Source organism: Bos mutus, chromosome 10, assembly GCF_027580195.1.
Source record: "Bos mutus isolate GX-2022 chromosome 10, NWIPB_WYAK_1.1, whole genome shotgun sequence".
NCBI lineage: Eukaryota > Metazoa > Chordata > Mammalia > Artiodactyla > Bovidae > Bos > Bos mutus.
Window position 1 is genome coordinate 41452802 of NC_091626.1, and position 288358 is coordinate 41741159.

The following is a 288358-nucleotide window of genomic DNA, read 5'->3' on the forward strand; positions in this document are numbered from 1 at the left end:
TTTATGCGGAAAATCAATATAACCTGTGACACCAGGTTAGCTCTGACCACGGAGGCTGCAGGTGCCCTCTCAAATAGCAGAAGGTGCCCCACCTTAGACACCTTCTTGAGTGGGTCTTAGAAGCCCAGGCAAATAAATGGTTGCAGAGGACCTCCGCGCTCCAGATGGAGACTCAGCTTGGAAGTTAAGGAGAAAAATGACATGGGGAGACCAAGCGTTGGTGAGCAAGGCCCATAGCTTTATTTTCAACAGGGGCTTTTATACCCTAAGTTACTCATAGAGGATAATAGGGGATGCAAAGTCAGCAGTCTTTGATCCTTATCAAAAACCAGGGTTTCTTTCCTGCAAATTTATTGTATACAAATGGTTTAGGTGATTTACATCATCTTCTGGCCAGAAGGCCTATTAACATTTTATGACTCTTGACAAAGGTTTGTCAACCGTAAGACTTATTTTCTCTAAGAGTAATTATTTTAAGGTTTGGTGCCATCTTCCGACGGTGTTAGATAAAATTGCATTCCTATAGGGCAGATGCGTAATGGGTTTACAACAAAGGAAAGAATTTATTACCTTAAGGGTCTAAAGTTGCTAACACTAAGGCCACTACTTATTTTTTCTACATACCAACTATATTAATTAATACACATTCAAGGATACAATACAGGGGATGTGAAACCTTGGCAGCAAGCATTGGCTCATCAATGAAATCCTTTACTAGTTTATTCTGACAGTTTCTAACTCTCTGAGAGGCTCTAAGCTATTTGAATATCTTAAGCTTCCCGTGCCTCTCGAGGCTGGGAGACTGTAAACAATCGTATGCATAGCTGCAGGAGTCCGGGTAAACTTGTCAGGCGAGTTAGAGAGCCATCTGAGGGGTTTGGATTTAAACACTCCTAGTTGCCCAGGAACTTTATTAATTGGAGCTGTAAGTTAACGCTTTGACAGAGAGAGTGAGATGGTGGTGGGGGACAGCCCCCAGTAAAGTCAGAGGTGAGAGCACAAAGCAATAAAGTAGGCAGACTCTGGTTTTTTGGGGGTAGATGCTCAAGATTATCCGAGGGGACTCCTGAGGCTCAATCCCGCCTTTGCGTATGCCGAGCCTCCTTCCTCATGACCTTTGTCACGAGCGGAATGCCTCTCGCCGGCTCCCGGCACGGTCCCACCACTTCATGGGAAATAGATGGGGAAACAGTGGAAACAGTGTCAGACTTTATTTTTCTGGGCTCCAAAATCACTACAGATGGTGACTGCAGCCATGAAATTAAAAGACGCTTCCTCCTTGGAAGGAAAGTTATGACCAACGTAGACAGCATATTCAAAAGCAGAGACATTACTTTGCCAACAAAGGTTCATCTAGTCAAGGCTATGGTTTTTCCTGTGGTCATGTATGGATGTGAGAGTTGGACTGTGAAGAAAGCTGAGTGCCGAAGAATTGATGCTTTTGAACTGTGGTGTTGGAGAAGACTCTTGAGAGTCCCTTGGACTGCAAGGAGATCCAACCAGTCCATTCTGAAGAAGATCAGCCCTGGGATTCTTTGGAAGGAATGATGCTAAAGCTGAAACTCCAGTACTTTGTCCACCTCATGTGAAGAGTTGACTCATTGGAAAAGACTCTGATGCTGGGAGGGATTGGGGGCAGGAGAAGGGGATGACAGAGGATGAGATGGCTGGATGGCATCACTGACTCGATGGACGTGAATCTGAGTGAACTCCGGTAGTTGGTGATGGACAGGGAGGCCTGGCATGCTGCGATTCATGGGGTTGCAAAGAGTCGGACACGACTGAGCGACTGATCTGATCTGATCTGATCAAAGAAACAGAAGCATGGTCACAGACCACTTTGGTACAAGAGGGGAAGCTGGTCCCTTTAATGTGTGGATCTCACCCCTGGCTGCACATTAGAATCACCTGGAAGCTTAACATCCCCACACCCAGGCTGTTCCCCAGAAAAGTCAGTCTCTGAGGGTGGGCTCGGCAGCAGCATCTTGTGAAGCTCCCCAGGTAATCTGTGTGCCCGGCCGAGCTCCACAGCCATAACATCTCTTTTTCCTTCAACGGGGGCCATATTTTAACCAATGTTTGAGGCAGTCATTTTGTAGAATTCTCCTGCTTTCCCATAGCTGTGTGCCTCAGGCTGCCGCAGATGTTGGAAAGAAAACACCTGGAGATTCAGTCTCCGAAGGGTAAGTACTCATATGGGGAGATCCTGGAGCCTAATAGTCCTCTCCTAGGAGGATCTGAGCGTAGACGGACCTGGACTCCCCCCACTCCTGGCCCCATAACAGTTCTGTGACTTTGGACAAGTTGATTGACATCTCTGAGCCTCAGTTTCCTCATCTGCAGTGTGGGAATAATCTAATGCCAGCCTTATTGGCTTAGCACAATAGTCTCTGCATAACTACTAGCTAAATTATTATTTCTACCAGGTGACTTGTCTTGAATGATGAGGAAGGTCCAGTTGTACAAGTTCCATCTGCTGCCCTTACCTGCAACACTCCTTCAGTGGTGAATGGAACCTCAACTCTCCGGTGACCCCAGCCATAAACTGGGGAGGCATTCTGGACTCTTCAGTCCACATCCAATTCATCACTAACCATGATATCCTGCCTCTAAGGACCTCACAGATCCATCCTGTTCTCCCCATCCATCCTGCAGCTTCTTGAGTTTGAGCATTACCTGAATTATGCAGTAGCCCCTGGTGGGTCTCCCCAGTGCCTCTCCTCAAATCCCTTTCCCAAAATGTGGTCAGAGTGAACTTTCTAAGCTATAAATCTCCTTATTAGATATTAGAGCAAAATTTTCAGTTGTAATAATTAAAACAGTGGGGGTGCTGGTGGATGAATAGACAGCACATCAATGGAGAGAAAAGTAGGAAGTCCAGAAATAGATGTACATACGTAGAGGAAGTTGGTATATTTCAAAAGTGGGATTTCAAACCAGTGGGCAAAAGACAGATTATTCAATAAACAGCATAGGCACAACTGGGTAGCCATGTTTGCATAGAAATACAATTGGCTCCATACGTCATACTTTACACAAGGAATGGTTCACAGGTATAAACATAAAAAGGTAAATCCATAAAAGTCCTAGAGGAAAACACAGTATAATTCCAGGCAGAAAGGGCCTTTTAAAATAGGATTCAAATTCCAGAAGCCAAAAAAGAAAAGATCAAAAGTTCAACTACATTTAAAAAGCTCTCTATGGAAATAATCACCATAGGCAAAATCATAAGTCTGGGTAAAAGATTTTAACTCATATCACAAATCAAAGGTAAATTTCACAATATACAATGAGCTTCTACCAATGATTAGAAAAAGCCCAACAACTTGATAATAAAATGGACAGATATATGGACAAACATTTCAAAGGAAATTACGAATGACTATTAAGCATATAGTTTTTCCAGCAGTCATGTACGGATGTGAGGTTTGGACCATTAAGAAGGCTGAGTGTGTGCTCGCTTCGGCAGCACATATACTAAAATTGGAACGATACAGAGAAGATTAGCATGGCTCCTGCGCAAGGATGACACACAAATTCGTGAAGCGTTCCATATTTTTGAAGGAAAAACACCAATACAGTATACTAATGCATACATATGGAATTTAGAAAGATGGTAACAATAACCCTGTGTACGAGACAGCAAAAGAGACACTGATGTATAGAACAGTCTTATGGACTCTATGGGAGAGGGAGAGGGTGGGAAGATTTGGGAGAATGGCATTGAAACATGTAAAATATCATATATGAAACGAGATGCCAGTCCAGGTTCGATGCATGATACTGGATGCTTGGGGCTAGAGCACTGGGACGACCCAGAGGGATGGTATGGGGAGGGAGGAGGGAGGAGGGTTCAGGATGGGGAACACATGTATACCTGTGGCGGATTCATTTTGATATTTGGCAAAACTAATACAATTATGTAAAGTTTAAAAATAAAAAAAAAGAAAATAAAGGATATGATTAAACAACAACAAAAAAAGAAAATTTTAATTTTAACAAATGTAAACACTAATATACAAATTACGTTAAGCTATCTTGGTCGAGATAAACTATACTGATAACTAAATGAGAGAAATGGATCTATGTAATCTTTGAAGTATATACACAACCTGTAAGAATTCAAAGATGCTCAACAGCATAATGGGATTTCTGTTAAAACTAGAATTAAATTTACATTTAAAAAAAAAAAAAAGAAGGCTGAGTGCCAGAGAACTGATGCTTTTGAATTGTGCTAGAGAAGACTCTTGAGACTCCCTTGGACTGCAAGATCAAACCAGTCAATCCTAAAGGAAATCAGCCCTGAATATTTATTGAGAAACTGTTGCTGAAGTGGAAGCTCCAATATTTTGGCCACGTAATGCAAACAGCCAATTCACTGGAAAAGATCCTGATGCTGGGAAAGCTTGATGACAAAAGGAGAAGGGGTGGCAGAGGATGAGATAGGTAGCATCACTAACTCACTGGGCATGAATTTGAGCAAACTCTGGGAGACAGTGGAGGATGGGGAGCCTGGTGTCCTGCAGTCCATGGGGTGGCAAAGAGTTGGACACAAGTTAGCAACTGAACAGCAAAATTAAGCATATAAAACTATGGTCAACCTCACCCAAATAAGTGAAATGCAAATGAAAAGGACGTATGTTATTTTTCACCTATTAGATTGGAAAACTTTTTAAAAATTGGTGACATAGGAATTGCTGTGTGTGCGTATGTACTAGCTTGCTCAGTCGTGTCTGACTGTTTGTTACCCTATGGAGTGTTGCCTGACAGGCTCCTCTGTCCGTGGGATTTCCCAGGCAAGAATACTGGAGTGGGTTGCCATGTCCTCCTCCAGAGGAATTGATGAGACAGTAAGAAATCAAGCACTGTCAACCATCGTTGCCAGACACATAAATCAATGGAAGGGAACCTGGGAAAGTAGCCAAATGACAAATATTAATAACTGTGATGGTTATCAACTTGGCAAGGCTCTAGTACCAGTTATTTAATCAAACGCTAATCTAGGTGTTGCTGTGAAGGCATTTGGTAGACGTGGTTAACATCTACAGTCGGGTGACATCAAATGAAGGAGAGAGCCCTTGATGATGTAGGTGGGCCTCATCCAATCAGTTGAAGGTGTTAAGAGCAAAACCTGAAGTTTCTAGGAGAAGGAGAAATTCTGCCTCAAGACTGAAGCACCAGTTTCTGCCTGAGGTTCCAGCCTGCTGCCTTCACTACCAATTTCAGACTTACCAGCTGCTGAGAATGAGTAATTCCTTAAAACAACCCCTTTACTATATATCCATTTAGTATCTGTCTATCTGTCTGTCTGTCTTCTCGGTGTTTCTCTGGAGAACACTGATATGATCTAGCAATTCCACTTTTCTGTTTGTGGGAACCTTGCGCGTACATCAAACCACCCGAGAACAATGCATTTCATCACAGCAGCGTCTGTAGCAGGAGGAATGAAGGCAGGCTGAGGGCCCATCAGCGCAGCGCTGGTGCACAAGTCCTGTTAGCCCACAGAGTGGAGCCCTAGGTAAGCCACCATGTGTGAGGCCATGGCAGAGTAGTTTCCAAAACTGATTTAAGTGAAAAAAGAAAAATAGCACACAATGACAGTGTGTGTTGGTGTGCTTTTCTTCGGAAAAATTGAGAAACTAGATTAGTGTTTGTAAATGTATAAAGTGTCTCTTGGTGGCTACATAAGAAACTAACTCTGAATGTCTCCGGTGGTGGGTGCTGAGTGCCTGGGGCAAGAGAAGACTTTTCACTTATCTTCTTTGTTCTACAAAACATAACCCCTCATACACGATCCTGTTGCTTGCAGGCAAGGGCAATGACAGGGAAGGTGGAGCCCATGCTTTTTACAGTCGTTGACAAGGCTGTGATCCTCTGGTTCCAAACCCGTTCCCAGACCCTAAAGCCACCACTCCCTGTTCTCCATTCCAGTTGTCTGTTCCCTTAGTTCCTCTGACTCACACCACTCTCTCTTGCCCCCAAGTCAGGAATGCCCCCAGGCTCTCTCTAAGAACCGCTTTTCCTCGGGGTTGCTTCCTCTCTTCAGAAGAAGCTGGCTGGTGTTTGACTTCCTTCGCTGGGAGGAGAGCTGCAGGCTTTACTCCTACACTGCCCTCTCGTGGACACCTTGACCTCTGGGCTAAGAGGTCATTCAGGCTAAGAGACTGAAAAGACCCCCCCCACCCCCTGCCTCCTCCAACCAGGGGGCCCGTGGGGCATCTCAGGTTTTCTCTGGATGGCCTGGGATAGATGGCTCACTGTTAGAGGACTTTCCCACCAGATCCACAAGAGGCTTGGTGCTAGTCCCCTGCATGGTATCTGCTGTTTATAGACACGCACGAGGTCAGCATCCGGTCAGCAGGAAATCCTGTTGTACGAGGAAGACAGCAAACCTGGGGCCTGTCCCCTGAAGTCTTTTCTGGAGGAGGGGTTGGATATGAACACTTTAGAAGTGCCTCTGGATAAATGCAGTGACTGAAAGTGAACAAGGGCTCGGACGGTGTCTCAGGAGAGCAAAGTGGAGATGAAGTCATCTGGACCCCTAAGCACAGAACAGGAGAAAGCACGCAGGTGTGTTTTCTCTGCCCAGTTTGGATATATGCATTTGGTAATGGAGGGAAGGAAATGATGTCAACATACGCATTTCATCTCTCAATAATTTCTCAAAGACACAATTTGCTGTCTTTGGACATATTCCATCTTCGATGAGTAATAGGGTCATAGGTCCACGTCAAAAGGGACTCAGTCAGGTATAGCTACTGGAAATCCATGTTCAGCTTTTTCCCAGTGAGCAGATCTGGGATAAACTTAACAGAAAGCAAAGTTGAGAGGTTCAACTGGACAGGTTTGATCGTGGGGTTTGGAGGTTCATCTGACTTCACGCCTGAGCCTGTTAGAATTTTATGGCATGGAAAACTGCAACTATCTCCCAAGGATGCTGGCGCAAACAGGGACACCCAGTTCTGGCTGTGGTCCCCACAGGGAGGTTTAACTGGAACCTCTCGGCTGTCTTAAGTTCCAATAGTTCTGGTGGGATCGTTTCACTCACCAAAACTCCAATTTTGTTTCTCCTGGATTGGTCTTAAAAACATAAAACCTCAAAAAGCTGTGGAACACACTATTTAAAAACATGCACTCTGAGTCAAACGTAAACACAAAGCTGTCTTTTTATAAAGTCTGAGCTTTATAACTGTGCCAAAATGTTTCTCTGTCGGTTTTAAAAATTGAAGTAGAAACCACTGAAGAGTGAAAAATATTCCATGGAGGAAATTCTCAGACATCAAACGGCCAGGTTTATATCACAAAGAAGTCACTGTCTATGCCCAAGGGCCACTTGGGCAAGGCTGGTGGGCTGACACCCGGCAGGACATGGAAAGATCTCGCGCTCCAGCGGAGCCCCTCGGTCATGATGATGTTGTGCTGACATTTGTCAAACTTTCCAACTTCCCAGGCACCCACATTTCTTCCTTCATGTACCTGTGATCCTAATGGGTAGACAGATCCCTCCACCCACCACACACAGAGAAGCCACCCTCCATTCTCTATCCATCTGGGCCAGAAGCCAGGAGTGGGAAACATGAAGACCACGCTCAGAGTTACCATAGAAACGGTGCTCTTTCAGGTGACCCATTTCCAGTTTCAGCGGGTTCTAACCTGCCACCACTGGTTCATCCAGAGGAGGATACCTTCTGGCTCCTCCTCTTCCAACATGTCGCCTTTCTCAACAATTGTTTTAGGCTCTTAGAAATGCCCAGTGAACAAAAGCACTTGCCATTCTCGGTCAACATCCGGGCATCCCGCAGACCTATGGTCACTCCTCTGCCATGCCGCAGGCAGAGTCAGCACGGGGGAGATGGGTGTTGACCTCAGCACTTCTACCATCTCATCTTGAGGGCAATCTCCCAGATTGATTTTGCAGGCTGGCCCCAGAACTTAGGGAGAGGAACCGGACTACTTTTTAGCAAATTGACAGAATAATTTTGTTCTTTGAATCTAGTGTGAGATGGAGCAAGGGGGATTGTAATTTTTTTCTTTTATTTTTCTCAAATTTTGAAAAAGAATTGGACTCTGGGTTGGAAATAAACAGCCACCTCTGACAGCTAAAATTCACAGGTGGTTTGAGAAACACTGAGCGAGGCCATCCTAGAGTGGTAAAGCGAGGATCCAGGGGCAGAGATACCCAGGGGAAGGATTGTTTTCAAATTTTGTGAGCTGTGTGAGTGGAAGATAGAAAATGTGAGCGGAAGGGTGTCTGTGGGATGGGTGCCCGGCTTCCACGTGGCAGCGTGGCAGCTGGGAAGGGGGCCTGGACAGCCGGCGGGGTGGGGAAGGGCGGGTTACGCTGACCGCTCAGCTTCCCAGAGAAGGGTTAGGTTCTGGTTATAGATGGGCTTCTCCATACCCCCAGGCCCTCCCCTCAGCCTCTGGGGACAAGAGGTTCTTGGGCTGATCAGGAGTCAGGGCCACAGATAGATGCAGTGTCTGTTCAAGGGACCAGACCAAGGTACTTTGACAGAAGCCTGGATCCTTCTTGCACTCCCCTTACTGAGCTCTCATTAGCATGGGGAGTGTGAGCGGACTGTACCTATCTGTGCTCCTTCTGGATTCCTGGCTTAAACACACTGCAGCCCCTTCCAAGCCAACCCCCTACATAGGAACACCTATTTAATAAATACCCCTTTAATATAAATGCAATTAAATGTCTTCTTGGGAGGGGCTGTTAGGGGAGCCCTGAAAACTTTACTATTTAAGTAACCGTTTCTCCAGGATTCCCTTACAAAGACCACTAACAAAGAGCTACAGCTTTACCGATAAAAACTGCTAACCCACCCGTTTCGCATACTGTGCTGAGCCCTTTATGGTTCCTCCAGTCTCACAACTCTCATATCTCCCTTCATTCCACGTATTTCACAAGCGAGGCTCAGCTTTTCTCTTGTACGCTATCCTTTCCCCTTCAGAGTACCCTGAGTCACACCCTGAGATACAGCTCATTTGGGTTATCGGAATTTAACTTTGGGAGGAATTTCATTGAACATCTCAGCTACAAGGCATTTCTCACATTTCCAGGGATCATTTTGGATTTTTCCACTCTCTTGAGCAGCTTGAGCCTGGTGAAAAGGGAGTCACCGGGTGGTCATTGTCATAATGTGAAGCTGTGGTTGCTTAGGTTTTGGTGGTAATAACGTCTGTAATCCTATGTTTTCTTTTGTCTTTACCTTTTTCTTTAGGACTAGGTTTCTAACTACATAAACCTTGAGTATCGTGGTTCCAAACCCAAGGCTCAGAGACGTTAAGTAGCTTGCTCAAGATCACACAGCCAGAGAATATATATAAATACATGTGGGTTATATATTAGTAAGGGAGGAAGTCTTCTGTTTGACATTATTAACATTCCTGTTTTCTTCCTATTCCTCCCAGAGGAATACACATTCACTTTTTTTTTTTTACTTATTTATTTGGCTGTGCAAGGTCTTAGTTGCAGCATGTGGGATCTAGTTGCCTGAGCAGGGATCAAAACTGGGCCCCATGCATTGGAAGCTCAGTCTTAACCACTGGACCACCAGGGAAGGTCCCATACACGTTCACTTTTAAGTAAAGACAGAGGACCCTGATGCTGGCAAAGACTGAAGGAGAAGGAGAAGGGGATGACAGAGGATGAGATGGTTGGATGGCATCACCAACTCAATGGACATGAGTTTGAGCAAGCTCCAGGAGTTGGTGAGGGACAGGGAAGCCTAGGGTGCTGCAATCCATGGGGTTGCAGAGTTGGACACGACTGACTGACTGAATTGAACTGAGAGGAATTATAAAAAAATAAAACTCACTTTGCTGGAGCCAGAATTCAAACCCAGGTTTGTCTTTCCAACCATATGCTTAACTGACTCATTATTTAGAACTTATATTAATATACATCATACTGGAAGGATTAAAATGAGATTCAAGCCACGTGTAGTTAAAAACCTCAGGTCTCCAAGGAAGCTATTGTTTATGCTGTGGTTAAGGGGTAAAATGTGATTTCAAAGGCATTGAGGGTGGAGAGCAAGCTATAAAGAATACCACCTGCAAGGTTTGAGTTTTTATTTAGAAACACACCCCTAAGACAGGTGATACATTTTTTGGTTACTCTGGGCACAGATTAAGCTGCATAAATGTTTAACACCTCTTTCCCTACCTTTTTGTTAAAAAACAAAACAAAATGTAGCTCATAGTTGGAAGATACAGCTTTCACAGAATGGTCAGGTAGGAATAGTTTACAGGATTTCAGGCTTATTCTTCCTGGCTGGCTTATTCAGTTCTTATTTTATAATCAATTGTATTGACAAAAAGGAAAAAAAAGACACACACCAGTGTTACAAAACCTTGTATTAATCATTTCCCTTCACTTTCAATATAACATTGATATGAAATATAGCCATGATTCTTAGTTACATGGGAGGAAATGAGTAATAAATACATTGTAGCAAGTTTAAACCACAAGGGTGTTTCACTGGTAACAACATTTGAAAACTGTACACTTGCAAAGAACAGCATCTTCAAACATTAGTATATCTGTATATCAGTAAAGCTTTTACATGTAACAAACATGCTATTTCCATATATGACAAATTTAAAAAATATGCATTGCTTGGCAACATGAACTAGGCAAAAATAGTTCTTTGTTCACTAACTTTATACAGGAAAACAGGACGAAAGGCATGCATGTACAATAGGGATGCCTGCACGGGGCATGCAACAAAAGAAAGCTTTTTAAAAGTCAGCTTACATTAGGCATAAATACATGAGGGTTATATATTAATAAGGGAGGAAGTCTTCTGTTTGACATTATTAACATTCCTGTTTTCTTCCTATTCCTCCCAGAGGAATACACATTCACCTTTAAGTAAAGATAAAGGAATTACAAAAAAAAAATAATAAAACTCACTTTGCAAACATCTCTGATGACTTGTAAAACAAACAAAAAAAAATCAACATTAGTGTTATCACAGCCCTATGTGCAAATTTCCCCTCCACAGGGCCTTCTTGTATTAGGCACACCCGAATGCCTTGGTTAGGCTGCGTTCCTGCACCAGGGTTGGGGCCGCCTGCCAAGACATTTCCAGAGGACCAATGTGATGGGGGCTGCCTCTCCCCTCTCACTGCCCTTCTGGTTGTGCACCTACATCTTCAACCCGGCTCAGCCCCCAGCCCAGGCTCTTGGGAAGATCCCAGTTCCGGGGGAGTGAACATCTACACTGGCAGTAGCTGAGAGAGGGGCAGAAGAACAGAAGACCCAGAGAAGCTCCCATTCCGCAAAAGGCAGCCGACGACACCTCAAAAGAAAACCTTGTTTCCCTCAGTGTCTCTTCAAAGGAATGGGAGAGGGGGCCCAGCTGTAGCTCTACTCCTGAGTACCAGAAACGGACTGTTAGTACACAGGATTGGAGAGCTTGGTGCAGACAGCCGCCCTCTGCAGGCAGACCCAGCAGCATCTATTTTGCTTGCTGGCCCTTGGTTTAACAAAGTGAAACTCAAAAAGCATGTGGAAAACAAAACAAAACATATCAGCAGCAATGTTTCATTTCTTGTACACAACTCATGTGTGTCTTCCTACTGTTTCTGGTAAGAAACCACTATGAATAAAAAGCACCAATAAAACATCATACATGATAACAATATCGCAGAATACCACTGTCCCTGGGACAGTGTAGAGATGTCAGCTACACACTGCTTAAATCAGAACGAGGGGAGAAAAAAACCCATGTAGTGAAATAGATTTTACTCTGAGATTTTTAATGTTTACTATTTACTTAATATAAAACAGTTGCATTTGGGGGTCAATGGGTAAATACAAAAAAAGGCACTGCCGCTTTATTACTAAATATCTGACTTCACAGCCTTATGCATGCAACCATTTGATTTTTTTTTTTATAAATAAAGTTCTTTTGCTTTAGGATTTTTAGATTGAGCTGTATACCTGCAGTCAACACAGGACTCAAAACAAGGTGGGGACAGGCTCCTAAAATTTATCAGAACACTCAACTTAAAAAAATTAAAACACTAAGAGCAAAACACAACTAAGTAGATAAATCTATACACAGTCAATGAAAAATAAGCTTTTCTTTTAAAAAAAGAATTATGTTGTTATTAATAACAGACTTTATCATGGTTACCAGCCATAGCAAGTTAATAAGTAACATATCCAAAATAATATCTCTAATAATCAGATAACCATTGTTTCTATATTCAGTGAAGGAATAAATAGAAATTCAGATTTGCAAATGCTTTAAGGTCTTCTTCCTTTTAAAGGATTCATGCTAATGTGATTGTGTTCACAATCTGTTTTCTGAACAACCCAAGTCTTTATGGATACATGTGTTTTGCAGCAGATTTGAATGCTTTCTCACTTCTCCATGAGATGTGTTAATACCCCTGCTTCTTCTTCTATTAACATTCTCAGCATCCAAAATCACCTTCGCAAACCGTCTGGTCTTGCCTTTGGCCTTCAACATCTTTGACCTGTTCTTCCCGGCTCACACATGATCGTCCATCCCAACACATTCCCCAAGTAACCCTAAGTTTGCTTAGAAAAGGGATGTGGAGGATGAATGTTAATGGCACTTGGTTAAAAAAAAAAAAAAATCAACTACACATTGCCGCCTCTTTCTGCACATGAATTTGTATCGTTAGAACATAGTCGTCACCCAAGGAGATCTCTTTTTTTCCTAATGCAATGCTGGATGTTGTGGATTCAAGCCTTTGCTCACTAAAGGCTCTCTGTGGCTAAGATGTTCCCACATTTTAGACCTTAAAAGGATTTCACAAGCCTCACAACATCCAAGGTTGGGTTGGGTGTACATTTTTAATCTGGAAGGTAGAAGAAAGCTGTTTGGATTTCATTAAGGCCTTGTAAATGTGTATTTACTTTATTAACTTATTTTTTTAAAAATAACTCTAAGCAAATGCAGTGATTTTCATGGTCTGATCTCTTAAATTTCAACTCTGACTCTGCTAAAACAAACAAACAAACAAAAAAACGGTACCAGACTCACCCATTCAGTAAACAGGCCTCCTATCATCTCCCTGATCTCGCCTCTGGCCGAGCTGGCACACCATCATTTACACAACCCAATTTTCCAGCGCAGAGCACAGCTCCTCATGGATTTTCTCTAATACCCTCCATTGCATCAAATTCCGAAACATGTCTTTCTTGCCCTTAAGAAATAGAGCTATTACTTTGTGGTTGCATAGTTTGTTAATCTCTCACCATGCAAGGAGTAGTTCTGTCTCCCTTCCGTGTAGGTAGATAAATCAGCCCACAACACAGCAACTCCCTGATGTCTGTAATAGAACCTTCATGTCCATCATGAAGTCGACCTTTCCCACATCACCTTCCCCGGCTCACCTGCAACGTCTCCCCGCGGCTCTCTCTGCCACTTGCTGACTGACCATTTATACACTGTTGCTGGACCTTGCTCCTCTCCTCCTTTTCCTCAGCGGTGGGTGATCGAATCTAGGGGGGCTAGGCTCGGCTTCCTGCGAGCAATCCCCCGTAAGTGGTATTTTGAGCTTATCATCTGGATATTAAGGCCTCCTGCCAGGAAAAAATATCCATCCTTGCCTTTTCTCCTCCAGTGGAACTTGTACCCACCTCTGTGTGTGTGTGTGTGTGTGTGTGTGTGTGTGGCCAGGAGCGATAGGATGAAACCCTCTGGTAGGGTGGGGAGAAAGAGGTGTCTCTGGGTGAGAAGCAAATTCATCACAGAAAGGGCAGCAAGATTTTCTTTTCGACTCTCCAGGTGACTGCGCGCAATCCCGTAACAGATCACATGGTGGCGCCCTCCCCCGGCGTTCGGCTCCCTCCAACCACATCCTCAACTCCACCTACACGCTCCTCCCACCCACAGGTGGGAGACACCACTCAGGCCTACGTGACCGCATCCTTCTTCCCGAGAAGCAGAGCTTGGCAGCCATTTAAAAAGACAACCCTGCTGCTATTATAAAAATAGAGGAAAAAAATGAATCCCTATCAACAAATCCTTTACAAAAACCATACTATGAAGAAAAGTTCTATCCCAACTCTTTACACATTATGTACCCTTTAAAATTGTTATGTAAACAATACACAAATCAAAGTTTATCTGAAATTTTGTTGGAGCGGATTTCTTCCTTACTGCCCCAGTTGCCATGTGGACTTCTTGCGGCTGGATTTCAAGCAGGGGCCTCAGGGAATCCAATCAGAGGAGACATAAAAGAGCGAGCCGCCGTCACTCGCGTTTTGGTCGCGGGCATCCATGCCTTCCTCCTGGGGTCTGGCTTCGAAGGTAGGCTTCTGAGAAGGCTCCCAAGACAGGGGCGTCTTCCTCCCTCCCGCATCTCTCATCTCCTTCCGAGCGGTGTCCTCCCCCTGAAACCCCCATTTCCATCCAGGAAGCCACTTGCATTCCCTCCACCTCCTCCCAGTCCTATGTTTCCCTTAGAGACCCCTCCCCATGCCCCACACCACGCCATCCCATGACAGAAACAAATGACAAAATAACCAATCCCAGGTCTACTGATATGTTTACAAGGACGACCTACGCTCTCACAAAATCAAAATGGGAGAGGGACCAGGGGGAAAAAAAGGCTGCAAAGGATCTTGGAGGATTCTGTGCAACCCTGAAGATGGCTAACACTGGACCCGCAGCAGTCGATTTCACGGCCAGCGCGGTCACTCTCATCTTCAGCTTCTAGATTGTGGAGGTCCGGTCAACCCCGTCTGGGAGAGAAAGGAGGACACAATGGCCACAGGTGAGCAAAGCAATTCCGTTCCTGCCCAACTCCAGCATCATGCATGTTGGACCTCCCAGTCTCTGAGGACAGATAAGGGTTAAATTCATCCACCTGTCCATTCGCTCATTCTTCACACACCCACCCACTCAAAATAGCTATTTTTGCCAGGAGCAATACAGAGCCTGGGAACCAAGCTGGAAAGACCTAATCTTCACCCTTTAGTCCAAGTATATATATCCTGGATGGGACACAGACATGTAAATTGACAGAGACATATGAGGGATAGGGGCTCTGATGGAGTATGTACCAGACACAGCAGGAACACGGAGGAAGGAGTGTTTAAGTGGCCCTTGGAGATCAAGAGTGGCTTCACAGAGAAAGATCTGGCCTGAGGTGGAGGTAATTCTGACCCATCACAACTGAGCAGACCAGGGGGATCTGTCTGACCCAAACTGATCCAGATCGATCCAGGTTCTCTGTCTCAATAATCTAATCTAAGGTAGAGACACTGGTGAGATTTTTTTTGCACCCGCAACTGAAAGATCCAATGGATATATGAGAGTGCTGAGGCCACCTGGTATATGTCATGTCTGGTTATAGAGAATCAGCGGAACGGATAAAGTGGGGAGCATGCCTGGCAGAGAGGAGAGGCCACGAGTGAGCAAGGCCACAGAGGGAGCCAATGGCTACCCAACTCCTTTTCATATGGGACTATGGGAGGGTCCTCAGAATCAGACTGTAACAGTCTCATGTATTGTGAACAGGAGCTTGGACATAGGCAGCTGGGGATTTATAAATGGTAGAGTAGTAACCAGATTTGACTTTAGAATGGCTTCTCTGGCATGGCTGGTGGCGGGAGGATCAGTTAAGAGGTCCCTACAATGGTCCACGCTAGAGTTTCTCCAGTGAGCAGAAAGAGGCATGGATTAGTCATAGCAGGTAGAAATGATTAAGTTCAGTTGACCACTAACTGAAAGCTAGGATGGGATGCAGTATGCCTCCCTAGTTTTGCTGATGTCCACATGTCAGTAGACGTGTCCTGGTCTAAACCTCTGCATCATAAGCCCCGTCTAGCAGAGGTGCATCTATATGCAACAGGCAGAGCTCAGGTAGAGAGGGTGCGGCTGAGTGTTCAGGGAAAACTGCAGGACCTAAGTGATATGGAGGAGCCCTGAGCTCACTGCAGGGTCTTCTGACTTCCTCATGGGTGGTGCCAGAATTGCATCTTGCTATCAGGGACTTGGGACGAGAAATGTTTCTTTAATTCATATTTTTAATGAGATGACTGTAGGTCCACACAAGAAACAGCACCCTGTTTCTGGGTTTGCCCCTAAGGTAACATTTTTCAAAATTATATTACCACCAAGATACTGATGTTGATGTAATCTACCCATCTCACAGATTTCCCCAGTTTTACTTGTACTTTGTGTGTGTGTGTGTGTGTGTGTATTAAGTTCTATATGATTTTTTGAGAGATTTTAAAGAAGGGAAGCAGATGGCCCTGTGAGCATCTGTACTTTCAGATGATCGATCCTAGAGGTCCCCAGGTGTGCACTAACCACCTCGCCCACCTTCTGTGCATATCAGTTCTTAGCCTCTTGAGTGCTGGCTCTGCAGTGGTAACTAGTAGTGGGAGAACAGTGAGTGTGTGTACGTGTGCACACACGTGTGTGGGTGAGGTAAGGGTGTAGAGGCCACTCCCTCATCTGTAGAAGGGCAGTGCACAATCTTGCTGGGCCTCACTCATCCACTCATTAATGCCAGCCTTTCATGGTTGTCAAAGTAAAGATCTGGAAACAAGGAAATCTCAACTAATCCAGCCTCAAGTTGCATTTTGATGGAGTTCTATCCCTGTACCTCACCCTCCAAGGGTGATGGTTGGTATTCAACTGCAGGGAAACAACCAATCGGTTAAGTGCAGACTCAGCATTCACAGTGGTGCAAGTCACGCACTGCCCAACTCAAAGGGGCACCATTCACATGCAGTCATCATCGGTTTTATAATCATTATGGTGAACTTCAAACAAAAGATGGAACAGTGTCTTGAGAAAGTGGAGCCTTTTTCCGATTTGTACAATGTCTCCATATCCCCCACTGTAAGTGGGGTTTTAAGTCCTAAGAAGAAGTGAGGAGAGAAGGTGAGAAGGAATGACAAGGTGATCAGGTGATGTATGAACCGCAGAACATCAGAGGGTGGACCAGACGTTCCTCCTAATGGTTTGATTCACTAAGGACTGCATTCTGCTTGACGGAGCCTCGTTTTTGAGGCCGTGGACATTCCTGCCCATATGACCCCTCTGCGGGAGGAGGAGAATGGCCAGGTCTGGCACTGAGTCCTCCTGAATACCTGGGGCTACCAGTCGGAAGAAAGCCATATAGAGCCAGGTGAAAGCCTTAAAGACTCACAAATCAAGATGGCAAAGGCAACCCCCTCCCACCCCAGGCTTCCTCACAGCTTCTATCGGAGGAGCATGGCAGGGAAAAGAAGAGATGGGTAGAGAAGGCCAGAGAAAAGTAGCTTAGACCCACACTGAGAGAGCAGCAGTTATTGGAGGAGACAGGGAGCAGAGATGTCGTCATGAAAGGATGGGCCCAACAGCCTTAGAATAGCCATCCTGGGATGTGGTGTCCCAGAAACTTGGACACCTCTCTGCTCTTTCCATGAGATGCACGCAGAGGAGCATATTTTACTACTCTGCTTTCCTCTCCCTAGTCATCTGTCCTCCTGTAAGATGACTTCATTCACTGGCAGAAATTCTGTCCCCAGCAAGGTCATCTCCCCTGGCGCCTGGCAGGGGTCGGCCGGCAGGAAGGTGCTGTCAGAGGAGGAAGGCACACTGCTGCTGCACCTAACCAGGCCATCCTGAAGCTAATTTGCACCCACTGCTCAGGAAACTGCTTATAAGGCTCCCCCCAGAAAGGATTATTGAGAAAAAAACACAGCAATAAAAAGGCTTAGGAGATTAAACATTAGCAAAAACAAAACAAAACAAAAACCAGTTCACAGAGGTTCCCTGTAAAAATAAAAGAACAGGCTAAAAAATTCAGTCTTTTCAATGAAAACTTCCTTTTAAGAAGGAGTATTTGGCATTCTTGCTCCTAATGATGACGATGTTAGTACTTAGCAGATTGATGAGAGCTTCTGAGGTGCCAATTATTTGAGCTCTATCAAGCCCTGGGGGAGTGGCCAGTTCTTGCTGACTCCCACAGGCAACGTAGGACTGAGCAGAGTCCCCCCTACGCCGGCCCCAGTCAGGTGTCAGGTGAGAGGGCACTTGGGTGCCTGCGATGGGGCTGAGTTTGGCCTGAAGTCTCAGGTCTGGAGGCCTTCCCTTTAGGACAAAATTGAGATATAATTTTCTTACCACACATTTCACCCTTTGCAAGCATACAGTTCAGTGGTTTTGAGGAGTGCTGTGCGACCATCACCACCATCTAATTCCAGAATATTTTTGTCACCCCCCTAAAGAAATCTGGGACCTGTCAGCAGCCATTCTCCATTCCCACCTCCCTCCAAACCCTGGCAGCCACTGATCTACTTTCGGTCTCTGTAGGTTTGCCTACTCTGAACACTTTGCATAAAGTGAATCATACACTGTGTGGCCTTTGTATCTGGCTTTTTCACCGATTAGCATAACGCTGTGCCGGTTCAGCCATGGAACAGCACTTCATGCGTCAAGGCTGAATGACACTCCTGTGTGTGGCTACGGTGAATCTTGTCCATCCATGTTCATCTGCGGATGGACCTCTGGGTTGTGTCCCATCACGCCTCAGGGGCTGTCAGAATGTTGACCAGTCTCCCTGGTTACCTGGAGAACAGGAGCTGGTGGCACCTCCCCCAGAGGTACCAGGAGTGAACCAGTGAGGCGGCAGAGCTTCTAGGATCTGAACTGAATGGCCAAGGGAGAGTGTGGTGCTTGCCAGTGGGGTTCCCTGGAACCCCCGGAGGGAGGGGTCACAGAGGGAGCCGTGTACCCCACCATCCATCTGGTCAGAAGCCCTGGGAGGCCTTCAGCTAGCTCCCTTCTGGTTCTGAGCAGAGGCTCTCTCCGGGCTTCGGAGAGTCTTGCACAGGTGAGATCAGGAGGGTGCAGTCCTAGTCTGTACTCTGCTCCACACAGAGCATTTATCTGCCTCATATTTGGTCTCAGGATAAGACTGCGTTTGCAGAGACTAAAAGTCTAAACACCCCTGGTCAGGAGGACAAAGCTCTCTGGAGCAGTGGCCGACGACAGCCTTTCTCTGCACCGCTGCCGGCTGGCACACGGCATGGCTCTTCGTGTGCCCATCTCGGGGGTGGGTGAGCAGTCCAGCCTGGAGAGGGCTGTCGGGAAGGGTCACAGGAGGCCTCTCTGGATTGCCGTGACTCACAGCCTCCCCGGAGGTTGGCAGGAAGGGGCGGACATCTCTCCTCTGCCTGCCAAACAGCCCCGGGGCTGGCAGCGAGTCCAGCCAGAGAAAGGCACCCGTTTAGTACCAGGAGGGCACTGAAGGCCTCCAAGGCTGCTGTAATGACGCAGGGCTGCAGGCCAAACTCATGGTAGGATGGCCCAGCCGCCTCTGGGAGCTCCTCTGGGGCTGCAGCCCCGCACAGCATGGACGCATCCAACTAGACTGTCCCTGTCAGACCGAGAAGGACGCCTCCGGGCCCTGGGCGTCGTGGAAGCCATTTGGAACAGGGAGGTATAAAAACAGGCAGGGATTTTGGTTTCAGAAATTCTATTTTTAGAGCACGTTGGGATATGCTTGGACCAGACTGGGGGATCTAGTGCCGAGAAGGAAAGAATCCAATGCTGTGGGGGGATGTTTCCACTAAAAGCCACGTCTTGTGTTCCTGACTCCTCCAGTGCCCGCATTTGGCTGGGACAACCACGGGGCTGGGACTCCAGTGTGCCCTGGGGGTGGGGCCTCTGGGGAAAGAGGAACAGCGTGCTCTCCAGGGCCCTGAGTCACCCCCAGAGGAGGAGCAGGAGCAGGGTGCTGGGGCTCGCTGCGCGTGGCGTCGTGTGCTGTGGATGGTGTGGCTTGACAAGGGTCCAACAGCCCCCCATGGCCTCTCTCCCCCTGTCCCCTGCCTCCCCCGCCCTGTATCCTCATGCCCAGTGGTTCTCCCAGGTGTGCCATGCCATGCCAGGAGGACGCACTCACCTCCCAGGGCGTGCTCGGTCATACTGAGGCACAAGGACTCCAGCCTGTTGTTGATGTCAGGTTCAGTCACCGGAAGCTGGAATTCTGCAGGGGACAAAGGGTTACATTGGTGACAGGGGCTCTGACAACAAGGAGGAAGTATGCACAGTGCCGCTGGCTCCACCTTCAGGGTGAGGGTTTGCTGAGACTCCCTGCAAGGACTTGGGGGGACCGCCAGGGCTGCCTCCCTGCATGGACTTGGGGGAACTGCCAAGATTGCCATGGAGAGTGTGCTGCACTTGGGTTCAACTGACCTCTCAGTCTGTTAGACACCCTGAGCCCACTGCAGCTGGATGAAAACCAGTGGCTAAATATAGCTGTCACAGTCACAGTCTGCCAGCCTCTGCTCAGACCCCTCCAGCAGCTTCTCACTGGGGTAAAAGCCAAGCCCTTCCTACAGCCTGCAAGGCCCTGCAGACCTGGCCCTTGTCACCTCCCTGCCTTCATACAGCATCCCCTTCCTTCACTCCCTCCTCCCAGACCCTCTTCTACCCCAGGGCCTTTGCACTGCTATTTCCTTTGCCCAGAATGCTGGTCCCCTGAAGATCCCATAGCTCACTCTCTGCCTGTTGTCACGTCTCTGGCTCTACTGTCTCCTTGGAAAGGACTTTCTGTTCATTGCAGTGAACAGAATTTTTCCACCCCATCCTTTTGCTCCATTTTTTCTTCGTCACCGTCACCGACACCTGACATATTATGTGTGTATTTGTGGCCTCCTCCCAGCTGAGTGTTTGCTTCACTGGAGCGGGACCTGGCTCAGCTCCCTGTGCCCAGAACTGGGCCTGGTGCATTTCTGCTTCATTATGAAGCACAGGAAAGGAAAACCATAGCTTGGTGGGAACCTCTTCGGAGTCCAACACTCTGCTGGGTGTCCAGTTCTCAAGTGGGCCTCCCAGAGGCTAAGTGACATATCAAGGCTAGCCGCCTGACACTGGCTGGGACAGGAACCCACAGGGGTCTGACTCCAGAGCCAGTGTTCTCCCGCACACCACACGTCTGCCAGTGCTTGTCAATGCTCTTGGTCTCCAAGCACTTTGAAGCAAGCGTTTCCGCTGCCCAGGACAATATTGTGCATCCTAACCACAGAGCCAGCTCTATCGTCTGGACCCTCTTCACCCCTCCAGGCTCTGGGCTCTCCTGCTCCGAGGGAGGGGCAGCCCGGGTACCTCCTCTGTCCTGCTGGGGCTCATCACCAGCACTGCCCCCATCGTCCCCACCTTGCGGAGGTCTTGAACATCCTTGACTAGTTTGGAAGCACCTTGCAGACACTTCCACCATTGTCATTATGATGCTCACAGATTTCTCTGACTCTCCCACGATACCCAGCCATGGCCTTCTGCACAGCTCATACATGTCTACTGAGTGATGAAAAAGATGGAGCAAGAAATAGAAGGAAACTGACAGCTATTGTGAAACTCGGACAAAATTGTGAAATTCCATGGGGAAGGGCAGAAAAGCCCCCGCCGTGGGCTGTGTTCTGAGTGCCTGGAAAGTGTCAGCATGCTGCTGCCTTCCCGTGTGACCCTGAGAAGTTCTTCCCTTCCTTTGGGCCTAGGCTCTTCTGCCTGTAAAGTGGGGAAAGAATCCTGAGGCCCCGACTGCAGGCCTCTTCCTGGCTTCTAAGAGTCTCCACTAGGGGGCGCTTGGGGCCAGAGCGGGAGAAGGAATGAAAAATGAGGTTGGTGGTTTGGTGGGAGAGGAAGTTGAAACCAATGGCTAAACCAAAGTATTTGTTTTCCTGGATGAGCTATACATTTAGGTCTCCTCTGCGATCTATGTTCCCCATTACCAGCTAATTCAGAGGCAGATGTTGTTTCTGTTATTTAAAATTCTCAACGAGAAGGTTGGCAAAATGGATCACTATGAGGAACACTGGAGAGCAGATAGAGTTCTTCCTGACACGAGTTCCAGCATCCATGGGTTTGAAAGACAACTCTGCCAATTCATGAGCAGACAGAGGATGGCTGGGCTTCCAGGGAAGCTGGGAGCCATGGAGAACGGGTCTCCCTGGCCCCACCCACCCCTGCTCTCAGAGTAGGGCTGGGGCAATTAGACAATCCAGGGAAGAGTATTTTAGTATTTTCATCCATTCATGTGAAAATCATATGCATGCAAAAATTAGCAGCCTTCAGGGTGTGAATCTATAAAATAGAAACACAATTATATATATAGCCAGTTAGCAAATAGATTAAAAAAAAAAAACCCTTAGCAATTATAGCCATCCATATGCTCATTGTAAAATTAAGTTTACTCTCTAGCACTCCCCTTTAAACAAACACTGTGGAGAGATTTGGATAAATAAAGATGCTCGACATTTGGAGAGAAGTGTTTCAGCTGCAGGATTTCTTGCCAACACGCAGCAAAATGCCATTTTCCAAGCCTTGGATTGCGTGTTCCAAAAACAAGGGGCTGAGAAATGTGGGGCTCTCTGCTCCAGAATCTCCAAACCTTCGTAGCTGCTCTTTTAGGTTAAAAGTTGGCATGCTTGCTTTTAATCCTCCAGATCTTCCCTCGGGGACATGGGCAGAGTCATGACCCCCACCAATCTTGGAAGTGGCTCTGAAAAATTCTAAGTCTTGGGAGAAGCCTGTATGTTCGCACAACAGAGTTTCCTAAGTGTGACTTTTTAATTGTGTACTTGATAAAAACAGATCCGAGGCACCTCCCCGCATATATGAGACAGAGAGAGACCAGCCGGATGAAAAGCAGCTTCTATCTCAGGCTGGAAGCCCTCAGCCATGATTGGCTTAGTGGGCAGCACTCTCAAAGCCCTGGCTAAGTATCTGGGCAACTCCTGCCCACAGATCCACATGAACTACAGGCCAACTCTTGTCTTGGTTCCTGCTCACCCTAGGGGCTCATCATGTTTATCCTGGCCCCCACAGCAGCAAGGGATCAGACAGATGTAGTTCTGAGTCTTCAGGAGGACAAACAGACTCGGAGCCCTCTGTGTTATTGCCCTAGCAGGCCTGCTTCCTTAGCTCAGATGGCATCTCTGAGAATGAGAGATTCTTCCGCTCTCCACCAGACCATTCCAGGATGTGTATTTGTGTACACATTAGGGTGTGTATTTGAGGACCCCCAGTTCTAGGATGCCCAGAGTCGAGGCTGAAGGGGGACTTTTAACTTTGCCTTTTTAGAAGTCCTATAAAAACATGGACTGCTGCTCAGGCCCAGGGTCAAGAGGACTCTGGAAGCAGCGCCCAACCTGAGCAAGGTGCTGCTGCAGGTCCCCCGGGGACCTCCACATGGCTCCTCTTTGACAGAAGCAGCCGTGGCAGCTGAGGTTCACGACTGTGGCACCGGACATGCCCTTCTGCTGCGCTCTCTGAGTCCCTGAGGCTGAGGTAAAGAGGCCAGTGTCTTCAGGACTTTAAGAAACAGGTTGGGGCACTCTTGGAGAAACCTTGAGAATCTCACTTTGCCAACTACAGCTGGAGCCACTCTGCCGAGTAACCAGGAGGGCTGCGAGTCTGGTTAAGTGAGGAGCGGCACTGCTGGAAGTCGAGAAGTCAAGAAAGTCAGTCTGTCGAGGAAGGGACAGAGAATACAGAAGTGGGAGCTGGCTGACTGTGATGAAAGGAGTAAGGAAGATGAAGGCAAGGTGGGAACAAAGAAGAAAGGGAGAGAGAGATGCTGAAAGGAAAAGAGAACCCCACGCCTGCTCGGGTGGTGGAGAAACACGGGTACCAGCTGCATCCCGAGTCTGCTGTGGAGAATGCAGCGCTTCTCTGGGGCTTCACTCAGAGACCTGTGGAACTAAGCACAGGGGAAATCCTCCAGGACCCATGCTTTCATGAAAACTGACGAGGAGAACATGGTGCCAGATGTTATTGCCTCATCTCACCCTGATTGGTCTTTCTGAATGTGGCTGTCAGACGTGGGGGGCACGGACCCCGATGGGGTCTTGGTGGTGACAGCGATGCACCTGACAGCCTCCCCGCCCATCATCTGCCCACCCTGAGCCGGGCTCACTGGAAGGGGAGGAGCCAGCGTGGATCAGGTGCTTCAGGCAGGTCCCCGTTCGGGCCTCTGTCTCTGCGGGGCAGCGCCTTCTGTCCTCTGTGGAGCTAGTATAGCGATGAATCTCTGTCTTTCCCGGGTCTCACTAAAGGCAGTTCTCTGGAAGGAACCTGGAGCTCATTCACACTAACAAGGAAAGGGATAATGACAGCTCTGTGCACTGTGCTCCCAGGTATTCTAATGGCAGGATTTCAGTCGTGAGCTGCTGCACAGGGAGGCTTGTGATGGAGAGCAGGTAACCTCACGTCGTGCAATGCCACCATGTAAGGCACTGCCTCACATCTGGGCAGTCTAGTGCCAAAGGTCGTCTGCACGTGGCTTTGAGCAGGGGAAGGACGAGGTGCTCGGTGAGGCCGCTCAGTCTACCCTTCTGGTGCTTCTCCTCAGCTTCTGGACCCCCTGCCCCATCCTGTCAGGCTCTCCAGGCGGTGAAGAGCCTCCATGGTCTCCTAGTGTCACACCCAAGTTCCTCGGAGATACTGTCTGATCCCAAGAGTGGTAGAGCCCTGGTCAGCAGGATCTGCTCCCAAGATACGATGTCATTTCTGTGAGCAGTTTCCAAACTATTTTTCCAGTTGGGAAAACACCCTGCCTCTGGGAGGAACATGACCCCTCTTGGCCAGGCACCATGTTGGTTGTGAGCTTGTCACCCTTCTAGTGATAGTATCAGCCCTCACTCTGAGGGGGACCAGCTTCATCTTTCTTACTCATCCCAGAGGCCAGCAAGGGGCCATGATTATTGATGGCTCTCCTGGCCTGTCCTGGGAAACATTTCAAATCTGTCCACAGCAGAGTGAAGTGAAGAATCACCTCTACCCTGGCCTCCAAGGGGTCCACAGATTCCGCAGATCCAGGAAAGAAGGAAGCGTCCTGAAGATTCAAGCAAGGTGACTCATGAGTTGACATACAATATTGAGGCTGGTTCCAGACCCCAGCCTTTTTTTATTCTTTGGAGACATTCCATCATCTTGATGGGATTAAGTTCACAGAATCAAAACTTCCCTGGAATGCACTGTAGTCTTTAAGATTTGCCCAGATGGTTCAAAATGAGTGCTGTGAAGACATCCAATGGCCAGGATGAAATTAGTACGTTGGAAGGCAGCACAGTTTTCTCAGTAATTCTGGGCTGGTCACACATCTCTGATCCATCATGCATTCACTAGTAGTACTGCTTGTGTACAGACGGAAGCTTTCTGCCCTCCTGATATGATGCCTGTGGTCTAGTCCCAGCCCCTGACGGCCAGGTCCTAGATGCAAAGGCTGAGGAGGAACATTCTGTGCCCACGGAGGAGGGAAATTTCTGCAGCCTCCTTTCCTTTCACGGCAGTGCCCTGCCTCACCCTTTGCTGTCATGTCTCAGGAAGAGCCACCTCACATGGGCCAAGGGTGCTGGGCAGGACTTAGGAGTGGCTCCTGCTGCTGCCGCTGTTGCTGTGCTCAGTTGAATCCATGAACTGTAGCTCACCAGGCTCCTCTGTCCATGGGATTTTCCAGGCAAGAATACTGGAGCGGGGTTGCCATTTCCTGCTTCAAGGGATCTTCCTGACTCAGGGATTGAAGCCGTGTCTCCTGCGTCTCTTGCACTGGCAGGCAGGTTCTTTATTGCTGCACCACTTTTATTTACAATCAGGAAATATGCAGCAGCCCTGTCCTCATGCCATGGTTACTAGAAATGCTGTGGTTCATCAGGGCCTTGCTGGAAGTGGGTTTGTCATGCTTTGGGGAGAGGCTGATAAAAACAACAACAATAACCCAAGGGTTCCAGAGCTCTGAGTCCAGCAGCATGTAAACACCATTATTGAGACACCTACAAGGAACTACCAAGAAAACTGAAATCAATTAAGTGCTGCCTCTGGGAGGTGGGACTATGGGCTGGGAAGGGAGGTCAGGGGGATAGTCATTTTCTCTTACAAGCCGTTCCGTAGTGTTTGCTTCTTTAACTAAGGGAACAAGAGGCTTCATGGGAAGAGGGTGGAAACGATCTTAGGGTCATAGCTGACCTGAGCATAAGCCAACTGTTCAGCACTGCTGCGTAACAGAGAGGGGAAGCAAAGTGCAAATGAAAGATTCGTATCAACAGACCCAAATGGTTCTTCTCCCAGAGATGGCCCATCTCTTCCCAGTGGGCTTGGTCTGCCCAATTAAGATGAGGGACAAACAGGATGATGGAGGACTTGGAAGAGAGCCACAAAGAGGGAAAAAAAGGTAGGAAAGAATGTAAAAGGCTACAAATGTGTCAGGATTAGAGGAGAGTGGTTGGTTATGCCAGGGTAGCTGGGCTGCAGTCCTGGGGGTGAGGTCCGGGTGAGCTATTCATTCAAGGTGAAAGATCTTGTGCCCAAGATGTCTTCAGATTTTGTGACCTGGGTGGGCATGGAAGCTTCTTGGAGGTGAACTTCAGGAAGCACAGGGTGAAGAGATGGAAAGAGGAGAGTGGAGTTGCAAGTAGAGGGAGCTAAGAGAGCCAAACTGCAAGGATACCAAGTCCCACAACGAGTTCCGCAGTGGCTTGGTGGTGGGCTCAGGCTGAATGAAGTAGCAGTGTGTATCCCAAGGGAGCTGGAAAGGCTGCAGCTGATGGTGGGACCAGAGTCTCCAGAGTCTCACTTTGTCTCCAAAGTCTCTTTTACTGGGAGTAAATTATACATAATTCTACATGAAAGCAGAGGCTGGGACTAAATGACCTGGGATCAGGCCTTCACAGCCCCCAAATTCTATCAAGTATTTTCTTCCTGGGAAGAAAAATATCAAGTATCAAAAGGAAGAAAAGGAGCTTTAAAACAAAGGTGTGCAAATAGGTAGAGTTCTAGAAGTCAAGAAGCAACTTTAAATCAGTATCTGGAGCATGCCGACGTCCTTCTCTTTCCTGACATTATCTTGAGCCTTGGTGGCTTCCTGCCACTGGCACCTCCCCACCCCTTGGTGGCCTCACCTCCTTCCCTCCAGCCTGCCCACTCTTCATTCCTCTATGCTCATCCCGGCCTGTCCCCCTGCTCAAAAGCTCTTATCAATTCCCCACTGAGAGCAGCTGGAATCCAAGCTTTTTGGCCTTGGGTTCAGGGTCCCACCATCAGCTGCAGCCTTTCCAGCTCCCTTGGGATACACACTGCTACTTCATTCAGCCTGAGCCCGCCACCAAGCCACTGCGGAACTCGTTGTGGGACTTGGTAACCTTGCAGTTTGGCTCTCTTAGCTCCTTCTACTTGCAACTCCACCCTCCTCTCTCCATCTCTTCACCCTCTGCTCCCTGAAGTTCACCTCCAAGAAGCTTCCATGCCCAGGTCACAGTGACATTTCCCCTCAAACTCCTGTAAGACATTGTACAGAGTGCATCTACCAGAAAGGGCGAGGATCTTCTTCCAAGCACAAATCATGCAATAATCGCTTGTGGGGCTTTGTATTACTCATGGAGTGTAAGAAGTCAACTATCTGCACAGAGAAAGGTGCAGGCACCTGAATGTAATCTGGCAACTCTGTTTGAGGAGGCAGGGTCAAAGATGAAATTGACAAGAGGCGCACCAGGCTGCTCTTTAACCAAGTAAAGGGAAGATGGATGGACCAGCAATCATGTGTGCAAAGCACTCCCAAACCAGGGGTGGGTCTCTCAGCATCAACACCATGGAGTTTTCTCTTTCTCTGTCTATCTACTCATCCCCCTATGTACATACACACCAACCACATACACACACACACACACACACACACACACACTGTACATGGAACCCCTCCCAACTTCCCCTGGAAGCCCTCCAGTGATGTCTCTCGGTTAATCAATCTAGAAATATGACTAGGATCCAAAATACCCCCGTGTCAGATCACAACCAACTCTGGGGCTCCATGTGCTGGCTCCCAGCCAATAGGCTGCTATTCATGCTGGCAAGGCATGGTTTAAAAAAGGAAAGGCTTCTATAAGCTCAAAAGAATGCAAGGTGGCAGTCGAGGCTAAGCACTTTCCGCTTGAGTTCACTGGGGCATCTATTTTGGTGACCCGGCCTCCCCGACAGGACAACGAGGGATGGAGGGCTGGGCCCTACCTGGCTGCTGGAACATCAGCATATTCTGTGGCGAAGTGTGCACAGGCAGTGAGCGGGTCCTTTGGACAGAGCTGTGGGTGCGGCTTGGCATGCTATTGCTGCCCCCGGGGTTGGCGAACCAGAGGTTCTAGGGAAAAACACAGAAGCAGAACCCATTAGTCCAGACACCTGGGGGCAGGGATGAGAGCAGGGCCATCAGCCAGAATCCAGGAGGCAGATACCCTGGGAGAACTCTCTCCTAACTTCTGGGAAAGGGCTCCTAGGCCAGCGCGATCTGTCTGCTTATTTAGAGAGAGGGGCTTTAGATTCCATTCATTTTATTCAACACTACCCCTCAGCCCCAGGCTCTTCTCTAAGCCTCAGCTTAATCTGGACACCGATCTCCCTCGCTGGCTCTAAAACTCTCTTTATCCCTTCTGTTGTCTCTGCTTTTCCTATCACTTTTCTAGGAAATGGGGGGAGTTCTATAAATGTCTGCAACGAAGAGCACAAACTATTTCAGGGCTCTCATTTGATTTTCTCTTCGAGGTTCTTACAATTTACTACAAAGGGAGAAGGAGGAAAAAAGAACCTCTCAGCTGGCAATGAGCTGGCACAACTCAGCTTGTGTGTTTGTTATTACGCGGGTGTCCTAGCGGTGGTTTCCTCCTGGATCCATCTGGTGGCTTCCCACAATGGTCAAGACTGGGGTTTTCTCCTACCCTGGGCTGCTTCCCCGGGGGAGTGAATCCTGCCTGTCTTGCCAGGAACGGTTTCCTGTTTTTTAAAACCAAGCTGTCATCCTTTAGTTTCTCATGACAAACCCAGAACCTCAGACTCACTTGGCGTCCCTCTAATCCCAGCCCCCACCCGCAGAGCCCCACAACGCAGGAGCTACATGTGGGAGGCAGAGGGTGCGAGTGCGGGGGAGGGACTCCTGAGACGACGAGCCAGGGGGCTGACGCTGGCTCTAAATCACACAGCGAGAACCTCTGGGCAGTGTGGCCTTGACTGACTGACAGCCTCTCTCAGTCTCCTTCCTTCCCTGTAGGGTTTTCTACCACAGCTGGGACCATAAAGGAGTTATCTGCCTCAGATATAAATGCTAAGAAAGCTCCTTAGATGCTCAGGCTCCTCTGCAAGCCAAATCTGGAAGGCACTGGGATCTGCTAGGGCAGGTTGAGGATGAAGGCAAAGAAGAAATAGGTCTCGCATTTCTTCCTAATGGCCCCTGTGTGCAGAGCCCCCAAGTTTACAGTGGTCTTGGAACAAATCCCCATGATGCCAGGTGCCGCCATGGCCTTGCTTTATCTCCCAGAGAAACTGCAAACAAACCTCTGAAGCACAGGGGCAACTATCTTCAACCTAGTCCCTTTGGGCTTCTCCCTTCGCCTTCGGGTAATTTGGGAGGATGTCCTGAGCCTCAGGCCCTGAGCTTGGCTGGCCCACCCTCCTCCCGGGGGCGGGGCAGACCTGTCTTCCTTGCTTCATGATGGTGGGGTTGGCTGCGGTATTGCGCTGGGTAGAGCTGACGAATCCGCTGGTGCCCAAGAGGCCAAGGCGGGCGGAAGGGACATTCCGGGAGGGGATCTGGTACTGGCGTGGATTCCGCCTGCCCATGCCGCCACCCACTGAGCTGGTTGTCGGGAGGGAGTTGGATTGCCCAAAGCCACGGCTGTGAGAGTCAATAGAGAAAAACAGAGATCATCAGTCACCCCCAGCCCTTCCCAGCCCCCGGGATGCCTCCTTGGGGTCTGCTCACACTTTGACCATTATGAGGCCTACGGGGAGGATCAAGGCTTTATGATTAAAATCATAGCTAAGAACTGAGAGCTAATATCAAGTGCCCTGGGACTTTCACATTGATTCTTCAATCCTCACGACAACCCTATGAAGTAGGCACTCCTTTTACAGTTGGAGAAGTAAAATACAGAGCTTAATAATGTCTCAAAGGTCACACAGCCATTAGGGGGCAGTGCTGGAATATGAGCCCAGAAAGTTAACCAGTGTGGGCTTCAGCCTTCTTTCCACTGTGTCACAGGCTCTGAGAACTCATGTGCCCATCCAGAAGCCACATGGCAAGAAAGTGGCTGCACCAGGACCCAGGCCTCTTCCAGCACACCACGGTTGGTTTGTCTGCTGTCGGTCTGAGCAGCAGACTCGGGAGGAGTGGCCTCTGGGCCCCACTAGGACGTAAGCTCCCTGGGACAAGAGATGGCATCTGTCCTCATCAATCCCGCAGGTCCCAGGCCTGGATGGCACAGCTCCTGGCAGTAAAGGCAGGGTGAACAAGAGAATGGCTCAGTCTCTGCCCTCATGATCTCCAAATGGCAGAGCGGACCCCAAGTCTGGGGCTCTGACTCCCAGATTCACAGGAGGGATATGAGGACGAAGAGGATGATGGTTGCCAGCTCCCTGGACCTAGGACACTGCTCCCTGCTCCTCGGGCCCTCCCTGTAGAAAGACCCGGAGGTTCCATGCTTCTCTAGGGTGCACGCAGAGAGGACGCTGGGGGCCCGTGGCCTCACGCTCAGACACCACGCTCCCATTGGTCCGGTGACCTCAGCGCCGAAGAACTCGTCCTCTCCGGCAGGCCTCAAGTTCTGGGAGGGTGCACAGCCGCCAGCAGGGCTTCAGGAACCAGCACATTCTTTCCAAGGAGAGTCAGCTTTAGTCATTCACTGATGTCTCAGTCGAAATGCTTTACCTCCAACGGCCACAAGATGGAACAGACTTGCTTTCGCAGCCACACAGGGGAGGTTCCTACCAAGCCTGTGAGGAGACTCCAGGAAGAGAGGGCTGACGTAGTTTAACCCTATGAGGCGGGAGGGGGGCACTGCAAATCTGTTATTTCCTGAGAAAGAGAGTGTTATGTGTGTGGTGGGGTGGAGCAACTAAATCATCAGCATGGCTCATCGCAGAAAGGGTTTCTTCCTCAGAATTCCTAAATTTCCTGGTGAGGGGTGAGGGGGAAGAGAATTCCATAGTGAGCTGATAAGCACTGACTTTTGGTCTGTGTTTTACCACTTCTAGGCTTTTCTGACCAGATTCCAGTCCAGGCTCATCCCCATGAGATGAGGAGGATACTCATGGGTTCTAAGTCTCTTTATCTCGTTCTTTCTCAGATTTCTCAGCTTCCTTCCTTCTTTTACTAAGGTTTAAAATGTTTGGTTTGAAAGAGGAAATTCGGGCCAGGAGGAGGAGAAATAATTTCATGCAATGGGACAGACCTCCTTTGGAGAATGGACAGGTGGCAGGTGGGGACAAAGATCAAGTGGCTGTTTTCTTGTTTTTGTTTGTTTGTTTGTTTTTTTAACTACGAAAACCAGTCCTTTGGTTTTTGGAGTCAGAATTTTGGCCACCTGGTAGATGATTTAGTATTCTGCTAAGACTTTTCCTTATTTAGTGCAGATAGCTTTTTTGCTCATTTTCCTTCTTGGTTGGATTTTTTAAAAGTTATTTCATATGCAAAACAGAGCAGTCAGCAAGTGATGCTAAAATAATTTGTGCTTCCAGGAAGGCAAGACTATATTCTTAAGCAATATAATGTAGGCAGAGGCTTCTGTAATGGGACACTTAGTCACAGGAGAAAACGTGGACTCCTAAAGTTAGGACTCATGGAGCTGGTAGAGCTAATATTTTGGGGATAGACTGGGTGGAGGTGAGAATTTGGTTAGGATGTCTTTCTAATGACAGTGGGTCTCACTGTGGGGTCCTAAGCTGATTACTATAAAGTCAGACTTTTTGAGGGTGGCCACTGCTGGTAACCAGAGTGAAAGCTTAAGTCACTTAAGATCACTAGGCTTAATGAAATAATCATTCTTTCTTTGGAGAGAACACAGTGACAAAAGTTTTCATTTCTCATTCTCTTACTCTGCTCATCTGCATCTTTCTCTGCTTTCTTAAATCTAACCAACTGATTTCATTACCTTGAAGTGCATGAAAAGACTGATAAAATAACATTGATAAGAACCAATTAATTTGGGACTTGTGATAGTTCAAGGAAGGGCTGGGCTGCAGTTACCTCTGTGTTATGGGAAAAAACAGGTCTTTGAAGAAAATTAGTAGCTTAACAAGATCCCAGAGGTAATATTTATGAAAACAAATTATTTCCTAGAACTTTTGTTGTTGTTGAGTTGCTCAGTCATGTCTGACTCTTTGCAACCATGAACTGCAGCGTGGGAGGCTTCCCTGTCCTTCACTAAATCCCAGAGCCTGCTCAAACTCATGTCCATTGAGTTATGCCATCTAACCATCTCATCCTCTGTTGACTCCTTCTCCTCCTGCTCTCAATCTTTCCCAGCATTAGGGTCTTTTTCAATGAGTCGGCTCTTCACACCAGCTGACCAAAGTATTGGAGCTTCAGCTTCAGCAACAGTTCTTCCAGTGAATATTCAGGTTTGATTTCCTTTAGGATTGACTGGTTTGAGCTCTTTGCTGTCCAAGGGACTCTCAAGAATCTTCTCTAGCACCACAATTCGAAATTTAGCAACTTCCAATTGAACATCCATAATCGATGATTGAATTCACTCTAATCAATATAAGGAGGCCTAATCGGGCAAATCTTGAGTTAACCCAATTCAAGCATCGGTTAATAACACTCTAGAGAAATCAAGGTTACCAGACACTCAGATTAGGACCAAGGACAAAACAGGGCAGACAGACGAGCAGATGGCATTTTGGGGAGGAGGAGCAAAGAGCTTGAAAGCTCTATCTTTATCTTCAACTTCTGAATTCTTTCTTTCTCTTGGAACTTGTCTCCCAAGGACCTGGTTTGCAAGAGGGGTGTGGATCTTCCTCTTTCTTAGTGGGTATTGCTGCCCTTACAAGAAGAGGGAGAGTCTAGGGCAGGGGTAGCCCCAGGGGAGAAGGCTAAGGAGCAGGCCTGGCCTTTCATTTGGGCCCCAGGAATCCTCAAGGTGCACTGGTGGTCCAGCCCAACCCTCCAGGGAGGCTTGGGACCAAGGAGCTGGCTACAGAGTGTTGTTTTATCTGGCTTTTCTGCACATCATCTGGAGACCAGGAAAGTGACCCAGCATCCGTAGCGCTTAAGAGTACCGACTCTGGAGCTGGCCTTGGCCTGTCTGGTCCAAATCCTGGATGCCTCCCAACTCCCCTGTAAACTGGGGTTAATAATAGCCCCTTCTACCTCATATGCTTGTTGCAAGGATTAAATGTAATAATATTCTTAAGTGCTTGGATACCTAACTTGGCACAGAGCAAATGCTAAATGTTTGTTTAATAAATAACTGTGTTATATATGCTGGAATATGATAACACTTCAATTTTTACATTAATTTTTAATGAAGACTTTTCTCAAATTCCAACTGGCCTTATCTCCCTGAGGTACTATGAAACAGTGATGTTTCAAGGCACACTTATGCAAATAAATGCCAAACATTTGAACAACACAGTCAACAACACACTCAACACTTCTACATATGCACTGAGAAATGAATTCAGAACTTTCTAGGTGCGAATGAAAAAATGATTATTTATATGCTCATGTTGAAAAGAGTAAAAAAGGATGTTGATTTTCCAGCATGTCGGCACCATCATTCTCTTGTCTCCCCAAGACGCCCTGTTATTGTTCAATGGTTCACTCCACCCCTCCCCATGATTCCTCCCCTAGATTGGCACTATAATTCACCTTTAATATGCAACTGGATTCTTCAATTTAAAACCAGATTAAAGTAATGGGTTGTAAAGTACAACAAGGCTTTTTTTAACTGCATCCAAGATGCTGAAGTGCTATGAAAAATCAAGAATGGTTCTGCTCTACTCTTAGATTGCAGCTCAGACCAAAATAGACGAGCACTGGGCTCTTCACCCTGCCACCAACTATAATTAGCTTGTCTGCAGCAAGAAGGGAGAAAAAATTACACTACCACTTAAGGTGCAGAGAGAACAACCTGTTTTTGTCCTTTCAGAGCCCCCTGTTGTGGATAAACCACCGAGTGTTTTGCTGGCACTCATTAAATCGTACCCGCTCACCACTCCATGCCCATCTGTACTAATAACATCATTTTGACCATGTAAATTGAATTGCCAAAGATCACATTCAGCTCTTCCTCTGGGAAGTCTTTCCCTCTACAGCCTTTTCCCCACCCCACCTGTTTAAAGAATGTGGTCTGAACTTGTCAGAGGACACTCTAAGAAATAAGGAATGATGCCCTGTGTAGTCTTGACCCTGGAACCCATGCAGACAGTAAGGTCCTGGAACCACCATGCATTACAAAGACTGAAATCCCAACATACTTTCTTTGCTGTCGATATCCTGATATGTCTAGAAGGGTTTTCCGAGGGAAAGACCGAAAGAGCTTCTGCACCTGCTGTTTCCATGACAACAATCTTTTTTTCTGTGTCTCTGTAAATGCCTGCAAAAACAAACAGGACTTTTTAATGGGTGACGCAACCTGGCATTAGAGGGAGAAACATGCAATTAATAGGGGAAATATTGGAGTCCTATGGTTGCCTTTTCTTCACCTTGTTTCCAACCTGATCCAAACAGCAGTCAATTTCATTTGAGAGCCTCCTGTACTGAAAATTCAAGTTATTTGACATTGGAGGTGCCTGGTAAGGTACATGCATTAAGCTTTTGGCAATCCTTGATTTCGGTTGCATTTCTGGCAGATCCCTACCCTCCTTCCTCTTTCCCCTGACTCCACTCTGGACTCTATTTATTAACCAATAATGAATTGCAAAATTGATTGTTGACTACTCTGGCTTTTGCAGCCCCCCTGCATTTTCATAATCAATGGAAATGCTAAACCACTCCAAAAATCAATCTTTTTGATGGTCTGTGCTCACCCTGGAGTGGTCTTCAGGGCTTCAGAACACAGAGTATACACTGTACGTGTTAGGACTCTGCTGAGAAATCTCCAAGTTATGAGCCCCATGTGCTACACAACCCTAGTGCACCGATTACCTAAATTTTGTCTAAGGCTTAGGAAAATGGATAGATCTGATGTCTTCTCAAGCCTTTTCTGGTTTGGGGAGGTTTCGTCTACTGCCCCGTACATAACACTCTCCCATCAATATCATGTGTCCTTCTGTGTACAGCTGTGTACTCAGGGCAGCCCAGGGAAGGACTTCACGGGGCTGTAAGTCCTCAAGGCAGGGACTCTCAAATTCAGGATATATTAGGATCCCCACAAGGAGACTGTTAAAATCTAGATTTTCGATCAACTCCCACACACCAGAGCCTGGTTTCATAGATCTCGAGAGGAGTCTAGGGGGTTTGTGTATGCAGCAATTGCCGGGAATTCTGCTGCAGGTAGGTCATGGCCATGTAATATTCTAGATTGGTGAGGATCACACACATGATATAGGAACTCCCTGTTAAGTGTGTACAACTGTGGTCCATGTGCTGTCATAAGTCCACCAGATCTGACTAATGAGCAATAACAGTGATGGAGATACCATACCCAAGTAGTTTTGTCAATAAAGCATGAAATAAATACTTTTTAAGTAGCAGTAAATGATTACTCAGAGTAATAATAAACTACATGCCTGTTTCCCATAAAGGAAGCAGATTCCTTAAACAGAGAGAAAAGAATGACAGCTTAATGTTCTTCTACTGACATTTAATCTTTAAGGACCCGAACACAAGAGAGCTATGTGAACAAAAGCAAAAAGACGTGAATCATATTATGGAAAAGATACTGACAACTTGCAAACCCCTTCCTCCCAGGTGACCGTGGCCAGATGCCATTGAGGACAGTCATCAAGGAGGGCTTCCCCACCAGACATTCAGTGCCCCATTAGAGAAGAAGGTGCTGATATCCCTTAAGGTGCATGGTGAATGGTCTCAGGGCTAAAAGGTGAGGCTGTGGCTCTCCTCTACGGTCCCTCTCATTTGCTGATGATACTAGGTGAATGTCCACGAGTATCTCCAAAAACTGCAAAAGGCAAGCATTTCTGCTAGACTGATAAAGGGATGGGTAGATTCTGCTTTTGACTAGCTTAGTCAGCCAAGTGTTGAGCAATGACACAAGATGCTGGCACGCAGGTCAAGATGACCTGGGGAGCAGAGTCCAGCTCAGTGGTCAGTGGAAGGCTCTGGATGCAAATGGGCAGGGGTCAAATCTCTGCACATCTTTATGCAGGTTCCTCCACCTGAGACTCAGCTCCTTTAACTCAGGACAGTGATACCTAATCAAAGGGATGCTATAAGGATTCAAATTAATTTACACACGGAGGGCATTTAGAATATTCACAACACACCTAGCTCTTCCTTGTGCTGCACGTGCCACTGCCCACAGACGCCCTCCCCAGGTTTCTCGGCTGCATGGACTAGCCCTTTGGTGGTGGCACATGAAGGTCTATCCCATTTGGTATTCAACCATCACCTTTAACACCAACAAAAGACTTTAAGGTCTCCAAACCACAATATTGAGCGGGTCTGGAGCCAGCCTGAGCTTCCAAGTGACAAAGGAGTAAAGGGGTCACTTTACAGATGTGCATTCAAAGTGCTGCCAGGGACACTGGTTCATATGTGACATTTCCCACGGTGACAAAGAACACCCAAGAAGATGGAAATGTTTATGCCCCCTCAGAGAGGTCAGGTCATCCACTCAGCACCAGGACATCAGACTCACAGTAATTGGGACTGCAGATAGGAGTGGGCCCCTTAGCAGTGCTGAGTGTATGGCTGTTCTCAGTCCTGGAAGACACTGCTGGGAGGCTCGAAGTGGAGCTAGACTATGGCTGGCAAGGAGTGATTTCTGAAAGCTGGTTCCTGTGCGTGCCTGCAAATAGCACTCTACTGTGGCAGCTCTGCTATCGACTGGGAGGCCAATACCTCACCCCAGCCCGCTGCAGGCAGCTCTAGGTGGGGCTGGCAGAGCTTCTTTGGGGCTGGAAGGGAAGGAAGATTCCACTCTCCCGAATGCCCACACACAGCCAGTCAGCCACTTCTGAGTCCTCTGCCCCTGTCAGGCCCTGACTCAGACGTCTGTGTGGAGGCAGATGAGTCCTACAGCTCCTGTTGCTGGATAACAGGGCTCATGAAGGGGACAAGGGCTCATCTTCAGGGAACCATCGGTCCAAGACGGTGAGGAGCCAAGAAGCCTGGGCTTGTAATGCAGGAGATGAAGTGATGGACTTCAGAAATAAGATTCAGAACTTTCTGGCCTTCCTTTTACTGTTCTAAGGAGTGGCTCCTTTGTCCTTGGGGAAGAAGGAAGGTGTCTTGGCTTGGTCAGCACCCTCCCTTCCAGCAGCTGAAGAACAGCTCGATCAGGCTGTGAAAGGAGCCCTGTCTCCCGGAGCCCAAGGGAGTCTTCAGTGAGAATGGAGGCTGGGCCTGGACAGGGCCTCCCGGGGGGGGGGTGGGGGTGCGCTCTGTACACACAGAATACTCCCAGGCTGTGGAAAATTATTCAAAAGCCTTTCCTCTTCCTCAAACTCAACTAATAAAAAGCCTCGGACATTTCCCCCTCCCAAAGCAGTGTGCAGGCGCCTCCATCCTGACACGAATGCAGGCGAGCAGAGTGGGCATGAGTCCTTTCTGCCCCGTGATTCCCGTCAGCGAGGCCCCTCCGTGGCAGTCAGGAGAGAGGAGCCCACACAGTGCCACGGAAAGGAGAGCCAGGGCGCAGAGGGAGCATGCACAATGGCAGGAAAGTGAGCAGCGCCAGACCACAACATGGGCGCTGCGGACCAACGAGGATGCCTGCGCACCGCCCAGCAGAGGCAGCTGGAGGACTCGTTATTTCGTCTCCTGTGCTCAGCAGACTGGAGATGAGGTGGAAGGTAACTTGTCCTTCAGTTTCTCGCAGGCTCAATGCTGGCATGGGTGTGGGAGCGGAAGCAGGGTTCCGGTCTGCTTTTTCAGAAGCTTAAACGCCTGGCGATTGGTAGCCCCCTAAGCCCACCCCAAGTGCCCTCCTCCCCTCCAGGTGCTGCTCCGTCCACCTGGACCCCTCTCTGTTCTGCCTCCTCGTGGAACAAGTCTCTCCCACTAAGGCTCTCTCTTTCAGGTCTAGTTTGGAGGCAGTCCCTCTGGCCTCTATAGGTGCCCACCGCACCTCCTGGGCTTCAGCCCCACACCGGTGGCCTTATGGTCACACTTGTGATGACCTGTTTTCCTTTTGTCTCACCCACTCTCCTCCTACTGGAAGCCCACCAGCCAGGGGCAAGACCTAGGTGCTTTATAAATACCTACAGAATGAATGAACTCTAAAATCCATCTCCTGTTCTGGCCTTCCATCTTTCTATTGCTTTTTGCTGGCCCAGATGAGAGCTGTGTCAGGACTGGACACTAAAAAGGGTGAGTGGGAGTTCACAGTGCCGTGAGAGGAAATCGCAAAAATGTGAGTTTCAGGGATGGGGAGGAGGGGCTGGGATGGAAACCCAGTGGGAGACCGCACACCTGCGTGTGAGGGGCAGGTGGAGTCACAGCACAGAAGGGCAGAGGGTGCAGAAAACCAAACAAGCCGCCAGCAGCAGATGGCCTGTGGGCAGCTGGAATGTGGGAAGTGCATCTCCCTTCCCCGGGGCCCACTGGACTCCTGGGGTTCCAGCTACCAGCATGGCAAAGCCCAGGGGACTTGGAGGCCTTTACCATCTTATTTTCACATCTAAGTCCCACAAAAAGATCTCAGTGGCCTAGGTTTATCCAGTCCTAAGTTTTCTAAAACCATAACCCTGTCTGTGTAATTCTCTCAGGGGAGGGGCACCCAAGAAGCCATTGGGATCCTGGGTCTGAGGCACAACTGCTTGTCCCCGCCATGTCCCTCGGGACAGCCCTGGCCAGGACCTTCCTCGCTCCATCAGAGTCGCTCCATCATTGTCCCGAGGGCCTGGGAGGCATAGCACCAGCCTGACCTTCGTGAAAAGGACAGAGATTGTCATACTGAGTGAAGTAAGTCCGACAGAGAAAGATAATCATCATATGATATTGTTTATATGTAGAATCTTAAAAAATAGTACACAGTAACTTATTTTTACAAAAGAGAAATAGAGTCACAGATGTAATAAACAAACTTATGGTTACCAAGGGGAAAAGGTGAGGAATATATATGTCAGTGGGACTGACATACACACACTACTATAAGGAAAATAGATAACTGATAAGGACCTACTGTACAGCACAGGGAACTCTACTCAATACTCTGTAATGGCCTATATGGGAAAAGAATCTGAAAAAGAGAGGATAAATGTATATGTAGAACTGATTCACTTTGCTGGATAGCAGAAACTAAAACAACATTGTAAATCAACTGCAACCCAATACAATAAAAAAAAAAAAATTCCTATGAGAATCAGAAATCAAAACACAGCAGAAAGCCCTCAAACCATACCCAACACACACACAGACACACATTATTTGTTCTGAACACTCTCCCCTTTCTCCCTGCTTGGTCCACCCCAGGCTCTGTCCCTCAGGGAGGCCTCCAGAGTCAGAAGCTTCTCTCAGGCACTTGCCTCCATGTCAGAGCTCAGTCTAGGTGGATCTCTGGACACCAGAGGAACACACAAGCTGCGTTTAGGTTTGAAGTCACCACAGCTGAGTTCTGCTCGAGCTATTATTAATGACTGTCTACTCCTCAAAGATGAGATGTCAGAGACCCAAATGATCACCTCACAGAATCTCTGAGAACTACTTCAAAGGAATGATAAAAAGCAGTTTCATGAAACCTGTCACTACTTACCTCATGGATTAGACATTTGTCTATGAGCTGTAAATAGGAACTTATATTTTCCTCATCGGGTCTGGAGACCAAGAGTTGTGTGCACACTGGGAATTAAAAAAAAAAAAAAAGGATGAATTAGAAAAATGCACATCCATTCTAACCCCTGAGATCTGCCTCCGATTTCCTTTCAGGACCAATATTTTGAGAGGTATGTGTGACCGTGGCTTTACGTCAGCTTCACAAAAAAGGCCAGGAGGCTCCTCGTTCCACTGAAGTCAAAGGCTTGGTCACCACAGGAGCCTTTGCCTCCAGAAGCCCCTTTGGTTAATTCCACGCATACCATTCTATATTAAGCCTTCTGCAACCCGGCCCGAGACAGACACTCTGGAAGAAGAAGAACGCAGCAGCGTCCCGAGCCCTGTCTTTGAAAGAGCGTCCTTTGAGAGGGAGTTCAAAGACCCTAAAGACCATCAGCCCTCCTCAGAGCAGGCACCATCATTTTATGAATGAGCCGCACATCTCATTTGGAGGAGTGAGGCTGGCGCACCTTGTAGGATGTGAGGTGTGTGGGCATGCACATGAGTAAGGAGCCTGCTACTCATTCACGGGAGGGTGATTTTCTCAAAGTGATACCCACACATTTATATATACACAGGTCCACCTACACACCCAAGTTCAGAGACAGGGCACAACACACACACCCACTGGACAGCTCACGGCCACGCTAGTGCGATTCACTCTATTCCCATCCGAAAGAGCCTGGTGTTCTGCTTTTGATGGGAATGTTTAGAAGGACAGGTGGCGGTGGTTGGACAAAGACATCAGTTAGGAGTAAAAATGGCTTGCTCTCAAGATCAAGCTTAAAACCTGGGCACCATGATGTCTTTCTCTCCCTCATCCCACATACCTGATCTGTCACAGAATCCCATTCATACCATGTCTTGGCACATACGTTTTTCAGTATAACACTGTGGGTAATAACAAAACATGGAAACTACCTCTATATCCACTAATTGGGGCCCTGTCAAATTATGGTTTATGCATATGGGGGAACAGTATGCAGCCTTTAAAAAAGAATGAGATGGTACTTTTGTATTGATAGGGATATTGAAAGCATATAATGTAAAAAAAAAAAGCTGTAGAGAAATATATAAACAAGACCTGTTTGTGTGTAAAAAGGATGCTCATGTGCTTATATATAATTACAGTGTTTCTGAAGGGATATTCTGAAATGTTTATAGCGGTTACCTCTGGGGAGGAATATGGTAGGGCCAAGGGTAGAGGTGGGGGCTGTTTTCACCTTTGATCATTTTTCATTTAGCTTTAATTTTTATGTTGAGTGTGACTTGATTGCATAATTTATTTGAAAGTAGTTAAATTTTAAAAAGCAGCCATGCCACAGGAGTGCAGAGCCCACATGGATCATGTCATGGGTAAGGGGGTGAAGTGCAACATTCTCAGGTAACCAGCCCACCTGTACCTCCAGCAGGGGGTCATCTACTCTAATCCACACAGCAAGGAGCCCCTTGGGGGTAGGGGAGACTGAGAAAGTGAATGGGGGGGACCCATGCTGACCATGAAGCGGGTGGCATTTCAGCTCCAAAGGATGCTACGAGTCACCTCCTCTGAACCAGAATTCTGCAGATCTCAGTCTTTCTAAGAACACGAATCACCAGGAATCTCTCATTGTACCTATATAAGACTCAGGTGTTCCCTTTCTTTTGATTAGAACTCAGTTCTTTGAAATGGTCTGAAATATTGGACAATAGAAAACACATCGGTCCCCCTTCCCAGAGGAAAAGTACTGGCATTCACTACATTTTAAAAATAATCAAGAAAAAAAAATAATCAAGAGCTCTTGAGAAACACCTGATCAAGCACAGATTAGTGTTGGACGTGGTAAAGGATACGTGCATAAGGGTCTGGCTCAGGGCAGTCACAGGTAGAAGGGGTGCTGTCAGCCAGGGACCATGTGTGAATTCTGTGCTGCCCTACAGACACAGGCAGCATGGCCATGGTACCTTGGGTGGCCTGTAGGAAGCCTGCCTTTAGCTTGAGAGTCCAAAGGCCCAGTGAATGGTCCACCAGGAGGGCCCTGTGGGCCCTGGTCTCAGGGAAGGGGAAAGATGGGAGCTAGGGTGAAGGAAGAGGCCTTGACGGGTGGTTTGTCCGAGAGCTTGGAATCCAGATCCAAATACCTTTCCCCCTCTAGGCTGCACTTTCTGCATCTGTAGAATGGGCTAATAACATGGATTCTGGCAGTTCACCCCACACCCAGGGGAAGCCCATGGGAATGGGTACCTCTGGTCAGGGGTGTTGAGAAGAGAAAAGGGCAGGTGGGAAAACTGGGCTTACCTTTCCCCATGACACGTGTGAACTGCCCGGGGAGATCCCCCTCCGGCAGGGGGGTGACAGCCAGCTCCCCGTCACAGCTGCTCAGCTGGTGTGGCTGGAGCCCGCCACTGGCCCCAGCTGAAGTGGTGGCTGTGGCTCCCGCGGCCGTGGCACTGTCTTTGCAGTCCGGGCTCTGGCTCTCGGGGCCCATCAGCGAAGGCGGGTGCGGGGCCTGGGGCTCCCGGCGGCGAGCCTCTGGGGTGGTGCTCGGTGAGCTGTACGCCTTGATGGGGGTCAGGATCATCTGGTGCAGCTCCTGGAGGGGGAGGCGCAGGTTGCCCCCCTCAATGATGTCCTAGAGGGTCAAAGGGAGAAGACCTCTGTTAGGGTCAGGAACTGGGATGACCCACCTCCATGCCTCCCCCGCCTCTGCCTGGAGCTATTCCCAGATGGGGTTCATGTCTGCTGACACTTTCATTAGAACGTTCTTTGGAAGATGGGACAGTTTACAATGTAATCATTCTGGGGACTTCCTCGGTGGTCCAGTGGTTAAGAATCTGCCTTGCAATGCAGGGGACATGGGTTTGATCCCTGGTCCAGAGCTAAGATTCCACATGCCACAGAGCAACTAAGCTCATTTGGCACAACTACTGAGCCTGTGAGCCACAGCTAGAGAGTACACATGCCAAAACGAAAGATCCTGCATAACGCAACAAAGATCCCAAGTATCGCAACTAAGACCTGACGCAGCCAAATACATAAAGGTTACAAATTAAATCACCAATATTAGCCCAGGTAGAAAATTTTAAAAATATATACATGTATAATGAGGAAATAGAATCACTTTAAAATCCCACTAAGATGCTAAAATCCCACTAAAATGATTTCGGTATATTTCCTTCCCTGGCATCTTCTGTGCCTTTCCTTAAAGTACATTTGATAGAGTTTACGTCACACACTTTAGAAGCTACACAACAAAGTTATACAGGGCCACGTATTTCCTGTAGTATGATTTGTTTTAGATGAAGGAACCTGCTCATTCACACTTTCATCCAGCCCATGGCAGAAGGCAACACAGGTGTGGTTAGAAGCACTGATGCTAAGACAGATGCTTGGGTCTGATACAGCTGTGTGTCCTTGGGTAAATGTCTTCTCTGTGCCTCAGTTTCTCTGTGTATAAGATGAAGATTACTATAGTACCTGCCTCATGGGTGGTTGCAATGAGCTTAATATTTGTAAAGCTACAGGTTCCTATGTTATGTGACTCTTTGTTAAATTTATTTTTATTATTATTTTTAATATAAAATTTTAAATTTTAACTGGAGGCTAATAAAATTGCTGCAGATGGTGATTGCAGCCATGAAATTAAAAGACACTTACTCCTTGGAAGGAAAGTTATGACCAACCTAGACAGCATATCGAAAAGCAGAGACATTACTTTGCTAACAAAGGTCCGTCTAGTCAAGGCTATGGTTTTTCCAGTGGTCATGTATGGATGTGAGAGTTGGAATAAGAAGAAAAGCTGAAGAAAGCTGAGCGCCGAAGAACTGATGCTTTTGAACTGTGGTGTTGAAGACTCTTGAGAGTCCCTTGGACTGCAAGGAGATCCAACCAGTCCATCCTAAAGGAGATTAGTCCTGGGTGTTCATTGGAAGGACTGATGCTGAAGCTGAAACTCCAATACTTTGGCCACCTCATGCAAAGAGTTGACTCATTGGAAAAGACCCTGACGCTGGGAGGGATTGGGGGCAGGAGGAGAAGGGGACGACAGAGGATGAGATGGCTGGATGGCATCACCGACTCGATGGAAATGAGTCTGAGTGAACTCCGGGAGTTGGTGATGGACAGGGAGGCCTGGTGTGCTGTGATTCATGGGGTTGCGAAGAGTTGGATATGACTGACCGACTGAACTAAACTGAACTGAACTGAATTACTTTACAATGTTGTATTGGTTTTGCCATACATTGACATGACTCCACCACGGGTATACATGTGTTCCCCATCCTGAATCCCCCTCCCACCTCCCTCCCCATACCATCCCTCTGGGTCATCCCAGTGCACCAGCCCTGAGCATCCTGTATCATGCATCGAACCTGGACTGGCGATTCATTTCACATATGATAATATACATGTTTTGGGTGCTCTGACCTGCTGTGCACTGAGCTAGATGGTGTGGGGGATGGGGATATGGTGGGAAAGCTGTTAAGGTTCCCTCGGGGAGTTTACATCCTACCAGGACATGAATATTCATCATGCTGGAGACTGAGAAGCAGGGCAGGGGTTCCTGGAGGGGAGGTTCTCATGGGCTGCAGGTTCCTGGGAAAGAGTGCTCCAGGCAGAGGGCACAGCGGGGGCAAAGGCACTGAGGTGGGAGCCTTGAGCATGTGAAAAACAGCAAGGAGGCCTGAGCTGGAGCAGAGAGGAGCGGGGGTGGGGTGGGACGTGAAGTCCAAGGAGCCACAGGGCCTGAGTGGAGAGGAGTCAAGTCAGCAGGCTGGGGTAGGGGTGCGAGAATGTCTTCTACATGAGATGAGAAGTCAGGGAAGGTTCTGAGCAGGGGAGTGACATGTTTCAGAAGGATCATTCTAGAGAAAAATAAGTATTTTACACAAACAAACATATACATACATATTGAATATACACTATAGAGGCAGACCTTGGAGATTCTGCAAGTTTGGTTCCAGATCACTACATAAAGTACCACTCATTTTTTTTGGTTTCCCGGTGCCTATAAAAGTTATGTTTACACCACACTATACAGTCGACTGGGCTTCCCAGGTGGTGCTGGTGGTAAAGAACCCGCCTGCCAATGCAGGAGACTTAAGAGTCCCAGGTTCAACCCCTGGGTCAGGAAGATCCCCTGGAGCAGGGCATGGCAATCCACTCCAGTATTCTTGCCTGGAGAATCCCATGGACAGAGGAGCCTGACGGGCTACAGTCCATAGTGGCGCAAAGAGTCGGACATGACTGAAGCAACTTAGCACACAGCACATATAGTCTATTAAGTGTGCCACAGCATTATGTCTAAAAGAACCAATGTCCATACCTTAATTAAAAAATGTTTCATTGCTAAATAGTGCTAGCCATGATCTGAGTCTTCAACAAGTTATAATCTTTTCACAATAGTAACATCAAATATCACTAATCACAGATCACCATACCAAGTATCATAATAATGAGAATGTTTGAAATACGATGAGAATTACCAAAACGTGACAAAGACACATGAAGTGAGCAAATGCTGTTTGGAAAATGGGGCCAAAAGGCTTGTTAAACTCAGGGCTGCCACAAACCTTTGATTTGTTAAAAAAAAAAAAAAAAGGCAGTATGTGTGAAGTGTAATAAAATGAGGTATGCCTATAATGTATATAATTGTATGTAATATATCCATGACTTTATATAATGAAATTGAATCCGTCTACCCATACAGTTTGATATCCTGGGCATTATTTATTAGAAAAAGCAGTGAAAGTTGATTCTGATGGACACCTATCAGTCAGATGCTCACAGAGGCGCAGAACAGGCTCAGATGCTTGGGGATGGTAGTCTGGGGCTGGGGGTCTCCCTGGTGTAGGGGGTGTGCCCTGCTCTCTGCCACAGTGCTGCCCAGTGATTATGCAGCAAACCTCTCCCTAGGACCCAGGAAGGACCTTGACAATCAGGGCCCTGATTACTAATGAAGTATTTAATCTTCTGAGAGCCCAGAATAGCAAGAACATAATTTTAAAAGCCTGAAGCATGAGTACCAGCCCGTTCCTGGGATCCTCTCTTATCAAGAAAAATTGCTCAATGATGTCAAGCAACACAAGCTGATGGGACACGATCATTTCTGCACCCAGATCTCCCATCAATCAGTTAGAAAGAGGAAATCTGAGGACGCAGGCCTGTTTCAATTCTGGGCACCAAAACACCGACAGCCCGCCCGGTTGCTGGCGGGAACTTGCTTTGTGTGGGGGGGTTGGAAGCAGAGCCTGAATTGTGCCTCGGCCTAGTTGGCACCCCAGGATTCCAAGGGAACTGAAATGCTAAGTAGCCACCAGAATTGTCTCAAACCTGGCCAGGGCCACTCTCCAGTCTATTTTAGGGGAGAGAATCCATTTTCCTTTTAAAGAAGTGGACTTTGCAGAGCCTACACCCTTCCTTCTCAACCTGGCAGAAAGGGGCATGGTAAGACCTGCCTGCAGCCTGTGCCCACAAGCTCAATGCCTGAGTCAGGATGCTCCTGGTCAGTCCCAGTTTTCCTGATGCTGGGCTGGACCGGCCCTTTGCAAAGTCTGATGCTGTCACATGACTGGTCCCTTGACTTCTGACATGGTTTCAGGGCAGGACCCATAGAGGCAAGCTAGCTAACCCAGGCCAAGAGAGCCCCTGCTGCCTTTTCTGATCAAACTACATGCCAACCAGACGAGCCCTGCCTCTAGGTTCTCCAGTTCCTGCCAGCACCTGGGGGTGGGGGGTTCTGACCTCCTTGTCCACCCTGACTGAGGAGGGGAAGGGAAATGAGACGGAGCGGGTGAGGCTGCCCCTTGGGAGGGGGCTGGGCAGACAGAGCTGGCAGGCTCCTCTGGGTGATCACATGCACCCCTGTTGTGCCAGCCCATGTGGCAGTACCACTGAGAAGAGCAAATGTGTGCCTGTGACTCAACTGCTACCAACCTTGCCTGCTCTTGACACGTGGTGTGAAGGCTTCTGCAGTTACTCAGTGATGGGGGCGGAGATGTGGGTTCTGCTAAGAGCTGAACTCCTTCAAACCGGGCATGTATACTTGTTCCAAGTTCAAATCTTATGTGACGCTACTGGGGACACCCACACCCAAAAGGAAACCCATAAATATAGTGAATAATGTCGGATACTTTCTGAGAATATCACAATCAGGAATCATGCTTAGCTTGGTCTTTTGCTTTGACCTAAAGCCACTGTCTCAGAGACAACCCCTGGCTTATGACCAGTAGGCAGTAGCTCTGCTGATGCCAGCCTCCGGGAGGCACACTATGACCATCAGGTTGCATTTCTGACTCTTTAGAGTGAATTCGGGCCCAGGCAGAAAAGGAATCTAGCTCAATCCAGTGCCCTCGACTGGCTGAGGGACCCAACTTCCATGCTGACAAAGACAGGGGATCAACCCAAGTCTCTATGGATCCTTTGTATCATAAATATAACTCTGCGTTAGGAACTCAGAGAGGCAAACATGAGCACAAAGCAGCACAGCTGCCCTTTAACTACTGTGCGGAACAGAGGTGAGAGCAGAGTAGTAAGGCTGGACCCTCCTACACTGCAGTCGGTCAGGCAGATGCAGCTTGGGGCCGACAAGGAGGAAGGTGCTCCATCCTGACTGTCCCAGGCTTCCTGGCCTGGCTTTCTTAGGTCTTGGAGGAGGACTGGTTCAGAGCCTCTCTCGGGGCTTGTAACAGCCACAGGGTGCAAATCATCTGGAAAATGGCAGGTGGTGGCATCCCCAGCACTTATGCAGCATCCCACTGCCCCATCCTTCTCTCTGTGTGAGACGGACTGGACCCTTCACCCAGCAGACAGCACTCCTGCGTCTACTTAACTCCATCCTCTCTATGGGCTGGGCGCTGTCAGACACTGGGGGTCTAAAAAGGACGACAGAATCCTCACCCTAAGATGCTTATGGCTCCCGGGATGGACCCATACATTGTGAGGATGCTGCTAGGATGGGGGCGGCGGGGGTGGCGGGAACACAGAGGTGAGTATGTGTCTCCTTTCTCCAAGCCAGGTTCCCAAGCTCAGAGAACGGTCAGTTTCACAGTTTGGGAGTCAACTGAAAAAAGACAGTAAATAAAAGCACATGGGTGTGAGAGCTGGAGTATAAAGAAAGCTGAGTGCTGAAGAACTGATGCTTTTGAACTGTGGTGTTGGAGAAGACTCTTGAGAATCCCTTGGACAGCAAGGAGATTAAACCACTCCATCCTAAAGGAAATCAGTCCTGAATATTCATTGGAAGGACTGATGCTGAAGCTGAAGCTCCAATACTTTGGACACCTGATGCAAAGAGCTGACTCATTTGAAAAGACCCCGATGCTGGGAAAGATTGAAGGCGAGAGGAAAAGGGGACAACAGAGGATGAGATGGTTGGATGGCATCACCAACTCAATGGACATGAGTTTGAGTAAACTCCGGGAGTTGGTGATGGACAGGGAGGCCTGGCATGCTAGGGTCCATGGGGTCGCAAATAGTCGGACACGACTGAGTGGCTGAACTGAACTGAACTGAAACGCACATGGAAACATTTTCACTATTAAAGATAAATGCTGGAAAATCTGCCCCAGTGACCCTTCTAATCTTACCTTTCCCACCAAACATCTTGAGAAGTCTGCACTGCCTCACCCCAAGGCCTCAGTACCATTCATACACTCCAGTTCTTGGGTTCCTGCTTCCCCTCCCATCTCCCTGAAACCCTTTTGCATCAGGGCTATCAGGGAACTGCTGGTGGCCAGTTCCGGGGAGCAGTGTTCAGTCCTCATCAGGTGTGACACATCCATGGCTCCTGATGGGACAGTCCCTCTTTAACCCTCCCACCCTCTGGGGCCTGTCACTGGTCCCTCCATGTCCTCTGGTGCTCCCCATCTAGGGTCCATCCTCAGCTCTTATCACTCATCACACAATTCTGGCCATTTACACATAAACGACCCACAACGGAGTCTTTCAAACCCTTGTGGGCTCTAGACTTGTTCTCTGGGCCACTGACTTGCTACTTTCAGCGGGGTGTCCCAAGGTATTACAGACGCCACCCATCAAGCTCAACCCCATTTCTTTCACATTAGTGAATTGAAGTGAAGTCGCTCAGTTGTGTCCAACTCTTTGAGACCCTATGGACTGTGGCCTACCAGGCTCCTCTGTCTATGGGATTTTCCAGGCAAGAGTGCTGGAGTGGGTTGTCATTTCCTTCTCCAGGGGACCTTCCCGACCCAGGGATTGAACCCGGGTCTCCCACATTGTACGCAGACGATTTACCGTCTGAGCCACGAGGGAAGTCCTTTCACAGTAGTAACTCCTCCTTTATTTTTGGTTCCCAAATGGTATGACACCCACGCCTGCACTTCCTGCCAATGCCCAGACTCCTGCTAAGTGACTCTCTTATTCTTCTCCTTGGTCGTGGCCCCCACCCTGGCTCAGGGCCCGTTCTCCACCAACACCAGCACCGATGCCCGTCTGCTCTCTGTCCTCACCGCAGTGGAGTCCTCTGTTTCATCCCAGGAAGACACCCCCACCGGCCTCAGGGATGGTGCTGATCACGCTGGGCTGTGACAGCATCACCACACGTCTATCTGTGGCACCTCGTGTCCCCAGCTCTCCGGGGGTGGGGACTTCGAATTCCTCACGGTTTGCCTCCAGTGAGGATGGGGGAGATCGAGTCCAAGGCAGCTGCTTAGTAAGTGTTCAGTAACTGAGTGGAGGTGCTCTAGACATAGAGCTTATCTGCAGCAGCTGCTGATTATGAACTAGCCACGGGCGGGGCCCCAGCCATCTCCTTAGAAATCTCAGGGTTCTGTGTGACATAAGAATGCCACTGGAAGCAAGAACATGACGACAGCGGTTCCAACAGCATAGTCAGTTGAGGATGTCTGGGAATGCCAGAGAAATGGCTAATGGGAGCCTGTTGCTGGTGGCCTATGTGGGAACAGGTTACTGACAGCCCTCTCCCTGAAAAGCAGAAGAGATGCGGATTCCAGAGAAGTGGGAACAACAGAGCTGAGGCTGAGTCCTCAGTGGACACTGAGGTTCACTCCCACCCCCAGGCCGTCAGCTCCTAACGGGACAAGCTTGCAGGTGTCTAAACTCAGGTGGTTCTCAGGCAAGCCTGAAATGGTGGTCCACCACCTTCCTCCTCAAAGAAGTCACACCAAATAAACTCATCATGCTTTCCTCTTGGCCAGTAGTTTCTTTCAGATTCTGTGCTACATTTGTCATCTTTTTTAACATGCCCAATCCAGTGGTCCAGGGAGAAAGCCTTCTTTTTTTTTTGTGGAGTCAATATTATTCTAGGTGTGAAATATAGGACATAGTGTCACCGAATTATCAAAGGCTAGACAGAAAGTCAGTGGCGTATGAGGGTCACCCAAACCACCTTGCTGCCCTTGTTTCCACGTGCTGGTTCGGCCCAGCACTACCAGAGGTGGAGCCGACAGCAGCCGTCTCTGTCTCCCAGGTGGGTGCATGACCCTCAGTGACAGAGGATGTGAATGAGTTCTTGAAGGAAGCTCCAGAAATAAGAGCAGAAAACACCACTCTCTAACCATAATCTTAGCAATCGAATCCTTCTGCAAAATCCTTCTGCAAAAATCCTTCTACAAAATCCTTCTGTGCTTTTTAACAGATGAGAAAATTGGCCTATTGAATACTTCCCAAAAGAGAAGTTATATAGAAATGGCAATAAACACTCTGTTAGATGAATGCCTTGGTAAAGGAGTTGGTGTAAAATTAAGAACAACAGTAACTTCAGGTTCAGTTGGGCAGGTCACTTGTCATTTGTGACTCACTATAATTAAGAACAGGTCTTTCATCATGGGAGTACCCGTAAGTAGCCTCTGTCTATCCATCCAGAGGTTTTAAAAGCCATCTTCCTTATAAAGTTACAGATGCATATTCTATAACTATATATTACTTTGTATTTTATATGATATTCATTGGGCTTCCCTGGTGGCCCAGACAGTACAGAATCTGCCTGCAATGCAGGAGATCCGGGATCAATCCCAGGGTTGGGAAGATCCCCTGAAGAAGAGAATAGCAACCCACTGCAGTATTTTTGCCTGGAGAATCCCATGGACAGAGGAGCCTGATGGGCTACAGTCCATGGAGTCTCAAAGAGTTGGATATGACTGAGCGACTAATGATTCATTAATATTCATTAAGCATAATTTTATATGTTGTATGTAAACATATACACACACAGATCTTTGTGAATAAGTTAAAAAATTTCCACTACACTGCGATGTTTCTGTGCTCCAAAATTTGCTTTAGCCTCACCTGCCTTAGTTCTTTGATTCCTTTCAAAGGCACCCTGGGATTTCTAGAAGGGGTTACAACTCAAGCTCTGCAAGCAGCAAATACCTTCCCACTCACCACTCCCAACAGCAACGCACAAGGATCTCCCCACTGGGGCTGTGGCAGCACCAGCTTACAAGGTCTGTTCTTTTTTGGATCTTAAAAAAAAATAAGTCGCTCAGTTGTGTCCAACTCTCTGTGACCCCGTGGACTGTAGCCTGCTAGGCTCCTCTGTCCATGGAATTCTTCAGACAAGAATACTGCAGTGGGTAGCTTTTGGACCTCAGATGAAGTCATAGAGCCACCATGTCCTAAAAATGACATTCACACTAGGTTGACACCCAGATACAAAGGCAAGAAGAAAACATACTTGGGCAGCAAACAAAAAGAGCAGATGAACAGCAGATGAATTGCTTTTAACGATGGAATAAACGCTTTTTCAGCATTTTGCATTTTTGAGACAGCTCCTTTCAGAGTCACAGGGACCCATTCTGGTAAGTTAATGTCCGAAATTATTCTCCGGAGAGTCTAGTACGTCCATCCACCAAAAGACTGCGATCTCTCCGTGGAAGCCGGGGGTTAACCTGTGGGTGTCTGCCGTGCTGTGGGCAGCTTTTCTCAAAGTCAGATCCTTCCCTGGGTGGACAGCGGGACTGAGGCTCATCTGTTTGTTTCCTATACTCATGTGTCAAAATTTCAGCCTCTGATTGTGGGCTGAACACCTCCTTAATCACTACAAATGTATAAAAGGCAGAAATGAATGTATGTAAAACATTTCCTGAGAGCTACGGGAGGGCCAGTCTCCAGGGGCCTGGACCCAAGGCTTAGGTACACTTAAGCGGTCAGGTTCCGTAGAAGCGTGTATAACCAGGAGATGAACTTCAAAACCATTTCATTTTTTCTGACTGTGGTAAGGAAACAACCTGTTGCTCTCTGTAAGGCCTGCTGACGACACTTTCAACTGAGAATATAATTTCCCTTGACCCATTTTCCTACCATGAAGGTAGAAATGGCCCATCACCTGGTGATAACTTACCCTTTCCAAAGACTTCAGGAGATTTTGTCTCTCTTTGAGCTTCTGAATACTGATGACAATTTTGTGTCTTGCACCTTTGGTAACATTCTGTAATGAAGTAAAAGTTAGATTTAAAAACATATTTTTAGGCATCAGCTTAGAGATTCTTGGAAGCTATATAGTACATTACTGTCTTCTTGGTTCCCGTGTGTGTACAGGTTAGTAAATAGACATTCGTCTCTCTCTTCAACATCCACTGTCATCAACCTCTTACTAAATGTTGTAACTCCTCAATATCCATTATTGTCAAGCTCTTCTTACTAAATATTTGAACTCCAGCTGACCACACACGTGCTTGTGTCTTTTCCCTGTGACCTTTAGGAGAGCAAGAAACAGCCAATCATCCCACCCAGCATGAAATTTCTTCATAGTCTTCAAACATCATTTTTAAGTCACACACTCTTTCCTTGTGTCCAGGTTTTATCGTTTCAGTCCCTTCCAGTTTCCCTGAAGGTTCCAATCCCATACAGAGATATGCGTTGCTTTCTCAAAGCTTTTCTATGTTTACGCATCTCGAGGAGATATGAAATCCAGTTCAATTCTCATCTGGTGTCAGACAATACAGGCTGGTTTTTATCAGTCTGTAGGCCCTCCTAAGTCTCCACAAGGAAAATCAGAATAGAGAACTTAAATCTGTAATAATGCAGTCCTCACTTCAGGTAGAAGATTGGGATTCACAGTTAGGATTATGGATTGTATCTTAATAAACTGTGTAGTGGCGAAGAGCCCTAGGATTCAGTTAAACATATGTTGACTAGAAAGACTGAAGATTTCCAAATAGAAGGTTCTTTCTCAAATCAGATCTGTAATATAAACTTCTGATGATTTTCTGCAAAGATTCATAAAATTTCCCTTAAAGGTGGAAAAGATGAAAACACCAGAGGTGTTGCCTTTACTGAGGAAAATTAAGACTCTAGTGATATCTAAATCCATCTTTAAGATGAAACACTGGGAGCATATTTAGCCTTGACTTTCAGTTCACGTGAATTTTTACTCTGAAAAGTTTGTGCTGGCCTCGGGCTTTGCCCTCTATGTCAATTATTTCTTGTTTTTTCCTCAAGTTGACCAAGTGATGACTGAAAAAATTTTTTTTTCAACTTTGACCCAAACACAAGAATGCTCTTAGAAGCAGTTCTCATCAATCCTGAGGATCTCAAGGAGCGATCGAGATAAAAAGCAGTGGGAGAAGCCTTAGGAAGTTGAAATTAGGGCTTTTCATTCTCTGAGAATGTGCAGTGACTTTGGGCTTTGTCTTACATCTCAATACTGGTATTCAGCCAGGCCTGCAAAGGTTAACTGCGGGTACTGAATATGCAATGGGAATTCAGGATCTGCTGGGAGGCCTACGTCCAGACCAGCCATGCCCCAACTGGTACAATCTCCTCTTCCTGCAGGGGAAATACTATTAGCCCGTTCAGACCATTAATTCTCTCAAATCACCGCTCAAAGGAAACTGAGGTCAAGTTGAAAATGCAAATAGCATTTTAAACAAGGGAAACAAAGACATTGGTCAGATCTATTTGCTCAAGCACAGCAGGGTAGGAAACATGCTTAGTTTCAGGGGTTCTGTTGACTGGCCTGGCCTTCTGCATCCACAGAAGGAAGGAGGAACTTGCCCTTTTATGGCACACAGCAGGGGACTGCCATCTGAGACCTGGGGTAATGTTATTCAGTGTGGTTACAAAATATTTTGTACAACTTTCTCCGTTCGAATTAAGATCAGTCTGAATGTGTTTTTGAGCAACTTCTGGGGAAGCTCTGACTCAGGACCTGGTGCTTCTGCTTCCTAACTACTGGAAGTTAGCTGATTTGTGACTAAGATTGAAAAATTCACAACCAATCTGTCATCCTCCAACCCAGCACTGGCCAAGCAGACAGAGTGGGTGGGCAATGAAAACAAAAGCAGGGACACAGACTCTTGGAGGTCTTGGTCAATGCTGTTTCTTCTGATTCCTCCCTGGCACCCTAGGAGTGTACATCTAGGTTATTTTTTTTTTTCATAACACTCTTACTCAGCCTCACTTGTCCTGTGGTTACCCATTTGTCTTCCATCTTGTACTGGACCCTGAAGGCAAGAACCCAGCCTTACCATGTGATGCTGGCTCTCACCTGGCAGTTCCTAGAACAAGGCAAGCTACTAGGTGGGTACAGGTATGGGGCCAGACAAGGTTTGCCTTAGACTTGAATGCAAGGTTCCACCTGGGGCACCTTCCCGTGTACGTACCTGAGCCTCCAGCTGGCACTCAGTGAGGGCCATCATCTCCTCGTAGGTCATCTGGGAGAAGAGTGCGGCATATTTGTGCAGGCGGAGGCTTTTTAACCAGGCTGGAACATCTGTGATGCACGATGTGCAGGACATGGGGAGAGAAATTGAGAGGGAAAGAGAGGAGATGACCAGAGATGTGGGAAGAGAGAAAAGGAAAGAAGATGGTGGTCAGAGAAAAGGAAAGGGAAAAAAAAAATCATCTGTACGTTACTCATTGTTTCATTTTGGCAGCAAATTACCAACTTAGAAGGCTTGGTCTAGTTCTGATATTCCCACTGTTGGGCTCTCTTACTTTGTTTTATACCCGGGGGCCCCTGGGCTTCAGAGCACACAGAAATTCTTTAAAATTACATTCCAATTCGTGAGTATATAGGTGGTTTTCTGGGAGGAGGGTCATCCACAGCTTCTATAGGATTCTCAAAGGGGTTCATAACCCCCCAGATGGCAAGGATTCACTGCTTTAGTCAGACTACTTCATTGTTGGTTTAGAAAGAACTGACTTAGAATGTTAAACTACATACGATGATCTTTATCCTCGAGATAATTTCTTTCTAGGTTTAATGCAGATCCCCATATGCTGTTTCCACTGCTTTCACAGTGATAGGGAAAATAAAACAAGCAAACCAGGCAGGGGTGACCATGGGTGGAGCCACTGTCATTAGCCTGATCATTCTTCTGCCTTCCTAGACCCTAGTGGGAATCAGGGCATCCAGGACTCTAAACTACCACACTGTGTGTGTTGGGGAGGGGGTAGCTTTGCTGACCATTTCTTCAAGCTAAGGCATATGTCTGAAATTGTCCTTGACCTTCTCCTTGAATGTCAACCCAGTATCAGGACTTGAAGGTCCAAAGATTGCCTAGACTATGGAATAATGGAAATTCCAAAGCACATCTGAAATAAGTCTCATGTTTGGGATTCTACAATTAGGAAAATTAAATAATAACTGTATTGAAAATCCACAGGAGAATTATTACCTTTCTAAGTACAACCAAAACAAAGCACTTGCTCATATTTTTTTAAGCCAGGGTTTTTCAGCAATAGGATCTTTGAGAAGTCTCTAGAATCATCTTCCCCCATCCCTGACTTATTCTACAGATGACAAAATTAAGTCATTACATCTAGATCACAGGGCAAGTATGTGGTGAAATGGGGACTAGAGCCAGGTTGCCAGATTCCCAGGTTTTTCCTATACTGTATCATCTTTTGTAGAATGAGGACCAATAACCCATCAATGGGAAGGCTGAATAAACAGTAACTTAAAGTCCTCTGAAATGCTGAAGCACTGGGGAATTCAAGCTTTCTGTGAATTATTACCCATTACTAACCATGTTGATTGCAAGATACTGTCTATTGCTAAGTGCTTTATTCTGAGGCACTGACAGAGACCATAAACACTACAAAATTAGTAGGAACCTTCTAATTTTTTAATGTTTAAAGTAGTCAACTGGGATTAATTGAAGAGGCCTGGCCTACTCTGAAATCAGACCCTGCCTCCTGGGTGAACTGAATCTAGAATATTACCACCTGAAACTCAAAAGATAAAGTGGGAGAAAGTGGGTGGCCTGGTGAGGTTACTTTTTGATTTGCAGTAATACAAAGGCCAAAGAAGAGGAATTTCTGGAAAAACAGAATTGGATATCCAATGGCATTTTAAGAAAAGTCTCAGTTCAGGCAAAAAAAATCACTGATTCTGTGCTTCGAGGCCCTTCATTCTACTGTGACAAGTAGAGACTCCCACTGGGACCATCACTAACCATAAACAAACAGGGCTTCCTGAGATACATAGTACCAATCCCTGATATCCTCCTCAACTCAAACTGTGGTTGGATCAAGAGTCCAGGGCATTCGCTTCCCTCATGTGATATCCTGGACCTCTTTGACTAGACTTGATTCTCCGCCATGTTTTTGTTGTAAAACAATGCTAATACTTCCAGGGAGTGGGCAACAAATAGATTGAGCTTCAGCTTTAGGCCACCATCGTGTTACTGTTTGGTCATCGGGTTTCATGTTTGCTGTTTACATCTTTGAAAGGCCCCAAGCAGCTGTTCAGAAAACTCAGGGATCACGATTCAAAGAAGTCTGGGTAACCCAATGCCACACTTGGGTACAATCTGCCACAAAAGAGTATGGAGCAAGTTCATGGGCTACATTGTCACTGGATGCCCTACAACTTAATTATGCAAAACCCACTGATGATAAGACAAATAGAATCCCGAGCTACTAAATCATGTTGCAAACTGGTTGCTATATAAGCCAAGATGACAATATGGTGTTTTAAGAGTTGGGTACAAATCTAGGTGTGGCAAATCTCAGTCCAATCAGTGCTCATTTTTTTCTAGAAAAGTATTTTGACAACTAGAGTTTTCCTGGTTAGAGGGATGAAGAGCCTGCCTCACTCATTTAATCAAAATATAGGTCACTGGGAATCATTTTCCCAGAAAAGGTTCCTATACAACTTCAGAACATGGTGAGTTAGACCTTCCTGAAGAGTTATTCTTGGATTTGTTCCAAGGAAATACAAGCTCTTCTTGGCCATATGTCCCTTGGGCAGGCATGCTGACTTGCTTCTAGAGGGTCAGTTCCTAGCTCAGTGCTGTGTGCCCTCTCCTCCTACAGCGTGAACTGATGAACAAAGAAGAGGAAATTCCAGCTCTTAAGAACGTAGCCTACTAACCTCTGCTCCCCACCCCACCCCCCCGACTCTGGTTGGTGGTGAGGCACCTTCCTTTTCCAGGGATTAAAACAAAACTCCATTAAGAGAGAAACAAACCAGAGAACTGAGTGCCTTGACCATTTCACTCCTCTGAAGCCAGGAATTCCAACGACTTGGGAGGCTAGATTCCGTAAGATGTCGGCCAGGGACAAACTCTAAAATCTCAGGTCCTTTCCCACGGTCCAGATGCTACATGGTTGGATGCAAAGCTGAGAACTAGCTAACTTAACCCCAGACCTTCTTTTCTTATTCTGCAAAGCTGTGGCTATGGTTGGAGGACATGTACAAACAGGGGTGTTTCCTGGAGCGGTGGATACGTGATTGAAAGCATGCATGCCTCTGGGCTCCTGCCTCTGGCTGGCACACAGTCATTTAGCTTCATCTGGGCTGTTTCTGATGGCCAAGCCAATGGACAAGCCAATTCTCTTATGCAGTGTGAGAAAGATAAAGATGCTTTTACTATATGCTGACTTCCTTGCCAAGTCTGGGCATCCTGATATCTGCTCATTCAACATTTACTAAACGCCTGTTATAGGGGCCAGGCATGTCCCTGCCATCAAGGAGTTTTTAATCCAAAAAGAAAGGCAAACTTAAAAAAAAAAGTATAAAAGTTGCAAGACAAGTGCTAACTCTACTCAAAGTTCTGGGGGATGGGCACAGAATGACAGGCATTTGGGTTGGCCTTGGGGAGTGAGGGGCAGCTTCACAGTAGCATTAGTCCTGGACTCACTGGGCAGACCATAATGAGGAAGCCATCTCAGGAAGCAGGAGCAGTAGCATAAGCGAAGCTGAGATCCAAGAGAGCATTCCAGGCCAAGCAAAGGCTTAGGTGAATGCTAGAAAAGAGCTTAGACACCAGGTGGGACAAACAGGCAGGGGCCAGATGACTCGGATTTGTAACGCCAAAACTAGGAAAGTTGACCTATGCTTGGGTGATGGAGGAACTGCTGAAATCTGAGCAATAGAGGCACAATAAGATGCGTATGTGAGATCAGGGAAGGCTGTTGATGTCAAGGCAGGGCTGGAGAATGTGCGAGTGGAGGTCAGGGGATAAATCCAAGCCCTCCGAGATGGCTGGGGAGGGCAGTGGAGAAGGAAAAGATGTAAATCCACAGCCCTTGAATATCAAGGAAGAACAGGGAGTGAGGGAGAGAAAGGAGCCTAAGACAGTTCCTGAGTCAGGTTTGGTGGGAAAGTACAGGGGAGCAGCTGGTCTGGGGTGAGAGGAGAGAGACGGGGAATGCCACGCTAGGTCAGCGGAGGGTCATCCTTCGAGCCATCCAGATGGAGACGACAAGTGATCAAGGTCTCTGAAGAGGAGGCTGCGCTGGGAGCCACTTCCCTCATCAGTAGCACATGGCAGTTGCTTCAGCCACAGACATGGGTGAGATCCTCAGGGAAGAAGGGAGAGCCCAGGGGAAGCCCTGGAAGCACTGGGCCCTTAGAGGAAGGTGTGGGAAGAGAAGCCCGTGAAGGAAACTGACAAGAGAAGGGCAAAGGGAAGGAGGATTTTGGGAGAAAATGGCACCATCCATTTGCAGACCACCGTGCCACAGGGTCCACCCTTATGAAGCTCCTCCAGATGTTGCTGCCGTCCGTAGTGGTTTATCTTCTCTGGGCCATTTTTGATAATAGTACTTCACCTATCTTTCATACGCTCTCTCTACCTCTTGGTCTTCACCAATGGGATCAAGTTTCCAATTACACTGATTTCTGTTTACCTTTTAGAGTTTGTATAAATCAGCCACAGAGAGGCTTTGTGGTGCACACAACAGCTTATACAGAATCAGGGCTGCTTTGCTCAAATACCTCCTGCTGGAATACTATTCAAGTCAACAGGCTGGTGCAGTATGTATCCAACAAACAAGGAGACCCAGCAAGAGAGAAAGATGGAAGTGATACTGCAGAAGAACCCACTATGGGGAGCGATATAAAAGGCAGGGAGTAAGGCATCCCTGGAAAAGAACCATGAACCATCACACCCTCATTTTCCATAAGAAGCTTCACTGTGGTGGTCCTGGAAACCGCAATGGAAGAGCAGCTCCCATTGGCCACAGAAAGCCAGGCTAGTCGCAAACTCCCTCCTTCTCTCCAAGACCTGACTGCATCCTCGGTCTCTGAGGGACGGAAGAACCAACTTAAGAGGAAAAAGGACTAATCCTTCAGTGTTGAAGTCAGAAGGAAAACACATCTTTCAAAAATGAAGAACAGAAGTCTAGCAGCACCAGCAAGATAATTAGAGCCCGTATGTATTTTTGACTAGAGCAGAATGAATAATCCTACTCTGTTCCAGTAGTAGGAGGTTAGTCGCTTAGTCGTGCCTGACTCTCTGTGACCCCATGGACTGTAGCTAACCAGGCTCCTCTGTCCATGGAAATCTCCAAGCAAGAATACTGGAGTGGGTAGCCATCCCTTGCTCCACGGATCTTTCTGACCCAGGGATTGAACCCAGGTCTCTTGCATTGCATGCAGATTCTTCACTGTTTGGGTTACGAGGGAAGCCATATTCTGTTCCAGGCTCTGAGCAAAAGAAAGAAGCCTCCTTGGTCTCTGGTCCCTGTGAAGCTGAGAGGGGGCTACACCATCCTGGACATGTCCATGGTGGCTTCTGGCTTCCATGCTGGTGGGGAGCACGTGTGGGTCTTGGAAGGCAAAGAGATGGCTGAGTTTGGGTAGAATAACCACTTTGAAGGGTTAGGTACAAAGAGAGGGTCTCACTTTTTCGCAGTTTCCATTGGCTATGACATTCATAAGTGGTGTTCTACTCTCAGCCTGCTTTTGCATCAGTAGCAGCTGGGTTCCACCTTGAAAGCTGTGCTTGAAGTACTTCAGCAGAAGACACACATTTGGTTAAGGAATAGTGGTAGTCTCACGACTGTTAGAATTTGGGGGAATCCTGGGGATTTGCTTTTCAAAGACATCAGGGCTTCTCAGCCTATCTGAGAAGAGGCAGCACAAGTCTGAGCCCATTAGGACCTAACCACAAAGGTCGTATGCTGGCATTTGGAAATAAAGTGAAGTAAATTTACTAAATCCTGGCCTTTAAGTTAGATGAATTCAAGACAGCGTCTAGAAAGTCAGCTTTCAGAAAATAGTAACTTGTTCCCATGACAGCCGTGCTGAAAAGTGTCCCAGCCACACACGGGGCTATGTCACTCCCTCTCTGTCACTCACACCCTTATGACCCTCAGAAACTGGATTCACAACCTTTCTTACAAAGGTTCCTGACAGGTTCCTTTGTCTTACAAAAATCACACTTCTCAATATATATTTTTGTCTAATCTCATTCTAAGATAGGCAGAAGTTCAAAGTTCTACATTTCAAAAATAACTCAAAACCCCAAAGGAGCTATTTCAGAATAGGCAATATATTTCCTTTGCGATGGAGAAAAAATATTATATAAGTTTCATTGAAGAAAGATTCTTTAGAAAAGAAAAACGGAGCCTATTTTCAGAGTCACTGATCCCCTCCACTCTTAACTGCTATGTTTCTATCAAGGTTACTGGAACCAAAGCTTTCCACTTTACCTTTATCATGTCTATATACAAACAGTGTAAGTTTCAATTACCCCTATATTTTTATACTAACAAAATGCCACACCTCCTAAGTACACCAGCCAGTGTTAATTTGTAATGGTGAGGCTGAAGCTCACATCAAGAGAAGCAGACCCCACCCCCACCTCTACCCCTCTCACACACTGACAACTGCAATGACAGAATCTTGGAGCTTCTAGGGAGCCTAAATCTTTCTTTTTGGCTGCACCCAATGGCATATGGGACCTTAGTTCCCTGACCGTGGATCAAATCTGCGCCCCACTGGCCTGGAAGTGCAGAGTCTTAACCACTGGACCACCAGGGAAGTCCATTAGAAGCCTAAATCTACGGGACTTAGCCAGAAGTCCTAAATCCACCTCACTAGTCTAAATCTACTTCGCTAGCCAGAAGCCTAGTGAATCCCCCTGTGAACTACACACAGGGAGGCAGAATGCTTAAACTGTGCAGGGGAGGAGAGGAGCTGGGGCTCTTGGAGAGACTGGGCCAGGGCAGAGCATGATGCAGCGTGGCCCTGGTTGGCACGCCTCCACTGGACTCTTCCACAGGTGCCCAACTCAGCCTGCTCCACTCCATCCCCTCGGCCTGTTTCTTTTTCCTATTAACCATTTGCTATTGATGATACCATGGGCTACCCAGATGTCCCAGGCAAAAAGCTGGGCATCGTCCTCAATTCCTCCCGCTCTATCCATCCCTGTCTACGTTCAATCAGCGCCATTCAATTCAGAGCTCTCTCTAGTCTACTTATTGAAGACCCCATGAACACACTCCTTTTGTCTCCTCTGCTCGGCTTGGTCCAAATTCATTTTTCTCCTTGGTTATCGAAAAACCTCCCACCTCTCAGTTGGCCTCCAAATCCAGAATTCCCTCCCCATCCTCTACCTTGATACAATTCCCACTCTTCCTTTCAGGTCCTATTTCTAACATGTATATCTAAATAGGTCATTTCTGCTGCTACATTCCTTCAATGTCAGGATAAAAGCTCCAATCTTTTGCAAAGCCTAGCATCTGGCTTTTCCCTCTCCCAAGATTGTGTTCCCATGTGCCCTCAAGCCATCAGATGATGCACTTGGTCAAGCTGTCTCATAACCACGCTTTCAGGCATACTGTTCCCTCTGCACAGAATGCCCTTCCCTCACCTTATATATTTGGCTAATCTGTAATCCTGCTCCCAGCTGAGGCTCCAGGCCTCTCCCTCTCCAGGAACTTTCCTTGACTCCCCTCCACTTGAATCAGGGCCCTCCTTGCTGCCTGCCTCAATCCACGGCGAGCCTCCGAGACAAAATATTTTCACAGCTGTGCACATGCACTGGACCCCTCACGTTATAGCGAGCCCCTTGAGGCAGGAACCACCTCCTTCACCTCTGTCTCTCCAATAACTAGTCCAAAGCCTCTCTCAGCAAGTGCTCAAGAAAGGCAGCTGACTTGATGAGGACAAAAATGAAACCTGTTAACCAGCCTTTCTTCCTTGTCTCTTTTTCCATTGAACAGTCACATCGCTCAGCAACAGCCCTGGACTTTAAAGTCTCTAGGTGCTGGGTTTACACAAAATTTCGAAAGATATGATGCTAATAGGAGGGGCACATGTGCTTCTTCCACCAATGAAATTCTCCATTTCGTTTTCTTGGAAGGGTGTGGTTTTTTTTCCCCCTTCTTGGCCACCTGAAGGCTTTGTGTGAGGGAAGGGTAGAGAGCACATTAGATTCATGTGATACAGAGGAAGAGAAGAACATAATTGAGTATCAACCTAGAATCAAGAATCTTTCCCCTGAGATAAGTAAGTCACAATCAAGTGTTCACAAGGAATAAGGAGAACTGAATTTAGAAACCACAATCAGCGTATTCAGTCCAAACATGTATAACCAGTAGCCTCTGTGAGGCATGTTAAAGGGGAAACTTTTATATTCCCATTCAGAGTTCCACTTCTGTTCATTAATTTCTAGTTGAGTAGCTGATCCCATGGTTCCCTGAGCCTGAGATATTAGTCTGAGATCCCTACTGCCAGGGACATCCACTCTGTGCCTTGGAGCTGACTTAAATCTTCAGGAAGGCTATTCACTATAAAAGGAAAAACAAAGCAAAGCGGGCAGATGATGTTAATCCTCTGAGAGCAGGAGCTGATCTACTTGTGAGAGAACTTAGTGACAAACCCTGGCAGGGAACGCTGACACCAAGACAAAAAGAGAGATAGATGTTTCTGAAAAAATAAAAAGAGAAGGAATGCTGGGCCCTGAGCTGTATTTCCCACTCCTGACCCAAGAGGCACATTCCTAAGGGACAGTGTGTAGCCAAACCTGGCTCATCTGTCTGGATGGAAAGGAAGGCTAGGATGAACACAGCGTTTCAGCAAGGTATGCACAGCTGCTGGCAAGAAAGATGAATTCACACTAAATTAAGCTCAATTACGGGAATTTTTGTTCTTTTCCCAAGGTGTGGGGTGAGGGCTGACATGCATCCCCTAGAGATCTGGAACTCCTCCAGATTCTACTACAGATTCCATGTTGTTCTCGTAAGCTGGGCGTTTAAAGAGTAGGAAAATAGCAATCAGATGATGGCATCCTGAGATGGACCAGAATGGGGCTTTAAAAGGCCGGCACTCCTGCCAAAGGGCCCGGTCACAGAAAGGAAGAGACGAGGATCCAAGAGGAAGAGCTGGCTCTCTTTAAAGGCACTTCATTTGATTTCAGATTTCATTTCTCAGAAAAATACAAATTAATTTGGAAATTGAACCCGGCGTCTGCTCTGGGACAGGGGAATTGAATGACATACTCTTAGGGTAGGCTGTAAGGGCTGCTTCTGTGCTCTCCTGGGAGGCCATTCTGAGCAGCATCTGGTGGCAGGAGTCCCCAGGGGGGTGGCCTTTGAGGGAAGATGGCACCAGGTGTGGTGGGGAGGGGCATTCGTGGGGCACAAACACTGGTCCCAACCCTCTGGGATGATGCTGTTTTCAGGTGTGGATGTTTCTACAGCTTGACTTATCAGTGGAACCGCAAATATACTTTTTCCATACATAGAACGTTTCATCCTTTATCATGTTCCTTCAAATAGGTGTTTCTATTTAATTTGCTAAGAACTTTATCCTGTGAATCCCATGCAATTCTTTGGGACAGGGACAGTTCAATAAGTCAGCAGAAGGTGGATATACACAGAAGAGTGTCCTCTGTTTAGTCCCGTCACCAAATAGCACGTTTCTGACCACACGTCTTGGGCCTATGAAGAAAATCTTGGATATAAAGTCTTGTCTGCATCACCTTCTGATCAAAGAAGCTCTAAGGGACAATTTGCACCAGTTTTAAAGGAAGGAATCGAATAAGCTGATACGTGGGAAGTTCCTTGAACTTTGGAATATTTTGGCTCTCACTCTTAAACAGGGATAGGACATTGATTCCATCTTTCTCTCCTTCATGTGAGTAGTGACTTTCTCATCTCCAAAAGTCAGCATGCAATGGGCAAACCTTCACCTGCTCTGAGAGAATGTCTAAAGTATACAGAGAGCTTCAGAATAAAACACAAATAATGAAAGATAACAGAGAAAAGAAAGGCAAAGGAAAAAAGAAAGAAAAGATAATGAAGCTCCTGTAAGCAGACGGTGAACCCAGTGTCCTGGGGAACAAGGACTTCCCACAAGACCCTCTAAGCCCTTCAACAGGAAGGCCAGGCCTCCTTCCCATGGTTACCAGTTAGAACCTCACATCCACTGTCTTGGAAACCATTCGTCCAGACACCCCACTTGTCCAGACACCCAACTTCACTTGGAAAGAAGCAAGTCCAGAGAAACACTGGCTCCACCCTTCTTGGTCCAAGCATGGCTGAGCCATCCCTGCTCCCCATGCCCTGGGGCCCAGCAGCTGGAGCACAGAACTAAAAAATAGGTTTTGGGAGGTCTCCAAAATTATGACACATTCCCCTGAAAACTATGAAAGAGATATAAAAGAGGACACACATCCCCTCCCTGCCAAAAGGGGCCATTGCTTCTGAGGCCTGTTAAACACCTTCGAATGACCCATTTGTATCACCTGAGAGAGGAAAATATCAAGACGAGTCCCAACCACTCTGGACACTCAGGACAGCATCCATCACGGATGGCGCTGGGATGAGAGGATGCTAGGCTGAGCAGCTGGGAGGGACGGATGCTCCAGGAAAGTGGCTTCACATCAGGTTCATTTCCCCTGGTTGACAGGCTCCATATTCAGCCTCAGGCTCACTTACAACCAGCACCCGGTGAGTAGTGGGCATCTCTCTGTGCCACGCTTCTGTGGTGGGGAGGGGGCTCAGTCCCCAGCCTCCTGTGTCAACACTAATCCTTCTCAAGGGAAAGATCAGAAACAGCACAACCTCAGGATTGTGTACACCATCAATGAGGGTGCTCTCAGAGCCTCCTGTCAGCATCGCAGTCCCAGGGGCACGACTAGCTCTTGTTTCTCCATCTAAAATTGTTATTAGTGTGTCTCTGACGAGCATCTTTCCCTGAGGCCTTCCCAGCCCTTGAAAAACTTGCATCTAAAAATACAGAATGTGTGTATCCTCTTTGAACCTACCATGGATAATTTGGAAATCTCTATCTCTCGATGAGTATCTTTAGAAAAGGAGAGATTTACAGGGCAATGTAGGAACATTTATTGATGCTGCACAAAAGGCCTTTATCACCTGTATGCAAATCCGTTATCAGCCTTAAAACACTGTCACCAAGTCTCAGTGTTATTTTTTTCACATCCCTTCAACAGATGCAGAGAAAAGGGTTTGCAGGTTTCTCTGGATATCAAAGGGAAAGGGAGAGAGGAAAGGAGGCACCAGTACGATTCTACACTAAGAGAGATTTTAAAAAAAGATCCTGTGGTTTGTTTTGCTAAATTATTGACGATTCCCTGGCCAGAGCAGTGAGGTAGAAGGCTGGAGCAGATCAACGTCTGTACAGACAGGGCAGACCAAGGAACGGATGTGCAAACAGTAGATGCTATCACCGCCAGCTGTGACTCATTTAATTGTCTGCAAGTCACTGCATTCAGAAAAAAAAATAAAAAGGAAAAAGGAGGGCGTTGACCTCTCCTGCTCTTCCCAGGTTTTGGCAAGCAGCCCTGGAAGGGGAATCCGAGCCCTTTCCGCCACGGTCAACCCCAGAGCTCGGCAAGGGAGGGGCCTCCCATCAGCCCGGGGAGGGGCGGGCTCCTTCCTCCTGGCTGACTACCTCTCTCCTCACCCTTCTGACTCCAAATCAAGGGAGGGGCTCTGTTGCCGGTGGTTTCTCGTTTTGTCACTCACCTTTCATACCACTACCTTCTTCTTGGAATGTGTTACGAGCAGTGGTCTGATCTTCTAAGTGTTCACTCCCACCACTTCCTGAAGAGGCTACACTGCTTTGTGGAGACAGGGGGGCATGATCGGATGGGAGGCACTGGGGTCCTCTAGCTCGTAAGTCCTCATGAGACATCCATCCATGTCCTAGAGGCTGGTTTGGCACATTCATGGGTGGGGTAAGGGACACAGATCGTTTCAAAGGGCTGTGGTGTGCCTGGCCTGAGAGAACTGGAAAAAAACAAAAATAAAATGAAATAGGTTATTCCCCCACCTTTAGCCTGGGCCACAGAAGAACCCACAGTACCTCTTAACCCTGAGAGATGGCGCTGTCTGATCGCTGCATCCGGGGTCATGGGGTGGCTCTCCCTTTGGGGTGGTTAAAAAGGATGCTGTCTGTACCTTTGGGTGAGTTGGGCTCTCTAAGGAGGCTACACCTATAAGGCCCACACTTGTGACCTTCACCTCTATAGGTCGGGATCTGTTTTCAGTTCTAACTGTAGAAATCAGGATTCGGAGCAGTATACCCAAAAATCAGGTGAGGATTGACAGCCTGGCAAAGTAGCGATCTGCCAAGATGGAAAAGAACATGTCCTGGCCAGTTTTTTTTGGTGGGGCAGGGAGGGGGGGACCACGCAAAACCGGACATGACCCACGTCATTACGGTGGACTTTCTGGAAGGGGAGGGCAGACCACTCATCGTTGGCAATCTTGGCTGGGCTGAACTAGCAGAAGTGGACTAGTCAGTCCTTCCAACCAGGAATCAGGGGACCTGTCACCTCTGAAAGGGGTGCAGGCACAACAAGGGCCCTGAGACTAACAGGGACCTCAGGGTATGCGACACGGCAGCCGTGTGTGAAAGGGCCGATTCTCTCCCTTGGCTTCGCAGGTTAATGCCAGACTTTACATGAGAACACTTCCAGGTAACAAGGCTTTCATTCAGAAGCCAGTGGGGTGCTCTCCATAAGCCGGGAACAGTTTTCTCCAGCATGTGCAGCCCTTCCGCACAGCGGGCAACATCTGTGTAGCCCCCATTTTTAATTTCTTTTCCAGAAAACCAGGAAAAAGCAACAAAACTCACATATAACTAGTCAAATTAAATTGAGGTCATTCAAGGGAGGGATTTAACCAAAATCAACGCTGAGGGAGCCGACGTTACCCTTGGTTGGTTTTTCTGGGTGTGTAAAGTGACAGCTTTACAAAATAAGTCTATTCATAACTTTCTCTCTGTGCTGGCCCCTGACAGGTCCAGTTTATTTTGACTGCTGCAGTGCTAACATGGAATCGAGCCACATGCATTTTTAAACATTTTTCAGGGAAGCCATTAAGTTCCATGTAGGGCTCTATCCCCTCCAATGAGGTATGATATTTACTCTCCCAAGTCCGGACTAGCACTGCTTTGCTGGCATTAATCCTTCTCTGTTTTTTAGCCAGCAGACTTGACATCCCAGTGTGAGAAGTTCTGCTTTCTGTTAAACTGCATTTCTGGTGGGGCAGAATCCACATAAAGACGTGAACAGCAGGCTTTCTTGCCCCCACTTAAAAACATAAAGACCAGAGCCAAAGGCTGAGCATTTGCAAAAAGTGTGTTTGAGACAGTAGTGGTGTGGGGAGGCTGCTCATGGTCAGTTGGCATTAACCAGGCCGGAGAGCAATGGAGTTCACACCCCTGCTGTCCATATTTCTGTTTGGCTTCATGTTGCCAGAAGCGCAGCCTTGTGTGTGAAAGAAGGGCCAGAAACTTCTTTATTAACAAAAAAAGGGAGGAAAAAAAGGGAGCTGCCAATTTTACTACCTGTAACCTGAGAAACTGGGTAGATTCTATCAAAGGCAAGGGATTATCATCTAACTTAAAAATATGCAAAGGGAACATTTTTTATTTTTGGATTCTAACAGGCTAAAACAGCTTGCATTTCCACTGAATAGACTAAGGAAGAAGCTCTTTAAAAAGGCTCCCTGCAAAATGCATTGCTACCTGGTTGGATCCGAATTAGCAATAGAAAAAGAAAAAAAATAATAATAAAAAAAGCAGAATAAGAAAAAATAAAAAATAAAAAGGAAGCAGCAGCAAAAATGAAGACAGAAGCCAATAGGAAGAAAAGCCAGACATCCAGAAAATTCATTTCATGCCTGTCTAAGTATTTATACAAAATTGAGCGGACTTGTTCAGGGCTGCCCCAAGTGATGGGACTTTCCAGCTTAGATGTCTTTGCTTCCTGGTACCTCTGCAACCATTTCAGAATATCTGGTGGGTGCTCTGAATGGCGCTAGCCAGGTGGGCCCAGAGTGGAAAGGGGGGCTCCTCTTCACAGCCAGGATTAGAGTGAGCCCCAAACCATAAAAGCAGACCTTTCCCAAAGAGACACACACCCAGAGCTGATGGAACCCTTAGCACCCTACTTGGTTACAGGCAATAACAAATCCATCACCATGAGTGTGATAACACTGCTAAGAGAGTCCGCATCCTTGGATGCAGAGAACAATACCACACACAAGTAGCAGTTGAATTCCAGTATTAGATGAAGCCAATTTGCTTCTTTCCACCAAAAGTTTTCTTAAAATTCATGTTAGCTCCCCACTGATGAGCATCCTTGCGGAGGCTGTCAGTGTCCAGGGAATTCACTAGATGTTTACCTAACTTGCTGGGACTTATAGGGATTCATTCATAAAAACCTAGACCCATTTCCTCATATGCCCCTGGCTTGACTGAGGTCATAGAGGATATGGCATGAATTTGGTCTCTGCCTCTTGGGCTTCCCTTGTGGCTCAGCTGGTAAAGAATCTGCCCACAGTGTGGGAGACCTGGGTTCGATCCCTCGGTTGGGAAGATCCCTGGAGAAGGAATTCTCCAATATTCTGGCCTGAAGAATTTCATGGACTGCATAGTTCATGGGTTCACAAAGAGTCAGACACGGCTGAGTGACTTTCACTCTAATAAAAATCAGTTATACCTGAGGTACCAGGGCTTTTCCCCAGGGACTCTCTACCTAAGGCCTCACTGGGTCTGTATCAGAAAGACTCCTATAGCTGGCATCAAAGTCAGAAATGTCCCCTTAGGAGTGAACCTGCTGTAGCAACAAGCAAAATGTCTCCCATTAAGCTTCTGCTTTGCAGAGAGGGCCAAGGATTTAGAGTCAGGGGTGACACACACTGACATGAAAGCCAAGTTGTGCATGGCAAATGCCTCATTTCTCCAAAGGGGACTTTGGGAAGGCGGCTGGAGCAGGTGACAGGTGACCTGCCCACGGGGGTACTTCGGGGTGAAGACAGATCTTTTGGTGGAGCAAATAGTGACCACAAAGCCAAATTTGGTGTTACTCATGTGCTGGGGGCCTTTGTTTGCCATAAATTAGCAGAGGAAAGAATAAATGCAGTGGACAGAGAGAGTGTAAGACCACAGACTGCACAGCGGTGATGTGATGAATAGGCGGTCAAGGGCAGATGGTGCATGGCTGTCCCGTCGCTCCATTTTCTTTTCGACCAAAAGTATTCATCTGAAGTGGTGTTACATAGAGGAAGAATGGATATTCAGGTGAAAATAAATGAGTAAAAGTCCTTTTCCTACAAGTAGAGAGGGGAGAGCAGGGAAGCCAGGCTTCTGAGAAGCTTTTCACACTGTGTTAGTCTCCCCAGAATAACTCTAGCTAGAGGCGGGCCTTCTGAATGTTCTCAGCAGCTGACTGCTGCGTGGCAGACAACAGCACACGCTCCATTCAGACTTAAGCTGCCCCAGAGTAATATTCAAATGCTGCCGAAGTAAGCACAACTTGAAAAAAACCTCACTGTAGATTAGAAGTTGGCAAGTTCCAGCAGAATTGAGGTCCTGAATTTGTAACTTCATAATAATGAGGGTTGTGGGGACAGCATATTTCGGGGGGAGGGGATTCATTCTGATAATTGCCCAGGGGGGCAACACTGTAACCCTTGCTCTTGAAAAAACTGAAGCTAAGCCTTAATAGTATGTAGAGTATAGCGTCTATATCCCTTATATTTTTAGGAATCGCTACAAGAAATTTCAGGTATGTACACTTATATGTGGGGCTTCCCTGGTAGCTCAGCTGGTAAAGAATCCACCTGCAATGCAGGAGACCCCGGTTCGATTTCTAGGTGGGGAAGATCCCCTGGAGGAGGGATAGGCCGGGACAGGCTACCCAGTCCAGCTTTCATGGGCTTCCCTGGTGGCGCAGATATCTGCCTGCAATACGGGAGACCTGGGTTCAATCCCTGGGTTGGGAAGATTCCCCTGGAGGAGGGCATGGCAACCCATTCCAGTATTCTTGCCTGGAGAATCCCCATGGACAGAGGAGCCTGGCAGGCTACAGTCCATGGGGTCACAAAGGTTCGGACACAACTGAGAGACTAAGCACAGCACAGCACACTTATATATGTACGTACATATGTATGAGTACATATGATAATAGGGTACTGTAGTATTTGGAACATTTATAAATTCAAGTGAACTACAAATAAATAACAAATACTGAGCAAGTCTAGTTGAAATATGGGAAAAGCAGCTAAAAATAATCTTGCTCCAGCAGTGCAGCAGCATGATGTGAGTACAGAGGGTCTTATAATCTGGTAATAAACTCTGTCATACCATTCGGGGCCAGCTGCCGTCTGCGACCTCCTCTAACCTTATGATGTCTTTTTCATCTCTAAGCATCTTTCATGAGACTCCTTTCAACACTTTTTGAGGGGAAAATACGATACCTGGCGCTGCGTTCTGTTCTTTTTAAGTATTTTCCTGAAAGCCTGGAAATCAGATTTCTTCCCCCTTTCCTTTGACCAAAATTGACTTTGCCTTGATTTTTAGTTATTGAAATAAGAGGCAGGAAAAGACTTTTCAGGATAGTTAGACTCTTAAAAAACAGGTATAACTACCTCTTTTGCCTTCTTATGTGACAAGTAATGGGGCTGTGCAAAGAGGAAGGTTTGGGGTATGGGTCCAGCTCTCTCCTCAGTTCACTGTCAGGTTAAGAACTGCACCTCACTGTCAAGGAGAGCAGTGATCCCCATAAACAAACAGTCCAGACGACTGAAGCTTAATTTTTAACACTGAAACTTTATCCTAACAAACGGTAATGGAGATCGTTCAAAGATACATTGCATTCTTCTCTGTTCTCCTTAAATTTATACACTGAATGCAAGTAATGCTTTAAAATTATTATGAGCATAGGTTAATAACATTTCAGAGCTGGAAGGCCCCAAAAGGCAATATAATTCAATAATCCCTACGTTGTGAGCTGTGGGCCCCTGGGTGGTGGAAGGACCTGGGAATTCCTATGTGCACCAAGCCTGGTTAGTAGATGAAACGCTGTGTGACAAATGGTTTTGATACATATGCAGAAGGCATTAACATTAATCAAATACAAATTATTTTATATTTGGTGAATTTACAGCTCTTTTTGTCATTTTTTTCATCATCTGTTTGAAGTACAGTTATTTTATGGGGATCCCAGTTTTCTGTTAAAAACTGAGGACTGAACTCAATGATAGAGACGACTGCTGTTCTCTGCTGTGTTTGCTGAGTTCCACGGGCACCTAATTGGCCTCAGGAACTCGTGTGCTTTAAGTCCTCTGATTGCTTTTACAGTTAACACACTACTCCTCAAATTCAGTCCACCACCACTTATCACTGTTCCCACTGTGCGCTTCCACCTATTTCCAGCCTCAGCGTTTTATCCTGGAGTCCAGAATCAAGACTGCTGCTGAAACTGCCTTCCTTTTGAATACAGCCATTAAGTACACCCATACTTCTAATGTCATTCTTTCTCATCAAACCCAGAAACCTGTTTTCTCAATCCAAGGTTGGACTCTGCAGCCTCATCAGGCCCTTATGAGTTCAGCCACGTGGACATGATTTGCAATTTCACTCTTGTTCCTAAGCCAGTCTTTCCATTTCTTTAAGATTATTTTTTAATATGGACCATTTTTAAAGTCTTTATTGAATCTGTTACAACATTGTTTTTATTTTGTTTTGGTTTTTTGGCTGCGAGGCATGTAGGATCTTAGGTCCCGGCCAGGGATTGAACCCACACCCCTTGCACTGGAAGGCAAAGTCTTAACCACTGGACCACCAGGGAAGTCTCAGTCTCCATTTCTAATTCAAGCTGGCTTCTTACAGGAAAATTTAATGCTTTGTTAATATTTCAAATTCTAGATCCTCACGTGATAGAACTCAATCCAATTACTACTAAACTTTACAAAAAGCAGCTCATTCTTATTTAGGGATTTCAAAAAGCGGAATGAGGAAATTAAATATTTGCATATTATTTTAAAATATTTAACTTAAGAGTTTCTTTCCTGAATTAAGAGATCCAAGCCATTTCCTTACTCTGGGGATACATACTGTGTGTGTCAACAGGCTATGAAAATACATGCGGAAAATTCTACTTACACATTGCTAATGGTGTATTTTAACCACATTGTCTAGATCTACTCCCAAAAGAAATTCAGAAGTATCAGAACTTTGGTTGAATACACCAATTTGAGAGTTTTGCTGCAGGAGATGGTCTGATACTTGTTAAATTTAGAAGAGAAAAAGTTCAAGCCATTGCCAGTTATAAAATAGCTATCACTATTGTTTCAAAGTTATTGGCAGGGAATGTTTCTGTTTATTCCCTTAGTTTAGGTTTGCTTAACAGGCATCTTTTGGGCACCATCCCGAGTTTTTCCTGAGAACACTGATTTCAGAGTATCTAAGGAACTGTTACTAAAGAGTTTGCATTTTCAAAGAGTGGAGTTCTGTTAACACCACTTGTATGCATAATTCTAGGCATCTGATTTTTTTTTTTTTAAGGCAAACATTTTAGCAAAGCTCAGTGGCGAAACATTAGACCCTGGGTTCCTCTTCTTTAGTTGGTTTTGTGGTGCCACAACCAGTAATCTGAGGCCCTGTGGTGGGAATCTTTGGGGAAAAAGAGATTAATAGTACTGCAAGAATACATTAAAAAAAAAAAAAAACAAACTAGAGTATTTAATCAGTGACATCATGCAAAAAAGACAACACCAGTCATGTTTATGGCCAAGAACAGGTTTGTGTTGGGGGCAAGGGGAGGGGGTATTAATTACTAAGGTTAAAATTAACATGCTCTGCCTCATTGCTTCAGGGAATAGATTAAAAGCAAATCTGAAAGGTTATATGTCTCAACTCTGCATGCTTGCACTCTGCTTCTTGTCTAAAAGTTTGGAAAACCAGTGCTCACAACATCTGGACACCAGAAGATGATTCCCGCAAACCGCTTCAGACTCCACCTCATTCTGGGAGAAGAAAGAGCCTGCTACAAAGCAAAGATGTACTGGGTGGACCGGGTGTTTCCCACCAGCCAAGAAGGAAGCCACACACTCTCCGAAGAGAAGGTAAATACTAGCCTATGCAGTAAAATCAAACAAATGGAGACTCCAGAAGAAGACAAAGCCGCAAAGAACATATCAACAAGGTTGACAAATACGCACTGCTGAATCTCTTTTTGCCCATTCAGTCTCCTTTTCAGATCGTATGGAAGTGAATACATTCTGATGCAGGGAGAGCTTTTTCCACGATGTGAGTTGCCACTGGTGTCAGCCCTTATTACTCCACAGATGACCGGTCTTGGAGCAGAGTAAAGAAGTATGCTTCTGCCTTCACGTTATCACTTAAACATTTGGGCTTTTAAGAAGTAAGTTAGAATGTTTCTGGCAGACTTTTATTGCTGCATTAATCTTGGGTACATTTCATTTGTCCTCTTTTGTCAGTTTCTATAATGGCAAAACTGGGTGTCATCCAGGAGAAAATCTATTTTAGATAACTGCTGTTTGTCTTTACACTGTCATTATTTATGATAAAAGTCAGACAAGCCAATATCTACATTTTATAGAAATCAGTAGAATCTTACAAATTGAACTTCAGATCAAGCTGTCCTGAAAGGAAACTGCCCCAATCCTCTCATTCCACCTATCAGAACCAGTGACATCAACTATGGAAGTAATTTGACACCACGGAAGCAGATGTTTCAGCCAATTCAAGGGACTGTGGGATCAATCCAGCCATTTCTAAGGTTCCTATATATGGGGGCTCACTTCTACTTTCCTGAATTATGCTCTTTTTCATATCCATACTTATATCTAATGTACATAACCTTTAGGTTTCTTGGCCCTTAAGTTTGTCTGTGGAATTTCTACCCTTGTGGAGAGCGAAGAGTTTAAGACAGAGCTGCAGAATTTGAATCATTTTCATTATGACACCAAGTAAAGAAAATAATTGAGTCAAGCAAGTGGCCAGGGGTGGATTGAAGCAGATACATCTTTTTCACTTTTCAATGTGTCCATAAAAATGCTCCAATCACTGTGTTTAAGAAAGAGAGCGAAGAAACTCAGATAGATTTTTGACAAAACTTCCCTCTTACCCCTTTCTTAAAAGATAACTTTCAAATTATAATCACTGTTACCTCAACTCACATGTCTATCCAGGAAGTGCCTCTTAGGTTTACTGAAAGCACCATCAATCCTGTGTTTAACACTCCCTGGCTGTTGACAGGGTGTGGCTACCAGCAAAGCCATCCAAGTTTGGAACTGCAAATAGCCAGAGTTTCATGACAGAGCAATTACACCCCCCTCAGAGCATCAATCCCAAGGCCACCACCAGAGTCACTGAACAAATCACGGGGGTATCCTTTTATATCTTGACACCACAGCTCTTGTTCAGAGGAGAAGGAGGTGAGTTGCTTAAAGGGGGCTTACAAAAGATACCTTGTCTACTAGTTCCTGTCTTGAACTACAGGCAAAACCTTCACTGCAACTGGAGCTCAAAAGTCTCCCAGATAAGAGGGCAAGATGGCTTTTAAATGCAACAGCACTGACCAGGAAAGGACCGGCAGCATTAGAAAATGCCGAAATCCTCCTCCCATCAGGGTCTCAACTCAGCACCAGCCAAATGCAGGATGGGTGTCAGGACTTCAGAGCATGAAACTCTGAACTTGGCCTTGATTAAAGCAGCAATCTTTTTTCTTTTCTTTCTAGTATTAGGAGAAGGGTTATAAGTAATTAGAAATGTATTATGCAGTCCTGACTAATTCTTAACTTAGTTTCTTGATAGAAGAATGAGAACTGGAGATTCTCAGCATTTTGGCCAGCAGGGCAATTTACTGATGAAGGAACTGGTCCTTGTTTTCATTAAAGCACTCAATCCAAATGTCAAGTGTAACAATACACATAAACGACCATTAAAAAAAAAAACCCACAATTTGAGTTTACACTGCTAATTAGATTATTTGGGGAGGGGGTTAATTAAGAGAAATTAGATGGTTAAGGCTCTCCTGGTTTCTTAATTATATTTGATTGAATCACCATGTGATTCAAGACAAGCTATTGAGGCTTCACACGTCCCAGTTCCCACTTTCTCTTCACCTTCAGCCTCTTCTCCAATTCTAAACTGTCACAACTGGACCCTGTGGGTATTGGAACACAGTGAGATTGGTACTGTGTTTGTAAAATTGATTTACTGTGGTCTGTAATTACACATAACGATTTGAATTTTTGACTTGGCACTGCATTTTTCATTTAAACCAGACCGTTCTTCTCTACCCCAGAGAAACAGCATTTACGTAATTGCCCTCAACTCATCTACTTGGGTATTATAAATCAGTCCTGCAATAAAAGACTTCCAAAGACACTGCAAGCACGAGGTTCCTGGCATAATTCAGGTCCAGGACTGTTCTAGTTTAAGGACAGGAATTGAACAGCATTCATTTCTTATTGGATATGAGATGCGGAGGCCTGTCTGGAGCCTTTTAAGATCCGGGCAGCGAAGAGAACAAGCCGCAGGGAGATCAAGGGTAGCTAGCTGGGCTGACCTCGGATAGCCCCCTCAGATCCACAGGTCGTGTTCCTCTAGTATGTCTTATATACCATTGATCCTCTGTATTGGCAGATTCTATATTTGTGACTTCACCTATTTGCTAAAAATTTCTTATAACCAAAAATCAACACTCGACATTTTCATCGTCATCATTCACGGACATGCGCAGAGTGGCAAAAAATAAGTCCCTGGCACACGTGTTCCGGCTGGGGTCGAACAGGCCCAGCCTTCCCGTGTCAGCTCTCATACTGTAAACCAGGGTCCTTTTCAAGGTTGTTCAGTGCCATGTGTTTCTAACTTCGGTGTTTTTCTCTGGTGATTTACTGTTCAAAATGGCCCCCAGACTAGGGCAGGGCTAGTGTCCCTCAGCGCAGGAGGCCGTGCTGCGACTTAGGGAGAAAACACAATTACTTCCACAGGCATGAGCTTCCCACAGGCATGAGTTAAAGAGTGCTGTGGTCTTTGAATGCAGATGTTAATGAATCAACAATATATATTAAATAAGATGTCTTTAAATACAGGGCTTCCCCGGTGGCGCTAGTGGTCAAGAACCCTCCGGCCAAAGGAGGAGACATAAGAGACGTGGGTTTGATCCCTGGGTCAGGAAGATCCCCTGGAGGAGGGTATGGCAACCTATTACAGTACTCTAGCCTGGAGAATTCCAAGAACAGAAGAGCCTGGTGGGCTACAGTCCATGGGGTCACAAAGAGTCGGACACGACTGAATGACTAAACACTGGCACAGCACAAAAGAGTTATGTATTGATAGGTTGATGAAAATGTCATGAGGTTTGCAGGAACCTAACCTAGTATTCCCCATAGCAGCAGGGGTTCAGTGTTTGCTAGTTCAGCTTTCATAGGGACTTCAAAGAACATCAGTATTGCAAATAATGAGAAGTGACTCTCTAGCTATATAGACATAGATAAAAATTCTTCATTCCATCTTCCATCCTGGGACATTTTTGTCCTATCTGCCACATTTTTGCCTTAGGCTGCTGCTGCTAAGTCGCTTCACTCATGTCCGACTCTGTGCGACCCCACAGATGGCAGCCCACCAGGCTCTGCCGTCTCTGGGATTCTCCAGGCAAGAACACTGGAGTGGGTTGCCATTTCCTTCTCCAATGCGTGAAAGTGAAGTTGCTCAGTCGCGTCTGACTCGTATCTTCCTTGCTCTTTCAGAATTCTTACCTACGTGGACAAACTCTTCTTTGTCCCAATCAGAATAATCTTCCTTTGGTTCAGACTCAACTTGGTCATCCCTTTCCTGGCATTCATTTTAAGTGTTCACATTTCCTTTCCATTTTGGAGGGTCAGGGCAGGTGAATCACCTTCTTTTTCATTAAATTTCAGTGCCAGAACCCCACATGAGACCATCTCTTTGTCCTGACAGTGGTAAGCAATACTGATTACCACTGGAGCAATACTGGAGTCCTTATGGAAGATTCTAAGTACTTCCACTGTATTTCAAGCTAAGAACCTATTACCAGCTATTGCGACATTGGATTCTTTACATGTGGGACAGAAAGGTTGGGCTAGATGAATTCCTTCCTTCATCAGACATTTGTTGGGTGCTCACCATATGTGAAAAGCTCTAAAAGCTGAGGGTACAACATTGAACAAGCCATTACAGCCCAGAGGCTGATCCCTCAAGCCCCTCCCCCTAAGCCAGTCTCCTATGATGCTATTAGCTTATTTAAGGAGGGCCTTTCTCATTTGGACAAGATATTTTCCTCACATTGTTTATTTCTCCATATTTTAACAAAAGGCTGCCTTGTAATGGGGCTTCCCTGGTGGCTCAGTAGTAGTAAAGAATCTGCCTGCCAATGCAGGAGGATCCTTGGGTCAGGAAGATTCCCTGGCAAAGGAAATGGCAACTCACTCCAGGATTCTTGCCTGGAGAATCCCATGGACAAAGGAGCCTGGCCAGCCACAGTCCATGGAGTTGCAAAGAGTCGGACATGAATGACTAAACAACAACAACAAAGTGTGTGCAACAGCTGCCTTGTAACACTGAGAGAACAGTCAGCAAGGGTGTGAGGGTAGAGGCTCTGCCCGATGCTCCGTGCACACTAGATTCTGCACACGGAAGGGGCCAACTCATCTCATCCCTTTCCCTTCCTGGCTCATGCCAATGCTCTCCTTTCTCCCACACGTTTCAGACTTGCATGGAAGGGTGACTGAACAAATGAAGGCTTGGTTGCCTTAGTCTGTTTCTTTCTTACGGTCCTGGGCTAGGGATACTGCACTGTCGACACTTTCCCCAAATGCAACCCAAAAGCACATCCTTAGGACGACCTTTCCTGGACCTTCGTCCCGGAAGAGGCGCCCATACAAGAGTGAGCACAACAGCAACACCAGCGACCACCACCGAGGCCGACTGCGTGTCAAGTACACTGCCGAAGATACACACACACAGTTTCGTTCAATCCTCATGTAATGCCTTATGCTGTGGGTCTATCATTACTCTTCTCTGCAAGTACAGACACGTATTTCACAGAGAGAAAGCAGAGGTACACAGTGTAAGGGGCTTGACAAAGATGAGACAGCTAGGAAAGGGCAAGAGCCAGGGTTCAAAACCCAAGGTTCTCTGACATGCAAGCTTGACTTGTGTTCTTCAGCCCAACTCCACACTCTTTCTCATGGCAGAAAGAACTCTGTCCCTGACACTAAACACACAATATCCACTCCCCTGAGAAAGTCTACTGGCTTCTCATTCAGGGTCTCATAGTGCTGCTGTGCTTGTACTTAGTCGCTCAATCATGTGTGACTCTGCAACCCATGAACTGTAGCCTGCCAGACTCCTCTGTTCAAGGAATTCTCCAGGCAAGAATACTGGAGTGGATTGCCATGCCCTCCTCCAGGGGATCTTCACAACCTAGGGATCAAACCCAGGTCTCCCACCTTGCAGGCGGGTTCTTTACATCTGAGCCCCCAGAGAAGCCCCTGAATACTGGAGTCGGTAGCCTATCCCTTCTCCAGGGATCTTGCTGACCCAGGAATTGAACCAGGGTCTCATGCATTGTAGGTGGATTCTTTACCAGCTGAGCTACCAGGGAAGCCCAGGGTCTCATAGTACTCATCTGGAAAATAGTTCTAGCAATAATAATACCTCTCCTACCCATCTCCCAGGGTTGCTATGGGATCATATGCTGTCCATATTATCCATCCACCCATCCCCTTGTAGCTCACCTGGTAAAAAATCCGCCGGCAATGAGGGAGACCTGGGTTTGATCCCTGGGTTGGGAAGATCCCCTGGAGAAGGGAAAGGCTATCCACTCCAGTATTCTGGCCTGGAAAATTCCAGGGACTGTACAGCCCATGGGGTTGCAAAGAGTCAGACACAACTGAGCGACTTTCACTTTCACTTTTCACTTTCATCCCTCCATCCATCCATCTAATACATTCTGAGCATCTGTTCTATGTTGGGTACTGGGAAGAATGATGAATGCCCAATAAGATGATGTATGCCAGATGCTTTTTAAATAAATTTTTTACCTTCCTGGAAAAAAATTTAAGCTAACTTCCTTATTCATTCACTCATCCAACAAACAGTGAGCATCTCTGTGCATAGGGCACTATGCTTGTAACCAGGGCTACAGATGCCAAAAAGAAAATAATAAAAGACAGGGCAGCACAGATGCAAACAGTGCCTCTATCATTTGTTAAGCCATCACCCTCTATCATTTAGATGCACAGCAGCTAGGAGCCGTAAGGCAGTGTTAATATTTTAAGTAACACTTTGCATGAAGGTGAAGAATTGCTGAAGGAAGTAAAAATTTTAGGTGACTTCAATTTCAATTAATTTGCTATGTATCTCAAGGACTAATGAGAGTTTGGGAGGAGGTGGTAATACACCAGGACCACAAAGCCTCTCTGAATCCTGGCTCTCCTTTTTAGAACAACAGGGTCAGGAGAAAGGCATGCAAGTCAAAAAGCTCTTCTCTTCTCTCCTGCTTCTACAGTAAATGTGCATGTTGTTCCTGTGGCTATTCCATGCAGTCACTGCTCTGAGCAGCATGAAGTAGACATCACCTGACCTGCTCAGCTGCCTGAAAAGCCTCTTCTTCACTTGGGCTTTCCCCAGCTGGCTCACAGAACTGGTGGCTTTGTTTTGTGTGGATGTTCGGAGGGCAGAGTCAGGTGAGAATTGGTATAAAAAGCCAAACCAAGATCTCTTCATTTTAAATTAAATGCTAGAGGGAATTCTGTAGCAGTCCAATGGTTAGGACTCTGAGTTTTCCACTGCAGGAAAACTGCAGTGAAAATCCTGCAGGGAACTAAGATCCCACAAGCTATTTGGCCAGAACAAACAAACAAAAAATTAAATGCTACAGGAGCTGCAGACTCGAGAAACAACCTAGTTTTTTTTCCTCCTTCAAAGACATAAGATAAGCATTAAGTTTCCCTAAACAGACAGCTGTGCTTCAAGAAGGGTCCCCATAAAATGAACAGTCTCACCAGGTGCCCCATAGGGTGGGTACAGAGCTTCTCATTCCTGAGTCAAGCCTTCAAGAGAATTGGTAGAGGGCAATGCCAATGTTTTATTGAAAAGCAGATGCTGTTGTTTAGACACCCAGTGGAGCTGGTTCTGATGGAGTTTTAAAGATGGTGCTGCCATTTCTTAGGCCCTTCTCCAAGAATATTATTTTCAGACGAATAGAAGGTATCAGGAGCACAGAAATTTGTTTTCCTCATTTATTTACTACCCAACTATCTCAGGATTCCAGAACATTGAACCAGGAAGGGACTTTAAGAATATGATTTAGATATCATCCAATCTGTCCCCCTTGCCATTTTATCACTTAAGGAACCAGGGGCCAAAAGAGACATAGCAATGGCCAAGGTCACTCAACAAAGTTGATATTGAAGCTAATACTAGAGCCCCTATGTTTTTGGTCTTTGTCATTCAAATTATATCAACAACCATTAGTCTTTATATCAATGTCATTGATACACAGGGGTAGCTTAATAGATCTGTGATTTAAAACAGATAATCCCTTGCTTAACACCAAAATAACACACTGCAGGACACAAATGTTGAGGCCTTTGTACAATGTCATAAACAACGTGTCCCAAACACAGCAGGGCCTAAGGCCTGCAAAACAACTGTATGCCATTGGGTTTTTCCAGAACCAGAGCTGTTGTGCCTTCATAGACGATTGGCTTTTCCCAATTCTGGGCACTCGGTGCACCGGTCCTTCTCATACCAGCTGCCCACCACTGTTCATCCATCTGCCACTCAAGACCTACCACGAGACCCTCTTGTTTTGGCCTAAATGCTCAGACAGATTGCCAGCACTGATGGGAAGCCAAGTATTGTTTGAAGACTGGAAAAAGCAACACCTTCTTCAGCCAGAATCTTCACAAGTGGAAGACTGGTTTCTCCACTACAGTGAATCCTATTAATTAGTTTGTTTGTACTTATTTAATTTTGTGGTTTTTATCGTGACATTTATGCAGAGGTTTACAACTGGGATGTCTATATAGGTATCTAGAAGCCACCACTTAAATACCTAGTTATCTAGTGAACTGACCAATTTGTCATTTGAAAAGACTGGGCAATTTCACAGGGATATCATTATCATAAGACCTGGGCCCTAAAGATGGTCATTAATTGTTTACTGCCACTTTATAATTAGCAGAATTGCAGAGTCTGTCATTTTAGAGCCTGAAAAAGCTTCAGGGATCATTTAACCAATCTTTCTGTTCTCCCCAGCCGACTTTCCAGAGAAGACAATGGAAACTGAGGGATGGCGGATCACAGGCAGGTCACATTGTGAATGAGAAAAACTATGCTCTAGTTCCAGGAACGCTTCCACCTGGCAATGGGATCTTCAAGGTAGTCTCTTACCTTTCAAGAGGCCTTACTTTAACAGACATTGTACTTTAACAGAAACAGGTGATGTCCTATTAGGAAAGACAGTCATGGTGGAGAGATCACAATCAGGAAAAGTTTGAGCTTTTCTAGGGGAGGTAAGATATTTCAGATGCTTCTCATGAGAGATTTTAATTTAAGAGACAGATTCATTCCCATTTAAAATCAATGGCTATGAGTCTGGAGCATAAGTCTGGTTTCAATACTTAATCCTCAGTACTAAAATAATTATGCTTAAGACAGTTTATCATTTATTGGGCTGCAGTCCATGGGGTCGCTGAGAGTCAGACACGACTGAGCGACTTCACTTTCACTTTTATGCATTGGAGAAGGAAATGGCAACCCACTCCAGTGTTCTTGCCTGGAGAATCCCAGGGACGGGGGAGCCTGGTGGGCTGCCGTCTATGGGGTCGCACAGAGTCGGACACGACTGAAGCAACTTAGCAGCAGCAGCAGCAAGCATTGTACAAATAGATCTATATTACATGTCATACATTCACTCAGTAAGTATTTATTCAACACCCATGATACTCCAGGGAGGGTTTGAGACAGTAGGAATGCTGTAGTTGACAAGGCTAGGTCTCCGGCCTCTTGGAATTAATAATCAAGTGGGGGAGATAGATAATAGACAAGTAAATGAGTTAAAATAAATCTCCAACTTATGTAGATGTTACTGTTTCTTCTGGAAACTCACTAAAAAGGCATCAAAGGCATAAATGCAAAGGACAAGGATGCAGAGAGAAGATGCCAGAGATGACAGGAGATCACTCTGGGCATCAGTAGATCACTGAGGTCAACAAAATTTTGGAAGCTAGGAAACAGGAGGACATGAGGGTAACTGACTCAGTAGACCAAAGAAAGGTGACACATATGCCCGCAGTGATAGGGAGCGTGACAGTTCACGCTGCAGAACTCCCAAGAAGTTTAGGCCTCCAAGATCAGGTACCTCAGAAGGCGGGGTGCTGGGAGTTGCTGGTAGAGAGCATGTGTAAGGTACAAGGACCACCTTATATATTCTCCTCTTACGTCCAACAAAACCAGGCAACTATCCTATCATCTTAGCACTTTTCTCCTAACAGCTCCCAGGACCCAGACAGCCAGACCTATATCTTCCAGAAGGAAAAAATGATTTCTCTAGGGAAAATGGACTAGTTCACGAGATAAGAATTACACCTGTGACTCCCCAAGAAACAACCTGGCCAGGGCCAACCAGGTCTCTCAGTGGTAAAATTCATATACATAAATTCTAGGGCCTTCCTCTTAAATGAAAGGATCCTTGCTTGAGATAAAGGGTCCAAAACAACAAAACAATTAACTCAAGGCAGTACAGACATGTCAGGAGCTGAAAAAGACTCCAAAACACAGCTGAAACATCTGTAGAGACACTGGAAAGGCTTGCATTCATGAAACAAGAACAGAATGCAATATGAAAGGAACACTCAAAGAACAAGAACACTTGCAATTCAAAAACAGCAAAAATTAAAAATTATGTAGTAGGTTTAGAAGATAAAGTTATAGAAATCATCTGGAAAGTAGAACAAAAAGACTGAAAAAAGTAGAGCAAAAAGATTAAAAATAGGAAAAGGAAAGTTAAGGAAATTAGAGAATCAAAAGAGAAGAGCTATTACTTCATTAAAATGGGAGAATCATTTTTTAAATTTGAGAAATTTTCCTAGAACTGAAGGAGAACAAGTTTTTCGATCAGGAGGGTTAGTGTAAAATCTCTCCAGAAACGAAGAGGATTGCACTTAGACCCAGAGAGGACTTTCACAATCACCCATGGGTGGTGATTATTACCCGCTCTTTTAATATGAGGAAAGCAAAGCCAAGAGAGATTAAGGCATCTCTCTAAGGTCACACAGCTAATCATCAGTAGAACTGGTATCAATGGAATCAGTCAGACCCAGGTTGGTCTGACTTCAAAGCACATGCTCTGAACTACAAGTCGATAGTGCCTGAGACCTTTCTGGACTCTGATTCTGCCATCAGTGTAATTGGCAACACTGCCAGATCCATGCTACCAGCATGCGTTCTTGAACTAGCCAAAGTATAACAGAGGTGGGAATGTTGAGAAATACGGGGTCATTTGCCCCAACTCTCCCTGTAACCATGAAAACTAGGCCACCTCTGTGGCTCTGTGACTCATCTTGGAACGATGAGACTTGAGGGAAAGCAAACTTCTCCTAGCACCAAAGAAGACCCAACTCTGCTGGTGATGGACTTAGGGATGGGGTTCCCACTGGGATCCTTATGACTGTCATGGACTCATTTGAGGTAGAAATTTCATCAAAGTTCCCATTTGAAAGACATGGTATTGGGAGTTTATAGATTCTTTATGATGAATATAAATCTGTGTTGCAAGCAAGCTTCTTCTAGAGTTCCAACAGCTCAGCCAAGGGCAACAAATCTTTGTCAGTCTAGATAATTCCAAGGGGCTAAATCTAAGCTGATTGATCTAAAAGAGGGAGGGGCAGAGGGTAAAGGTATTTTTCCATACCCTGTTCCCAAAGTCAGGATTCTTAAGTGAAATGTCCCCAGAAAACATCTTGTCTTTCTCAGCCTGTGCCATTTAGGGTGCCAGAGAGGTTTCATAGGGTCAACACCTATAGAAGTAAATCAATACCCAAAATGAAGGAGTTGAAAAAACTGGCCTGCCGGCAAAAGCAGTCTCCTAGGTCAAGGAATTTCAGCAGCCCACCAGTTTGAGAGTTTGACCCCCTAAATGGATAAAGTTTCTTGCTCTGAAGCCAGTGCAGGGGCAGGCAAAAATACAAAACCTTGGTTAAGTATAGGAACATATCTTTCTTCTCGTCACTTGGTGGCTGTTTTTTTAGTGTGAAGACCCAAGAAATAAAAGTGAAATCCTTTACTTGCTTTGTCCTAAAAACAAGCACTTATTTCTTGTATTGACCTTTCTAAGGGCTTCCCTCATAGCTCAGTTGGTAAAGAATCCGAAAAGTTGGTTTGTGCAACTGCAAAAGGATGGAAGGCAGTGCCCAGGCAAACATGCGGATGTGAACACGGAGATTGTCACGAGCTTGACCCTGGTGCTGAGCTCCCCGAGTCGAGCGCTTTTCTATGAGCAACTGCTTCTCCAGTACCCCATAATTAGCCTGCTCTCTGACCTGCATACAGATGGAGTGGCTGGGGAAGAGGAGCAAGAGAATAATTCTAGAAGCAAATAAAAATTATGCAGCTGTCTCTAGTGACAGAAAGAGAGATCATCACCAACAGAAAATCTGGGAAAGAACTGTGACCGTACATAGCTTTATATTCTCACAAATCTCACAGATTAAAAACAAAGCCTTCAAGCAACACTTCTTCACTTATAAGACATCTACCTTCTCTGAGTATTGACAAAACTCATTCCTGAGCTGCGGTGAGCTAGGGGACAAGGGTTATCTTAAATTTAGGGTCTGCAGCTCAGGTCCCAACTTAGGGACAGGCTGGCCTCAGTCACATTGTCACCCTCATACCCAAATTAGACACATTCTTGGGAGCCAGAAACTCTCAGGCTTTGTAGGGGAGTCCACAGTGCTGTGAGATTCCAGGTCAGTTTGGACCTACCTTGCCAAAATTAAACAAACACAAGGACACCGTTATTGTACATGTAGTGAGTGCTGACTTTTAGAATAATATTTATATATAATATTCAGTGGGGATATTGAAATTATCCTGCTAACAGTTGACTCATTGGAAAAGACTCTGATGCTGGGAGGGATTGGGGGCAGGAGGAGAAGGGGACGACAGAGGATGAGATGGCTGGATGGCATCACTGACTCGATGGACATGAGTTTGAGAGAACTCCGGGAGTTGGTGATGGACAGGGAGGCCCGGCATGCTGTGATTCATGGGGTCGCAGAGTCGGACATGACTGAGCGACTGAATTGAACTGAACTGAAGCCTACTAGAGTTAATAACAATATTACAGGTACCAAATAATTTCTTGGATAATGGTGAATATGTGTGAATAATCCTCTTTCTCACAACCTATCTCCCTGAGGCCTAAAGACTACTGTAAAATCCTTCCAAATTTCCAGACACGCTGCAGTCCTGAGCTTCTTCCCAACACACCCAGTGGATGCAGACCAGGCAGCATCTAGCTGAGCCCTCACGCCCACATCTTTTCTCAGCAAGTTCTCTCTCTAGCTCCTGAAAGTATTTGGGACGGCCACGTTCTCTCTGTTTAAAACACAGCTTGAGGTTGGAATTAGAACCGCCTGCCCTGTCCATCCAAAGCCACCTAAGTGTGACCTGTTAAAAACAGCAAACCCAAACCAAATAAGTCACCTAAATCATTCCAAATTACCAATCAGAGAAGAGGACTATTGCAACCACTGGAAAAAAAATTATGTGATGAAATTCTTTCAGTATTTATTTTAAAATCCTTTTATAGAGTATTAACTTTGATTGAGAATCTCAGGAACTGGGGATCTTAACCTGATTCTAAGACCTCCTGCTCATGAAGACTAGAAGGCAAGACAACTGACATTCCAAATCATAGTTTTAGTCCATGGAAAAATGATTTGATTTAAAAAGATCATTTCAGGCAACTCTGAACGAATATCCCCACTGTGTAAATGATACTTGTGCATAGAACATGTTCTCTTCCATGTGCTTCACCTTGATACTAATGATAGGTTAGGAGAGCATACTAACTTTCTTAATACTTGCCACTGTCATTCTTTTTCCACAGGAATTGAGTTTCCAGGCTCTGTAGGAGTTTTGGTGCTATAGTTATCAATTGATGCTACTCACAAACGCCTCTTGGGAAACTGGGTCTGAGGAATATACACCTAATTTATTTTGACTTGGGTATAGCAGAAGTGGTTGTGTGTGTGTGTGTGTATGTGTGTGTGTGTGTGTGCATGTTTAAATCTAAAATGGGCAGTAGCTTTTGAGACTGCATCCTACGGCTGTTTTGCTCCCACTGTGGAGACGTTTGACTTACTGGCACAGGAAGAACACCAGCACCATGCCAAATATTTATCAGATCTCTTAAAACAAAGGACCTTCAAGCAGTCCACTTTCTTCCCCAAAAAATCCCATTCTGATGACACTACAACCGCAGAGCAAGAGTGGATTACAGGTGGCTTGAGATGCAGGCACCAGGCAAATGAACCTGGTGATCCTCTGGTTTTCTTATTCTTTCTTTAAGCTCAGAAAGAACAGAAAATCTACACTTGGATTCTACATGCCATGGAGTTTTATCATCACCAAGATCTTTACCCATAATTTTTGCAAATTTTCTTTTCTTTCTGTATGACACAGACCAAGGAACTCAAGACAGTACCTTTCATATGAATAAACTCTAATATGTTTCAAAATTACCAAATCACTCCTTTTTAGTATTATTGCTCCAGGCTAAATTACCCTGTCTTTTCTTTCAGAATATCTTTTTCTCTCTTCACTGACGTTGTATCATTTTCATTTTATAGGTATGTATGTTTTATTTTTAACAGGTAGTACATGGCACTAACACAGTACTCACTTCAAAAGGGAGAGTGAAAAACTAACCTTCCCCCACCCCTGTCTGTCAGACTTCCCAGTTCCACAGTCCAGGTAGCAATCATGGGTGTTCACATTCTTTTAAAAATGAGGGGGACCAAAATCAATCAGGTTCTCCCTGACTGTGTATTTAATGCTGAACATAGCAGGAGGATCTCTTCCTGGCTTTGACAGGTGCCAATTCTCTTAGACTAGCCCAGCGCATTAGCTGGCATTTCATTTTCCTCCTCTGGCTCACCCCAAAGTAACAGCACTGTACACTCAAACATCAGTGCTCTATGAATCAGTTTCTACCCCAGAAGCAGAGAGTGAAAGCACTATCAAGGATCCTTCCGGGTCATCCAACCTCATGCCTTGATAAAGAAGTACGAGTTCCTAAGAGTGCAAGAGTCCACACTGAGTTGGAGGTGGAGTGACTTGCCTAGGCAACTTATCTTTTCTTCTAAATACTCTGCACTCTTGGAACTGGCCACATTTCCCTAGCCTGTATCTGTCTCTGTTAAATCTTATTCTGGGGCTGCCCTGGTGGCCCAGTGGTTAAGAATCCACCGCTAATGCAGGGGACGTGGGTTTGATCCCTGCTCTGGAAAGATCCCACATGCCATGAGGCAACTAAGCCCACGCTCTGCAACTACTGAGCCAGTGCTCCCGAGCCCTTGAGCCACAACTGCTGAGCCCACGCACTACAACTATGGAAGCCCAAGTGCCTAGAGCCGGTGCTCTGCAACAAGAGAAGCCACTGCAATGAGAAGCCTGCGTACTGCAATTAGGCAATAGGCCCCACTTGCTGCAACTGGAGAAAGTCTGCGCACAGCAATGAAGACCCAGCACAGCCAAAAATAAACAAACAAATAAACAAATCCTTTTCTGTTACTTAAGGATCATTTAAATAAATGTGAATAATATCTTTACACTTATTGCCAATTAAAAAAATTATTTCTGTTAGCAATGGATCCTGAAGAAACAAAAACAAAATTTTACCTTGTTCTTACTCTTTCTTTTGCTTCTGGTCCATTTTAAGCTATTTAGGAAGACAGACCACAGCAACAATCCTTAGGGGTGATTATATGTATTTGTGGAGGGCAGCTCTCTACAGAGCTGGCAAAGCATCTTGATTTCAATTGCGTCTATCAGAAGAGCCATGTCATAGAACTGCCCTAGGAGGGCTGTTTCACCTGAGTTTACTGCAGAGCCTGGGTTGGGGCATGAATACCGCTTACTTGTATCAGCTTAGCAACCGTGCAGAAATAACAATCAGATCAGATCAGATCAGATCAGTCGCTCAGTCGTGTCCGACTCTTTGCGACCCCATGAATCGCAGCACACCAGGCCTCCCTGTCCATTACCAACTCCCGGAGTTCACTCAGACTCACGTCCATCGAGTCGGCGATGTCATCCAGCCATCTCATCCTCTGTCGTCCCCTTCTCCTCCTGCCCCCAATCCCTCCCAGCATCAGAGTCTTTTCCAATGAGTCAACTCTTCGCACGAGGTGGCCAAAGTGCTGGAGTTTCAGCTTTAGCATCATTCCTTCCAAAGAAATCCCAGGGCTGATCTCCTTCAGAATGGACTGGTGGATCTCCTTGCAGTCCAAGGGACTCTCAAGAGTCTTCTCCAACACCACAGTTCAAAAGCATCAATTCTTCGGCGCTCAGCCTTCTTCACAGTCCAACTCTCACATCCATACATGACCACAGGAAAAACCATAGCCTTGACTAGACGGACCTTTGTTGGCAAAGTAATGTCTCTGCTTTTGAATATGCTATCTAGGCTGGTCATAACTTTCCTTCCAAGGAGGAAGCGTCTTTTAATTTCATGGCTGCAGTCACCATCTGTAGTGATTTTGGAGCCTAGAAAAATAAAGTCTGCCACTGTTTCCACTGTTTCCCCATCTATTTCCCATGAAGTGGTGGGACCAGATGCCATGATCTTCGTTTTCTGAATGTTGAGCTTTAAGCCAACTTTTTCACTCTCCACTTTCACTTTCATCAAGAGGCTTTTGAGTTCCTCTTCACTTTCTGCCATAAGGGTGATGTCATCTGCATATCTGAGGTTATTGATATTTCTCCCGGCAATCTTGACTCCAGCTTGTGCTTCTTCCAGTCCAGCGTTTCTCATGATGTACTCTGCATATAAGTTAAATAAACAGGGTGACAATATACAGCCTTGACGAACTCCTTTTCCTATTTGGAACCAGTCTGTTGTTCCATGTCCAGTTCTAACTGTTGCTTCCTGACCTGCATACAAATTTCTCAAGAGGCAGATCAGGTGGTCTGGTATTCCCATCTCTTTCAGAATTTTCCACAGTTTATTGTGATCCACACAGATAATGAGGTCTATTATTTGTTGAGCATCTCCTATTGGCAAGTGCTTTATATACATTTTTCATTTACTCCTCACAACCCTAAGAAGCTCTCATCTCATCTTCACTTGCCCAGTTTGCTGGACCACTCAGTACTCTCCCTTCCCTTCCAACTACTCATGTATGCCCATGGCTCTTCAATGACTAGAATTTGCTTGTGTACTTCTGCTCCCATCAGCTCACCTGCACGTGTACCAAGAGACAGTTGAGTTTTTTCCCAAAATCTATTTATCCTAGTTGTACTTGCTATTGTGAATGTATCACTTTAAAAAAGTATAACAGAAATGATGATATATGAATTACCAAAAAAGCTAACTGCTCAAAAACTTTGTTACAAGCCTTAGAAAAACTCATTGTTTTACTTTTAAAAATCTATTGTTGAATTCAGTGTTAGTGAGAAAACTATAAGCTAAGTTATAAAAGGAGGAAAGCCAGAATCTAGAAAGATCCTATGGTCTGTTTCTGGAAATGTCGTCAAATTCCAGTTCCATTTTAAGGAAATCACAGACAATAATGCATCAAGGGTGTGATTTATGCACAGAAGAGCAGCCTCAGTCAGGAATGCTGTTCTCAAAGAAAGGACCGTCTCACTATACAAAAGACGGCACGAGAATGTATTTACACATTAAGTTAAAATAATATGTTTAAACTCTTAAGCCTTTTCTATGATCCCCTGCTTTAAATGGCTATTACGATTAACACATTAACTATCTACCCTGATCAAGCCAATTAAGAGGTCACCTCAGTTCAGTTCAGTTGCTCAGTTGTGTCTGACTCTTTGTGACCCCGTGGACTGCAGCACACCAGGCTTCCCTGTCCATCACCAACTCCTGGAGCTTGCTCAAACTCATGTCCATCGAGTCAGTGATGCCATCCAAGCATCTCATCCTCTGTCATCCCCTTCTCCTCCTGCCTTCACTCTTTCCCAGCATCAGGGTCTTTTCCAGTGAGTCAGTTCTTTTCATCAGGTGGCCAAAGTATTGGAGCTTCAGCTTCAGCATCAGTCCTTCCAATGAATATTCAGGACTGATTTCCTTTAGGACAGACTGGTTGGATCTCCTTGCAGTTTAAGGGACTCTCAAGAGTCTTCTCCAATATCACAGTTCAAAAGCATCAATTCTTCAGTGCTCAGCTTTCCTTATAGTCCAAGTCTCACATCCATACATGACTACTAGAAAAACCATAGCTTTGGCAAGACAGACCTTTGTCAGCAAGGTAATGTCTCTGCTTTTTATTATGCTGTCTAGGTTGGTCATAGCTTTTCTTCCAAGGAGCAAGTGTCTTTTAATCTCATGGCTGCAGTCACCATGTGCAGTGATTTTGGAGCCCAAGAAAATAAAGTCTGTCACTGTTTCCTTTGTTTCCCCACCTATTTGCCTACTGAAATGTATTCCCATTTTATAGATGAAGAAAGGAGGTTTAGAGGTCAAGTAATTTGTCCATGTTCACACACCTACTTATTGGTGCAGCTGGAATTTAAAACCAAGTCATCTGACTTCAAAGCCATATTCTTGATTTTGATCAAGGCTGCCTCATCATTTATACTCTAAACTTGAATATCTACAATGCCACTTATAGCCTTATAATTCTCTTTGCATTGTAATGTCTTACTGTGCAAAGGAGAAGGCTAAAGTATAAAATAATCTATTATAGCTTTTCCAGTTCCATATAGGTTTTGCTGGGCCCTTCCAAAAGGATGCATCTCAGGAAGGTTGGCTGTGAAACCAATTTCTAAAGCAAACCTTGTTCTCTCACTGACTCTAACATTTAATTGTAGCCATGGAATTTGTCTATGGGAATGGTCCAGAATTTTGGCAAAGAATGACTACCTCAGGGCATGTGGGAGTTTTAGCCTTTTTCCAATACACAAAAATTCTTTATAGCATTTCCCAGATTTTGGAAGTCCCCTTCCCCATCTCGATACCCTTCTCTTACTTGACTTACACCAGAGATTTCCCGAGACTGTATTTTACCTAAAAGAATGTAGAGGACCAGGGTGTAGGTAGGGGGATGGCAGGAATGATACCGACAGTGTTTAAACACATACCCCAAATTAATAGTTGCTTCTACTGAAATGTATCCTCCTCTGTCACCGTGGAATTCAAGAGTCTCATTTGCTTAATATTAATAATATCAAAGGGGCTTCCCAGGTGGTGCTGGTGGTAAAGAACACACCTCCCATGCAGGAGACATACGAGAGGTGAGTTAGATCCTGGGTTGGGCCCACTTTATTATTCTTGCTGAAGAATCCCATGGACAGAGGAGCCTGGAGGGCTACAGTCCATAGGGTCGCAAAGAGTGGGACAAGACTGAAGCGACAAAGCACACAGCACAACTTATCAAAATGTAAAGCAATCATCAATTAATTAAAAATAAATATAATTTTTAAAAAGAGAAGCTACATTCATGATATATCTTTCCTCAGTGTAACCTAAGTTTATCCCCAGAAATCTTAAAGGTGAGAAAAGAAAACAAAAAAAAAGATTAAAAGATTTTTTTTGTCCCATTATTCATGGATTAAGCCTGTAACTCTAACTCTAAACTCTAACTGTAGAGCTTTAACTATAAATCTTGTGAAATAATAGAAATCCCAAGACTATAGGGCTCAAAAAAAAAGAGTCTAAAAGAAGCCAGCTTGTTCATCTCCTTCCTCCCCTCTTCCAGGCTAGTCCAGTTTAAGTCATTTATTCCAGCCAGAATCCATCCTATTTTTGAAGTATGGTGGGGAATTAGAAACACTACTGCCTTCCTCTGTAGCTCATCTAGTGTTTAATAACTCTCACTGTCATTAGAGTCTAAAAAAACCCTCGCGAACAGGGGCTGGATGGCACATCCTCATGACCCAAGGCACGTGTACCAAGGAGGTCTCTGACTTTTCCCAAGCTGTGGGATCTCTGATGCACAATAAAACAAGCAGGCTTCTTGCTTACTACAGTGTTTTTTCTGATTTTTTTCTTTCCTAAGTCCCAGGAAACAAACACTAGGCATGGTGAGGAAAAGCAAGGTCCTGTAAAACCTTTGGACTCTTGGAAACGGGCAAAGGATCAGGAGTGGCAATATTGGGTCCTCTGAGATATCACTGAGCCATCTTCACAATGTAGTATCAGGAAGGCCAGGGCCATATTTAAAAAAAGGTTCCCCCAAAGGGAAGGAAGCTGAAGCTAAAAATATATCATGCCAGCTGTTATAAATGCTTCTCAAAGGAAGCAAAGCAACTACAGTTACCTCTTTGAAGAGCAAATGAGGGGTTAAGGAAATAATGGAATTTTTCAGTTGCATGCCAGGTTGGCTACATTTTGGGGAGGAAGAAATTTTCCACTGAGAAAGAAAAATCTGTTGTTAAAAAGACAAAATAATTCCATGAAAATTTAAAAAGGAACTCCAGTAACACCAGTGGCTCTGAAGGCTTAGGATGGAGATGACCTACAGCCAGCAAGACAGAAGTGAGATCTCCAAGCCTTGCCCCTCTTTTCAGTTTCCAGGAGGCCACTTGCCAAGACCTCTTCTTATTAGACCTTCCGAAAGCTGAGTGGTCTCCCTCCTCCCTTTGAATATGTGTCCTGATGGTTTTTTACAGGCTAGTTGGAATGAGCTTGAAGTAGATGGCGGCCTTGTAAGAAAATGAGAAGAGCAGAGAGACAAGGAAGGACTTGAGCCAAATGAGTATTTCTGAAACAGCTGGCCTGGGCTGCCTAAGGGGCTGGTGGAATTGGAAGATTTTTTTTTTTTTTCAGTTGCAGATTCAGGGTTCCCAAAGGAGCCAATTTTCCTTAGATCTACATCACCTCTACTTTTCACCTTGCCTGATGAAGTAGTTTTGTTTTAGGTATTGGCTCTCTGAGGCCCAAGAGCCACCTTTTCATTAAGGGATGGACCCTAGACCCCACAAGAAGGTCGAGAAACAGGATCAAAGCCCAAGAAATATCCAGTATGCCCCAGTAGTTTTTAGTTTCTAACTTTCAATTTTGAAATAATTACAGATCTATAAGAAACTGCAAAAATACTACAGGGAGAGGTCCCCTGTACTCATTCCCCCAGCATCGTCCAAGGTGACACAACTATAGTGTGTTAACGAAACTAGGAAACTGACACAAACATAATACTGTTAATGAGACTACAGACCTTACTCAGATCTCAGCAGATTTTGTACACACTATTTTCTTTGGTATGAATTTGTGCATCTTATTACCTGTATAAATTCATATGCCCACCTCCATAATCAAGATCACAATATGTTACTAAAGGTCTATTAGTACTGAGATCAAGTTGGTAACATGTCACAAAGAAAGGAAGAGTAATGATAAATGTCACTGTGAGGATGATGACAGAATGCTAAACGATCAATATTATCACCAAATATTTAGTGAATTTCCAAGAATACTTTCTCCTATATTTTGGAAATTTGATAATTTCATGAACATCTGTGTAGTGAGCCCAGGAATTTATTAAGTCCCTACTGCTGAGCAAATGTTTCTGGCAGGGCAGGCAGACAGGCTTCAGCTCTTATTGAATTATAGTGGCTGCCTTGAGGGGCATGTTGAGGAGGATGTGGACGCCACATCTGGGCTTAGCAGGACACAACCATTATCTAAGAGATGCTCTACCACGAGAGAATGGCAGCTGAATACATGCCAGGAATTTGCCATCTCCAATATTTCTGTGACTTTTTGAGGGTGTTCTAGGTGTGAGGAAAGAGGGATAAAGAGGACAAAAACCCCTGTTTCCAAGGGGTTCATAATCAGGAAGGGGAGGCAAAGATGTCAACCAACAACTGGAGCACAGAATGCTTGCTACATGGGTTAGCGCAAAGTGAGCATACTTGGGGCATATGACTTCGATGGTCTGTGACATTGGTCAAGTTACTCAGCCTCTCTGTGCCTTAGTTTCCTCATCTGTCAAATGGGGATAACAATATTAGCCACATCATGGAGCTACAAAACTTCAATGAGTTAATATTTATGTAAAGGGTTTTGAAGAGTACCCAGCATGTAGTAAACACTATGCAGTGATTAGTGTTAATTTACTTTTTGTAACCCATGGTACCAAATTTTTTAATATATAGCTTTTACTAGCATAAAAGTCAACTGAGGTTAATAAAAGAAATACTGAGATTCCAAGAATACTTTCTTGTATTCTTCATCTATAGTCTCAAGCTGTACCATGAGACTCTAGATGAAGTAGACAGCTCAGATGGAGCATTCTGGAATAATTTTTGCAACCCAAAGTTTCTGAGTTTTTACCTCAGATGAGGCTAGCAAAGGTTGGCATGTTTTCAAACCCAAATGTAAAGCATGCTAAGAAAAATCAAGTATTATCAACAGTTTGAATGAAAACAGGCTCCTTTCATTTGTAACTGCAGCATAGTTTTTCTCCCAGGTCAAAGTCCACCAGCGAAGAGTAGAAAATGGTTAGAAAGTCAGTCTGGGGCAATGGAGGTGGTTCTGACCTCTACACAGCAGAATTCTGTGGGCTCTTAAGAAAACCTGGATGGTTCTTTTCCTCAAAGATTTTTCTATAGAAGACTTGAGACAGAAAGAAAACCTAGAAGTGCTAAGCCAGGCTCTGGGCACACTGCATGTGGAGTTGCTTGTGATGGCCAAAACAAAGCTGACTAAGACTTGTGTATAATTCGTGACAGCCAATACCTTGGTCCCACAGACTCATGATGAAGAACCTGCATATTCTTGCTCTCAGTCATCAGACCCCTGAGTAGACTTAAAAAGAGAGTTAGGTACTGAAAGCAGATTCTTCCCTCTCGTCTGAAACACCTTGATGCTATCCAAAATGGTGCCTCAGACTCTAAACGGTCCCAACCCATTCCTCTCCTATCTCATGGAGGAAAAGGCCCCCCTCAAACATCCTGTGAGATCTCCTTTAACTTCTGCAGTCACTAAAAGGCACTCTCTCCTCTGTCTAAATGGATAAAAATAGGTTGATTCTTATTAAATTTGGGCATAGTTTTTGCCTCCTAACCTTAGCCTCATCTTAATCCCTTCCTTCAACAACCTGCATGATTTTATTTTTTAATGCATCATTTTCTTCATCTCAATGTGCAAGCACCTTCTCAAAGTCAATAGACATTCAAAATCAAACTTATAAGCTAGTTTCTTGCCTCTTATCTCACTGGAATCACTAACTCAACTGTATTCATCCCTTAAAGGCCTATCATGTGTGAAGCACTTCCAATTGATCTCTAAGATCTCTCTTTTTTCTCCAGTGGTAGTTATTTTATTCAGTGGTAGTTGGCAAGGTACTTTCTGCCTGTGTCCCCTCTGCCTCTGTTTCCTCTTCTTCCTGGGCACACAGTGAGACTACATCTACCACATTCCCTTGCTATTAAAAGTGGCCATGTGACAGAGTTCTAGCCAATGGGACGTGAGTGAAGCTTATCTGTCCATGAAATCTTCCCAAGAAGACCTCCCCCATCTCTTTCTCCTTCCTGTGGTTTGACAAGCCTGGTCACTTTGGGCTACATGTGGTGAAGATGGCAGAGACACGTGACAGAGAGAGCCTGGGTTAATGAATAACTGCTTAGAAGAATATCACATGTCAATCAGGGACACCTGTTCTGGACTTTACATTAGTCAGAAACAAACTTTTTTGTGGGTTTGTTTCTTTTAGCAGCAAGGACTACCCCAAGAGATCAATGAAGGGTCCCGTCTCCTAAGATCTCTCTCTTAATAAATCCAATGATCACTTCTTGGTTCTCATCTTATTGGACCTATCAGTAGCATGTGAGTCAGTTGACCACTTTTTCCTACTTGAAACCTTTTCTTCATTGCCTTGCCACACACACACACTTGACTTTTCTCCAACTTCAATGGTTTCTCCTTGATTTGCTGCTTCTTCCCCTTTTCCCCAGCCTTCATGATGATGTGCTCAGGCTCAGTCCTCAGTCTTCTCTATCTGCATCTCTACCATGGTGATCTTATCTCATAGTTTCATAATTTTAAATACCACCCATGTGCTGGTAACTCCCAAAGGTCTATCTTAGGTCAGTCTTCTCTCCCAAACTGCATGCTCATATGTCCACCTGCTTACTGGACATCTCTGATGGTCTAACAGATGTATAAAGTCACCATATAGGACACTGAACTTCCAACATTTTTGTAAGCAAAAAACCCTGGAGTCCTTCTTGAATTCTTCCCCCTGACAACTCATTTATTCTGTCAGGAAATCCTATTGGCTGTACTTTGAAAATACATCTAGACTTTACCACTTCTCTCCCCCTCCTACTGTGGCCATCCTGGTCCAAGTAATCAACAGCTTGCCTGGATTACTGCAATAGTCTCTTAACTAGTCTTTATGTTTCTGTCCTTGCCCTGGTATAATCTATTCTTAACACAGCAGTCAAAACAATCCCCCTTAAAACACGAGCCAGACCACATCGCTCTTTTGCCAAAAACCTTCCGAGGGGGTTGCTTAGAGCAAAAGTCAAAGTCCTTGCAACAACCCACAATATCCAGCACGATCTGTCCCTACCATGGTTGTCCACCTCACTCACTCATTTTTAGCCAACAACCTTGTTTGCTTTTTCCCAAACAAGCTGGCACTTTTCTATCTTGTGATCTGAACCCTTAAGGCCAAACCATTTTCTATTGCAGTGAAATGGTCATAGCATATTCAAGGCCCCCTAGACCACTCTGCATGGCCTGGGCTCAGGAAAAGTACAATGCAAATGAGCACAAGAGTCTGGGGAGGGCAGTTAATGCTAGTGCTTTGCTATTCATTGTCTTACCCAGTCCCTCTCATTCATTTAGCAGACACTTACTGAGTGCTTACTGTTGCCAGCCCTGGCCAGGCATTCACATACATAATCTTATTTACCCTCACCACAACCCTCACAGGTAGATATCATGAATGTTTCCACTTTGCAAGTGGTGACCTTGCTCAGACAGGTGAAATAACTTGGCCGAATTGTAGGTAGCTAATTGCAGGTCTGAGGTTTGGATGGACCCAGGAAGCAGTGACACCAAAGTCTTTTTTCTGTTTACTTTGTCAAGCTGCCTCCCAGGTGCTCAGGAGATATTTGATAGAAGCATTGAGTGAATGAATGACCCAAAGGACTGCAGTTTGGATAAGCACAATTTAGCTACTATCGACAAAGCAGAGGAGTAAAGCAATGACATTAAGGTTTTGTTAAAGAGATGTTCTTAAAATACAAGTGTTGATATGACCCAAGTGTTTGAATGAAACTTCCTGGAGGAAAGATCTGAGCTCTTATCTTCTTTACTGATGCTCTGAAAAAGGGCTCTAATTCCTTTTGTAATATGTAATCTTTTTCTAATATGTAATCTTCTTAAACCTCCTTTTTCAGCTCAAGTACTATACTAGACTCAAAGGCCTAGGAGACAATGACAAGCATCTAAGCACTTCCTTCCCATCTGCTGGGCTTGGTAGCCACAGTGAAATATAAAAGTGACAATCTGATAACCATCTCAAATGTACTAATCTTATCAAGACCTGACAAAAATGTGTTACATCAGCAGAGATGGAAATGTGATGACCCCAGACTAATTTCAAGATGGATGACATAAAACTCAACCCCTTAAAATACAAAAGACCAAGTTTTGAGAGGGCAGGCAGCCCAGAGCTTGCATCTCTCCTAACTATCAAAGAATTTTGAAACAATTAGTAGATTCTGTCATTAACCCAGAAAACTCGGGCCAAGAAGCTTTGTAGTCTCAGCCTGCATGTGTCTGTTTGAATAGTTCAAGCCATCACTTTCCATCACACAGAGGTTAGTGAAACTGTTTCCTGGATTACTAGTTTGTGAAAAAAAAAAACTGTCACAGAACCTCTTACACAATAAATTAATGATGCAATAATCACCTAATTCCCCAAATATGCAAGTTATCAATATCTAAATGTGAAAACGGAGAAAAGAATTTTAAAACCTCGTATTGTGGCATTATCAAAGCAGTAGCTGAAGTATTTCTTTGATTATTTCACTGAAGTACTGTTTCAATCAATGTAGTGAAAATTCCACACACTTACGTATTTAAGAAAGCCATTTAAAAAGGCCCATTAGCCCCAAGATCCATGTGGAGGCAGAGGCCAAGAAGCTGTCACTGCCAATTCTTCATACTCTCAGATCTTTTCATTGGGAGTTCCTGCCTGTTGACAGGCACACACAGTCTAACTGCGAAAGCTTTTCCCCAAGAAAGTTATCTCGGGCCTGACACTGTCTTCAGAGACACATGCAAACGAGCATCAAGGATTCTCTTCAATGGTGGGCCACTCTCCCACGCACATACAGAGGCGCCAGCAGCATGTATTCCACTTTGCTCAGCCTAAGTGGGGAGCCACAGAGAGCCACCAGACCCAGGCCTGGCCCCATCTGCGGGCAGAGTACTTTGCTTTTGTGTCCAAAGAGCAGAGGGCTGCCCTCTGCTCTCCCCTCTGGCAAAGCCGTTCCTGCCCCACCTCTCCTAAGGGGTTAGACTGAGCGAGAGAAGGCCACAGCATTCACACCAGGCCACAGACAGAGCAGCATTCTCAGTTAGCAAACCTGCTCCCCCTGGTCAGGAGGAAAAGTGACCCTGACAACCGGGGATTAAGACAAGGAGATGCAAGGGAGGGAACATTCCAGGGTGAAATTTAAAAAAGAAAAAAAAGAAAGAGAAAGAAAGGAAGGGGGAAAAAAAAGAGAAAGAAAGGAAAAAAAAAAGAAGTGGAAAAAGAAAAGAAAATGCACAAAGCCCATGAGGCTGTCTGGTTAAACATGGGTTAGAATCAGGTATAGAGCATCACACGGGAACTCAGTGTCTTGGCAAATCCAAAAACCCCAGGTAAAAGGTACTGGGTGAAGGCATTTCTGTTTGTGGAAAGCGGAAGTTTCCTTCTTTCACCACTTAATCTCATATTTAATTTTTTCTTTTTTTTAATCTATTTGTAACCCAAATTTAAACCATCAATCATTTTTACCTGCCCAGGATTTTTCTCTTTCAGGAGTTGAAAGAACAACAAACACGGGGTCCAAAGAGCCCTTTCCCGCAGCCAATTCCAATCAGCCCTTCTCTCCCAGGGTTACGGGGTGCCCAGAGCAGACATTCCCAGCGGGACATGCCACACACAGCAAGTCACCAAACCAGACTGCACTAAAGGGCTTCTGGGGGACTTACTTGTACTTGTGCTGGTTCCAATCGTATTGATTGTGGTGGGGACGGATGAAGATGAGTAGAGGGGCACGTGGCCGTTCTCACACCCCAGACTTTTGTCCTGCCAGTTGGAGGCGTTGATGCAAATCCCAGAATCCCGAGAGTTCTGCCACCCATTAAGCTTGTCATCGGAGTTCTGTCTTTGGTGATAGTAGTGCGTCTGCCCATAATCCACAGAGTCCGAGCGGCCTCGGTTCTGGCCGCCAAAGCTGGTCGACGTACGGTCCTCCAAGTGGTTCAGCCACATGGCCAAAGCACTGCGGTCTTCCAATGAAGTGGCCGGATGGATCAAAGCATAGGACAGCAGCTGCCTGCTCTCCTCGATGTGCTGGTTGTGTTCAATGGAGTGTGCCAGGATTTTGGGCAGCAGTTTCATATACTCTACTTTTGCGTCGAGGTTTCCTGGCTTCAGCAAAGGCAGGTGAGTTAACAGGAGGGAAATCACTTTATCCTTGGATTCCTGTTGCCATTGGTTAATGATTCCTGAAAAGGAAAACAGGCAGGGCAAATAAGCAAATACACCACCATGGCACCAAGCACCACACTATGGCACCAAGCAGCACACTGTATAAAGAGAATTCCTGGGGCCTGGAGTCTCAGTCTAGGCACCCTGGCTAAATTTTCTCAAAGCAGCCTCTGCCTCGAGCGGAGATCTGACCTGAGGTTGTCAGGGGGTGCTGACTTCAGTGAAACACTAACACTCTGAAATGTTTGGGTGCTCAATCTAACTCTAATGCAGGTCTCCAAAGAGGCTATGACCATTTTGGTACAAATGAATACAATTTACAGCTATTTTATTTCTTAGGATAGTCTAGGCATACCCTCAGATAGGGGAATAAGGAATAAGAAAATCTCCATGGAAAAATGAGTAGAATTAAGGGTCCATATTGTAGCGTCCTCAAAGGCAAGGCTGCTTTCCCTTCCCTAGACATCCCTGGAAAGTGGATGGAGCCCTGGCAAGTGCATTTGTGTGAAATGGGTAAAATCTCCTAGATGGAGAAATCTATCAGGAAAAAAAGATGCCCCTCATCTGGGCGAAGCCTGCACCTTCCTCATGAGAAGCTGACTCAGAAATCGACTGTGATCTCAAAGCTAGAATCAACAATGGACCCAAGATGGGTCCAGCAGCATCTCTGATCACACATGCTAAGCAAGCTATTTTTCTTTAAGTATAGAAGGTCTGTTTGGTTATTTTTATTATGGTAAAATATACTTTTTAAATATACTTAATATTTACCATTTTAACCATTTTAAGTGTACAATTTTGTGGCATTAAGTACATTTACATTATGGTACAGCCATCACCACTCTCCATCTCCAGATCTTTTTTATCTTTCCAAACTGAAACTCCATATCCATGAACCACTAACTCCTCATTCTCCATACCCACAACCCCTGATGACCATTATTCTACTTTCTGTCTCTATATATTTGACTACTCTACTTATCTCATATAAGTGGAATTGTAAATTGGGTTGGCCAAAAAGTTCATTCAAATATTTCTTAAGATCTTATGGAAAAACCCAAATGAACTTTTTGACCAACCCAACAGTATTTGCCCGTTTATGATAAGAATATTGCACTTAGCATAATCTCTTCAAGGTTCATCCATGAGAATGTTTTCAACACTCTTACAAGGAATTCCTCTTATTCCCGACTACTCAAAACATAAACTTCTTGCCTTTGGGTAAACATGGATTACCTAATGGTAATGCTAGTTAGTAACATGGAGTAACTAAACAGGGGCTTCCCAGGTGGTACCAGTGGTAAGAATCCGCCAGCCAATGCAGGATATGCAAGAGACATGGGTTAGATCCCTGGGTCAGGAAGATCCCCTGGGAAGGAAATGGCAAACCACTCCAGGATTCTTGCCTGGAAAAAATCCCATGGACAGAGAAGCCTGGCGGGCTATAGTCCATGGGGTTGCAAAGAGTCAGACACAAGTGAACACATACACACACACAAACATGGGTTAACAGTACACTTTGCCTTAACTGGCCTTTAAGAAGTAGTTTGTTCTGCAGACTGATAGCTATCCATGGGACCTGGGATGATAGGAAAGAAAGCTCCCTGCCAGAAAAGTCATTCCTAATACCTAAAGACCTGAACTCTGGCCCACTGATGACTGTATAAGGGATAAAGCTTTCACAAAGTATCTGCAAGGTTGAAAAGGCATTTCTGGAATTTAGCAGAAGGGCTTCATAATTCTAGTGAGGCACAAACACATCAGACCAAGCTCAAGAGTCAGTGTTGATCATGAGCTACAAATGCACCAGCTGCGTATGATAAGGCCTCTCAAGAGGAAGGAGTATATTCAAAGAACAATATCAAGGGAGGAAGGCATGGTATGTCATAAAAGAATGTGGGCTTCAGAGTCAGGCACACAAATCCCAGCTCTGCCACTTAATCGGCAATGGAACTTTGGTAAGTTCCTTAACCTCTCTGAGCCTCAGCTCCCTCATCAGTCAAGAGTGCTACCAACAGCACCTGCCCCTCCTTGTGTTACAGGACTAAATGAGGTAATGTAACAAAAAGACCAGTCAAGTACTTGATGATAGAAATAATTCCTTCTATTTGTCTCTGCCTTAGTCAGGCCCACGTTAGAGTCATGTTGGGTGGTTTCTGATACCAAGTTTTAAAAATAATAGAGGCCAGAGATGATCCAAGAAAGGCCATTAACCATTATCAGAGTTGATATAAAGCTACAGTAATCAAGACAGCATGGTACTGGCACAAAAACAGACATATGGATCAATGGAACAGAATAGAGACCTCAGAAAGAAACCCACACACCTATGGTCAATTAATCTTCAACGAAGGAGGCAAGAATATACAGTGGAGAAAAGACAGTCTCTTCAGCAAGTGGTATTGGGAAAGTTGGACAGCTGCATGTAAATCAATGAAGTTAGAACATGCCCTCTTACCACACACAAAAATAAACTCAAAATGGCTTAAAGACTTAAACATAAGGCATGATAACATAAAACTCCTAGAAGAGTATACAGGCTAAACATTCTCTGATGTAAATCATCCAGTGTTTTATTAGGTTAGTCCCCCAAGGCAATAGAATAAAAGCAAAAATAGACAAATGGGACCTAATCAAACTTACAAGCTTTTGTACAGCAAAGAAAACCATAAACAAAACAAAAAGACAGCCAACGGACTGGGAGAAGTATTTGCAAATGATGTGACTGACAAGGGATTAATTTCCAAAATACGCAAGCAGCTCATACAACTCAACAACAAAAATACAAACAACCCAATTAAAAATGGCCAGAAGACCTAAATAGACATTTCTTCAAAGAAGACATACAGCAGAACAACAGGCACGTGAAAAGATGCTCAACATCACTAATTATGAGAGAAATGCAAATCAAAACTACAATGAGGTACCACCTCCCCCAGGAGAACTGCCATCATTAAAAAAGTCTACAAACAACAAATGCTGGAGAAGGTATGGAGAAAAGGGAACCTTTCCTATACTATTGATGGGAATGTAAGTTGGAGCAGCCTCTCTGGAAAAGAGTATGGGGATTTCTCAAAAAACTGAAAATAGAGTTGCCATATGACCGAGCAATCCTACTCCTGGGATATATGTTTGTACAAAACTATAATTTAAAAAAAAATTACATGTACCCCTATGCAGAGCAGCACTATTCACAAGGGCCAAGACATGGAGACAACCCTAATGTCCATCGAATGATGAATGGATAAAGATGTGGTGCATATATACAATGGAATACTACTCAGCCCTAAAAAAGAATGAAATAACGCCATTTGCAGTAACACGGATAGACTTAGAGATGGCGATACTAAGTGAAAGACAAAGCCCATGATATCACTTATACACGGAACCTAAAATACGACACAGTGAACTTACAGACAAACCAGAGACAGACTCGGAGAACAGACTTCACGTTGCCAAGGGTGAGGACGAGAAGGGTGGATTGAGGGTTTGGGATTAGCAGATACAACTTTTATATATGGAATGGATAAACAACAAGATCCTACTGGATAGCGCTATACTCAATATCCTGTGATAACCCATATGGAAAAGAATATGAAAAAAGAATGTACATGTAGGTAAATCTGAACCACCTTGTTGTACAGTAGAAATTAACACATTGTAAATCAACTACCCTTCAATAAAATAAAATTTTAAAAAATTATCAGAGTTGGCAGAGGTAGAAAGTGAAAAGGTCAAAGAGCTTATAACTGAATATGAAGAGATGCTTTACTTTTTTCAAGTAGGGATTTCATAAGGAGATAGACAGTCAACTACTTGAAACAGAAGTCTTCAAACAAGCATGAGAGAAAAAGATTGGATGTGGAGAATAAGTGAAGTGCCAGCATGACAAAAGACTCAGAAGAGTCACCAAGGAAGGTTCTACAACTTCCATCTTGGGGGCTTGAAGAATCGAGATAGATGATCCAGCTAAGCAGTCAGATAAAAATATAATGCAAGCCACATGTGTAATTGAAAATTTTTCTAGTATTAAAAGGGGGGTTTCCTGGTGGCTCAATGGTAAAGAATCCTCCTGCCAGTGCAGAAGACGCAGGTTTGATCTCTGGGGCAGGAAGGTCCCCTGGAGAAGGAAATGGCAACTCACTCCAGTATCCTTGCCTGGGAAATCCCATGGACAGAGGAGCCTGGGAGGCTATAGTCTGTGGGGTCACAAAAGAATCAGACATGACTTAGCAACTAAATAACAACAACAACAGCATTAAAAGAATAGTAAAAAGAGGAGGTGAAATTAATTTTAACGATATATTTTATTTAACCATTATACAGTTATATATATCACTATATTATTATTTTAACTTGCAATCAATATAAAATTATTGATGAAACATTTTGCATTCTTTTCTTTGTACTAAGTGTTCAAAATCCTGGGTACATTTCATATTACCAAAGGCAATCTACAGATTCAGTGCAATCTTTATCAAAATACCAATGACATCTTCACAGAACTAGAACAAATAATTTTAAAATTTGTATGGGAACACAAAAGACCCTGAGTAGACAAAACAATCTTGAGAAAGAACAGAGTCAGAGGAATCACACTTCCTGACTTCAGGGTGGGCAGGCGTGCTAAGTCACTTTAGTCGTGTTCGACTCTGTGCAACCTTATGGACTTGTAGCCTAGCTGGCTTCTCTGTCCATGGGATTCTCCAGGCAAGAATACTGAAGGGGGTTGCAATGCCCTTCTCCACCCTAGCTTCAGACTATACTACAAAGATATAGTAATCAAAAAAGTATGGTACCAGCACAAAAATAGACACACAGATCAATGGAACAGGATAGAGTCCAGAAATAAACCCATGCACATATGGCCAATTAATTTACAACAAAGCAAGCAATAATATACAATGGAGAAAAGACACTCTCTTTAATAAGTGGTATTGGAAAAACTGGACAGCTACATGTAAAAAAATGAAATCAGAACATTCTTTAACATCATACACAAAAATAAACCCAAAATGGATTAAAAACCAAAAATGTAAGACCGGAAATGATTAAACTCTTTAGAAGAAAACCTAGGCAGAACACTCTTTGACATAAATCACAGCACTATTTTTTCTGGATCCATCCTATAGCAGAGGAAATAAAAGTGAAAATAAAATACACAGGACCTAATTAAACTTTTGCAGAGCAAAGGAAACCACTGACAAAATGAAAAGACAACCCACTGAATGGGAGAAAATATCTGCAAATGATGTGACCAATAAGGGGTTAATTTCCAACATATATATATGTATATACACAGTTCATGCATCTCAACATCAAAAGAAGTTAAAAAATGGACAGAAGAACTGAATAGGCATTGTCCCATAGAAGAAATACAAATATCAACAAGCACAAGAAAAGATGCTCAATACCACTAATCACTGGGGAAATGTAAAAAAAAACCACTATGAGATATTACCTGTCAGAATGGCTATCATCAAAAAGACTACAAATAACAAAAGTTGGTGAGGGTGTGGAGAAAAGGGAATCCTTGTACACTGTTGGTGGGAATATATACTGGTGCAGTCACTGTGAAAAACAGCATGGAGCTTTCTCAAAAAACTAAAAATAGAACTACTATATGATCCAGAAATTCTACTCTTGGGTATATATTTGGAAAAAAAAAAAACCAAAACACTAATTGGAAAAGATACATGCACAATGTGCACAGAAGCATTATTTACAGTTTTCAAGGTGTGCAAGCAATCTAACTATTCATCAACAGATAAATGGATAAGGATGTGGTGTATACACAATGGAATACTACTCAGCCATAAAAAAGAATGAACATGGGTGGACTTGGAGGGTATTATCTAAGTGAAATAAGTCAGACAGAGAAAGACGAATACTGTGTGCTATCTCTTATATGTGGAATCTTTAACAGGACAAACTAGTGAATATTAGAAAAAGGAAGCAGACTCAGATATGGAGAACAAACTTGTGGTTACCAATGGGGAGAAGGAAGGGGAAGGGGGAGTACAGGGGTAGGAGATTAAACTATTACACACAAACTATTATGTGTAAAATAAGCTACAAGAATATCTTGTACAACACAGGGAATATAGCCAATATTTTATAATAACTGTAAGTGGAGTCTGAACCTTAAGAATTGTGAACCACTCTATTGTACACCTATAACTTACACAATATTGTACATCAACTAATTTGTTTTTTAATCCAAGGTGCACTCTGTCACTGACAGCACATCTCGGCTTGGGTTAGCCACAGCTGAATGCCCAGAGGCCATGTGTGGCTGGTGGCTACTGAACTGGCTAGCATAGGGCTAGAGACATTCAGATGGGGAAGGGGGTGGGAGGGCACAGATGACCTCAGCAGGTCCCTCCAAGGTTCCTGACTCTATATTTAGCAAATTGCCACCTGACACAAGACAAGCCTTGTGCATTCCAGTAAGTATATAGACTTTCTTTTAAAGTTGCTTTAGGAGATGAAGAAATCACCAATTCTAATTTTCTCATCGATACATTTCCAGCAAACACCTGGCATGTTTTACATTATGGATATGCTTAGGATGAAGATAAAGTCTATTCATTAAGCCCAAGGAACTAAAGAGTCACTGGCAAGCAAAAGGGCCTGAGAAGAAGGTGAATCTATGCCTGATGCCAACGTTGATCACATGTAGCCAGTGCATACCCTGGAAAATGGATGTTTAAAAATGAAATTTGGGAACAAGCTTTAATACAAATCCATGAGGCTAAGGGACTCCCTAGCTTTTTGTGAGGTCACTTCCCTGTTTGGGTAGTCCACCCTTCCACAAAAGGTCAGCCTAAAAAAATCAGAAACAAAAACAAAATGGAAATAGGACTCAGAGTACAAACTGAACATCTGATCTCCATGTAAGCCTGCTCTGCCAGGGATTAGCCTGGGATCCAGGGAAGGAATAAGCACAGCAAAGAGGAAAAGAAAACCAAGAGCTGCTGACCCTGGTCCCTTCCAGGCCTGAAATGCTCCTTTCTCTACCTTTGGGACAGGGCTGCTTGGATGCTGTGGGGCTATGGCGTGGCCAAGAAGACAACTATGACTTTTATTTACTGCCTCTGGGAACATGGAAATACGATGGCCTTCTGACGGCCAACTGGATCAAACTGTTTCTGCCACTGCTCCAGCTGCCATGCTGACAGCTAACAGTACTCAATGTTTGCTGTGTGCTAGGCACTCTTCTAAGCTCTGTGCATGCAATTCCTCATTCAATCCTCAGATGAAGCTTATGAGACAGGTCCTATTACAGTGTTACTTTATGGATGGGGACACAGAGGCACAGGGAGGTCAAGTAACCTGCCTCCGGTTCCCCAGTTAGTGAGGAGGCAGAATGAGGTATGCAAATTAGCATAAAGATACATAATGACTATTGTGCTAGAGGAGCTTGGCTGTAAGCTAAATACATTAATATTTACAATACATAACTAATTATATACTATATATATAATTATATACTGCATATATAATACATATGTAATTATATAACACATTAAAATATAATTATATAGCATGTAATTACATACAAATTGTTTATGCTTGAATTATATTTACAAATATAATAATGCAGAAATATTAAAAGAATACATGGATCAGCAGAAGAGTTGGGTCAGCTACGGAAGAGTAGAAAAAAAGAAGTTACAGAGGACAGTGTACTTTTTGTGGTTTTAAAATACATCCACTATGTCTTTGACAGTCCTCTCCAAAAGGTGGAGCCAATCAACTCCTTCTAGATGCAGGCTGCAGTTAATGAATCACTTCTATCAAATGGAATGTGTTAATAGCGGAAGCAATAGGGTGTGACTTGACGAACTGGGTTATAAGCAGCATTGCAGCTTTTCCCTTGCTCTCTCTTGGGTTACTCATTCTGCGGGGAGCCAGCGGCCATGTTGGGAGGATACTCAAGCAACTCAGTAGGGAGGGAGGTCTGATGGTAAGGAACTAAGTCCTGCTACCAACAGCAGGACCAACTTGGAAACTGAATTCCTGGCCCCAGTGAAGCCTTCAGGTGATTATATACCACATCTTGAAAGACCCTGAGTCATATTCCTGATCCAGACAAACTGTGTGTGATAACACATTTATGGTTGTATTAATATTAAGCTTCTAAGTTGGGGTAAAGATAACCAATACACCTATCCAAGTGCCCCTCTAGGAAAATGGAAGTCTTAGCCCTTTGGCTTTGAGTAGTTCTGTCCTCTGAGTAAAGTCATCCTCATTCTGAGCTAGACTCATGAAGCTCACTGGTTGCCACTAAATGCTCCCCTCACTTACTGTCCCTCATCCTGGTTATCTGCTCACCAAACAGCTTCTTGGCTGTGATAGCACTCCAGGTACCTTCAGGGAGAGGATGAGCTGACCATACAAGATGAGGGATTTCTAGATTCTGTGATGATGATGGTTTTTAGGGCCACTTAATAAGAGGTTTCTGATTATGATGTATCTTCCTGTGGAGCCCTTCCTGTGCTGATTATATGGACGGTGAGTACATCTTCTCCCTCTGAGAACATGAGGTCCCTCCTCATGGTGCAGGGTCTAGTTCCCTGCTTTCTAGGTAGTACTGAATCAACCTCTCAGGGGAGTATTCCCAGGGGCTAACAAGAGAGAGAATCTCCACCCTCAAATAGAAGCCAAGCAGGCATGCAGGGACTTGGGACAGGAATGGCAGGTCCTGCCCGGTTGCCCACTGGCTTTCTTTGTAGCATACACACCACTTTCCAGGGAGAAGGGGCCTTTACTGAGATGTGTATTCAAGGGATTCTCCTTATTGAGAAGACCCAGGAATCTTCAAAATGTTCAGTCAATCACTTCCATGATGCAGTTTCTATTATTATTCACGCCAATATCACCCTAGTCAGTCAGACAGTCTAGAAAACAGAAGTCCAAGAACAAGGTTCAGTCTCTTCTCAACTCTCCTCTATTACTTCCTCTAAATATTTCCTCTATTATTCCTCTGGATAAGAAGCAGAGATAAGAGTTTGCTGGATGTCTTAGGTGAGCAAAAGCTAATGATTTATAATGTATAAACTGGTGACATATGAGTAGTAAAAAAAAAAAAATCCTGAAAGAGCTATAATTAAAGACCATGAGGATTAGGAAACTGTCCCAGCGATTCTTGGAGTGACAAAGAATGTGTTTAAATACCAAGTCTGGTATTATTACTACACAATGGTATGTCAATGTTTAAGGGCTCCAGTTGTTAGTAAATTACCCTTAAATTGCTATTTTATTATACCCTTGTTTTCAGTTTAATAACATTTACCATAAAAGGGTTTCTCACAAGTGTATTTAGGCAATTTGCTCATGCGAGAAATGGCTGGAAATTAAATGCACACATTCAAGAACTACAGGTTAAATAAATGTGCTAAAGGCAGAAATACCAATGGGTTTTAAATGGTCAAATGCTCCCTGGAAGAATTTGTATTACAAACTCAATCCTAGAATATCATGTAATAAGGGCTTCTAAAGGCAGTACATCTCTGCACAGATCAGGGACAGGGCAGCAGGAACACGACACATCATGAATGTGGCAGGGAGGGGAGCTGAGAGGGCACCTAAAAATTTTGGGGGAAAATGGCAAATACCAACATGGCAAAGGATGAGATTCCTGTGTCGGTACTTGCATTTGCCTACTGTCTCTCAAGCGATCCTCTTGAGCTAGAGATGGCTAAAGAAACATCCCCATCATGTGGGGGAGCCCAGCAAAATATGTGGATTAGCCCAGCTGTGATGGGGGACCCAGATAACATGGGGTTCCTGAGCTCCTAGAACTGCAAGTGGTGCTTTGAGCAGACACAAAGGATTGAGAAGATAGAAACCTCATCCTATTTTTAAGGAGGGTAATTGCTGGCTGGTGGGCCCCATGGATCCCTGCCTGTTGGTGGTCAGGCCCTTGTGTACTCTCTCTTAAAACTGAATCTGAACAGCAGCACGTGACCAATAGAGAATGGTGGAGGAATTCTGAGATTAAGTCACAAAAAGCATCACAGCTTCCACCTCACTTTCTTGGTTCACTTGCTCTGGTGGAAGTGATGGTCATACCAACCTATGAAGACACTCAGGCAGCCCCAAGAGAGGCCTGTAAGGGGAGGAACCCAGGCCTCCTGCTAACAGCCAGCACCAACTTGCCAACAATGTGAGTGAACCACCTTGGAAGTGAATTCTCCAACTCCAGTCAATATCTGGATTACAACCTTGCAAGAAATCTTAAGCCAGAACTACCCAGCGAGACAATCCCAAATTTCTGACCCTCAGAAAACTGTGAGATAAATGTTGTTTTGTGAAGCCATTAAGTTTGGGGGCAATTTGTCATACAGCGATAGTTAACTAGTAGCTTCATGTTACTTGGTAAAGAAGAATCACTCGAGAATCCTTCTGCCCTTTCTACTAGAAAAGTCAGGGACCTGTGTGGTGGACTCTACATCCCATTATAACCACCAGCAATTTCTCTAAGAACAGGACAATGGTTAGGTGCTAGTCATTCACAGGCACCTGACTGTCCTCAACGGGCAAGAACCAGGTCCCTCTGACCCCAGCAGATACCTACAATGACCCCCACTCTGCTCCCAATCCATCTTGTCAGCTCTTCAATGAGGAGTTTCCATCTGAGTCCTTTTCTCCCAGGTATGGGCATGGCTGGTCATTCCAGGAGGTCTTCTTTGCTCCTGAGCGATCCAGGCCAGCAGTGGATCTCAGCCCAGGTCAAGTTAGGGTTGGAATTCACCTTGGGGCTTCTGACCTCCTTCTGGCAATGACTAGCTCTCCTAGGTCTGAGGCTGTCCCTTCCCTGAGGGCACATAAGACGGGCCAGCTCCCCCAACCACTTGCCTCAGTTCTGACTCTGGCCTGAAGAGTGCAGGTATCTCCCACAGCTGTATCTCCAGCCCAGGTTAAAACGTCTAAAACTGAACTCTTGCTTTTACTCTCACTAGATCTGCACCTTTGGTCTTCTTATCCATCTCAGCACATGGCTTTTCCATCTTCACAGGAGCTTAGGTGGAAACCCTGGAGCATCCTTGACTGCTCTTTTTCACAACTTATACTTTATTTGTTAGCAAATCCTATGTGCTGGGTCTTCAATATATATATCCAGAATCTATTCTTTACCATGCTTCTGCATTCCACCTCCACATCCCGCAAACAGTCTGTTATCAACATAACAAGCAGGATGATCTTTTTATACAAGAAGATAAGTCATGTCACTTCTCTGATCAAACATTCCAATAGTAGAAGGCAGAGAGTAAAAGCCATATGTGTGGGCGGTGTTCAGTTGCTAAGTCATGCCTGACTCTTTGTGACCTCATGGACTGTAGCTCTCCAGGCTCCTCTGTGGGATTTTCCAGGCAAAAATACTGGAGTGGGTTGCCATGTCCTTCTCCAGGGGGTCTTCCTGACCCAGGGATCAAAACTGCATCTCCTGAGTCTTCTGCATCGACAGGCGGACTCTTTACCACTGTGCCACCTGGGAAGCCCTGAAAGCCACAGAGAGGCCTACTAGCCCCTCTGTGATCTAGCTTCACTTCCTTCTACAGTCCCACATTCATGTCAGTCCATCCTGGCTCCCTTGCTGTTCTGCACATGGCAGACCTTGCCCTAATCCCCAACCTTTGCACTGGCTGTCTTTCAGCCTGGAATGTTCTTCCCTCAGATCCACATTCACCCTCCCTCAGCTCTGTCTTTGCTCAAATGCTACCTTCTTAGTGAGACTTTCTCTGCCCACATTGTAAAACTGCCCACATGACCCCCTCACCCCACACTTCCTTATCCCCCTGCCCTGCTTTACTATGTTGTTCTCCACAACATTTATCACATGACTTGCTGTGTACCACCCTGCTTCCATCTTTCTCTACTAGAACAAAACCTCACAAGAGTAGTGACTTTCTCCATGTTCCCTTGCATTACCATCTCCTTATTAATCACATTTTAAAATGGCTATATAAAATTGTCTCCAGGCCTTTTGTTTGAGAGTGGTTTCATTAGACTTTGGGGTTTCTTACTCAAAATCTGAGGTACTTCCTAGAAATCTAGAAATTTCCTTTAAAAAAAGGAACAGAAGGTACCAACTGTCACCCCAAAACTGTTCTGTCACCTCTTTCTTGTTTGATTCTTGAGGAATTCTGATTAATATTAGCTTTAACGTCAAATAAATTAGGAATATGTAAAAACGGAAAATAAAATGATTAGCTCAGTTTTCAAAACCTTTACTCCATCCCCCATTTCAATATTCTACTTAGGATGGAAAATTTCCCCAAGTGCTAGAAAACAAAAGCGTAATGGGTGCTTTTTCTGCTTGTAACTGACACCAATTAAAGTAATCTTCATGATAAAGATTTGTTAGGCTGAGACAGCAGAATTAAACGCATTTAATGCAACTCTTTGGCAAACATCTGTTGAAGAAAGAGACAAAACCAGTGCCAACAGGGTCGTGTTAAGACTGTTGCACGTCCCAGTTTTTTTGGCCATAAGTGATCATGTTAAAATAAAACCTCATAGGAATGGGTCTCCAAAGAGTCATATATTAATAAATTAGAGATGAAGGAAATGTTACCTTACTCTTGACAAATGCAAGGCAAATCCTTGCAAACCACATTCGGCTAGTGTTTTGTTTTTTTTTTTTTTTTACTCAAAACCCCTCCGAGGACAGGCTATAAATGTTCCAAAAGCAAGAGGTTTTCCCACTCACTAATCTTCAGTGCCACTCCCACCCTCCCAGACCACCACTGACAAACCCCACATACCACAAAATGACTCTCCAATCATATTTCAGAATAATAAATTAGCAATCCTCACGCTGACCTTACAGAGGAACAAAACAGGCTCCGCACTCCTGTACTTAGAGGGAGGCCTTGCTCTATAAGAAGCAATGGAAACAAGAGCCTGAAAAGAAGCACACTGTGGTCCAGGGAGCCACTTGCAACGAGCTTTGTTACCGAAGAACTCCAGGACCCAAATCCTTGGCAATGTCCAGATAAAATCACCAAGGGAGTGTCAGGAGGAATGTAAACAGGTCAAATCACAAAGCAGTAATCTGTGCTTGATCCAGCAGACCCAACTGAACAACAGCCGTCTCACACAATATTCAAACCATTCAATCCTAAAGGAAATTAACCCTGAATATCCATTGGAAGGACTGATGCTGAAGCCGAATCTCCAATACTTTGGCCACATGATGCAAACAGCTGACTCCAAACACTGGGCAAGATTGAGGGCAGGAGGAGAAGCGGGTGACAGAGGATAAAATGGTTGGATGGCATCATCGACTCAGTGGACACGAGTTTGAACAAAACTCCGGAGACAGTGAAGGACAGGGAAGCCTGGCATGCTGCAGGCCAGGGGGTCGCAAAGAGTCAGATACAACTGAGCAGGTGAACAACAACACGAATCTGGCAAGGGCCAGAGTGCACATCTCTGAGCACACGGAGCCTTACAATGTCTTGAAGTGAGCCTGGACTATCGACTCACTAGGTCCCACACTTTCTAAAATAATGAGGAAGTTGCTTGACAAAATTTCCCATTTTAAGAGATGAGAATCCAAAGTGTGAGAGTGAATGTGAGTGCCCTGGGATGTGTGTAAATGTTATCACCAGGGAACAGCACACACATATGCCAAACATACCCATGATGGAAAAGTTGACAGTAAAATGTATGCATCACTCACTTAGGTAGGAAATCTTAAATATATGTACAAGTTATTCAACAGAGGATAGAATGGACAAATATGTGAAGGTAAGATATCTAAATCCATGGTCACAAATTAACTGTTAATGTACTTGAAAAGGGGGCCTGGTTAACTGCCTAAGGACAGAGTTGGGTGACCAACCCTAGGACAGAGCCAATCCCACCCTGGAGTCCTCATTACCCACAGCCCTGCAGAGGGAGTTAGAGGCACACCGCCTTTTTGGGATCTCTGGAGCTATTAGCCACCTCCAGGAATTTATGCAAAGGCAAGCAGAAAAGGCAGGTTATTTTCACCTCTTACTTGTGCACTGAATTCACTTTCAGGTTAGTAGGTCTGTTGAGGCAATCAGACAGAATGAGACGTTTTAGATTTTTTGAGGAGAGTTACTTTTTAATTTCTGTAGTCCTCTCGGTCAGTGGGGTCTGAAGGAAAAAAGAGAGGAAGAACAGTGGTAAAGGATGAAATTCTCTAATCAGAAATGAGAACGGCCGAGGCCATTTCCCTCCTTCTGGGCATCTCACTGTGAAATTAAACAGAATCGAAGGCCAGTGGCTGGACCGGAATCAGGAGGACTGACCAGATGAGGACACTCTGCTTTAGGAGACTTTGTGGGGATGTTGCAAGAGGAGTCAAGAGCTCAGAGCCCATAGTTACAATGTCTGTGGACACGGGCCTCTTGATCCTGCTTCCTGAGTCTCAAAACGTACCGTCTAGAATTCTAAACTAAAGGAAGACATGAAAACAGTGAGTGGACTTAGGCCACACTAGTTCAGAGCAGGGAGTGACAGAAGCCGCCTGTTTGCTTTTAATCTGGCTTTACACCACCACCTTTGGAGGTGCATGTATTTGTTAATCCACTGGATATTTATCTTTTGTCCCTGTCCATGTATGTGTCCTGGTTCTATGATCCCACTTTTTCAATGGGGTACAGGGTCAGAGAAAACTTTCTTACCCCATAGAAATATCTGTAATACAAAGAATTTGGAAAAGAGTTAGACTAGAAGGGTAGAGAAATACTTTTAAAATATCTCCATTGATAGAATAGGCAACTCTGTAAGGAGCAGAATCCATTTTCTAATAATAACCCCAGAGAACAGATACATTCATATGTGTGGCTGAGTCCCTTAGACGCTCACCTGAAACTATTACAACATTGTTAACTGGCTCTGCTGCTGCTGCTGCTGCTGCTAAGTCGCTTCAGTCGTGTCCGACTCTGTGCGACCCCATAGACGGCACCCCACCAGGCTCCCCTGTCCCTGGGATTCTCCAGGCAAGAACACTGGAGTGGGTTGCCATTTCCTTCTCCAATGCATGAAAGTGAAAAGTGAAAGTGAAGTCGCTGAGTCTTGTCCGACTCTTAGTGACCCCATGGACTGTGGCCTACCAGGCTCCTCCGTCCATGGGATTTTCCAGGCAAGAGTGCTGGAGCACGACTATACCCCAATACAAAATAAAAAGTTTAAAGTTTGAAAAAAAAATAATAAAATAACCCCAGAGCCTCCAGGAGACCTCCAGCCAGCATCAAAAACATGATTTACCAGAAAAACATGAAGAAGAGCTTAATCAATTATGATTATAGCAATGGAGACTTAACCGTTGGCTGTTTAAATCCTAAGAGATTATTATTTATTAAGTATTCTTTGCTGTAGATATGCCCTGTTTAGGTCCAAACTCATTCCCTCCTCCCTGCCATCATCCATGACATGGTTTAGAAAGCAACCTCCTTCCTTGAATCCTATTGATTTACTCTGGCCCTCACTGCTTCTCTCTACCACATTGCCTGGCTCAATGACAAACAATACTCTTTCTCTTCCATTAGCCTGTTGGCTCCTTGAGGCCAGGGCCAGCCATCTCCTGCTTACATGTCTATTTGTTTGCCGAGGTCACTGCTGATCACTCATGCTTGCTAGACCAAACTGGACAAAGACACCCATGCTCTTCTATCACAGCTAATGACGCAGATCTGTTCCTTCTCGGCTTCGCTGGTCTCTGGTTAGCGTGCTAAGGGTCAACAGCAGAGCTCTCTGGACCAGAGCAGAATGGTGATGGGACACTGAGTCCCAGCAGAAGGGGAGGGCTGGCCTTTCTTCATAAGTGGACGCCATTTTCATATCAGCGCCCTCCCAAGGGTCTATCCACTCTGAGAGCTCTTCCTACCCACCCACCTCTACACACACACACACACACACACACACACACACACACACACAAGTAGAGAAGCTGAGCAGCCTGGAGACTTGGATCCCTGGACACAGGTTATAAGTACCTAAGATAGGCTCAGTTGTCCTGGGGCTCCTTTCTGAGGTATTCACTTCCAAGAACTCTAAGTAACTTGAGGGAAAGGAAAAGAAAGAAGATAAAGCTGAGTGACTGCGAGCAGATTCCAGCTGTATTGTCTGGGTCTGGATCTCAACCTTCCCTTTAGTTAGCTGTGTGACCTTGGGCACATGGGTACATGTCAGGGCCTCATCCGGAAGACGGGATGCGCCATTGGACTGTAGCGCTGTGTGAATTATTTAATCTGTGTAAAGCACGGAGACCACCATCTGGCCCATCATGAATGCTCGCGAATTGTTAGCAACAGTCCCTATTATCTGAGGGATGAGGATGTGGCTCCCTGGGACCCTCCCTTACAGGATGGGGAAGGGAAGAAAGGGAGGTTCTCCAAACGTAGGGAGCTGAACACCTCGGAACTTGTTAGAAATGCAAATTCAGGGCCCCTCCCTAAATCTACTGGAATCAGAAACTGTGTCATTGAAAACCTCTTCAGGTGATTCAGATCCAGGCTTATGTATTGAGACCCACTGGTCAAAAAAGCTAAGGGAAAATCATGGCCTTCATGATGGAGGCACCTCCAATTTCCAGCGCTTGGGATGATCACAGCATAAGGATGGTGTGAAACTGGGTGGGAAAACCAATTTCTTACCAGGAGACAGGCTGAGAGAGATTGATTCGAAGGGCAGCAGGAACCTATTTTTAAGAGGAAATTGCTGGATTAAACAATTAACTAACAAATACGCCAGCAAAACGCCATAATATTTCCGGGACAGGGCTGATTTCTTAAGTTTTCCATTCAGTCATCTAGCCAGGTAAAAGGAGTGAGAGCACCTTCTAAGGCTACACAGATGGGTCAGGATTTGGCCCACATGGGTTTTAAGAGTGTTTTCAAAACAAGAAACAAAGACTGAGCAGGCCTGGGATGGCTTGTGAAGACAAAGAAGGTGAAAATTCCCGTCATAAAGCATCGTTCCCATAGAGTCACATGCCCACAAACCACCCCCACAGCTAGCTTTCCAGAGTTATGGGTGGCTCCAAGGAGGAGGGTGAAGAGGGTTCTGCAGGAGACCCAGAGGAGCCTGGACTGCAAAATCAGGGCATTACCTCTAAACAGTTGCTCTGGAGAGCCGTTTGGTGAAGAAGTATCAACTCACAGGTCTGACGATGAATCACGGGACAGATACAGCAACAGGAGCGAAATTCACTTGATTAGAGGACCATAATATTTTGTTGAGTTTGGGGGGAGGGCACAGACGCTGTATAGGTTATATGGAGCTGAACACATTACAGTTGAAGCAGATGTTAGGTGAAAAAGCTGTGAGTTGCTGGAATGATCACATAAGGGATTGCTCCATCTCCTCCCTCTACACTTGATCCTCCTCCTTTTCTTCCCTCTTCTGGTGTCCACTGGGCACAGATCAGCATTATTGAGTGTCCAGCTGGGTATTGTGATGTCAGAGGCATTACCCACAGTGGACATGCCTGAAGAGACTAGCTGCCCAGCCATGTCTGGGAGCACACAGTCCTGATTTGAGCTCCCATGACACCACATGACACCACACTTCCTCCCTCTACCCGACTACATCGCACATCTTCTACATCTCCAGAAGTCCTTATCCTCCCATCCCCAAATCAGTATGGTGCTTCAGGGAAACCGAGGCACAGAGAAACTCATCAAGGTCAGGCAGCCACACTCTGGTATGACCATGAACATTGCCAAAGCTTCCTGACCGCCTGTCCACACCAGTCCAGGGAACCCGGCTGCCTTTTATAGAAAGTTTCCACACACCTTCTATTCCTAACCCCGATCACAAGCATCGCCGGTCTGCATGCCTCCGAAGCACCAGCCGACTCTGTGTCAGAGCCTTAGTAACACACCTCATTTAGGACCATGAGCACAGCCTGTTTGCACAGGATACTGAATTCCTGATATTCTTCTTGGGCTGCTTTTTTTTGTTTGTTTTTATTTCAAACACAGCTAACTACTCAGGCCTTTATATATCAAGAAAGCTGACTCGATTCTCCAAGAAAAATCAGCAGCTTACCACACACGATTGTTCTTGGTCATCAAGAACAATCCCAAGATGCCAAGAATGTCAAGAGTCTGCAGTTTGGGGTTAGGAAGAATACGTTGTTCCTAACAGACCATGGAGAGGCAAGACACAACTTTTTTGTTTTCATTTTTCAAGCTAACAGTAACAGAACTGAGACAATGAAAGATAATCTATAAATAAATACACAGATATGTACATGTACACACATATATATATGTATTTTAAAGTTATCAGAATGTCTTGACCTTGAGATCTAAAATGGGTAGTCTTTGGAAGAAAAGGAAGCAAGATCCTTAGAATGAGATCTGCATGTGAAGGTGAATAACAGATATATAACCTTCAGCACATGGCTTGCTCCACTACTCACTGAACAGATTCCAGTGCCTAAATAAAGCCTCAGAAAGTACACATATGGGCAGAACCAGCTCATGTATAAAACAACTGATGGGCTAAGACAGGGAGCTCTCACCAGCCAATAAGGTAACTTGGTCTCTCAACACGACAGAAGTGCATTTCAACCGTGTAGTAAATAAAATAAAACTTCATTGTACATGAACCCCAGTGTCCCCCATGTGATCCACCTCTGCTGCTGCCTCATGTGACCGGCCTCCCAATTTAGAGCGCAACCAACTCCCAATGACCTGTAATAACACCATTCCCAAATTAGAGCTCTCAATTTGACTTGGCCTCGGTCCCTCCCTTAAAGCAAAATAAAGCATCCGTTTTCTCTTTTTCACATTCATAATACTCTCCTTTTGGAGTTGCCAACTCAAACCCTGCTCCAGTCAGATTGAGCCCTTCCTCTATTTTTTTTTTTCTGGTTAGCCAAAGAGCCTGATGGAAAAACACCAAGAGACAAAAACAAAAACAAAATCAGATGAAAATTCCAAGTAAGTGACATTCAGCTGGAAAAGCGATGATTCACATGCAAATAAAAATCTCCCTGAATTCACTGTTATATGACGCAAGCCCCTGGCTTCGACATAAAAAGGGCAGAATGAAATCACCCACAATTAAACTCACCCTGGAATACTGGAATTCTCTGGCTAGGCCTCCCCAATTAATGATAAGAAAACCCCCCACTGTAACGGAATGGAGCTAATTGTGTTGGATCCCAGGGCATCCCCATCTCAGCTGACATTGACTGCTGGACACTCCCCGGTTCAGCTTTCCCCACCTGCCCTCACCTCTGACCTGGACAAGCAGAGCCTACAGGGAGATGGGGCTCCGGTCTCTCAGGGGCAGCCCTCCTTTCTGGGAAGACATCAGGGGAATTGTGCTGAGAACCCTGGCCCCCACTCCCACACCCACCCCTGGACGCAAGGGAGCTAGCTTTCTTAGTCACTCCGGGGAGCTCTCCCCAAGACTAAACAGAGCCTTGGTTGAAGCTTCGCAGCATCAGTATCCTCTGATCTCAAGTTCAGCCAGAGACAGTTCAGCACGTCACCTCCCCTGATTGACAGATAATTTACCATTCCACTTCCCCTCTTTCTCCAGGGCAGTGGTGGTCGGACACCACTTTCTTTTTCTTCACATGCTTCCCTTAGAAGGCACACTCCATCTGCCTGAGAATCACAGGATTCTGAAGATGGAAGGGCTGTCAGAGATTCTCTAGTCCTTCCTTTACTAATTGTGGGGCTTCCACCTTTGTTCCTCCCTGATGGTCACCTGGTCTGAGCAACTCCCTAGCACGGGGACCCCACTTTTGCCATCAGAGAGAGTTAGAATTACTGAAACCCTAGTCCTCTTCTCTGCAACTTCTTTTCCTTCAACAAAGGTCAGTTCTTCTGAAACTACAAAGAATAAATCTATAGATACTCGTACATTCACGTTCATAGAAGCATTTTTCATCATAACCAAAAGGAACCCCCAAATCCATTGACAGAGAATAGAGAATGGATAAACAAAACGTGGGTCATACATATAATGGGATATCATTCAGCTTCTAGAAGGAAGAAAATTCTGACACGTGCTACAACATGAATGAACCTTGAAAACATTATGCTAAATGAAGGAAGCCCCACATAAAAGACAAATATTCTATGATTCACTTACATGAGGTACCTAGAAAAGGCAAAAATCATAGAGACAGAAAGCAGAATAGTGGTTCCCAGGGATTCAGGGGAGGGGAGGTGCTATTGTTTAAAGTGGTATATATACATGATGGAATATCACTTAGCTATAAAAAAGAACAAAGTAATGCCATTTTTTTTGGCATTACAGATTGTTAGATGGACCTAGAGATTGTTATACTAAGTGAAGTAAATCAGACATAGAAAGACAAATATATGATATCGCTTATATGTGGAATAAAAGAGCATACAAATGAACTTATTTACAAAACAGAAGTAGAGTCACAAATGTAAAAAACAAACTTATGGTCACCACTGGGATAGTGGAGGAGGGATAAACTGGGAGATTGGGATTGACATACACACATTACTATATATAAAACAGAGAACTAATAAGAACCTGCTGTACAGCACAGGGAACTCTGCTCAGTACTCTGTAATGGCCTTCATGGGAAAAGAATCTTTAAAGAAAAGAGTGGACATATGCATATGTGTAACCGATTCACTGTGCTGAACACCTAAAACTAACACAACACTGTAAATCGACTACAATAAAAAAAATTTTTTTTAAGTGTAGAGTTTCTGTTGGGATGATGAAAAGGTTCTGGAAATGAACAGTGGTGATGGTAGTACAACACTGTAAATATAATTAATGTAATCGAACTGCACACACAAAAACTTTTAAAATGGCATGTCTATTTTATTATGGAAAAATACGGGAAAAATTAAATCAACTTCCCCTTTCAAAAGATAGCCATCCCCTTTCACAAGATAGCCACCCCCTACATTTTCTTTTTCAGCCTTAAAACCCCAGTTCCTTCTAATAATCTTGAGATAATATGATTTCTAGACCCCACGGCCTCCTGGCTCCCCTTCTCTGAGGCCACTTGCTGTTTCCCCAGGTCTCCCTCAGAAGCACCCAGTTTAATCCCCACTGCAAAGGTGCACAGGAGGGGCCTACTGACTGCCTGTTTTGGCTGCCAGGGCAGAAAGGTCCAGGTTCAAAAAACATGCCCTATTCCGCCCCCACCCCCCTGCGGCTGCTTCCCCAGCTCAGATCCATTTCCCAGACAGCTGTGGGCAGCTGCAGCTGAGAAGTGAAACCAGCAGAGGCAATTGGCGGAGGGCTGGGTGGGGTGGGGGGCAGCATCTCAGCTGAGCACACTCTGGCCTTTCCACATATTTGCCTCATTTCTTGTGGGTGTTCAGCAAATGGATATGGGGCAAGCATGGAAGGCATCTCTCTCCAGGCACTCAGGGATGCCTCTCATCAGCTCCCACCAGAACCCACCAGCAGCCTGTGGCCAGCATCGTGGGGCTCAGGCACCCCGGCTAGACCAGCCCCTCTCGGACCATCTGGAAAAGGTTTGAAAGTTTGAAGCAGGAAAGTTCCCTTTTGGATTTTAAAGTATGTTGAAACCAAGCAGCCTGGGTGTTGGTCTGATTCCACAAGTGAGTAATCCATTTCCTGAAAGTAAACTGCTCACCCTTTGGAAGTGGACCAGGGATTTTGGGGTGCCATTTGAAATGTCACTAGCTGGGTAAATATTTACTGGCACAAGCCATGGAGCTTTTCTAGGAATGTCAGTTAATTTACGAAATTAATGACCCTTAAGGTGGCACCTTTAAAAAAAGTCAATTTGTCTTTTGTACCGGGTGAGCGGTTTTATGCCTGGGACGGGTTATTGAGGGGAAGGGAGCTCCTCTGACTGCTTAGAATAACCACATAGAAATTAAAACCAGGTCTGACTTTAAAATCTCTAACTTCTAACTTTTCTTGACTCCTGATCTTCTATTAAAATCAGAGCCAATGATAGGTTGACTTTGGAAAACTCTCTTTTCTATGCCAATCATTTGCCTGGAGTTTCAAATGACAGGATTTGAAAAATCCCCTCTCTGTGAGTCTAGTGGCCTTGGGGCTTCCATAGAGAAGATCTCCTCTATCCCCTCTTATTCAGAGCTGTGCACATCTGGGTATACCTGGAGACGTGTCTCCTGTTCTCCCGTGTGGAACAATTTAGACTCCAACCAGGTGGCTGGAGAAAACCTTTTGCGTTAAAGAATAAAAAGGCTATTTCTCTGGGGCTCAAACGATCACTTAAAACAATCCTTTCAAAAAGACTCCTGTGTTTCCCGCTTCACGAACAGGCAGTCTGCAGGAAGGCATCTAAAGTTTCTGATTAAAACTGTACAGACAGAGGACTGTTTTTGGAGCTCTGCTGGGAAGAGGAGGAGTTGCATGTGCGGCAGCCTCTGATGTAGGAATAAATCAAGCTGAGATGCGATTCTCAGTGGAACAATCACAGAAGTTTATGAAGCTGATAGAGGAGAGGTTATTCTGGATTCCCCATCTCATGCTCAGCCTCCCGCTGGCACTCTTCAACCTCTCACAGAACGAGTCCTTTCAGTAGAGAATCTGGGAAAGTTTATATGTGACTGTGTTGGGCTCAGGCATCACCACTACCCACTGGGGTCTTCCTAGACAGAAATGGGGGTTTCCCTGACTCTGGCATGGTCCTAGCATGGACTTTGTTCTGCATGACAGCCACTGGTGCCTAGGTTTTAGGGCAAAACTATAGTATCCTAGAATCAGATGCCATCTACCTGCTGTTCCATCCCCATCAGGGGGTACCCCAGGAAGGATATAACTGTGGCTCCAAGAGATGATGTCTCTCTCTCAGTGTTCTGGAGTCTGAGCCCATAAAGGCCAGAGCATCAGCATACACTTCTGTCCCTGCAGAACCAAGCACAGTGTGATCACTTGGGTACACAGCTGTCCCAGGCAAAGCCCACCTCTAACAGCACTGCCTGGTGGCTGACCACAGAAGAAAACAGTATACTGGGTGCCGGGAACACAGGCTTGGCAATCCAGGTAGCCAGCAATGCTGAAAACGCTTTCCCTTGTTCATTCATTTCCTTCCTTTCCAACGGGCCAGGCCTATGTATGAGGCTGCTGCTGCTGCTGCTAAGTCGCTTCACTTCTGTCCGACTCTATGCGACCCCAGAGATGGCAGCCCACCAGGCTCCCCCGTCCCTGGGATTCTCCAGGCAAGAACACTGGAGTGGGTTGCCATTTCTTTCTCCAATGCATGAAAGTGGAAAGTGAAAGTGAAGTCACTCAGTCGTGTCCGACTCCTAGCGAACCCATGGACTGCAGACTACCAGGCTCCTCCGTCCATGGGATTTTGCAGGCAAGAGTACTGGAGTGGGGTGCCATTGCCTTCTCCAATGTATGAGGCAGCATTGCTTAAACAGAAGTCACTGAATGCCTGAAAAATAGGACTGGGCTGTCCTGTTAGTAGAGTAGGAATTTGCTCTTAGTTTATTTCCTTTTATGCTTTAATTTGGCACATCTGTATTCTCCATCACATTATCTTTTCTATTTATCTTTTGAAGAATGCAGCCACAGTCAGAGTACTGATCTGGAGCCGGGCATAATGGCTTATTGACCATGTGCTGAGAAACTCTGTCTTCAAGACTTTTGGGGACAAAACTAAATGCTTAAAATACAAGTGATGGCCAGTAAACATTAATCAACAGGGTCACTGGGAGTTGGGAAATATCAGAGAGATTTTCAAGCTGAGTCTTTGGGGGGGATGTGTGCTGGGAGGGGCTCTTGTTGAGCCTTAGGGGTCCACATACGGTGTGTGTTCCCTGGTTACCATTGGTACCAGTGCTCAACAGCCCCCAGGAAACCATCTTATTCTGCTGGGTTGGCCAAAAAGTTTGTTTGGGTTTTTCTGTACCCTCTTATGGACAAACTCGAACGAACTTTTTGGCCAGCCCAATATTTTCTATGATTCTGTCCTGTACAGATATGGCCTGGGGAGATGGAGTGGTCACAGAGGAGAGCAAATGTGATGAAACATTAGAAATAGGAGACCGACAGGGAACAAGCCTCAGGTATTTCTGCTGCTCCCTGAGTCCTGGGAATAAGGATACCTTACAGACATCTCCCCCTATAAACTCATACCTCAAGACTCTTCCATGCATGCAGCAGACACCCCATGACCTCAAACATTAGAAAGCCTGTATTATGGGCTGAGAACAGGGCTCCTTCTTCACCTAAGGATTCTTGAACCACACACAGACCTTTAATGGAATGCCCACTTCAGATGTGTTCACAGTATTTATCCCTGCACTCCCAGGAGGGTCAGTCATATGACCAAACGCTGTACGCCGTAGTAGCTTTCTTCAGGAGCTCTGCATTTCTTCTTTATTTTATTATCCTTTATTCTTATTTTTAAATTTTTATTTCCGCATTTCTTCTTAAAGTGGGGTATTGCATCAAGCATAAATCTTTCCAGTATTTATGACCTGTCACAGCTTACTTCTACTACTTGTCTTTGGGGAGATTTCCACTTCCTACTTTGTTTAAACGTAAGAAAACTGCTGAACTGATCTCCCCAAAGATTTTTCACTTGGAGCCTCATCAAAAAGTGCCTAAAAACTTTTCCAGAGTCAGCAGTGTCCCCCACACATAATGATCAGTACACACACACAATAACCTACTCAACCTCTGGTTATTACTATCTAACATCTGTTGAGGACTTTTTAAAAAAGTTTGCAAAATCTCTTTCTGAACATTATCACATCTGATTCTCAAAACAAGTGTGACTGGGCAGGTGGTGAGGAAGTCGAGGCTGCTGGAGGTGAAATGACCCACCTCACCCAGGCCTCCTGAGCACCCTAGACCCGGCCGCCCAGCCTAGCGCCGCGGTCCTCCGCTCGGGCTCACTGGATGTAGGTCTGCTAGGCCTGACCCATTCACTGTTTTCTTAGTTCTTCTTATGGACGCATCTACATGTCCTGGATGGACATTAGAAATTTTATATCTCCCAGCATGTCTCCAACGCAATCGAAGAGTCGGATTATAAAAGCAAATAAGACGCTGCTTTAGTCTCTTTTCTGGCTCTGCTGGCAGGGTGTGAGTGAGTTGGGTGTGTCGGTAAGGGGAGAAGAGCCTCCAGAACATACCATTATGATTATCTAACAATAACAATCCTTGCTGGCAGCGTCCACTGAGATTAAAAGCCTGAGGTTCCTTTTTTTAATTATTTATTTTATATTGGAGCATAGTTGATTAACAATGTTGTGTCGGTTTCAGGTCTTCAGCAAAGTGATTCAGTTATGCATATACACGTGTCTATTTTTTTCAAATTCTTAGCCCATGTAGGTTGTTACATGATACTGAACACAGTTCCCTGTGCTATACAGTAGATTCTTGTTGGTTATCTATTTTAAATATAGCCCAGGGACAGAGGAGCCTAGTGGGCTGCCGTCTATGGGGTTGCACAGAGTCGGACACGACTGAAGCGACTTAGCAGCAGCAGCAGCACCATGTACAGGTCAATCTCAAATTCCCTAACTATACCTCCCCTCCATCATTCCCCCTAAGTAACTATAAGTTCATTCTCTCAGTCTGTAAGTCTGTTTTGTAAATAAGAGGGTGTGAAGAGAAGGGTACTCTCCTACACAGTTAGTGGAAATGTAAATTTGGAGAACAGTATGGAAGCTCCCTAAAAAAACTAAAAATAGAGCTACCATATGATCCTGCAACCTCCTGAGAAAAACATGGTCTGAAAGGATACACACCCCTCGATGTTCATTGCAGCACTATTTACAATAGCCAAGATAAGGAAGCAACCTAGATAACCATGGAGGAATGTATAAAGAAGATGTGGTACATATATACGATGGAATATTAGCCACTAAGAGCATGAGATTTCTTTTACTCTACATGGCAACAAGTTTTTGAAGTAAGAAAAAAAAAAGTAAAAATATAAAGTGCTATATTAGGTTTCAGGGATGCTAGGTGGGCTTCCCAGGTGTTGCTAGTGGTAACGAACCCTCCTGCCAATGCAGAAGCGATAGGAGCTGCAGGTTCAATCTCTGGGTCGGGAAGATCCCCTGAAGGATGGCATGGCAACCCACTCCAGTATCCTTGCTTCAAGAATCCTATAGACAGAAGAGCCCAGCGGGCTACAGTCCATGGGGTCACAAAGAATCAGACACGACTAAAATGACTTCACACACACACACAATGCTGGCTACTTTGAAATTTCTTAAAACTTCAACATGATGAACTGAAAAATGTGTTGGAACAGAAATTTCTGGATCTTGTTTCAACTAAGTCACTTTTCAATTTTCCAGAAAAGGATATTTAGTAAATGTGGCTAAATTTAAGTAACTTAATTTAGTTAGTGTGTTAGTCATTCAGTTATGTCCAACTCTTTGTGACCCCATGGACTATATAGCTCACCAGGCTCCTCTGGCCATATAATTCTCCCAGCAAGAATACTAGAGTGGGTTTCCATGCCTTTCTCCAAGGGATCTTTCCAATCCAGGGATCGAACCTGGGTCTCCTGCATTGCAGGCAGATTCTTTGCTGTCTGAACCCTTAAAATAACCCTATCAAAAAGTAATCATACACTAAAAAGGCCTCAACACTCACATTACAACCCTAAACCTCACCTCTGCTCACAGTCCAAAGACAAATACAATCCAAGTCTCTCAGCCACAGACCTGAAAATTGTCCTGCCTTGGCAAGATGCACCCACGGCAGATGCATTTAAAGGAGAGGGGTAGTTATCAAGGCCCAATTTGCCTTGCATTATCTTATTAAGTTTTATTTTCTGAGAAGTAACTTTTTTTGAGACAGAAAATCTGGCAGTTGTTTTAAGACTGTTACTTTTTCACTTGCATAGTTCTTATTCTATAGCTCCATGAAGCCTAAGAAAAGATTTCTGTATAAAGAAATACACAATGATGTCAGACATGCTGGTGAGATTTCCCACCAAGCAGCATGGGAATGAATGATGGTGAAGGGCCGTGGAACAATACACACACAGGGAACGTGGGGCCAGCGAGACTCTGAACACACACACTGCAACTTCTCTGGACACACACACGGGTCCCATCACCTCTGCCTCCATATCGTCCAGGTCACATCCGGTCTCCTTTACCGCAGGTCCCAGACAAGATCCTCTTATCAAATCCTAAAGGTTGTCAAACAGAAAGACGTATTTCCCTTCACACTTTTCGAGAGGTAGGTGGATCTGGGAAGGGGAAGCAGATGGAAGCGTAACGGTGTGGAAACCTGTGACACGGAATGGTTTAGTTCAGAGTTGTTTACAGCTGCAGACAGGACCTCAGGGACACACTCCTAGGTTCTAAGTCCAGGAATGTAATCTCTTGTGCCTCAGTTTCCTCATAACATCAATACTCTTCCATCCTCAGCCACTTTTGAAAATTTGACCCCTGGTCAGGGAACTAGATCCCACAGGCCACAACTAGAAATCCTGCCACAACTCAACATCTTGAGTACCGTAAGAAAGACAGAAGAGTCCACATGTTGCAACTAAGACCCAGTGCACCCAAATAAATACAAATAAATATTAAAAAAAAATTTTTTTTAAGACAAAAAAAAAAGAATGACATGGCAAACATAATTTGTGCATCTATAGACTCAGCACAAAGTGTAATAATAAGGCATTCACTTTGAACGGCCTTGTCTAAAGTTCTTCACTCCTACAAGCTTAACTCATGCTCAGGCCTCAAGGCATCCTCTGCAATCCAGTCTTTGCCTAGGACCCTGCATTGTCTGGAAAGGGAAGAAAGTTGAAATGTTCTTGGTTGCACATTTTTATTTTTAGCACTCCTAGAAAAGATGAAATTGTTTCTCATGTAATTCATTTCTCATAATATTAGCACTTGTGTTTTAAGAGCATGTAGCAGGGAGCTATTATTGTTAGAGAAGACAAGATTAGCATAAAATGGCTGAATTATAAGGTATATTGCTCATTCTCTTCTGTGGCTGAAAATATCTTCTAAATATCTGCTTTCCAATTGGCAGCTCCCAAAGATTCCTGGTCCAATGGACTATAGACACATAAGAATCACCAAATGCCACCTTTAGATATTTGACCTTCAGTCCCTGTCTCCCAGAATGATGGGACACTGGCTTATCTGTGAGTTTCCACAATGTCCTACTAGCTGTCAGACACAAAATTCAAACCCGAGTCGGTAAAAAAATAAGCATTTGAATATCTCTCTTCCTTGTTTCCCCCACTTCTTTCTGCTGCCTCTCTCCTGTATTTGTAACTACTTCTACATGTTACATAGTACAAAGAAAGGGCAATGGCACTCGAAAAATCTGAGGGAAAAGTTTGAGTCAAGCAGAACATAAAATAAAAGATTGGAATTATCCAGGATTTCAATTATACATGCTCTCCCAGTAGACTGTAAGCTATATATATATATGTAAATAAATATGTATAAAATATATATATATATACACACATATGTGCTGCATGCACACACACCTATTACAGATAGATAGGTAAACAGAGTCAAAGGGATAGAGAGAATAATGAATGAATGAGATTTGGCTGCAAGTCATTACAAAAAGAATTCAGAAACTAGTGTAAACCCCAGGAGATGAATTCAGTAGACAAAAATGTCCTTTCAACCAAACAGTTCCAACATATGAGAGAATTTCCTCCTTTCACCAAAGCCAAATATTTGACTGTGCTTTAAAAGACTAATTAAAACAATATTGTGGTATTCAACCATGCGTGGGTTATGAAGAGGAACCTCCACTTCATAAGCAGACACTGAATCTGTGGCAAGAGAGTAACGCAGGAGTAGCAGAGACCTTGCTTTGTGCCATTAATACTCACACATCCACTTGGTAAGAACTGTAGCTTGGAACAATGATTTCCATCACAAAGCTCCTGAAATGCCAGGAATGAGTCATGGCGTGGTGCCTGGGCATCGCACTGATTTTCTCCATTAACTAGGCATACATACTGACAACTTCCAGGAGAAGAGCTGAATGAGTCAGGTTCAGGAATAAACCACATCAGAATACTATGTGCGTGGGGGAGGGAGGGTAACAGGAATGGCATTTTTTTCAGTTATTGGTTTGTTCTCTTTAAATAGAAACATGCATAAAATGTATTTCTCCGAAGACTGCCGAAAGCATAGATCCATCCAATTATCAAAATTCTAACACCACGACCCCAATGGCTACCCAAACACTACAGTGTGGTAAAAGCCACTATGACCAGTGAGAGCTTCTCAGGAACAATTCCACGGCCCCTTTCACACACACCTTTTGACCTCTTCCAAACACCTTCTCTTGTCTTGACTTTCTTCTTCAAGTGTCTTCCACTAGCTGACTTTCACAGAGAAATGGAACAAGTCAGGTAACAAAATGGCCAGAATTCCAGCAGGACACGTGCAGTCCTTCAGCAGGTACACGCAGACTCCTGGCTCAGTGGGAAGCAAAATGCAGAACGCAAGGCTCTAGACCATGGGGACTTCTTCTGCATCCTGGCATGCTCCCTCTTGCCATTCTAGGTAAGGAAATTGGAGTTCAGATCTCTTTAGCCATCTTCTTTCTTAAAAATAGCTTCCTAGGTATAAGAGATAAAGACCTAGAACATTGTTATCCTGGCTATTAAGAAAAATTTTCTTTGAGTATACTTTGGGAAGCCCAGCAAGGCAGAAATATTGAAAGTACAAAAAGCATCTGTGACTAACATCTTTCCAGAACTTCTGATCTTAAGTTTTGAACCTGGACCGTAAGATGGTTTGGAAACTGAGAAGAATCACAAGAAACAGAGAATTGTGACTATGCCAAGAGCGCTTGAAAAGCCAAAATGTGCAGTTAATGAACAAGGGTGATGATGAGGAGTCAGTGGATCTCTTTTCTAACAAGGACCTGCTGTGGTACTCAGGGGCTCCTTTGTCCAGGATTAGACTCAATTGCTCTGCATCTTTCCTAGGATTGAGCCACAGGCTTGCTTTTTCTTTTTTTGGATTTGGCCTCCAATGCTGAGGCACGAGTCAGTACACACAGATGAATAGATTAGCTGAGCTAATTTAAGGGAGCCCTACCATGGAAGGATTCTTTTTTAGCCCTCTATATTTAGGTTAAGGTTTGTGCCTGAGCAAGACACTCACTGAAGGACTGAATTTTCTAAACCATGCAAGGGAGGAATCTCTCTTATGAGATCTTCTTCCTAACAGGCTACTTGCTGGTTTCCTGGGCTCTGATGGCCCCATAGCCACAGTCTTAAAACAGGCTAATTAAGGTGACCTCGTTCATATTACAGGGTGACTCAAGCCTCACTTTATAAATTCAGTGAACATATACCGAGTTGGGGGAATCGTGGCTGCTAAATATCCCTGTCAGATTAAACTTGATCAAACTTAATTGGATATGATGGCTTGATTGATTTGCTACCAGAAGCAAGCATTTTGATTAAATCACTGAGTTCCTAAATTTTATATTTGGTAACAAACTCAAGATTCCAAAGCTCTCCACCGCTGAAACATGAATTCTCATGTTCTTACCCTATTGCTTAATCAGATCTAATGCGTGGCTAAGGAATATGTTTAAAGGTTAGGCCTCAAGCAAACATTTCGGGAAGATCTCGTGGCTTCCTGTGTATAAGCTGCTCTCCATGGTAGGGGGTTCTGGGCCTTCTTTGAAAATCTCTCCCTGTCCCATTGATTTGGATGTCATTTGGTTGGGGCATAGCTACATGGGCTCTTAGGGATACACTGCACAGTTACAGTGACAATGTGTCAGTGGGTTTCCTTCTCATGGTTTTGACATTTAAAGATTGCTGCAGAAAGGGAGACTCCATCTGTGCCCTCCTGCTGGTAGAGACTAAACACCTGTACGGTAGAAACCAAGCCAGGATCTGCTCAGTATCAGAATGGGCCTTTGGAGAACACAATCAATTACCCACTGCCTTCTCTTTTGTTTCTCTAAATTCTTGGGCAAGCTGAAGAGGTCAAGTTTTAAGCAAGCTGCTGTCGCATTCTTACTTTCTTAGAAAATGTATATCCAAAAAGTAACCAGGAAGAGCAGCAAAACTCCTGCCCTTCTCTCCGTCAACGTGGAATGGATTGACTCGGCGGCAGCTTTGCTGCCACTGAGTATATTAGCTTCTTAAACAAGACAAACCCCTTGCCAGGTTCTCACCCATATTCTGCAGGGACACAACACAGGCTGCCTCTGCATAACCTCTTCTTCCCCTTGAAAAGAACGCAAACGTCATGCTTTAATATTTCGGTATTTCTTTTTGGATGCAAGTGCGATGTTAAAATGGATTGAGGTCACAGTGGGGAGAAGTAAATGGATTTCTCACACACCTCCCCCACTTGACTGTATGTGCTCCAAGCATGGTGTTGTAAGACTTGGAGATTAGGCTGCATGCTCAGATAGAGGCAATGGAGGCTTCAGAAGGCAGAGAAGAGTGGCCCCCAGAGTTAAGGTCTGAAGAAGAACCAATCCAGGTCCATGGGCTGAGGTTTGAAGGTGAAGAGTAATGGCTGGGACTGTTTACACAGACAGAAGACAGTTATTTAAGGGTGAAATCTGATCTACCTTCGGCTCAGCCAAAATGATGATCAGAGAGAAGTGTTATATACTATTTCTTCTTAGACTCAGCTGCCAAAGGGCCCTGCAGAGCAGAGCAGTAGGGCTGCTGGGTGGGGGGGCCACTGCTTCCTCCTAAGGGCCAGAGAGCCACCCACCCTCGCCCGGGGGCCCCGGGCCCCACTGTAGAGCTTCCCCCAGGGATACCTTGGCATCCTGACAGCAGGTGGGGACTCAGGGGACTTTCAGAACGTTCCTTCTAAGCGGGCTGAGAGGGTAAATGAAACCAGTCCAAACTTCAAGTGCTAAAAGCAACAGGCAGCCTTTCAAGTGCTAAGAGCAACAGGCAGCCTGCTCTGCTGACACCAGCACAAAACACTCCGTCAAGAACAAGACAGCCATTATCTCTTCATGGATCCTGAGCGAGCGTCTCTTGCCTGTATTGTTTTCTAACTTTGAAGCACCACATAAGGATGACCTTGGGTTCAAGGTAGGGACCTGAATGTTTATAGGACCTCACCGTTTCTGACATAATGTATTAGTCTGGCCATTTAGGCCTAAGTTTTAAAGACTCAAATTCTGCCCCTGGGCATGCGTTGCTCCCACTGAAGTTGATGTGATTTGGCTGTCAGACAGCGAGGGGCAGATGTCACTCTTGTGCAAGGATGTGATAGATAAGTAGTGGTTTCTAAGACCAGAATACAATGATCTGATAAAGAGCCATTGATGGAGGGTAGGAAAAATGCCTTTAAAGCCCACATCAACAAACACTCCCAGTCATTCTAGAACGTGCCCTCTGAGTCTACCTTCCTAGCTTGCAAGGGAACCTTTGAGCCAGGGCCCCAGGCAGTGCCCTGGAGATCACTCTCAGTCTCCTCAGGTGGCCCTGGGCTGCAGGCAGAACGCAGCCTGAGCCAGAAGATTTCTCTTCCAACTGTTAAATAGGTGCTATTCCACTCTCAGTCACTGTGGGAAGATGCATAGCGGGTTTCAGAGCCACAGATGATTTTATAGTCGCACTCCATCATTTGATTGTTCCCATGTTACAGACAGACTTTACGGTAATCGATCTTGATTTGATACGTATAGAGATGTATCGTGTGCTACTCTGTTCCAAAAATAATTTTAAATGACTTGCATGTAGTCTTAGGAACTGCTTGCACATCCCTGTAACACTTAATAAATTGGTCCTCCCATGCACGGTTCTGCATCCTCAGACTGGAATCAGCGGTTGGGGAACCCGAGGACACGAGGACTGACTGTTTTATCCTCTGGTGACTTGGCTGATTTCTTAAAAATTGAATGCAGCCTTTACACAGCTGAAGTTGAAACCTAAGGCATTTCAACCCTCCAATTTTTCACTTAAAAACAAATCCCAAGATGACAGGCGTCCTCTCGGGGGCCCTACGACTGTCCACAGCCCTTTCTGAAGTCCTACTGATGCAGCTAGGAGTGCGGAGAGGAGCGGGCAGACTGCGATAGCTTCCACCCCCCGCACAAAGTGTAACACCTTTGTGTTGACTGAAAACAAAGACGACTGAAAACAAAGTCCGCTGTGATGGGTTTTGATCATCTCTACCTCCCCGTCACCCTAGCATAGAGAGCAAAGATGACTGCATACATCCTGAGGCTTAAAAGAAATAAAAGAACAAATGAAGACAACAACAAAACAGCTGGCTAAACCCTAAAGAAAGAAAAATCTGTAACCTGAAAAGGAAGCAGTAGATGGGGGCAATGTGTGACATGTCCTGTCCCCCCATCCATGCCTCTGCACCTCCCATCTCTTTGTCCCCAAGTTTAGCTTCCTGCTGGGGCTCCGCTGCACATCTTAGCTGAGGTGTCAATTCAAGCCTACGTGCTGAGCCCTGATAATCCGGGCTTCGATTTCATGCCTGCTGGCATCAAGTTCATTGCCATGTTCACTGGAACTGAGATGTGGAGACCTTTCCTCAGGTTCAGATTCTGGCTTTACACACATACAATTCTAGAAGACTGAGTACATTTCACATTTTCGTAAAGTCCAAAGTTCTGGCCTGACATTCAAGACTCCCCTGCCTGGCCCAAGTCACTTCCCAAGCTGCCTTCCCCGCCTCTCCCATCTTCCCCGACCCTCTGTCTCAGTGTGGACTCCGCAATGGCTCATGCAACCCTCCATGTGTGGAAAAACATTACCCACCTTCACTTGAAGGGTGAATCTATACCTGTCCTTCAGCAAATTTATTTAACAAACACCGACAGAGCATTCACTGTGTGCCAGGCACAGTACTGAGCACTGCATGTCTTACTTCATCCTCGCAACACCTCCGAGAGGTAGGTACTATCATTATCCCCATTTTAAAGATGAGGAAGTAGAGGCACAGAGACATGACCTGGCTCCTGGCCCAAGGAGCCACAACCAAGCAGCAAAAGGCTAGAGTTCAAACCTGGCGGTCCAAGTACAGAATCTACACTCTGAATGACTATGCTAGGCAGCCTCTTTCATAAAACCTGTGTGTCCCAACTCCAGCCAAAACTGCTCTCCTCCTAAATTCCATAGCCCGTTAGTGGGCTTCCCAGGTGTGCTTGTGGTGAGGAACCCACCTGCCAATGTGGGAGACATAGAAGATGTGGGTTTGATCCCTGTGTCAGGAAATTCCCCTGGAGGAGGGCATGGCAATCCACTCCAGTATTCTTGCCTGGAAAATCCCATGGACAGAGGAGCTTGGTGGGCTGCCATCCATAGGGTCGCAAGGAGTTGGGCCCCGACATGACTTAGCATGCATTAGTGGTATCTCTCTTACGATCCTACTATTTTCTTCCTAACTTTCAAGATGTTTATGGGCATTTCCCCCTTCCTGGTAGCAGGTAGGATCCTTGAGGACTGAAACCACATCTGATTCAACACTGGCCTCTGCGCTCAGCCCTGAGCCAGGCACGTGCTCTGCGGGTGTCAGTCAACATTTGTTTGTAGATAGAAGAAAGCAGACAAGAAGGAAGAAGGAACCCACTCAGCTAAGGGATCCCCTGCTAGAGTGAGGAAACACCTCGTTCTTTGTTTTCATCCCTATGTGGCTGGGATTTTTATGTTTACTTTGATTGTTTTTGGAGCAATCTTAGCTGCTGTGGTAGGGAAGGCAGGTAGTTTTGAAGATTAAATGTGTGTGCTATATGCATGGGTGGCATCGGCATCAGCCGTCAAATTCCCCTTTGTTCTTCCCATACACCCAGCTATTTATAGAAGCAGTGGTAATGATAATGACGACAAGACCAGCAAAACAACATCAAAAACTACTATCAATTATCATATGCCTGTGCTAGGCACTTTCTATCCAGTATTTGCAATCCTTTCATTAGCCTTGCATCCAGGCCTTCTCATCCTTATTTCATAAATGGGAACTGAGATTCAGAAGAGCTAACTCTTTCTGCCAAGGTCATGAGCTGTTAAAACATACAGCATAGAGTTGTGAACCCAGTTCTGCTTCCCTGAGGGTCAATCTGGGCTCCATGGAGTCCTGTAGAAGCAAAGAAAAGCAAGTCACCTGGCCCATTCCTTCCTTACTTCCTGGACTCTCTGTGGTTTAGTCTTCTAGGTGAAAAGCTACCCTCCCACATGCACAGTTCTTGCAAGAAACCAGATTAACAGTCACCTACTTTCACATTACTCAGAGAGCCCTTAATTACTAGGAACAGACAGGATCATGGTCACAGAAATGCCTATGACATCTACAAGAGGGAGGGAGTGTCCATGGGAGTAGGGGGCAAGGGATGGGGCCAGGCAGATTTGTTTGGAGTCAAAGAGTCAGAGAGAGAACTAAATGTTTTGTTTAGAAGAAGGAATAAATCACTTTTCATTGAACTATAAAGTTGTCTTAGTTGGGCCACAACAAACACTCAATGCGTTCAGAACATCACCACAAGAACATGTTAGCGGTCTGGGGCGTAAACATCTATTTTCCTTTGTATAGGAAGAGTAAGGCTCTTCACCCTGCAGGGGCGGGGTCAGAGCGAAGTCTTCAAAATGCAGCAGACACTGAAACATGATTCTACTCTGAGTCCTCAAATCTGCAACAGTATTCTGTTCACTTCAGGATTCCTGGTGCAAAGCGTTCTGTAAATGCTCACAAATTCATGCTTCCATGGCCGTTACGTGATAGGCCACTTCCTCTAAAGTGCTCTAAAGCGCACAGCACGTTTCAGTTAGACTTTTCTGTGTATAAGAGAAAAGTGGTGCTGTCACAAGCAGAAAACCTAACAGCCACTGAGGGCCAAGTTAAAAAACCAACCACATTAACGGTGGACTAAATAGAAGAGTTGCTTCTCAGGATAAAAGCCTCCATTAAATAATCTTCATCAGCTGGTTTTTAGCCAAACTTGACAGATAAACTACTCATTTGCAGCTGTGGTGATTTCGAGTCTATGACTTTTTCCTTTAAGGGACCAACCCATGGAAAGCACTGGTTGTGGAGGGAGCCTCGGGGAGAGAGTGGTAACCTTCCCCTCTCTAACCAACTCTGCGTTGGGGGAAGGTATACTCCTTAATGGGCTTCCCTGGTGGCTCAGACGGTAAAGAATCCGCCTGCAATGCAGGAGACCTGGGTTTGATCCCTGGGTCAGGAAAATCCCCTAGAGAAGGAAACGGCAACCCACTCCAGTATTCTTGCCTGGGAAATCCCATGGACAGAGGAGCCTGGTGGGCTGCAGTTCATGGGGTCACAAAGAGTCAGACACCACTGAGCAACTAACACTTTCACTTTTTCACTTTGCTGTACTCCTTAACAGTCCCTGGACTAAGTCTCCTAATGAATAGACTATAAGGAAGAAGGTATGGAGCTGTGTTTGGAGAGTTTCACAGTAATTAACTTACAACACTGATCCAGGTCATAGCTACAGATCAGCAGCCTGGCCAACACTCTGGCTGATAAATGGTGCTTTGGGTCAGTCTCAGAAGGCAGCACAGGCTGCCAATGTGTGCTCGGCCCTGAAGGATGGGAGACAGAGATGTGGGGAAGCTGCTTCCTGTGGAGGAAGGATCCTGTGCCGAAGCACAAGAGTCTTTGGGAACCAGGAAACGGAACACATCGGCTGCAGCTGAGAACAGGTTTGGGAAGAGTAGGAGAGACGACATACAAGGTCAGCTTTGGGAAGGCTGCTGCGTGAGAAGACAAGTGGCAGTTTTTGAAGAGGAAATATTGTCTGAAGTATGGGGAGGTACATCTGGTGATGGCCGAAGGAGGGAGCCGGGTGGAGAGAGAACAGTTGGAGGGCAACTGCACCGGGAAGGGAGGCGGGTGAACGCATGGGGAGGCGGGGTCTGCAGCCCCTGGGTGGGAGGTGGAGCCCATGGAGCAGTTGTCGGGGTGCTCTCTTAGCCTCTCTTATCCACAGCTCTCTCCTGTTAACAAAATGATAACACGGTGAAGTGTCAGCACAGTGCCTGCACCTGTAAGAACTTAGTAAATGTTACCTAGAAAATAAAGTGATGGATGTGAGAAAAATTGTCAATGGAGAATTACTATTCACCTAGAAAGGAAAAGCTTAGTCATGTCTGACTCTTTGTGACCCCATGGACTGTAGCCTGCCAGACTCCTCTGTCCATGGGATTCTCCAGGCAAGAACACTGGAGTGGGTTGCCATTTCTTTCTCCAGAGGATTTCCTGACCCAGGGATCGAACCTGGGTCTCCTGCATTTCAGGCAGATTCTTTACTGTCTGAGCTACCATCGAAGCCCATTCACTTGTAAGTCCCAATTATTGGTGAAACAAACAGTAGCAAGAAAGAGGGTGGCCATGGAGAATTCCTCCAAGTTGTCAGCACGGTGCTCTGGGAGAAGATGACAAAGAAAGGGGGTCACCCAGGAGATGTGGAGACATGGCGGGCACCTCTCCTTGACTCTTCAATCAGAATGCCCCCAGGCAGCGACACTACAGTTGCCGTGGAGACTAGGGAGAGATTAAAGCCAATGGCCTTCCTGGCCCTGGAGCCCTACCCTCCATACATGGTCCCTGAGGAAGACACGGGGGTTCTACTCTCAATTCTCAGTCCAAAGTCATCAACAGGGCCAATCACAGATATCATTGCATCCCGTAAAAAGACAGTAGTAAGCATTATTGTTTCACTGTTGAAGGTGTAAAAATTGGGCTGAGATCACTTGGTGAGCTGGTAACAGCTGAACCCAGAGCCTGGCCTTTGTCTTGGACTTGAAAGCCTGTTCCTCTCCCAGCTGTCTCTCAGGCTGTTTTTACCCCAGTCTTCACAAACAGATCTAAAACCACAGTGTAAAATACAAGACCGTGAAATTGGAAATAAAATGCATCTGTTTAAATCCCATTTATTTTTAATAACTACTGAGGTTAGGCTTTGCGTGAAAGGTGAGATGTTACTTTAAATCTTGATTTATCTCTTGGTTGACTAGTAAAATATTGTCATTTTGCTCAGGTGAAGGAAAGGCCTATTGAAAATGCCACACTTGTTTAGCTTTTCTTAAAACTCAGTGTGCACCTCCTGGGCACCTTCTTCCAGGGTCTTAAGCACCTGCGATTTGCTAGTTTTTAGTTTGCTGGTATATTCTAGTCCTCCAACATGGCGGGGTGGGGGGTACCTATGCATGTGCAACCAAAGGGCTAATGCTCACTCTGTCAATCACACAGAAATTATCAAGTGGAATCTTTTGTCTGCTTAGTTAGCAGTCTCTGACAATATATGCCATTTGTAAATCAAAAGCATCTGGCTCTGAATGGGGGCTAAATACAACCACAATAAAAAAATAATAATAATATAAATTGGTCAGCAGGAGAGTTGCCAGTATGAACAAAAACAATTATGTCAATAAGCCTACCTTAACATGTATGAGAATATCAGGCCATTGATCAAGGACCTCACACAGATGTTTCTAAATTAAACCCACAAAGCATGGCTGCCCCTAGTACCTCCCCTGAGTCCCTCCTTCCATGGATCTTGAGGGTCTCCTCTTGACCTCAGTGGCCAAGAACACTTCTGGGGTTTTTCACAATCATCCACTGCTTCTTAAGCCTTATCTCATCCCTGGGGCATCCTTTAACCGTCAGTCTTGCTTAGTCATGGATGGCTTCGAGTCTCTCACCAGACTTAATCTAAGAATCCCAAAGTCTCTCTTTTGCTACGGTTTACCTGAACAACAGTGGAAGCAATTTGCCTCTTAAATTCACTCCCTGAGCTTTAGCGTTCACATCCTGCTCAGTTTTGTCTTCTTATTACAAGGAAATAAAATCTACCCCGACTCAAAGAAGGAAAACAAGATTTCAGGTAGAGACAGTCCTTTTTTTCCCAAAAGCCTGTAACATCAGTGAGGAGTTCTCTCAATCTGTTCAGAGTTTAGTCAGCACATTTTGGCTATTCTAGACTCAGAAAATCCTCAGAAACCAGGGCCCATTATGCAGGGTTGGAGAGATGGAGATGGATGATCATCAAGCAGGAATTAATGAGGATTGAGGAAATCCAACCAATTTTACCTGGAAATCTCTGGGGCCATCCATCTTTTCTGCCATCTGCTCCAAATTTGGACCTAGGCCCCGAGCAGCAAAAGACAAATCCATCCATCTTAAAAGTCCACTCAGGTGAAATGCCATGAAACTGCATTATTGTCCAGAACCGCAGAGAGAAACATTTCTTTTCTAGTTAACCTGGCAGCTATCAGTTGTTCATTACCTTGACAGCACCTGGTTTATGCTCTAGAATAAGATACTTCAGAATCTATCAACATCAAACCCCTGAGAGTGAGTACTGAAAGGAAAGACAGCCTCTTATTCGTTGGAGGTGGATGGATTCATGCTTTCCCATGAAGTGCATGTTCTGGTGTACTTATCTTTGCCAGCCACATTCTCTGGGTGAACAGGAACCCAATCATCACACCTGCTTTATGATTTTAAGCCTTCTACACCAGCATAAACTAGAGCACACTCATATGGCTTTTATTGTTCAAGACGACAACCATCTCACTGTAAAATATTATTCTTCCTGAGGTCCTCCGATACTTCTGTTACCATGTCCGAATCCACAGGCATCCTCACATTTTTTCTGCAGTTGTTTGTGCTCTGATACAGAGTCTAGACACAGCACAGAAATAGAGGGAGGTCTTTCCACACCGTTTTGAGACCAAAGAAGGTAGACTATGACTTGAAACACTGTATTTTAGGAGATTTCAAATAAGTTTGGCTATATCCTGCTCTCACTTCCTGAGAAACAGGTATATTCCTAAATCATCTAATGTAAGCCACACTTATTAAATGAAAGTTCTTTATTTAAAGGAATTCTCCTTCTTCTCTCTTTCTGTTCGGTTCACATAAATAAACATATATTCAAACTTTTGTAAGTCAAAGAGCTTATTTTTCTTGGAACAAGTGGCTTGAAATATGTTGTTGTTCAACTCCAAATATTTTCTCCCTTCCTTCTTTTGGAGTTCTTTGACCTAAACTACATTTGTGAAGGGAGAGAGGAGAGAGAGGTAGAAAGAAGAAGAGAAGGTGGGAGACAGGAGAGAGAGAAAGAGGGGAAGAGAGGGTGGGAGAGAGAAAGTGAATGTGTTTCAGAGCAGGCGCAAAGGGTTCAGCCCACAATTTTCCTCAATTAGCATGTGTCCTTGGATGAGAACACTAAAGGAGGTGTGTGTCTGCTCTCTCCTCAGCCTGGCTCAGCTGTCTTGTAAATCACATAGTGTAAGCATCTTGACATGCTCAGTAAGCATGTATATTTTACACAACATGCAGTAGCTAAAAAAAATGTTCTCTAATCCAGCACATATAGTAGCTTGGACTGACATGTACAGTATATAGTAGCTTGGATTGGGTTGACATATAGTAGCTTGGATTGGGTACACATATAGTAGCTTGGATTGGGTTGACAATCTAAAAAAAAACTGGTTAAAGCATGGAATTATAAAATGATACTCTCATTATTTCTATATATATATATATATATATAGAAATTTATTCATAGATATTTAAATATATGACCATACACTCATTTACAAATTTGGTACAGGAGCAACGCCTTGTATTTGATGATGGGTCCGACTGTTTGGAATTCCCAATTGTCTTTTCTGGATAAACCAGAAATCTGCTATGATTTTCAAATTTAGTGTCTTTAAAGGAGGAAAAAAACTCCAAACAGCTGAAAAGCAATCTGACTGGGGAAGCTGCCTAGATTTCTATGAATTTCCCCCTAATCTTTTAAAATTATCTTGTTTATACTTAATTTGGCCACAATTTTTGTTTTTTTTTAAGCAAATTCATCATTGACAAGTCTTTCCAAGACAACAGTATAGTTTTCATAAAAACACTTTTCCTTTTCACACTCATATATCATCTGTTTACGTAATATTTAGCTACATGTCCTCAATGGAAAAAGTACAACTGGCATAAACAGGTTTGGCAACAAACAACTCTCAACCGGCTTCCCACTGAACTGACTGAAGAAGGAGGAGGGCCACAAGAGAGCAGCTGATGACTCCAGTCCGCCACAGACATCTGGCACTTGCCAGAGGAAGAGCGTGCAACTTGATGGCTGAGTGCTTGCAATGAGCGTCTCTGTACCTCATCTGAGGCTCAACCAAAGAAACAGCTCATGATTTATTCCCATAATGGAGGGGGGAAATGACCAGGTTGGACCTATAGAGGAACTGTAGGTTGGCCTCTAACCTGATGGCTTTCTAAATCTTTGAAGGGTAACTTTGTCTGCTTAATTTTTACCTTTTGGACAATTGGATGTAACTTCTCATAAGATACAGTAAGTAATACTGCTGTAAACAGGAAAAAAAGAAAAAGTAACTGTGCTTTTGGCTAAACAGAGAGAAGTATGAAAAGACAGAATGTATATTATGTAACTATATAAGTATATATGTTTGTATTATTCAGATACGTGGATACTTTTAAATATATAGTATATAATATATAAAAGTACATACACTATATGGACTTCCCTGGTAGCTCAGTGGTAAAGAATTTACCTGCCAATGCAGAGACATGGGTTCAACCCCTGGGTAGGGAAGATCCCCTGGAGAAGGAAATGGCAATCTGGTTCAGTATTCTTACCTGGGAAATCCCATAGACAGAGGAGCCTGGAGGGCTACAGTCCATGAGGTCGCAAAGAGTCAGACATGACTTAGTGACTGAACAACAACAACATATACTATACAAATATTTTAAAGTATATATATATATATTTTTTTAACATATACTGAAAAAAAAACTAGCATATTATATATAAAAGTATATGTGTTGTACATGTTAAATATAAAGTATATATTATATAAAAATACATATACTTTGGGAATTCCCTGGTGGTCCAGTGGTTAACACTCAGTGCTTGCACTGCTGGGGCACCAGGTTAGATCCCTGGTCAGGGAACTAAGATCCCACAAGCCATGTGCATGGATGATAAATCACTGCAGTTGTATCCCACTCTTTGTGACCCAGTGAACCGTAGCCTGCCAGACTCCTCTGTCCGTGGGATTCTCCAGACAAGAACACTCAGAGTGGCTTGCCAGGCCCTCCTCCAGGGGATCTTCCTAATCCAGGGATTGAACCCATGTATCATTATGTCTCCTGCAATGCAGGTGAGTTCTTTACCACTAGCGCCACCTGGGAAGCCCCACAAGCCATGTGGTACAGACAAAACCAAAAACAAAAGATATATATATACACTTAAAAATATCTAGTATATTATATATAAAAGTACATACGCTATATATTTTAAAGTGTATGTATTCTATATACATTATGAATAATATTCTGCCTTTTAGTTACAAATGTGTTAGTCAAGTCAAGGCTATAGGAAAAGGAGTACGTCAAGGCTGTATATTGTCACCCTGCTTATTTAACTTTTATGCAGAGTACATCATGAGAAATGCTGGGCTCGAAGAAGCACAGCTGGAATCAAGATTGCTGGGAGAAATATCAATAATCTCAGATATGCAGATAACACCACCCTTATGGCAGAAACTGAAGAGGAACTAAAATTCCTCTTGATGAAGGTGAAAGAAGAGAGTGAAAAAGTTGGCTTAAAACTCAACATTCAGAAAACAAAGATCATGGCATCTGGTCCCATCACTTCATGGGAAATAGATGGGGAAACAGTGGAAACAGTGGCAGACTTTATTTTTTGGGGCTCCAAAATCACTGCAGATGGTGACTGCAGCCATGAAATTAAAAGACGCTTACTCCTTGGAAGAAAAGTTATGACCAACCTAGACAGCATATTCAAAAGCAGAGACATTACTTTGCCAACAAAGGTCTGTCTAGTCAAGTCTATGGTTTTTCCAGTGGTCACGTATGGATGTGAGAGTTGGACTGTGAAGAAAGCTGAGCGCTGAAGAATTGATGCTTTTGAACTGTGGTGTTGGAGAAGACTCTTGAGAGTCCCTTGGACTGCAAGGAGATCCAACCAGTCCATTCTGAAGGAGATCAGTCCTGGGTGTTCTTTGGAAGGAATGATGCTAAAGCTGAAACTCCAGTACTTTGGCCACCTCATGTGAAGAGTTGACTTATTGGAAAAGACTATGATGCTGGGAGGGATTGGGGGCAGGAGGAGAAGGGGACGACAGAGGATGAGATGGCTGGATGGCATCACTGACTCGATGGACGTGAGTCTGAGTGAACTCCGGGAGTTAGTGATGGACAGGGAGGCCTGGCTTGCTGCAATTCATGGGGTGGCAAGGAGTCGGGACACGACTGTGACTGAACTGGTGTTACATTATAAATATATGTGTATATACTGATGTCTATTGTTCAGTTGCTAAGTCATGTCCAACTCTTTGCGACCCCATGAACTACACACAGCATGCCAGGCTCCTCTGTCCTTCACCATCTCCCAGAGTTTGCTCAAATATATGAGTGCATATACTTATCTGATGGTATGTTACAAGGTACGGAGCTTCACATTGTATTTTAAGATCCTTTGATAAAAAACTTTAGTCCCTAAAATTCCAGCTGGATCGATCGGGTTAATTGCCTTGGTTCAGTACTTCAGACCTCAGTCCATCATTTTACTCATCATTGCTACTATACAGAGTTTGGAAAAAAGTATTTTGGACGAAATGTATCTGAGGCTGAATCCAGTCTCAGTGTCAGGGAGTAAAAGTCCCTAATGGTCCATCCTGGCTAGTTCCACTTTGCAATACATGCAGCTGTGAGGGATGGTATATTTAAAGGGGCTTTATTTAGCTCTTGAGTTTTATTTATTTATGATTTATTATTTACATCCTGCCTACTTCCACAAAGGATTTGAGGCAGCGTGGCTCTTCAATTAAGTCCATTCTAAATCAGCTCAGTCACTTCTCCGTCATCCTGCCACGTCCAACTTCAATGAGTTGTTTTCCCAGTGTGATCAATTAACTCGGACCCCTGTGGTCCGGGCCTTCCACTGGGCAACGAAGGTGGCGCATTTATAGTCTGTGGCCTTTGGTTTGCTGCCCAGCGCAGGGAGCCACCCCAGCAGCGCAGGAAATCCAGGCTGAACTTCCCAGGGCATCCCCTTTGGTGGCCCAACCTCTCTGGGGGACTCATGGAGTGTGGAGACCCACAGGCAGCTCCACATCCTGTGCCAAGCGAGCAGAAGAATAGTCTCAGGACCCTGCCTGGTGAGAATGTGGGGCATCAGGAAGCACCCCAACCAGTAGAGCTCTCTACCAATATGTTCAATGATCACACACCCTTTCATGTGAAGCAAGAGAATGGGTAAAGCCTTGACCTAGGCTCCTAGGGATCCTCCACTCCGTCACGTCTCTGACTAAATGGAGCAAACCCCCAGAGAAAATGTTTAAAATAGCCCTGATAAAAATGGATACCACCAAGGAAGGTGGCAGGTCTCCTGTGAACCATGAGACAGTCCTCAACCATGATGTCACACATCACAGGCTATGGAGATTCTGATCGCCTCAGCCTCTGAGCAGTCAGGGATGGCCCAGGGTAGCTGAGTAACCCCAGTGTGCTGAATAAATATTAGCACTTTCTCACGTGCCCAGGCACATAAAGGATTGAGAATCAGTCACAGCCACATGGAACTGCAATCCTAAACATCTCCTGTCTACAGTACGAGAGCTGGAAATAAGATGGCAGCTAGGTTCCCATTAATACTTCCTTGCCTGATTCCTCACTCACGATATCAGGCCCTCACAAGAACCCTGGGAGTGAGGCATCCCCAATTTACAGGCACAAACTGAGCCTCAGAAAAGCCAAGCGACTTACTCAGAGCTATCTTTTTCAAAGCACCAGACTGGCCCCAATTCTGCTCATCCTCGACCTCCTGCACAGTGTACAGGTGTGTCCAATTCCCGTCTGACTTCTCTTCTAACAAATAATCTTAAAAGATGTGCGAGTGGGACTCAAAAGTGAAATGGACGGACATTATTCTGGGAAAAGAGTTCCTTGGAGAAGCTCTATGAAGATGGAATAACCCTCATTTGGAGCATCATGAATGGTGGAGAGGGCAGACATGGCTGTATAAGAGACTTTTCTGGTTGGGCAGGCTGATTGTGAGAGAGTCATGGCTACTTGAGCAGGACGTCAAACAAGCTTCTGGATATGTGAGTCTGAGGCTCACAATACGCTCTCTCTAGTGATGGGACTTGGCCGTCATTTGCTCAGGAAAGAAGGCTGAAACTCTGGGGCTGGTTGAAGTCTGGCAGGAAAATACAGACCAGATCTGGACCATGAGGAAGGTTCTCTAAGTCTCTGTGAGAGGTCTGAGAGTTCAGAAGCTCCAGGCTAAAATTTCTAATGAATTGGAAAGCCTGATCGTTACACCTTCCCTTTAAGCTCCTTTCATATCTACTTCATGAGATTCAATTTAAGAATATTCTTGACCTCAAGATACTAGAACGTAAAGCTGAGCTGGGATGTTAATGGCATCTTCACCCCACAGAGCCTTGGCTTCTGGGCTGAATGGAACAATCTTCAGACTATCCACATCTACAGAACTGCAAAATAGAACCCAAAGGGGACATTCTCACCCCCAAAGGATAGGTGGCAAAAAGGCTGGCTCTTCATTGACCGATTTCAACAATCCTCATATGAAATTTCTTGACACTGTCACTTACTGCACATGGTTGACCCGGCCTACAGGTGCAGCTGCTCCCTGGGAAGGAGCTGGTGGTCATTTTATATCATTATACCACTACAAAGATCAGACTGGTGCCCATGCCTTAGTAGAGAAACCAGCACAACTTTGACAGCAAGATTGCAACACTCTGTGAAGAAAAAGCTTGACCACAAAACTAGAAATAGTACTTCCAGCTGATCTCAACTCTTCCCCTCCCAAAATCCAGCATCTGACTTCTCTGCTGGTAGTGAACAAGCAAGACCAACAGCCCAATCACACTGCTAATTCTAGCCACCTTGGAAAACAAAAAAGGAGTCGGGGAGGAAATCTGTGCTTACAGGGATGGGAACACAATAGAGCAGTGAGGAAAAGTATCTCTGTGAACTGATACCTCCCAGTTGGTCCAGTGGTTAAGATTCCACACTCCCAATGGAGGGGTCCTGGGTTTGATCCCTGGTCAGGGAACTAGATTCCACCTGTCACAACTAAGAGCCTGAATGCTGCAATTAAGACCGGCACAGCCAAATGAATAAATAAATAAAGATAACCATCAAGGACCTGCTGGATAGTATTGCTGCTGCTGCTGCTGCTGCTGCTGCTAAGTCACTTCAGTCGTGTCCGACTCTGTGCGACCCCATAGACAGCAGCCCACTAGGCTCCTCTGTCCCTGGGATTCTCCAGGCAAGAACACTGGAGTGGGTTGCCATTTCCTTCTCCAATGCATGAAAGTAAAAAGTGAAAGTAAAGTCTCTCAGTCCTGCCAGACTCTTAGTGACCCCATGGACTGCAGCCCACCAGGCTCCTCCATCCATGGGATTTTCCAGGCAAAAGTACTGGAGTGGGGTGCCATTGCCTTCTCCACTGGATAGCACAGGGAACTATATTCAATATTTTGTAATAACCTATGAAAGAAGGGCTTCCCAGGTAGCTCAGTGGTAAAATATCTGCATGCCAATGCAGGAGACGCAGGTTCAATCCCTGGGTTGGGAAGATCCCCTGGAGTAGGATATGGCAACCCACTCCAGTATTCTTGCTTGGAAAATTCCATGGACAGAGGAGCCTGGTGAGTCCATGGGACTAGATCCCCTGGAGTAGGAAATGGCAACCCACTTCAGTATTCTTGCTTGGAAAATTCCATGGACAGAGGAGCCTGGTGAGTCCATGGGACTGCAAAGAGTCGGACATGACTGAGCACACATGCACACACGTACGTAAGGGAAAATAATTTGAAAAAGAATATATATAGTTGAATCACTGTGCTGTACACCTGAAATTAACACAATATTGCAAATCAACTATACTTCAAAAGAAAGAGAGAATGATTAGCTGATTATTAGTTTTAGTTTCTCATTACATCACAGATACATGGTCGGTAGATTAATTTACTTCAGTGGCTAGTGTACCTGGAATATTTTATAGTAAAATATTTTAATGGCTAATATTAACTGTAATTTATCACTGTAAGTTTAGTGATGAAATTGAAAAATGATCACACTACAGGTGTTAGACACATCTATAGATTAGATTGAATGCATGCATTCCTATAAAAGGCATCCTGAATACCAGTCAATTTGGCACTGGCTCCCCCTGGAAAATAGTTGTTAAGCTTCTCCAGGGGACGGAGAAATGGAAAATAATCAGGTTATTTGTCACCTTGCCCTGTGGGCTTGGCAAAATATGAGAAAGCACATAAAAAGCTAGTTATGGAATCAGCTTTACTACTATTTTTGCTACTTATTTTAAAGCACATCTTTACAAGCATCTCAGTACCTCTTACTATCTTAGCAGACAGGTCTGTCTCATTTATTAAGAGCTACCAACACCAGATAAGTCAGGTTCACACTCAAGGGGGAAAGTCCAGGGAACAGTGACCTATGGAAGGGACCCAGACAGGAGTCCACCACACCAAGAACAGAAGCCTCTCCAAAGGCACACATTGGGGAGAGAAGACTTGACAGCTTCAAATCAAAGGTGTCTCTCCACGTCGGCAGGGACTAGTACACCATGATGTAAGCAGTGAGAAACAGCTTAGAGTGACATGATATCAAAATCTACTGAAGGGGTGAAGGCTAAAAACCAAAACCCAAGGTTATGGGCAGGCTGAATTCTACAATAAAGACATTTATAGTGTAAGAATCTAACCAATTCTGCCCATATGATTTGCATTCATTTCTCCAGTGTCCACCACAAAGCTAGCATCCTCAATAGTATTCATTATAATAATAAATAGGTATTGATCACTTATTATATGTCAAACACATTTTAGGCATTTTACATTTATCAATTTCTCTCCTCTTCAAGGCAAACCTAGGAAGCAAATTCTATTAACATCTCCATTTTACAGATGATAATATGAAAGCACAGAGAGGTCAAGTAACTTACCCAGTGTCACACACCTTGGAAGAGGTAAAGCCTGGATTTGCCCCCAGAAATTTTGGCTCCAGAGCTTCTGCACTTAACCACTCTGCTTCACTGCCTCTCAAGGAGGAGGAATGTCCAAGTGAGATAAGAAAACAATGGCAGTGAATAAAACGGGCTCTATCTACAGTTTGCTGGAATAAATTCAGTCAGCCAGTTCCTATCACTTTGAGTCTGTCTTCCCCAAGGAAAGTAGACACCAGGATTCCCCCCGCCTCCACCAGCACCCATCCCATCTCCCCTCCACAGCAGAGAGGCCATGGAACTTGGGCAGACTGACCCATTGATACGCTCTCTGAAAAAGTATATCTTCTCCATGTAAAGTAACGAGCTGGGATTTTTGGTCATGGATTAGTCTCCATTAGCTTCCAACTTGGGAAGTGTGAGTCTTCCCAGACCATCCATGAGGTAACTAATCAAATCAACCTTCAGTTCTGCAAAGCTGTACGTCAGACCCCAGTCTACAAAGACAAGAAGCCAAAGAAAAGCACTGTCCCTTGAAGCCCAACCCGAAATAGTCATTCTAATGATCAGCCCAATTCTAATGAATCATCTCACTTCTAAGAGAGAATAAAAATAAACACCATTTACTGAATACTTCCTATTACTGAGGAGCTGTTTCACAGGCCATCTTCCTTATGCATTCTTCTGTGTTCTCCCTGGGGACAGAACAGGAGTTTACTAGCCATGGAATGAAGGCTGGCGGCTCCCAAATATCACAGCTTAGCACTTCTAGGACAAAATTTACATTAGCCTGGGCTTCTCTGGTGGCTCAGCCAGTAAAGAAACCGCCTGAGATGCAGGAGACCTGGGTTTGATCCCTGGGTTGGGAAGACCCCCTGGAGAAGGGAATGGCTACCCGCTCCAGTATTCCTGCCTGGAGAATCCCATGGACAGAGGAGCCTATCGGGCTATAGTCCATGGGGTCACAAAGAGCTGAACCTGATTTGAGCGACTACGCACACATGCATGTGGTTTAATAAGAAAAACCTGGACAACCCAATATGAGTTTTTCTGGAAGCTCTATGTGTGTAGTATACAGGACTCCCCTTTATTGTAAGATTATATTCTTTCTACTTCTAGTATTGAAATATCTTTTCTTTTATGAAAAGATTATAATATTATATGACAATTCTACTATTGCTATTTTTAATATCCTCACTTCCCAAGACAAAAGCTAACAACCCTATGTTTAGCCTCCTGAATTAAAAAAAAAAAAAATTGTTGTTAGATCATAAAATACGACATGTATTATAGGGTCACTAGCTTGGGGACTGACATGCTGAGTTTGCCTGACCTCAACCACAGAGAAAATTTAGAAAAGAGATCAGTGGTTGGTGGAATGTCCCTGTGCCGATGTCTTCCCTGCTAAGCTCCTTCTGACCTCCAGTTACCCCTTTGGTCCCCAGTGGCTACTACCAGTAGGAATTCCCTGTCCTTCCTGGCCAAGCTGACGTGCTGGGCAGAGTTCAGGACACAGCTTTAAATGTGGTTTCCTGATTAGCAGAGAGACTCCAGTTAGGCAGGAAGGAGTTCAAGCTTGAATATAGTATGTCATAGTCATCTACCAGTTCTTAGGAATGAATACATCAACAGAAGTGACCTGGAGCAAAAAAGCATTCCTGAGAAAATCCCCAGCAGCTCAGTGAGAGACTCTTGTCACTGCACTTCATTTTTTGTGTATTCTTTTGACAAGAAAGTGACACATTTAAAACTCAATTACTCTAAAATGTCATTCAAGATGAACAATATTTGAGAAGGTTAACGATGACTGAGAGCAATGAGTGCTAACAGGAACCAGATGAAATATCTTCACTACTTCCTGGCTAAGGAAGAAGGTGATAAGAAGACTCCCCCCGACCCCCACCACCACCAAAAAGGAGTCAGGAAACGGGATAGTTGCCATGGTTCTGCCATTAGATTGCCTTAGAATCTTGGTAGAAACCATTCTCAGGTCTACTTCCTGATTGGCAAAATGAGACCGCTGGCCACTCTGAATCCCAAAATTCCATGATTCTGTTCCTTGTCTGGAGAAAAGAACAAACTACCTTCCTGTGTCAAGGAATTGTGAGAAATAATACTGAAAGAAAACTCTGAGGGTCAAGTGGAGAGTTCTTCAGGGGTCTCAAGTCCCTAGTAGACACTGATGAAAGATGAGCCCCAGGCACAGAGCCGCCAGAACACCTCCAGAGGGGTTCTGCCCAGAATGAGCTTCCAGTCAGAGAAGAGAAATGAAGAAGGGGGGGCTTGTACTGCTGAAAGCAAGAGAGAGAAGGTTAGGAGGAGACCAGGAAGAAAATAGGAGGGAAAGAAACATAGAGAAGGCCAAGACCTAAAAGAAGTGGGACCCTATGAGTATCAAAAGCATGTGAAGAGAGAGCCAAAGTGAGGTCAACTTTGCAAGACAGCATACGGGGAGGAGTGAAGAGAAAGAAGAGAAAGCTGGAGACAGAGGGAACAGAAGAGTAGACAGAGAGCAAGGAAAGAAGGAAAAAGATCATCGAGACCTCTGCCTCTCATTTTGAACACGAGTAAAATTTCTCAACTCTCCCACCATCCATTCACCAAAAAAAAAGTCACCAGATGTGAGGTCCTGTGGAATCCTGCCAAATTAAATAGAGAAAAGCTGCACCCTGAAAGAGAATAAGAGAGTATCGTTTTCTCTAATTCAGTGAACGCAGAGACAGCCCATCTATAGACAGATATGGAAGAAAAAACTCCAGGAAGGGTCCATAGCCTTAAAAAAAAAAAAAAATTCTGGGCTAAGCTATCCAGAAATAGAAAATTTTGATTACAAAATAAATCTAGGTCAATAAGATAATGGACATGATTTAAATGAAAATCACAGTATTTGTAATGGGCTAAAAATGGTATCAATATTACTGCAGAGAAGGAATATAATTAAATGTATTTTTAAACAGCAGCTCCCCGCCCCAGCCCTACAAATCCCAGGCCGGCCACCAGCACTCTCCACCTCATCGCAGAGGAATGTGCTGGTATGCCACAAGTTGGTGTGAAGAATGCAGAGTTTCCTACTACTTTAGAAGATCCCAAATGACACTGGTGAGCTACATTCTTTCGCTCAAAGATCACTGTGATTCATATAAAGCAAAGACAGGGAAAGGTTAGGGATCTGACCGTTTCATTCTTTTACCATTTTGACTGTATGGCCAGGAAACAGGCCGTGGGGGTCTGACTGCCACAGTTCTCTCTGGTCCACTGGAACCAGAAGAATTCCAGACCATCCTAGGAGGTGGTTATAGATCCTCAGAGGTTTAGCACAGGCTAGGAATGAAGAGAAAGGGTAGAAGTGCAAACTTGTGGTTTTCTTTCTACAATCAGTGGTGTGAACTTGAGGAGACTTTCACTCCTAAGTATAATGGATCTTTTAAACCCTCACAAGGAAGAAGGAGGCAGAGAGGAGCAAGATGAATTAGCTGGAAGCGACAATGTTCTGGACAGTGAAGACAATTACTAAAGCTGGCACACAAAAGTGCTTGGGCATTGCCTCAGATGTCTATATAGAAGCCGAGGCCTAGGATTCTATTTGGATATCAAAGGCCCTTCCAAATTTGGATGCCCTTGGAGATCAAAGAAAGGTTAAGATGAACATATTTCTACTTCAGAATATATATGTATACACACATATGTATAGTATTCCTTATTTAAGGAGATTGCATCAATATTTACATCACAGATATCTCAACTAAGCTACCAGCATGACTACATATACATATTAATCATCAGAGGAGATTATTTTCAAAATCTCTTTGTGGGTAGTGCATATCTACTAATAAGTGTTTTAAAAGAATTAACTCTTTTAATACGTTTAAATTCCAACCTACCAATTTAGTCGCAAGGCTTTCATTCATCCTTAGAAAGCACAAGCTTACCTCCCGTGAGGAAAATCTGTTAAATGACAACTGAACTTGTCAAAAAAAAGAAGAGCAGAGAATTCAAGCATTTTATTTTACGGTTCATGTAACTGAACTCCCTCAGGGCAATTAAGTGTGTGTGTAAAATATCATTAAGTTAGTATCCACTTCACCCCCTCTTTACTTTATAATAAAAGACATTTCAATAAGCACTGAGTTGACAGATCCCACAGCCATGAGTCCTTTCTGTAAGTGACATAAACTCTAAAGGCCTGGTATTCTGAGTCAAATGAAATAAGTCACTATAATAGGTCTTGAGGAATTCTAAACCGAGAGAAAGGCCAGAAAGTTAAGGACCATCTGAGCTCCTCCTATCGCTCTTGGGATTGTTCTTATTTTTATAGTTCCTTCCTATCACCAGAGCCTCTAAATCTTGAAATGGAAATAGTGAAGCAAAAGTGTGCCAAGGGTCACTGCAGACCGGGGAAAACGTCTGCAATCTCCAGAAAGCAGAGATCCGTTTTCAGATGAAAAGCACTCAGGCAGTATCGGTTTTAACTCTGACCTTCCATGACCTCAGTCTGGAGATTCTGGTAGGGATGAAAAAAAAAAAAAAAAGAACTAAAAGGCCAAGAGAGTCAAAAACCATTGAAAGAACGCTCAGTGCAAGCCTATGACATGGGCATGCCTCTGTTCTGCAAGTCTGATGGGGGGAAATGGATTATTTATAGGGGAAGGGAAGGAGGATGACAAAATAAGCTCTTGATAAAGAGGATAAAAGTTGATGCTGGGAAAAGGCATCACCGTCATTTGCACTTTCATGGGATGAACTTAGTCTAGCAGTGACTTGGGTATATTTTGGCTTCTCAGCAGGGAGGGACCAGCTGGGGGTTGGGGAAACTGGTGTTTAGGGAGAAACAGCTGCTTGAGCATGAACATCGGAAGGAAGTCCTCTTCCCTACTGCCAACCCACAAGACAGAATTGTAGCCCAGTCACAGGAGCTACTATAATGAGACAAAGGGGGACAAGATTGAGTCACTGCCGATCAGTGTCCCACGAGCTTCAACAATGGGACCATTCCAACAAGTGCAAGAAGGGAAAATACCAGCCAATAACAGAGGGATCCTTGCCTATAAACAGGACTTGGGGAAGGAATTCTAATTTTATCTATTTAGGCAACTATTAATTACTTACACAGGTTCAGGAACGGGATGGACTGGCGAGTCCATAAGTGATGTCAGGGTTTCTCTATAAACAAGATGTAAACCCTCTGTTCCAAGTCTTTTATCTCAGGGGTCCCTAACTCCCGGACCACAGATTGGTACTGGTCTAAGGCCTTTTAGGAACTGGGCCACACAACAGGAAGTGAGTGGTGGGCAAGCTAGAGAAGCTTCATCTGTATTTACATCTCTGTTTACAACATCCCATCGCTCACGTTACTGCCTGAGCTCCGCCTCCTGTCAGATCAGCGGTGCCCTACTGATTCTACATTATGGTGAGTTGTATAATTATCTCATTATATATCACAATGTAATAATAATAGAAATAAAGTGCCCAATAAGTGTAATGTGCTTGAATCATCCCCAAACCATCTCACTCCCATACCCAACCCCAGTCCATGAAAAAACTGTCTTCCACAAAACTGGTCCCTGGTGCCAAGAAGGCTGGGGACCCCCGTTTCATATGATAAAAGTTGTGAGTCTGACCGATTTAACTCACTTTCCTTCACTTCTCTTCTGTCGACCTGTCGTGAACTACTAGACAGGAGGTAAGTGGGAAGGCAAGAAAGCTCTCTCTGTAACAATCATCTCCTTAGAGTTCTCGTTGATCCCTCCATCACCCCATTTGTACATTAGAAGTCAGTGATCATAACACAAAACCTTGTTCCTTTTAATAGCTGTTCTTTCCAATGGCTAAAAGTCTGAACAGACTAGGAATGAGTACCAGATATATCAACACTGGCCATTTTAATGGGAAAAATATGAAATATATATTTTCATGTAAATGGAAATCCTACATTATAAAAGCAGGCAAGATGATTATGTGTGACAAATACTTCAGGCAAATGAGAAAAAGTAGGAAAAAAGTTCCCCCTTCTAAAATAAACTAATCTTTTTCCAGCATACAATTCTCCTAAATTCTGACATTTATGCTTGCTTGAAAAAACAATTTAAATCAACACTTCCCACTCTGTTATTCCGCCCTGAGGCATAAAAATTTGATTAAATAGCCTAAAAATGCTCTCATGCACAAGGAACAGGCAAAAACTGCCTTGCACTGTGACAAAGTCAAGTGACAGCCCGACTTCTACCCCGTTGTGGTGCTGGCACAGGGCTAATCTTGAGTTCTGCCTGCCTGCTCTCTCCCCCTCCCCTCTCCACCCTTTGAGAACCACACCAAAGCTTCCCAGGGTGGGCTCTCCCAGTGATCACCACCACACTACGCCTATCTCTTCAAAAACATCTTCTCTGTTTCAACAACATCACAATCGGAATGGCATATTCCTCTCCTGGGTCCATCCCAAAACAGGATCCTGCCACTTCCCAATTCCTGAAACCTCTGTCCCACTAGTGAATACTCTTGTCCATCTTCTCTTCCTGTTCTAGCTCCTTCTTTCCCCTAAAAACCTAATAAACCACAACTCACCAAGTCATGGGACAACTCCAGGATCACATGTTCAACTGCCCACTTGACAGTCCCACTAAGATGTCTCATGGGCATTTCTAGCTTAGTATGTCCAAATCCGAATTCTTGATTTTGGTTGTAAACCCCCCAGTATTCCTTCCATAGTCCCCAACTCAATAAACGGTAACTCTCATGGCAAAAGCTTAGAATCACTCCCAACTCCTTTCTATCACTCACACCACATATTTCCTCCGACAATCAACAGAATCATCCTGCCTTGAAAATCTATCTCCGGAACCCACCACTTGTCTCCACGTCCACCACTGTTATTGCTGGTCCAAGTTATCAGCATCCCTCACCTAGAATACTAGAGTAACCTACCTAAGCTCCCTAGTTCCACCCTTATACTTTCACTTAAGTCTGTTCTTACATTCAGAGTGGTCATTCACAAAGTAAAATGAAACCTATTCGCCTTCTCAAACTTTCCAAAGGCTTCCCATCACACTTAGAATACAGTCCAAAGTTTTACATGGACCGGGCAGCTCCTGATAGCCCCACAGCCCATAAAAACTACCACTCTAACTGCATTTCCTTCCACCCTTTGCCTTAGTCACCCCACTCCAGTCACTGACTTTCCCACTATTTTTTAAATGCTGTTTTAAATCCTACTATTTAAAATCCTACTATTTTTTAAATAACTCTGAATGTTTTCTGTGTACATGGATTAAATATTATCTCTATGTAAACATTAAATCTATTCATCTATCTACCAACCTGCTTCTCAGATACAGCCTTAGGATACACTGTCTATAAGGCATCTCAAGCTAGATGTCCCTCTGCCAACATAAATTAGACACTGCAGAAAGGAGCTGTTTTTCCATCACTAGGCTGGAAGCCTTGAAGTAGCTGCCAACCTCCACTGTACTTCAACCCACAGTCAGTCAGCTGCCAAATCCTGCCACGTTCCCCACCACAGAAGTCCCGGTCTGCCCTTCGCTCTCATTCCCTCTATTCAGCCTTGTGTCTGTCTGCCCCACTCATCTCACGTATGAAATCCCACACCTCCTCCAGTTGCCCCTTAGCTTCCTCATATTGCTGTAACAAGTGTCCTTCCAGAGGGCTGAGAAGGGCTTCTTTCTACACTCAAGTTTGGGTCCATGCATGTCAGCTCCATTCCTCCTCCTAATACTTAATCCTTCCACTGCCTTCTTCCGTCCCTATGCTGCCCAGTATGACAGCCACTAGCCACATGTGGCTCTTTACATTTCAATTAATTAAAATTTAATAAAACTAAAAATATAATTCCTCAGCTGCGCTAGTCACATTTCAAGGGCTCAGTGGCCACATGTGACTGGTGGGCACTCTGTCGAACAGCAGAGCTACTCCATGAATTGAATACTAATTCAGTTTATATCTCTTTCAGTGCTTGCTCAGCTATTACATCCTTACTATCTGCTCAATAAGGTTTAGTATTTTAGATCGAAAGCCTTTGGGAGTGGGGTCGACTTAATGATGCCAAGCATAAAGAACTCTTTAAAGAGTATGTTTTAATAAGGGTGGTAGCATAGCGGGAAACCACTTAGGCTTTGGAATTACCCTGCATCCGACTTCTGGTTCTGCCACTTAGTTGCCAAGGACCTTGGGCAAGTTATTTAATCCCTCAACATTCTCAGTTTAAGCATCTGTAAAATAGAGAAAATAATAACTGTCTTCCTCATAGGGTGGTTGTGATAATCAAATGAGAACAGACCTGTACATCCCTTAGCAATGGTTGATACATGACACTCACTCACTAATGTCAGTTGCTGCTCCTGCTGCTGATATCAGTTATTTTAAATAGTTGTAAACAGAATAAATTTCAATCCTTGAGGAAGTTGGAAGTGAGATGGAAGAGAAATTTTGAATGCAACTGCTCTTCTTACAGAGTCAAATGAGTATCTTCAGATACAATGTGATGGATATTACTTAAATATCAAACTGTGGAAAATATGTATCAGTGTAACATAAATTTGAACATTTCCATTCTGCTTCTTGTATAAAAGCTGCATAGAGTTTCCAGTTCTTTGGAAAATTTATTTCAGGGACAGTGGAACCTCGCTTGGCAAGTTGAATAACTTTCCATTAGTTAAATGCAAGAAAGATGATTTCATTTTAAAAGTGAAATGTGGAAAGTGGTTAAATGGGCAGGATATAACTAATCATACTAGTCTTTTCAAAAATCTGAAAAACAAAACAATAATAGAGAGAGAAGAAAGACTTATAATAGAAAGCACATGTGGGTATTATTTTACATTGAGTGCTTAAAGGTTCATCATCCCAGTGAACAAATAAAGTGGGTATACACATTCCACACTTTCGGATCCCTAAGATCTCTGTCCTTTTATCCTCAGTAGCTGGAATTCAGAGGTGGGCCCTGAATCTGGGGTAGCTCAAGCAGAGAAGCCATTCATTAGGCCTCCTCTTGGACAGGAAGTATTGATATTATCTTCAAATGGCTCTCACCTGTATAATTGCATGATATGGATTCAGCCTCCCTCACTAAGACTTGACTCTCTGATGTGAAAATTAGTGGAGCTGTTAATGATGTAAGCAGAACCCACGAAGGGGGAACCTCTGTGGCTCTAAGGCACAGAAGGTCATTTAGAGGAGCTAACCCTGGAATCACGCATTCTATCTACATATAGAACAGAGTCAATATCATACAGCCCCAAATCACACGGTTCAATTTACTTGGACTTTACAGGAAGAGTTACTGATTTATGATGAGACACAGAGTAACAATACAAAGGATAGCATATTGCAGCTAATTTAGGAAAGCCCCCAATACATTTTTACTTCTGATTGTTGTGGAAAACAAAAGCAGCACAGAATTATATAACAAAATCCTACCAGCTATATGAAAAACAAAAAAGAGAGATACAGGAAATCCTCTCCAGAGGTTTTTCAAAACATAATACCTAACAGTCAAAACTCATTTAGAGGGAAATGGAGAAGTATTCTGGATTCTCAAAACTTGAATCATCATGTGAAAGTTTTTTTAAGCAAGAAAGCCTTAAATGACTTTTGTTGTCATTTTTTAAAAGATCTAAAACAAAAGGAAAGCTTACTTTAATACTTTGATGCCTCCATAATGTTGACAGTTATATTTTCACAATTCAAATATATTCTCCAACAGAGCACCTGATTCAGTTTTGGGTGGAAGAAAATAAAATTCAGTATGCATAAAGTCTTGTGCTTTTTTTACAAACAGGTTTTGTTCAAAGGTTTTTTTTTTTTTTTTTTACCAAGTGTATATAGTCACATACTGTTTTTGTAATTAAGATAATTTAAAGAAACTAGCAGAGTCTTTTATAAATTCACACAAAAGATGTGTTGCATAGCTGTATATTCAGAACTAATTTCCAACACTAGTTACATCTGGGTAGTGGGACTGGGGGCTGGGAGCAGAGAAATAAGACTATTACTTTTTCCCTTTGAATCCTTGAGGTCTATTCAAATTTATTATTGTAGATATTTTGTATAACTCTCTTTTAACTGTACTAGATAGAAATCAAATAAGTTAACTTAAAAATACTTCATATTATTGGACACTAACCTTTCATATCCTTTCATTGAATGTTACTTAATAACTCTAGGTACCATTTTCAGCTAACTTTGCCTACCATTTGAGCATGTGACCACCAGAAAACAAAGGTTCTCAACTGGTACAACTGAGTCAAGCTGTAAATGAAGAAGCTGAGATCCTGAGAGGTTAAAGGATTTGCCTGTTGCTTCAGACTTCCTGATATTGGAAACCAGGCTCATCCTCATTTCTTGGGTATCTTGGTTTATGCTCCTTTTTTTATCATATCGTGTTGTCCATCATAGATTCTACAACACCACTCATGAGTTAATCCAAGGTCTGAATCATAATCACGAAGTTACTACAGTGTTACAAAAACATAACTCCTTTATAACTAAAGGTGAACACTGTAATTAAACCCTGAGCTTGAATGATGGTCTGTCCAGAGCACCTGTACAGAGGCTGAATCAGGGATTCAGCAGTTTTCTGCCTAAATTTGACTCCTCCACTTCCTAACTATGTCACTAACTGCATGTAACCTCTTTTTTAAAAATGAATGGTTCTATTGTTAATTTATTTATTTATCAGCCGTGCCATGAATCATGTAGGATCTTAGTTTCCAGAACGGGGATCAAACCTGTGCCTCCTACAGAGGAAGCACAGTGTCTTAACCACTGGACCCCCAAGGAAGTCCCTACATTATAACCTCTTATGCTTTGTTTTTCTCATCTGTAATATTGTAATTAAAAACAATATCTACCTACTCAATGGAACTGTAAGGATTAAATGAAATCATTTATGTCAAGTATCTAGCCAAATGCCTGGCACATAATTGGCACTCAATACATATTAAGCTAGCTATCATCAAGTCAAATTTAAATTCATAAACTCAGTATAATTTAGAACCCTCCACACTAATTCCTGGCTATTTTCAATCTATTACAACCATAGCATCCTCCCGGAAATTTAATAACAAGGGCTCACCTTTGAGAAAATCTGTTTTTACCACAAGTTAGTAACCTTAGACGGAGAAGGCGATGGCAACCCACTCCAGTACTCTTGCTTGGAAAATCCCATGGACAGAGGAGCCTGGTGGGCTGCAGTCTATGGGGTCGCTAAGAGTCGAACATGACTGAGCGACTTCCCTTTCACTTTTCACTTTCATGCATTGGAGAAGGAAATGGCAACCCACTCCAGTGTTCTTGCCTGGAGAATCCCAGGGACGGGGGAGCGTGGTGGGCTGCCGTCTATGGGGTCGCACAGAGTCGGACACAACTGAAGCGACTTAGCAGCAGCAGCAGTAACCTTAGAAAAGGCACACCTCTCCATCTCATTCTCCCAGCAGTAGGACAAAGAAGCCTGAATTTAGGAAATATTTTTGAAAACCCTATGGAATGGCAAAGTTTCCTAAATAGAAAACAGACTTCGTTTTTTATCCTCCCCTGCATCATGGCTGGTCATCATGGTTTGCTCTCAAATCTCCAGATCACCCAAGTGACTTCTGACTGTGTCACCAGCTCATTGCCAAAATGAGAGCTTGTCCTAATGGGTGCCTGGTGGGCCTGCCTGCCTTCCCTGGGCCCCCATCTCCATTAGAGACCCTCTCTTCTCCTTCCCCCTAGTGGAGAGGCCTCTCTTCTCTAAGCCAAAAGTGAAAAAGAAAAACAAACCTGTAACTAATTTCGTTTCAATTCTAGAGAAGGCAGTTTTCCACTATTCTCTTCAGTAAAGAAGAAATGTGTAAAATCCCTGTGACCTCTGTAATACAAACACCCTTTGAAGGCACAACAGAGTAAGCGATAACTGACAATTTAAACATACCTGGAATACTTTGCCACGCATACTTCTCTGAGTGTCTTATAACACCACGAAACTTCAAACAGCATACCAACCCCTGCCTACCGGCTTAAATGGAAATCAAACTATCTAAGGCCATTGTCAAGGCATTTTGATGGTGTTTTAAAATGCTTTCTGGATATGATAACAACAACCTATTGAAAGCTCAGGCTGTAGATCTTCAGATCTAGGAGACCTCCTAGCTCCAGGCTGGTACTTCCATCAAAGGGCAGACATTTGCAGAAGTCTGGTTTAGGAACAAAGCCAAAGGAGCAGCTTTGGATTTTGAAGCCGAACGGTCATGGGTGTGAGGCATGCACTGGCTGTGACCAACTACTAGATAGACAAGAAGGTTCATAGTCGATCCGTTTGCATGGAGTTAGACCAATAATGAGCTTACGCAGTGAGTTTCACAATTACGGCAAACAATTCTGAAGAATATATTTCTTTTTTCCCCTTTCCTACAGTTCTTCTTTTTCAAAATTAGATTTCTTGAAGAGCAGAAGTAAAGTCAACAGAGCAGGGAACGGAGTTCTTTAAAATTAAGATATAATGGAGGGACCTCCCTGGCGGTCCAGTGGTTAAGACTTTGCCTTCCAATGCAGGAGGTGCAGGTTCAGTCTCTGGTCAGGGAGCTAAGATTCCACGTGACTCACGGCCAAAAGATCGAACATAAACAACAGAAGCAGTATTGTAACAAATTTAATAAAAGGACTTTAAAAGTGGTTCACATCAAAAAAATTTTAAGATATAATGGACATATAACATTTTATTCATTTCAGTTATACTACATAATTATATGATACACACACACACACTCGGGGAAATGAACAACAGTAAGTTTAGTTAACATTCATCATCACACATAGTTACAAACTTTTTTTCTGAGAACTTTTAAATCCACTCTCTTAGTGTGTTTCCAGTATTGTTTAAGTACAGCTTCCCTGGGCTTAGCGGTAAAGAGTCTGCCTGCAATAAAGGAGACCTGGGTTCGATCCCTGGGTTGGGAAGAACCCCTGGAGAAGGAAATGGCAACCCACTCCAATATTCCTGTCTAGAAAATTCCATGGATAGAGGAGCCTGGCAGACTACAGTCCCTGGAGTCGCAAAAGAGTTGGACATGACTTTGTGGCTAAACAACAACATTAACTATAGTAATCACGCTGTACACTACTCCCCCATTATGGGCTTTACTACAGGCCATCGTAAAGACTTGTTTATCTTATAACTGGAAGTTAGTAACTCTTGACCACCTTCATCCATTTCACCCACTCCTCCCACTTTACCCTTATCTCTGGTAACCACAAATCTGATCTTGTTTTCTGAGTTTGTTTTGTTTGTTTTTGGATTCCACATGTAAGTGAAATCATAAGTGAGATGATATTTGTCTCTCTCTCATTTATCCCACAGCATAATGCCTGTAAATCCATCCACGTTGTCAAAAATGGCAGGATTTCATTTGTTATGGCTGAATAACACTTCATTTTAATATATGTATATATCTTCTATAAGGAATAGAGTTCTTGGATCAAGGTTCTGACACCCCTGCTCTTGCCTGTTTTTTATGTGATTTTTACCCAGTTGCTGCTGACTCAATGCTTTATTCTTCCTGAACACATGCTTTCCTATTCAGATATTAGAGGAACTAAAGATACAGTTGAATCAGTACATTGCATTGAGATTTTGAGGAAAGGGGGTTGTTTTCCTTCACAGTCCAGGGCTTTCCAACTGCTTGCTGGATTCACTGCTGGGCTCTCCATCACTTAGAGGTTCTGGCAGGCCAGTGACACTGTGTGATACATCTCCTAGTATTTATTAGTGCTCACCAGCTTATGACACCACGCTCAGAAAGGCAAGAGTTGCAGGTTTGATTAAAGCAGACTTGCCTCCTCCTTGATTCAGAATGCTTTTCTCTTCATCTGAATTTCTGCCCTTTCTCCTCTTTCTCCTCCCCTCGCTCCTTCCTCTCCCTACCCAGGTGCCAGGAAGCTGGATCATCCACTTGATAGGATCTTTCATCCCTGTTATTTTGTGACTAACAAAGCACCAGACACACAGCTAATATTGAATAAAAGTCTGCCAGTGAATGAATAAATGAATGAATGAAACTGGTTTCCATTGCTATCTAGGTAGCAGGGCAAAGACATTCCTGGATTTGGGGCCAGGTCATCATCAGATGAATTCAAAACGATTCTTCTACAGCCCAGGCTAGACCAATTTGAGGGCAGAAGTTATACCTGGTTCGCAGAACCAGCTCTTGTTTCTGTGTCACCTTTACCCACCCCCAGTTCTCAGATAATACCTAGTACTTGTCACAGTGTCCCCATGTATCATACTACCCTAAATTGATGCTTCTGAAATGTGGTGTTGGAGAAGACTCTTGAGAGTCCCTTGGACTGCAAGGAGATCCATCCTAAAGGAAATCAGTCCTGAATATTCATTGGAAGGACTGATGCTGAAGCTGAAACTTCAATACTTTGTCTACCTGATGCGAAGAACTGACTCACTGGAAAAGACCCTGATGCTGGCAAAGATTGAAGGTGGGAGGAGAAGGGGACAACAGAGGATGAGATGCTTGGCTGGCATCACGGACTCGATGGACATGAGTTGGAGAAAGTTCTGGGAGTTGGAGATGGACAGGGAAGCCTGTCATGCTGCAGTCCATGTCCATGGGGTCACAAAGAGTCGGACACGACTTAGCAACTCTTACAGCCTAGACAAAGCCTCATTTAGTCTTCTACCTGCTGTGAGATATCAGAAAATAAACCTGGTAAGTAGCCCAAGCCATAGTGCTGGGAAAAGACCAGATTTATGCATTCTAGAAATTAATATCTTATTTTATAAATTAATATGCATTTAGAACTAATATCTACCATCCAAGAACTCAAAATTTATTGATGTCTTAGTTAAAGCCTAGGTTAGAAAATTAAATGTTATTGCTCCTCCACACACACACACAAAGGGCTCCTCATGGAAACTGCACTGGACTTGGAGTCAGAAGAGTTGGCTTTGGATCTTGGAGATGCCTTTTATTGGCTAGTTATGGTAAGCAACACATGTACTCTCTCTGATCCGAAATGTTATCATATGCAAAATGGAGAGGGGAATGTGCCATCACACTATGTTGTTCTACAGATTAACTTCAGTTTAATTTATAATATGGTTTGTCAAATCTGATGTAGTAAGTAAATAAGCCAGGTAAAACAGTACAGAAAAGAAAGAATAAGAAGACTGCTGCTGCTGCTGCTGCTGCTGCTGCTGCTGCTAAGTCGCTTCAGTCGTGTCCGACTCTGTGTGACCCCATAGACGGCAGCCTACCAGGCTCCCCTGTCCCTGGGATTCTCCAGGCAAGAACACTGGAGTGGGCTGCCATTTCCTTCTCCAATGCATGAAAGTGAAAAGTGAAAGTGAAGTCGCTCAGTCGTGTCTGACTCTTTGCGACCCCATGGACTGTAGCCTACCAGGTTCCTCCACCCATGGGATTTTCCAGGCAAGAGTACTGGAGTGGGGTGCCATTGCCTTCTCCTATAAGAAGACTACTCCTTGAAAATCCAAAATAAAATAAGGGAAAACTGGTACCACATGAAATGAGTTTCAGAGGAGACCTGCTGTGATATGCAGGGCCACATATAATCATAATATCAAAATTACAAGTGGTCTCTGCCTATAGACCCAGAATTATTGGTGATGCTGGTGATGAACAAAGAGGTGACAATGATGATGCCCTTACTGAGTGAAGGCCAGGTATCTAAAACTATTCTGAGCACTTTCTATGTTTTACCTTGTTCAATCTAACAATAACTCTAGGAAGTAACTCTGTGTGTGTGTGTGTGTGTGTGTGTGTGTGCGCGCGCGTGCAGACATGCACATGCTCAACATGTTCAAATCTTTGCGACTCCATGGACTATATAGCCTGCCAAGTTCCTTGATCCATAAATTTTCCAGGCAAGAATACTGGAGTGGGTTGCCATTTCCTACTCCAGGGGATCCTCGCCACCCAGGGATCAAACAAACCCATGTCTTCTGCATCTCCTGCGCTGGCAGGAGGATTCTTTATCACTGTGCCACTTGGGAAGCCCCAAGACGCAACTACTATCCCCATTTTAATTCATCATACAGTGCAATTCCCTCTGAGCATGTACATTTCTTTTCAATAGACTGTTGAATGAAAGGAGAAAGGCATCAGGAAGTAAAAGCAGACTTTTATTCACCAGGACTGAAAGGTTGAAACACAGAGTGGTGAAGTTCAAGAGCAGGGGTGGAATGAAGTTACGGACACTGAAAACAACCTGGGAGAACCCTAGTGGGAAAGACCAAAATGAAATTCTTTATAATGGAAGACAAAACGTAGTCTGCCTGGAAGGTGAAGGCCAGTAGGAAGCAAAGAGAATGTAATTGTTGGGAAATCAACAGAGATTAGACCGTGGCATTTCCCCCACAGCCTGCCCAGTGCACCAGGCACACTAATCAGCAGTGTTATTCTCGGAGCCACGACCTGCCACTGTGACAATTGAGGGCACACTGATGAAGCTGCTGCCATCCCAAAGCCTTGTGCCACCTCTGAGTATTCAGCACCATTCCTGTGAGCAACGACAAGAGGAAACAGCTAGAGCTAGCTGTCACCACCAGACTGCTAATGAAACCAGAAAGTCTGCAGACAAAACCGCCAGCTTCTTCACAATCAAACGACCCCCCGGAAGAGTCTAAACTCAGAAAAGGAGCCCCTTCTGCTGGGAACAGTTTCCCTTGTGGTGAGTCCCCAAACAGACTTGTCTTAGAGCCCATCAACCAAAATGAGATCTATAAATCCTGACAATGCCTTTGCTGTTTTCTATTTTTTTCTCCTTCTAAATCAATAAATAATTGATTCTGTGTCAATTGGGACCTCTTACATCCCAAACAGAGATAAGAGATTTCAGGGATTAGCTCCAGATCTTTATGGTCATTAAACAAATTTACAAACCAGAGTAAAAGGTGGAAATCCATGACACAAAAACTGCCATATACTGTTATGAGAAAGAGAGACAGAAGGAGACACAGAGAGGCAGACAGAGATAGGAAGGAAAGGAGAAGAATAGGGAAGAGAAAATAAGTCTAAGGAAAGGGTACGTGGTCTTGCTTAGTTGGGGGAAGGAAACAGAAGCCATCCTCTGCCTTGACTTCTTGGGGTAACAGGTCTGCACGTGGTGACCTGAAGGCACACGGAAAACAAAATGCAAAGTTTATGATTATTTTTTAAATCAAACACAAGTACTTTGCTCTAATTAGCTAATTTATGCAGACTTTTTGGCCAAACAGATCCTATGAAAATAAACACAATCGCAAGGATTTGGCACTTTTAAAGGGGAAGTTTGTCAATAGCAGCATGTTAGATCTCTTCATGTTAGATCCTCATCAAGGAGTCAGATGTTTTAGAACTAGAAACTGGTAGCATGTAAGATGTACGTGTGTGTGTGTGTTCTAATCAATGCCGACTTGACATTCAAAACATCTAATCAACACAGGCAAGTAGCAGGCACGACTGGCATCCTGAGGAAATGGATGTGCTGTGATATGAGCTGGCCTCTTGGCAATCCCAAAGCAAAGGAGAAACAACCTAAAAACCGCAGGATTGAACGTGGGGAAGCAGGCTCTGCAGAGAAGTGCGGATAGAGTCTAAGAGGGAGAGGAGCTATCTGAGCGGGAAGGAGGGAACCACTGATGCCCTCCTCCCCCAACAGGCCACCTTGGCAGCTGCTGCTTCACGTGACCCAGAGTGCAGTGGCCGTGACGACTGGCCCGCACGTGCAAGGCTGGTTCCCCACTCTGTCCCCTCACTCTCGACCCTGATGCCTCCACTGGAAGAGAAGGTAGAGCGAGAGGAGAGCAAGACGCTTTAGACAAGCACGTGACACACCTAAGAAACAAAGATGCTGAGATATTTCACCAAGGCTCAACCACAGTGTTTCTTGTCTTGCAGCTTCAAGACTGCAGGGTAGAGGAGATCACCGCGACAACAGTAATAATAGCTGCCATATATTCCACGCCCCCACACACCAGGCAATGTGCTAAGAGCTTCTCGTGAAATATTTAATCCAATTCTCACAATGCCTCTGTGATGCAGGTTATTTCCCCCATAACAGAGATGAAGAAACAGAGGCTTAGACAGATTGAAGTCATTGCTGGGATCAATAAGTACCAGCTGGCACAGTCCACACAGCTGCTAAGCCATGCCCCTTCCTCTAGTGTGTGAGCCTCGCTCAGACGTTTAGAGAGAAATGGGATTCTGTGCCCTAAGGTTAATAAACCTCAACTTGGTCAGATTTTAACAAATAGTAAATGCCAAAAGGTAAAAGCAACCCTTCTAATACAGAGAGGGATGGTTTTCAATAATAGCATTTATAATAGAATTGGCTACATGTCTATCTGCCATAACATCAGTAGACACTGGATCCAGAAAATAAAACTAACTCTTCAATTTCTAGCTTGGCTAGGAATTATGATAAATAGTTTTCATGATAACAGAAATTAATTTCAGGATTCTATTATAACTCAAAGTATCCTCTACCCTGAAACAATAAGTGACTAGCCTAATCTCCTCGTTGCTGTTCAGTTACTCAGTCATGTCCAACTCTTTGCAACCCCATGGACTGCAGCATGCCAGGCTTCTTGGTCCATCGCTATTTCCCAGAGTTTGCTCAAACTCACGTCCATTAAGTCAATGATGTCATCCAATCATCTCCTCCTCTGTTGTCCCCTTCTCCTCTTACCCTCAAATTTTCCCAGCATCTGGGTCTTTTCCAGTGAGTTGGCTCTTCACATCACGTGGCCAAAGTATTGGAGATTCAGCTTCAGCATCAGTCCTTCCAATGAATATTCAGGGTTGATTTCCTTTAGGATGGACTGGTTGGATCTCCTTGTGGTCCAAGTGACTCTCAAGAATCTTCTCCAACACCACAGTTCAAAAGTGTCAATTCTTCAGCTTAATCTCCCAGAGAAACCTTTCTGACTGCTCAAAGAATAGTAAGGAAAACTGAGCTTTTCTGTTGTTGATGATTTTTATTGAAGTATAGTTGACTGACAATGTTGTGTTAGCTTCAGGTGTACAGCACAGCATAAAGTGTGTGTGTGTGTGTGTGCTTTTTTATATATATATATATATATATACACACACACACACACATATATATTCTTTTTCAGATGCTCTTCCCTTGTATGTTATTACAAAATATTGAGGATAGTTCCCTATGCTATATAGTAGGTCCTTGTTGGTTGAAACTTTTGACTTATAGACAAATTTGCTTTTAAATCAGGAAATTTAACAGTCTTTTTGATAATTTACTATAACTTCTCTTTTTCTTTCACATTTATTCACATTTGTATTAAGAGGGACTATCCATAAAAGCTTATAACTGAATGTGCAAGCATGCTCAGTCATGTCCAACTCTTTGCAATCCTACGGACTGTAGCCCACTTCTGTCCATGGGATTTCCCAGGCAAGAATACTAGAATGGGTTGCCATTTCCTAATCCAGGGGAATCTTTCCAACCCGGGGATTGAACCCACGTCTCCTGTATCTCCTGCATTGGCAGGCAGATTCTTTACCACTGAGCCACCTGGGAAGCCCCAAAAGTTTATAATACCCATCCCCAAATAGTCACCTTCAGAATGTCAATATTCTAAAATGCTATTGCATAGGTTCGAGGTAAAATATTAATATACACAGAAATTTGGGTAGGATTAATCGAGCCATCTTAGTAACACAAATGGGGCAAATGCCATGAACAACACTGTGGGAAACATCAGGTTAGAATGCTCCTCAGACCAGCTGCTCCATGCTGCAGCTCCCTGATACAGTCACCCATGAATCACGAGGATGACAGTTGCCCTAAACCTGTGGCATTCACCAAGTGGCCTGCTCCAGCAAAGACAAGACTCTGCTTCTGCTCCTGGAGAGTGAAGACTCCATATGTTGTGCCATAATCTCCTTGGAGCAAAAATAGCTTGGGGATTTATATCCCTTCCAGGAAGGAAGGATGTATGAATGGTGACCATTTGGCAAAAAGCGACCAACACTGGGACTCTGCAATAACTGAGCTGTTTTGCTGCCCAAGACCTTCCTTAAACATAATCACAATGTGTCAGCAGAGGCTATTGAGTCTGGGCATTGTTTATTGGTATATGAGGAATTCTTAATAAAAATTTCAAGAATTCAAGAGATCCTCAGTGGCACATCAAACAAAAGGAAAAGAAATTTCATCTGCTGGAAATCCTTAAAGGCCATTTAGAACCTACTTCAGACAACCAGTGTTCAAAAAAGGGTCAAGAAGTCATCCTATGTCCTTAACAAGGCTACATTCCACCTCTGCTCATTTCTCTTCTTCTTGAGGGCCAGGACTGCTGGAGGAAGAGACTTCCCTTATCTTCCGAGGATGCCACTGACAGCTTTGCATCCACTAAGCCTCCTTCCACTCTCCTCTGTGCAGACACACAGGACTGACGGTCAGATCTCTTCTCCGTGTGGGAGGAGGTAAAACACTCACTTGACTCATGAGAAGCTTTGGACATTCTCTCCTCCTTAATGATCCTTCTTCATTTGAATTCTAGGGCTCCATTCTCTCCTAGCTTTCGGCCAACCTCACTGTTGGCTCCAGTTCATCCTCCTTGGCTAGTTCCTACACTACTCTTTGACTCTTGATACTAAAATGACTCAGTTCTTAGTCCCTGTCTCTCCCCTATCTTCTCCCTCTCCCTCGGTAATCTCATACAATCTCATGCCCCGTAGATGATACTTAAGGCAAGCAACTTCCAAATTTAATCAAATTTAAACTTCCACAACTAATCACTCTCTTGAATTCTAGACTTGTACATTCAACTGCTTATTCAACATTGGACTTGGAGATATATTAAACGTCTCAAATTCAACATGTCCCAGACTAAAAGCATTTTACACATATTAAGTCATTTATTCAGAACCATCATGTGAGAATGCTGAAATTACTCTTATTTTATAAAGAACAATGAAGCACAGAGAAGTGAAATTATTGCCCCAAGTCATGCCTCTAGTGAGTAACAGAACCAAGAGGCCACCATCATCCTGAGGCTTCTCTGTCTTTCTCTCCTCTGCCCACAAACCAGCTCCTTAGTTCTTTGTGTCCAATCCATTAGCAAATCTTGCAGGCGCCACTGCTCCCATCTCTACCACGACCCCGGCACGCAGGCACCACGCTCTTTCTCACATGGGTCACTGCAGTAGCTCCTAATTAATCTCCTGCATCCCTCCATCTGCCCTCAACTGTCTATTTTCAACCTCACGCCCAGAGCGATCTCATCATAAGTTATTCCTTCTTCTGGCTTCCATTCATCTAGAGCATGCTCCTGAGTAGGGCCTATATGAACCCTGCCTTCCAGGCCAACTCACAGCATAGCACCCTCTTTTTCACTCACCAGCTTTAAGCCACAGTGGTCTGATTTCATGCCTTGGAACACACGAAGCTCACTTCTGCCTTATAGCTTAACCTCAGCTGTTGTGACCCTAGATCTTACAGGGCTGACTCTGTCTTAGCATCTAGGACTTAATCTCAATGTCACATCCACGGAATCACCTTCCGTGATCACTCAGTCTGAAGTAATCTGTCCCTCTCTCCCACACTTTCCCTTATACACTCTAACTAGGACTATGGATTGTGGTAAACCTCTTCAGACAGCCAGCTGGCTAAATCAATCAATACCTCAAGGCATATACAGAGCTATTTGACCTAGCAATTCTACTTCTAAGAATTCATTCTAAATATAAACTTGTACACATGTGAAGTGATATATATTGCAGGATTATATATTTCTGTCCTGCTTCTAATTAAAAAAAAAACCAAAACACTGGTAACAACCTTAATGTCCATCCACAGGAGCTCCTTAAATAAACCACCCAATTACCAAAAAAAATGGGCAAAGACTTGAATAGACTTTTCTCCAAAGATATGCAAATGACTAATAAGCACAGGAAAATAAGCCCAATATCACTAATCATTAGGAAAATGCAAATCAAAACTACAATGAGATATCATCTCATATCCATTAAGACAGCTACTATTAAAAAAAACAAAACCCAAGTGTTGGCAAGGATGTGAAGATATTGGAATCCTTGTAGACTGCTGGTGGGGATGTAAAATGATGCAGCTGCTATGGAAAACAGTATGGCAAGTCTTCAAAAAATTAAAAATAGAATTACCATATGATCTAGCAATTCCAGTTCTGGGTATATACCCAAAAGAATTGAAAGCAGGATCTCAGATATTTGTACCCCCATGTCCACCGCAGCATTATTCACAACAGCCAAAAGGCAGAAGCAACCCAAGAGTCTCCTGACAGATGAATGAATAAATGAAATGTAAACATATAAACGGAATATTAATCAGTCTTAAAAAGAAGGAAATTCTGACGATGCTACACACGGATGAAACCTGAGGATATGTCAAGTGAAATAAGCCAGACACAAAAAGACAAATACTGTATCATTCCACTTATTTGAGGTACCTAGAGTAGTCAAATTCATAAAGTCAGAAAGTAGAGTAGTAGTTACCCAGGGCTAGAGACTGGGGGGAAATGGGGCATTTTTGTTCAATAGAGACAGAGTCTCAGCTTTACAGTGAAACGAACGCTGCAGGGGGCTGGTGACGATGGCACAACAGTGTGAGCGTACTCAATGCCGGTGAACCGCACACTCAAAAATGGTTAACTTTATGCTATATGCATTTTACAATTTTTTAAAAAGCTAAAGACTTAAAAAGATCTCTAAGATACACATGTAGGCTTTAAAAAGAAAAAGTTTCAGTAAAATGCACATACTACAGTCCCGTTATATACAAATGAATGCACACATCCACACGTAGAAAGGAGACACGTTGTCACTGCGTGTGTCCATGCTCAGTCACTAAGGCCTGTCCGACTCTGTGTGACTCCATGGGCTGTAGCTCACCAGGCTCCTCTGTCCATGGAATTCTCCAGGCAAGAATACTGGAGTGGGTTGCCATGCTGTCCTCCAGGGGATCTTTCTGACCCAGGGATCGAACCCAGCTCTCCTGCACTGCAGGCAGATTCTTTACCATCTGAGCCACCAAACTGTCATTACCAGTTGTCCTTAAGATGGGAACGGGGAGATGAAGCATAATGGGAATATTACTGCATCACTCTGTGCCTCTGTATCGACTGAACCTGGTACAGTAAGAACATATTTGTATTAGCTTCTCGAGGTGGCAATAATGAACTGAGTGGCTTAAATTACATAAATTTACTCTTTTCCAGTTCTAGAGGGTAGAAGTTTGAAATCAGTGTGTCAGCAGGGCCACACTCCCTCTGAGACTCTGGGTAGAGGCCTCCTGTTTCTTCCCAGTTTCTGATGGTAGCAGTCAATCCTTCCTTGGTGTTCCCTGGCTTGCAGCCTCAATTACTTCAATCTCCACCTCTGTCGTCACATGGCGTTCACCCCGTGTGTCTCTCTTCACTTGGCATTTTCCCTCCTGATAAGGACACCAGTCATATTGGAATAGAGCCCACCTTAATGACCTCATCTTAACTTGATTACATTTGCAAAGACCTCATTTCCAAATAAGGTCACATTCATAGCCACTGGGAGTTAAGACTTCAACTCCCAGTGTGTATATATATATATATATATATATATATATATATATATACACACACACATCACATCTTTATCCATTCATCTGTCGATGGACATTTAGTTGTTTCCATGTCTTGGCTATTGTAAATAGTGCTGTTGTGAACACTGAGGTGCATATATCTTTTCTAATTAGAGTTTTCTCCAGATATATGCCCAGGAGTGGGACTGCTAGATCATACAGCAACTCTGTTTTTATTTTTTTAAGGAACCTCCATACTGTTTTCCATGGTGTCTGCATCAATTTACATTCCCACTGACACTGCAGGAGGGTCCCCTTTTCTCCACACCCCCTCTAGCGTTTACTGTTTGCGGACATTTTGATGATGGTTATTCTGACTAGTGTGAGGTAGTATCTCATTGTAGTTTTGATTTGCATTTCTCTGATAATCATTATAATGATGTGGACCATCATGCAACTATCTGCCATCTGTATGTTTTCTTTAGAGAAATGTCTGTTTAGATCCTCTGCCCATTTTTTAACAAGATGTGGAAGCAACCTAAATGTTCATCGACAGATGAATGGATAATGAAGATGTAGTATGTGTGTATATAAGTGTGTGTGTATTGAGATACACACACACAAAATACACACACACACACACAATGTAACACTACTCAGCCATAAAAAAAAAAAAAAAACAGTGAAATAATGCCATTTGTGGCCACATGGATGGACATAGAGATTATCATACTAAGTGAAGTAAGCCAGACAAATACTGTATGATATCATTTAAATATGGGCTTCCCTGGTAGCTCAACTGGTAAACAGTCACCTGCAACGCAGAAGACCCCAGTTCCATTCCTGGGTCAGGGAGATCCCCTGGAGAAGGAAATGGCAACCCACTCCAGTATTCTTGCCTGAAGAATCCCCATGGGCAGAGGAGCTTGGCAGGCTGCAGTTCATGGGGTTGCAACAGGTCGGACGCGACTGAGCAACTAAGCACAGCACAAGTGCTCCATCAATGTGAGCAATTGTTATTACGGTTATCACCACTTAAGAATCCCTTAGAAAGCATTCCTGGGCATAGAGGGCCTTTATTTTTGCAGCACCTACTCACTGCCTTTCTCCATCATTCCTTGCCCAAGAATCTCATGCGTGACTTTCACAGTTCTAGTGTTTGAGATAGGGTTACACCACTGCACTAAATACTCCTGCTCCACACACGTATCCAACTCTCACCTTGGATGCGATCCCATCTGCAGTGTGGCAGATGAGCACACCATGGCCACTGGGGTCTCTGAGCAGTGCCATGGATGCCATCAGGACGCAACATCCATCATGCCACGTGCTGCTCATGGAGGGACGCAGAGTGGTCCTTGGCCTCAGACTTCCCACTTTCTGTGATTAGTGTCCTAAATTTGGATTTTGATCTTGGGCTCACTTGGCTGCTAAATCTGTATCCAGTTAATCTTACAGGTTGTGGGGGGAGGAGTCATGTTGCTATGGCAACCCGACAACTCTGGGCAGAAGGAGAGAAGAAACCGAATTTCAGGAAGGAGACCACCAAAGGATTCAGAAACTGCCATCTCTGCCTTTGTTTCCCAGAAACAAATCTTGATATGCTAAAATAAACAGACTTTTCTTTTCTTTTTTTATTTTACAAGTTTCCAGTCATTGACAAAAATAAAAGCCTGCTCATACAAGTATTCTATTCACATGTCATTTCCTAACAGGATAGAAACTAAAACTCACACTTCATTCAGCAAGTCAGGAAGTCAGCTGATTTCCTTTAAAGCTCTCCCTCTGCATGAAACAACTAATTGTCCAGTCTGGATTTTATATATAATATTACTTTTTGACCTGCAGTTTACAAATAAACTAACAGAAGGACACAGATAGAATTCATCTCCCAGCGGTTAAGAGCAACTGGAGGAGGGCAGAGAAAGATGAAAGGAACAGACTTGGAACCCTGAGACTTCATCTTCCAGTGACTTCTACGCTGCCCACAGCATGACAGAGCCTCTCACACACAGCAGAGCTGACTTGCTAGATCTTCCTGTCTTTGTTTCCCTGGCTACATTCTGGTGGAGCTTCTAAGGAACAGTAAAGCATGGAAAAGGTAAATCGCAGTCAAAAGAAAAACACCTGAACACAAACCAGGGATTGTGTACCAGATAGGCAAGCGCCAAATAATCTAAACTCGACCAAAGAAAATTCTGGTAGACTAGCGCAGGCTAAGACCAGCCAGAAGGCAGCAAATGTAACTAAAAGGCTTAATCTTTGAAAAACTACTCTGGGTTAAACTGAGAACTGACATCTTGGGCAGCAGTTAAATTTTTCTTTAAAAAAAAAAAAAAAAGCCAGAAGCACCCCTTAACATGATTTTCTTTACTTTCTATCATTTTTACCTCCTTTTCTAAGACAGTTTTTGGGTTTTTTTGAGTGAGGACAGAGTCAGTACTGATAACTCAGGGGTCTGGGAGTGAGAAGGTAAAAAGATGATGAGTTTGCCTGGTTGTGATTATGTAATTTTTGTGAATTTTTAAGGAAATGGTAATTGCTTAAAATTACACAAGAAGATCATATGGTTAAACTGATGAGAAAAGTAGGATGTGATCAGGAGTAAAACACTCTGGAACAGAAATCACAGATTCAAGTCCTTGGTTTGGCTCTATCACTTAACCAGCCACATAATTACAGACAAGTTATTTCAACTCCCTGAACCTTGGTTGTTTTAACTATAAAATGGGTATAAAAATACCTGCCTTGACCTCAATAATTCAAATTGAAGATCTAATGATATCACATACATGAAATTGTTTTGCAAAATAGTCACTGCTCAGTGAATGTGTTGTTAATTCTACTAGAATCTAGATTCTAGGTTTACTGGATGTTCTCCTGCTTGGTACAAAGTTCAGCTTCCATAGGAATTCCTTATATCTAGTAGGTACAAAAATGCAATTAAAAGCAAAAATGTGCCAACCAAATATGCCTATAGGTTTTTAGACCAACTTCTGCAAAGTTGGTTTAAAGGTAAACTGTTCTATTTAGACCATCAAAGCCCTCGCCAAGCCATTAGTGATTCATCCACAAGGTACAGAACACCCGCAGGCAAAGTAGTTTTTCTTCCTAAATGGCACTTGCATAATGAGTTCACTCACTGTTGTGCAAGAGATAAAAAGTTTTAGTTCATAAAATTCTAGTTGGTAGCCTGCCATGTCAATTAGCTTCTTACTCTATGTTCATGGCATTAACGCTAAATTAGAACTAATTATCCTCTCAATTGACAATTTAGAGGCCATTAAAACATAGATTAGCATGAAAGAAATATAGTATCCTGTGGAAACTGAAATTCTGATGGAAAGGAGATAAACTCTAACATTTAATGTGTTAATGACCCTGCATCAGGTGTTAAAAGAGGATGTTAATTAAAGCAGAGTTACCACTATCCTGACTCCCGGGAACTTGGGTCTAAAAGGACAAAGCAACTCTCACACACACACACACACACACGTATACACACACCTATCAGTAGAGCTGCTATCCAGTATGACAATACCAAACCTTGGTATTGTTTGAAACAGACTTTGCTTAGCATGCTTCAGAAACAACTAGAAGTTTTTAAGCAGAAGTCAAAGAGATATCAAATTGGAGTGGGATCATTTAAAAGTACAATATATAGAGATGAATCAGTAAAGAAAATAAGGAAAGGAAGGCCAGGGAGACTACTAGTCATGAGCTAAACTGGCCCAATAAACAAAACTGCACAGGGGAAATCGGAGAATTTATGTTTTAAATTATTTTACTATAAAGCTCTATTCCTTAAGTGCTTCTTGAGGTCTTTACATTTCAAACTGGCAACCACTTAACTATGGGGTCCTTTTTCTAAGAACACATGCAAATATGGGAATGGATTTTTTTTAAAGAGGTGTGAAGGGATTTACCATCTCATTGTGTAAACATCACCTGGTGATCAGAAGAGCAACAGTTTGTCAATAAACAAGCTCCACCTGGGTTCACAAACAAATCACATCGGCTTTTCCAGGTGCTGGGAAGAAACGTGTTCTTGCTATTTTCACTGCTGAACTCTGGGGCAGCTAATTACAGAATGGCAGTGTTTACGTTACTTTCCGTACAACCTCACACCTAGAGTAGGGAAGACTAATGGCAGTGTCGGGAGGCAGAACGTGGGAGTAATTGTTCAGCAAGTCAGAGCGCTTGCTCTCTGGATGGCTGCAACAGCAGGAAAGCCCATTATTCCAATTGCCGAAATTATGTCTCACTGGAGTCAAGTTTACAGAAATATTTATAGGATTAGCAAAACACTAGCATTGGCAGTTTCTTCCGGTTGCCTAAAGCTTTCCCCCCTGCCCCCCTCGAGGGATAGATGGCTGGGGAAGGAGGAACAAGAGAATCCACCCACTGAAAAATGCAGTGTGTTAAGAAAGAAATGATTGGCCTTTTTGTGGCAGTACTGTAGTGTTCAAACAAAAGATGGGGACCCAAACCCATCTCATCCTAGAGAACAAACTGACTTGACGATTGCTCACAACTTTAGATACGTGTTCCAAAGACTTCTGTTAGTCAACAAAATCCTTACATTTGGAATGCACTCTGAAAAGTTGTAATTATTTTTCGGATGCTTTGAAAGAAAAAAATGTCGCATATCTTTCTGTATCCTTCAAGTTTTAGTCATTTTTGGTCACTTTCCTCCACAAACAAAATCTCTTTTCCCAGGTTGTCCTGGATATTATGAAGTAATTGTGATGTTCATCAACTGAACTTGGTAATTGAGGATAATTGTACAGTCATATGAATAAAACTATTTGCTTTCTTGGCAGTTCTGTCAGTTCTCAGTCTATTAAAAGTCACAAGTGACTCAGAAGGAAAATAGCATTTACTTTCTAGGTCTCAACTGTAGGCTTTTTTACCAAATCTCAGTGAGCACATCATTTGCACTCAGTTAAACTGGTTGTTTCTGAAACTTCCTGCTAGCATGGAAATAGATGTCCAAGCAGGTGGTCTCCAAAAGGCCTTAGATCGGTAATGCCTGGGATCCCTGGCTCCGTGAGGGTGTGTGTAATGAGTCAATGGAAGTGGTTCTAGAAGAGAAGTCCAGGGTCATTCAGTAAGGTTTGATGTCTTTTTCCTTCTTACATTGCACAATGATGTGTAAGTTATTGTGTGATTGGAGAAAATATACCAGAAATGAAACAGGACTGGATGAAATCAAACCAGGTCCATTAGACTTGTCTCTTCAAGCTAGATTCTTATGAAAACAAAAATCTCCTCCTCCTATTTTTCCTGGTTGTAAACTTACAGGAGAAGGGCCCTGGATAACCATAGTCCATTTCCTTCCAGCATTTCAGGAAGAGTGGAAAGAATGAGAATATTCCAGGCCCAGAGATTTAAAGGAGGCAAGACAGTAATAACGGGGACCTCCCATATGTCATCTCCACCTGTGTTCATGGCATTTCTACATTGATAGCCTCCCTTAACTCAAATTCAGCAAGTCTGAAACAAGCTCATCCTTCTTCCCCACCAAAATAGACCCTATCTTGACTTCTCTATTTCCACCCATGAAATCAGCCATCATTTTCCCAATGTCCAATGAATGATTAATAATTTGGAATCATCTTTTACACATTTCCTCCCTTTTCACGAATGATCAAGCTATTTCTTAACAGAATTGTCACCACAGTTATCAGTTACATCCACAGATGTGGGGTCCCTGCCCACGCTTGAAAATTCACTGATACGGACTTAGCTGTGAATGTAAATGCTCTCCCACCTGCTCAGGAGCTTTAAAAATGGAAGTGGGCTTTATGATATTAAAAACAATTTGTAAAGTACAAAGGACTACTTCAAGGTCCTGCCGAGAAGCTAGAAACAGAAGTAAGACAGCTTCTGAGAGACAAAACATAGAAGTGATATTTGGGACAGGTGTATAGGCCAGCAAAGACACCTAACGGGACTAAAGGGCAACCAGGCCATCAAGACCTCAAAAGAAAAGAAGTTGGCCGGCAATGGTGTGGGAGCATAGAGAAAGTCACTGGGGAGGCACTGGCAGAAACCATACAAGGCTGGGGCTCTCCTGGGAGCCGAGGGGAGAGCCGCGGAAAGAACAAGTCTGTCCTTACATGGCTGTCAGTCTAGTGGAGCAGACAGGAAACAACCAAACTTGGAACGGAATCCTCCACCCAATCCCCTGTTCACAAGCCGCTGTCTGGTGTGACCTGCCTTTTTATGTGCTTGCAAAGTGGAAAAGTACTGCCCTGTGGCAGCCATATTTGTCACTGTAAATTCTCTATGGCTGGTTTTCACTCTTTATTCTCATGAGTTTGGAGCTTTGAGTCTGCTGCCCCTAGAGATGGATCTCCTCCAGGTATGTTGACAAATCAGACCAAGGACTAGACCTAGGAGTGTGGTTCACCCAGGGCAACATCTTGGCATATCTTCACTTAACTGGGCAGAGTCCTCAGGCTCAGTAGAGTTACGTCACTCCCCATGATTCTAACTGTTCTCAACAAATTCTGCCTTTATGGTGATGATCAGCAGCAGTGATATTTCTGTTTTCAAAACAATAAAATCTAGACACTATTGCAACGGGTTCTAACATTTCTGGATCAATTCATGATTCAGCTACTGAACCAAACCACTTTCATTTTCAGGTGACATTTAAACCCATCAGCCTGGGGTGGGAGGTCTGATAAAGCATGAAAAACATGCTTCTCAGACTTGGCGGTCCACACCTGGAAAGCAGGCTCTGAGTCAGTAGTGCTGGGGTGGGGCTGGAGATTCTGATTTGTAACAAGCTCCCGGGTGATGCAGGTACTGCTTATCTATGAAGCCCACTTTGAGGAGCAAAAAATCTCAGTACCCAGGCTGCATGACAGACCAATGGAATTGGAGTCTCGGGGACTGAGACCAGGAATTGGTAATCCCGAAAGCTCTGGAATGATCCTGGGGGCAGCCAAGGCTGAGACCCACTGGCCTAGAAGTTGGTCCAAGGTCAGGAGCCTTCCCACAGCCTGAATCTCAGCTTCTGACACTCAGGAGCAAATCAACAAAGCCCTGTCTGCAGAGGCCTGAGCTGCTTCCACTTTTTGAGGTTCCTTTTTACCAAGGCAGAATCACTCAAATTGTGGCACATTGTAAGTATTCACATTTATCAAGCCAAAGCCTTTGCACACAGTACAACTGTATGTATAAGCTCATTTGACGATAACATCACAAGTGTACATCAGAGGCCCATTATAATCCTACATCCCGCCTCCCTTGATAGGCCCTGAACAGTGCCTCCACCAGTTGCCTGGTTATTCGAGAAAAATTTTCTCTGAGGACTAGATAATGAGAATGCAAAATGGAAGAGAGACATTATAACAATTGCCTTCTCAGTAAAACATCAGAATTGATGTAACAAACCCTAAATGATTCATTTCTAATTTAAATAAAAACAACAGAATATTAATGTAAAAAAGGGGCTTTTTCCCCCATTAACAAGCTGTAGCCTAGTGTCTCTATCATAAAGCTATTCCCATTAAGGAATATCAGTTTTCTAAGTCAAAAATCACAAAGACTGTACACAGATCTCACATGTTTATACATGAAAAATCAATGAAATGCTTCCCTTCCTCCAGAGGAAAACCGGCATGAAGAAAATACTCATTATTCTATTCCTAAATTTCATATATTATGAGTAACACAGAAGAACTAAATGAATGAACAAAAACAATTCTTAAAATATTAATTGCTGCAGAATTCCCTCCAAAAAATTGTTCTCCTCTGCTTCACTGGCATATAAAAAATGAGTCTGATAGTACTTGGACACTTTCGAAATCACAAGACTTCCCTTTTTTTCTCTTAGACAATGTATTTGAAAGTATCGATGCTCTGCACATTTTAGGGAATAGATTGGATTTTTGTTCTGGGGTTTTCTGGGGTAGAGGAAACTAGAAAGAAAGGATCTGATTCAGAATCTAGAGATGCTTCTGTCCCTCAAACAGGAGATCTGAAAATAAACACAAATTGAACCGTCTTCAAGCACTTTTAACCCTGAAGGTCTTGCTTGCCCTTCTTGGACTCTCTGTGTTGGTGAGTGTTAGCAGGGGGAGGCTATTCCGTGGCTGTGCCATCTGGGTTCCAGAGTTGCTATTTAAAAAATTCAAACAGGAAATCTTGGGAGTTGAAATGTACCAAACCTTCCCCTAGAGGTCACGCCATCAAAATAGCTCTCAGATTCAGCTCTTCCTTTCTCCTTCTGTCACTTAATCTGATATGAAACTTCAGTCGTACATAAGGAAAAAGAGATGGAACAATGATTCCACCCCCCAGGATCAATTTTTAAATTATGTCTGTGTGTGTGTGTGCTTAGTTGCTCAGTCACGTCCAACTCTTTGCAACCCTGTGGACTGTAGCCCGCCAGTCTCCTCTGTTCATGAGATTCTCCAGGCAAGAATATTGGAGTGGGTTGCCATTTCCTACTCCAGGGGAATCTTTCTGACCCAGGAATCGAACCTGGGTCTCTTGCATTGCAGGTGGATTCTTCACCGCTGAGCCACCAGGGAAGCCCTAAATTGCTCATAAAACTTCCAAAGCTTTAGCTTATATTCCTTAAGACTTCTTTCCTATCTGGTTTAATTCCAGTTTTGTTTTGTTTTTAATAAAAGGGCTCAGACATAAAAACAGTCAAAATCACTCCACCTTATAGGGAGAAAAGCTGTTCCTAAACTGGGAAGGGAGGGCTAACAGCATATAAACCTGTACCACATCATCCACGGACTCATCCGGGTACCCTCTGGGTAGACCACAGCCACCACAGTGGAGAGAATGCCACTACTACTCTATTCGCCTGGCACGTTAGGCAGGACTGTTAGCTCGTTTGGGGATCAGGTTGACCAAGTTTTAATGATGATGATGATGATGATGAAAGCTTATAGCAGCTAAGATTTAACCAGTGCCTATTCTTGTTTCAGGCACTATTCTCAGCAGTTTTCATTTATTTTAATCCTCAGAACAACCCTTTGGGATGGGCACTGATATGAGATCTCTTTGCACATGAGTTTGGGTTTTATAGCTGCTAACTATGACTCCCAGGATGAGTTCAACTCCCAAACCCTTCATTTCAACATCTGAAAAGTCAGCATTATAATAATGCAAACCTCGTGAGATGAGGCTCTCCACACTGGCCTGGAGTATATATGGTACCCACCCAAGTCATCTGTATTAGCCTGGAGCAAGAGGTGCTCACCCCAGTCTCCTGGTATGCATCACCTCATATCACGGCTGAGGCTGAAAAAAGGAGACGTTGTCGGAGGTTAGCGTGGCTAAGTTTAAGGTCATCCAGATGATAGTTCTTCTGAGATTAATGAAAAAAGACAACTATCTCCGAAGTCCAAAGGAGAACAGGACTTTTTCAAAAGTAATTAACTTTCCTACCTTTGTTTTGTCTTCTCCTAAAACAAAAAGGGTCCAGGTGGCGCTAGTGGTAAAGAATCTGTCTACCAATTCAGGAGATGCAAGAGACATCTTTCGATCCCTGGGTCGAAAAGATTCCCTGGAGTAGGAAATGGCAACCCACTCCAGTATTCTTGCCAGGAAAATCTCATGGACAGAGGAGCCTGGAGGGCTACAGTCCATGGGGTCACAAAGAGTCAGACACATCTGAGCGACTGAGCACATAGCCACAAGTATGATCTCCTTCCCAATTTCCTAATGAGTTCTATATTAAATTTGTTCACATCATTTCTCCAAGTATATGTTACGTAGGGAAAGAACACCTGTTATGTCAAATGCAGTAAGTGCTGGGATGTGTCTTACAGACATAGCCAGAAAAGAAAAATGTAAATGCAAAAGCAGGAGCTCAAGATTATCCCTCCTGCCTTCAAGTAATTAAAGAATTTTAAATATAAAGTAGAGTACAATGGGAAGAAAGCTGTTATCATTTTCAACATCTTGGTAACAACTATATCTGAATACCAGAAACTGATCTTGGCTAATTAATATTTTGACTTGAAACAATTACCCGTTAATTATATCAATAAGTGGATTATCATTCTTAGCAATTTTTCCATTTATAATTCATGATATTTTAAATCACGGTTAACAGATTTGAAGGCAGTTGTATTCACTCACATTGGAAATGATTCTACAAACCTATTCTCAAAATATATTATCTTTCTATATGAAAACTATATTTTTTCAGCATTTAAAAAAGACATGACTTTTTTAATAGAATGCTAACCCTATTATATAGTTAGCCTCAGGAAAAGTACATTGCTTATAGAGATCCAATAAATAGTGAAATAAAACAAAACATTTTCTTTTCTGCCCAAGACACCTGTAAGTCATTTTCCAAAGGAAAGTGTTAGGTTAAAAATAAAACAAACAAAAGGGGTAAAAAGGAAATGAAAGTATCTTAGTGACTGGCCAGCTTCTGTGAGTACCAGGCAAGATTAGCAGCCCTGAGAAAATATACCTTAGTAACTACCTGGTTCTCTCCAAACTGGACAAAGACCTGCCCCCAGAAGAATCTATTAAATCAATTTAACATTTAAAAATATATTTGAAGACATATTTATCTATCCTAACATAGGCTTAAAGTCTCTTGATCATTTTCAAGTTTGAAGGGAGATAAATTTGATAAATGCTTAGGTGGAGATGGTTTGGCTAACTCTATGATTCCTCAATGTCAAAGGCCTTATTTGATATTTCCATTGTGACTGACTCTTGGTAGATATTTTACTATCTCTTGAAGCAGTATTATGTTAGTAGATGTTTTAACAACTGATTCTCTGTGGGGGGAAAGTGAAAATATAGAGCATGTAGTAATTTCCTTGGTACAAAGACTACCAACATGGTTGATTTCAGACTCCCTAGGTGATGTCACCCAGTTGGGAAGCGATATTCTCAGTCATCTCATGGAAGCTGATGTGAACTGGCTCTAGGACATCGTTGGAAATAAAGTACATCACTGATACCATACAGCTTTGGGCCAAGTTTATTCTGAGTTGCACCAAAAGCCACTTCATCCAAATTGAAAGCGTCAAATTGTTTATTCTTCTGATGTTTGTCAACAAAAGACTAATATTTTGGGAGCACAAACGATTGCAAACCCTTGAAAAAAAGCAGGATAACAAATGGAATGACTCCTTAAAGAACAAATCCTTGTATACCAATCTCCGTTAGTAACTCAGGGCCAGGCCTAAAAGGTGTCATCTATCTTGATGTCAAGAAGGCTTGGAGTCTTTCCCACACAATGTAGTCATCAATAAACTTGTGAAAACATAGTTTATACAGTGCTTAAAATCAGGAACCCAACTTCCAAGAAATTTCTAAGTGACGCATAGTTATGAGTTACAGAGAAAAGAATCGTTTGGGGTACACGTATTGAATGGTGATCCAGGTCCAGTTTAAAGTTACTATCATTATTAGCACCTGACAGTTAATTCTATTGGAGAAGAAAATGGCAATCCACTCCAGCATTCTCGCCTGGGAATCCCATGGACAGAGGAGTCTAGCGGGCTACAGTCCATGGGGTCACAGAGTCGGACACGACTTAGAGACTAAATATTTAACAACAACATTAATTCTACAGATAATGTGCAAGAAGTAGTAGTTACAGCTCTGAAGGGAAAAGAAGTAGGAAGACTTCTTAACACTAGTCGGGAAATCTAATGGCTCATCAGGATGATGACGTGCAGTATGGGATACCAGACGTTTTGCTCATTTTCTCAACTTCAAAAAAGAAGAAAATGTGAAGCCACCAGGGAACGGGCTACACCTAAATTATCTTCCTACATCACTTGTCTCTGAATTGTGAGGTTCTTCCTCAAATAATTTTAACAAACCAAGCCTGAGCTCATGTCTTTGAAGAAATGCTTTATTGCTTTCAATAAAATTACTGATATAGTAATTCCTACTTGTATGTTCTTATAACTTAATGATTATTCATGTATTTTAATGCAGTTGTATTTCTCTTTGATTGAAAGAGCTGACTGTGTTTGGAGAACCACAATCTTTTCATGTACAATTAAGAAAGAAATACCCATGGAAAGAAATAGCCAATGGAATATATTATCTTAAGGAAATGAATGACCTTTTCATCTTCCCTCCTTTATCCTCAGAGAATTGCAAAGAATGGTACCATATTTACACACTTCCACTTTATTAACTATATAATTTCAGTACCTTTAAAAATCCTTTGGTTTGTAAATATATATTTTGTTACCAGGGTTTTGAATAACTTGTTTGACACATAAGTAAATCAAAGACAAATTTTACTCAAGGGTAAATTGACTGGAAACAAATTCCAGTTTTGGCTTCAGCTTTCACTGACTCACATTTAAAATTCTCCTTTCTCAGTTAAAGAGCATTATTTCTTTATTGCTACCTTATAAAATAAAATTTCATATTTTTTTGAAAACTCAGAATTCTTGAAGTGTGCATTGCTACTTCAGGAAAAATAAACAAGGTTCATGACAAGACAGGCATTAAAAGGTTTTGAATCTGTAAAACAAAATAATTGTATCAATTTAGCAATAATAAATTAACAATAGTAAGTTTAATTCTGTAAAACTTTAGTTGAACCAAAGGAATTCATAATAGTCAAATTTTCCTATTACTTAATTCTGGAATAAGCCAATGAGAAGATTATGCTGACTATATCTGGTTATCTAAGATGGAGCAATTTGTTTTGGACAACTTGAGATACCACCTTGCCTCAACCAACAAGTCTTGAGACCTCAACCAGAACATTCCCACACGCAGATCTTACACTTTAAAGAATATTGACACAATCACCAAGACATATGCAGCTTCACACAATGATACAAAGCTCTAACTGGGTGGACAGTCTTCTAATGGGACAAGAAGAGCAATATATTAGCACGCGATCTTTCTAGGACATGTACCTCTTCATGAAAGGCTAAGTTCTAAGACTCAAAAACAAAAACTAGACCTTGCCACATAAGTCAATAGAGTTATGGAAAAATTATTTCCCCAGACTGTAAAAAAGTGTGGCACAACTCTGAGTAGTTCTAAAGAGAACAATAAAGATAGATATAAAACGTATATGAGTGGAGGGAGCAAGGCCATTTATAATCTTTCCCTAAAAAGGAAGGTTTATATTCTCATTCTTTATACTGGAAACATTTAAAAAGAGGCAGCTATTTAATGGCACTTCTCTAGAAATAATGTGTGGTTTATACAGAATCTCATGGGATATACCATAAATTGTATAGTCACCTATGGCGTGTGTGCATGCTCAGTGGCTCAGCCATGTCTGACTCTTTGTGACCCTGTGGACTGTAGCCTGCCAGACTCCTCTGTCCATGGGATTATCCAGGCTAGAATACTAGAGGTTGCCATTTCTTCCTCCAGAGGATCTTGCCTGCCCAGAGATCGAACCTGCATCTCCTGTGTCTCCTGCATGGGCAGGTAGAATTTTTACCACTGAGTCACATGGGAAGCCCATAGCCATCTATAAATATAAGTAAGTTTTATTTGAAAGAGGATGGGGTACAATGAAATTTTATTTTTACACAGGAAATTTCTGATGAGAATTTTTTTCCCCACTCCTATTATATAATTAAAGCTGCCTTCTATGGAGGTAGGAGAGCCTCCTGTAATTATTATGTGTTATATATTATATAATTATATATATTGTATGCAATATAATAAAGCTTTTTAAAATAGTATACTTTTAAAATTATCACTTTCATATAAAATTTTCTGATTAGTAATACCATATTGTGATTTCAAATAAGTCACAAAATAAAAGTGATAAATATTAAAATAGAGAACAGATAGTACCTAGCTACAGAATGCTTTATATTCTAAAAGCTCATTTATATACAGGTTGTTTAGAACTTGGAGCACCTTTTTCAAGAAACAATGAGGTGATTAGGGTCCTCAGTCAACTCATAAATCTACATACTCCAGGATGTTCCTGAAATTCTTAAGAACCACAGGTAATAATATTTCTATATGAAATAATTCAGAGTTCCAACTTGAGAAGTCAAATACATCTCTCGTGCTCTGAACAGGTATTTCTCAAGGGCCAAGAGACTGGTTCATGTTTTTGTATTGTTAGGAAAAAGAACAGTATTAAGTGTCATCACTTACTAGTCACATAATCTCAGGTTTTTCCTCAACTCTAAAGTGAAAAGTATTGATACCTGTCCAGGTTACTTAAGAGGTTTGCTGTAAGCACTCAATGAGACAGAGTACCAGAAAATTGCATTATAAAGCCACCTCCACCCTCTCCACGCAGTTAAATCCTCATTGGACAGATGGCCCAGAGCACAAGGGAGGTTGGGTTGACTCGTTCGAGGTTGTAAGGTGACCTCCTGGCAGGCTGTTGACTTCTGGTCCATCTCCTTCTGCACTAGAGGTGGCATCTAACTTACTTATTGGTAGTTAATTTATTGAACACACACTGGGCAGAAAACCAAAGATAGATGACAGTAATAACGTACATTCTGACATGTCTGAGCTGAACCCAGGAGTACCAGGTCCCAACCCTGGCCTCACCTCTGACTCCAGGACTTAATGAGACAATCACACAGCCACTTCCCATTTCACAAGCTCTCTCTCTCTCTTTAATTTGAGACAAATAAAGTGGCTTCTCCAGTCTTCCTCTTAGGAGGCTGTTTTCTGGCTTTTATTGTAATGCGTAAATAACTGAAAATCAATGAAATTCTGTTGTAAAGCTCTGCGTCCCTCAGGCAAAAAGGGCAGAAACTGCTTGCTTTTATTAAAGTATTGCTGGCAACTAGAAACATTTTTATGAAAAGAGAATAAATAGTAACTAAATGTTTCCCACGTATTTATACAAGGTTTACATCACATTTTATAGCTAAGTGGATTCAATTGGTGTGTAAGTGGAAGAATGAAGAGGGAAAATTGCTAATCATGGTACAGAGGACAAGAGAGACCCAGACCAAGAGCCTTTTAAAAGTCACTTGGTTATCAATATCTGATATGATTGTATACATTTATTTATGTCATTTAACAACCAAATTTTTGCATTATCCATAAAATGCATACTTTAAAGCTGCGGTTCTCAAAGTTCTTAGTCTTAGGATCCATTTTAGGATCTTAAAAATTATAGAAAACCACACAGAACTTGTGTTTATGTAGATTATCCAGTTTAACTATATTGCAAATTTAAATGAATAAACTTTAAAAATATTTATTCATTAATTTATTTTAAAATAAATAAGCCCATTACATATTAAAATAAATATTTTAATGAAAAAGGACTGATTTCCAGAAAAAACTTCAGTGAGAAAAGCCACAGTCTTTACATTTTTGCAAATCTCTTTGATGTCTGTCTTAACTGAAGTCAGCTCGATTTTCATATCTCCTTCTGCATTCGTTCTGCTGGGATGTGTTCAGTTCAAGTATATGAAGAATATTTAGCTTCACAGAAATACAGTTGGAAAAAGAAGGAGTATTCTAATAGCCTTTTCGGATAACTGTGATACTCTTCTTTGACAAACACTAAAACGTTAACAGCTGGTCATGTCTTGAAGGGTTACTTGCAACATGGAATCTGAATCTCTGTTGATGAACTTGTACTCTAAATAGTCATGAGATAAGAGGAGCAAATAAGGCAAATAATGTCATAGTATTATTGTGAAAATGTGCCTGACTTTGCAGATTCTCTGAAAAGGTTTCAGGCACGTTGGGGTTCCCTAGGCCACACTTTGAAAACCTCTGCTTTAAAGATACAAATCGTCTTTTCTGATGTACAACTGGTAAAGTGAGGGATATACTATATGAAACTTAAGGAACAAGGTGCGGAAGAGAGATCAAGTGCAAACAAATCAGTCGCCCCCTGGTCCACCATCATGTGGACGTGGAAATTGGAAAGTAGATGCTGGAAGGCTAGAGCCCCAGCTAGAACCCAGCAGTAGTCATTGCACTATAATGGCCCACACATCTCAGACAGGGTGACATTCTCAACAATATGTAAGAACACTTGGGCACATTGTAAAGACTTCTTTATTGCATCATGACTGTTCGGAACCAGCCACAGACATTACACTAGCCAAGTAGGCACATACCACAACCTACAACCAACAGAGGCAAACTGGGAACCCCAGTTTTGATCCTGGTCATAGCTATGTCTGCTACCTGCTTCATTTCACCCCAACCTGCTCCCACCTCCCTCCAATCTCCACCGAGCTGCCGAGTCAAGCCTTCTGCCCCTGTGTGAATCCTGCTTTTGTTGTTATAACTACAAGTGGTGAGTATATTTGCTTTGCTTGGCTTTTCCTCTTTAGGAGGACTGTGGCTCTTTCCACTGCCGACAGTCTCAGGCAGTGCCCACTCCAACCTCCACACTGGTTTTAGCACCTCACATTCAAGTCCTGACACCAGTAGCTGAGTGGGTGCAGCTTCCTCGAATGGGCCATTCAAGAAACCTGATATTTTTCAATCTTCTACAAATTTTTCATTTTGTCTGTATCTTACCACAGAGTGACACAGTACATGAAAATAAGTCATTTTCATGCTATTAGCACATTTAGGAAACAAGCTTCCACAGTAATTAATCTAATGAAGATGACCCTAGACTGAAGAAATAGCAATTAGAGCTGCCTGAATAGACTTTAGGGGAAATGAAGACATTTACATTCAAAGAAAGATAAGATTTTTAAATAAGAGGTAAAATTAATAGCCCAAATTCCATGGAGCAGGAAAGAGCTTCTAATGACTCAAAGAAGACTGGGATACATGCAGATTAGTCTGTCATATGCAAGTGAATACCAAAATGATGCTAGCCTATCACGAAAATATGGACAGTAAGCAACAAGCTAAAAGAAATGGAAAATTAGAAGAAACTGGCCAGCTAAACGCAACCTAGTGGAAAGGCTTTTCTTTGAATAAAATTTTTTTTTCATGTAAATTTACAGTTGTTATTTTCCAAACATAAGTAACCAACTTTTTAAGTAATAATTCAAATTCTGTGCTATGCAGAGGTACAATTTGGAAACCAACAGAAACCTTGTTCCAGTGGTGCAAGGAACCCACAACAACCTACCCAGTTGACCTCAGCAAGGGGTCTGCACATCTGGGGTTGATCAGTGGAAAGCCCATCTAGGGGTTTCCGGCCAAACTGAGGAGATCTGTTGACACTATAATTATTAGCAATAACCACAGCTCTCGCTGGTTTATTTTCCATCAAACTGGGTATGTTGCTGGAATCTAGTATGTCAGGTTTTCTTGATAGGATAGGATACCTGATAGGAAGCCAGGGGCCAAAACCAGAGACGAAAAGCCTAACATAAGGAAGAGTTTGTTCCAGTGCCTTCTGGATGCTGATCTCTACATGAAGGTTGATCAAGTGGGACCTGGAGCTACCCAGGGAATTTCTGCCTACCCTGGAAGGCGACTAGTGTTTTGAGCTTGCACACTCACTGACCAGGATGGAAGGCTCTGTGAAAACCAGGAAGGCCACTTGTAGGGCAGAGAAGGAATATGCCCATTATTGTTGATGCTATTGCTATTAATAAATGAGGCTTTATGAATAAAAGGGGAAGTGACATTATTAATTTTTCCTCATGACTTCTTTGAATTCTTTAGATTTTTTTTCTTTAAGATCCATATCTCCAGCTTAAAGGTAAAGGCTTCATTTTGCCTAAAATATTACTATATTTCCATGCCATTATTACATACAGCCTTGAGTAATCACAATTAATATGATATTATATACAAATTAAATGTGCTATAAATTTTAGTTATCATCATCCTGGATTTTAATCATTATTATTAGGTGAAACCTCTGAAAAAATTTAAGCCTATCATGGGCTGTACCAGCTTCTTAATTTATTTCTAAAGATTTGGGCATATCTGCATTCAGAGAGAGAAAGAGAGAATCAAAGCTTCCTCTTTTTCCATCTGGCTACAAGTCCTTTTCATAGTTTATTTTTTCCACACTCATCCCTAAAAAATGCTCTAGAGCTAAGCTTTCAGGAGATTGTGTGAGAGCCAAACAATTATATCATTGATTATCAGCTATTTCACAGGAGAATTGAACTATCTGACTTAAAAAAAAAAAATCAGAATGGACTTTTATAGTAGTAACACTTTGTCAACAGAGACTGAGTATTACATGCAACTTGGCTCAAAAAAAAAAATTTGAAAGCTTCAGAAATTAACTTTACCACAAAAAATATTTAGCTGTAAGCAATATCCAGCTGTAGAGGCAGAGAACCAAAGGTCAGAAAAATGTGCTAAAAAAATAAATAAATGCGTTTCAGACACCCAGTGGAGAGAATAGTAAGAGCTAGCGTCAGCCTGTTGCAGTGCCAGGCTGAGCTAGCCGGTAAGTTCTCTGGTAAAGAAAACGCTTTTCTGGGATGATTATAATGGGTACTCTGTGAGCTCTGGGGCCTGGACTTGCTTTTCTATAGATGACTTTGTTCCTTCTTTACATTGTAAAGTTCAGTTTATATTTTTGTAGAAATACATTCTCATCATTTCAAATGAAGATGCTGATTCAGCCACATTTCATTCTCATTTGAAGAAATAAGCCCGAGCTTGTTTGGAAGCAAAAATGCTCCAAAAACTCCTGCTTCCTTTTGAAACTTTTATTAAATATCCAGAACTGAATGAAAGTATTCTGGACCTAGAAAGGGATGTTTCATATTTACAGTGAAAATAAACATCAGGTTGTAGAAGGGTGGAAAAACAACAGGAATTCACTAACTAGCTGAGAGTCAGAAATACAGCATCCGTAGTTGAATCAGCTGAGATACTGCAGCTTAAAATCAGCAGTGCCAACAAGAGAAGTTTTAAGAGGCCACAACAGGCTCCCTTTTTCAGAAAGTACACAAATTCCTTACTGAGGGGGAAAAAAAAATCACACAGAGATGGTGATTTTACTTTTATTTCAAAGACTAAACAATGCAGGATCCCACAAGCACATTTAAACAATCCAACAAGATATTCTGAATGAGTCTAACTTTTGCTGTCAGTCTAACTCAGGAAGGACTTAACAAAACTTCACTTTCTTTGATAGCAAGAAAGGTGCACTCAGAATAATTATGTGGCAGAAAAAAGAAGTGCCAATGTGGCCAAGAGGAACCCGTGATGATTAACTCTAGTCAATTAATAGCTATTTCTTTCAAACCTGTGTCCTATTAAATGCACTTTCCTCTCCAGATGCATAAATTAGCCTTTCATAAAACCATTTGGATGCCAAAAAGTAAATTATTCTCTAGAGGCGAACCAACAAAAGCAGACAGAGCCTGGCTTTGGTGACCATCCTGGAACTGTATTAGTTTCCTGTCAGCTGCCGTAACAAATCACCATGAACCCAGTGGCTTAAGAAAACCATATATTTATTATCTTATAGTCCTGGAGGTCAGAAGTCCAAAACGGGTCTCACTGGGCTAAAATCAAGGTGTCAACAGGGCTGTGTTTCTTGTGGAGGCTCTGGGGGAGAATCTGTGTCCTTGCATTTTCTGACTTCCAGAGGCTGCCCACACTCCTTGGTTCATGGCCCCTTCCATCCTCAAAATCACCAATGGCTGATCAAGTCTTTCTCCCCTCACATTTCTCTGGCCTTAACTCTTCTGCCTCTCACTTTCACTTATGGACCCTTGTGATTACAGGAAGCCCATCTGGATAATCCAAAATAATTTTAGGGTAAATTAAGAACCTCAAATCCCTCTGCATGTTTGCCATATAACATAACACTTTCAGAAGTTCCTGGGATTAGGTTGTAGACATCTGTGGGACGCCATTATTTTGCTTCCCAAAGGTACCAAGAATAAAATGAAAATTTTACCTTCATCAGCCTCTCTTCTGTTCCTGACTATCCAGCCATATCCTTGGGTACAGGCACCTCACCTTTAAAAAAGTAGTAACAATAGACCTTGCTTCTCCTGCTGTCTTTTCTACCTTTAAATCAATGACTCTGTGACTAGCAATTCTTTCCATGTTTTAACCTAATAAAATCACAGCCTTCACCTCCCACTAAAAAGACAAAGTTGGGTTGCCCTTCCTCCAGCTAGCAAAATTCAGCTCAAAGAATTTGGCAAGACATTCATTTGTTCTTTCATTCAACAAGTATTCACTCGACACCCATGATATGCCAGGCACAGCAAGTCCAGTGCTGAACAAAAGAGATATACTCTCTGTCCTAACTGGGCTTAGTTTAGCATTTTCCAATATTTGCTAGTGGGATACAGAGGAAAGCTATTTTCCACTATTTATGTCCTGGTTCTTTTCAATACATATCTGAGAACACATAACATATGATAAAGACATGTGCAATGCAAATCTTTAAAATTAGGAAGTGTGTAACAAAGATTATTATCAATAACCTCAGATATGCAGATGACACCACACTTATGGCAGAAAGCAAAGAGGATTAAAGAGCCTCTTGATGAAGCTGAAAGAGGACAGTGAAAAACCTGACTTAAAACTGAACATTCAAAAAACTAAGATCATGGCATCTGCTCCCAACACTTCATGGCAAATAGATGGGAAAACAATGGAAACAGTGAGACTTAATTTTGTTGGGCTCCAAAATCACTGTGGATGGTGACTGCAGCCATAAAATTAAAAGACGTTTGCTCCTTGGAAGAAAAGCAATGACAAACCTAGACAGTGTATTATAAAGCAGAGACATTACTTTGCCTATAAAGGTCTGTATAGTCAAAGCTATGGTTTTCCCAGTTGTCATGTATGGATGTGAGAGCTGGACAATAAAAAAGGCTGAGTGCCGAAGAATTGATGCTTTTGAGCTGTGGTGTTGGAGAAGACTCTTAAGACTCCCTTGGACTGAAAGGAAATCAGTCCTGAATATTCACTGGAAAGACTGACACTGAAGCTGAAGCTCCAATACTTTGGCCATCTGATGTGAAGAGCCGACTCATTGGAAAAGACCCTGATGCTGGATAAGATTGAAGGCAAGAGGAGAAGAGGACAACAGGATGAGATGGTTGGATGGCATCACCAACTCAATGGACATGAGTTTGAGCAAACTCTAGGAAATGGTGAAGAACAGGGGAGCCTGGCGTGCTGCAGTCCATGGGGTTTCAAAGAGCTGTGCATAACTGAGCAACTCAGCAGCAACAACAAACAAAGATTAATAGCTATCATAACAGACAAGGATCTGGATTGAAACAGTGAGACTCACTGCAGATTTTCTAAGTTTGCTATGTGATACTTCAGTAAACTAAGTTCTTTCTGATACATTATCTCTCCTGATCCATGCTATAACTTGGTCAGGTATAGAGAGTCATCCCCAATTAGCTGGTGAGAAATTCAAGTCCAGAAAGCTTTAGTAACTTGACTAAGACCACACAGTAAATGGCAAAGTCAAGGACTCAGATTCAAGTCTTCATCAAATTGTTTGCTCTCTTCACATCTGTCATTTTGATGCTATGAATACAGACTCCTTCTCCTTGCCTGGCTTGCAGGATGCCATGCCACTTCTCCTAACTTCGTGACCCCTCTTTCTTCCAATACACTTCTTGCCATCCCCTACTACAGACATTGCTCAGTACTCTACTCTCTTCTCAAAGAATGAACCAGCCTTCTTCCTAAATGGAAATAATTTCTACCTCCCACGAATGCACATCCCCATGAAGAGCTTCCCTCTGACATGGAGCTCTCTGAGCTCCAACCCCATCTCTCTCCGCCTGCCCATCAGAATTATCCACCAAGATGACGTAACCCAGGCTCTGCTCCATTCCTTGATCTTAGGTTGATTCCCTATTTGCATCACTGACACCACTTTCCAACCTGATAACCTTGATACCGTGGGCTTCCCAGGTGGCACAGTGGTAAAGAAGCTGCCTGCCAATGCAGGAGCTGCAAAAGACACAGATTTGATCCCTGGGTTGTGAAGATCCCCTGGAGAAGGAAATGGCAACTCACTCCAGTATTCTTGCCTGGAAAATTCCACGGACAGTCGTCTGGCAGGTTACAGTCCATGGAGTTGCAGAGTTGGACATGACTGAGCACGGTAAAGAACCAAGATATCAATAAACTCCTGCCTCTCCTTTATATCTTGTTCTGTCAAAGTCTTTTGTTCTTAGGACTCCAGTGGTTACTCAGCTTGGGTAAGAGTCACTCCCTCAGACCCTGTGGCATCTCCAATGGCCAGGCTACCCTCTGACCCCCACACCCCACTAGGAAAGAAGAAATATATAGCCCAGGGAGGAACTTCCCCCTAAAGTAGACTCGGGTGCTCTTGCTCCTTGGGTAGCACCAAAGACAGCGTTGGCAAATATGTGAAGATGTGCTGACCCTTATTTCTGCAGGGTTTCCACAGTGAAGAAGGCACCAAACTAAAGGACTACAAGGTTGGGGCAGGGGAGCGGGGAGGAATCAAAAACATGGTTCCTGGTACCATGCAGCTTGCTGAATTAAGAACTTTCTGAGTCACTGATCTCTGTGGACTTAGAAAACTAAGCCTTTCAAATAGACATTATGAAAAGGCGTTCCACAGAAGACCCCCAAGAAATGCACTGAATGAATGCTGATGGTCTAGTGGTGATTTCTAGAACACGGAGACCAATCAGGTCCATGCCCTTCATCTTCCCAAGGTTACTGTTCTGCCTCAGAGAAGCAGCCTCATGCCGGTGCAGGGCGCATGCTCCCTGCCAGGGTTCAGCTCTGCCTCCCACAAAGGGACATGTCAGAAGCGGGCACAGGCCACAGATTAAGCAGCACCAAGCAACATTCTGCAAACAGCTTGTAAACAGAAATGTCATATGAATCGGTGACAGGCAACCAGGGTTGCAACGTGCTCTCTGATCTTGAGCTCTCACTACTGGAAACTACATGTGAGCCTGCCCGAGGCATGGAAGCAGTGTTGCAAAAGCATGTGTGAACACACAAACACCACACACCAGAACTTAGGTTCACCATTTCCTCCCCCTCCTAGCACTCAGAACAGTCCTAATGTAAAAACGGACACCTAATGAATGCCAAAATGAGTTCATTATTGTTTTATTCTTAGTTAAGCTCTAGTCTTTCTCTACCAGAGAGTCAGAAGAATGAGGATAACCTCTTTTTAACTATTTAATAAGGATGTTTTAAAGACATGAATTTCTTAAAAAGTCTACACGTAGAGTCAGTCATAGTGGAAAGTGATTATTGTGAAAAATAGATTTTTAAAGTTATATATATATATATGTGTGTGTGCTTAATGACCCAATCTATTTTTAACCATTTTTATTCACGTATCGTTATTTTAGGAAAATACAGATTATTCACAAAGATTTTTATGAAAAAATTAATTATAGTATTCATATACCAAGCAATGGAGCAGTATAGAAATTATATAGCCGTTAAAATCGTATTTTTAAAGATATTACAGTGATAATAGTCATATCAGCATTATGCTATCATAAGCATAAAAGGGTAAAAAACTCTTTATGGAATATGATTATGATCACAATGATATTAAAAATAGCACAGAAGAAAACAGAGCATAATATTAACTGAAATTTTGTTTGGATAGTGGTATAAGGTTTTTTTCCCTGTTTTATTTCTACATAGTTTCTAACTACTCTATTATAAACATTATTACTTATAATAAAAAGTGAATAATTTTCTAAAATATTAAAATATCTGAGCAATCTCAGGCTTCCAGAAATGCTCAGCATGAACTCTCTACATTCTGCAAATTAGCCGTTCTTTCCTAAGCATGAACTTTATGCCAGACACTGGACCAAGTGCTCTGCCGTCTTTATTTCTTAAACCTAAGCAGCACCCTAGGAGGAAGGAAAGGCTATCATCCTTTACACTTGAGGAAACTGAGGCACGCAGCAGTTAAGTGAACTTGCCCAAGGTCACAGAGCTATTCATAGTAAATGACTGAATGCCATTGAATGTCTGCCCAGAACTGATCCTTGGAATCTCCGTGCAACACTCTCTCTTCAAGACTCCAGCAGACACGGATTAAAGTAATGCAGCCCTGGCAGGGGCCACAGCCTCCCTGGTCCTCAGTTTCCTCATTTATAATGGCACCTACTCAACAGAGTTGTTGTGAAATGATACATGTAAACACAGTGCTGAATATGATGCCTGTCACATAGCAAGCACTCAGTGTCAGCTCTGGTCATTTCTAAAAAAGAACCAGCGCCTTTGGCCAGGGGCCCAAACCTGCAGCAGGTTGGGCATTCCATGGGGCCTCCTGAGAATTGTGCTATGAGGCATTTGCATCACTAATAGATTTCCCTTCTTCATTTAAGTGATGCAATGTAATGGCTATACAGTGTCTCCTTCACTCTCCTTTTTTCAAAACTCTGCTTTTCACCAAAGCACATATTTTTTAAATGCATGCATCCAATCGTGCCTCCTTGGAATTACAGATGGCAACAGAAAATCCACATCACAAATAAAAGTGCAGATTTCAATGCCCCTAGCACACATCTACGAAACAATGCCTGTCATCTGGATTTAATGTTGATGAGTTAAAGAGAGTGTCCATTAGACGTCCTCTCCCAGTCTTCCACTGACTCCAAAGCCTGGGTGCATTTTCAGCACCCCAGCTCCTCGCTTTCTTTGCAGCAGAATCTCAAGCTGAAAGACACTCATCCTGTGATCAGGGAAGCCCCCGCTGCTGTAATGGTCACGTGAGCAGGAAAATTAAAATCACAACAACGCTATTATTTTTCAGCAGGATACTTTAGCTTGTTAAAGATCAGTTTCTAAGTGGTAAAATTTAACTGTTCTTGAGTCCAAAATCAGGAAAAGTCTGCAAACCTGAAAAGCCTGGGCATGAAGTAAAAATGGCTAAACCCCTGTCACCTGGTACCAAAAGACGTTACTGCTCACAAATGAGACACTGCAGTGCACAGATCTGACACAGTAAAGCGGCCTAGAAACACACATTAGCACAGACAGCTTCAAAGAAGCTGGTGATAGTCTGTTCCTCAGTTGAGGAGTAGGGGTGGTTATTAATCATTTGGGGGGCTACTAATCTTTAATGGTACATAAATATGATATACTCTTTTGTCTGAGTGATAGATTTTCATGATTTAAAAAAAGATTGAAAGTGCAACAGAAACTCAAACTTTTAAAAATATACATTAGAATACAAATTTAAGGCAGGGAGCCCTTTTCCTCTTCATTTCAGATGGATAAACAATGTTTATGAATGTGAGAGTTCATAAAATTTCAGACTACAAGAGACTGAAGACCACCTAATTTAAAGGGTTTGCAGCAACATTCCCAAAATAAAATTCCACCTTGTGCAGTTCAGTTCAGTTCAGTCACTCAGTCCAGTTCAGTCGCTCAGTCGTGTCCGACTCTTGGCGACCCCATGAATCGCAGCACGCCAGGCCTCCCTGTCCATCACCAACTCCCGGAGTTCACTGAGACTCACGTCCATCGAGTCGGCGATGCCATCCAGCCATCTCATCCTCTGTCATCCCCTTCTGCTCCTACCCCCAATCCCTCCCAGCATCAGAGTCTTTTCCAATGAGTCAACTCTTCGCATGAGGTGGACAAAGTACTGGCGTTTCAGCTTTAGCATCATTCCTTCCAAAGAAAGGAATGTGCAGACACACTGTCAACTCCATACTCAGAACCGGGAGGTTCTTTTTTAAGAAAAAATGACTTTTATTAATATTTTAGTATATTTTCAGAGAAGTGGGAGTTTTCTTAGCACTAGAAGCTCACTTTGTAATCAGAAGAGTGACCTAAAGGTGTTACCCGCCACCACCCCTGGTTCTTCCTTTCCTTCTTGACTCTTTCCCATCAGCTGAATTGTCTCAGTGAAGATACAGATTTATGTGTCTTCAAGAAGTTCAGAAAGAAATGTACAATGGGCCTTAAAAAGACATATTCTATTTAAAAGGCATTGTGGAAATCCACCATTCTTACTGGAACAGTTACTAAAAGAGGGATAAATTAGCAACTTGGAATACCAAAAATTGGAACAGCCAAGCAAGGAGCAAACTGCTAATCATATATTAAACAACTGGTCAGCAAGGGTTAGGCTGAGGGAATAAAGCACTCAAAAAATAATAGCAGTGTAGACTTCCCTGACGATCCAGTGGTTAATACTCCATGCTTCCAACACAAGGAGTGTGGATTTGATCCCTGGTCAGGGAACTAAGATCTCACATGCTGCATGGCCTGGCCAGTAATAATAATAATAGTATACATGGGCAGGGGGCCTACAGAAATCTTTGTACCATCCCCTCGATTTTCCTGCAAATCTTAAAAGGCTCTTAAAATTTGCATTAAAAAATTAAAATAAAACTTTAAGATGTAAAACAAAATAATCCTTTAAAATAAAATAATGGAAGTAGAAAAGATCTCCATTTTTAAAAGATGCCTTCTATGTACCAAATTGTAAAAGAATCCTAAGTGTCCCTGGGAATGACAGATCCACATACACCAGTCCTTGAATGGTCTCACTCCTTACTCATAGAGTCATACTCAAACAGGACTCAAGTGCTCAAGCATACAGTTGGCCACAGGGCAAATGTCCATACAACCATTAAAAAAAAAAAAATCAATTTAACAGGCTAATGGGTATGATGGGAGCCAAGCTATGTACCCTGAACTCCAGAGAGCTGGGCACCATGAGCTTTGTAAACACCAGTACTGATTGGTTTCCACTAACTCAAAGCAAAAGGTAGCTATTGTGAAATTACCAGAGAGCTCATTTACGTCAGAATTTAAAACTCACATTCATACAACTCATTCCATAGTGTTCTCAGGTTCAATTATCTTTGGGCTAATGAACATAAGATAAATAAAACAATAACATTTTAAAGTAGTAATGGCACTACAACCAGTTTTATTTCTTTTTAAATAAACCACTAGATTTCTCTATCAAGTTTGTTTTAGCAATTGGGAACCACCATGGCTCTGACAGAGATGATACAAGATAAAGGAAAGCCTGAGTCTTGGGCACTGGATACGATGCACCTGGCCTGGCCTCTCTCTCCCACAGCCCCAGTGGTGTTCACACCTGCCACATGGCCCTGCCCACCCCCTCATGTGGGATGACGACATCAGTGTAAGCATTCAGTGGATGGAAACTACTCTGTGAGTAGCCAGGGACCTACTGAAGTGTTCCTCAAACTCTAATGGGCAAAAGAATCACCTGGGGGTCTTGTTAAAATGCATGTTCATATGGAGAGAGGTGCATTTCTGTCAAGATCACATGTGATGTCCATACTGTTGGTTCCTGGTCTGCACTTGAAGTAACAAGGACCTAGGCGTTTGGACTCACAGGATGAACAGAGAGAAATCCAGAAGTAGCTGTTTCGAGAGCCCAAACCATCTCATTTCTAGCTCCTCTGAGGCTGGAAAGGTTCCTGTTCATGGGAGTCTCATGTCATTCCAAGAGAACCTATTTGTTGAGTCGCTCAGTTGTGTCTGACACTTTGCGACCCCATGGACTGTAGCATGCCAGGCTTCCCTGTCCTTCACTATCTGCTGGGGTTTGCTCAAATTCATGTCCACTGAGTTGGTGATGCTATCTAATCATCTCATCCTCTGTCACCCCCTTCTCCTTTTGCCTTCAATTTTTCCCAGCATCAAGGTCTTTCCCAATGAGTCGGCTCTTTGCATCAGGCGGCCAAAGTATTGAAGTATTAGAGTACTGAAGTATTAAAGAGAATCTGTTTGGATGCTTGCAATAAAGCCCCATTTCTTCCAGCCAGCTCAAGCTGGTTTCTGTTTCATATAACCAGATGAGACTTCACTAGAGTAGGCTCAAAGGGAAGTTTCTTGATCCCTGAAGCCACTGTTGGTGCTATTCTGGTTTAAAAGGGACGGTGAGGGGGGCATCTTCTAGCAATAGGCAAATACATTATCCTAGATTTAAAATAATACAGCAGTAGAGGGATGTGCTTCCCCATTGAACAGCAATTTTCGACTTAATTCTAAGGGAATGGATCAGACCTGGAAAGATGTTCCAAGTAAAGGGGTTGCTGAGTCCATGCTTAGCTAAGCTATGACCACATCCCCCTTCTAAACGATATGCCTTCCTGGGTCCAGCCGAGACTGACAGAGAAGTTTCTGGTAATACCTGGATCCCAAGACCCTGCTATCTGTCTTGCTTTGCAATTTGTTTCTATATTGTTTTCCTTGATACTCTCTCCACTATTATTGCCAGATGCCTTTGGAGTTCTCTCCTTGTTCCAATGACTTACAGCATCATCTTACTCTAAAGTCTTTAAGTCACTCAAGGCAGACTGTAGCCTTCTAACCCCAGTGCCTATATTAGGTCTTACGGAAAGTGAGGTAAGAATGTCTGAGTTTTTTCTCCAAGTCATTGGCCTGTTTCTGCTTAGAACAGCAACTCTAACAGCAAAAGAGACACAGAGATAAAGAACAGACTTTTGGACTCTGTGGGAGAAGGCGAGGGTGGGATGATTTGAGAGAATAGCACTGAAACATGTACATTATCATATGTGGAACAGATCTCCAGTCCAGCTTCGATGCATGAGACAGGGTGCTCAGGGCTGGTGCACTGGGATGACCCTGAGGGATGGGATGGGGAGAGAAATGGGAGGGGGGTTCAGGATGGGGGACACATGTACACCCATGGCTGATTCATGTCAATGTATGGCAAAAACCACTACAATATTGTAAAGTAATTAGCCCCCAATTAAAATAAATAAAAACAAAAACAAAAAACAGCAACTCTATACCCAGACATGAGATTCGACTTTAAAAAAAATGCTTTATAGATTTTAACACTGAAGGCTCTAGGGGAGCCCTGGGCCATGACATCCACCAGTTAACCTCAACAAAGTCCACTAGTCAATTATTCTAACCCTTATACAGCACCTAAGACAAGTGATGGCTGTTTGACTTATATGAAAATAAAAATATTTGCACAGTAGTCTTTATAATTTTATACTCTAGACTATCAAAATGTCACCCAGCTTCAGTTGAGGATTGGATTCCTTTTTTGCCCTGTGCCTGTTTTTCATCGCCATCCAAATGTGAATGAATAGAAAGAGACAAAAAAGTTCAGAGGGAAGCAGGAGACTAATGGAGACTAACACCAGAGACAAACCAATACTGTGACCATGACAATAATACAAGGGATGCCATTTTATTTGTAATCTGAAATCTACCTACTTCCATGAAGGATTTTAAATGGCTTAAAAGAAACACATGGACAGGATAACCGAGGTAAAGAAAAGAAGAGCTAATCCACATGGAAGAAAGGGGAGATAACTACCAGGAAAGAGAGATGAGAGTTATTGTAATGAAGCACTAATTTTGGCTCTCAGCTTAGGAAACTGCCACTAACGAGGAAACATGATAGGTTAGGAATTCTCAATTTCATAAATGGGGAAGCAGAAGGATTTGTTAGGAGAGACAGTCCATTTTCTACTGCTGATCTCAAAGAGGAATTTATGGCGTAGTGCCTTCATAAAATGAGCTAAGAAATAAGGAAGGGTGACTGCCGCTGAAGCCAGGTGGCCATTTCCTCCTTGAACTGTTGGTAGAAGCCAAAATCCAGATGCTGAAAGCCAGATCTGTGCACAGCTAGTGTACTCTAGGCAAGCTGGACTCTGGTGCTAATATGGTAAAATAGTAGCTCCTGGAGAATCAGAGTAACGGATGACCAGCCTGCCCTACAGACTGTCTTCCTCAAGGAAGGGTTAAGGTTTGTTGCTAAGTTGTGTCTGACTCTTCACAACTCCATGGACTGCAGCACGCCAGGATCGCCTGTCCTTCACTATCTCCAGAGTTTGCTCAAACTCATGTCCATTGAATCGCTGATGCCATCCAACCATCTTCTCCTCTGTCAACCTCTTCTCCTCTGGCCCTCAATCTTTCCCAGCATCAGGGTCTTTTCCAATGAGTTGGATCTTTGCATCAGGTGGCCAAAGTATTGGAGATTCAACTTCCACATCAGTCCTTCCAATGAATATTCAGGGTTGATTTCCTTTAGGATTGATTGGTTTGATCGCCTTGCTGTCCAAAGGACTCTCAAGAGTCTTCTCCAGAACCAGAATTCCAAAGCATCAATTCTTTGGTGCTCAGCTTTCTTTATGATCCAACTCTCACATCCGTACGTGTCTACTGAAAAACCATAGTTTGGACTATATGGACCTTTGTCGGCAAAGCAATGTCTCTGGTTGAGGTTGCTGATGAACATTTCAAGTGCAGTGTGTGAGTATTGATGGCTGATGTTCTGTTAGAAAGATGAAGGACCCTGTCTTGAAATCTTGCCAGGGAAGGGACTCTACAATAACTCTTACAGGCAAGACCCATATTATTTGTCAGTAGCATGCTTTTAATAAGTTTCACATGCTAAACCAGTTACCTGAGAGATACCAGTACAAAGTTCCAGGCAACAAACAGAAATTATGTAAGTCTAGAAAGTAAAGGGCAGGGGTTCTCTGGTGGCTAACTCAATCACAAAACACCACAGCAGCAGCAGAATAACAAATTCTGAGAGAAATTACATCCTATTGAGAGGTCACCAGATTCCATGTGGCTGGGTCAAAGGAAGTACTGGATGAACTTAATAAAGATATTTTTTAGGAACAAACAGAAAAACAAAACCCATAAAAACAACAACATCCAGGAAAATGTCTTCCAAAGATCCTGATTTCAGGTGTGGGCACTTAATGCTACAATATTATTTCATCAGGATTCAGCTGCCTAGCCAGACTGCCTGGGTTTATGACAGTGATGTGTACAAAGGAGGGGTCTGGCTTCCCTTTGGTCTAGCAGAAACCAGGCATCCCTTGCCTAAAAAACAGAAAAGGGCCATTTAGCTATAATTTTAAAAGAAGAAAGGCCAGGACATGGCTTGCTTCCTGGATTTTAAAATTGAAATCTGATCTGCCAAAAGGTTGTTATTACTCACTCCAGTCTGGCATTAGGAAATCGTGCGGTACAAGGTTTGGAGTAGAATTAAAAGTAGGATTAACGATCTGGGAGTATGCGGGAGTACATGTCTCTTCTCTCCAAGATCCAAGACTACAAATCCATAAATTCTCCTGAAGTTTGTATTCTGAATGGAGAAACCCCAGTATTTTAAGAAGAAAAGAGGCACAGAGTTTTGAAGGGATGTCCACCCAACTAATTAATCTGTAATATAAGGACTAATCAGGAGTAACTCTGGGCTTCCCAGATGGCACATTGGTAAAGAATCCACCTGCCAATGCAGGAGACCCAAGAAACGTGGGTTAGATCCCTGGGTAGGGAAGATCTCCTGAAGAAGGAAGTGGCAACCCACTCCAGTATTCTTGCCTGGGAAATTCCAGGGATAAAGGAGCCTGGCAGGCTACACTCTGTGGGATCACAGAGTCAGACACAACTGGGCAACTGAGTGCACACACACTCAGAAGTAACTCTAGCTGGAAAATTTAGGGATAGTATTACTGTTGCTTCTGATGCTATCAGTATATTTGTACACTCTTTTGTAGTTTACAAAGTACTCTATATTTTTACCTAGGTATGATCTTATTTAATTCTTATGATAATACTGTGAGTTAGGCATGGCATTTTCCCACTGAATAGATGAGAAGGTTAAGACAAGCCAAGTAACCTGTCAAAGATCATATAGACAGAAAACTACCTCGTCCAGAATTAGAACCCAGTTCTTCTAATGCCAAATCTTTTCTCATAGAAATTGGAGCCCATTTCTCTTGATACAACTCAAGCACTATAGTTTTTTTTTTTAATCTTCTCATTAAAACCAAAGAAAAAAATTTTTATGCAAAATTTGTGGGCTCCACATCAATTGATGAATGGATAAACAAGAGGTGACATTTCCATACAACGAGGTATTATTCAGCCATTAAAAAAAGAATGGATACTTGCTACGACATGGATGAACCCTGAAAACATGCTACATGAAACAAGCGAGACCACATATTGTAGGATTCCATTTCTATTAAAAGCTACTTATATTAAAAATAGGACAATAGAGAAAGTAGATTAGTAGTTGCCTGGATTTAAGGGTGGGCACAGAGAATCTTCCACAGGGTGATGAAAATCTTCTAAAATTGGATTGTGGTGATGTTTGCAAAACTCTGTAAATCTGCTAAAAATCATTGAATTGTACACTTAAAAATGGGTGAATTTTACTGCATATAAATTTTACTTCTAAGAATCTGTAAAAAGTAAAGGTTAAACATTTAAAAAATTATGGGCTCCAGTCATTCTACCTATAGTTTACAAAAGATAATTTATGGTGCTGAGATTAATGATGGTGCTAATAAGTTTACAAAAGATAATTTATGGTGCTGAGATTAATGATGGTGCTAATAAATGAAGTGTGCAATGGGATCTTAAGGTGTATTCCTAGGTGACAATTTTATTTAAAAAATTTGTTACTGTGAATATTTGTTTCTCAGTATAAATTTTGACTTAAAATCCTCAACAATAAAAATGTAGTGTGTTCTTGTCATAAACATGTAACATAAACATGTAACAAACATTTATGTTGGGTTATGTACATCCATATCCGAGTCTTCACTTCTTCGAATAGTGGCTATCACTGCAGTTATACAGGTCAAGGTGACAAAAGAAATTAAAGGTCTTAATAAGTGTACTATTTGGGAATGTCTATCAAAAACGTACACGGAGTAGCTCTCCTTGCGGCTGCGCTTGCGCTTCTTGCCGTCCTTCTTCACTAAGGCTGTCACCAAGTATACCAGCTCCAAGTAAATATAATATGCCTAGCCGCTGTTAACGGAGAAGGTAATGGCACCCCACTGCAGTACTCTTGCCTGGAAAATCCCATGGACGGAGGGCCTGGTGGGCCGTAGTCCATGGGGTCGCTAAGAGTCGGACACGACTGAGCGACTTCCCTTTCACTTTTATCAAAAACGTAAATGTGCATTACTTCAGCAATTCCTCTTCTAGGAATTTATGCTAAAGAAATCAGGGTAAATGCATAAAAGTGTAACGATATATTCCTGACAGTGTTGTTTATATTACTAAACTACAGGTAGTTTATTTTCTTCTTTGTCTTGACTTACTTATTTTTTGCCATGAGCTTGCATTCCTTTTAAAATCAGGATAATAAGGCAACTTTTACAAAGAGAGTGAGACAAAAAATGACTTTTGACACAGCAAGCCTATTTTTCCTAATAAAAAGATTAGGAAAAAAATGAAAAGACTAGGATCAGTGTTTGAAAATATGTGTGTAAAGAACATACAGCACAGTATTTTATAATAGTGAAAAACTGGGAAAAAACAAGATTTTTTTTTCTATCATAACAATATTTAACAATCATGGTATCTTCATAAGATTGGCCATTACAAAGCTATTAAAGATGTTGATATTTGCTTTTATTACCAAATACAGAAAGCTAATTATAAAATAGGATGTATACAGTATTACCTCATTGTGTATACACACATCGTTGTTTAGTCGCTAAATCATGTCCAATTTTTTTGCAACACCATAGACTGTAGCCCACCAGGCTCCTCTGCCCGTGGGATTTTCCAGGCATATACGTATATATTTGCAGAGGAAAACTTTTGAAGTCTGTGTCTATACTGGGATTAGCCTTGGTGGACAGGATAACATAATAGTTATATTAGGTAAGGAGTTCCCTGGTGACTTAGACAGTAAAGCGTCTGTCTACAATGCGGGAAACCCGGGTTCGATCCCTGGGTTGGGAAGATCCCTTGGAGAGGGAAATGGCGATCCACTCCAGTACTATTGCCTGGAAAATCCCATGGACAGAGGAGCCTGGTAGGCTACAGCCCATGGGGTCACAAAGAGTCGGACACGACTGAGCGACTTCACGTTCACGTTCCAGAACCAAACTGCCTGAGTTTGAATCCTGGATGTGCCCTTTTCTGTTATAATCTTAAGCATTTTAATCTTCCTTGTTCTTCACTTTTCTCATTTGTAATGAGAAGAGCAATCACGACTGTCTCAGAGGCCTATTATGAGGAAGAAATAGGTAAAGCACTTAGCGGTGTGCCTTGCCCACAGGGAGGGTCACATACATGACGTCATCAACATCATTATCCTTGATGCTAGGGTCCCTCCTGCTTTTGTCTATTTTACTGTATCTTCCAAGCTTTCTACAGTTTGTGTGGGTTTTACACGGATTACTTATGTAATTTTTAAAAATGCCCAATAGCACGAATTTGAACAGATATTTGTACACCTATGTTCATAGCAGCATTATATTCATAATAGCCAAAAGCAGAGACAACATAAATGCCCATCAGCAGATGGGTGGATAAATCAACTGTGGCATGCACACAACACGGAATGTTGTTCCGCCTTTAAAAAGAAGGAAATTCCCATACACGCATACACCTTGAAAATATTGTGCTAAATAAGCCAGACACAAAAGAACAAATACTGTAATTCCACTTACACAAGGCACCTAGAGTAGTCACATTTACAGAGACAGAAATTAGGAGGCTGGTTGACCGGGGGAGGAGGGAATAGGGAGTTAGTGTTTAATGTACAGTTTCCCTCTGGGAAAGATGAAGAATTCTGAAGAGGGCTGGTGGTGATGGCTGTACAACAATGTGAATGTACTTAATTCCACAGAACTATACACTTAAAAAGGGTTAAAGTGGTAAATTTTATGTTATGTATAAGTAAAGTGTTATTGCTCAGTCACGTCCAACTCTTTGCGACCCCATGGAGTATAACCTGCCAGGCTCCTCTGTTCACGCAATTCTCCAGGCAAGAATACTGGAGTGGGTGGGCGTTCCTTTCTCCAGGGGATCTTCCTGACCCAGGGATTGAACCCATCTCCTGCACTGCAGACAGATTCTTTACCATCTGAGCCACCAGGGAAGCCCTAGGTTACCTATATTTTAGTACAATTTAAAACAATAACTTAGACAAACTTTAGGCTTAAGGAGAGGGGAAATCTTGATTCCATTCATTTGGGCCCCAGGAGGTACAAAGGGACAAAGCAGCAATTTGGAGAAAAGAATGGACCGAAAGGGCAAAACGGCTCCTCTCTCCATTTCCAGAGTCTCCTCATCTTCCCTCTGATTTGGAGTCTCCTGGGTTTCCCTCAGCCTTCCTCTTTCCCTAGCATGCCCTTGCCCTGCAACAAGGGATTGAGCTGGGAACACATGCCCTCCAACGACCACTGTTCTCGGGGAAAGAACTGAAAGTTTAAAAGTAAACTTAGAGACTGACCTAAAAGGATAAAATTGGACTTATCTTTGCAAAACTTTCTCCCAGTTAGTCCAACAAACACTCAGACTGTCCCTAGGGACAAGATTAGTCTCCCTGTTTCTTTGTTTCCTTAGTACAGAAATGTGTCTTCCAAGACAGAGTTCATTCTCTTTGCAGATTAAGTGTGACTTATCTGTCCTTCCTCCTCTACACTGCTTTGTGGAAGCCAGGGTCACGAACTCAAATGTCTACAGGGACCAGGCAGAAGCCATGTGGGTTTAAGACCACCATAGGGAGTGGTGGGGATTAAGGCAAAGTGAAGAGTTCCTCCCTGTCTAAAAGGGCAGCTGTTACTAAGCTTAGCAGATGGGTTCCACGTAGGAATGCATCTTCAGTGTGCCCAAATAGTCCACTTGCCAAAAGCTCGAAGCTCAGATTTTGATGTGAATCTCCCAAAAGACAATAAAGATTTTTTAATACTGTGACCCAAACGAAACACTTCTGCGTGGGGCTCCCTTTCACAACAGCTGATTTAGAGGTTAGTCTGCAAGCAATAAAATCCTAAGAAATAAGGCACACCAGTTAACCCTTCAAATGAACACAAGAATGCTATGAACAGGAAAGGCTACTTTTCATAACTTGAGAGCTCCCTTCTCTTTAAGGTCTGGATTGTCTCCATTTGCCCCTCCAAATCCATCTCCCTTCTTCTTACCTTTGCTTCTTACCTTTCTTCTTAACCTCTGTGGCCCAGGAGGCTACCTTCCTCACACCACATCCCCTGGCTCCCTGATCTCTGGGGTTCACTTGGGTCATCCAGTAGAATGGCCAGCAAGAAACCAAAGGGAGGCAAGAGAGAAAGGTTGGGGTGTTTATTCCCCCAGATCCTGCTCCACTGGGCTGCATTGACAGTGAGTGCAATCTCCCCTGAAAGGCCACAGCTCATGTTAGGCAGCCTTTTCCTACAACTAAATCTCTTTTATAGGGTTACAGGAGATTCTCCCTTTACTTGTCTTCTTAGGACTAAGCAGTGGTAATGGCTCTCTGTGTTTAACTCTAGGATGCTTTGTTGATGTCCCTGATCCTTGCCTAGATTTCATTAGGAATCCCTTTATTTTCTACGTTACTCCTTTTGAAGGAACCAATCTCTTTCCTGCCAGGACCTAACTGGCACATCTTCCCATATCACATACCATGATGTACTTAGGATATTAAACCGATAAGACCAACATTCCTCCCTTCCAGACCTTTAGTCTAGTTTTGTAGAGAAAAGAGGTGAAGCTGCTGTGACTCCATTTGTTGCTAGTCTGAAAAGATATTAATTCTCTAACCTTACACTAAGTCTAATTTCAAAATCACCGTTCTGAATTACTAAAATCCTTAGATGAGCAGTCCCACTCTGCCACAGGTAACATGAAAGGCAAAAAACGATATCCTCCCACTAAAAATAAAATTTGGAAGTCATATATGCTCCACAGGGGCAAAGATCTTTTCTAATATTTTCCTGAAATGCCCACATAAGATATTAATACATTTAGTACCAACTATGTACCCATTCCACTGAGGCTGTGAGATATGAGGTACCTGACCTCGAAGAACTCAATAGCAATGCTATTGTGTGTTTACAAGGCCATGAGATAATGCTTTAGTAGAGACATGTCCAAACATGAGAGCATCACTGAGGGATCTGTGAAGTTAGTCAGCAGAGCTGGAAAGGCTGGACATCAGAGGTGACCTTTGTGTTGGGACATGAAGGATGAGGGAGATGCTCACAGATGCAAGGGAGGAAGGCATTCCAGATGGATAGGAATACATATACAAGACACCACAGAGTTCAAGAGGGCCAAGTCTTACGTGTTTCTACTACTGAGTATAGCTCATAGCACAGGGCAGCCTTTTTTTTAAGCAATGAACAAAGTAAGACTTTACATACAAAGAATTCTACCATCTTCATTATTTAAGCACCTGTTAGAGTTACGATATAATCATTCATGGTTGGCCCAACTGGAAACAGACCTTGTGAAATGCATTATTTGCACTGTTCTCAAAATGGAAAGTCCTAATGCTGGCAATGTTTACTCCTATCATTTAAATTGCAATGCAAAAATGAAACTCCAACAAGCTGCTGATATGCTAGTATGACTGAGACTAGTTTAATATTTTAAATTCATTCATGATTTAGTCATCTTGTCATAGTGACTGTTTTAATGTATTCCCAAGGGAAAAAGTACACCCACCAATTAAATCTGATTCAGTGATAAAAATCTAACCTCTGAATAATAATATTGGGCTCTTAACGCCTGTCTTTTCTTAAGCTTTCCCTTCTGCTATAGTTTCCACACCTGACAAGTTCTGTCCTGTTATTTGTACTTAGCATCTTACCTCTCACCAGGAAAAACAATATGCGGTCTCTGTATTTCCAAGGTCTGGACAGTTACTGGTTATCTAATTAGCACAAGCATTTCAAAAGGTAGCATTTTCGTTCTGTACATTATGCAGGGGCTGTTGTTGTTTAGTCACTAAGTCGTGTCCTACTCTTTATGACCCCCAAGGATTGTAGCCCTCAAGGCTCCATGGGATTTTCCAGGCAAGAATACTGAAGTGGGTTGCCATTTCTTTCTCCAGAGGATCTTCCCAACCCAAGGATCAAACCCGTGTCTCCTGCATTGGCAGGTGGATTCTCTACCACTGAGCCACCAGGGAAGCCCTACATTATGCAGATAATATGTGCTAATATGGGCATGGGGAGATCAAGACAAGCATGCACTACACTGCTGACAAGGGCCATCCAGTGGCAAAGGGTGTGGGTTATGGGAGACTTGTTTGCTATGTTATACATACCTATTATAAAAATCTGAAAATCTACTTTTTTGTTTTATAGCAACCATATTTTACTTTGTAATGAAAGAAACAGACATTTTTTAGAGTAGGGGAGCACATGAATCATCTTCTTGAATATGATCTGGTCTAGAAATTTCAGCAGCTATTGCAGAAGAAAATCCATCAGAAATAGGGCAACGGTAATCCTGCCTTCATTTTCTCAGGGAACTAGTAATCCTACCACCCATCCAGTTCTTTCCCACTTACTCATTCTCCCACAGCTCGCAATGGGCCAGAGTTAAGAAAACCATCTCTCTCCACTGCCTGAGAAAGTATCTTTTTAAAGAGAAGCTGCCTGTGCATCCCCTCAGTTTCAAGATGCTGGGTGAGAATGGATACATGTATGTGTATGCTGAGTCCCTCTGCTGTCAATCTAAACTATCACAACACTGTTAATTGGTTATACTCCAATACAAAATAAAAGGTTTAATAAAAAGATTAAGATGCTGGGTTTCATTAACACCAAATATACTTGTTAAAATACAAATTTAAATCAGCTGGATACAAACACTTGTACATACTGGTTCAAGTGCCCTTTAGTTTAGACAGATGGTCACTATTTCACCCTATAAAAGGGGGGCCATTTTCCAGTCAAAATTAAGCAAAATTAAGTATTTGTAAAGTAAATTTCCATTGAGCAATATAATTTCTAGCTATTGTTTCTTCTGAAACCATTTTCTCCTTCCTTCTTACGACTGCCTCTTAAATTATCTAGAAAGTAAATACCATTCTTTAACATTGCCAGTTTTCAGGAGTTTTTTTCTCTAAAAAAGTGAATAGAGAAACATAACTTATTACTGTAACTCACTTGAGACTCATTTTGGCTAGAACAAGAAATACTTGATGGATGGAAAAAAGAAAAATGACAGTGAAACCAGACACAGACATGAAATACAATAAAAATCCCAGAATACAAAACTAATTAGAGTTACTTAATCATGAAAAAATTAATTAGATTAAGCAGGAAGCAAGAATAATAATTATGACAAGAACAAAAACATAAGCATTTGTAATTACAGAAAACCAGAAATCATCTAAATTTACAGTAACAGAGAAATGGTTGAATAAATTATGCATCATCCAAACAATGAAATGGTATGCATCCATTTAAAAGCACATATTCAGAATGGCAGAATGTTGATCATGATTGAAGCTAAATGTTGGGTATCTAAGATTTATTATATGGTTCTATTTTTAGTATGTCTGAAATTTTCCGTAAAACCTATTTTATATGTTTTCTAAGACTAGTGACAAAGGAAAATGCTCGTGATATAAAACGAAGTGAAATAAGCAGGGGGATCCAATACACACCATACAAAGTACGAGATTCTAATTTTGTTAGAAACACAGATATACACAGAGAAGACAGCTTGAAAGGAAATGCTCTAAAATGATGAGTAGCGAGTGGTTCTGGGTGGGAGATCTGTAATGATGGTTATCTTCTTCTTCTACTTTTCCATAAATGTCTTAACAATGAACATGCTTTACTTTTGTCATTAGCAAAATGACAGATAGGAAAGAATTCATATTTGGGAAGGGAAAGAGGACAAGAGAGTGCAACCCGAGATCAAGAGCTGTCAAAGCAGTAAGTATCCTAGACACTGCATGAGACAAAAAGATGAAGTCAAGTGGACTGTCTGAAGCTTGCAAGCTATTCGAGGAGATAACTTAAAACATAAAAAGACACCTAATGTCACCATGCTGCAGACAAGTGTTGAGTGAGGAGTTCTTACAAGTGCTACAGTAGTTGAAAAAAACAGAAAGTCATCCAGCTCTGGTAGTTGAGGAATGATGACTCCAGGAGGCCGCCTAGGGAACTGTGCTCTGATGGGTGAGTGGGGTTTATAGAGGGGGTGATGGAAGGAATCTGGAGGAGAAGGTATAGTTGGAGGCACATGTGAAGGGAAAGAAAACGCAGGATGCAGAGCAAACGAATTTGCCTGAAACAGTGTTCATGTAGAAGAGTAGTAAGAAATATAACTGCTGTCAGGTTTAAGTGAAGGTTTTCAACCTCATCAGGCTCCATGCCCCCTTTACAATCTTGTAATGAAAATCACAGGTAATATAACCTAATCTACAGGCACTTCAAATAAATCAGCATTATGACCTAGCTGCAATATAAAGGAGAAATAAAAGGAAAATTTATAATGGTATAATATACATCACAATAGGTACATTTTCAGACACCAGATCTCCAGAAGACAAAATGAAGCAGTCAGATCCTCGCCTCTATCTCTATGAATACAACAACAGCTATGCACATCAACTGACAGCCAGTTACAAACCACAAGTAATGGTGCCAGTGCGGAAGGTGACTCTTGGTAAAGTCCAGAAGAAAACAAAATACACCCTTCCAGCCAAGCTGTGCAGAGTACTTTTTGTTTATAAAGTTGGTCACAGGCTCTGATCATTATCAATAGGGTTTTCACTTCCCTGTTATCTGGTGGACACTGGAAAGTCAAGCAGGAAGAAGGGAAATTCTCCAAGGTGGTCATTTGCCCCATGCGTTGCAGGATTTCTAGCCTCCTTGGCCATGCCCATTAAATCTCAGTAGCAAGGGACTTCCCCGGTAGTCCAGTGGCTAAGACTGTCCTCCCAATGCAGGGGGCCCAGGTTCACTCCCTAGTCAGGAAACTAGATCCCACATGCCACAACTAAATGCCCTGCAGCCAAATAAATAAATGAATAAAAATAGGCATTTAAACAAAAAAGTGAGTTGCAAATCACCCCTTAACTCAAAAACAACATTTCACAGGGTTCTAAACCGCCCCCAGAGGCCACAACTACTCTTGCTGAAAAGGACTGGAAAAGAATGAGCATTTATGCTGGGGGCACCTGGACAGGACAGTTTTCCCATGGGCACAACTGTCTCCTGTCTCATGTCTTGTAGGATGCTGGGTATCCCTATCATGGGTGCTAAAATTCACTCATGGCGATAACCAAAGAACAGCCTTCATACATCCTCTCTGGGCCACACCAGTTTGCCTTTGAGAGATACTAGCTGAGATCTTGGAAGGTCTGAATAACAAGCAACAGAAGTAACTGGGAAAAGGACAGGCCTGAGATATGCTATGCTATGCTATGCTAAGTCATTTCAGTCGTGTCCAACTCTGTGTGACCCCATGGACGGCAGCCCACCAGGCTCCCCCGTCCCTGGGATTCTCCAGGCAAGAACACTGGAGTGGGTTGCCATTTCCTTCTCCAGTGCATGAAAGTGAAAAGTGAAAGTGAAGTCACTCAGTCATGTCCGACTTTTAGCGACCCCGTGGACTGCGGCCTACCAGGCTCCTCTGCCCATGGGATTTTCCAGGCAAGAGTACTGGAGTGGGGTACCATTGCCTTCTCCGGCCTGAGATCAGGAACTCTCATTTTTAACACTTGCAAGTCTATGATACATCTCTCAAATAACAAGTTCAGAATCACATGATTATTAGAACAAAAAAAAAAAAGAAAACTAAATAAAAGAACCCTTGAACACTTACTAACCTTTGACTTTATCTCAAACCCTAAGGGAGCCTGTGGCTACTTCTGAAAGGAGCAAGCTGCTGGGAAGCCTGTTACCTGGAGGTCTGGGAAATACAAACTCAAGAGTTGACCACTTTTGGATTTTCACTCAAGTGGGAAGGTCAACTTGAAGTGAGGCATGAAAAGAATGTAAAGTCACGCCTTAGAAAGCCTCAGCACAACTGCCAGAGGGGCCATGACACAGTTGGGAGGGGCGACTCAAAGACACTTGGGAGAAAGAAAAGGGAAGATAAGGCTGTCTAATCAGCATCTTCTTACCTTTTGTAACTGAGACCCTTTTAAGATAGACATTTTTAGGATCTGTCTCTTTATCCTGCTTTATTTCTCTTCACAGCACTTATCACCACTTATAGTGCTAGCACATCACAGGCATGCAAATAGTCAGTGAATTAATTCATTCAACAAATATTTATTGTGTGCCTGCTGTATTCCATGTTCCATTTCTGATACAGTGGGGGATGAGCAGTCAACAGAACTGACAACATCCTTCTCCATGGACTTTACATTCTACTGGGGTGTTTGGATGATAAACAGATACATAATGTAATATGTCATATAGCGATGAACATGGTGAATAAAAGAAACCAGGGTAAGGGACTTAAAGAGAAGGTGGTTAGGAAAATTTCTCTGAGGAGACATATGAGCAGAGACCCGAAGGACATGAAGAAATGAGCTACATGGACATTGAGGCAAAGAGGGAATTTCTACTTATTTGAAAATTAAAGTTAAGCTATCATGATTAAAACAAATTAAAGCAATGGACTTTGCTTTCAAATTAAGGAAAAGGCTATGCCATGTAGGCTTCCCTGGTAGCTCAGATGGTAAAGAATTTGCCCCCAATGCGGGAGACCTGGGTTTGATCCCTGGGTTGGGAAGACCCCCTGGAGAAGGGAATGGCAACCCACTCCAGTATTCTTGCCTGAGTAATTTCATGGATAGAAGAGCCTGGTGAGCTACACTCCATGGTGTTGCAAAGAGTTGGACACAACTGAGTGACTCACACACACACACACACACACACACAATGCCATGTATACTGTGGAATATCAATTTCCAACACCACAGGTATGGCTTCATACCAAATGTAGTTTTGAATAGGCATAAAATAAAATTAGTGAAGGAATGAATGCCACAAGTCACCTTATCACCTTCTGGAAGGACACGCATACTCCCCACATTGAGCATCATTGACTCTGATACTATTATTGCTTGGCTATGTGAAGTGATATATATAACTAACCTTACTGTGGTAAGCATTTTGCAATACATACATATATCAAATCATTATGTTGCACACCTTAAATTTGCACAATGTTATATGTCAAGTCTATTTTAATAAAGCTGGGGAAATAATAAATTTATAAGAAAAGAAAAAAAATACTGCTTGGCTTCTGAAATAATTTCACATACAGTTGAATCTTGCTACTTACATTGGTCACAGAAGTCTGATGCAGAATGGACCAGAAAAATATCAACATGAAAAAATCAAAACAAAGTATTCATACCACATATGGTTACAAAATTCCATCCCTGGAGTGAAAAGCATGAGGCTTTTTGACCCAGTAGGTGTCTATGAATCAGAAAATCATCAGCTGTGACAGGCCTATCGCAGTCATTGTTTCCATCTCCGTGTCTGGGCATTCCTGCTAGATGAGTTACGTAAATTACTCCGTCTTTAGAAAATTTCACACACAATGAATCACTTATCCACTTTAACTCTTGTCCCACCTCCAATGTGTCCTGATAGAAAATAGACCAAACTCCAAAATGAGAACTTTCTAGGATGAAAGCACTAATTGAGTTTTGGGTATACTATTCAAACAATGCAAATGCAGACATGTCTTGATTCTTAGAATAGCATAACTTATGTATGTTTTAATAACTTAAAACATTTCTAAAGGGGTTAAACTAAGACTAAGTGGTTACCTCTTCCTTCTTTTTGAAAAACTAAATGATACCATACAGAGGAGAAAATATACTTTTGACAGAAATATCACTTACTCTCAAAAATCCTTTTCCTACCAACAGACTGAATGGATCAAAATCTAAAACTTCTGAACATCAAATCATATTATACAGAAATGGGAAGGAAAAAATATGTGGTAAAGAGGGATCATAAATTAGTAAGCAAAAACAAATATCCCTATGGAAAGACAGAAAAAAAAGAAGAAAAACTACAGCTGGATCATAAATATAGAAAGAAAATATCATCGAAGAAATGTATTGCAAAGTAAAAACCTACCAAAGGTTTCTTTTCTTGTTTTTAAAAATAACCATTGTAGGAAAGAATGTTCAGTTCAGTTCAGTTCAGTCGCTCAGTTGTGTCTGACTCTTTGCGACCCCATGAATCACAGCACGCCAGGCCTCCCTGTCCATCACCAACTCCCGGAGTCTACTCAAACTCATGTCCATGGAGCTGGTGATGCCATTCAGCCATCTCATCCCCTGTCATCCCCTTCTCCTCCTGCCTCCAATCCCTCCCAGCATCAGAGTCTTTTTCAATGAGTCAACTCTTTGCATGAGGTGGCCAAAGTACTGGAGTTTCAGCTTTAGCATCATTCCTTCCAAAGAAATCCCAGGGCTGATCGCCTTTAGAATGGACTGGTTGGGTCTCCTTGCAGTCCAAGGGACTCTCAAGAGTCTTCTCCAACACCATAATTCAAAAGCATCAATTCTTTGGTGCTCAGCTTTCTTCACAGTCCAACTCTCACATCCATACATGACCACTGGAAAAACCATAGCCTTGACTAGATGGACCTTTGTTGGCAAAGTAATGTCTCTGCTTTTTAATATGCCATCTAGGTTGGTCATAACTTTCCTTCCAAGGAGTAAGTGTCTTTTAATTTCATGGCTGCAATCACCATCTGCAGTGATTTTGGAGCCCCCCAAAAATAAAGTCTGACGCTGCTTCCACTGTTTCCCCATCTATTTCCCATGAAGTGATGGGACCAGATGCCATGATCTTTGTTTTCTGAATGTTGAGCTTTAAGCCAACTTTTTCACTCTCCTCTTTCACTTTCATCAAGAGGCTTTTTAGTTCCTCTTCACTTTCTGCCATAAAGGTGGTGTCATCTGCATATCTGAGGTTACTGATATTTCTCCCAGCAAGGAAAGAATGTAGATGAGCTAAATACTTAAATGTTCACAAAAACAGTCATTTGCCCAAACTGTGAGAAGGATAATATGATTATTAATATACTACAAATGGAGATATAAGGATGTGTAACCTAGAACTTGCACTTCTGGGCATGGATCCCAAAGTAATAACCATGCTTTAAAGCTTATTTATCACAACATTGTAAAAAAACTGGAAATAACCTAAATGACCAAGTGTAAGGCTTTGATTTAATAAATCATGGAAATTATGGCACAGCTATACCATTAAAGGCAACATAATCATTAAAAATACTTTTGTGAGAAAAATAATAAATGGTGATGCATTAAAATATGATGTATTAAGTTTTAAAAGAGAGTTGGAACAGACAGTACATAAACACACACCTACCACTATAATATGTTCATATAGTTCTAATTTTGTGTATGTGTGTAAAAAAATGTACTTGTGTATTAATGGTAGGGAAGAAGACTCTTAAATATATTCAATAAAATGAGAAATAAGATTACAGGGGTTACTTATGTGATCTCTCTTTTTCAAATTTTCTCCCAAAGAAATGTAATTCTTCTTATAAAACAACGTTGGCTTTTAAAAAAACTCTTCTACTCAGTTTGCTAGGACCTGATTTGTACAATATGATAAATCTTTTCAGACACAGAAGAAAGTATGCTTACTAAAACAGACTTCTCAGAAATAGCTTTTGTGACAAATTCCATTTCACCCATTTAATGCCTCTAATTCTTTATATTATAATCTTATCTAGTATAAACTTAGATGGGAACATTTATTTTAATCAGAAAACATGTTAACAATTGTGTTGCCAAGCAATTGGGTAAAGGGCAGTAACAGAAAGATCTTCTATTTCAAGTAATTAAATCATATTAAAAGTAAAATAAAATCCCAAACAAAATTATCTAATTCATTCTATTGAACAAATTTTACTGTGAGTGCCTACTATGTGCTAAGCACTTCACTGATAATTATTTGATAGAACCCTCTCCGAAGAGGAAAGAACACTTAGGTCTAAAATGTTCATCTGAACAGTTGCCCTTAAAACTAAAGCCCAGAAGAACAACAGCTACACTGGTAAAAATTCCTCTGCTGCATAAAGAAGATCCTGGATGTCTCATCCCTCAGCTGCTGTGTCTCATCTATAAAGCTCTCCTGTTCCTGAACATGCAAGACACCCACCCTAAACCCAAACCTCAACACTCACACGAAATTTGCCAAAAATGAAGTCACTCTAGCACATAATCACAATTCCAATGGTAAAATAATGCAATGCTTTATTTGAATCACATTTCAGTGAACGCAGGCCAACTGAAGCCACCTGTTACTTGCATAGACCCCTCTTTTAGCAGCTCAGCAAGAAAATACTATAAATATTCATTCTTCATGAAACTGCTCAAAGGTCACTTTTCAAGGGAAGGTTATCAATGGGACAGCTGGAAATAGACTCACGGTATTTTAAAGACTCTACACCTGCATTTTAAAAGGCACTGGTAATAGAGATCACTGCATGTACTATCACTGCATTGGTGAGGAAAATTAATGGAATATATATATGGAAATATAATGCTCCTAGGGATTACTACATGTATAATCCCTAGGAGCATTATATTTGAAAATCTGACTGTGAACATCAATATCATTTAAATCCTATAAAATACTATTTGCCTGAACAGGGTGCACATCTTTTTAAAAGGTTCACTGAATAATACCAGTGTGCTATAGCAACCGCCTAGGTTTTCAACAATTGTCAAAACAGATTCCAGTATCCATTCTACTCAAATATGTTAGAAGAAGATCTTAAAGCTGTCAGGAGTGTCATGTAGGTAACATAAAATGTAACCCAGCTGACTCCATCAACTACAGAGAAATGGAGAAAGCTGTGCATCAGCTCAAAGAGAAAAGACCCATCAAAGAAGCAGGACGAGGAGGAGATCAAGTCCAAGAACCAGCAAAGTCCCAGTTCTGTGCTCAGACATAATGGATTTTATCTAATAGGAGACTTCAGATCAGGGTCCTAAAAGCCACGCCATTCATTCCCTATAACAGTAGGTCGTCACCTGGATGCACCTACCCTGCTGCTCCTGGGACAGGGTTGCCAACATCAGCAAATAAAAATACAGGTACTCCACTTTACTCTGAATTGCAGATATATCAAAACAGGCTTGTTTTTGTATAAGTGATATAAGTATGTCCCATTATTCATAGTGCATTTGCAATTCAAAATTACCTGGGCATCCTGTATTTTATCTGGCAACCTACACGAGGGTGATAACAAAAAAAAAAGGCCCTGCCTTCCTGGAGCCAGTGTTTCAGTGCTGCAGGATACCAAGAACAAAAAAGGTAAATGTGTTGAACTTTTTATTTTAAGAAAGGCATTCTTGCATACATTTCACCAGAAAGTGAAGTCGCTCAGTAGTGTCCGACTCTTTGTGACCCCATGGACTGTAGCTCACCAGGCTCCTCCATCCATGGAATTTTCCAGAAAAGAATACTGGAGTGGGTTGCCGTTCCCTTCTCCAGGAGATCTTCCCAACCCAGCGATCGAACCCAGGTCTCCCACATTACAGGCAGATTCTGTACCACCTGAGCCACTAGGGAAGGTGCATTTCACTGATACACCAATTCTTAATCTGTGTCACCTTACACATGACAATCACTTGAGAATAAGTTGCAGACATCATGTCCCTTCACCCCTGAAGACATCAGTATGCATCTCTTAATAATAAGGATATTTTCTGATGTGATCAAAGCATAAGGATAATATTAAGAAGATTTAAAAGTAATATAATATTATCCCCTATAGTAAACAGGGGCTTCCCAGGTGGCTCAGACAGTAAAGAATCTGACTGCAATGCAGAAGACCCAGGTTTAATCTCTGGGTCAGGAAGAACCCCTGGAGAGGGGAATAGCTACCCACCCACTTCAGTATTCTTGCCTGGAGAATTCCATGGACAGAAGAGCCTGGCAGCCTACAGTCCATGAGGTCTCAAAGAATCGGACATGACTGAGCAATTTTTCACTCATTCAACTCATTCACAATTAACTAGAGCCTATATTTAAATTTCATCAATTGTCCCAATACTATCCCTTATGGCAGTATTTTTCCCCAATCCAGGATCCAATCCAAAACTCCACGTGCATTTCGTTGTCATCTCTGTAGCTTCCCTTATTCTGGAGCCACTCCTCAGCTAATACAGTAATTGTAAGCCAGTGTGCTAAGTGCCGAGCTGGTCATGTGCAGAGAGGGTATGGGAGCACCAGAGATGGGAAGGCACCTCCTGATTTGTCTACACACACACACACACACAGTCTGCTCTGTCCAAGAACTGAGCAGCTCCTGAACACCACTAGCCATTTTACCTCCTGTGGAGTTCAACAAAACACCCCAGCATTTCCTATTTTAATTCTAGGAACCTTTCTCTCTCAATGAAAATGCCGGAGTGTCTTAAAGAAAACCAGTAGCAGCAGCAATTCTTGTCCAGATTATTCCTACCAAAACTACTGCACCACGGTGATTTCTGTATAATGTATCAGCACCTTGATATCAGAATCACACACAAGGTCCAACTTTGATTTCACAGCTCACAATTTCAATATTTTAGCTGCACTCTGCAAATACCACAATAATCTGGAAAATTTGCTAACACAGCTCATTCTGCCAGTGAAAGAAAAATGTGAGAATAGGGAAGTTTTGTTTAAAAAACAAACCAACAAACGAGGACAATGGTAAAAGACTGTTCATTTCCAACTAACACTTGTTCAATGAAAGGTAAAGGTGAAGATAACATTAAAGAATAAAAAGCAGAGCATAATTATTTGCTTGTTTAGCTGAGATATGCAAAAATACTCAAAGGTTTCCTCCTGCATAGTTTTAAGCTGGATAATAACTTTTCTCAAAAAAATTATCTCTTTAATAATAAAACTTAAACAAAAAGTTAATTATCACACATTTTTAAAGAATTCAGACCTGGCAATTAATGTACAGAACCCCTGTGGCATGTTTCAGTGGCTCCATGAACACTCACACCAGAATATCTGCAGGCAGAAATACAGCAGTCACCATACGGCATTATATATAGGTTCCTTCAAAAGAAATTCTTCAACACTGACATCTGAAGTCCTTCATACTGGAAGAGAATGCACTCAATGATCTAATCAATTAAACGGATGAAAGTGGTCACAAATTGAAATTTGACAAGCTACAGCCAAGCTAACCTGTGGGGACTCTGGGCCATCAGCTACAAGTCCCATCACATCCAGGCCTTGATCCAGGCCCAGAGGTGTCTGGTATTCATTAAGAGAACCATGTGATTATTTCAACTCTTGCTAACACGCAAAAATTCTAAAAAAGAACCCAACGTTATATTTTTCTGGATCTTTTAAACTCCAATCTTCCTGAATTTCTTTTACATATACTATTTTTAAATTTATTTTTAATTGGAGGATAATTGCTTTCAGTGTTGTGCTGGTTTCTGCCATACAACAATGTGAATCAGCCATAAGTATATATATGTCCCCTCCCTCTGAACCTCCCTTCCAACCCTACCCCATTCCAACCCTCTAAGTTGTCACAGAGCTCTAGGTTGAGCTCCCTGTAGTATACATTCTGAATTTTTTATCCTATTGCTTCAATTGGTCATTTCAGAATAACATCACCTGGCATTTCTATAACAGGATGCAGCTTACAAAGCACTTTACACATACATGATCCCACTTCACTTGTAATAGCCCTGTGACTCTTGTAGAGGTAACTCCATTTCACAGATGAAGAAACTAAGGCTCAGAGAGTTTAAACCATTTTTACACAGTGATACATTTCTAAGTGATGATACCAAGATACTACCCTATGTCTTCTGTTAAGGGACTGAAAAGTAACTGCATCTATTTCTCTTATCTGGCCTTTTTCCTGTATCTCTTGGTAACAGCACTAGGATTATCACCTTGCTCTGTTTTACTATTCAACTTTTATGCAATTAGATGTTTCTCACATCCAAGATGTAAGCCCCATATGGACAAGGGCTATGAGTTAAATTTCTTTGCATTTACTTATCCATTTTTTCAACAAAAATGTACCAAAACCACTTAAGTCCAGGCACAATATTCAGTGAAGTGAAGTTGCTCAGTCGTGTCCGACTCTTTGCAACCCTATGGACTGTAGTCCGCCAGGCTTCTCCGTCCATGGGATTCTCCAGGCCAGAATACTGGAGTGGGTTGCCATTTCCTTCTCCAGGGGACCTTCCTGACCCAGGGATGGAATCTGGGTCTCCTGCATTGCGGGCAGATTCTTTACCATCTGAGCCACAGGGAAGCCAATATTTGGTGCTGGAGGACTAAAGTTACTAAGATACAGACTAGTCTGGAGGGTGAACAATGACAAAGACTTGTGACAAGTGCTGTAAAGGAGGTGTCTGCAGGGTGCCAGTGAGCCCTGAGGGGCCAGGAGACATCCTCAGGACAAGTCTCGGCTGCTCCACCACACCTTCGTGCAAAGGAACTGCTCCAACAACCAGTGAATGAAATCCCTCCTACAAGTAGTGGGGCAGTCATGAAATGACATCCAGTTCTCTGCTGGGATTTAGGGTAACGCTAGTGGCTGAGTCAGATCCTGCATAAACCAAGAGGACATTACCAGAACTGTGATAAAAACATGCCAAAATAAAGCCAAACCTTCCTACACTATAATTCTCTGCCATTTCAAAATATGAATGCTAATCATTCTCCAATGAAAACAAATCTGTGCTTTATGGTGAGTAAAGAAACAAAAAAGAGCGGAGTCTGGAAACAACTTTGAGGAAGACCATCCCAATGACCAATGTCTTTGACAATCAAATAAACAGAACATCTCCCGTGCCCAGCACAGTCATTCAATGTGGTGTCCATGGTGGCCGACTCAGTTGTGGGAAAGTTGCGGGAAACCGAGGTCTAGGTCACAGATGGTCAGGAAGCAACTGGGTGGAGCAACAGCCCTTCCCTACAAGCAGGTACCCTTAGCTGACCTCAGTCTTATCAAATCTTCAACAGAGGGGCTGGAGTAGATAAGGTCTCTTTCACCTCCTTAATTTTATGCTGCTAGAAAATGAAATAAGTAGAACTCACTCTTAGACCACCTATAACATATGTTTTCCTAAACTAATCTTCAGAAAATGTCTACCATTTACAAACAACGGGAGAGCTTGTTTTAATTTACAGCCCTCAAGTTGGTGCTTCACCCAATTCCAAATCCTAAGGAGATCCTGACCCAGCTCATCAATTGCTAGTTTGTCAAAGTCAAGAATGTCACGAGCTATTAGATAACACATTCCTCATCCTTTCCTCTCTGCAGCTTGCCGAGCCTGTTTCCTTCCCCAAGTCCTGTCTGTTCAGACAGAGGCAGTAAAAGCCTCCCGCCCCATGAATCTTCCTAATAGGAAGGGAAATGTTTGAATCAATGCCTTTTACTTAATTTTTTTTTTAATGCCAGAGGAAAAAAGAAGCTGAGCCATATCAAGCTACATAGGATTAAAATGTGATAAATAAGAGCAACATTAAAATGGACAAGCGGAAAAGAATTCTTCCAAGACTGAATTTATAAAATGTTACTAGAACTACCATTAAATATCCTTAAGTACTTTTCTTTTAAACACCAACATTTTATTTATCCAAGAATTGGAAAAGATCTGCAGCATTCCTACAGTGGCAAGCATTAAACACGGGCTTTTAGATCACAAACACCTTGGTGATCTCAGCACATTTTAAGTTTCCTCACCTGTAAAATGGAGACAAAATCTACTTTTTATTAGATACACAGTATTATATTACTTTGTATTATATACATAGTATTATGCTGCTGCTACTGCTAAGTCACTTCAGTCGTGTCTGACTCTACGCGATCCCATAGATGGCAGCCCACCAGGCTCCCCCGCCCCTGGGCTACTTTGTATTATCTACAAAGTATTATGCTACCTTGCTTTATATACATATGTATACACAATATAATAATAATTCAGAAACCAGTTATTAAGCCAGAGCTCAGTGGGTGCTTTGTGATGACCTAGAGGGGTGGGATGGGGGGTGTACACACACAGCTGGTTCACTTTGCTGTACAGCAGAAACTAACACAACATTGTAAATAATTATACTCCAATAAAAACAAAAGAAACCAGTTATTAAGCACTTACTATGTGCTGGACTCTCAGTAATAATAAGCACATTACCTAATTATTACAATAGATTGCATTTAATTTTCACAACCATTAGTTCTGCATCTTTATATCATTCATCTAGTCAATAATCTGTGTGTGTATGTAGCTATCTGCACAGTGCCTGACAGATATAAAAGGGGGGGGGATAAAAGATATCTCATCGAAGATATGGAAGATATTCTTACCATAAAAAGAATATCCTATTGTCACTTTTTATTTATTTAGACAGTGTCATGTGGCTTGCAGGATCTCAGTTCCCTGACCACAGACTGAATCAGGGCCAAAGCACTGAAAGCCTAGAACCCTAACCACTAGGCCACCAGGAAACTCCCCTCTAGTCACTTTTAGAACTACAGAGAACAAAAAAGATTTGGAGACATAGGCTGCATTTACGATTTACTTTGCTAATAAAGGACGGACACACTCAGAACTTATCACTGTTACTGTGTGACCCAAAAGAAATGAGACTGAATTGGGTTCATTACATCTCTTTTTAATTATGGTGACCCTAGTCTTCATAGTGACTTAGCCTCACCTCAATGCCTACTTTAAAAAAGAACAGAAAATCCCTCTACTTTGTATTTTCTTTTTCCTTTTTTTTTTGCCAGGCTCCTCTGTCCATGGGAGTCTCCAGGCAAGAATACTGGAGTGGGTTGCCATTTCCTTCTCCTCTACTTTGTATTTTCTAAACAAAGCACCACAAATCTGTAACCCAGGAGGAATACACTGGAAATCACTTGAAGAAGACTTTAAGACCACTCTCGCTCATTCACTACTTCATTCATTTACTCATATTCTCTCTCTCTCTCTGTTTCTCCTCAGCTCTAGACAGTTTTGGAAAAGTTTGCTTATCTTTATTCCTGATTCACAGAAGTCATAGAATCTTAAGGTTAGAAGGGACTCTGGAGGTCACTAAGAGGCCACGCGTTCTTTCTAAAGAAATACATACTGCATCCCTGCAGAGGAGAAGCACATGGAGGAGTTATGAAGCCAAACTGTTTGTTTCTTCCCTGAAGAACGTAAAAATGACAGTTTCCACCTCATCTCAAAGGGTTGCTGGGATGAATAAATGCGATAATGTATGCAAAGAATTCAACAAGGTGCCTGGCACAGAGCAGGTGCTCAAGAAATAGGAGCCCATCTTACTTAGAAGTGTTACAGCCATCGTGCTATATCGTAATGCTTTGGATCATGATTCTGTCATCAAGGCCTGAGCCACCCCTCAGGGTCCACCCACATATATAATAACTACACCTTCTCAGCTCAGTTTTTACATCCCCGTCCTTGCTGTGACCACCAGCTTCCAGCAGTTGTAAGCTGACAGCATGCCACCTCCGTCAAACCACTTCCCTCCAGCTCTCCACCTTAGGGATCCTCCGACACCATAGCTGGGACACTATGGGAAAGGCCAGCACTTGCACATGTACAAACCTGGAAGTGCAAGGACTTAGTGCCCTGGGACAGCTCTTGACCAAGGAGAGAGGAGCCCATTGATAAAATACCCACCGTGTCTGTCCCTTCTGAGGCACAGACTGCCTGGCTCCTCAGAAGGTCCCCAGAGCTCACGACAGTGACTGGCTTGATCACATAGGCTTGTGCCAGCTTCCCCTCCTTCCTTGTTTCTCTTCTCCCCAGCCCCACCCCTGTTCCCCAGGATCACTGCCCAAAATAAACTACCTGCATGCCAGCCACTGTCTTGGACTCTGCTTTCTTGGGGACTCCAGGCTGTCACAGTCAACAGGAATAATGATGCAGGACAAGTGAGCCCCAGGGCACAGCACCAAAGACCTCCCATAAGGCCAACATCGGAGGTCACTCTAAGGGCACACAATTAGCCTCTCATCTAGCCCCCAGGTCTCCGTTTTACTCATCAAGAAGTAAGGGGATTTGTCAAAGGCTATGCTGATACTTAGATACGGGATACCTACCAGAATTCCTGTAATCTGCTCAGAATACAGAAGTCTCTCCGTAAATAAAAATGTTATCTCTCTTCCTTTCCTATCTCCCATCAAAAGGGAAATGACATGAATTCTCCATGACCCAGTCTTCCTATTCTTAGGAAAACCAGGCTGCTTCCTATTTCCTCATCCAAATGTTCATACATAAAGTTCCAGATATTCTTCTGGTATCTCCCACAAAATCACTGCTGACCTCACGTATCCTTACAAGGTACAGAATTTGCTTTTTTTCTCCATTTCTCCTTCTCAGAGACATCATTATTTATGGAGGCTTCTGATGATTCCCCTCTTATTCCTTTACAACTTCAGAAATCCAAAAATGGTTTTTACATTGCCATTCTAGGCACGTATTTAAATCACATATTTGGTGCACATACTAACTCAGATAGAAATGTACACAATGAAAATCCATATTCTATATGTATTTATGCTGCGCACACAAACACTTGAATTCTACTGACAGATCAGGATAAGCTGGTTCAGAAATTCCGATGATTGCGCTTCGCAGGAGCATACTGGGGAAGTAGGAAGAGATCTCTCCCATCCGGTCTCTGGGATTAACACTCCTGCTCTTTCCAGCTCAACTTTAGAGTCCATAGCATCAGCAAAAAATGAATCTTTCCTGATGCCTCATTTTCCATGAGACACTGACCATTAGAATGCCTGGAAATTCCAGCAGGGTTATGGCCAAGAAGCTCGGGAAATGCTACAACAGAGCCCAGCTCTGCCTTCCTCAATCTCAGACTCAATTCAGGCTGACTGTCTCTGAGCTTGGGGAAATCAGAGATGTCAAACTGCTCCTTGAAAAGTTAGTGTTGGGGGTGGAGATGGGGTTTGGGAGGCAGAAACCATCGACTTCCCATAAGGTTTCACATAAATTTTCATGTGCAAACAAAAATTCGTGATACTCATCCATAAAACTTGAAAGCCAATGTACCAATTACCTCTAAATTACCTTTCACCTCTAATAGACAATGATCTTTCTACTCAAAGTGTGGTACAGACCTGCGGCAGCAGTATCACCTGCGAGTTTACTAGAAATGCAGGCGCTCAGGCCCCCTTTCAGACCTCCTCAATAAGAATTTTCAGTTTAACAAGAGCCCCAGGCAATCTGTATGCACATTACATTTTGAAAACTGGCTTAAGACACTTTTAATCTTTTCCTGTGTTTAAGATGCTTCTTCTTAATGCTAGTTCTGATCAAAGTAACATATTAAAGTATTCTACTGAAAGCAGCCAACAAAACTAAGTCTCATAATTTTACGGGTAATTTTGGGGATAAATATTTGGGGTGAGCTGATGTACTATTTTCTTCCTTTAAATATGTTAGAAATCTGAGGAATGTTTGCATTGCTCCTTCTTCCATTAAAGAAGAGATTCCTGATGGACAATATGCACCAGGCTCCCCTCTTTCTAACGTACTCCAACTCATCCTTCAAAGGCTCAGGAAGCCTGCCCCTTATATGCCCAGCAGACACCTCCTATACGTGTGGTTTTCTTAATGAAACACTCATTAAAGGTACTAAAAAGGCAAGAATCTCATAAGTTCCAGAGCTACTTGTTCCAAATAACTGATTCAAGTTTATGTCTTTTATCCGTTACTTCTTGGATGACCCAACCCATCCTGTTCCCTCCCCTTCACTAGAGTCCAGTTTTGTTCTCTCATTGGAAACATAGAATTTAGCAACTCTTTATGGTCTATTCATTATAAATACAGATCTTTCTCAGCTTATAATGGGACTGCCTCCTGATACACCCATCAGGAGCTGAAAAGGCATTCATTACACTTAACCCACCTAGCTTAGCTTTGCCCACTTAAATGTGCTCAAACACTTACATTAGCCTACAATTAGGCAAAATCATCCAACACCACGCCTATTTTACAATAAAATGTTGAAAATATCTCATGTAATTTCTTGAATACTGTACTGAAAGTGAAAACCAGAATGGGTCCAGAATGGTTGTAAGACTATTGGTTGTTTTCTCTGGTGATCGTGTGGCTGACTGGGGGCTGCCACTGCCGGGCATCGCCAGAGAGGAACATAGAAAGATCACTAGCCTGGGAGAAGATCAAAATACAAAATTCCAAGAATGAGTTCTACAGAATGCACATCGCTTTTTGAGTCATAAAGTCAAAAAACTGTCTAATTCAAACCACCATAAGTCAGGGATCATCTGTATATATTATACATTGTTTAAGATCCCTGAGGGGAACCATGACACCTACTTCACCTCTGGACACAGCTCCCAGCACTTGGCTGCAAGACTTGGTGAATTATGTGTACTGAGGAACTTGGTCCCACAGTTTCTTAACAGATACTCTTCTCCAGGTACCATTTAACAGTTTAATCTATAGTATAAAAGAAACCACTGAATCATTTGATTGCCTTTATCCCCCTGGTAAACCAAGGCAAGGAAAACTGTATTAAAATGATGGTACCTTGGTGAGAACAAAACCCTAGAACTAGCTTAGGAGTCCTAAGGAGTGAAATGAAAGTGAAGTGTTAGTTGCTCAGTCGACTCTTTATGACCCCATGGACTGTAGCCTGCCCAGCTCCTCTGTCTATGGAATTCTCCAGGCAAGACTATGGGAATGGGTTGCCATTCCTTTCTCCAGGGGATCTTTGCGACCCTGGGATCGAACTCAGGTCTCCTGCATTGCAGGCAGATTCTTTACCATCTGAGCCACCAGGGAAGCCCAAGGAGTAAAATGCTCCTACATAAAGGCAGCAGGTTCCTCTGTGCTCCGAGCTGGCTCTTGGGGTGCAGGCTTCAGGGCAAGGCCCACACCCTGACTGGTTAACCCAAGAGAAAGCTTGGCTTCTCTTCTGAAAGTTCCGCTTTCCTTAGGAGATTCCTGCCTCAGGCGGCTTCCACAGAAGCAAAAAATAGCTCAGAGGAGATGTATGATTCTGCATCTTAATCTATGTGACTCGGATGAACTCAGACTTGGAAGGAATGATTAGAAAAGATGGAAAGGAAGGAAAAGACTAAAAACTCAAAGTAATTATATGTTTAAAAGAAAAAAAGGATTTTATGAGCACGACAGCTTTCCTAGCAAATGAACTACATAAGGCACTTCCCTCATGGATGAAAACCTCCAAATTTCTCCTCAGGTCAAGGAAGAGAGGTATTTTTTCTTCTCTAGTGTTGTCAATTCATATTAGAATTAAGCTTCTGCAGGATATACTAGGGAGTTTTCAGTTACTTCTCAGAGCTTCTGACACTCATTTCACTCTCATTTGTCTATTTAAACATAAACAAACCAATTTGACTGCTGTTAAGTTTGTCGGCCTTCTAGTTGCTTTGATGGGACCTGTTTATAACACATACTCATCTGCTGAAGCCTTGGAGCATCCAAGCTAAACAACCAAATCCAACTTATTCACAAGATCACAAATGTGTGTGACCTGCTCCCTGTCATCCCAGACCAACGGAAAGAAAATTACAACACTCAAAGTAAAACGTGTTTCAGATATAAAGTCCCTATACATTTCATTCCACAAAATGATTTCTCCTTTTCATGTTCACCAACGAAAGGGGAAAAGTGTTGACAAGTTATTTGGGAAAATTGATTTCAGTGGTGTCTTTTTTAGGACCCAGCCTGACGCTGGGAAAGATTGAGAGCCAGAGGAGAAGCGAGCAACAAAGAATGAGATGGTTGGATGGCATCACTGAATCAATGGACATGAGTTTGAGCACAACTGTGAAAAATAGTGAAGGACAGGGAAGCCTGGCATGCTTCAGGTCCCAAACAGTCAGATACGACTTCATGACTGAACAACAATAATGATATAGAATAGAACAATACAGCTAAAATATAGGAGATGGAACAAAGTGCTGTGTGCTAAGTCACTTCAGTCGTGTTCAACTCTTTGAGACCCCATGGACTGTAGCCTGCCAGGCTCCTCTGTCCATGGGATTCTCCAGGCAGGAATACTGGAGCGGGTAGCCATTCCCTTCTTCAAGGGGTCTTCCCAACCCAGGGATTGAACCTGCATCTCTTGCATCTCCTACACTGGCAGGTAGGTTCTGTACCACCAGCGCCATCTAAAATATAGGAAGTAGAACGAAGTAGATGTATCTTTTCAGGGTTCCAAATCATCTTTGATCTCGTTCAGATAATCCTTTAAATAAAAGATGTCTTATTTAGGAAAACATTATTTATATAAATTCCATATTAATACAGGAAAATTTAAACCTGGGGGAAAGAATAGATCTTCACTGAATTGTTAACAAGTAGCTTCCAGACAATAACAAAGTTTTGTTAGCTCCCTTCTACAGACAAGCTATGGTTTTTCCAGTAGACATGTATGGATGTAAGAGTCAAACCATAAGAAGGGTGAACAATGCAGAATTGATGCTTTTGAACTGTGGTGCTGGAAAAGAGTCTTGAGAGTCCCTTGAGCAGCAAGGAGATCAAACCAATCAATCCTAAAGGAAATCAACCCTGAAATTCATTGGAAGGACTGATGCTGAAACTGAAGCTCTACTATTTTGGCCACCTGACTGACTCACTGGAAAAGACCCTGATGCTGGGAAAGATTGAAGGCAAAAAGAGAACCAGGTGGCAGAGGATGAGATAGTTAGCGTCACCAACTCAACGGACATGAATTTGAGCAAACTCCAGGAGACAGTGAAGGACAAGGAAGTCTGGCATGTTGCAGTCCATGGGGTCACAGAGTCAGATATGACTTAGTGACTGAACTACAACAAAGACTCAGAAATTAATTGACCAGCCTAGTCTGATTGATTTCAACATTCATACTCTAGGAATCCTCTAGACATATTCCCTCCTATGGATATAAATAAATGGCCACCTGATAATACCTTCTTTTCCTCACTATCTCAACCCTTCCTTCTCCCCAGTACAGCAATGCTGAGGGCAACAAAGCTGCCTTGGGCTGATGACACCACCATGAAGCCAGGATGGAAATCTGCCTCACTCCTCCCATGTTCGCCTTTCAGAAAATCATGCATACCTTAGAAAGCTTTCCCAAAAGTGTAAACACACACACACACACAAACCCCTCTTTCATCTTTTAACTCTCTTCCTCTTTCCTCATTCTCAGGACACCTCTGCCTAAAAGTCTTCTTGGGTTCTCTATCATCTCTGCAGGATTAAATCAAATTCCTTAGTTTGCAAAGTCCTGCACAAACATCACTTCTGTTTTAACTTCTGTCTCTTACAGCCCAGCATTCTACAGCCTTCCAACCACTAAGAACTCATTATTTCTTGCACACAACCAGGCCCTTTCATAAGACAACATTTCTACGAATGGTATCTCTTCTGCTTGGAAAACAGCTTCAGGCCTGCTCTCTGCAATCCTCTTTATATATTAAACCAACTCCTATTCACCCTTCAAAATTCAGCTCAAGCTATATCCTCTGCAGTGGGGTTTTCCCTGATTCCCTCAGGCAGTTACCTGTATGTTTATAGTGTTTCCAGAATCCCCACCCCACCACCCTTTTTATTGCTATGCCTCTGCACCTGTGATACGGTATTAGTCATTTACTCAACACTGGGTATCCATGGACCAGGCATGGGAATATAGCAAGTTACCTTTGCATTCCCACTGCATGACACAAGGCCAGGAAACTAGTAGGCAGTCAGTAAGTGTTTGTTGAATGAAAAAGCAGAAGAACGACAAACAAGATCTTATCCAAGAAATATCATCAGGAAAGCCCATGCTCTTTTGCTTTCCTTTTACTCAATTTTGACTTAAAAAATCAACTCAGATGCCGCATACCTCTACTACGGAAACCAAAAATCATAAAAAAAAATCATAGAATTAACATCTTTATCCTCTAAAGAGAATAAATACACCCACAAGTTCTTTTCATTCTCCACAATTAGCTTTATCTCCAACATTACCATTTCAGGTAATCTTTTCTCTTGTATTTATTTATAAATACAGTAACCATCCTTTTGCCATTTATTTATTACAAACATGCAATTTCTCCACAAAATATGAACTGCTTTGTTAGTTAGTAAGTCTGTGGATTCACTTGTGAATCTCCATTTATTACACTATTTCCACTGGAAAATACATTTCAAGTTTAAATGACAAAAGTCATACACCAGTGCCACAGAATCTATTTTTCTTTGAAGAACTGCAAGTAAAGTCAACAGGTTCCATTTTTAGGTTTCAAATGACATTTTAGCATCAGAAACAGTCATCTACATACTAAGACTGCAGAAATCACAATGCTAACCTGTAACCTAGGCTGGTGGCTGAAGGACACGTATCTGAGGTTATGAGGGTTCTAGAAACAACCTTCTATCTCAGAGAACTGATCATGACCAGTAACCACTGACTAAATCCGGAGTGAACCACACATCCATAAGGACTAACTAAAGGATGTCTTTGGATCTCTGATGACTGTGAACCTGAGGCAAAGGATGAACCAGTGAACCTCTAGAATCTCAATAAACACTAAATTTAAAAGAACAGAAAGTTAGTATCAAAATACATTCCACAGATTTCAAATAAACCATGTTTAATGTGAAGGATTATCTCCCTATTTAAAGTTGGTCCTGGAGAAAACAAAGCCAAGTGTACACTAATTCTGTTATACTGACATCAAGCCCCAGATATGAATTTCATTCTCATTTACCACATTTTAAAATCTCTCAACTCCAGAAGAAATATGTGTTTGTTTAACTCATAATTACAAAATAAGGTAAGTGATATATGAGGATTTTGGTATAGGAAAAATCAGCCAGCCAATGAATGAGTCATTCTAACAGCCTAGTTTTCTGAATGGGTAATAGCTTTACATACCAAAAGAGCTTTGGAGGTTAATTACCTTGAGAGTTAGTATTTGCAGTGTTTATGGCAGATTTCCCTTCCTTCCCAAAGAATGTATTTAAAAATGTATCTTTTTTGGTCATTTTTTTGGTCCTTCACTCTCATTAATGGTAAATAGCAATTATGGACTTAGCTAATTGCAAAGTAATGTCTGAAAGGCCAGTTGAGAATCCCTACCCTAATATTCCCAAACCTTCAGGGCTTTTGCTCCCAGTTCTTATATTTAAAGCTATAATTTTCCTATTTCCTAGTTGTCAAACTGTCAGGGGTCAGTTTTCACTGTTGGTTACAGCAGCTCCTCACCCCATTCTAAATTGTGCTACCGTGTATGTGCTATAGATCATTTGTCAAATAAGAAAAAAAAAAAAAAGTTAGGACTGTTATTTAAAATAAGAGTAAGTTCCGAAAGAGGGTCTGAAGTATTCTCCCAGACTTTATGCCATCTATTTCGGTTGCTGAGTAGGCATATTTGCCCCTTTCTTGGTTCTCGGCTAGGTTCCAGATACTTAAGAGAGCTGTGCTCCAGACTCAGGCATTCTGTGACAAATCTTATTGCTCTTTATGATCCCCCTCCTAATGCAGATGTAAACCAAACTATCACATGACCTCACTAATGAATTTCTGTACTTGCCAAACAACAAAACAAATGCAAAGTTTCCAAGGAAGCAAAATATTCAGGTTGAAAGATTAATCCCGAAACTGGAAAATGCTCCCTACATTACATAATAGTTACGGTTTCATATATTTACAGCATTTAGCATCATGACCAGGTAGGTAGCTTACACAAGTAAATATGGTTAAAAAAAAAAATGTAGGGGAAAAATTACCAAATGATTTTTTTAAACTCACATAAGTTCAGTTTTTTCTCAGTTTATTACATTATTAGATACCTAGGCTAAGAAATTTCTTTTTAATTTCACACATCTATTGACTTACTAAACTGATGGCTGCTATACGAGGGAAAAGTCTTCTCTTTTACTCAAAGGGAAAAATGGTTGCTCAAACGTGTGAGTAACCTAAAGGTTAATATCATTATTTTAAACAGTCCCTACAAGCACTGACGTCAAGCATTCAACATAAATTACTGTACTTAAATTGTACTTAAAGTTTATATAACCTTGTTCATCAAACCTGAGAAAGCAAAACCAAGCAGGTGATCCAGGCTACCCTGTCACATTGAGAATGGGAGTAAAGACAGTAGGTCATCAGTTATCCTAGTTATATTTCCACACCCTGATGAAGGAGGCTGGTCCTCCAGCTATGTATAAAGACAGAACTGAAGGGGAAGGGGGCCTTGCCATGGCCACCCTTGTGAGTAACACCCAGGGTGGGCTGTTAGGTTCAGGCTGAATCCCCTAGGGCTTTGTGGGCTTTCCCTCGGAATGGCCCACCATACTAGGCAGCGCTGGATCCTTTGGGTGCAGTCCTGTCTGGTCAGGAAAAGGCCTGTGAAGATTTCCAGTGGTCACTGCCAGCCTATGATTCTATATATGGAAACATCCCATCCTAGTGTGTCCAGCATTGTGAGCACCACACCAGGGAGGAGGAGTGAGCAGCAGACCAGCCTCCCTCTTGCGGCCCGTCAGCGCACTCACTTTGGTGTCTCCCAGGCCCTGCTGCCCTGAACTGGACCTTGTCATCAAATGGCAGCCCAGACCTCTGCTGAGTCTTGCAGGCTGGCGGCTCTAACATGGAACAGCTGGAAGAGGACCCTGCATTCTTTTCTCTGCATAAACACTGGGGGCTCTGTTCACCATCCTGCTGCAGCATGAACTAAAGAATTTCCCCATCCCAAATTACAACCAACAGACCTTTCCCCAACCCCCACCCTCACCCCCTACCCCCAGCCCCGGATATAATTCCAGTCTGTCACCACCCATGCTAGCAAATAGCAAACTGCTGAATGTATCTCAGTATATTCACTTTCTATACTAGTTGAGGTGTCTGTAAATACAATAGCAGGGTAACAGGAAACAATTCTGTTATGTTCAGTAAAGTTTCCTGACAAAACCGTTAAAGACACTGATTCATGCCTGCTCCCTATGAGACCCTTTCTATAAGACGCGTATCAATATAAACAAAGTCGTGATAGTTAAGTATAACCACGTAGTATATGAAATGCAAATATCATTTTAATAGTCTGTAGCATCACCTACAAATTATTCTGAAAACAGAGCTCTCAAACTGGAATATCGGTGGAGGGGAAAAAAATGAATGTAAAATTGGGTTTTCATATGTTACTCATATAGCCTAATCAAAGCTCAGCTTCTGAAGGGCAGTCTCAGGCTTCTTCATGTGTTGCTGAAATCCAGAGAGCCACGTTGCCCAAAAGGAGGAAAGAAAAAAAGCCCAGAAAATCCAGACTCTACGTGACCTGACTTAATTATTTCCCAGGAAACTGCATGAGAGAAAAATCAATCATTCATGCTACCGTAGCTACCACACGGAATGAACTGAAGGAGTTGACAGTGGGCAAAAAAAACCCCCGAAGCTGCCAGCGGAGGTAAGTGGGCGGCACGGCCTGGGGAGCGGGCGGCTTGCGGGGGAGATGCCAAGGACCCGGGGGCCGCCGTGGTTCGGTCCCCAAGGACCGGCGATCTGGGGCGGGGCCAGGCCCGAGGCTGGGCAGCGGCGGTTGGGGGTGGGGGGGAACCGGGACCGCGGGACGGCGGCGGCGGCCGAGCACTTACCCGGACTGTTGGCCTCGCCTTCGAGGACGTGCAGCTCGGCGCAGTCGGCCAGCGAGTGCTCCAGGCAAAGCTGGAGGAAGCGGGCCTGGGTCTGGCTCACGCGCTTGAGCAGCGACAGCAGCGCAACGGTCTGCTCGCACTCGTTCCAGCCCTTAAACCAGCCCGCCAGCACCCCGACCTGGTCGCGAAACATCATGGTTAGGGGGCGGCCCTCAGTCTACAAAGCCCCCGGGGCGCCCCAGCCCGCCCCGCCCGCCCCAAAGTTTGGCGGAGCCGCAGCCCCGCGGCCGCCGGAGACGCGTTCCCGTTCCAAGGTGGCTCTGGTGCCCGGACGCTGCAGGTACTGCCTCGGCTCCTGCCTCTCTCGTCTGGTTTCAGTTACGTTCTGGTGGTTCTGGCTGATTTCCCCAGAGATGATGACAGACAGTAGCACGGAAATATTTCTTTTTTAAAAAAATAACGATTAAAAAAAAATTTCCCCACAAGGCACACAAACTGAATGAAGAAGGCTCTCTTTCCCCCTCCCCTCTTCTCGCAGCTTCGGGATGGTGATTTCCGGCGTCCCGGGGTCTCTTCCCTGCTGGGCAGCAGCTCGGACCCTTCACACCCGCATTCCCGAGTGGCGATCACCACTGGAAGGAGAGAAAAGGCTGCAGTGAGACCTCGGCCAGCGAGGGAGTGCGCCGGGAAGCGAGTGCATCTGAGGGGGCGGAGGGGGCGCGCCGCGGGGTCTTAGTCCCCCAAATTCCGGCCGCCCCCTCCGCACCCGGATGCTGGAGAGGAGCTATTCTCGTTCTGGGAAAGGCAAGAAGCCTCCTTCCCAGGTGCGTGAGGAAGACCGCACGGCTTCCTGTTGCTGCCGCTGCGAACGGCTAGTGCTCCCCACACACCCCGCCCGGGGTGGCCTCGGGGGCTGTGCCTGCAAACGCCCGCACCAGCAACAGATCTTCCTCGCGCAGAAAACTTGCACTGCGGCTGCGAAGGGGCGCGGGGGTGGGGGTGGGGGCTAATGCAAAGCAGAGGCGGAGGCGCGGCAGCCCGAGTTCCTTCCTCCTCCTCCTCTCCCTCCTCCTCCTCCGCCACCTCTTCCTCCTCCTCCTCTCGGAGAAGCAGCCGAACGGCTGCAGCTCCATCTACAGCAACAGCCAGCATCTCCACCGCCAGGCGCCCCTCTGGATTTAGGCCGTGAGCAGCCGCGGCAGCAGCTCGAGACAAAAATAAACTCTCCCCACCCAGAGCTCAGCGCCCAGCGGGCAGAGGCGCAGCCGGAGCCTCGGCTCCCGCGAGCCGCTCGGCTCCAGCCCACCCGGGAGGTCTCTGAGGGTCCGCTTCGCCCTGAGCGATCAGATGTGTGCGTGCGTGTGCGTGCGTGTGTACTCGAGTGTGTGCTGTAGGCATCCTGCCCCAGCTCCCGCCGCCTACGGGCGGGTCCGGTCGGCCCAGCGCCTGGCCCGCGCGTCCCAGGCCGAAGTCGGCACGGCCACTGGCGCACGCCGAGCGCGGAGACAGTCGGCGCCCACAGCACTGCCTCCCCCAGCGGGCAGGGCGGTTCCGTGGGGACTGCGGCTCAGTGCCGCCGGCACACGCCCCCGAACGACCGCGAAGAAGAAAAGTTCGGTTTCGAGGGCTCCCCCAGTCCTAACCCTGTCCGGGTGGCCGCCAGCGGCGAAGTAGAGAGAGCCCAGCGACTCGGCCAGCCCTCGAGGGGCGGCTCGCTCTCAGCACCCCCGTTTCCCGGTTCCCAGAACTTCTCGAGCGGAAGCGGGGGAAGGCCCCCGGGAAGCGGACCCAGAGACCGCGGGCCCCCCGGCCTGGGGCGTAGGACAGAGTGCGCTCACCTCGGAGCGGCTCATCCCGGCGGCTCGGGGCCCCACGCGCGGGTCCGGGGCGGCTGTGGCTCTCAGCGAGGTTGGGGGCGCCCGGAGGGCGGGCTGCGGGCCATGCCGTCGGGGCGGGCGGCGCTGAGAGAGTGCGGCGCTGCGGGATCGGGCCGCCGCCGCCGCCGCTCCTGCTGCCTCCAGTGTAGGCTCGCGGAGGACTGAGCCGCCCGAGCCGGAGCTCCCCACATGCTACTGATTAACATACACCATTACATCATGGGCTTGGCAGGGAGCGCCCAAGCGGGGGGAGAGGAACCCGGGCGGCGGCGGCGGCGGCACGCGGGGGGAGTCGGGGGAGGATCCCCGGACCCGGCCGGCGGCGGGGGTGGGGGGAGGTGGATTCCTAAGTGGGGACCAGAAAAGGGGAGGAGAGCGGAGAGGGAGGAGCCAGATGGCGCAGAGGGGTCGGGTTGGAGGAACGGCGGGGCGGAGAGGGAAGAAGTTTGGGGAAGGGGAGGGATCCAAGTAAATTCCTGCCCTCTGCTGTTTGCCTGTTCTGGAGGGGCCAGGGCGCTTGAGCAGCCGGAGTGCGGACGGGAGGGGACCCGGAGGGTGCTTGAGCGGGGGCGGTGCTGCCACCGGCTGCTCGTCCTTGTGAATGTGGTGCGCGGACTCCGGTGACCCCTCGGCCCTACTGGGGCCCAGGGGTGGGCAGAGACCTAGGGTCAAGGACGCTGGGGGTGTGGTCGGATTCCGGGGGTCGCAGAAGCAAAGGGCGGAGGAGGCCGAGGGGTCGTTTGTAGGGCTGGAAAGTGCCTGGGCACGAGGCTCCGTGCGGCCCATGTCCTGTGAGCACGAGAAGTTCCCGGGCTGCTCACCTCTCGCTCGGGTCGGATCTCAGATGTCCTTTGCTCTTGTGGGTGGCCCCGGCCCCTTTGGGGCCTCGCTCTCCCCTGGGGAAGCCGCCCGACTTTGGGGGCCCGCCGGGAAACTATGCCTGGCGCCCTGGCTGCGGCTGCGGCTCCGGCTGCGGGCCTGGAGCGGAAAGGAGCTCCGCCGCGGGCGGCAAGGAGGCGGGCGAGGCCACCTGTCAGCGCGTCTGCGTCGTCGCAGGGCTGGGCAGCCTTCACCTGGCCCTGCAGAGTGCGCGAGGCCTGGGCCGGGCAGGGGGCTTCAGAGGTCCTGGCCGCCCGCGCCAGGGGGTGGGGTGGAATTGTGGGGTGCGGGGTGCAGCGCTGAGGCCAGGCAGCACAGGGAGGTCTGGGAAAGTGGCCTCGGCTGATCTCCAAAGTAGAGAACTGGTTAAAAATACCCTAAAACCTAAAAATCTCGGTGCCTTCTGATATTAATTGAATATGCACAAGAGGACTTGGTGACCAAATCCAGACTATTCCCCCATGTTTTAAGTGAAAACACAGAGCCCTCGAACATTTCTCCAGCAACCTGTGGCTTTCTTTATGAGTACTTCTGAGACATTTGTGAAACGCATGCTTCAAATCCAGCCTCTTTACTCTCGCTAATACAGTAGTGTTGAAGATAAAGTGTCTGAGATATTATCCACGGATTTAACACTTCCTTCTTTAACTCCAGCCTATGTCCCTGGATTTTCAATCATTTCTTTCTTCCTCCCTCAAACCTAGTTTCTGCACCATTTAGTTCTGTGAGACACGTGACAGCACCTAACCATCTGCTGGGGTATTGAAAGGTCTGTGGAGCTGCAGAAATGTAGGTGTTACCATTAAAATAGGGTATGTGAATAATTTTCTTAAGCTCATTATTAGCCAGCCAGGAAAGGTATCTGCATAATTTAATGAATATTTTACCCCCAAAACAAGAATTCTAGAGTCAACGTTTTAATTTTGTTTTGTCTTATTATTACAGAAGCAGGAAATCTTGAAGTATTTTCTCCAAAATGTTATTATCACTAGCTAGTACTTAGTAATAATCGCTATCAGAAAATGGGGAAAAGGTTTCCAGCACGTGCTATCTCAGTATACACCTTGCTATCAACTGCAACCAAAACAGAAATTGCCCACCTGGGGCTTCCGGAAGCCTCCGAGAGTGTTTTGTTTTGTTTTTTAAAGAAAGTGGGAAAAGTCACTTTCATTAATTATTGTCACCTGCAGTTTACTAACTCAATAGTAAAACTAAAAAACAAACAGGCGAATTGAAGTCTATTTAAACTGAAGAAAGAAAATACTGCCACCTACTGGAAAAGTGTACTGCTTACAGCAGCCTTTGACCTAAGGAAAGATTTAGCTAATTTTTTGGCTATTTTTTGAAAAATACAAAAAGGAGCGTCAATGAGTTGCCAACCTGCCTTGTTTTTGTGGGTTCACAATACTTGTGCCTTCCCTTGCCTCTGGGCCTTTCCCCTAGTAGTGGAGATGAAACCCAGAGTGGAGATGAAACCCAGTGAGGCTGCTTCACTTCCTCACAGAGTGAAGTCACACTGAAGGAAGGAAACCAATACTCTCAGTTAAATATATATTTTTGTCTTAATACGGATTTTTCCTATTCAAACCTCTACCCAGTTTTTATGGATAAAGACCCTGATTCTGGGAGGGATTGAGGGCAGTAGAAGGGGACGACAGAGGATGAGATGGCTGGATGGCATCACTGACCCGATGGACGTGAGTCTGAGTGAACTCCGGGAGTTGGTGATGGACAGGGAGGCCTGGCGTGCTGCGATTCATGGGGTCGCAAGGAGTCGGACACGACTGAGCAACTGAACTGAACTTTACTGAAGAAGTGGCTGTGCTCAGACACTCAGTCATTGAATTGGACACTCAGTCCGATTCCTTGCCGACCTCATGGACTGTAGCCCTCCAGGCTCTTCTGTCCATGGGATTTTCCAAGTGAGAATAATAGAGTGGATTGTCATTTCCTCCTTTAGGGGATATTCCTGACCCAGGGATCAAACCCATGTCTCTTACATTCCCTGCATTGGTAGGCAGATTCTTTACCACTAGCACCACCTGGAAAGATTAAGAAGTGGCTAACAATGACTAAATACCCACATGACTTGGAAAAGGAGTTTTAGTGCAAATTCTAACTTCCAGAGAATAGATGATTAGGCAGTAACATAGGAGAAGTGGGATTTTATTAACAGATGAGCTAGAAACATGGCTGGCAGGGAGGGAAGCCCAGGAGACAAGCCCAGATACTTCTCTGTACACTGTACTCAGAAAGGTGCAGAACTGATGAGCATGGAGGCAAGAATAAGCTATGCTGGCCAAGCAGTAGAGAAGGATTTGACTATGAAAATATTAGACTTGGGTGACTGAACAGAAATACCCAGGAGTGAGGAAATCTGAAGACTGATTGAAAGTGAGCCAAGCTGGCATTTGCCTCAGATGGAACTCTCTCTCTGTAATATTTGCCGCTAGGATCTAGTGTGCTTCCTGAAGAGTAAGCACAGCTCCAGTCAAGTAGTTTCTGTATTGAGAATATTATTGAAAAATAATTATAACGCCTGCTCTCATAAACTTGTTAGGAGGTCTGAAAGTAACTGGCACGTTACTTTGTACATAATAGGTACTTGATATGTATTTTTATATATAATATAGTTTTCCTTCTTTGTAGGCACAGAGTATGTTAATTTGGCTAATTTACATCTTGGGTCTGCCTCATAAACAGGCTTTTTCATTCTTCAAAAACGTGCCCTCTCAAAAGCCCTGTAATAAGGCCTAGGAGAGGATTGCCAGGGCTTGAATTAGGATTCGAGGGGATGAAGAGAGTGATGTGGAGGAAGAAACTACAGAACTGGTGACAGATGGAATGTGGGAAGGCTAAATCAGGAGTCAGGTCTGCTAAGATAGCAACAGTGAAAGGCAAGCTGGGTGAGGCCCAGGAGCCGCGGCTTAGGGAGACTAAACTTGAGTTCAGATCTCATTAGAAGGAGTTCAGAAATATCTCAGTGTTGGCAGGGGCACACATTCAGAGAGAAAGCCGGTATTCTGTTAGCCCAGGGTAGAGAGCTAATGGCCAGCACCAATTTCCTATATCCCTAACACCGTTTTATACCAGCACCAGGATCATGGCTGCTGACTCAGTTCAGTTCAGTCGCTCAGTCATGTCTGATTCTTTTCGACCACATGGACTGTAGCACACCAGTCTTCCTTGTCTATCACCAACTCCCGAAGCTTGCTCAAACTCATGTCCATCGAGTCGGTGATGCCATCCAACCTGGGCTGTTGACTGGCCCGAGTAAACCTGGCCAGACCAGCCAGTGGTAAAGCATAAAGCAGTGAGACTCTTGAGGAATCTGCTTTTGCTTTTCACTCACTCTCAATATAGTATTCAGATTTTCTTCAGTTACTCAATTTAGAGGATCTTTCCAGAAAAAAAAAAAAAAGACTTCTTAAACCCAGTGGTAGGAAAACTATCCATGATGACCTATAAAGTTGGGATAGGAGGGGAGAGGGAGGCTCAAGAGGGAGGAGATACGTATATAATTATGACTGATTTGCATTGTTGTACAGCAGAAACCAACACAACATTGTAAAGCAATTATCCTTCAATTAAATTTTCTTGAATTGAAAAACAAAAAAGGAATGCCACTACCCAAAGGCCATTCCCTGGTGGCTCATACCATAAAGAATCCGCCTGCAATGTGGGAGACCTGGGTTTGATCCCAAGGTTGGGAAGATCCCTGGGAGAAGGAAAAGGCTACTCACTCCAGTATTCTGGCCTGGAGAATTCCATGGACAGAGGAGCCTGGCAGGCTACAGTCCCTGGGGTTGCAGAGTCGGATATGACTGAGCAGTTTTCATTTCACGTCACTTCACCCAAAAGCCATAACAGATGTGATTAGTTACTCTTCAGGAGTCAAATATGAATATGAATTGGATGGACTTGTTGAATCCATGAGGAAAAGCTTTTTAAAATTTTTGTAAAATATATATAACATAAATTTACCCTTTTAACCAGTCTTAAGCGTAAAATTGCATCACATGAAGTACATTCACATTGTTTGTACACCCATCTTGAAGTATCCATTTCCAGGTCTTTTTCATCTCACCAAACTGAATTTCTGTACCTGTTAAACAATAAATCTTCATTCCTCCCTGCCCTCGGTCTCTGCGCACCACCATTTCTATGAATTTGTCTATTCTAGGTACCTCATAAGTGGACTCATAAAATATTGTCCTTTTGTGTCTGACTTATTTCACTTAGCATAATGTTTTCAAGCTTCATCCACATTATGGCATGTATCAGAATGTTATTCCTTTTTAAGACTGATTAATGTTGCATGAAGACAACTTTTGAGACAGCTTTCTCTAGAATGGAGTTTGATAAGAAAGGTGAACTCTAGTTTGTAGGGTGTACAGTCAGGTAAATTGTCTTTTTGACTGATTTCTAAAGAGTATAATCCAAACTTACTACCTGGCACTTAAATAAAACACAAATTCAATTGAACCACAATTTCAAACACAAATGCAGATGGGTTCACACTTTTTAAAAATAAGTAAATGTGTGAAATATTAAACTATAGTTTTTTTACAGTAAAATATCTTACATCATAGGTAAATTTGCAAATAAATATAGTCAAAAGGTTAAATATAAGTGTTGTAAACTACTCCTATTTATTGGCTTTGTATAGGTTAGGATTACGAAAGTAGGAGATCTTTTAGAGGGATAAATTGCCCTAGATTATCATGAGAGGAAAGAAAGCAAAAATTATTCGTTCTAGAAGTAGTCAAATCCTAATTCTGATCTTTGTTGTTGATTTGAGAATTGCCAGTATCTTTTTGAACTGAAAATGCACTTGAAACATGTCCACGGTTTTAAATATGAGGTTGGCACAAAAGTAATTGCAGTTTTGGACCATGAATTTTAAATCATCATAACTAGGCTCAGACACATTTTTATTAATTAAAATAAGAACAACACAGTTTGCCAGTGAGAAATAAGTTTGTTTATTCCTATAGTGTAGAACTCTGTGCTTCGGGATTCGAGGAAATCTTGGAAAGCATTTTCTGCCTCCAACTGGTTGTGGAAGCATTTTCCCTGCAAAAAGGTGCCTTAAGAACTGGGAGTCAAGTTGGTGAGAAGTCAAGTGAATATGGCAGATGAAGAAAAACTTCATAGCCCAGTTCTGAAGCACTGATTGTGCAAGTCAGGCATTGTCGTGGAGAAGAATTGGGCCCTTTCTGTTGACCAGTGACAGCTGCAGGCATTGCAGTTTGTGGTGCATCTCATCGATCTGCTGAGCATACTTCTCAGATGTCATGGTTTCACTGGGATTCAGAAAGCTGTAGTGGATCAGAGCAGCAGCGGACCACCAGTGACCATGACCTTTCTTTGGTGCAAGTTTGGCTTTGGGAAGAGCTTTGGAGTTTCTTCTCGGTCCAACCACTGAGTTGGTCTTGCAGATTATTGTACAAAATCCACTTTTCATTGCATGTCACAATCTGATCAAGAAATGGTTCATTGTTGTCGTGTAGAATAAGAGAAGACAACTTATTTGACAACTTCAAAATTATTATTATTATTATTATTTTTAATTTGTGGTCAGCTCATGAGGCACCCACTTATCGAGGTTTTTCAACTTTCCAATTTGCTTTAAATGCCTAGTGACCGTAGAATGGGCCATGTTGAGTTCTTTGGCAAGTTCTCATGTACTGTAAGAAAGTCAGCTTTGATGATTGCTTTCAATTGGTCCTTGTCAACTTCCAATGGACAGCCACTATGCTCCTCATCTTCAAGTCTGTGTCCTTTACAAAACTTCTTGAACCACCACTGCCCTGTACGTTCATCTCATTAGCAGTTCCTGGACCAAATGCATTGTTGATGTCTCGAGTTTTCTCTGCTGCTTTATGACTCATTTTGAACTTCAATAAAAAAATTGCTCAAATCTGCTTTTTGTCTAACATTATTTCTATAGTCTAAAATAAACATAAGATAAACAGCAGGTATGTCATTAGCAAAAGAAAACATAAAGCGAGAAATGGACATTAAAATGATGTATAACCACATTTGTTTAAGAATGCATTCCAATATCAAATGGCAACGTTCAACAATGCAAAACAGCAATTACTTTTTTACTAACCTAACAGCTGACATTTTTTTCTACATTTATTTTGTACTGGAAAATAGCTGATCATTTTTTATTTGTATGGGAGTATAGATGATTGATGAGGATGAAGGAGGAGAATGAAAAAGCTGGCTTAAAACTAAATTTTAAAAAACTAAGATCGTGGCATCTGGCTCTATTACTTCATGGCAAAGAGAAGGGGAAAAAGTGGAAGTAGCAACAGATTTCCTCTTCTTGGGCTCTAAAATCACTGTGGATGGTGACTGCAGCCTTGAAATCAGAAGACGTTTGCTTCTTGGTAGGAAAGCTATGACAAATCTAGATAGTGTGTTGTAAAGCAGGGACTCACTCTGCCGACAAAGGTCTGTATCAGTCAAGGCTATGATCTTCCCAGTGGTCAGGTAAGGTTGTGAGAGCTGGATGGTAAAGAAGGCAGAGAGCTGAAGAATTGATGCTTTTGAACAGTGGTACTGGAGAAGACTCCAGAGAGTCCCTTGGACAGCAAGGAGACCAAACTAGTCAATCTCAAGGGAAATCAACCCTCAATACTCATTGGAAGGACGGATGCTAAAGCTGAAACTCCAGTATTTCGGTCATCTGATGAAAACAGTGGACTCGCTGGATGCTGGGAAAGACTGAGGGCAGAAGGAAAAGAGGGCATCAGATGATGAGATGACTGAATGGCATCACTGACGCAACGGATATGAATTTGGGCAAACTTTGGGAGATGGTGAGGGACCAAGAGGCCTGCGTGCTACAGTCAGTCCATGGGGTCGCAAAGAGTCAGACGCGACTGGGTGACTGAAAACAACATAGCTGATTAACGGGCTTCCCAGGGGTGCTAGTAGTAAAGAACCCATTTGTCAATGCAGGAGACATAAGAGACTTGGGTTTGATTCCTTGGGTTGGGAAGATCCCCTGGAGGAGGGCATAGTAACCCACTCCAGTTTCCCTTGCCTGGAGAAGTACCCACGGACAGAAGAGCCTGGCAGGCTGCAGTCTATAGGGTCGCAAAGAGTCGGACACTACTGAAGCGACTAACACGCACATACTACTTAACACGCACATAACTGATTAACAATATTGTGATAGTTTCAGGTAGACAGCAAAGGGAGTCAGCCATACATATGCACGTATCCATTCTCACCCAAACTCCCCTCCCATCAATATGGAGCAGTGTTCTCTGTGCTATGCAGTAGGTCCTTGTTGGTTATCCATTTTAAACAGAGCAGTGTACATATCAATCCCAAACTCCCTAACAATCCCTAAATAGCTGAAATTTTGTAATGTACACATCTAAGGTCATATTTCTATAATCTAAACAAAGATCAGACTCCCCTTCTCCAATATTCTTTAAAGCAACCTCTCTGTCGTGAGAACATTCCAAGACTGCTGGCACCAACCTTCTCTTAACCAGATACTACTGTTGCATAGGATACATTAAATATTGATTAATCCCACATTTTCCACATCCTTGGAATGTCCCTAGTTAGAAAGTTTATGAGAAACTGCCTGGTTACACATTTAAATTTTATTGCAAAATTTCTCAGAGCCTTTGTTATGCTAGCATTCATTGTGCTCTTCTGGAGAGTACAGTATATGGCAGGCCGGGTTCCTGGAGCCCAGAACACATTCTTCATAGGTCTTGTAGTACAGTGTTGCCTGGGATATGGTTTGGGAAATGCTGGGTCTGATAACGGGTTGATGAATTTATTTGTAAGGCAGCAATGGAGAAATAGACATAGAGAACAGACTTACGGACACAGGGAGAGGGGAAGAAAGAGTGAGATATATGGAAGAGTAACATGGAAACTTACATTCAGATCAGATAAAATGAGATCAGTCGCTCAGTCGTGTCCAACTCTTTGCGACCCCATGAATCGCAGCACGCCAGGCCTCCCTGTCCATCACCAACTCCCGGAGTTCACTCAGACTCATGTCCATCCGGTCAGTGATGCCATCCAGCCATCTCATCCTCTGTCATCCCCTTCTCCTCCTGCCCCCAATCCCTCCCAGCATCAGAGTCTTTTCCAATGAGTCAACTCTTCACATGAGGTGGCCAAAGTACTGGAGTTTCAGCTTTAGCATCATTCCTTCCAAAGAAATCCCAGGGCCGATCTCCTTCAGAATGGACTGGTTGGATCTCCTTGCAGTCCAAGGGACTCTCAAGAGTCTTCTCCAACACCACAGTTCAAAAGCATCAATTCTTCGGCGCTCAGCCTTCTTCACAGTCCAACTCTCACATCCATACATGACCACAGGAAAAACCATGGAAAAACCACAGGAAAAAAAGCCTTGACTAGACGAAGCTTTGTTGGCAAAGTAACGTCTCTGCTTTTTTTTTTTTTTTTTACGTCTCTGCTTTTGAATATGCTATCTAGGTTGGTCATAACTTTCCTTCCTAGGAGGAAGCGTCTTTTAATTTCATGGCTGCAGTCACCATCTGCAGTGATTTTGGAGCCCAGAAAAATAAAGTCTGACACTGTTTCCACTGTTTCCCCATCTATTTCCCATGAAGTGATGGGACCGGATGCCATGATCTTCGTTTTCTGAATGTTGAGCTTTAAGCCAACTTTTTCACTCTCCACTTTCACTTTCATCAAGAGGCTTTTGAGTTCCTCTTCACTTTGTGCCATAAGGGTGGGGTCATCTGCATATCTGAGGTTATTGATATTTCTCCCAGCAATCTTGATTCCAGCTTGTTTCTTCCAGTCCAGCATTTCTCATGATGTACTCTGCATATAAGTTAAATAAGCAGGGTGACAATATACAGCCTTGACATACTCCTTTTCCTATTTGGAACCAGTCTGTTGTTCCATGTCCAGTTCTAACTGTTGCTTCCTGACCTGCATACAGATTTCTCAAGAGGCAGATCCGGTGGTCTGGTATTCCCATCTCTTTCAGAATTTTCCACAGTTTATTGTGATCCACACAGTCAAAGGCTTTGGCATAGTCAATAAAGCAGAAATAGATGTTTTTCTGGAACTCTCTTGCTTTTTCCATGAGCCAGCGGATGTTGGCAATTTGATCTCTGGTTCCTCTGCCTTTTCTAAAACCAGCTTGAACATCAGGAAGTTCACGGTTCACGTATTGCTGAAGCCTGGCTTGGAGAATTTTGAGCATTACTTTACTAGCGTGTGAGATGAGCGCAATTGTGCGGTAGTTTGAGCATTCGTTGGCATTGCCTTTCTTTGGGATTGGAATGAAAACTGACCTTTTGCATTCTTGTGGCCACTGCTGAGTTTTCCAAATTTGCTGGCATATTGAGGGCAGCACTTTCACAGCATCATCTTTCAGGATTTGGAATAGCTCCACTGGAATTCCATCACCTCCACTAGCTTTGTTCTTAGTGATGCTTTCTAAGGCCCACTTGACTTCACATCCCAGGATGTCTGGCTCTAGGTCAGTGATCACACCATCGTGGTTATCTGGGTCATGAAGATCTATTTTGTACAGTTCTTCTGTGTATTCTTGCCATCTCTTCTTAATATCTTCTGCTTCTGTTAGGTCCATACCATTTCTGTCCTTTATCGAGCTCATCTTTGCATGAAATGTTCCTTTGGTATCTCTGATTTTCTTGAAGAGATCCCTAGTCTTTCCCATTCTGTTGTTTTCCTCTATTTCTTTGCATTGATCGCTGAAGAAGGCTTTCTTATCTCTTCTTGCTATTCTTTGGAACTCTGCATTCAGATGTTTATATCTTTCCTTTTCTCCTTTGCTTTTCACTTCTCTTCTTTTCACAGCTATTTGTAAGGCCTCCCCAGACAGCCATTTTGCTTTTTTGCATTTCTTTTCTATGGGAATGGTCTTGATCCCTGTCTCCTATACAATGTCACGAACCTCATTCCATAGTTCATCAGACACTCTATCTATCAGATCTAGGCCCTTAAATCTATTTCTCACTTCCACTGTATAATCATAAGGGATTTGATGTAAGTCATAGTGGTTTTCCCTACTTTCTTCAATTTAAGTCTGAATTTGGCAATAAGGAGTTCATGGTCTGAGCCACAGTCAGCTCCTGATCTTGTTTTTGCTGAGTGTATAGAGCTTCTCCATCTTTGGCTGCAAAGAATATAATCATATGTAAAATAGATAGCCAATGGGAATTTGCTATACGTCTCAGGGAACTCAAACAGGGGCTCTGTATCAACCTAGAGGGGTGGGATGTGGAGGGAGACAGGAGGGAGGTTCAAGAGGGAGGGGACATATATGCACGTTTGGCTGATTCATGTTGATGTTTCACAGAAAACAACAAAATTCTGTAAAGCAATTATCCTACAATTAGAAAATAAAAATGTAAAAAGAACAAGGAAAACAATAAAAATGAAGAAAGAATTTAAAATTGTACCCACAGTTCAATATTGAAAAGCAGGTGCTTTTCAGCCAATTAGGAAGGTGATTAGTGATTATGAGCACAAGCTTCAGGCAAAATAAAACAGAGCAGAACTGGGTTCAAATCCTAACACTACCACTTAGTGGATGTGTGATATGGGCTATTCAGCCTAAGTTGGTCTCAGTTTTCTATCTGCTGTGTAAACTGAGCCAGGTATCTAGGAGATAATATCTAATCGTATCAATTAGTATAGCCAGGAAACAGAAACCACTAGTTATTTTTATCAGAGACCATGAATATAAAGAGTTGGTTGCTGAAAAGTCGAAAGAACATGAGGGTATCTCACAGGTAGCAATTGCAGGAAGCAGCTATCACCCAGAGGGCTGGGAAAAAACAAAGTGAAAAAGTTGGAATTATAAAAACTTAGGGGTTTGGAGGAGGGGCTCCTCAGAGCTAGAACTCAGGTCTCTGAGGAGGGGCACTGCTAGGCTGGGGACCGTGTCCTCAAGGGGTTGAGGAGACAAGTTTGGCAAATGTTGAGAGGACTGCAATCTGGTTTCAACTGCCACTCCTGGAATCAACCAGCAATATCAAGGTAAAGAAGTGAGGCTTGAGTGATGCTCACAGGAACAGGAAGCCAGCATGAAGCCCACAGGAAATCAATAGGAAGAAGCAAATCCCTTCTTTCTCCTGTCTTCCAGTTTCCCTCTATTGTTCTAGTTTACAAAGTCTCATAGAGCCTGCTGACAAAGCAGAAACATGGTTTGCTGAGTCCTACCCCAGCATCGGGCTTCATAGGTAGTGCAGTGGTAAAGAATCAGCCTGCCAAGCTGGAGAGGTGGGTTCAATCCCTGGGTCAGGAGGATCCCATGGAGAAGGGAGTGGCGACCCACTCCAGTATTCTTGCCTAGGAAATCCCACGGACAGAGGAACCTGGCGGACTACATTCCATGGGGTAACAAGAGTCAGACATGACTTATCGACTGAGCACATACACACACACACCAGCATCACAAAGCCAAATATAGAAGGGTGGGTTTGCATTTGAGAGGCAATAACAATTGCTGGCACAAATACAAAGTGCTCAGAGTGTCAAAAGCATATGACAGCTATTCCTCCTCCCCGAACCTGACTGACAGTCCAATGCCTGGTGTGGATTTGCAGAACTTCCATACGACCTATACAGTAAAGAGAGACAAAACTAAATGCCTGCAAGTTCAACTAAATAAGTGAAACAAGCCTAAACGTAGGCTTAACATCACAGCTCAAACTTCAAATGCCTAAAACTGAACTCCTGATTCTGCCCCTTCCACCCTCCCCAAATGCATTCCCCCTCAGTCTTTTAAAAGTGCAACAAGGTTCAGATCAGATCAGTCACTCAGTCATGTCCGACTCTTTGCGACCCCATGAATCGCAGCACGCCAGGCCTCCCAGTGCATCACCAACTCCCGGAGTTCACTCAGACTCACGTCCATCGGGTCAGTGATGCCATCCAGCCATCTCATCCTCTGTCATCCCCTTCTCCTCCTGCCCCCAATCCCTCCCAGCATCAGAGTCTTTTCCAATGAGTCAACTCTTCGCATGAGGTGGCCAAAGTACTGGAGTTTCAGCTTTAGCATCATTCCTTCCAAAGAAATCCCAGGGCCGATCTCCTTCAGAATGGACTGATTGGATCTCCTTGCAGTCCAAGGGACTCTCAAGAGTCTTCTCCAACACCACAGTTCAAAAGTATCAATTCTTCAGCGCTCAGCCTTCTTCACAGTCCCACTCTCACATCCATACATGACCACAGGAAAAACCTCAAGGCAACAAGGTTACCTCCCTGCTTTGACTCTCCAATGTCTTCCCACTGCAGGAGGACCATCCTGACTCCTCATGACAAGGCCTGCCCTCTCTCCAACCGCATCCACATACCTCCTCCTTTACCCACTTCCACGCCCATAGGACTTTCTCTCTTCCTCTACCACCCACGCTCTTTTTCATATTGTGCTTTTTGCTTCTTCCATCCAATATCCTGTGCCCAGGCTTCTGACAAGGCTGGTTTCCTCAACCCTTAGGGCTCTCTTCAGAGAGACCTCCACCAACACCATCCTACCTCCTTACCTGGTAACTTGCTTTTTTCTTTTGGAGTTTGCAATATAAGTAGTATCATCTTACTTGTTAAATTTACTATTTATTGTTAGTGCCCTCCAGTCATCCAAGTGAATTCCACAAGGGCAAAGACCTCACGTATCTTGTTCATCCTCTAGCTTTAGCACCAAGCACAGCAGCTAATCCAAATAAGACCCGAGTATTCATTAGATGAATAGATGGTGTTCTGAGTGTACAAGCATGAATAAGACAGAGTCTTACCAGTTTTACCAATTGTTATCAACTTCACCCAGCCCACAACTAACAGCTATCCTAGACCCCTTGGACTTCAAGAAGATCAAACCAGTCAATCCTAAAGGAAGTCAATCCTAAATATTCATTGGAAGGACTAATGCTGAAGTTGAAGCTCCAATACTTTGGCCACCTGATGTGAAGAACTGACTCATTGGAAAAGACCCTGATGCTGGGAAAGACTGAAGGCAGGAGGAGAAGGGGACGACAGAGGATGAGATGGCTGGATGGCATGACCGACTCTATGGACATGAGTTTGAGCAAGCTCTGGGAGTTGGTGATGGACAGGGAAGCCTGGTGTGCTGCAGTCCATGGGATCACAAAGAGTTGAACATGACTGAGAAACTGAACTGAACTGAACTAGACCTCTCATCTTCATGATCCAAATTGATAAAGTCCTTAGGATCTTGCTGTTTCTCAACTGGAATACTATAATAGTATCTGAATCCTGATTTTCCCATTGTTAGTCTTCTCCCATTTCAAACTCTAAACTATCCTACAAGTTTATATATTTATTCATAAGTAATTGACATGTTGTGCAGCTAATCCAAGATTAGTAAAATTTAATTTCTTATGCAGATAAAAATAAACATGAATTCCAATCTTTTACCCACATTCCACTTTGTAGCTTGCTACATTCAAAGCACTTCTAATACTGACATTTCTTAAAAGGGTATCTGACTGTATTGCTCTGTTTAAAATTGCTGCAGTGATTCTTCAGTACTTTTAAGATTTGATCATCTGAATTTTATCCTTTGGTTAATGTGGTGTATCACACTGATAAATTTGCATATGTTGAAGCATCCTTCATTCCCCTGGAAAATATTCCACTTGATCACAATGTATGATTCTCTTCATTATTGTTGAATTGGTTTGCTAATATTTTGTTGAGGATTTCCATGTGCAAATGAATGAAGTTGAATCATATCATATACAAAATTTAACTCAAAATTGATTATTGACCTAGATGAGAAAACTTAAAAAAAATAGGATTAAATCTTTGTGACCTTGAGTTAGGCAAAGCTTTCTTAGATGTGACAACAAAACAGTAGCAAGAGAAAAAACAGCTAAGTTGGACCTCAGAAATATTAAGAACTTTCATGCTTCAAAGAGCACCACAAAGAAAATGAAGAGATCCCCCCATAGAATGGGAGCAAATATTTGTAAATCATATATCCGATAAAGGACTTGTATGTAGAATATAAACCCTTAAAGGTCAATAGCAAAAAGTCAATTCAATTTTAAAATGGGTCATAAGACTGAATAAATACATAAATGGCTAATAAGCACATGAAAAGATGCTCAACATTAGCCATTAGGCAAGTGCAAATTAAAACCAGAGTTATACTGTAGAATGGTAGTTGCCAGGGACTGGCATGAGGGGGAAATAGGGAGTTGTTATTTAAAAGGTGCAGAGTTTCAGTTTTGCAAAATGGAAGTTCTGGAGATCTGTTGTGCAACAATGTGGTGTATTAACACTACTAAACTATACATTTTTAAAGGGTTAGAATGGTAAATTTTACGTTATATATTGTTTTTACCCAATTAAAAATTTTGATGCCACTTCACACCCACTAGGATGGCAATAGTAAAAATGTAATAACAAGCGTTGACAAGGATGTGAGAAAATTGGAACCCTATTCATTGCTGGTGAGAATGTAAAAGGGTACAGCTGCTCTGAAAACAGTTAGGAAGTTCCTCAAATTGTTGAACATAGAGTTGTGATATGAACCAGCACTTCCACTTGTAGGCATATACCCAAGAGAAATTAAAACATATGTTCACATAAAAACTTGTAGCCAATGTTCCCAGCAGCATTTTTCATAAAAGCCGAAAAGTGAAAAAATCTAAACGTCCATCAACGGATGATTGGATAAATACAATGTGTTATAGCTATACAATGGGATATTATTTGGCAATAAAAAAAATAAAATGCTGATTTATCCTATAACATGAATGAACCTTACAACATTATGCTAAGTGTTGTTTTGTGGCCAGTTGCAAAAGGCCACATGTTGTGTGTGATTTCATCTGTGATTCTACATGTAATTACATTCTGTTTAATGTCCAGAAAAGGCTGGTGCAGTGGTAAAGAATCCACCTGACAATGCAGGAGATGTGACAGATGTGGGGATGATTCCGTGGAGGAAGAAATGGCAACCCACTCCAGTATTATTGAAGAATCCCATAGACATAGGAATCTGGTGGGCTACCATCCATGGGGTCGCAAAGAGTCAGACATGACTGAGCAACTGAGCACGCATGCACAGGCAAATCTACACTTTTTACTATAAAGGTAAATTGGTGGTTATACAGGGTTGGGGGAAGATGGCAGGAATTTGGGGTGATGGCTAAATGTACACAGGGTTTCTTTTGTGGGTAATTAAATTGTTCTGAAATTAATTGTAGTGGTGGTTGGAAAATTCTGTGAGTACATTAAATTCTTGAATGGGGGAATTATATGGTAATTAAACTGTATCTCTGTTAAGCTGTTAAAAAGAAAAAAGTCAAAAACAGAAAAGGCCTTGCAGCTTTTGCCTTGTTTAGTAGGAACACTCACTCTTGGAATCTTGAGCCCCGAATTAAGGAATTTATCTTAAGACCACCTGGCTGTGACAAAGTCCAAGCCACCCAAAGAGGCCACAAGTTGTCCCAGCTCATCCCAGCTTTCGAGTCATCACAGCCTGAGCACCACATACGTAAGTGAAGAGCCTCCAGATGATTTTAGTCCTCTGACCTTGAGTCACTTCAGTCATTTGGGTCTTCCCTACCAATTGATGCTTTTGAACTGTGGTGTTGGAGAAGACTCTTGAGAGTCCCACGAACTGCAAGGAGATCCAACCAGTCCATTTTAAAGATCAGTCCTGGGTGTTCTTTGGAAGGAATGATGCTAAACCTGAAACTCCAGTACTTTGGCCACCTCATGTGAAGAGTTGACTCATTGGAAAAGACTCTGATGCTGGGAGGGATTGGGGGCAGGAGGAAAAGGGGACAACAGAGGATGAGATGGCTGGATGGCATCACGGACTTGATGGACGTGAGGTTGAGTGAACTCCGGGAGTTGATGATGGATAGGGAGGCCTGGCATGCTGCAATTCATGGGGTCGCAAAGAGTCGGACACGACTGAGTGACTGAACTGAACTGAACTGAACTAAGCTTCTAGACATTCCCATCTCTGCCATATCCTGTCCCAATACCTGACCACACCATCTGTGAGCATAATAAAACAGTGGTTGTTTTATACAACTCTGTTTTGGGATGGTCTCTAAAGCCCACTCTTCTGATTTTCCTTCTACCTCACTGTTTACTTCTCATTGTACTGGTCCCCTGCCACCCCCAGTCTGCCCGAATGCTGGAGTATCCCCAGTCCATGGACCACTTCTATGCCCACGCTCACTCCATCAGTGATCTCACGTGGACTCATGGCTTTAAATGCCATGCTGATGACATGGCATCAAGGTAAGATGAATTTACCAGTCAGACCTCTCCTCTGAACCTCAGAGAACTATATTCACCTGTTTATTTGAGATCCCTACTTGGATTTCTGACTGGCATCCGAAATGGAACAAAAACACAGTAGTTCTTTTCCTCCAAAACCACCTTTTCCCAATTGTTTCCATCTCAGTAAAGTGCACCTCTCAGCCTTGCAGTGGCTCAGGCGTCTTTGTCTAGATATACGTAGCTCACTTCCTGGTCTTCTACAGTTCTCTATTAATAAATTCCTGGTGAGGCCTTTCCTGACCATTGCATTTGAAGTAGAATCCTCACTTCCATCTTTCTCATCACCAACTCACCATCTCAGCTTTGATTTTCTCCATAGCACTTAACCTCCACTTGATAATACGGTATCATTTATTAATTTGTCCTTTTCTTTACTAGAATGTAAGGTCCATGAAGGTGAGGGGTTTTGTGTATTTTTTTCACTGTTGTATTCTCATGCTCACACCATATGTAATGTCTTTGGCACTCAGTAATCATTCAGTTACTGAATAGAGTTCAGGGAGCAAAAGAGATGAGATGAAGAATACAAGCAGTGTTGGCCCCAAAAGGAGATATAACATACTTCCTCTTTGGGGGAAGAGAGAAAAGAGTGTCTACTGTCTTTGTATATGTAAACAAGATATTAACAGTAATACCTGTCATACATGAGAGAATACTATGTGCTATGCCCAGGTCCAAGCACTTCACACACACATTAACTCTCAACACATATATTAACTCTTCACACATATATTAACTCTCAACTCACATGTATAAAACTTTCAACAGCCTATAGGTAGGTTCTATTATCACTATTTTTATAGACGAGGAAACTGATCAGAGTGACTGAGGTTGAGTAACTTGTCCAAGGGAGAAGTGGAAGAACTGGGATATAAACTCATGATATAATGACTTTAGTGTCTGTCAATTTAACCCATCTTTTGAAGGTTCTTTTCTGAAAGTGATACAGCAGTGGTGGGGTACAGAACTTGAGAAGAATGGAAGAGAAATAGCTGTTGAGAGTTCAGTCGAGGGTCCATTAGGAAAATAAAAGGATTGTTGAGCAGCAGTGAACACCTGGAAGCGAAGTTTCTTAGTGGATTCTGTGAACTAGTTAGACCACTTGAACTTCTGCAGTAACAGCAGTAAAGAAGCATAATTGAGGCAAGCCAAGTATGAATTCCTGGGGCAGGTAGAGTGGAGAGATTAAGCAAGCAAGCTAAGATGATAACATATTTGAAACAGTTAAGCAGGCAACCCAGGAGCAAGTTAATGAATAATTAGAATAGACTCGGGGACCCAGAAACTAGAGGTTGTGATGACAATAAAGAAGATTCAGGAGAAATATAGGGAAATACAGAAATAAAAGGGAATTCAGAGTTCAAAATCTAGGTAATGGAGTTCAGGAATTATCCAGTGGAACAGGGCCCATCTGAGGCAGGATTCAATAGAGGAGGCTGCAATGAATCACTTCAACCCACTCTTCCTAAACCCCAGATTATCTATATTGATGCTTCAAATTCCCACAAGCCAAGACAAAACTCTTCATTTCACAATTAGTGGGAAGGCTTAAAAAATACAATAGTTCCAATGGGAAATAATTCAGTGATTTGTGTTGAGCTGTTACGTAACAGTTGTTAAGTTCCTCCCCTAGAGGTGGTTTAGACATTGTTTAGACATTAAGAACTCTCATAGGTGCCAAGCTGGGAAAAATGCATCATTGAAAAAGGAGGTGGCTAGTCACCTATTAGATCTGCTAATGTATCCCTGGTTCAGGTTTTTGGAAAGTACCAACTACTCTATATAAGCCACTTAGTGCACTTTACTGTTAGTTGCTCAGTCATGTCCGGTTCTTTGCACTCCCATAGACTGCAGCCTACCAGGTTCCTCTGTGTATGGGATTCTTCAGGAAAGAGTGGGTTGCCATTTCCTACTCTAGGGGATTCTCCCAACTCAGGGATCAAACCCAGGTCTCCTGCATTGGCAGGCAGATTCTTTACCATCTGAGCCACCAGGCAAGCCCTAAATCACACTTCGTCTAGTGATCCAGTCAAATAAAATGCTTTTATAGATGCTCTCACAAGATGTCTCTTATTCATTGCCATTGGCAAATTATGGCATAAGCCTATAAGAGTCAGTGTACTTGTTTTTAATTGATTATTTACCAAATTTCACATATTTATTACTATTGAGGTTAGGAAAAACAATTATTTTAGTTGCAGCAAAGGGGAATGAAGGGCTAATCATCTTTAAGAGCTATGAAAAATGATGGGTGAATGGATAAACAAACTATGGTATATACATATACCAGAATATTTTTCAGCCTTAAAAAAGAAATTCGGATACATGATGCACCTTGAAAACATTATACTTAGTGAAATAAGCTGGACACCAAAGGATAAATATTGTATGATTCCATGCCTATGAAGTACCTAGAATAGTCAAATTCACAGAGACAGAAAACAGAATGGTGGTTGCCTAGGAGCTGAAGGGGCAGGTAATGAATGAGGAGTTACTGTTTGATGGATACAGAGCTTCAGTCTAGGATAATGGAAAATGTCTGAAGATGGAAACTGGTGGTGGTAATACAACAGTGTGAAAGTACTTAATGCCACTGAAATATATACTTAAGAATGGTTAAAATGGCAACTTTTATGTCATATCTATTTTACTACAATAAAAAAAAGTTATGAAAAATAGCATAAGATGGCAGATGGAATCTACCTAAGATGAGAAAGTAAGCGTGTGTCTAGGACAGTTTAGGTACAAATAGACCTGTAAAGGGAAGCAGGATGGATAAGGATGTCAAAATGACCTCTGAGTAGTCCCCTGCAATTGATATACAAAGTGAAGTTCCCAGATGAACTGCTATACAGCTAGCCAACTGCAACAGGGACTGTAGCTTTTGACCACTGGGTTCCAGGCTTAGAACAGGGCTTTAGGAACATCTAAGTCAGGGATGTGCTTCTAATAAGCCATCAATGCTTCTGTTAGAGATAGATATTTTGAGGTTAGGAGACTTGTCTGATTCTTTGTAGCTCAGACTCCCAAAAGGTATCTGGCCCCTAGAAGATATCTGTTACCTAGTTATTGAATACAGATGAAATTTGATTTGGTTTATAAAATGAAGAAATAGTAATATCTTTTTGAGGGTGCTATATTTGATGGGAATAAAATAATATTATATAAACACAATGATAGAAAGATAAGGCATAATTTTTAATACAAACAAGACAAAATAAGGCTTGGAAATCTCCCTGCATGTCACAGTTTATTTGCCATGATATAATTTCTTAGTGAATTAAAGGTAATTTCCATTGAAGAAACAGGAAGCTCTGATTTACTTTATTCTTCTTAATCATCTTGGGAAAAGTGGGGAATGGGGCTTTTTTTGACTACCAGGTTCCTCAACTCCTAAGAGGATGTAACATGGGATAAACAAAGTGATTTACTATTCAGAAGGACATGGGGTTAATCTGGCATTAAAACACACACACACACACACACACACACACACACGAGAAAAAAATGGTTTGTTTCTTTTAGTGATTTTTCTGGCTTTGAAACCTCTCCAGTTTTGGATGGATTCTTTATGCAGGAGGAAATCTAAGGTAAGGTATTGAGAGTCTCACAGATCTTCCCTAGTAGGTCACATCCTGCTAATCTAATCATATTTGACAATAAATTTAATTATCCAAGAAATTTTATTACCCATGTTTTATATATCTGCTTCCTATAAATGAGTATCATTTAAATCTATGATACACTGAGAACAGTCAAGAATTATTTCTTGCATTTATAATTTAAGAAGCTATATTTAAAAATTAAGATATGTTTATGTGACTATGATTATAAGGAAAATGAGAAACCAAAACAGATGGATATTTATAAAAACTGATATTTCAGGAAAGGATTTAAAATTAGAAGCCCTTTCCAACTCTTTTGTAAACTAAGAAACATACAATTATTTTAGAAGAATTCAGCTTTTACCCAATTGCACTCCAGATTACATCAAAGAAAAAACATTCTGAAATCTTAAGACTTTTACTTCCTCAAATTTTAGGTGGATTGCTTTTCAGAATTTTTCTAATTGATATTACATGAAATCCTCTAGCTGATAAAAGGCCAAATGTTTACGTTCTTCACAAGAGGTTGAATGGGTTTTTATGCATTGACACAGAGTGGAATTTCAGTATTTGCCATACCGAACAGCAAGGAATAATTAATTTTCGCCATCCATGTATCGTACAAATATGAAGTTAAAATAGAATTTTCACTGACGGTTAACACTGTAGATTCCATGTTCTGATTAATTCCAAGAATACAGTTTGCATCTTCAGTGGGAAGTGTACTTTTCAGTTGCTACAACATCCTCAGAGACTTTTCAGTTTGTCTTTATCTTGCTCTTTTTGACTGCAAAGTGCAAAAGATTCCTGAACGAACTGCCTACACATTGGGCACTGTTGAAAATACTTAACACAGCCATCACACAAGCACGTGTGTCTACATGGCAAGAGCACCCAGTTCACAGTCCCATTCTGGCAAACCACACAGTCCTTGCTATTCTCTTCTGGAGGCTCCACTTCACTTTCAGAGAGTCCTGCCTTTTCTAGCAAACTTCGGTCTGTGTTTTTTTCTTCTGGAGAAGAATTGCTGGAGGGAGTGGAATTATTATTTGCAGACATGAAAAGTTGCTGAAAATCAAAGAAACAAATGTAAAAATAATTACAAATGACAATTATGCTTCAAATACAGGGGTTATAAGAGCTGCTAAAAACATATGAACTAGCAAATCTAATAGCAAATAAAAGTTAACTTGTGTGATAAGTAACTGAAAATATTATCTCTTTATAATAGTCATTCTCTGAAACTCTGCAAACAGAAAAGACAAAAATAAGACTCGAGGGTACAACTTACCTTAAGATCATGAAATTGACCTTGAGCTAGAAGTAAATATTGATATAATATCCTACAGGAGAGTTTATAAGTCTTATCAGGAATATGAATTACTGACACCATGGAAATCTAAAACAGAAATTGAACACCAGTCAGTATGTGATTTCCTTTTATTATTTCACAGATATGTGAAAAATATTTCTCAAATAAAAATAAGAAGTTGATAAATTAGAAAACTTATAATAATTTCCTTAAATCACAGTCACTAGAACCCATTTATATATATTTTGCCAGAGTTACTTTACTTATCCTCAAATTCACAAATTTAATGTCATCCAAACAAAAATAGCAATTAGTTTTTCATATAGCTACATGAGTTGACTGTACAATTAAAATAAAACATAAGAGCTAGGAAAATACTGGAAAGAAAGCTATGAGAGGGACTAAGTTCAGTCAGATGTTAAAACATACTACAAAGCCTCTAAAATTTTAAAGCACACTACAAAGCCTCTAAAATTAAAACAGTGTGGTACTGGCAAATGAATAGATAGCTGGATGGAACAGAATAAACAGTCCACAAACAGACTTAACCTTATATTCAAATATAAAGGTTACATTTCAAATAACTAAATGAAGAGAGTCTTTGTAATAATAAAAAGTACTGATAGCTGTTTGGGAAAACAAAATTAGACTCATAATTGTAAAAAATAAAACTATACAAGTACTAGGAAAAAAACATGAATTTCTTTTTAGTTTCAGTGTAGAAAAAGATTTTCTATGACTCCAACCTAGAGGCAGATAAATATGACAAATATAACTACATAAAAATGTAAAATTTGCATGACAAGAAACACTATAAGTAAAGTCAAAGGACATACAAGTTGAAATACATATTCACAATGTACATCACAGACATAAGTGAATATCCTTAACTTATAAAGAACTTTTAAAAAATTGAAGAAAAAGTGAATAAAAATTCTATACAGAAATGGGGCAAAGACATGAACAGATAATTTACGGAAAGATAAAACATGGTCCTTAGCCATATTAAAAGATGTTCAATTTCACTTATAATATGATAAATGCAAATTGAAACTTCACTGAAATATCACTTCTAGCTCATCAGATTAACAAAAATTGAATAGCTTATCAGTACACTCTATGGAGAAACCATCACTCTCATATACTGCTGGAGGAAATGTGTTAAAAAAAAAAAAAATTCCAAAGGAACAACTCCAATGGAGGGGAATTTAGCAGTAGGTAACAAAACGAACTGCATTTACTTAACCTTCAACCACATAACCTCACCAATATTAAACTACCGACACACAAGTTATCCAGTGCAAGATTATTTGTTATTACAGAATACTGGAAACTACCTGAATGTCCAACCACAGGAGATTGGTTGAATAACTATGGCATTAATGCATGTATACCCTACATACAATAGAGTGCTAGGCAGCTGTTTAAAAAAAAATGAGGAAGATCTCTATGAACTGATCTGGAGTAATTTCCAGGAGATATAAAGTAAAAAAAGTGAGAATATGCATAGTGTAAAGTGTTTCCTACTTTTTGTATAAGAAAGAAGGGAAAATGAGAATAGATAGATATCTGTATTTTCTTACCATTAGAACAAGAAACATAGGAAGGATAAGCCAGAAAACAAACTTGGGGATGAAAGCATCATCTGAGTTATACCTCTTTACGTAGGTTTTTTACTTTTGAGAGAACTAATCCGAGGAATTTATGGGCACTGTTTTTGACGATAAATCCTCAGTTTGGGGCAGGAAATAAGCAAAGGGTAGTTTGAGGACTTAAATAATCAAATTCAGTAATGAATTATAAACCACTGGGAGGAAAAGGAATTTACGAAGCTGTGAGATAACAAATAGATAATTAAAGAGATAAATCAGAGGTCTCTTAATTGTAATAGAAGGCAGAGGGCTGAATGCAGAGCTGAAGTTGGAAAATAATCATTTTGCAACCATCATGGTAAAGATGAACTCTGATAAGAATCATTAATGGATATTAAATCCAAGGGGGGATTTTGATAAAGAACAAGATATTTGTATGGTCTTAAAGTGCCTTTTCACACACTGCCTATTATTTGCAAGGGAGGGAGAAAAAAAAAAAAAGGAAACGATGGGAAATTAGATAATACCTTGACAGAGATCAAAATTAACATTGTCAATGAGGGAAAAGAACCTCCTATTCTTCTATAGGCGATGCCCTGAAAATCAAATGCTATCACCTGCCTGGTACACTGGCTGAAAATGCTTAACTTCAATCTAATCATGATGAAACATCAGACAAAATGAGGAATGTCCTGTTTTACAAAAACAGTGTGTGCATGTGACTGTAATCCTCAAAAATGCTAATGTCATATAACACAAAAAAAAGGCTATGGAAATGTTTCAGGTTAAAGGAGGTTAAAAATACATGACAAATATAATTTCTGACTCTAAACTACAATATGTTCTGGAGGGAAAAGACATGTTGTAAACAATACTGTTAGGCTGACAAATTGGAATGCAGGTAATAGATTGGATAAAATATTGTACCAATGTTAGATTTATAAAGTAGATAACTACATCATAGTTACTTAAGAGAAGACACCTATTATTATTAGGAAATACACACTGAAGTACTTGGATGTAAAGAATCATCATGTATACAACTTATTCTCAATTCATTAAAATATATATATACATACACATGCATGTTGTTTGTTGTTGTTTTTAGCCACCAAGTCATGTCTGACTATTCTGCAACCTTATGGACTCTAGCCCATCAGGCTCCACTGATCATGGGACTTCCCAGGCAAGAATATTAGAGTGGGTTGCCATTTCCTTCTCCAGCAGATGTTTCCAACCCAGGGATCAAACCTGCATCTCCTGCATTGGTAGGTGGATGCTTTACCACTGAGCCACCACGGAAGCCCATATATACATATACATATGGGCAAATAATGAAAATGGGGCAAATGTTAACAATTAGATCTGGGTCAAGGGTATATGGGTGTTCTTTTACATTTTTATTTTGGTGAGTTTCTGAAATTATATGCATATAAAGTTTAAAAAACAATGGCTGTAAACATACAATATTTTTTATAGCCTCATAAGGATATATTAATTTGGCAATGACTTTAGAGACTTTTAATATTATATCAAAATAACAGGATTGTATTTTGGTAGAAGACAGTAATGCTATCACCTATTACTAACAATCCTGCCATTTAATTTAACATCAAAAGCCTCTGAAGCTACTATCATGCTAGTTATGAATATATAGGTAGTTGTAGATATACCTTTGATATGGAAAAATGTACAAAACATATTATTAAATGAAAGCTGACCCCCAAAATAAAATGGACAATTTGATCCCATTTTTGTCTCGAAATTACATATATAAAGGTCTAGAAAGATATAGACAAATATAGTTACTGTCTTTGTGTGACAGAATACCAGTGATTTTCCTTTTTTTTCCTTTTGGCCTTTCTAGATTTTCTATTTCCTTCCACAAACATACATTATTTGAGTAATACAAAACAGAAACTAGCATAATTTAGTAAAAGTGAAAAAAAATTTAAGTCCAAATCTTGCAATGACAGTCTTCACTTTCCTTATCTAGCTAAAATAACAAACTAGTTCCTAACTACAGGATCTGAATGTAATTTACAATAAGAGTTACAATAGGAATGAGAGAGTTTAATTTTATTTTTTTAGATTTAGAATCTCTGACTCCAGATAAAATATTGAAAAACCAAATGCCCAGTTTGCTTTTAAAATTAACAGAACATGACTACAAAATACACTAATAGACTTTCGTTCTGGTATTAGGCCCTATCTGAGAGATGGAGAAGCTAGGATTAACAGGAAGGAAAGGAGGGAGCGGGCTGATAAGAACAGAAGACCCAGAGAAGGACCCAGACAGGGAGGTACAAAGAAAGAGAGAACAGGATGGCTGACCTGTAGAGCCAGGTACCCAGCTGCCCTGTGGGAATAAGCCTCCCCCAAGCACTACTGGGCCAGGAGACTTAACTCCAGTTGGATCAGGGGTGCGAGAGCAAATCTTTCCCCATTTACAATGCCACTGAACTTTAAAGTGGTTGAAATGGTCAGTTTTATGTTATATGTATTTTACCACACACACACACACTCCTCTGTTTAGATGGAGGAGGAAAGCTAGAAAATAAGGAAGAGTCTGAGAATTCAAGCTGACAAAGAGCAGCAGCAGTGAGGGGGAAAGGAACCACAGGGGAGGCTGAGAAGAAGGTGACAGGTGTGACCCTTTCTGTTTCGACTGAAATCGGGCCTCATATCTTTACACACCTTCATAGTCCAGTGATTCTGCATCCAGATTATTCAAGAGACCCCTGCCTCTATATTTTCTCAACTTTTAAAAAACTACTCTCTAAAACCTGTAGTAGCTTTCAGTTGCTGCCAAATTATAAAGACCTTTTGGTTACTCTTGCCTGGAAAATCCCATGGATGGAGGAGCCTGGAAGGCTGCAGTCCATGGTGTCGTGAAGAGTCGGACATGACTGAGCGACTTCACTTTCACTTTTCACTTTCATGCATTGGAGAAGGAAATGGCAACCCACTCGTGTTCTTGCCTGGAGAATTCCAGGGACGGGGGAGCCTGATGGGCTGCCGTCTATGGGGTCACACAGAGTCGAACACGACTGAAGTGACTTAACCTTAACCTAGAAGAGATGGGGGGTGGGGGGGACATGGTGGAGAGAGAAGGGCTATCTTGCCCAGGTAGGCGGGGTAAAGGACGGAAAGGCTGGAAATACGAAGCGCCCAACTCAGCAAATCTTATTTCCTTCGGTGGAAAAGACAGGAGGGCCACAGGAGCACGAAGGAAAACAGAGAAAAGAGCTCTCCTGTAGACTACCCAGGAGCTTAGCTGTGGGGCTGTAAGTGGCTTGCTAACATTGATTGGTATGACTTTTTTTTTTTCCACTTAACAAATTTACTGAGTACCCATTGAGTTCTAGGTACTGTTAGGTCCTGGAAATAAACAAAAAGTTAGTATGACTTTTATTTGGAAAAAACAAACTGACTTCAGCTCAGTGGAACTTCAAATTAACATCCTCCTTCAAAAAAAACTACAGAGGCATAACTACACTGAGCAGCGTCTACATCTCCCAATTAGGGTCTGCACCTTCCAAAACTCAATGCATGCTTGTTTCATGGAGATAATCCTGTTAAAAACAAAGGATGCTGGCACAGGACTACAAAGGCTCAAAATCAAGCCCTGGTTCCATCTCTTATTTCGTGAATGGCTGGGATTTTTCTTCAAACTCTCAGTGTTTATAAGAAGGATATTTGCCCTAACATACAAGGTTGTTGGAAGGAATAAAGTTACTGGTGGCAAATGTACTTTGTATGTTACAAAGTGTCATAAAAATGTTACCATATCTGTATTAATCAATATATCTATTTCAAGCACTTCTGAAAAGTAGCAAACTGGTTATAAAGGCATTCTCATCATGATAAGATTTTACCAAAAGTTTATTTTCATGCACAAGCTTCTACTGTACTTAGAGGAATGTCAGGCTCAGGGCCTTTTAGATCTCTAACATGCTTTTATCTTCCTAATTGGGATAAACTACTGGACTAAAGAAATAGCACATAATGAAGAAAGAAGATTACAATAATTACTGAAAATATAGGGACCAAAGACATATAAGATGTAGGTGCAACAGGGGCTGTGATGGAAACAAGATGACTGCAAGCATGCAAAGAAAAGAGTGGACACTGTCTTAAAATTGAGCACTTCAGATCATTACAATATTTATTTATCTGGTGCTAAACATGCCAGGAATAAACATGCTCCCTAACAGCCTTCTTCTATGTGGCAAATACCACAGAATACAGAATGAGGAAATTAACATAATTCAACTCTGTCTTTTATTTTCTAAATATAATCATATTCCTGCAACCCATATGGGAAACCACAAATCACACTCTGAAGAAGCAATACATATAAAAAAACTCTTACAGGAGTACTTCCCATACATTCATTTTCCAAGAAAAATGTGTCCAGGCCGCAGAAATTAAAATAAATCTTTTTCTATCTCACCAAATAATTAAAACCCATCAATCAAATCACTTAAAAGTAATGCTTCCAGAATTTTAAAATTACTTACAATGTCATAAATTTCTCGGTCATCCTTATCGGCTAGGGTCAATAGCGCTACCAAAGGATAGCGAGATCTCGGCACTGTGCCAAAGTCTTCAATTTTAGTATCTCTTGGTAACTGGCAATATATTTCTTCTTTGCTGTCCTTTTTAATACTTTTTGAAGATGTAAAGGTAAATTGCCACTATAAGCAAAGAATACAACAATATACCAAAAGGAGTAAATAATAACTTAGGAACGCAATTTTATTCATAGAAAGTCTTAAGTCTAAAATTTTCATGTGCTAATGGATGTATCAAATAAAAGGATACAAATACTGCTCTTGATAGAGATATTCACTATACAGAGCATCTTCTAATGCTCGTGGAGTGCTTATCCGGAAGCAATAAAAGTGCTTCTGCAGAGCTTCATATAATTTTTGAACACTGCACCCCCAGTAGCATGTAAGGAGGCTATCTTCAAGGCAATCTGTTGTCAAAGTTATGCCAGCTGTAGAAAACAAACGAGACAAAGAGAAGAAAATTACCTAATGTAATTTCTATTACAATTATACACAGTGAGTAACAAAAGCTTCCTTTTGGATGCTGGCCAGGCTGATGGCAGTTAAAGGGACTCATTAGAGGGTATGTGTCTATAAATGAAGGAAATGGTCTCTGAAACAAAAGATATAAAAACTTCAATGTCTACACAGTTTTGAAGCGCTCTCAGTAAACTCTGTTACATTATTTCATACTTAGCCTTGGAAGTTATAATATTTTTTTGGTGACTTCAAGACTGCCCACACAGATTTAAAAGACTGAAATACAGTTCACTATTGATAACCTACTGCTCTAACAGCATATATAATCCTCACTACAAGAACTAATAGAGCTGTCTCCCAAAGTGCAGGTATACAACCATGGGGGCCACAAGATGATCAGTAGAATAGAAAAAACATTAAAAAGAAATTGAGCTGTATTAATATGAACATACTCAGTGACAACACTAATATACTCCTGTCATCCAGTCAATGTCCCATGTAATATGCAAAATATGAGGAAAGAGTGGAGATTCCAAAACATGGAGGGGTTGACAGTGATGCCCTCACTCATTTGCTTTCAGCATAATAAAAGATATTATAATTTAAGTAAACCTGATTATGTAGATATATGTTATAAGTGAACATACAATTATCTTTTCTAAATTAAAATTTTTTTATTGGAGAGTAATTGCTTTATGCACATACAATTATCTTATGTAGTTTTACCTATTAACACTTACATAGGACTGTATGCCAGCTGTATGACTTTTTTCCCCTTGCCTATGGCAGTTGTAGCAATATCAAGTTCAAGGGCAGCAACATTCACTTCTCATACTGTTGACACTGCAAGCTGCAACGTCTCGTGCTCAGTGGCCATGGCGTACTTACCAGAGCAAAAGGGCATGGTTTTGGTCCTTGTTCCTGACTGAACAGCTTTGGTATCTGATTCTGGCTCTCCAAACCTACTGGCAATTCTGTAAACTATTCAATGTCCTTTTATTGGAATCATTTCTGTTGTTTACAAATAGGAATTTTTATTGATGTATTACCTACTTCTTAAAGGGTGATCTCCTTGGGGAAGGAGCTACATAGACAGAAGCAGATGCTCTAGAGGACATCAAAAACTGACTGAGTTTTTCACTTTTCTTCTCAGTTTAGTAGTATGTACACAGAGGCTCAGATTCTGAATATGTACAGTAGCAGCAATGTTAAGCAAAAATCTTAATTGGCAGGAATTTCACATAGGTAATTGGAACAGAATTTGATTTCAAATTTTTATATAATTCCAAACATTACAGGTATTAATTCAAGAATAGAAAATTCAATTAGCTCTGTTTTTCAACTAGCTATTAAGTAGCTGAAGAAAAACATTCCATTAATACAAATTACATACATATATTAAAATCACACATACTTTCCTCTGTTTCACCCAAGAACCACACTACATGAAACAAGATAAAAAATCTGCAAGTAGATAGGAGAAGAAAAAACAGAAAAGGCATATTAAAAAAAAGTAGAAAAAAGAAAAAACAGAATCTAGAAAAGAATTTCTTAATATATTATTAGCAAAAATGTGAGAAGATGTATGTTTAGAGCTCTGGTTATATCAAAATGCTGAAAGCCACACAAATATCAAAAGAGATTAAATGAATAAAATATGGAACACTTTATAATGAAGTACTATGAGTCTTAAAAAAGAATTGAGTCATATCATAATATCTGTATATACTACCGACTCTTTGTGACTCCATGGACTGTAGCCAGCCAGGCTCCTCTGTCCATGGAATTCTCCAGGCAAGAATACTGGAGTGGGTTGCCATTCTCTTCTCCAGGGGATCTTCCCAACCCAGGGATTGAACCCAGGTTGCCCGCACTGCAGGCAGAATCTTTACCATCTGAGCCACCAGGGAAGCCCAACAAACTACTTACTGATTCTCTAACGTATTTTTCTGTTTATATCTCAGTGCTACGCTCATGCTTCTCCTGCTACCTAGAAGTTCTTCCAACCTCCCAAATAAACACCTACTTATCTCAAGACTCTACTCTTCAAAAAAAAAAAAAGAAAGAGTGGGTAGGGGAAGAAAAGAAAAATAAGAGACAGACAGAACATTTCTCTTTATGAAGCTTTTCCTGCATACACCTCCCGAAACTTAACCCTTTCTTTCTTTTACTCCAGTGTTTCCTAGATAATGGGCTTCCCTGGTGGCTCAGATGGTAAAGCATCTGCCTACAATGCGGGAGACCTGGGTTCAATCCCTGGGTCGGGAAGATGCCTGGAGAAGGAAATGACAACCCACTCCAGTATCCTTGCCTGAAGAATCCCATGGATGGAAGAGCCTGGTAGGCTATAGTCCACGGGGGTGGCAAGGAGTCAGACATAACTGAGCTGCTTCACTTCACTTTCGTAGATAATCTTGCAGACAACTTATCTTCCCAAGTACAGAAACAAACAACTACCATGTATTGTTACCATTTAATATCAAAATACCAGAATTTCAGATGAAATGATGGTTGTTCTTCAGGAGGGTAGCAACGTTAATTAGCTCTACTTCTACTACATTGCTTTGCTTTTCTCTCTACGCTGAAGACCAATGAAAATGGCATAGCATCCTAATAAGACTTCTCTTATTAACTCCTGTGACACTTTATTCTTCTCATATAAATGCTTTTATTTACTAGTTGATAAGCTCCTTACGAGCCAGATTTGTGAATTACTAGTCATCGTGTCTCAGGTATGCAGCATAGCTCCTAGAACAGAAGAGGTGCTCAACAAATGTTTGCTGGGTCTGAGGAAGAGAAAGCAATAGAGAAAGAAAATTAAGGGGCTAAGAAAGGGTCATAGAAAGAGAGAGAAATCTTTGGAAAATAGCCACCAACTTGTAATTGAAGCTGAAGATGGATTGGTGATCTCTAAGCCAAAAGGATTCTTGACTTGTCTCATTTGCTTTTTGAAAACTCTTGTGTTGAACTGGGTCTCTTCTGAATTTCTCAGAATTACTGGAACATCCCAACCAAACCTGAAGAAAGGTAAAAACAAAATAAAGCATAACTTTAACAAATACTGAAACTTTCTGTCATATGTAAAGTATTTTGTTTTTTATTAGTTACTCCTTTTAACCTAAGTATCAGAAAATTTACATTATATTGAAGAAGTAATCCAAAATTAAGAGAGATTAGATATCCCATAGAATTGGAATATATTGTTCACCTGGCTGAATCAACATACTCTTGAAAACAAAGATTTCTATTGTTAATTATTGTTGATTACAAAGGAGTTCCATGATTATAACCAAAATGTGCCTAATACAATAGCAAAAACATGATAGAATTACTGAACTTCTAAATGATATAAAAAGTAAATATATATTTAATATGTAGACTATTTGATATTATTTAAGGGACAAAAGAATTTTAAACACTAAATATAGCCCTTCATTAATTTAACATATTCTCTACTTTTAAATTTCATGTAAAAGTGTGATAAAGAACAAACTTAGAGGGAAAATGGAATGCATAAATTCAATTCCTTATAATGGAAGAAATAAGATAAGTTAACTCAGTTTAAACAAAATAACTAAAAATGAAAACACATTAGTTAAACCAGGGGACTTTAGTTTAAGATAGCACAGTTACTTTAGTACACTGTTTTCTCTCCAAACACGTAGCAGTGACTGATTAAGAAAAAGACAAATCAAAAGGAGCCCACTGAAATGAGTAAACAAATAGTGGTTTAGTCACTGTTTAAACAAAGCAATACTACCACGCAACAATGAAAAGGGAACAACCATGTGGATAATTCTCAAAAACAACATACTGTGCTAGAGAAGCCTTACATGAAAAAGTGCATGCTCTATGATTCCATAATAGGAAAGCCTACAGTAGGAAAAACTAATTTATGGTAGAAATAAAGAACAGAACAATGGCTTCTTCTAGGGGGTAGGAGTATGAACTGACTGGGAAAGGGTGTGAGCAAACTTTATCTGGTGATGGTAATGTCATATATCTTGGTTGAGGTTTGAGTTGCATACATATGTTTGACAACATTTAAGATTTGTACATTTCACTGTATATAAATATTACTGCAAAAGAAAATAAAAGAACTACAAACAAAAACAAATATTTAACTCTAGACAGCAATATGCGATGCTTTAATACTTATAGATGAAGACTACAAACTTACTTTGAAGTTTCAAGAAATTAACATGAACTGATGGGTAGATAGAGGAATAGATGGATAGATACATATGTAATAAAGACATTATAATAAAATGTTGATTGTAGAACCTAAGTGATGGGTATATGTGTGTTCACTATGTATTCTTTTAAGTTTTCTGTATGTTTGAAAATGTTAATTAATAAGTTTTAATTAAAAAAAAAATCATAGCTGAGTTAAAAGTTGGATCTTTATGGATCTGAAAAGAAAAAAGTAATAAAGTAATGAGTAAGACTGATACCATGGTTTGATATGTTCTGAGTCTGGCAGCAGGCAGTGGCAACTAAGCCTTCTCACAAATAGAGGGCCTTACAGGTTGTCCACTCAAGACAAAGGCCAGAGCCAGGTTCACACCTTGAATCCAGGAATTGGGTTAGGGCAATATCAATATGGAACAGAATTGTCATTGTAAGACCTAGTCCTTCCTGAGGGGGTCTAGGAATCTGGTTAAACAGCAAGGATGAGGACAAAGGAAGGGGACAGGGGACTTCCACTAAAATCCAGGCTGCAAACTAAAATTTCAAAATCATAACTATAATGCTAAGAGAAAGCCAGTAAAATTAACAAATGGAATAAAATTTCACTCCAGATGATTTTAATTTTATAGAATGTTGGATAAGGCTGTTCTATTTCTGCCTTAAAGAGCTAAAAAGCAAGTCTCTAACAGATCAAAGCATTCCAGGTAAGTTAACTAAATCCCAAAACAAAGTTCAAGAATATTTATATGAATACAAAATATCCAACATCCACTAAGGTAAAATTCACAATGTTTAGCATCTAATAAAACTTCACAGGCATGCAAAGAAGCAGGAAAATATGACCCAGAATGAGCAGAGAAACTAATGAATAGATCCCAAGGATGGGATAGATACTGGGATTAGTATTAATAGATCCCAGGAATGGGATAGATATTCGGATGAGTAGACAAGGGTATCAAAATAATTGTTATAACCATACTCCATGTGTCAAGAAAATAAGTAAAGATTGTGCTACAGTATAGAGTCAAGGATGATACAGAAAAGACTCCAATCCATCTCTGAAAATGAAAAATACACTGGATAGGATTAGGGGTAAACACCCCAGGTGGCTCGGTGGTAAAGAATCCACCTGCCAATGCAAAAGACATGGGTTCGATCCCTGGTTCAGGAAGATACCGAGAGAAGGAAATGGCAACCCACTCCAGTATTCTTGCCTGGGAAATGCCCTGGACAGAGGAGCCTGGCAGCCTACAGTCCCTGGGGTCACAAGAGTCAGACACAGCTTAGCGACTAAACAACAACCACAGATATCACAGGACAAAAGATTAGTAAATTTGAAGATATAGCAACAGAAGGTATCCAATATGAAACACAAAGGAAAAAAGGCTGAACAAAAAACCAAAACATCAGCGAGCTGAGGGACAAGTTCAAGCAATCTAATATACACGTAACTGAAGTCTGCAGAGGAAGGGAAGAGACAAAACAAGAAAACTGCAAACAAATATCTCTCAGGAACATAAATACAAAATCCTTAACAAAATTTTAGCAAATTAAATCCAACAGTATATAAGAAGGTTAATATTCAAGAATGCAAGGTTTATCTCAAGAATGCAAGGCTGGCTTAACATTACATTAGAAATGTAATATTATACACCATATTAACAAACCATAAAAGGAAAACCATACAATCTTCTCAATACAGAAAATACACTCAATACACGCAGAAAAAGTGTTTGCTAAAACCCAGTGTCTAGTCCAATAAATACCATCAGGAAACTAGAAATGTGGAAAAAGAACTTAACCTGATAAAGGGTGGTAATAAAAATAAAGTATAGCTAACATCGTACTTAATAAAAAACTGCTTTCCTCCTAAAGTCAGGAACAAGATATTTAACAGCCATGTGTCCTTAAGCAATCACTCCAACTCTATGTAACTGTTTCACCACCTGCAAATGTTTATAACAGGGCTTGGCATTATGGAAGTGCTTGCAACAGTAATCTTGATGATGGAGTGGACTTATAGGTTGGCAGAGAGAAAACACAAATCCAGTAACTTCTCTTTGATCCTCAGAATCAGTTACCCCACAGCTTTTGACTTCACTGCTCATTGTTGCCCCAATGCCCTTTAGAGGTCAAGTCAGGCATATGAAGTGGTAGGATACAAGATATAATCTTCCTGTGACAGTCAAAACACCTTCTCTTTCTTACCTACATCCTATAGAGTGAAAAAAAGCAGAGAAAAAACCACTCTACAGTTCAGTCACTCAGTCGTGACCCCACAGATTGCAGCATGCCAGGCTTCCGTCCATCACCAACTCCCAGAGCTTGCTCAAACTCATGTTCATTGAGTCCGTGATGCCATCCAACCATTTCTTATCCTCTGTCATCCTTCTTCTCCTGCCTTCAATCTTTCCCCGCATCAGGGTCTTTTCAAATGAATCAGTTCTTTGCCAGGTGGCCAGAGTATTGGTGCTTCAGCTTCCCATCAGTCTTCCACTGAATATTCAGGACTAATTTCCTTTAGGATGGACTGGTTAAATCTCCTTGCAGTCCAAGGGATTCTCAAGAGTCTTCTCCAACACCACAGTTCAAAAGCATCAATTCTTTGGTGCTCAGTTTTCTTTACGGTTCAACTCTCACATCCATAAATGACTACTGGAAAAATCATAGCTTTAACTAGAGGACTCTTTGTCAGCAAAGTAACGTCTCTGCTTTTTAATATCCTCTCTAGGTTGGTCTTAGCTTTTCTTCCAAGGAGTAAGTGTCTTTTAATTTCATGGCTGTAGTCACCATCTGCAGTGATTCTGGAACCCAAGAAAATAAAGTCTATCACTGTTTCCACTATTTCCCCATTTATTTGCCATAAAGTGATGAAACCAGATGCCACGATCTTGGTCTTTTGAATGTTGAGTTTTACCCAGCTTTTTCACTCTCCTCTTTACTTTCATCAAGTTCTTCTTCGCTTTCTGCCATAAGAGTGGTATCATCTGCATATCTGAGGTTATTGATATTTCTTCCGGCAATCTTGATTCCAGCTTGTGCTTCATCCAGCCCAGTGTTCCTCATGATGTACTCTGTATATAAGTTAAAATAAGCAGGGGGACAATATACAGCCTTGACATACTCCTTTCCTTTGGAACCAGTCCATTGTTCCACATCCAGTTCCTAAGGCCCACTTGACTTCACACTCCAGGATGTCTGGCTCTAGGTGAGTGATCACACCATTGTGGTTATCTGGGTCATTAAGATCTCTTTTGTATAGTTCTGTATATTCTTGCCACCTCTTCTTAATATCTTCTGCTTCTGTTAGGTCCATACCATTTCTGTCCTTTATTTTGCCCATTTTGCATGAAATGTTCTCTTGGTATCTCTAATTTTCTTGAAGAGATCTCTAGTCTTTCCTATTCTATTTTCCTCTATTTCTTTGCATCAATCACTTAGGAAGGCTTTCTTATCTCTCCTTGCTATTCTTTGGAAGTCTGCATTCAAATGCGTATATCTTTCCTTTTCTCCTTTGCCTTTAGCTTCTCTGCTTTTCTCAGCTATTTGTAAGGCCTCCTCAGACAACCATTTTGCCTTTTTGTATTTCTTTTTCTTGGGGGATGGTTTTGATCACCGCCTCCTGTTCCATCTATAGTTCTTCAGGCACTCTGTCTATCGGATCTAATTCCTTGAATCTATTTGTCACTTCCACTGTATAATCATAAGGGATTTGACTTAGGTCATACCTAAATGTTCTAGCGGTTTTCCCTATTTTCTTCAATTTAAGTCTGAATTTTGCAACAATTCTGGCTCCTTCCTCATTATTTAATTCTCCCTAACTCATCCCACCATTTTTTTTCTTTACCCACACTGCCTGACTATAACTACATTACCAGCAGTAAAAGCGAGCATTTAGATCTCATCATGTTCATTTCTACTGTAGGTTCAAGTACTGTATTTCAGGTATTTTATAATCCTGTGCCTAAAAATTTCAATTAAAGAATCCTTTAAGGTATTAGAGCCAGAAACCCCAAAAGGCAAAGCTTTAGGGGAATATCTGGAAGCAGCCCACTGTGAGCATATTCCTTTGTGAAAAGCTTTTTATATTTCATAATATATCTGCTTTTAATATAAAAATATTTCTCCAAATCTTTACATAAATCAATACTGTTAGAGGTTATACCATATCTGCTCTGTGCCTATATGCCTCAGAATGAAACAAATAATTTGACATGCAAATACCGCTTCTCTTTAAGCATGATGCCCCAAGGCTGCTTGGCACAGCATCACATCAACAGTTGGCAAAGTACATCTATTATTAAAAGAGATTCCTTTCTCTAGATTTTTAATTTCTTTCCCTCATGCTTAATCTCAGGTCTACATTTTCAGTCCTTGATTTAATGTCTTTTAAAATTGTTGTTATACATGTTGCTCAATATTCAGCCTTTTTATCTGACATAGCCTTTTTATTGCAAAGGATAACATACCTATAAAAAGGTACACAAGTACTTTTTTGAATAACAAAATAATTGTTATTCAAGAACCAAACAATATCCTCAGAAAGTCTCCTGTGTCACCTCCCATGTACTACCCCTTCCTTCTCTATCTTGACTTCAAGTACTATAATTTAGTTTACCTGTTTTTGAACTTTTATATAGGTGGAAGCATGCTGTGTATACTTTTATTTCTTATTTTATCACATTACATTGAAGATTCATTTTTGTATCTATACTTACTGGGAGGGATTGGGGACAGGAGGAGAAGGGGATGACAGAGGATAAGATGGCTGGATGGCATCACTGACTCGATGGACGTGAGTCTGGGTGAACTCCGGGAGTTGGTGATGGACAGGGAGGCCTGGAGTGCTGCAATTCGGGGGGTCGCAAAGAGTCGGACACGACTGAGCGACTGAGCTGAACTGAACTGATACTGCACTGTTGTGGCTATATAGTATTCTATTGCAAAAATATGCCATGATCTACTTACACATTCTACTCTTAATGGACATTTAAGTTGTTCTCACGTTTTGGCCATTAGGAATATTGCTTATATGAATATTTTCATAACAGGTTCTCAATGTATATATGCAAATACGTTTCTGTTAGGAATGGAGTTTCTTGACCAAAAGGTCTGTGCTTCAACTTTGGTGGATAATGTTAACAACTGTTCTATATGGTTATAGAACATATAGATTTACACTCTACCAGCAATGAATGAGGTCCCCCCTTGCTCCATATCCTTGCCAAAACATTATTAGCCATCCTGGTACGTGTATGGTGGCACTGAATTACGGTTTTAATTTATATTTTCCTGAAGACTAATGATATAGAGCACTTTTTTGTTTATTGCTACTTGGATATCCTCTTTGGGGAAAGCCCTTTCATATCCTTTCCCTACTTTTCTACTGGTTTGCCTTTATTTGTCTTGTTTATAGAAAATTCTTTATATGGTATGAATATTAGTCCTTTATTTGTATATATCTTTAGCTTCTCTATACCTTGCCTTTTCACATACATAATGGTATCTTTAGATGAACAGGGTTCTTAATTTTAACATAAAATCTATTAATCTTTTCCTTTAAGGTTGATATTTTTGCTCTTTGACTTTTCATTACTGCTTTATATGAATTATGTCTTAACACTGCTGCTGCTGCTGCTACTGCTGCTAAGTCACGTCAGTCGTGTCCGACTCTGTGCGACCCCACAGATGGGCGCCCACCAGGCTCCCCCATCCCTGGGATTCTCCAGGCAAGAACACTGGAGTGGGTTGCCATTTCCTTCTCCAATGCATGAAAGTGAAAAGTGAAAGTAAAGTCGCTCAGTCATGTCCAACTCTTAGCGACCCCATGGACTACAGCCACCAGGCTCCTCCATCCATGGGAGTTTCCAGGCAAGAGTACTGGAGTGGGTTGCCAGTGCCTTCTCCGCTTAACACTGCTACACTTCTAAATTACAATCTCAGACATTTTCATATTCCTATCCCCTTAAAGGAGTCAGTAAAGCATAGCTAGAGTGGCCAGGGCTTAGTCAAGGCTCTGGGTCCTTATTTGACTTTGCCAGCCCTGTTCCCCTGATATCCTCATGCTTTGAGGGGAAAACAGGGGGTGAGGCGAGTAGAATTCACTGTGTGACAGGTGACATCATAGCCCGACCACATCTCTTGTCCTAAACATTATGCTTAATGTAGTCTAAGATCACGTCACCATACACACTGATGACATGTCGAGCTTTCAGCCTAGAATAATCCTCAACCTTTTCATATACATGACCTATGATGAATTTGCTCTTTTTGCACAAAAATTCCACAACTTCCACAGTTTAAACTTATTTGATGTGGGCCAATATTTCTGTCTTTAATGTATTACTCAAAGGTAACATGCAGAAATGATTTAGAATAAGGTTAAACACTGGAGACTGGCTATAGAACAATTCATAATTAGTGTTGACAATTGGTTCTGTCAAATGCTAGTATTTAGACCCAGTAATGTATGTGCCTCTGGCTACCATCCTTACATCTGGTCTTTTCCACATTTTTAGTCAAAAATCTGAATAAAGACATTGATGCCTGGTATCAAATCATGGCTGATATGATTTTAGAAGAAATAATGAAATATAAAACTGACAAATTTTATTTTCAATCAAATTGCAATAAAGACATTGATATGCGGTATCAGATCATAGCTGATATGATTTTAGAAGAAATAGTAAAATATAAAACTGACAAATTTTCTTTTCAATCAAATTGCATTTTTATCTTTTTCCATTCAAAGTCATTTTGACAACTCTTAATAATGGAATGCTAACTAAATAAATGTTTCTTAACATTCACTGCTTTCTCTTTTATATAAATCCAGCCCCCTCCTTTTTTTTTTCCCATTAAGAGAACTTTCTAAAGAGAGAGAGGGAGAGAATTTTCTATTCTTTTTACTGTTACAATTTCATGCTTAATCCTCCTGGAATTTTCAATAATTCCGGTTTTTCCCATTTCTAAAGTGTTTGCTGCACTTTTACTGCTTAAACTTCCAGCACAGTGGCGACCTGGGGACTTCCAATTCAATCCATGCTTTTTCATAGGGCCCATCCACTGTCTTACTCTGTACACACTTCCTAAGCTTCCTGTCAGCTGCTGAATCAGTAGAACTGACCTCCTTTTCTTGCAGGAGTCTCACAGAGTCCCTCATGAATAAAAGTTACTTTGAGGCGAAAGTTTCAAGTTCCGAAAGTAAACACATTTATCACCCCTTCAGACTTGAGTGCTAAAGCCAGTTAGAAAATGCGCAGGCAGCTGTTAATCTGGGGGTGAGGGCGCTTCTCTTCTGTGACATCTTGCACATTGGCCTCACTTGGCTAGCTGGATACTGACGCTGGGTCAGGATATATCAATAAAAAACTTTCATGGGGAAATCCTTGGAGAGGAGGAGCGTTGTTTCTGAGCAAATTTGAGTCAAGGGATTCAATCTCTAAAATTCTGTGCCTTTAACTGTAAAAAGAAAGGTTAGAATAAGTTATCTTAAGGCCCTATTAAGGTCTGAAATGCCATTTCTAAAAGTTTTTTCTTCTAAATTGTTCCAAGAAATCTATTCCCAGCAGAAGTGTCCCATATCTTGTACCCTAAGCAAATACAAAATAATGTTATATTCTTTTCCTAAGAGGGCTTCCGAGATGGCTCAATGGGTAAAGAATCCACCTGCAATGCAGGAGACACAGGTTTGATCCCTGGGTTGGGAAGATCCCTTGGAGGAGGGCATAGTAACTCACTCCAGTATTCTTGCCTGAAGAATCCCATGGATAGAGGAACCTGGTGGGCTACAGTCCATGGGGTAGTATGATTGAAGTGACTGTACATGTACCTCATCACCAACCTCATCACACACACACAACCTGCTGCATTCGACAAGTGAGATGAGAAATAGTCAAGGTCAGTGTCTCAGGCAGGCTTGGCAGGAGACAGAAAACCACATCAACATTTTAGCAAAGAATTTAATATAAAGAACTATTAACCAAGTACTGGAGGACAGTCAAGGCAAGAAGGAGACACTAAGGTATCCCAGCAAGAAGCAGTTATCCTTCCTAAGGCTAAGGAAACAAAAGGAAGCGTGGGGATTACTATAGCTAGAAGCTGGGAGAAGGAATCCCCCAGAGCTGGATCCAGACCTCTGTAGTAGGAGTGCTGGCCAGCTGGTACTGATATTTCTGAAGGAGTGCAATAAGCCTGATTCTTGGTGTGAGGAAAAGTTGAAAACTAAAATAAACTGCTGCTTCACAGGCCAGGGTGATGCCAGTACTGCAGGAATGTAGACCAGGAAAAGGAAGCAAATGGTTAACAGGAAGTCCCTTCCTCCTTTACCAGCCTTTCAGACTCTAGGATGAGATGGTTGGATGGCATTACCAACTCGATAGACATAAGTTTGAGCAAGCTCTGAGAGTTGGTGATGGACAGGGAAGCCTGGCGTGCTGCAGTCCACAGGGTCTCAAAGAGTCGGATACAACTGAGCAACTGAACTGAACCGGCAGAGCCTAACAGGGAGCAAACTAGCATAAGAGAAATAGCTTTGCAAAGTCCCAGCTCCAGAATCAAAAGCAGAGTACAGATAGCGTGTCTGCTGCTGAGAGACAAGAGACTTTGAGAAGACCAAATGAAGACTCACAGTACCCTTGGGGCAGTACTCAGGAGACAGAGACCTTCCTCAAGAGGACCTGACCTCACTATCAAGCAGGGGCTCCAGCTCTATGGATTGACTTAGATTTGAAAAGTAGGCCAAAGGTCATAACTCCCCATAAAGGTCATAACTCCCCAATATGACACTATGACAAGTCAGGTTTCTAGTTCCAGCCTGGAGTTTCTCCTTCTGTGTACTTGATGTAGGACTTAGGAGGCCACCTATCTATTTTATTCCTATGGATACGCTAATCCATTCAGTTCAGTCCAGTCGCTCAGTTGTGTCCGACCCTTTGCGACCCCATGAATCGCAGCACGCCAGGCCTCCCTGTCCATCACCAACTCCCAGAGTACACTCAGGCTCACGTCCATCGAGTCAGTGATGCCATCCAGCCATCTCATCCTCTGTCGTCCCCTTCTCCTCCTGCCCCCAATCCCTCCCAGCATCAGAGTCTTTTCCAATGAGTCAACTCTTCGCATGAGGTGGCCAAAGTACTGGAGTTTCAGCTTCAGCATCATTCCCTCCAAAGAAATCCCAGGGCTGATCTCCTTCAGAATGGACTGGTTGGATCTCCTTGCAGTCCAAGGGACTCTCAAGAGTCTTCTCCAATACCACACTTCAAAAGCATCAATTCTTCGGCGTTCAGCCTTCTTCACAGTCCAACTCTCACATCCATACATGACCACAGGAAAAACCATAGCCTTGACTAGATGAACCTTTGTTGGCAAAGTAATGTCTCTGCTTTTGAACATGCTATCTAGGTTGGTCATAACTTTCCTTCCAAGGAGGAAGCGTCTTTTAATTTCATGGCTGCAGTCACCATCTGCAGTGATTTTGGAGCCCAGAAAAATAAAGTCTGACACTGCTTCCACTGTTTCCCCATCTATTTGCCATGAAGTGATGAGACCGGATGCCATGATCTTAGTTTTCTGAATGTTGAGCTTTAAGCCAACTTTTTCACTCTCCACTTTCACTTTCATCAAGTGGCTTTTGAGTTCCTCTTCACTTTCTGCCATAAGGGTGGTGTCGTCTGCATATCTGAGGTTATTGATATTTCTCCCGGCAATCTTGACTCCAACTGTGTTTCTTCCAGTCCAGCATTTCTCATGATGTACTCTGCATAGAAGTTAAATAAGCAAGGTGACAATATACAGCCTTGACATACTCCTTTTCCTATTTGGAACCAGTCTGTTGTTCCATGTCCAGTTCTAACTGTTGCTTCCTGACCTGCATACAGATTTCTCAAGAGGCAGATCCGGTGGTCTGGTATTCCCATCTCTTTCAGAATTTTCCACAGTTTATTGTGATCCACACAGTCAAAGGCTTTGGCATAGTCAATAAAGCAGAAATAGATGTTTTTCTGGAACTCTCTTGCTTTTTCCATGAGCCAGCGGATGTTGGCAATTTGATCTCTGGTTCCTCTGCCTTTTCTAAAACCAGCTTGAACATCAGGAAGTTCATGGTTCACGTATTGCTGAAGCCTGGCTTGGAGAATTTTGAGCATTACTTTACTAGCGTGTGAGATGAGTGCAATTGTGCGGTAGTTTGAGCATTCTTTGGCATTGCCTTTCTTTGGGATTGGAATGAACACTGACCTTTTCCAGTCCTGTGGCCACTTCTGAGTTTTCCAAAGATCCTTGTGGGCCAAATCATTCTCTGCATTGTCCTCCACTGCCCATTAAGGGATAGAAGTCCACGTTGACTCCTGTGGTTATGTGTTGTCACTTCACTTCAGATCAGGAGGTCCACCCGAATGGCAGCATCTCCCACATCATAAAAGCCCTACAGTGGACAGGCACCAGAGATGTTTAAGGCTACCAGTCTCTCCTTAGCGCCTTTGTGAAATGTGTCTTCTAGGCCATGCTGAAGGATGCAGTAAGAGGATAGGTATGCAGGTGGCACATAATAAATCCAGTCCAATATTCCTATCTTCCTAAGCCCTCAGATTTCCTCTTCATTATGCCAGGAAAGTTCTAGCATCTCAACTTTACTAAATATGCTGCTGCTGCTGTTGCTAAGTCACTTCAGTCGTGTCAGACTCTGTATACAGGGCAGCTCTTAGTTCAAGTTTCAGTCAACCATATACAAGTTAACACTTAAAAGTCAGAATTTTTTAAGAATATATCCAGATCAATAAATGTAACTTGATCCATTGTTACATTCTACCCTCCTTGGCCTAATATATTTACACTTCATTCCCACACATACTTCCCAAATTCTCATGGATACAAATTAGCCAACTTTTGTTATTCTTTCAGAGGCTTGGTTCTTTCTAACTAGGTCAGGTTTTTGTCCCTGTTCTGTGGAACATGAAGAGATCTGGGCCTAGCGACAAACGGTTACAGAGGTAGGTTTTGAGTATAGACACTGTTTGCAAAGCAGCTGCCCTAGGAGATGTATTACAGGACCTACAAGCAAGACAAGGCTAGTTTTCTCAGACATGGAAAGCAAGCTGCTTCCATCAACAAGGGAGGCACACAGAGTGACTGGAGTTTCAAGATTCTCAGCTCTATCTAAGTGCATTTAGATGTTGCCATTGCAAGTTTCAGGGCTCTGACTCTTTCCTAGTCATTGTCCTAAACAGGACATTGGCAAGGCTATGCAATTCTAATACCAGCACAATTAAAACTGTGAAGCTTTGTGGCTACATGAAGTAAAGAGCTTTAGCATCATAAAAACTGTGATTCTCTGACTAAGACTTGATCTGAGTGTTTAAAGACATGAACATGTCATTTCCTTTCTGTAAGTGCTCCAGTGGCCCCACGAGCAACCTTTCCATCCTTCCCCCAGTCTCTGCAGTATCACTGCTCCCATAATGGTCATGTACTTCAGCCACTTGGTCCCCCAAGGCACTTAGCTTCAGAAATCATTAATCACAAGCAAAAAAGGCAGTAAGCTGATTAATCATGATGCCAATCCATACCATGGATTACTAGAGTCTTATTTCCCATTGGCACGGGGCTGAAGAAATGACCAAATCCAAATCCCAACCTTAAAGGATTTCCCCCCCAGATCCCATTCTGAGTAACAAATTCTTAATCAATATATTAATATTTATCAGTCTAGTCAAGAAACCAAAGCCACATCAGCATTTTAACAGATAATTTAATATAAAAATTTGTTAGCCAGATGTTGAAGAACTGAAAAGGCAAAAGGGAGACGCTGAGTATCACAGAATTAGTTACAGTGGGAAGCAACTATCACTCCCAGGACACAGAACAGAGCAGAGAGGATTCCTACTGCTTAGAGATTTGGAGGAAAGACCTCCGAGCAGCTGGGACTCAGATCTGAGGAAGGTGTACTGAAATCTTTGGAGGGGTATAATGAGGCTGCTACTGCTACTGCTGCTGCTAAGTCACTTCAGTCGTGTCCGACTCTGTGCGACCCCATAGACGGCAGCCCGCCAGGCTCCCCGGTCCCTGGTATTCTCCAGGCAAGAACACTGGCGTGGGTTGCCATTTCCTAGCCTCATTATCGGAGAAGGCAATGGCACCCCACTCCAGTACTCCTGCCTGGAAAATCCCATGGACGGAGGAGCCTGGTAGGCTGCATTCCATGGGGTCGAGAAGAGTCGGACACGACTGAGCGACTTCACTTTCACTTTTCACTTTCATGCATTGGAGAAGGAAATGGCAACCCACTCCAGTGTTCTTGCCTGGAGAATCCCAGGGACGGGGGAGCCTGGCGGGCTGCCGTCTATGGGGTCGCACAGAGTCGGACACGACTGAAGTGATTTAGCAGCAGCAGCAGCAGCAACAATGAGGCTAGTTCTAAGAGCGGAGAAAACTATAAACTGTGACCCACTGTTAAGGCCAGAGGGAGGCACCAGGGCTGTGGTGAGACAGAGGAGGAAAATAATCAAGCAGGAAGCAGCAAGTCCTTCTGTCCTCCTCTAACCTTCTACTCCCTTCCCCTACTGGCAAAGCCTCATGGAAGCAGTGAGCTAGCAAAGAAGAAAGGTCTTTAGAGGTTCTGCCCCACAGTCACCAAGCAAAGTACAGAAGGATAATAGCTTAATAATCTGCAGTCAAGAGGAAGCAGAGCACAACTGCAGAGTCAGGGTCACGAATTACCTGAAACTATTTAAGGATGTATATGGCACCCTGGCCTCCTTTCTGCACACTGCCTGGCAAAATAGCTAGAGCTTGATAAATCTGAGTATTAGAGCTCACAGAAACCATCATGTAGTTAAATAGAAATTCAGTACTTTCAGTTGTGTTATTCTTTGCTACTGGTACTGGGATTCCAACAGTCAGGTGCTCCTGTTCTTTCTCTACTCCCACACAGTGCAAAAGACGGGGAAAGGAACTAAGCAATGGGACAGAAATGCAAAGCAGTACTGAGGTAAGAACCATGACAGAGCAGACAGATGACCAATAGGAATTATATTGGGGGAGCTTAAAGACAATGACAAGCACAGTGAAAAAGCATAGTGGATTAATGCATTTGCCTTCTGCCTGGGGGTACTATTAGAAAATTACTTTGAGGAGCTCTAGATGACCTTCACTGTGAACACTAGTTTAAAATAATAATAATAAGGTTATCTACATGGGCAAAGCTAATCCATATGGAGAGAATGGCTGGATTAAGCTTAAGATGACTGTTACGGCCAAATCAGGATGGAAGTGACTGGCACTTATATAGTTTTGTGGCCTCAGCCATGCTTAATTCAGACTTCTCGAAGTTCTACAACTATCTGGGCCTCCATCCTTGTAAAGAAAGTGAAAGTGAAGTCGCTCAGTCGTGTCCGACTCTTTGCAACCCCATGGACTGTAGCCTACCAGGCTTCTCCGTCCATGGGATTCTCCAGGCAAGAATACTGGAGTGGGTTACCATTTCCTTCTCCAGGGGATCTTCCCGACCCAGGGATTGAACCCGGGTCTCCTGCATTGCAGGCAGATGCTTTAACCTCTGAGCCACCAGGGAAAAGTCATACTTAAATGGAGTGTTTGGATAATGATTAACTTTTCAAACCAAGTCTCAAATTTGGCAGAGCCAGGATTTGAACCTGTCTGACTCCAAAGTCTGTCTCTTCACCATCCCAGCACGAGGTTCTGAACTACCCTTCACTCACAAATACCACCATCACTATCAATAGGTCTTTACTCGTTTTCCTCCTCCCATTACTAAAGATAGACATCCACAATCTCTAATTAGTTGAATCAGGCCAACTGAAAATTAATTTTAAAATTATTAGGCTGATTGAAAATTAAAATTTAAGGATATTATGCAATTATCAACTGGTTACTTATTTTCCTTAATGGAGGAAAATTATACTCTTGAAGACAGCAACAGTATAGCCAATAAAAATCTCGTGTTTAGACATCACTTCTCACTTAGACAACATCTTCCTAAATCCAATTACAAACTTTCTTGAAATGAACAACAGCAAGAAATTCTGATGTCAAGAATATCAAATTGTGTAAAATTGGTCCTATTCTTCCCCCACCAACCAAGAAAGAATTTTATAATCAACTCCTGACAGCATGGAAAGCAGTGTGAAAATGTTAAAAACTTTACTTAGTTCCTAAAGATGGCATATTTTCAGAAATTGACAAGAGTTTGTGTTCTTTCTTTAAAGTAATCACATATGCGTGCTCCGTTGCTCAGTGGTATCCGACTCTTTGTAACCTCACAGACTGTAGCCCCCCCAAGCTCCTCTGTCCATGGGAGTTTTCAGGCAAGAATATTGGTGTGGGTTGCCATTTCTTCCACCAGGGGATCTCCCATCCCAGGGGATCTTCCTCCCAGATCTCCCACATCTCCTGCATTTCCTGCATTGGCAGGTGGATTCTTACCACTGAGCCACCTGGGAAGCCCAAAGTAATCACATATACATGCTCAAAGGGTATTTTAAAACTCATATTACACAGCCTGCTCTATTCACTAGCATGTCTCCTCCGACCCTTTGCTCATGTAATCTCTGAAATGCCTTCTGTTCTCTACTATACACGTTTAGCTCCATTTCTTTTTCAAAATACTCACTCTTCAAAATCCAGCTCCTGTCTCTCTTCTCAAAGGATGGGCCTGTAAGATGGTTTCAGCTAGCTGTATTATAAGACACAGTGGCATCTCTTCGAGAGAGAAATTTTAGAATTTCTGAGCTAGAATGGCTCACGGATGAGCTAACAGTCTACTCTCCTAGTCTCCAATAGGTGAAGTGCCCTTATGCCTTACTGTAACTTATCTCTGAGGTCTCTTCCAGCTCTAAAATTATGTCTTTATAGTTTCAGCGTTCAAAAGGTGTGGAATGTGTGTAGAAATCATTACATTCTCAAACGGCACAGAGTTCAGTTATAAATTACACTCGAAGATCTCACGGCAAATGCTCAGTTCATGTCAGAAGAGCAACGAACAACTGGGTCTACTGTCCACGTCTGAGCACTGTACCGCTGATGACGGGCTCACTCCGGGCACACAGTAGGCCCCAAATCCGGACAGAAGCCTGTTGGACAGCCTCTCTATCCTCACACCAAGACCAAGCCCTTACTGGCTACTTTATCACCTAGAAACAAAGCTGAGTAAAATACCTCAATCCTGCACCATCCCCAGATACCCGCAGCGACGGGGATCGGACGATGATGCAGGGCAGTGGTGCGGGTGCGGTGTCCACCTAGTTTTCCTCCTGAGCCGGTGGGAGCCCTGAGCACCGGCTCTCCTACAGCCCCAGTCCAGCAGTCACCCTGCAGCCCGCCGCTACTCATCTCCCTGGCTGTCCGCCCCGACGCCACTTGCCCTTAGCCCTGGGTATTCTTACCATCCCAACACCAGGCCGGTGGTCACGATGAAGCAGGTAAAGACCACCGCGATGTAAAAAAGCGGCGAGTACTCATAGAGCGTTACGAGAAACACCGCAGCCATCAGGATATCCTAAGCTGAGCCGGGCTCCCGCCGGCCAGCCCAGCCTAGCCCAGTCGGGCCCTCTCCGCCAGCGTAAAAGTCACTACGGTGCCCCGGAGTGGACAAACTTTGTAGATCCGCACTAGCCTAGCGTTCCAGCAGGCTAGAGATAGGGGTAGCCTCACCGGGAGCGGGAGCCTGCGTGCCAATCACGAGGTCGCCTGCAGGGCTCGCCCCGCCCCTCCCGCTCCAGTGCCGAGTTACTGGCTTCGCCCCGCCCCGCCCCCGGATCCCGGATTTGGTATCCAGCGGGCGTGTTCTTTGGCTGTTTGTCCTAGCGGTCCACGGTTTTCTGCAGCAAAGTCTGAAGAGATATTGGTGCCGACTCCGTCCAAGACTCAGGTAGGGTGTTCTGATGCCAGAGAGAGGAGACTCAGCCCGAAATCCACGTCACAGAGCCTAAATCTTGAGATCCTGCCTATTACATCTGAGAGATATGGCAGGAAGAGGAGAACCGGCATTTTAAGTTCTACAAAGTAAAATAACCCCACACCAACTCTTGTTTTCTGTCCACAAAACTTACAAATAGGCACTGTACAAAACACAGAAGAGGCTCACAAGCACTTTTTAGGCGCCTTGTTAGCCTTTTCAAGTTGGATTTAATGCTAGAGGCAAATTAGCATTGGATGTCAAGATTCTGAGAAATAAATCAACTGTTTTCCCATACGCTTTTCTTCTTTTTTTCGTCCCCCTCTACCCTTCAAATTAGAATTAGATACTTGAAAAAAAAAGAATTAAATATTTGCATTTTTTGTATTAATTTTCACTTTAATAATAATTTAAAATATATATTATGTGTGCATATGTGATACACACACACACACATATATACTAGAGACCTCTTCAAGAAAATTAGAGATACCAAAGGAACATTTCATGCAAAGATGGGCTCAATAAAGGACAGAAATGGTACGGACCTAATGGAAGCAGAAGATATTAAGAAAAGATGGCAAGAATACACAGAAGAACTATACAAAAAAGATCTTCATGACCCAGATAATCATGATGGTGTGATCACTCACCTAGAGCCAGACATCCTGGAATGCAAAGTCAAATGGGCCTTAGGAAGCATTACTACGAACAAAGCTAGTGGAGGTGATGGAATTCCAGTTCAGCTATTTCAAATCCTAAAAGATGATGCTGTGCAAGTGCTGCATTCAATATGCTAGAAAATTTGGAAAACTCAGCAGTGGCCACAGGACTAGAAAAGATCAGTTTTCATTCCAATCCCAAAGAAAGGTGATGCCAACTAATGCTCACTACCGCACAATTGCACTCATCTCACATGCTCAAAATTCTCCAAGCCAGGCTTCAACAGTACATGAACCGTGAACTTCCAGATGTTCAAGCTGGATTTAGAAAAGGCAGAGGAACCAGATTAAATTGCCAACATCAGCTGGATCGTCAAAAAGGCAAGAGAGTTACAGAAAAGCATCTACTTCTGCATTATTGACTATGCCAAAGCCATTGACTATGCAGACCACAACAAACTCTGGAAAATTCTTAAACAGATGGGAATACCAGACCACCTGACTTGCCTCTTGAGAAATCTGTATACAGGTCAGGAAGCAACAGTTACAACTGGACATGGAACAACAGACTGGTTCCAAATAGCGAAAGGAGTATGTCAAGGCTGTATATTGTCACCCTGCTTATTTAACTTATATGCAGAGTACATCATGAGAAACGCTGGGCTGGAGGAAGCACAAGCTGGAATCAAGATTGCCAGGAGAATTATCAATAACCTCAGATATGCAGATGACACACACGACCCTTATGGCAAAAAGCGAAGAAGAAATAAAGAGCCTCTTGATGAAAGTGAAAGAAGAGAGTGAAAAAGTTGGCTTAAAACTCAACATTCAGAAAACTAAGATCATGGCATCTGGTCCCATCACTTCACAACAAATAGATGGGGAAACAGTGGAAACAGTGACAGACTTTATTTTTGGGGCTCCAAAATCACTGCAGATGGTGACTGCAGCCATGAAATTGAAAGACTCTTACTCCTTGGAAGAAAAGTTATGACCAACCAAGATGGCATATTAAAAAGCAGAGATATTACTTTGCTAACAAAGGTCCGTCTAGTTAAAGCTATGGTTTTTCCAGTAGTCGGGTATGGATGTGAGAGTTGGACTATAAAGAAAGCTGAGCGCCAAAGAATTAATGCTTTTGAACTGTGGTGTTGGAGAAGACTCTTGAGAGTCCCTTGGACTGCAAGGAGATCCAACCAGTCCATCCTAAAGGAAATGAGTCCTCAATATTCATTGGAAGGACTGATGCTGAAGCTGAAACTCCAGTAACTTTGGCCACCTGATGAGAAGAATTGACCGTTGGAAAAGACCCTGATGCTGGGAAAGATTGAAAGCAGGAGGAGAAGGGGACGACAGAGGATGAGATGGTTGGATGGCATCACCGACTCAAGGGACATGAGTTTGAGTAAACTTCAGGAGTTGGCAGTGGACAGGGAGGCCTGGTGTGCTGCAGTCCATGGGGGTCACAAAGAGTCGGACATGACTGAGCGACTGAACTGATTGATTGATACATATATACATATATACCTTGAACAGTGCAGGTTTGGATCATGCACATTTGGACTGCACAAAGTCCACTTACAGGTGAATATTTTTCAATAGTAAATACTACAGTACTACATGGGGAAGGAAATAGCAACCCACTCCAGTATTCTTGCCTGGGAAATCCTATGGATAGAGAAGCCTGGCAGGCTACAGTTCATGGGGTGGCAAAGAGCAAGACAGGGCTGAGTGACTGAGCACACACACACAGTACTACATGGCCTGTGGTTGGTTGAGTCAGTGGTTGCGGAAGTACCACAGATTCCAACTAAAGTTATACTGGTTGCTTCTCAAAACTCATTCACTGATATCTCATTGGTTTGCTGGTAAGGCCACCTACCTACCATAGGTAAGAGAAAGGCAGGCAGTCTTTGATTCTGAGCAGCAGTATTCACTGCTACAGATGGGGGTTTGCTATCATGGAAGAAAGGGACAAAGGACCTAGAGATAGGTAACTTGTTATGCCTCCACACTCCCATATCACCAATAAAATTACTGCAGGAGGAAGATGAGCTAAATTTGTCCTGTGGTTTCACCTATCCCTTGGTGAAGGACCATGTATTGTTTGTGCTCTGGAGTAGTGTTGTGTGAGAAGCTTGGTTTAACAACATAATTTTTAATGACTGCATATATGACTTGTGCAAATTTATGGTTTA

The 288358-nt window shown here is 43.1% G+C and overlaps 2 protein-coding genes and 1 non-coding gene across 8 annotated transcripts; 1 reads left to right on the forward strand and 2 right to left on the reverse strand.

Moving 5' to 3' along the window:
* The first annotated feature begins 3453 nt into the window (after window positions 1–3453).
* On the forward strand, window positions 3454–3560 carry LOC138989657 (U6 spliceosomal RNA). The gene has a single exon (XR_011465904.1). It is a non-coding gene; the product is annotated as a U6 spliceosomal RNA (small nuclear RNA).
* Window positions 3561–10062: 6502 nt separating this feature from the next.
* Window positions 10063–236902, reverse strand: SAMD4A (sterile alpha motif domain containing 4A). 5 transcript variants are annotated; one of them, XM_070377807.1, is made up of 13 exons: window positions 236615–236902; window positions 234777–235408; window positions 99550–100068; window positions 65816–66079; window positions 54250–54359; window positions 51987–52073; window positions 41966–42299; window positions 39629–39714; window positions 34230–34348; window positions 29445–29646; window positions 27993–28119; window positions 19897–19980; window positions 10063–14734 (listed from the first exon to the last, which is right to left on the reverse strand). In XM_070377807.1, the coding sequence occupies exons 2-13, from the start codon at window positions 234970–234972 to the stop codon at window positions 14706–14708; spliced, it is 2157 nt and encodes a 718-aa protein (XP_070233908.1). In that variant the 5' UTR covers window positions 234973–235408; window positions 236615–236902; the 3' UTR covers window positions 10063–14705. The 5 variants fall into 5 exon arrangements, with proteins under 5 accessions (XP_070233908.1, XP_070233910.1, XP_070233909.1 ...); XM_070377809.1 differs by lacking the exon at window positions 234777–235408; XM_070377808.1 differs by lacking the exon at window positions 65816–66079 and having other exon boundaries at window positions 236615–236901.
* Window positions 236903–257083: 20181 nt separating this feature from the next.
* Window positions 257084–285185, reverse strand: CGRRF1 (cell growth regulator with ring finger domain 1). 2 transcript variants are annotated; one of them, XM_070377812.1, is made up of 7 exons: window positions 284987–285126; window positions 276715–277049; window positions 268275–268414; window positions 265189–265366; window positions 264885–265032; window positions 258749–258856; window positions 257084–258525 (listed from the first exon to the last, which is right to left on the reverse strand). In XM_070377812.1, the coding sequence occupies exons 3-7, from the start codon at window positions 268336–268338 to the stop codon at window positions 258205–258207; spliced, it is 819 nt and encodes a 272-aa protein (XP_070233913.1). In that variant the 5' UTR covers window positions 268339–268414; window positions 276715–277049; window positions 284987–285126; the 3' UTR covers window positions 257084–258204. The 2 variants fall into 2 exon arrangements, with proteins under 2 accessions (XP_070233913.1, XP_005905114.1); XM_005905052.2 differs by lacking the exon at window positions 276715–277049 and having other exon boundaries at window positions 284987–285185.
* Window positions 285186–288358: the final 3173 nt, after the last annotated feature.

Bases quoted from the DNA above. Each gene is read 5' to 3' on its own strand.
- SAMD4A (XM_070377807.1), bottom strand. From the start codon at position 234,972: ATGATGTTTCGCGACCAGGTCGGGGTGCTGGCGGGCTGGTTTAAGGGC. The intron at 100,069-234,776 runs GTAAGTGCTCGG...TTTCCTTTTCAG, and splicing joins AGGCGAGGCCAACAGTCCGG to GAATCATTAACCAATGGCAA. The intron at 19,981-27,992 runs GTAGGGCCCAGC...TGTCCCCTGCAG, and splicing joins GCTGATGTTCCAGCAGCCAG to AATTCCAGCTTCCGGTGACT.
- CGRRF1 (XM_005905052.2), bottom strand. From the start codon at position 285,090: ATGGCTGCGGTGTTTCTCGTAACGCTCTATGAGTACTCGCCGCTTTTT. The intron at 258,857-264,884 runs GTAAGTAATTTT...TTTCTGTTTTAG, and splicing joins ACCGAGAAATTTATGACATT to ATTTCCATGGTGTCAGTAAT. The intron at 258,526-258,748 runs GTAAGTTGTACC...TTTGATTTTCAG, and splicing joins GTCAATTTCATGATCTTAAG to CAACTTTTCATGTCTGCAAA.